The sequence below is a fragment of the Nymphaea colorata genome, chromosome 3, assembly GCF_008831285.2.
Source record: "Nymphaea colorata isolate Beijing-Zhang1983 chromosome 3, ASM883128v2, whole genome shotgun sequence".
In the NCBI taxonomy this organism is placed as follows: domain Eukaryota; kingdom Viridiplantae; phylum Streptophyta; class Magnoliopsida; order Nymphaeales; family Nymphaeaceae; genus Nymphaea; species Nymphaea colorata.
Genome location: NC_045140.1, coordinates 2,360,466 through 2,646,456, shown reverse-complemented (window position 1 = coordinate 2,646,456; position 285,991 = coordinate 2,360,466). Strand labels below are relative to the sequence as shown.

The window sequence follows — 285,991 nt, the reverse complement described above, 5'->3', positions numbered from 1 at the left end:
CAAATCACTACAAATTTGAGATCTGTAGTGAAACAAACACAAAAAAGTGATTTTTTTTTTTTTTTTGAATTAGAGTCAAAAGCAATTAGAAAATAGGATTTAAAATGAGCCCTGCTGACAACTCAGTCTTCATTTTGACCTTAAAGAAAAGAAGCACATTGTTAGTAATTTATGTAGATGATATTATCCTAACAAGGGATGACATAGAACAGATTGAGTGTTCTGAGGTCATTTGGATATCAAAAAGTGTCAAGATACTTTCTAGGCATTGAAGTAGCACATTCAAAGAATCGCATTTTCATTAGCCAACGAAAGTATATATTGGAGCTTCTTAAGGATACAGTGGGAGCAAAAAGGGTAAAAAATCCAGTAAAAATGAATTTAAAGTTGTTAAAAGAAAGTGGTAAAGATGTAGGCAGTTATCAAAGATTAATTGGCATCTGATATACTTGACTGCAACTAGACCAGAAGTCACTTATGTTGTTAACTTGCTGAGCCAATTCATGCATCAACCTAAGCAGCCTCACTTAGAAGCAACATACAGAATTCTGACATACTTAAAACCACAAGGATGCAAGGGACTACTAAGCGGAGACAGTGAGCTAAAAGTCATTGGATATGTTGATGCAGATTGGCCAGGGCACCCAACAATAGGAGGTCCATTTCAGGCTATTGTTGTTTCATTGAGAAAAAATATAGTGTCATGAAAAAGCACTAAACAGGGAGTAGTACAGAGCTTGAATACAGGGCTATGGCGCTAGTTGCATGTGAACTTATGTGGATCAAATATTTGTTAAGAGATATACGAGTTCAAATACATGTCAATATGGAACTCATACGTAAAAGTAAAGTTGCAATACACATAGAAAGTAATATTTTTCATGAAAGGACAAAGCATATCGAAGTTGAACAACATCATATCCAAGTCGGGTCTATATGATACAGGACAACCAACTTGAGGGGGAGATTTCTGCTCTGTGGCGTTCGATAGCTCGTATGGGCTGCTATTTATCTTATTTCTACGAGAATAATTCCAAGTTCACCTTTCATTTGTAACTTACATTCACTAAGGAGTTAGTTATTTCCGCATGGGCCCTGGCCCACCTCATTTTTTTTAAGTCACTTTGCAAGATGGGCTAAATTGAATTTTTTATAAAGCAGACTGTATCGGTAATATGAATTTTGCTTTATTCCTTTTATCTTGTTTTACTTTATTCGAAGTATCCTCTCGGATTGTCCCAGTAATCCAACTCATGGACAAGATTCCCTGAGGCTGATCAAGCCAGATCCCACTATATATAAATCGATCAAATCCAACAGGGTCTGCCTATTAGACCAAATTTACGGTGACATGTTACATTTGATTCCAAAGATTTAAAATCCACTCAAGAGTGCAACTTTTACGTGGTCTCCAAATATTTAAAGTTCAATATTGAAAATTATGATTTTTACTTGGTTTCCAAATATCTAACCCATATATAGGAACCATATATTTCTAAAGATATCCAAATTGCTATACATTGTCTACCTTTTAGTGTTAGGGCTGGTGAAACTGGCTATATATGCTATATTGGTGTACAAATTATTCATACGCCGGATATATATATAAAGTTAGGTACTCGGCTTGGTTCACAGGATCCGGACCAACTTAACTGGATTATTGTAATTCCCTAGATCTCTTTTTTTTAACGAGATCCAACTAAAGGGGTCTCATTTATTTGTGTTTCCTTTTGCGCGCATCTGAACGATTTTCCACAGCTTGCAAATATTTGTTTTTACTTGGTATATATAGAAGTTCATAAGAGACTTTATTGCATTCATGGATTAGATCTTTGAACGTAAGTAAACATTTATTTTCGATGGATCTTGAAATCTTTGGAAATTAACCATGTAGTATGTAACCTTATATGTGTATATATATATATATATGTGAATTAATTAACTTCTTAATGACGGTAAGTTATATATGAAAGGTGATCTTGGAAATATTCTCCTCGAAATCAGATAAATAGTAGCCTATGGAGCTATCGAAAGAGTAGTCGAAGAACCTTTTGTCATCCCTAGTCCTAGAAAGGAAGAACAAGAAAAAATGGCAAACAAGGTGTTGGTTGCCACCATTTTCGTCTGCTTCCTCCTCATTTCGTGTAAGTGTTTCTTTTAAATGTTCTCCCGCATACTAAACAACCAATTTTAATTCATTTAGCTAATCCAATATATATATATATATACATACATTGGATTAGGTAAATAGATTAAAATTGTGAGTGAGTGAATGATGACTTTACTCTACAAAGTCACCCAGCGTCACTCATCCATATTACAGGTAGATAGAAGAAAAAAAAATGTGAACTCATATTATATATATGATGACAAATATGTCATCACTTTTGTTTTTCTTCATTATAATAGATCTGACAACACTTAAATAGCTGAGTGAGTTTTAAACATTACACTGACCATATATATATATATATATATAACTTGTGATTGATGAGATTGAAATATCTTCAGGTTGCGAGGGAGAAGAAACTCCAGAGTCGGTGTGCTGCACCAATCCTTTCGTCGGATGCTTCAAAGGGAACGCAGAGGAAGAGAGCCACTGCTACACGTACTGTACGGACAACGGCTGCAAGGGCGGCGAGTGCAAGAACTGGGGCCACCCCGCCGGCGAATGCCATTGCTACTGCTGATCATCATAGCCGCTATCCGATCGCCGTCGGCGGAGCCTCACATTGATGATGCTCTCTTTCTTTGTTTGCTGCTCATTCGGAAGGGCACCAACACACGATGGTTTCTTTTCTTGATCGTTAGGTGTGGTTTTGGATACTTCTATTAGTAGTTGGAATGCAATAAGAGTGCCGCTATTTCATCAATTTACCTTGCTACAGTTCATGCCATGGATGCTGCCATCTTCTCCGTCTTCCACACTCTCTCTTTGATCAAAACAAATACCTGGAATATCTGATGACGCTCTGTGCTTCTATGCACTTCTTCCCGTCAAATGAACTCTTAAGAGTCCTGCCACAAATACCCAACAATTTTTAATGTAATGAGAACTTCCCTATTGAAACAGGAAATTAAAAACTATACTTACATGCAACTAAAAAGTTTTAACAGGTTATTTTACATGCATTATATGAACCCCAGCTTACTTTATAAATAAATAAATATATATATATATATATATATTATCAAAGGGCATAGCATTAGAAATTAATTTTGTACAAAAATTTTCAGCTAACTCTTTCAATTTATTAGCTTAACTAAAATTCATTACAGGCCTTTATTTAACATATTTCATAAAAAATACAAACTTCATTGATTAGGAAATAAAAAAAAATGATTCTTTTTTGGAAATTATAGACAAAATCTGGTAGGCCTCAATATGAAAATTTCTTCATCTAAAATAAGTTCTTTAACTGGTGGTTCTTGTAAGTATTAGTGCATGAACGTGACATTGGTGTGAAAAATTAAATTTGAAGAAAATACTCCTCAGAATTGAATTTATGAGATTTGACAACACCAACCTGAAATTGAAGATGCTAATACATAACTGTCATAGATAATTGTACATATACAAATTTATTTATTTACGATTGAACATACTGTATCGCATTTATAATATTGCATTTTTTGTTCTGGTTTTTGTGCACGCAACAAATTATATGCACCAAGGCACAAGTTAAGTATTAGATTATTAAAACAATATTACTCCATGACTCGATCGGTCGATTTAATGATGATAAGATCCGGGTTGATAAGCCGTAATGAAACAGGTCAATTACGTTTTTTACTTGTTTTCCAAATATCTAACAATACATATGAACCATAGTTTTCTAAAGATATCACAAATTGTTATACATTGGCTAACTTTTAGTGTTATACCGAGGCCGAGAAATACGGGGCTGGGCTGGTGAAGCTGGTTATGTATGTCATATTGGTGTACAAATTTTTCATGCATTAATATAGCTTACGACTAAAATGCATCCACTTAATAGAAATGTAAAAGTTTTTGTAAGGACAAAAAAACAAATCAAAAATTTGGAAAAGACTTAAAAAGACGTTTTCTGATAAATAATTATCAACATGGCCTCCTTTTCCTTTTGGCGTCTACAGGTTGTATGCAACGAACTGCGCACGCAGGTTACCCTCAGGGTCTGTAAGGGCGAACACAAGCTGAGTCGAGTCCGAGTTCAATCAGCTCAAGCTTGGCTCAACTAATGAAACATCGAGCTGGACTCCGCTCGAGCTCGTCCCGGCAATTACTTGTTGAGCTTGAGCTCAACTCGATTAAGACTCGACAAACTCAATTGAATAGAATTGATATTCATCGTTACATGTTGATCTCGAGCTCGACACAATTATGGTCCGACAAACTCGTTTGAATAGAATTCATATCTTCACCATCACATGTTGAGCTCGAGCTCGACTCAATTATGGCTTGAAAACTCGTTTGAATAGAATTGATATTCATTGTTACATGTTGAGCTCAAGCCCAACTCAATTATGGCTTGACAAACTTGTTTGAATAAAATTAATATTCATCGTTACGTATTGAGTTAGAGCTCGACTCAATTAAGGCACGACAAACTTGTAAACTCAATTGAATATATTGACTTGATGAAGGCTCGACAAACTCGATTAAGGCTCGAGCTCGACTCGGCAGTAACATGTTGAGCTCGAACTCAACTCGATTATTTGACTGAGCGACTCATGAACTCGGGCTCGACTCGTTAAGCAAATGACTCGGCTCGAACTCATTCACGAACCGAGCTTTAATGAGTCGAGCTCTCGACTCGTTGTTCTCCCCTGGTCTGTTTGGGAAACTGTCCACACGCTGCCCACACTGGCTCCACCCCTGATTGTAACACACAAAATATAGTGGTCAAATTGAATTCTTTTGAAACCTATGCTTCTTTCTTCTATTTTACTTAATGTTAGACGACCTTTTATAAACTGTTACTTAATTAATAGTTTTTTTTCCTCAATTTTCAACCAAGTCTGATAAAATTAAACCTTTATTTAAATCTGGCTCCGCCATTTGCTGGTAAATTTTGCGTCAATGAGATGCACCCTGGATAGTGCGCTCAAAATATATGTTGATCCTTCTAATTGGCATTTTGACCAATTGTAGACTCAAATAGTGAGATGCAAGCTGCTGGACTCGGTTAATTGGATCGATCTATTGTACAGCGGATCATACCAAAGTAGGATTCACTAATTAATTAATAATTTTTGAAATTGAATCTATATTAAACAGACAATTACGTACATATAATAGGACCGAACCTTCGTTAAGCTCTAGAATATATATATATATATATGTATATATATATATATATAAAGGGATCTCATTTATTTAGGTTTCCTTTTTCTCTCGCATCTAAATGCCTTTCCACAGCCTGGAAATCTTTGGAAATCATATCAAAACTGTTATTTTGGTAGATTACTTTAGCAAGCCAGTGGGATTCGATCTAGGATCGTTTCCAGATTAGGTTAGGCAACGCCCTCTTTGTTAGTGCCTAGAAATTAGCCTTTCCCGTTCCGACACCTAGTGGCAGCCAATATATAGAAGGTCATTAAAAACTTTATTGCATTCATGGATTAAATCTTTGAACTTACTTAAATATTTATTTTCAATGGATCTTGAAATCTTTGGAAATTAACCATGTAGTATGTCACCTGCTATATATATATATATATATATATATGAATTAGTTAACTCCTTAATGACCGTAAGTTATATATGGAAGGTGATCTTGGAAATATTCTCCCCGAAATAAGATAAATACTAGGCAATCGAGCTATCAAAGACTCATCTCATAACTCTCTTGTCATCCCTACTCCTAGAAAGGAAGAAGAGAAAAATGGCAAACAAGGTGTTGGTGGCTACCATTTTCGTCTGCTTCCTCCTCGTTTCGTGTAAGTGTTTTTTTTTAAATGTTCTCCGGCACTAAACAACCAATTTTAATTTATTCAGATAATCCTATATATATATATATATATATATATATATATATATATTGGATTAGCTAAATAAATTAAAATTGTGAGTGAGTGAATGATGACTTTACTATGCAAAGTCACCCAGCGTCACTCATCCAAGTAGATAGATGGTTGACAAAAACCAACAAAAAAAATGTGAACTGATATTAAATGAAAAATATGGCATCAATTTTTTTTGTTGTTTTTTTGGTTAACTGTTCACTATGATGGATCAAACAACCTTAGTTAAATTGGATGAATTTTAAAGATTAAGGTCACCATTCAATATATATATAAGACTTGTGATTGATGGTATTGAAATATCTTCAGGTTGCGAGGGAGCAGAAACTACGGAGTCGGTGTGCTGCACGAATCCTTACAATGGATGCCACAAGGGGGACGGAGCGGATGAGAGCCGGTGCAACTCCTTCTGTTCGGACAAGGGCTGCCGGGGCGGCGAGTGCAAGAGCTGGGGCAACCCCTCCGGCCAATGCCACTGCTACTGCTGATCGTCACATACTGCTATCCGATCGTCATTGACGTCGCCGGAACCTCACATTGATGATGTTTTTTCTTTATTTCTTTATTTGCTGCTTATTTGCAAGGGCACCAACACGTATCGGTCACGTCTTCTCTTGATCATTATGTGCATTTTTGGATGATTCAATTAGCAGTAGGAATGCAATAAGAGTGCCACTATTTCGTCATCAGTTGACGTCTGCCTTTCTTATGGATTCCATTATCTCTCTCTCTCTCTCTCTCTCTCATCAATTTACGTTATGAATCTACCATGCATGTTATGGATGATGGTACGAGTAAACCATTCATGCCGTCGAAGCAATGATCTCTTTCTGTACAGTGGCAGTGTGTATGTCAACGAACAAAATTGTGGGAGAAGCTGCCATGATTTTACAAAATTCAGCATCAAGCAGATGCAGCAAACATAGAGCGCGTCTTTCGTTCTCTTGATCACACCAGAAACAAAAAAACTTCGAATTGAATCGTATCTGCTATTTCACGAGCGGCTCAGCTGAATTGGAAATAAATTCAAATGCATATTTTGTGAAAAACAAGTTAAAATTGTGAAACATTTATATATATGAACTCTTAGAGCGCTGCCACAAATATCCAACACTTTTTAATGTGAAAAGAATTTCCGTATTGAAACAGGAAATTAAAAATTATACTTTCATGCATTATATGAACATATTAGGTAAAGTATATACCGGCATAGAGGTTATTTAACAGGTTATTTACATGCATTATATGAACATGCAAAGTATATACCGGATAGAGGCAAAGTTATATGTATGATTCACCGAGCTGAACACTTATTACGATTAATTTTGGCTTACTGAGGTCATGAGTAATTTTGAAGCACTTCTTCAGAATCTGAAACTAAGATGTATCATGGCCGCCGGTTAAGTTTCCTCGTCCTGGCGCTTGAGATTGCACTTGTTTACATGGTATATGCAAATGAACAACTGAAAGTGGGCAAAAAATGTAAGAAACTGTGACAATGATTGAGACTGTGCTATATATATGCCTGTGAGTTCAATTAGCAGTCTCATTTACCACTGGTTCCTTCATCTTCTCCTTTTTAGATTCTTCTTGGATGACTTTGCATGCCTTAATTTGGTTGGATAATGTTTTTTTTCTTTGTATTTCGTTTTGTTTGTATGATACTCTTCGATGTCCATGTATCCTCCTTGCTCCTTCTTGAATGCCATTCTCAAGAACTCTGTTGTTGATCTTGTGAAAGTAGAAACTGAGTTCTTATTTCCCATAAAACAATCTTCTCTCAAACAAAAATTGTAGTCCGTCTCTACGATAGCTTTCAGATGACAGTCCAAAACAACGGTTTTGGTTGACATCAAAAGATTCAAAACCAGGTTTTCTAAAAAATGAACTTTGTGAAAACGAGATTTTCAAAAACGAGTGAATAACCTGTTCTCTCCACGTTATCCACAAAAAAAAAAAAGGTGTGTGTGATCCGAAGACAAAAGCAATTATTTTAGGAAATTCTTTAAAAGCATTTCTGTTCTTCACAAAACAGATCCTATCTGCTTCGGAACACGAGTTCTGAAGAAAGATCTGCGGCTCCTCTTTTCTGACACCATAAACTGAATGGGATTTTCTCAAGTTCCTCTAACATTCTTCTGATTTAAGCTTTTAGCTATACAAGAACCTTATGCGGCCACTTGGACATTATATTGGTCAGTGTGTGTTTTTCTCTTTGGTAAGAGGGAGGATTCTTCTGAAAAAAGTGCTTATAGCGTTTAGTAAAATTTCCACTATATGGTCAGTCAATATATGAGAACAAGGAATAAGAGAGAACTGCACTTGACAAAAGTTTAATCAAAATTGAATTGTTACTTCTAGGTATCATATTATTCTTTTGACATGGTTTCAGTAGTCAATAGAAAGATCATGATAAATTAACATGCCATGCCTTTATTGCATACACCATATTGGGTTTCGTCATAGTTACGCATTGTAAGGATTATACTTCCGTAAAGAGTGGAAATTTTGAAATTTTTTCCATTATATTTGGCCAGTGCAACATTGCTGCTAAATGATCACACCAGCTCTGGAATCAATCCTGTTCGTTTTGGCAATGAATACAACTTTTGTGATATAAAACTTTCATTTTCTAAGTTCTTTATCTCATGTATTCAAGCACATAGGGGGATTTTGGCAATAGAAACACGATGGAGTGTTTCACGAATGGGAAAGATTCATGAAATATAGTGTTTTTGTTGCGTGCTAGGTGGTGGTGCACCTCATTGTACTCGATAATTGTCTAGGTGATGCAAAATTCATTCCATTGTAGTTTCATTCCAAAACATAAGCAATTTATGTAGTGTGGGCCATTAACGCAAGCTCTCTCTTACGAACAACTCTGTTAATTAAAGCATGTACGTAGTTCATCGTGTTGATACTTCCCTATTACATGACATTTTTTTCCTGAAAACATTAGTAGGGGCGTAGCTGAAAAATTTTCAAAACATTAACACGGGCCATTCAATTCTGAGTTTTTTTTTTCCTGGTGTGATCAAGAGAACGAAAGACACACACTCTCTCTGTTTGCTGTATCTGCTTTCGTTTTCTTGATGCTGAATTTTGTAGAATCATGGCAGCAAACATAGAGCTTTGTTCGTTGACATACACACTGCCACTGTACAGAAAGAGATCATTGCTTCGACGGCATGAATGGTTTACTCGTATCATCATCCATAACATGCATGGTAGATTCATAACGTAAATTGATGAGAGAGAGAGAGAGAGAGAGATAATGGAATCCATAAGAAAGGCAGACGTCAACTGATGACGAAATAGTGGCACTCTTATTGCATTCCTACTGCTAATTGAATCATCCAAAAATGCACATAATGATCAAGAGAAGACGTGACCGATACGTGTTGGTGCCCTTGCAAATAAGCAGCAAATAAAGAAATAAAGAAAAAACATCATCAATGTGAGGTTCCGGCGACGTCAATGACGATCGGATAGCAGTATGTGAGGATCAGCAGTAGCAGTGGCATTGGCCGGAGGGGTTGCCCCAGCTCTTGCACTCGCCGCCCCGGCAGCCCTTGTCCGAACAGAAGGAGTTGCACCGGCTCTCATCCGCTCCGTCCCCCTTGTGGCATCCATTGTAAGGATTCGTGCAGCACACCGACTCCGTAGTTTCTGCTCCCTCGCAACCTGAAGATATTTCAATACCATCAATCACAAGTCTTATATATATATTGAATGGTGACCTTAATCTTTAAAATTCATCCAATTTAACTAAGGTTGTTTGATCCATCATAGTGAACAGTTAACCAAAAAAACAACAAAAAAAATTGATGCCATATTTTTCATTTAATATCAGTTCACATTTTTTTTGTTGGTTTTTGTCAACCATCTATCTACTTGGATGAGTGACGCTGGGTGACTTTGCATAGTAAAGTCATCATTCACTCACTCACAATTTTAATTTATTTAGCTAATCCAATATATATATATATATATATATATATATATATATATATATATAGGATTATCTGAATAAATTAAAATTGGTTGTTTAGTGCCGGAGAACATTTAAAAAAAAACACTTACACGAAACGAGGAGGAAGCAGACGAAAATGGTAGCCACCAACACCTTGTTTGCCATTTTTCTCTTCTTCCTTTCTAGGAGTAGGGATGACAAGAGAGTTATGAGATGAGTCTTTGATAGCTCGATTGCCTAGTATTTATCTTATTTCGGGGAGAATATTTCCAAGATCACCTTCCATATATATAGCAGGTGACATACTACATGGTTAATTTCCAAAGATTTCAAGATCCATTGAAAGATTTAATCCATGAATGCAATAAAATTTTTAATGACCTTCTATATATTGGCTGCCATTTGGTGTCGGAACGGGAAAGGCTAATTTTTAGGCACTAACAAAGATGGCGTTGCAGAATCTGGAACCGCTCGTAGATCGAATCCCACTGGCTTGCTCAAGTAACCTACCAAAATAACTGTCTTGACATGATTTCCAAAGATTTCCAGGCTGTGGAAAAGCGTTTAGATGCGAGAGAAAAAGGAAACACAAATAAATGAGTTCCCTTTAGTTGGATCTCGTTAAAAAGAAGAGATCTGGGGAATGACAATAATCCAGTTAAGTTGGTCCGGATCCTGAACCAAGTCGGAATACCAGCCTTATATATATATATATATATATATATATATATATGTGTGTGTGTGTGTGTGTGTGTGTGTGTATTATAGGTACTTAATTGTCTGTTTAATACGTAATTGTCTGTTTAATTTAGATTCAATTTCAAAATTTATTAAATTAATTGGTTGTTGTTAGAAGAGATCCTACTTTTGGCATGATCCGTTGTATAATAGATCGATCCAATTAACCGCACAATTTACCAGCAAATGGTGGAGCCCGATTTAAATAAAGGTTTATCAAACTTCGAAGAAATTTGAGAAAAAAAATTATTAATTAATAACAGTTTAATAAAGGTTGTCCAACTTTCAATAAAATAATAGAAAGAAGCATAGGTTTCAAAAGAATTCAATTTGACCACTATATTTTTGTGCGTTATAACCAAGGTTGAAGCCAATGTGGGCGGCGTGTGGGCAGTTTGCCACACAGAACCCCTGAGGGTGAGCTGCATGCACCGTAGGTGCACGTAACCTGTGCGCCAAAACGAAAATAAGGGCAATTTGGTAATTATCTAAGCATGTCTTTTTTTTTTAAAATTTCTTTTTTTGTCCTTACAAAAACTCTACTTTTTCCATTAAGCGGACGTATTTTCGTTATTAGCCATACTGGCGCACGAAAAATTTGCACACCTTCACCAGTGCCATGTATCTCGGCCTCTGTATAACACTAAAAGGTAGCTAATGTATACCAATTTGTGATATTTTTAGAAATATATGGTTCATATGTATGGGTTAGATCTTTTGAAACCAACTAAAAATGGTAATCTTCAATATTAGACTTTAAATATCTGGAATATATATATATATATAATTGAAACCATTTTGTGGTTGAGTTTTTTTCTTTTTGTTCATTTTTTATAATGACCAGACCTACTCCTACATTGAGCTTAGGGCAATCTTCATTTAACAACCTCTTTTATAAATCTCCCAAAATTCCTCACAATCTTATATATGTACATCATTTGTCTGCCCATGTAGAACCTCAAATTTGATTGTCGAATATTATTGCAATGACCTAATATACTTTGAGGCTGATAGATCCCAATCCAACCCGTTGCTACTTGAATATTATTGCAATGACCTAATATACTTTCACACTGATAGATCCCAATCCAACCCCTAGCAGTTCTGGTTCCAACCAAACAAATGTTATAACAATAACAGCCAATCACTTAATAACCCAATTTATCAGTCCCCAAAGAATCCTTGCCGTTTTAAGTATAATACTAACTTTTTAAAATGCTATGTTTTGTGTTGCTAAAAACCGTTGTCAAATGTGAATTATATAGCTAAATACCATGCTCAAACTATTGGTCTTCATAAATGTATCCTTTATGATGGCTTAGTGACAAAAAAATAACTATTATATATATATATATATGTATATAAAGGGAGAAAGAGAGAGAGTCAAGCTTACACTAGGATCAAGCGATTAAAACTCGAGCTCAACTCAGTTAATTTGTTAGGTTTAACTCACTTCTCTAATAAACATGTCCAGCTCGAGCTGCTCGACCCATTGACTTATAGTAGGCGCTAACCCAAACTGACCATGTCAGACCACATATAGGCAGGTGTGGGCATTTGCCCGCACTAGCCCTACAAAAACTCTATTTCAACATTGATGAATTAAAAAATTTTCTCATTTATATATAGGGGTGCCCCTTAATTAATTGTCGGTTTCTGAGCCCAAAATTCTGCAAATGGAATTACTTAGCAAATAAGTAAATCTAAGTCACAAAAATTACATGTAAATAATAATGTTAAGATACTGTATTCAAGCATAGTGTTCTTCTTCAGAGTTGTGGATCTGTAACTGACTAATTGCGAATTTACGGGGAATTAATTTGGCTTTGTAGTTATAATTTTTACCGATTTCTTCTCTGATTAATGAAGATTTTTCAATGATCATCGGAACGTGGCTCCGGAGGAACTGCCGAAGACAAGGAAGGCCACTATATATGCAAGCTGGAAAAGAGTGGCCGAGTGAAGCCATTATTGGGATAAAACTTGTCTACCGGTGACCCGGCCAAGGGAATAAATAAGGAACCTCTCATGGCCCCAATTCCACGGTAAATTTATTTTCTGACATTTACGTTTCCGAACTGCAGCCAGTGCAGCACTCAAATGAGCAGGAAGCATCCAATGCTAGGCGGTGAAGACTGAAGACTGCAAATTATTATCCAAAATGAAGCTGCAAGTTGAATATGTACTGTCAAGTTATGGGCATTCAGCAGGGATGTTAATGGCTAAGATTCCAAACCGGGGTTTCGGCCCTCTTTTGACTGTGTAAAATCCGATTTCCATATATATATATATATATATATACACTCTCTCTCTCTCTCTCTCATAGAGCATATGCAAATAAAGCTTTGTTTGACTGGCAAATCAATCCCTGATTCTCGGACTTTCAGTATAATTAGTAGATCATTTTGTCAATTCAACCATGTGGGCAGCCTTCCACGCGGTCAGCAAATGGGTATTGGTGTCCAAAATTTTAAATTTCATACAGAAGGAACAGTCCGTAGTTTTTCCATAATCTTCTTCCATTCAGCTCGTCCAACTAAGTAATGCCTGGTTAACATCTCTATTGCCTGGTTAATCTCTATCATCAAGTTCAAGTCATTCATCTCTCTCCCCCTCTCTCTCTCTCTTCTCCCTCCCTCTCTCTCTCTCTCTCTCTCGTGCCATTTCATCAGAAATACTAGTTCTTATTCACAATTTTAACTTGAAGATCAATTTTGAATATTTGATTAAACAACAAATGAGTTTGTCAATAGCTATAAGGTGGAGATGAATGGGTACTCAATTGTTCAGAAAGCAAGGATGAACCTGGAACCCTTAATGCGATGCTGATACTATTATCTGCTCTGATTGGTATCCTGAAAATATCTGTCACCTTTGTTATTCACAAATCGTGATATTTTTGAGAAGTTCAGCATTGATGGGTATGATTAGGACCCATCGTTAGAAAAGCAAGGTCCAGACAAACTTTCAACGCCTGTGCTAGCAAAATTGAACGTTTTCATTTTGTTCATTAGTGAGACAAAGCTCTGCAGTGAGCAGAAAACAGGTCAGTGGTGATGTGTCAGTTGAAATTAAATGAACCACAGTGCAGGAAAAGAGGTAGAAGCCTGAGGATTACCACTTAAAAGAACTTGTGGCTACTGTAAAAGACTGGCGTCGATATTCTCCTGGTTAGAGATTCTTAACTGATGGTCAGTAATGGAGGTTTTTCAAGCCTCAGACTCAGTCTGGTCACCGACGTACATAAAGCTGAACTGAGTCGATCATGTGAAGAGGTCAATATTATCTGCCAAATCACATTCTTAAAATACTGTTACATCTTGTTCACTGTGAAGATCAATGGCCACAAATTGAGAATGTACTCACCACATTTATTGAGGCCCCTACCATTTCTTTTTGGGAATCGTGAGATTGGACCTGAAGCAAAAGAATTTTAAGAACTGCTCTGGAGGATCACCAGCTCTGCTCTCATCAGGCATATTTGTGTTTGGAGTCTGGACCATCATCGTGCATGATTTTGGCTCGACCAAGAAACATATTATATTGGCAAGTCTCAACGAGAGTCGAACAACACAACCAACTCAAAGATTCAATTAATTATTGGGCTATTCAGATCTAACTCAGAAAAAGCCAAGTTTCTCTAGCTGAACAATCTAGACCCCCAAGTTAGAGCCAGTTGTAAACTGAGGAACTTCCAGCCCAGCATTTTTGACACAAAAGTATTGGATATATTTCACAATAAAACCAATGTTCTGCACATGAGTGCATAAACATGTGCATTCACGTGTATGAAGATGTGTTAGATTCTCATATCATGATAGTCAAAATTTGCAGGACATGTGCTGGACGATGTTGGCAGCACAGGCATGTGCTGCTGTGCGATCTTGGCAGAAGAATGCCTAATAACATCTTGTTGAGTTGCCTGTTGCAACAGCATGCTATCAGTGTGGAGTAAACGCTTTGCTATGATGTGGCCTGCGGGATCAAGGTTGCGAAGATGGTGCACTTGGCACACCACTTCTTTTAAGAGAAAACAGGCCTCAGTTTACTTGCCTCAAACCAAGTGGCTGTTTGCTTCCTTTCGCTGCTAGGGTTGTAAAGGCTGAAGAAGCTCTCCTATGGGGGTAAAGAAGAGTGGGGTTGTTGCTTTTAACGTTTTTACCCCTACGTCCAACGCTTTCCTTGGGTTCATAGCCTAAAATCCTTAAACAACTTAATCCAATCAGTACAAATACAGAGAAATGTCCGCCTCCTTGAGGACAAGGAAAAATATTGTGGACATGAAAGTTCCGGAAGTGCATTCAAGCATATTGCATGAATAATGACAGGGATCTTGCACCTTAGGAGTACAGTTACATGGAGCGAAAAATGAAAAATTTATAGTGGGCTCAGAGAACTCAGAACCAGAATGTGGAAAATGGTAGTTTAAAACTTAAACAACCATGGTGCACCTAGGTAATTGCATAACATGTTATATACAGTTATAGTAACAGTAGGCCAGCTTACATTTTGCAGGATTGTCTGCTGTACATTAAAGGCCACAGCTAGTGTGGTCCCATGGCTTGGCGTAGATTGAATATAGAACTATAATTCAACCTTTTTCTAAAGAAATGGCTTCTTCAGAACTCAAACCCGTGATCTGTTATTTGGCATATGCAGCAAGAACGGGCCTCTTTTACACTGAAAAAGTTTTGGGGTTCAATTCTCATAGAGAATTGTACATCAGACATGGTTGTGGTGACAATGGTCACTGGATCATGGGCGTGTGTAACCAAGGATATGCTTAGGATTTGTTGTCTCACTACTTCGGCACATGCATGCCAGTTGCTTATTGCAAACTTCTCTATACCTGGGCACACTGAAAGTGCTCCAACATCATGGGGAACCATGTCCTTTTCAATTTATTACTCGTAGATGGTCTAATAAATTCTAGAAGTCAACTGTCCGTTTGAATCTAACCTGAAGATGCTTTTGTAAGTCTTTGATATTTTGTGAGAATATTGGTCCATTAAACAACCGATCAAGCCAGTTAAATAGTGATCTGTTAATAACACTCATGCTTGAGAGTGACCTGTTAATAATTCTCGTGATCTGTTAAAGAATCTCATAAAAAGGAAATCATGACAAAAGCACAGGTATGTCGGGAAAACAGTTGCAGTAATGTTCAAAACGTAAATTACAATGTAAACAATTAAAATGAAAGCATGACAGTGCAACAGCAGGAGTGGAGATTACACCCCATATAACTGTAAATACAGGAGCACTGCTTGCCAGATCCATTACATCAAATCGGAGTACAGGTTTTGCAGAAGAAGAATGATGGCAACTTGAAGGAAAAGAAGGAATTTGGAAGATGACCAGTTCTTCGAATGTAGTCAGCTTTCTCTGATGTTCTCACAGCACGCTCCTTCATTTTGGCCTCTGCATTTGCACGCTTTTCATCCGCCTTCCGGTGAGTTGTAGTTAACTTGTTGGCCAGTCTGTCCTGTGCACGGGATTTCAACCTCTCGGCCTTAACCTGCATTTTGCACGAATTAATAAATATCCAAAAACTTTAGGTGATGGCAAATGGTAACAATCAAATGACATACTGTTGTCTATATCCCAGATAGACTATATCTAGCATGCATAAAGTGGGAATATCCAAGATAGTGTTGGGAAAAAGTGAGGAAAATGATGTATTTTTATGTTAGAGAAAATGAAAACAGGAAATGATGGAAGCCTAAACAGTTCACATTACTAAAAAATGACAAAGAACAGCAGAGACTAGTCATGGACTTACAGGGTTATGAAAGGTTGTTCTACACAGTACCAGAGTTATCAATCATCTTCCTAAAATGACTGGATTGTCAAGATCAGTCAACACAAACACCTATCATGTATTATCAATTTTTCATCTTAAGATTGATACTTCACTAAAATTGTCTCGCCAGAAAAGTAACTGTTACTGATATAGAACAACTCAGAGTATGCTTGATGACCAGGGGAAGGAAGGATAACTTTCCTCTGCCCCCAACCCATAGAATCATCCATATAAGAAACATTTAAATAGGACATTGAAGTACCTCTACTCTCCTCATTTCTGCTTCCACCCTTCTCTTCTGACTGTTTTCCCAGGCTTGAATTTTCACCTCCTCACGTTTGTATCTGAAACCACACCATTCAGCAATAAGAAAGAAGCTAATGCTTGGAATCTAGTGGTGAGAATATTATGCATGGATCACCATATTCTCATCTGATATGCATGGATCACCATACTGTTCAATCTATTGAAGGCAAAAAAGAACATTATTCTGTCTATATGATATTGATCACCATATGAACATTATATGTCATCAACCATCATATTCATATGAACAATATGCCAGTCACAGCAAACAACTTCTTGACGATTATAAAAACAATCATGAATAACTAAAAAGGTAACTATCAAAAGTAAGCAGTTACATGCCAATGAGCTCAGTGTTAATTTTCTTGTTTCTTCATTGCAAACTGCATTTTTTGCTAGAAGGCCTTGAAGAATACACATCCACGTGTAAAAATTTGGTGCAAGAAATTAAGTCAGACGAAGATGATAAGAAACACAAGCAAGCCCTAGACTTGTAAACAAGCTACAAATCAGTTGGCAAAAGAACTGAGTAATGAAGTAACTGCTTTTACCTTGCCATGTACTTTGCTCTCTCTGCCTCATCCCAAGCCACAGCACGTGCTTCTAGCATACTCATTCTTCTGTCTCTCTCTGAACTGTTCTTTTGCAGTATTTTTGAGGCTTCTGATTCATCTTCATCTTTGTTTACCCACCCAGTCCCAGAAAAGCTAGATCTTCCCGGAATCATTGTTTCTAGTCTGTTTCCAGCAGACCCCTGATGAGCTTGGTTGGTTTCAATAGATTGCACTCCTTGATTGCGTCTCCCAGGAGATGAGGTCCTAGAGGAAATGGGGCTCCTGGCTGAGGGAGTTGTGGCTCTGATTGGAGTAGCTGTCCTTGATGGCTCTTGACTACCAATTGGAGTCATCTCAGTGCCCATGTCCCTCACACAGATTGACCGTATCATTGATGAATCCTCTGATGGCTTATTGATCCTCCAAAATGATTCACTGTAATCAATTTTCTTAGTTTCTCCTTCATCTGGGTTCAAAACCACATCCTGCTCACAATCAGTTCCCTCCCCAGGAACTCTTCCTTTCTGAGCTGTGGGAAATATATGCCTCTGCTCATCTGCATTTGAATTCCTAGGTTTGTTGATTTTGGAGTGCCCCTGATCAACCCCATTAGACATGCCAACAAGCCATTTTTGTGCATCATCCCACTTTGATGGGGCTGGTTTATTAAGTGAGTTCAAAACCACTCGAGAATTTGATCCCCTGTTTGTGCCAATTCCCTTGTGGAACTCAAAACTGCGGACATTAGAACTCAAACTGTCCGTTGCAGTCCCATACTCGCAACAATTCTTATCCTCTGCAGCCTTCATTTTCGTTTCCCGATGCAAATATCTTGCAACAAAATAGACAAACAGGGTCTAAGGAAAAACTCCGGTTAGCACTGATCTCGTAAACAACTGACCGACGTTCAGAGTACAACTTCAAATACATGAACCTTTTTCATTGTATAACTGTCTAAGATGGTTACCAGAAAGATCAACTTGGCGTTAATACTTCAACGACATTAATAAGAGGACCACAGCTTCCAAGTCTTTCACTCTTATTGTTCTTAATCTGATCTGCTGAAGATTACTCAGAGCTGAAAAAGATTGCGAAGTTATTGACTAAGGCCAACAAGACGGAGAAAACCCAAATTTGTAGGGAAGCTTCAAATCCTATGCTCTTTTCGCTGTTCGATCAAAGTCAGCGATTCTCAATCTGCCCGGAAAAGCTGAATATCCAGATTACAGAAACCTATCATTGAAATAAAAAACTTAATAATACAATACCAAATTAACAAAATAATAGAGATAATGAGAAGAGAAACAGAATTTCTCAAAGAGTAGCGAATCTCGCAAACCAAACAGCTACCCAGATCTGTGTCTTCAAAGGACCCAATATACACTAGCCAACCACACGGCACATATAAAAAAAGCCAGGCAAGATAACCCAGAAGAAAATCAAGAACAACCAAACTCACCTGTTCAGCAGAAATGAAGAGCCCAAGTAAGAAAAAGAGGAACAAAACCTCCCACCACTTCCCAGAACTCTAAAGATCAACACCAATCCTGCAGTTGGCAACATGGGCATCAGTGGACTGGTCAAAGTGCCTTCATTTTTGCATAGAGCAAGAGGGATGCAAAGAAATACCGAATTTTCAATTCAGGGGAAACAGGGAGAGATCATGAAGTGAAAGACCATAAATGATAGTGTCCATAGTTCTCCGCTTCTTTCTCCATCTCAACAGCCATAATGGACGGAATTCTGCAGTTATGCTAAACGATTATTTATTATTTCCAATAAATGGTGGTGGGGAGTGGCATCGGAAATGGTGGTGATTGCAGAGCGGAATCTTGCTCATGTGGCTGCTCAGAGGCTTGAGTCAGTGGGGCTGGAGTTTTAATACGAGCTACTGGCGCCAACCCCAAGAAGCATCAACTCTTTTTCAACACTGCCCTCTTGACTCTGCAGAAGCTCTCGTCCTGCCACTTAGCAATCTTTCTTTATCACATAGACACGAGAGGAGAAGTCTGCATTTACAGAATTCAACTAATCCGGTTTTGTTACTCTTGCATCAATTTATTTGGATTCAGGTAGCATAAAATTCAACATTGATATCTAATTGGACTCATTCAAATTTTCTTGGAAACCTGCATATCGAATTGAAATTTAATTACTAATCAGATTTAAGTTTTTTTTAACAATTCCGGCTAAACAAATTCAAGATCAGATAATATTAATCAAATTAAATAACACTTTTTTTATTAGAACTTTACTTTTCCATTACAGTCATCTGGTTATTCCTGTGTAGTTAAAATATTTATTGCCTTTAGCGTTTGGCGGATCTGTCAATTCCCTTTACCATGGTAAATAGGTTCTTCAGATCGGCAACAAGAGTTTTATGTACCAAACTAGAATTTGGAATTTACTTCCAGTTGAACCAGTTACGACCTCACATAAAAGGGTTTAAAACAGTGGAACAGCTTAAAGGCGTCCTTCTATATGTAGAATTAATTAGGTACAAATTTGGAAACGATAACAGCATGAAATGAAATATGTTCTCATGGGTTAACAAAGCTTTGGAAAACAAGAGATAATTAACCGGATTAAGTTTGTGTCAGTCACAAAAAACATGTTTTTTCATTAAAAAGGTAAAAAAAATGCAAAGTTTAAAATAAATTAAAAATGAGAGAAAGGAAAAAAATTGCTAAAAAACATGAAAAAATGTGCTTTTTCCTTTTTCATTTTAGCCGTCTTTTCCATTTTTTTTAGTGCCCGGTTCTTGCTTTCATTTCTAATTTTGATTTGTTACTTACCTACTTATCATTTGATATTGTCTTATAAGTTGTTCATTTATTTTATTTTTTCTCTAATTTTTAAGTTGTTTTTAATTTTTTTTTTTAAATTTAATGTACTTTTCCTATTTTTTCAATATTGTTGTATTATATGTAAGTTTGGGCATCAGGCTGGATCGGCTCAAAGCTCGACAAAGTTGGGCTCGGACCGACTCAAAGCTTTTGACAGTAGTCCAAACCCAGCCCGCTTAGTTATCGAGTTGGGCCTGACCATCAACTTGATACCCATTAGGTATCTAGTTCCATGTCTACCTGTATTTGAAACTCTTAACATTTCATTTTTTTAATATCTCAAAAGCATACATCGATATATTAAGTGTTTTTAAGAGAGCTATAAGTGGCACACGAAAAGTTTCTAATGGAGCCATCGGCGATGTACTAAAAGTTTGTATGTTTGCATCAAATCTTATATATATATATACTTAATGATACCCGAAAGAAGCCTCTCAGTTTAAAACCAAAAACCAAAAAGCTGGATATGTGACTACTTTTTACAACCTCAGAGCTATCCTATTAAGATGATAGAATATACCACCATAGTCAACTTTGAGGCAAACACTTCCCATGGCATTTCCAATATAAGATGTCTCAATTTTTGGACTTTCATGACAATATAATTCTCCATCTCACATATCATAATGACTTTCCAATGTCTGTATGTACTTCAACTAAATCATACCCCCAGACCCTACAACTATAAACTTCATAACACACATATGCATGTGCACGAGAAATGACTAAAACTAGCATCATTTTGAAATCAGCTTTCAAGTTTTGTTTTAAGACCTAACAAACTCTAATGTGGACGTTGAGTGGAAGAAACAAAAAAGATAATAAAATAGGTGGGGGAGAGAGAGAGGGGAGAGAGAAAAAAAAATGGAGTGAAATAACTATTTTCAAGTGAAACTGGTTAAGCTCATTTCATATACATTGTTCGCTTCTATGTGTTATTTTTCTGGGCTGAAAATGGTAGCAAGTGTACTACCAAAGTTGAAGAATGTATCATAGTCTATTCAAATCCTGAAGTAAGCCAAAATCTGTATAACCTTAAAGGTTCTATGCCAAATGTGGTTTTTCTTAAGTAAATATTAAAAAATACCCTTTATATATATAAAAAAAAAGTAATTCAGTAGTTTGTCATGCTTTTGGGGAAAAAAAATGCATTCAGTATTGAACTACCATAATGTAAAATGTGCTCCAATCGACTAAATCATAGACACCAACTTAATGAAAAGATTTGATCGACAAAATGGCAAATTACATTCCATGAAAAATCAAGAGCCAAAGTTGAATGGATAGTTGAACTAAGGGCAGGTTGGTTTTGGAATCAATGAATGTTGAAGTGGACAGTAACATGTTGAGACAGAGAGTGAGTTGCTTGCTCCTTTGAGTTTGGCCAATTTGGCAGCAAAGGGGAAGAGACAGGTTCCAACTTGATGAAGCGACAGCTACAGCAGAGCTGATGATCAGCACGAAACGCCATTCTTTTATGGCCTTTGTCTCCAATCTTCCCAACTTGCACACAAGGTCCGCATAAATGGTTCCGCGACAAATATAGGAGTCTTCTCTGTCCTCTTCTTTATTTTTTCTGTCTCCTCGTTACCTTTTTTTTCTTTTTCTGAGTGAGCAGAAGGAAACGCACTGTCTAGTGAGATGCCGAAGCCTTCTCAGAATTTGGGTAGTCTTATGGTATAGCTTTCAACTAGAATGTCGTGCTGCTACCATTTGTAGTCAAGAAAACTAGTACCCACAAGATTCAAACTGAAGTTAATCGAACAATGACTAACTATGTTATAGCGTTGGGGGCAATGCCGCTTTCATTTAAGATAATAGTTTCATAATGTTATATTGTTATATTCTACTATCGAATCTTAATCGCAAATGATCCTTGCCTTATAGACTATATAGAAGAGCAGACCCTGTGTTTTCACTTTTGCAAATCAGTGATCTCTTACTTTTGATACTAATAGTGCATATTAGTTCAAAAAGATGTTAAATTAACAATAATATATCCGGATTTAATTTCTTCGATACAGGTCAAGCCTGCCACATGAACACAAACTAAGCCAACTTCGAGTACACAAACTTGACTACTTGTTTGAGAATTGAGACATACAGTCATTAACTGTGTTTCCGGGAAAAAAAAATGTTGGTGAAAAGCATCCTACGATATATTTTAGCTTTTCATTTTTTATCATAAAATTGTGAGAAAATATACAGAAACTCGAAATACGAACAACATAATAAAATTCTTCCTTTTTTGTTTATGTCATATAGTCACTAAAAATTTGACAAAAGTTCGTTAACTTATCTCAACATTAACATTGGTAATCGAAAATATGGTATAAGATCTGCAGTATTTTGGAAAAAAATATCATTTGCTGTACATGATCAACATAGCCGTTGAAGTTACCAGAGGTGGAGCCACATGTGAGCATGTGCCGGCAATTGCCCACACAGCCCAATAAAACTCTCTTATTTACATGTTGGTTAATCCCAAAATTTTTGTATCTTTACATGTAAAATGCTCCTCAAGTATACGACGAGTGCCCTCAGTTAAATATATGTGGGTCCGTGCCCGTTAAACTCAATCAGTTAGAAGATTAATCTTAGCTAAGATGGTGCTTATATTGATGCAAAATATCTGTTTATTTTTTTACTATATATATATATATATATATATATATATATATATATATATATATATATATGTGTGTGTGTGTGTGTGAGAGAGAGAGAGAGAGAGAGATAATAACTTACGTACATATATATTTATTATCTAAGTATCCTTAAGGGATACACTAAAAGCCACTAGTATCATAGATTACTTATCCAGGACGTGTTTTGGAAGGCCGCATATGACACATATAATCCATGGTCGCGACATAAACATTGAGGCAAGTTGTCTCGATCGAAATGTCCAAAAAACTTGAAAAAGTTTCATGTGCAAATTTTTCCACTAGATGGTTGTTTGAGTACATGTAGTATTCAACTTGTTGTATGACCTTTCTGAATTGATTTTGAACTTCAACTCCACAATAGATTTAGGTAGAAGAAGACAAATTTTAATTATATCATAGATTTCTAAGAGATTTGAGACAAAGTAACGTTCACCTGCAAATAAGAAACTTTAATGAGAAAATTATGCTCAAGTTAATTTTTGTATGAGATCCGTTTGAAAATGATCCAGCACTTGGATCTGACCGTTCTGGATTCACATTGTGGAGAACTTAATTTCTAATTTGGACCCAGAAGCCCAAAGGATCATGAACCACAATATAAATCAACTTTTTTTCACTCTAAAAATTGTAAATACAAGACTAATTTCGAGTTGTTCCATAGGCTTGAAATGTTATTTTGATTAAGAGTTGTGTCGGCACCAGACAATGAGATATAACTTGCACGTAAGACCTACTCACTCCTTTTTTACACAACAAAAAAGATACTCAACTATCATAAGGAGGGGCCGAGCCAAGGTACGGCCCTGGCCCCACCTAAAAAATAAATAAATAAATTACATATAAATTTAAAAAAAAAGACTTGTTTTATATAAAAATTAAAAAAAAATGTTTCAGTTCTAGTCAAATTTTAGAAACTTTAATTTGATCCGCCTCATGAAAAATATCTGACTCCGCTCGTGGTCATAAGCTTGTAATAGGACTCTACCCACCAAATGCCAAATTCAAGAGTCCTACCATATATCATCTTCAAAAAAGTTTTAAAACATTTGAAGAATTTTTATTTTTTATTTAATTTTTAAATTATTTTCTAAACATTTTTTTCAGTGCAGCTGCGCCATCAAGTTTATGACGTGAAAGGAGACAATGGGGGCGTGAAGAGCCGCACAAAAAAATCCTTGCTCTCCTATAGATGGTGGGTAGTGGGTCTGGGCATTGGGCCACCTTATCCCAGCCCAACTTTAAGTTGGGCTTGGGTTGGCCTCGAGCTTGTGTCCGCAGCCTTGACCTAGGCTAAACCCAATTTCAATAAGAAATAAATATAAATATAATATTTAATTACAAAAAATACAAAAATTATAATAAATATACATTATATATTATAAAATAGGGCTGAATTGGGTCCTACCCTGGGTGGGTCCATGACTTTGATTGTTCCTAGCTTTTGTTTTTGCAATTTTTGTCTAAGCTAGGACGAACCCATCAATGACTTCCATTGGAAAATGGCAGAATCCATGTACTTTTTGGAACGCAATCCTTTCCTAAAACAAACACCTACTTTTGTCAATCTAACCCACTTTTCCATCTCGCCTCTCATCATCCTTTTATCAAAACTTTTCTCCTGTCTAAATGACATGACATTCTTCTACACCAGTTTGAGAAAATTCCTAAAAGGGGCCTACTTTTATGGGTTCGTTCGTCTAACCTTTTTTGGGTACCAATATTACTAACAGCTTTTTACTAGATCTTTTGTTCTTTTGCAAAAAAGTGCCTGCCTGCCTGCTAGTACGTTCATTACGGTGGTCATGGGATGGCTGTGGGTTGACAATGCACCCCAAATATAGTCAAACACTAACTCAGAATATCAGGAATTCAGTACATCCACAAATGCTGAAATCAGGAAAATATTATTGTTCTCATTCCCCCGCTATGGTCATGGTAAAATAGAAGTAGGATTTCTTACAAAAATCATGCCCCATAAAAACTATGATAATCACCGAGATTACATTCAGTGAAGGTAATAATGTAAAAATCAGATTATGTTAAAACTTGGTTCTTTCGTTTTTATATTAAGTTTGTTTAATATTTATTTTGTTATACATGCAAGCGCCCCTTCGAGTATAAAAACATGTGAATCAGTATCCTCACCAATTCTTGAAGAGAGAAAAATACGAAAATTAATTAAACAAAGAAATTTCTTGAAATGTTTTTTTTTTTAATTAAAAACTAGCACATGGCACTCTTGAATCAATGGACCGCCGAGTCGAAGCACGAAGCAATTCACCACCAATTCAACTCTAATCTCCGTTTCTCTTTTCACGAAATTTTCACTCTCTGAGATCAACACCAAGTACATTGTACGAGTTAGCGTAGCTTGTCGAGCTATGAACATGTATAAAAGCAGGTCTGTAATTTGATTTTCGTGGGTGTTATGTTTTTGTGTTTTAAGGTGGTATGATGTAATACCCAAGTTAAAGGGTGTACCGTTGCTATCACTACACCGACGTAGCCCAAAACTCCGAAGGCAAAGGAAATGAGGCGGCCTTCAAGAAAATTAAGATCCTGATAATTACTTGTGCATGATTTTAGATTAGAGCTTTAAATACTGATTCTCTCATAGGCTTCAATAAATATTAATGCTTAGGAAATCATTTTCTTTCTTCTCCACTATTTGCATACAATGACATGTGTCAAACACATCCAATATTGCATCAATTTCGAAGATAGATTTACCAAAAGCCGAGCTAAAAGTACACCCGTAGAAGAAGAAATTATTATCCACAGTTGACATGTTTGATAGATTTAGTCCCAGGGCTGCTGATCAAATAATTTCATCTAAATTATTCGACTTTTATCAATTTTGATTAGTTTTATGAAAAACAAAGGAGTTGATTAAGTAGCATTGACAAGTGACCGGTGCTCTATGAAAAAGTAAGCATTTGAGATAGATTAAGAAATTTTAAGATTTCAAAAAAAAATTACATTTTAAATGTTTATAAAGAATCTCATGCACTTTAAACCATAATAACAAAGGTGACGTTAGCAGAGTTGTTCAAGTTCACAAATGTAATATTTATTCACCGATGCTTTTGTGAAAATTTTATACATAAACCATTAAATGGCCTCAACTGAGGTTCACACTTCATATCTCCAACTTTTAAAATAGAAAATAATCATCAAAGTTAAACAATTGCATATCTTTTTTTCTTATTTTTTTTAAAAAAAAGTAGGAGGAGTATTTCATCTTATCACCCAACTGCGAGCCACTACTATGTCTCTCCTTCTCCTTAAGATAAAACCTTCGTTTTTGGTGTTTAGGGGTGATATCGTCGCTAAGTTTCAACTCACATATTGATAGGAGTGAACAATGAGTCGAGCTACTTGACTTCATGGGTCAACTCGTTTAAATAATCGAGTTGATTTCGAGCTCAACACGTAACTGTCAAGTCGAGCTCATGTTTTAATCGAGTTTGTTGAGTCTTAATTAAGTCGATATATTCAAACGAGTTTGTCGAGCATTAATCTAGTCGAGCTCAATCTCAGCACATATGATGAATGTTAATTCTATTCAAATGAGTTTGTGGAGTCATAATCAAGTCAAACTCGAGTTCAACATGTAACTGTCAAGTCGAGCTCGAGCTACTTGGAGGTTTCATTAGTCGAGTCGAGCTGACTGAACTTAAGCTTGACTCGACTCGTGTTCACCCCTACATATCAATGTCTCTTTCCTCATTGCCTCCCCTTCCCTTTGCCGCAGGGAAAATTAGCACCATAAGAGCTCAAAACATATATATTCTAAAAAATCTGCCAACACAACTGCTAAAATCCATTGCCAATTTATGATATTATTGTTAAAAAAGAAAGTGAATATATATTCTAAAAAAATGAAAGAAGAAGACGCGCAGATCACGATAAAATTATGTTGCTTAATGTCAAGGCAGAATAATTCGTTGTTGTCTTATTGAAACGCTCAAGTTTTCCTAAAAATGCGATTACATAACTCTTGGGGTTTGTATTGAATTAGAGAATCGCTACAAAAGGGGTTCAGCTTTGGATGAGAACAAAAGAAAGAGCCAAACCACGTGCGTTGGGCAGCTTTTGCCTCCGGGAGCCTCTGTTTCGTCCTTTTGTAAACATTGCACCGTTTCGTAATAATAGGAAGTTAGGAGGACGAGATTGTAACTTCCTGGGAGCCCGACTTTTAACGGTCTTTTCATTTGCGTTTCAACTAATCAGGTTGCGACGTGTGGCTGGAAGTAACGGTTCGGGCCTTGATTTTGTCGCTTTTGGATCCCCAGATGCTCCTCTTTTTCATCCAAACCACTTAAATTTGAGAGGTTATGAACTTATATTCTGTGGGGTCGAAGTCGAACCAACCCGATCGAAGTCGACTCTAACTTGTTCGGTTAAGTTTTAACTTGACTTTGATTTGTTTGAAAACTTGAGTTTATAAATGAGCGAACTCGATTTGAATAAACTTGAGTAAGCTTGTTTAGTTTTTTTTTTTGCTGTTTTCTTTTATAATTTTCAATGTTACTACCAAGAAAGAGATCAAGACAAACGAAGAGTTAGTAAACATGCTTAAAGAAGTTGAGTTTGAGGTAGGACTTGGTCTATTGAGTCCAACTTGAGCTGATTTGGTATGGTTTGACTCGAGCGTGAGCAAAGCAACATTCGAGTTGAGCTGAGTTGAGTCGCCCTGATAGAGCTCGACACTCGACTTGTGCGAGTTGAGCTGAGTTGAGTCGCCCTGCTAGACTAGCTCGACACTCGTCTTGTGCGTAGTCCTACTAGTTTGGATGACTATGTAAACTCATGTTATAGCGGCAAAAATGGTTCTGCCTCCAAAACATTGTTGCTAACTTTTGTTGTTAATGACAAAGGGAGTGCTTAGATGACACCCTCAAAAAGTTTGGATTTGAAAAAATAGAGTTTATGAAAACTTGGTTTTATATATATATATATATATATATATATATATATATATATATATATATATATATATATATATATATATATATATATATATATATAGAGAGAGAGAGAGAGAGAGGGAGGGAGGGAGCTTGGGTTGTAAATTCGATCCGGATTTTCCAATTACATCCCATTAAATAAACAAATTAATTTTTTTTAAAATAATGATCAACAAAAATAACAATTATCAATTAGGCTCGGTCGAGTCGGGTAGCTGACATACTTCAGAATGAGCTGGGTTCAGCTCCATTCTTTAGAACTGGCATGAGCCCAGGTCAAGCTTGGCGCAGCCTCGTAAAGGTTAATTGGGGTTCAGGCAGGTCAGGCCCATCGGGGCGGTGTTCTCAAATGCATCCATCTGATGTATTGCATTCGGTGGCCGTGATTGGATGGAACTCAAGATGGTTGGAGGATTTCAGCTTCTTTTCTTCTTTTTTTCTCACCTACTAACTAATAGACTTGTATGAGAATAAATTGAGAAGAAGGGTATTTTCAGCAACATCAAAATTAACCTGCCCTGGTTGTCTATTATTGACAAGTTAAACTTTAGCTGCGCTTGACTCGAGTCCGAGTCCGAACCAAGCTCGAGCTCAACTCGGCTTATGTGCAGCTCTAGTTGTCGCTACAACTTAAAGAGCTGAATCTATCTCCGTTTACTGTACTCTATCCAGATAGTTAGCAGACACAATCCAAATTTTAAGGCTGATGTTTCCATTTACCTTACAGTTACCGCAGTAATTAGCTGTGTCTATAACACGCTTATTACATAAAGTTACTTTTTCTGTTTCTTGGATGTGCCCAAAGAAGATATGAAAGCTGTGAAATGGGTTTTGGAGGATGAAATTTAAGCTGTAGCAAGTGACAATGAAGAGAATGCATCTTCTTGAATGAAATCTTATCTTTACTTTCAATATCTGCTGCTAGTTACATGTTTTATCTCCTCATATCTCAGAGTGTTTTTGAAGTTGCATCCATGAATGCAACCGATCTTCTTTTAGTAGAGTTGTTAACAAACTAAGTTTAAGTTGATTATATGTGTGGATGAACAGTGGAATTGTTTCTCACAGATCGCTGAAGTGGGTGCTTAAGGAATTCAATAAAAGGTCCGCATGGACTTTGTGTTTTGGGCATTTAAGAACTTCAACGAATTTATCTCACCAGTTCATGAATTGCACATTTCAGATAGCTTTTGTTAGATTGACAAGGTGAAAATTGTAGCCTTTGTATAGCCACAAACATCTGAGCCAAGAAAATCAAGAACCCAGAGAGTTTGGAAAATATACAAGTTCTTTGGTGTTACTGAATCTGGAGATGAGAATGGAAGCAAAATGTGAACTTTTCTGAATGAGCTTGGAGGAATATCTGAAATAAATAGTCATGTCCCTTAATATATGTTTTATGATTTTCAAGTGACCAATGTATGATGAACACTATTATTTTTTAATAAAATAAAGTTAAAATTTCTGCATTTTTATTAAGCTATTTTATTTTTTTGAAATTACAAACTAATTTCTAGTGTTAAACGAGTCTAATCAATTTCAGCGAGTCGAGTTCGTCGACCCATTTACAAACTCAAGTTATTAGTTAAGCTCAAATTCAACTCATTTAACTTGTGAGTCGATCTCAAATCGAGCTCAAGTCGGCTCGACTCGTTGAACATCCCTATCTCCAAGTGTTTCCTTTAGAAGGCACATGCCTCTTTTGGATCTAAAGACCTGCACAACCACATATCCGAATTCAAAAGAGAAAACAAAGGAAACCATTTTGTCTGGTGATTGAGCTCAAGGATTTGGGTAGGACATGAGTGTGGTAAGCTCTTTAGGGGCTGCTTAGGAATACTAACATCAAAGAACCTAATGCAAAAAATAGTTAGATTTATTGGACATTTTAAAAACTATTTTTATAAATCTACTTCATTGAGTAAATTCATGAGACAGTAGTAATGTAACAACCAAAAAACTTAGTCTTGTATTGAAGATTGTGAGGGATCTTCAAAGGCTTACTTATAAAAGGGGTTATTGAATAGATGGTTGTCCGAGTTCCTAGTGTTTTTGAGGTTGGTGCCGAAACTGCTGGGGGCAGGTTTAAATCGACCAAACCAAACCAGGGGCTTGAGCTTAGGAGTTGGTGGGGTTGCTACAAACAATGTATTACTCACACATTACTGATGCCAAATAGCCACTTTAAGGAGTCCATGCATGTCACAAATTAAGCAATGCCCTCAAATATGCTCGTAGAAGCATATACCAAGACCTCATGTTTTGTGGCCTTACTGTTCACATTAGAGATATATAAATTTGAACTTAAAACTCTTTAGCACCTACATACGCAAAGCGAGTAATTTATTTGGACACGAGAACGTTAGCTTCAAAAGGTTAGATTTATTTGTCTAAAATATAACATCGTGGTCGACCTACATAAAGTTGAAAAAGAAGCAGTAGAAAGTATTTGTAGTGAGAACGATTTTCTTTAAAATGTGAACTCATGGAATCATGGAACAACATTTATCTTATGTACGTCTAACTTGTATTATGATATGAGAATTTTGATTATTTGAAGTTAATAATAGTGTTATAAATGACATAAACTTTGTCTTCATGATCTTTAGTATGAAGCAGTTTTTTTTTTTAAAGATTCCCGACTTGATTTCTGCAAATAACATCCACTCTAAAACTATGGGTGTCGTGTGTGATAAACAATGGCATCAGTAGATATATTTTTTTCTATTCATGACGTTCATTATGGGTGAATGGGCGCGACCAACCGTCCCCTAGAGAACAGGAGCTCCCACCCAACTTCTTGTCTCTATAGAATATAAAGCATGTGTTCCGCACCTCAGAGTGCGCCCCCCCTACTGTGCTTCAACTGCCTCCCCTCCTTCTATTGAGATTCATCAAGGAATAAAAATGAAGCTCAACATGTGTACTCATCATCAACAACCTGTCTACTCTCTTCTTCTTCTTTATCTTCATCATTCATTATTTCCAGGATGTCTATTTTTCTTCTTTATCTTCATCATTGTTTATTTCCAGGATGTCTATTTTTCTTCTATGTATGTTAATTTATGTCCGGCTAAAATTTCCCATGCCAATCAAGAATCTTCTGGAAATTGCACAACGAATGTGCCATTACTTCCTTTGGGATGATCTTGTAGGGTTTGCATGAGTGATTATCAACCATCCCATTCAACGTGGAGGCCATGGAATCCATAACCCGCGGTCACTTAAGAGCACACATGCTTAACTACACATGTCAATATATCTAATTTGAATCAGATAGTCGGCCGAACTGTTCTGAAAAGATCATATATGAAGAAAAGAAATTAGCATATGATTACGAAATCAGACCAGTTTCGGACTTAAGAAATGACATTTAATCAGATTCTAAAATTTCGATATGTATAAATATCTGACCGGATTCGGATTTTGATTGGGATCAAATTTGGTTTTAAAAAACTATTCTACATCAAATGCTCTTACCTTGTGAAAATCGGATTCAGATTCAGATATGAATGTAAAAATCGGATTGCGAAATCAAATTTTGGATTCAGATATGACTTTTCTTTGTTCGCAAAAGATATGTGAATATCCAAAAAACAAATATGCTCAAGGGTATATCCAATTCAAATCCAATCTGTTAATGTCCCTATACTTAAATATTAATTGGCATAGAGTCCTTAAGAGTGGCAGAAGATTTTATTGGTTAACATTTTGAAAACTTTTAATTTGGTCCATTTTGGTTTTGTGTGTTGGGGTGGGGAGGGGAGGGGGATAGTATTTCCACAATTGCTACAAGAGGCGAAGGATATTTTTTAAATGTTGATGGGTGCCAGATAAAAATTTTCAAAATTATAAATGATAAATTTTATTATTTTTTAAAATATGAAGGGTGAACCCTTGCACCCTCTTATGAATGGGATTCAAGTCATTCCATCTAAATACAATACTTGGATTCTTGAAGAACAGCTGCCTGCATACTTCATTTCTTTCAATCGGGCAATAATCCACCAAGTGAGGTACACATGCAACTAAGGTTAGTTTCTTTCTAGCTGAACTCATATAATTCTTGACAAGCGACTGCCTCATAATTAAGCACACTCTAGGAAGGAAGGACATTTTGGTAATTTATTAAATATAAATATCTTCCGTGGTCTTTTAATTTTTTCCATTTTTAATTTTCTCTTTACAAAAAAAATTTCTATTTCAGTATGAACTAAAGGTATTTTAGTCATTAATCATACTGGCGCACGAAAAATTATGCACTTGTATGGTACATATAACCAAGTTCGAATAAAGAGAGGAGAGGACCCATCCAACTGTTGATAACTTACTAGACAATTTAGTCTTGTATAAAAAGACACCAACTTCAGTATTTGAGTTGCTAGGGTGAGATCGCTGGCTCGCACTGTGCTAAGGCTATTTACAACTGCTCTACACTCAATCCAATGTCATTGGATGCTTTCCTTTGTCAAGAATAAAATGTTTAAATATGTTTTGGAGTTTGGCCACTTCTAACCTACCCTTCTTCGCCTCTTTAAAGCTAAGTATTGCCCATCGCGCACGGCCTCATCTACCTCCTTCTTCTCTAAAAAGCCTTACCTCTTCCTCTCCTTTGTCGAGTTGCCCACCTGTGGACCTATCATATGGCCCTTTTCCTCAAATACCACTTTCACCTTCTTGTCATACCATCACACTATGTTTGGGTCTTTCACTTTGGTATTTAGGGTCTTTCGGTCTGCATGTTTTGGTTTTGTCTAGCTTTTACTTGCCGGTCATATTAATACCTTTGATAATCTCCAGTGTCTTCGCCTTTAACTTCCAACCATTGTGCCCTATTACTTATTAGTTGTCAGTTCTCTCTCTTTGTGACTGATTGCTGCTTGACTGGTAGACCCATCTTTGGCCAAATCAATTGTAAGACCATTGTTGCAAACATAAAATTAATTGAACTATTGAATTTTTTAATGAGAGGAAGTGAATGTTTGAATTTTCTTTAAGAGTTTCGAATACAACACTAAACTGGAAAAGGATATAAATTATAGAAACAAGGTTTACTAAGTCAAGATGGTGGCTGTCCAAATGACAATGCAAGATTAATTGTCAGTTTGATTCTTGTGGGCACTATTCACATGAACTACAAATAATGTATCTTTAAATACTCAACTGAACTTCTTACTGGGGAGAGAGGAGAGGGGCTCGGAACTCTTCTAGATATCTCTAGTTTTCTTACTCTAGGTCCAAGTTCTTAAAAGTACTGGCTATAACAACCTTACCCACTTTTAACTTTTAATCTGAGCCCTAATTCATAGCTTGATGGGTTACAACTTACCCATCAGCCCCCTTAGCTCAAAAATCAGTGAAAATCCAATGTGTTGGTAACAAAGGTTGAAAGATGATACTCCACAGTCCCCTTGTAAGGAAACAGTCACCAGGCCATGCGGCCGTAGCAAAGAGAAGAGAGAGAGGAGCATAGCAGGGTAAGATGGTCGTCCGTGCTTGCCGGCGATTGGGCATTTGTAGCCGCTGTGGTGTTACTACCAGCCATTGGTACCTGCTCACAGAGGTGAGAGCTCATGTGGGAGACGGCGTCAAGGAGGAAAGAGAGAGAGCCGGAGGGAGGAGAGAGGTGAAGCTGGTTATATGTTATGTGCACATTGATTTGCAGAAAAAATTATGCACAGGGATGTTGAATGACTAAAATACATTCATTAAAATTTAAAAAAAAAAAACTTTTTAAAAAGGGTAAAAAAAGACTATGAAAAAGTTTAAAATGTCTATTATTTTTTAAAAAAATTCCAAAAAATACCACCTCTAACCCAGGAGCGGAGGGAAGGGGGGCCCGCTTGGGCCATGGCCCGGGTGAGCGCAGGAATTTTTTTTATATTGAAAAATCAATTTTTTTTAGTGTGGCCCAGTCCGTCGCTCCTCTTGGCTAGACCCGCGAATCGTTTGGCCCGCTATTGAAAAAAATCTTGATTTAGCCCCTGCTCTCCCCCTCATTTCTATATACTTGTTGCATGCATAGAGTTGTGCGCACAACTCAATCTAAAGAATGGGGCAAGGGAGACAGAGGAAGAGAGGGAATGAAACCTGTCAGAAAAGTTGGGATCAATCACGTACATCTGATTCAATGGTTTCCATATATATTGGTAGAAGCCGAACCAATAGGTCAGAGACAAAAACCAAACTCATTAAATGTGATATTTAAAGTGTTTTTTAGGCTAACTTTACAGTATGATCTTAATGATAGATTGATAAAAAAATGTATATTAAGTTGATCATTTCCTTTGTTGTAATAATGTTTTTATAACAAGCAAAATTGAATGACTCTCATAGCACCAACATTTTGATAAAAGAAGATTCAACATTTTTCATTAAAATAATTTGATTCAAAGCATGCTTTATATCAAAATAGGTTTTGTAAACATATTAAGATGTTTATATGTTATTTGAAATTAATTTTTAGCAAAAAATTAAAGGGATTGGTTTTTATCTCTGACCTAAGTGTTTCAACCAATCTCTCTCTCTCTCTCTCTCTCTCTCTCTCTCTCTCTCTCTCTACATATATATATATATATATATATATATATATATATATATAAGAAGACTATGCCATGTGCCAAATGGGAATGACTAAAAAAATGTGTCACTAGAAATTAGCTGTCATATAAGCATTGTTTATACTAACATTGGGCCATAGAGTTCCTAGCAGTATATGAAACTTATAGTGCAAATTTTAAATTTTAGTTATTTGGTAACATCCCAAATATATATCATTTGTTCATCCTCACACCGCCATATGGATGGTCAACTATTCATGTAAAAAAAAAAAAAAAAAAAAAAAAAAAAAAAAAAAAAAAACTTAATAGGTTCAACAGCCCTCACGTTTCAGACTTGAAGGAATTGTCGAGACTGTTGAGATTAAGTTTAAAAAATGGTAATTCAATTGTGTTTTCAAGAGACTAAAAAACTCATCAAACAAAAAGAAACAAATAAGTTTCTTAATGAGTTCTTTATCTCCTTTTAATGGTATCTAAGTTTCTTGAAAATACAATTAGGTTTCTATTTTGATCAACTTAGAAATGTTAGGGAAGAATAAGAATAATAATATTCTCATACATTTGGAAAAAAATGGGTAAGCACACTATTTATTTATTTTTTGTTAGTTTAGTTTCGGATTCCTTCCACTCGTATTCTAATAACTTGGAATATTATATTAATATACTTATAATTCAAATATATAATTATAATAGATATCTTTATAACAAAAAAAGATTGTCTAGATATGATAGGACCTAATCTCATCAACTTATTTCAATTTTTTTACCATAATACAAACTTTCATTTCATTTAATGGGAATGGTACGACATGTGGCTTCGAACTTTGGACACAAACCACAAATGTAAATAGATGATCATATGGATAAATCCATGCTTATGCATCTAATCCCTCAACTTTTATTTCAATGGGTTGATTAGACATCTGAAATATATATGTTATTTAAGATAATGATATGTAAATAGATATATCTAAATCACTATGAATGAATGGGGGGAGATGTTAGTTCTATCTAACTGACTTAATGAATGAATCCTGTTTGATGGTTTGTTGGGAGCCAAACAAACTCATATAATGATTCTCTCAATTTCAATAGAATAAATCTCGATCCAATATAGTATGAATTGGCAATCTAAACATATATAGACAAAACTTAAAATAGGCTCTTAAAAAATAGTTAACTTTTGTTAGGCTTGTATCATTTTTTTTAGGTTCACTAGGATTTTTATTGGATGGAACTTCCAATTATTTTGGTAGGAATCTGACATCCTTGTTCTCAATCTCAACAAATCTTTTTTTTCTTTTTTTTTTTTTCAGGAAGGATTGTAATGTGTTTCTCCAGTATTGCGGGGTTCTTCATATGATTTTCTTAAAATTAATGGCTTAAACGATTCTCATCAAATCTGTATATATATATATATATATATATATATATAGAATGTGTGTGTTAAAGCAATTTTTTGCACAGTTCAACCATATAGATATGATATTGAGATTATTTTGGTAAAAACGTACGTTAAGTTAATCATTTTTTTAGTCGAATAATGTCTTGGAGTAATAGGAAAATGAATAATTGTTATAACATCAAAATTTACTAATAGAAAGACCAACATTTTTTAATAAAAGCAAGTCAAATTAAAACTTATTTTTATATTAAATTACTGCTTGTAAACATTGTAGAATGTTTATGTTTTATTTAAAATATATTTTATTAACAATTTAAGAGGTTTGGTTATTATATATTGCCATTTGGCTAAAAATTCAAAACCATTGTTAAAGACCAATATCACATGAACATTAGCTAAGGATTGTGATATAGCCACCGTTCATAGTATAGTTAATTATATATATATATATATTTTTTTTTTTGTCAATGGTTTTTGAATGGAGAAATATCACAAACTTTGCCAAGGGTACACAAATACTCATATTACATATTATTCCATTTTAATTGATCAAACAATCCTGACAGACTTACCTTATTTATCAATTTATAAATAAAAAAAACACTATGAGTCATGTTTTTTAAGAATGATTTATGATCATTTTAATATGATATCATACATACGGCAGTATAGGATTTCTTTTATGTGCATATGTGTGTGTGTGCGCGCGCGCGCGCATTTGTGTAACTAGAGCGAAATTGGTGGCACTTCTGTAAAAAGAACTGAGTGCAAAAGTTACCTTTTGTCCTATACCTTTAAACCTTTTAAATAAATTATTCAACAATAACCTTTTTGTTTGTTAAATATTTTATTTAATTCCGTCCCATCCACTGTCATCTTCTTTCTTCCCTAATTTATTAATACTTTATTGTTGATAATTGGTTTTTCTCTAATTCGTGGTTCCAGGTATTTATTTTTCTGGAGGAAAACTGTCTCGAGATTTCCCCCAAATTCTTCCCCCTTTTTTTGGTTGCTAGGGTTCCGGGACACGCCCATCAATCGATCATATGCGAGGGAGACCATTTTCTCCATCGATTCCTCCCGAAACCCTATCTTTTTCGTTCCTTCCTAGCTCTCTAATTTGGTTTTTAGCTTCTTCAATCGTTTTATTTCTTGTTTTCTGTTCTTGTGTTGGTCGCCATGAGGTTTTCTGACGAATCTCTCTTTTCGCGTCCTCCATTTTCCCTTTTTCTTTTTTTCGGCATCAATCGCTTGCTTGTTCTCTGATGCTGCGTTTTCATCTGAAAAACTTGCTTGCTTCCCGTGCGATTTGTGCTTAAAAGTTTCCCCGTCGTCAAATTAGCTCCTTCCCTCTTGGTTTGAGTCCGGTTGGGGTTTTCTCCTTTTTCGTGATTCCGGTTTGTGTAATTCCGATAACGTGCCATTTGGAAATCTTGCGATTTCGGGAGTTTTCTGGGTGGTTTCAACCCATTTGGAACTAGGGTTTTGACATACGGTCCCTGTGGAGGGAAGCGAGGAAACTTTTATGGCTCAGGAAAGCTGGAAAAGGGAGAAGGATGAGACCGACTGTAAGATCAAGGAGGGTCTCATCCTCTGCGTCAACAATTGTGGCCTTTTTGGTAGCCCTACCACCCTCAACATGTGCGTCAAATGCTATGGCGAATACCTCCTGAAAAAGCCCAATTCCTCACCATCACCAACGCCACCATCACCTCCATCAGCAGCAGCAGCGGCAGCAGCACCACCACCACCACCAACGTCGCTGCCACCGCCCAAAGATCCATCACTGTCATCATCAGCACCACCACCTCTTCCGACAGCAACACCACCACTACTGCCGTCTTCTTGTTCTTCTCCTTCACCCTCGCCACCGTGTACGCCATCAAAAGAGACGCCCGCGAAGCGTCCCCGGGACCTGGACTCGGCTATAGAGGACCGGCCTTCGAAAATGATCACAACCGTGTTTCGGTGCTCAAGCTGCCACAAGAAGGTGGGCTTGACGGGATTCCGGTGCCGCTGCGGGGACCTTTTCTGTGCCCGGCACCGCTACTCGGACGCCCACGGTTGTTCGTATGACTACAAAGCTGCGGGAAGAGAGGCAATTGCGAGAGAAAATCCTGTGGTTAAAGCCGCTAAGATCATCAAGATCTGAAGTCTCTTCCCTCTTCTTTGCTTTCTATGGTATTACTTGTACTGGTTTGGGTTGAGAAAATTAGTGAATGTGGGTATTGGTGTAACTGCCAATTTGGTGTAATATGATATTACTTTTGCGTCCCATATTTGTTGCATTTGATTCACTGTTTATAGCAACCGCAGGCGTATTTGTGTTGGATTTTCTGTTCCATGTTAAACTGATCTAACCTTTCTTCCAGCTAGTTTTTTTGTTTATGTTTGGGGATTGTCTGTAAACTTTGATAATTTGTTTGGCATGGTTAGATGCCTCTGAAGAGCGTAAGTATTCTCGGTTGTTGTTTTAGTCATTGCAAGTTGCAATGGTTCTTGCCAGAAAAATCATATTTACATGTTCTATGACCTATGTCACTTCTAAGTGTAGATTTACAGATTCGTTTGTATAGTAATAGCGTCGGATCCTAGAAAGGATTTTTGCTTCTTTTGCCATTGACGGTCTTTAACAAATAATTTTACGGTGTTGTGGTCAAGAATCTGTTTGTCTTACCGTAGGAATCTCTTCTTTTTTTTCTTCCCCCAGTCTTCCGATAGCGTTCGAGCAACAGAAAAGCAGCAGAAACAGCAAGGAAATGTAATTTAGTTCTTGTTTCGTTGGCATGATTTTACAGCAAAAAATTCATATAATGGGTTTTGTCGAACCGGTAAGAAAAAAAATATTGTCAATCACTTTGATGTGCCGGCTGCCTATTCCTGATTCTTGATTAAGATTGGATGAGAGGAAAGGAGAGATTTGCAGGGATGCAGGCAAATATTGCTTTTCTCATGTTTAAAGCAAAGTTGAGCAGTAGTTTTTCTTTACTGAAAGAAGTGGATGTAACAATCGCGATGCCATAATAACTCTTCAAGTCTGACCTCTTTACAGCTCGTCAAGACCTATGCTATCAAAAATTGCTTCTGTTATTGTTTCGCTCTTTCAATCCTTCTGATGGGTGGTCGTGACTCGGGTGCCCTTTTTCCAAAAAGTAGACTGGCCAACAGCTATCTTACATTACTTTCATTCAGAAGTAAAGGTAGAGAATTTTAATTGTTAAGTGGTTGCCGAGAAGATATGCACTGTCCAAAAGACGCCTTTTCTCTTTTCTCAATCAATTTCCTTTCTGCAAACAGTGGTGGCGATGCAGATGCGTGATCAGTAATGTCAAATTACAGCCTCCTTCCTATGTTCTTGCTGTTGCGAACCGGTGGGTGTCTATTTTTGCATTTTTGGAAGAGAAAAGCCAGTCGTGAAGCTCTCTTGAGCACTCTGGTATCGCCCTTCAAGTTTCTTTCTCAATTCTGACAGACAAGGTTAAGCGGAATCGGACCATGGCTATCACAGTGGCAACCGCCATCTGCGGTACCAGGACGATTCCTCGAGAATCTAAACAAAACAGTACCTTTTTTCTCTTAAAAACACTTTCCGACTCGACTGCATATGGTTCACGGGGCGTTGCTTTTACATATACTGTACAAGAGACAAGCTTGCTCACTTACCATTTAGGTTGGTGGTGTTGCTTTTAGCTTATTGCCATGGCCACCTTGCAGCGTCAGCTTTCCTTGGGTTTTCTCTTTCCCGAAGTTCATTTCTTGTGATCCTCCTGAGCCATAGAGAATTTTGTAGCCCAAACGCTATTTTAACAAAGCGCATATGGTCGACGGTTCATCTTGTTTTTTTTTGCACAAGAATTTAGTTCGAGAAAATTATTTTCAAATCTAGCTTCTGGTGCAGTATAGGAACTCCAAAACACCAGAAACTTTTTCCGGCCAAACATGCTCGCTCTTTGCTACGCATGGACACACATACATACACAAGTGAAGATTCCTGGTTGCCAAACTCCGGGACATTTGAAATCCTTAAGAAAGATCAGGTTCTTCAGGTCTGTGGTCAGAGACAGAGCCACATATGGGCTGGAGTGGACAGTTGTCTATACCAGCCCTTCAATATTTTTTTATTTTTATATTAATAAATTCAAATATTTGTTTTGTTATATACGTATTTATCTTTCGGATATAAAAATCTGTGAATGAATGCCCCTCTACAAATTTTTCTGGCTCCAAAACTGTATAAATTTTGTTTCCGCAACAATGAAAGCCTACCTGATTACTTGCCGGAAGTCTCGGTGCACCAAAAAATCGAAAAAAAAAGAAATAGCACTAAACTTTTAACCTCGATTTTCTAGTCAAAGAATAACTAGAATCTGATGTTGAATGTCCTCTATTTCCAATTATTTGAACGGAGGCGAGTTTGCCATATGCATAAACATGTTTAGATAGCTAATCTGATACATTTTTACGGCCGATGTTCCAGTACGAGAGCTCCAACTTAGCTTTTCTTTAATTGTCATTTGATCATAAGCTGCGTTTGAACAAAATAAACTGGTCTGATGTAAAGTCGCCCACAGACATTTCCGACCACCTTACATTATGTTTCTGACTACCACTGACATCCTTATCCGGCTAACATCTTTCATTTGTTTGTATCAGGTAATTCGAATAGGATGTAAGTGGAAGAGGACAGCTTGATGGTTAGCTTCCAACTATCGCAATTATTGCATTTGCGAAGAAACCTTAGTTCGGGCAAATCTAGGGAAATCTAAAGAATCATTCACCGGATCTGGAGTTTCAAATAATGCTCAAAGGTAGAAAGCGTGTAACTTAATGGTTCATATGAATGGGAAAGTCAGAGATGGGCAATCTGGGAGAGAGATTCGATATTTAAGTGTCGATATTATCACAACTATTTTATATCCCCATTGTCACAAATATCAAGGACAATTGTTTCACATATGCCAACTGATATATGGCTGATGATAGAGTATGAAGATGATCCGCATGCAGGTCAGATTTTGCCCAAAATGAAGGGAATAAACAAACGTGGGCCTTTTTAGAGTAGCGACTAAAACTATAACATCTCCTATATTTAAAGATTGTGAAGAATTTTTGTGAAGAATCTTTAAAGATTTATATTATAAAATAGATGGTTGTCCTGGTTTTTAGTTTTTTTAAGGTTGAAGTAGAAACTGCTAGGGAATAGGTTGAGACCTACCGAACCATCGGCTCGGGCCTAGGAATGGGTTTAATTAAGGGGGTTGAATTATAATATCTCATAAATTTAATATAGTATTGAACATTGTGAGGCATCTTCAAAAACTTATAAAATGGAGTTATTAAATAAATAGTTGTCCTCATTTCTAGCCTTTTTGGAGTTGGCTCTGAATTTGAGCCAAAACTGTTACAAAGTAGATTGAGATCCACCGAACCAAGGGCTCTGAATAGTGTGGATAAGTATACTTTGGGTGTGCCTGAGCAGGATCCTCCTTCCCCACTGCACATATGCTGCCATTTGTAGCATCGCGACTTAGCGCTCATGGGAATTAAAATGTGCTGACAGCTACCCAACAGTCCGACCAACTAGACTAAAGCCCTTAACCCCTTGACTCTAACGTGCTTATTTAGAATGAGTAAAATGAGACTTAAGGAGATTTTTTCTTCTTCTTCTTTGGGAGGAAGTTGCCGTGGGCCTTCATTTTGAAGACTCGCCTCCAGTCCATGACCAAAGTTCACGCGAGAGCCTTCGGTTACTTTCTGCATACGGTGGCACATGAAAGACAGGTAGCGTTGATGTAGATGGCCCATCTCCGCACTAAAGTCCAATAATGCTTGCCAGAATTAGGAGTAGGTTCAGGCAGCAGTGCACGACGGATGAAGGAGAAGTTAATGCTCTGAAAGGCCTTAATACGTATGAACAGAATATGACATCGATTTTGGAGTTTCCATCACCCCCATTAGGCCATTATCATGTCAAGATCGATTCTTTTTAGCCACCTTCTTGGACAAATTTTGGGACAGACGGAATCCGTACTGCAAAATTTGTAAGGAGTAAAGATATTGACATCGCTGGCAGGGCCAAATCCGGTCGGAACTTTTGACCGGCGATTTCGCGGCCTGCTCCCTCTCTCTCTGATTTAAAAGCATAAAGGGAAACTATATGGGTTCGCATTCTCACCGTGGAGTTTAAATACTGTTTTCAGAGAACATTTTCATTTTTGGGCCCATGTTTTCTATAACTTTGAAAAAATCGACTACTTTTTGTGACCCTTTTATAAGAGCTACACATTTCATGAAAGTTATCAAATAAGGGTTTACAATGGACCTGTTAACTTGACAAAGACCGACAGCCAGAAAATATTTTTTTCATTATCACCATGTATCACCTAACAGGTTTAATTTCTCAAGCCAAGGAAAGTTGATGCCAGCCCCTTCTGCAAAAAAATTATGGAGTATAACTCATATTAAAAAACTGCAAAAAATTGAAATTATAGGAAAGAAAGAATGGAAAAAGAAATTTCCCTGCTCTTTGTAATATAAGTAGTCGTAGGAGCACGTATTTTCTATAATTTCAACGAATCGAGACCAATGAAATTAAAAGAACTACCAGGTGAATTCTACTTTACAAGTTATTGTTGTCAAAATTTTATTGCGTAGATACAAATCTACAACCTTGATTCCGCTTAATTAATACTCTTGCAAAATCACCAAATTTTGACATTTTGTGATTGAATGACTTTGGAAATTTACAATCGCGTCAGATTCCGAGGGCTCAAAGACGGCCCAGCCCGAGAAATTGTCAGCCTGAGACCCTTTTTTTTACCGCGGGAGGTCCAACCTGGTCTGAGCTAAAGCCATTAGGTACCCAACCTGATGCCCACTTTATCCGGGACCATTTTCTCTCAAATTGTCACAAGAATGAGGTTTAATTTGTTGAAACAGGCGTGTTCGTGAGATCAAAATATTGTCAAATAGTAATAAACAAAGATGATTCAACAGATCGGTCCTGCCCAAATTCCTTCACATGGGCTTCCATATTAAACTATGAAAAGTTCTACCAATACGCTTGTATGAAATTTAGGAAATGAAATTACTCCTCAATTATGTTTACTTCCTTTGATGCAAAGCAGGTTTTTGAGATTAAAATAATATTGACGGGCAGGTTTGAGAGATGAAAATAATAGAAACGAAGATGATTCAGCAGATCGATCCCGCCCAATTTCCTTTAAATGGGCTCCTTAAACCATATAAAATTTTACTGAGACACATTCTAGTCGTGTCGATGTAATTTAGGAAAATAAAATTACTCTATGAATTCATGCTATGTTGTTCACTGCTCTCGGGTATTGAAACTTGTCCTCGACGTTAGATATTGCGTTCTTAATTCTTACTCCAATAATGTTTGTCTTCGTGGCATCTTCGCGAATATTTTATTAATGAAGAAAAAGAATTCAGAGTGCTGAATTTGAATGATAAAAAAACAGTCCATTAAGCATATGCACGACTGTTCGTCACTATTTTACTGCCCTCGACTAAAAATCTCGTCACAAAACAACAACGGTTATCAGGCTTTGGCAGAAGCATTGAATTAAAAACTAACTACTACGAACGTCCATTGACAGGGCATCGAGAAGTGCATTTATTTGTTTTGGATCAATAATGTTTGACTAATGAAAGGCTTTTAATGGGAAAGGTTCTGGCTAGACTCAAATCCACTACTGCTTACCTGCATTGTTCACCTTTCTAATCTGAAAATGACACGAGCAACCCAAGTAACAACACCCAGTAACACACAGGTTGGGTTTCGCCATCTGGATACAACCCTGAATAGATACCGAACATCATCTTGTTAATATGTACTATTTGTATCTGTCAACACAAACATGTGTTCCAGCTTTCCGGACATCAATCAATAGTCGTCGTTTGGCAGTTGGAACACTCTAAGTGTTTTATAAATCTATCTCAAAAATTAAAACACATTCATGAAACATTACAACTAAATGCCCATAAATCCACTCCAATCTTTAAGGCAGATTTATGAAATACTTACCGAGTGTTTCATTTGTCAAAGCTAATACAATAACCTGCCCCAATTTTTGAAGGAGTCTCATAAAATAGTATGTTACCATTTCATTAGCCAAACGACCCCTCAGCCATACAAACTAGGTTTAAAATTTCCTTTCTGAACTGACATAGTTGAGGAGAAATGAGTGAACACGGCCATCATGCAGCAACAATGCATATGCTCCTCCGCTGACCATCAGGCGTGGAAGAACTAGTGCTCAGATGGACCACCGCCACAATGCATATGCTTGTTGTCATTAGAGTGGATGAGAGAAATTCTTGACATCCGTTTGAGCAAGACTCTACACGCTGTACTTGAGGGCACCCCTCACCACTGATAATGACTAAACTGGAAACTAGTTCAGGATACTACACAAATTGTAGACTGATGGTTTCCTTATGTATTTTTCTCAAATATGGTGGCAACCCATTTCAATGTACTTGGTTATTGCATAGAACAAGTTCTTACACACACACACACACACATATATATATATACACACACACACAAAGCTTTGAAGTATCTTCAGTATTCGGATCCATGTCCTTGAGACTTCTTAGAACGTAATATTGTGCTTCAACAGAGAACGCAAAGATCTTTCATTGGTTCTTACTTGGTCGATAAAAGAGGGACCATCATAAAAATATCAAAACTCACAGGAAAGTGATGAATATTTAGGTCCACCCCAATCTGCATTAATGTAAGCAAATTACATCTAATGATGAAGATGAAGATGAAAAATAGACCCCCCGAAAGTTGTATTTTTGATGCACTGAATAATACACATCATTGCTGCACCCATGTGAACCGCAGTAGGAGCATGATAATATTAGCTTGCAACATAAACATGTGTACTATATAGCTGCATAGTTATGAAATAAGATAATTCTCCAATTATCTGTCCATATGACTTAGGATCTCGCAATGGCCTCATTATTGATCTTTATCCTTCAATAACACCACAGACAAATTTAAATTGCGATAGAAAAACATCCAAAATGAGAACTACAATTCCAATGAAATAGGCTAAAAAGCTTAAAACTGAGATTCAAAACTCTTTTTTGAGAAAATCTTTACTTTGAGGAGATCTAGACGTCCTTGTAGATGTTCGAACATTAGGATTTGCAGCTTCTAAATTTAAATCAAATTTTGTAACGAATATGAACTTTTCACCCTTATTATAATTTTGAAGATCCCTAGACAGTTCCACATCATTATGAAAAGCATTAACATCAGAGTTGTTTTCCAATCTAGTTGAATCATCACCTTCATAAGCAACATTATCACTAAAACTAGGTCACAAGTCAGATGAAAAAGCATAATGTTTATCATTAATCTGGTGTCAACCCATAATCTTGTATTTCCTTTCTTGCGCTCACTAAGACAAACTTATTCTCAACAAAAATTACATTACTTAAAGCTATGTTTTGTTACTTTTTAGATCATAAAATTGATGTACCTTTTGAGTCTCTGAGTAGCCACAACAACCCATGGAATGGGTTCTGATTAAAGTTTATCATTCTCATCTGATAGATAAAAAATTGTATCAAAGATTCTCCCAAAATCTAGGTCAACATCAAATACATTTTCAGAAGGGTGAGGAACCATTCAAGGTTTCTGAGGCCATTCTGTTAAATAAAATACCGAAGCGCAGCCTCCATCCAAAAGTTCTCTGAATATGTTTCCTTCCTAGGAGTCCACTTTATTAGGAGGTTTCTTAACCAGAAGGTTGATGTAAAATTCCATTTTCTTCCAAACATTTTTTAAACTCATTAAAAAATACCCCACCAGTCGGTTCTTAGAATCCCAATGTTGGATCTAACTTCATTTTATTCATAGTGTCAACTGTCAAGTAGTTTAAAGTTACGAAATACTTCGCATATGAATTTGAAAACACAAATAAAATAATGCCTAGTAAAGTCACCAACAAATATCACATATTAAGGTAATCACCCTTTTAGACACAATGGGTACAGGACCCGAAATAGCTGAGTGCAACATGTCTCGAAGGTGTTCTAGACAAAAGTTTATCAGAGAAAAGGTAAAATCTCTGTTTTTCCTATAATGCAACTACTACACATAAAGCTGTCTTTATGACTTTCGTAAGCAGTCCAAAAAAATCAGTTTGAATCAGTTGACTGAATTTGAATCAGTCCCTTCTTTATCGTAAGCAGTCCAAAAAAATCAGTTTGAATCAGTCCCTTCTTTATTCAATGCATGGGCCAATCCAAAGGTCCTAAAACATTGGTCGATTTTTTGCCAAGTTGCTCAAATGATTTAGATTTTTTTTACAAAGAAGAAGCTCATTCCAAAGTTGAGTAAGAGTTCCCAAATGTTCTCATTAATCTACCTCCTTGTTGCATAATGCACATTTAATTACAATTATTGAAGAATAAACTTGTTAAACAAAACCCGTAATATGAATATCTTTTGGGTAACGACAACCTTAGGCTAATTATTGGAACCACCTAGAAACTCCAAAGACCATTGCCAACAACTCAATGTTCTAAGGTAGAAGCCCATGTAACATAATTGGCTGTAGTTTGAGAAAGGAGATGGAGCTAAACTCCTCATCCTCCATAACAAATCAATTAACGAAAAACAGACACCAAGTCACCAACCTTTCGATGAAGCTTTGGAGACCCAGAAAGTACTTCTTCAAGTGAACAAAGCTCACAATGGTGGCATGAACAAGATCTTCCTTTAAACAACGACCTTTCACTATGAGCATACTTCACGAGGCAGCCAGTAATCTGTAATAGGAAACACAACATCAGCTTGGGCATCATGTAATAAGATAATGTGGACAGGGATACAAAAAGATTTGAAATGAATCTATAGCATAGTCAGTCTTTTTTGAAAAAAAAAAGGTATTAAAAATGTTAAAAACAAGACATCCAAAAAAATGGCAAAAAGATGTGTCCTTTCCATTTTTTATTACCTAGTTTTTACATTCGCATTTTTTGCATTTTAATTTTCGGATTTCTTTTAATTGTTTTAACATTTGCCCAGATTTTCCCAAGAAAAAGCAACTCCATTGTATTATACCTAAAAAAACCTCACTGTTTAAAACCCAAAAACGGTATTTGTGACTACGATCTATAGGCAACAAAGTGTTCACCTGAACCTAGGATAAAGGCTTCAACACTCTCAAAGAACAACCACTTCAGAAAATGCTCAAAACTGATCCCAACTAGTCCATTAGATCACAGGAGAAAGCCAACCATCCTTTGATTTTTTCGGCATGCTCCTCAGATTGACGGATTCGCAGGGGGTTTCCTGCAAGTGATGCACTTGAGGAAGGATCAACCTCTACATACACCATGAGGAAGAGGAGCCAGCTCCAATGGCTAGAATGTCAGAGCGGGACAACTGCTACCGCAGTTCAGCCAATAACTAGCTGACAAAAGATAAAACAAAAAATTACAAAAAGAAAGTAAAAACTAAAAAATGCAAAGCAGAAAATCAGAATGTACAAGAGAAGAAAGAAAAAAAATATTCATATACATACATATCAAACATGTAGACCGTTAGATGTACACACACACACACACACATATGTATAGGGAACATGTTCAACCAATTTCATTGTGGGCCTGGTTTTTCTTTTTTTCCTCTTTCACTATCACTTTTTCTCTCCCATTCTTCTTTTCCTATTTTTCCTTCTCACGATCATCCTCTTCACCCCACGATTGGTGAATTCTAGAGATGGAAAGAAACTTGAAAGTCCAGCCCTATTTTGGGACTGGTTTATACTTATCCACACGTACATATACATATGTTAACATGCAGAACAAAATACATTCGACAGGCATTAAACAGGGATCTTAGCAGGTTGGAATGAGAAATTTATATGAAAACCCACACTGTTTCCTGTCCCTATGTGTGCACGCATGTGTAGTTGTGTACCCGGTGCCAATGTTCTCATTGCCATCCTTCAAAGGAAAGACCTAGACCAACCTCAAAATGTCACTCTACCTATAGCAGGTCAGCAGAGATGGATGGGAGTATGGTGCACTATGAGAATTTGAGCTACCAGCAAACAGATATCTGGAACAATCTGATTTGATGTAGTCTACATTTAAATATAGCAGCAAAAAGTACCTGCCGATTACTCCTGATGGCTATACCACCAGTCACGATAATCTCGAATTTTACAAACTCAAGGACAAAGGAGGGATTGACGAATATTAGGACCCAGACTTCAGTGATTTCCACAAAAGTCAAGGTTATCTGCGGATTGAAATCGATTGCTGCTTAATATAATAACCCTTCGATTTAGTCTCATTTCTCTACTACCTCAAGTGGTATCTTCCCATGTCCAAGCCAAGTTAACTATTACAGGCTTCTGTGAGGAAAAAGCAGCGTTTGAAGACAGACATTTCCCCCTTGGAAGACATCAAGTAGTTCAACCAGCACCAATGCCTAGCTCAATCTACCATTTCAGCATTAAGTTCCCACAATGAAGCACTTGCATTTCAAACCACAAACAAAATAAAATGTAACAAGAAGGTTTCTAGTACAAACCAGGAAAGTGCCTTCTGATTAAATGCCAAGCTACTTTTTCAATCTTCTTGCAAGAAAACGCTCTCTTGCAGCTTGTATTTTTTTCTCGTGCTCATCTGAAGTCTTTGTCACATCATGTTGTGCACTCTCCAGATTACAAGAGGGTGATGTGGCCCTTAGAGACCCAAAATTTTTGGCAGATTGACCACCACTGGGTAGAGACAAAGATAACAAAATTATAATTCAAATAATGGTCAATCAAACAATAGAAGTTTGCTGAATGATGTTTGAAATTACCTTAACAAGTTGATATCCATCTTCTCCAGTTTCTCTGAGATGGGCATAATCCATGGCAATTTAACAGCACACACGTAACGCATGAATGGCCTAGATGTAGTGATCAGTTCGTTGTATACCACATAATCTGGTAAATTACCATATTCATCTGGCTGAAGTACAGAAGATGGATGCACCTATACAAACAAAAGAATATGCATGCAAAGTTATTAGATTCTCAAGGCCAAACTGATTCTCCAACAAGGCTATCTTAAAGTAATTGGTTCTGCAACCCCTTTGACATTGCTAAAGCAGATGTATTCTTTACAATAAATTCAAAAGAGGTGCATTGCTGGCCTGTAAAAGTTTCACGAGCGCAATTTTGCAGCTAATATGCCGAGCACGGGTTTTACTTTGGGACAGTATCTAATATAAATCCACACCAGTCATTGAAGTTTAGGTGCCTATTAAGTCCAATAGATACCTACAATTGGTTTAAGTTCAGAATGGATGAAAGCTGGATTAGATATTAACCTTTTGAGTCAAATATATCCTAGGCAAATCAATTTGGTCTACAAGCAATTCACATATTTCCGAATCGAAGCAGTTGAAATGATTAGAAGGATATAAATGTATTGGTCAAAAATGGACTTAGCTCGGGCAGGTAAAAGATTGAGATGGCCAGGAAAATTATAGATTTAAGGCCCTGGGATCGACATAAGCAAAGACCAGTAGCTTATAATATTAAAAATGTCAATGGATTATCCAGCCACAAGTTTATTTGGTTTCACTAGTTTTATCCATGTATGAATTGGTTCAAGCCTTCAAGTTATTCTTGTACAGGTATAAACTGTCCCACCAGTGTTATCCGTATCGTACATACAGATCTGTATCGTCCGATACAACTCATCTGGGTGAAGAAATTCAGAAAACCCAGACGACACGGACTGGATACACAATATGCCTGCGTATCATACGATACACAAGATATACCCCGTATCTTATGATACAAGGTTAAAATTTAAAAAAGGGGCCTTCCCTTTTTGCTTCATTCTTTTAAACCGAGACCCTCTCTTCCTCTCTCTAAACTTCTCTAAAGCTGCGAAGGGAAGAGATTTTGCAGGTTTCTCCAAAAAATCGCTGATTTGAGGAAGAAACCATCAATTTGATGAATGCGTGTTGTAGCTTACCGAAGTCTACAACACCCTAAAGTCCAAACTCATATGTGATACATGCGCTTTAAACTTGTGATGGATCATGAATGTTTTAATGTTATTTTGAATCTCTTAGTCATAATTTTCATTTTTTGAATTTTTTTGCTGATACATATGCCTATGGTTTATGAAGGCTGAATGATGAATCATTAATGTTCTTTATGTGTGATGAGTTTTTTTTATATGAAATACATTGTTTTTAATTTTTTCTCATTTTTTTCTATTTTTCTTGATTTTTCCTGATGTTTCATAATTTTTTACTAATTTTTAGTGTTTTTTTAATTAAAAAACAATTTTATACATTACGGTACATTTACGATATGTTACGATACAGCATATAGGTCATACATGATACGATACGCCAGTGACAACATTGGGTCCAACTATGCAAGTGCAAGGAGGTAGTGCTTGAGGCTTGAGTTTCATTTGAACGATGGATCTCAGATTTACATCCTATACCTCCTAGAACTTTGCCTGGTTTTGAGGTAAAGATCTTCCATATGTGTGAACACAAGTGTTTGCATGTCTATAAACATTCGTTCTTTTTTCTTTTTTCTTTTTTTTCTTTTTTTTTTACTTCACTCTTAAACGTGTGAGCATGTGCACCGAAGATTCAGGCCCATTTTCATGAGTTGTTCATATTTCAACATATCCATCTTTTTCATGACTTGTTCATTCTCAAACGAATGTTCATTGTTCTAGTAAGATGACTATAGCTATATCTGAGCCATCTTAATCCCAGCTTGCAAAAATTGGAGTTTGATTAACTGATACAATCACGCCTAGTAAGCACTCAGCCAGAGAGTAGGCACATATTCAGCTGCTAATTCAAACATGGACACCAAAAGATCCAATTAAGATCAAAACCACAGCATATACAATATAGTTACTTTAATTAACTCTGCGAATTTGCTGCTCTTATACGTAGAAATAAGCTTATTCAATCCTGGTCTATACAGCCTATTAAAGCACATCATGTGAAACAATAGCTGACTTGATTAGGTGAAGACATGCCAAGAACTGGGCTAATCGAAACCACACCAACCTGTTAGGCCATCCTAAAGTCCAACAACACCCAGACATACTGTGTTTTGAGATAGTCCAGTGCATTGTTGGACCCCTTCTGGTGATGACCAGTCCCTCCTTCCTAATAAAACCAGAATTGATGACCCTATATTTTAATTTTTGTTTTAGTACCTGCACAAGTTGTGACCGGTGACTTAATGTCCGATAGCCATTATGGTGAATCATGCGCTGGGCAAGTTGGTTTGCAAAGCCCTTGCACAATGCCCATCTCAATTTGGCATAGTCCTCGGAGCTATTTTGTCGCCTGTATTTTGATTGCACATCCGTAGGCCCTGATAATGGAAAACATACATTAGAACCTTTTCAACCATGATAATCTGATGTCAAAAGTTCTGAACTAAAGTATTTGCCAAAGATACCCACAGCGACAAGGTCTTTGTAAGTTAAAAAGATTAAGCTCTTCAGAGCAAGAAATCACTTAGCTACTAGTTATTATTGTGGCACTTCTTTTACGTTTTCATTAGAGAGGTTTTCCAAGTATTTGGCAACTGCAGCTCTTCGAAAGTATTCAAAACTGACAAGGAAAAGAGTGAGCATCTTGCATGACTCGTATCTTAGAGAACCAAACATAAGTCTACATGAACATGCTTACAAACGCATAAACCATTACACCCAAATCTGTTCAAGGGTATAGTAAACATGCTGAAATCAATCAATTAATCAATCGAATTCATTGAACAAATAAAAATAGTCAGAACCTTTACTCAAATATATAAAGACATGTATGTTATGTCACTCTGTAGAAGTAAATAGGCAACCGGCTCAAGCTATGGATCAATGGATCATAAGAATGGACTAGGAATAAGAACATAAAAAAAATTTATACGTCTTATTTCTTTATTATGTATAATTATAATTCATTTATAGATAAGTAAGACATGTATTGACTGAAATGACCATGTTTCAGAGCAATGAGCCAAATGAACTCATGTTTGGTTTAGCTCTTTAACTCAAAATAAAAATCTAGCTCAACTCATAGTTTGCCTTTGGGGCAAGCAAAGCATAAGCCAGTTAAATGTACAATAAAAATACTTTAGTTTTGAATGTACTTTTTATGTATAAATTATATGTGTGTGTGTGTGTGTGTGTGTGTGTGTGTGTGTGTGTGTGTGCGTGTATGTGTGTGTGCACATATATATATGAAAAATATGTTAAGCCAATTCTATTTTGGGACTGGTCTTACCACACCCTTCATTTTAAGGGTCTCCTTGGAGAAATAATTATGAAGACGTAATCTGCATTTTGAAATATATAAATCAACATAGAATTTCTGTCCTTTTGAAAATGTAAAATGAGTTTTAGATTGGAATTCCTGTTTTGTTGTGTGTGTCTCTGGTATAGACTGTGCTGTGTCAATACTCAGCCACTTTCAGCTTGTAATTTGTGTGAGTTCGGCAGTGGAATTGGTTCCTTTCAAGTACATCTTTTCATCCTGACTTTACTAAAATAATCTGCATGAGCAGAGGCACTGACAGGCATGAACTTATTCAAAGATGGAGATGTATTCCTATAATATGGCCCCATATAGTTAAACATTGTACTCGGTGTTCTATTTCACACACCATAGCATGTGATACATTACGTTACATAATGTAACTACGAAAGAAAACAATATGATACATCCCTGAGACCAGCTTCAAGAGTGTGACTACAGCACGTTGGTTGTAACGATACATTCCCATATTGTACGTAACAGTACAGTACCAAGTGTAGCATAAAAATATAAAAGAAGTATCAAAAGATTTCATTTTGGATTTAAAGTTACATAAATAACTAAAGATTGAATATTAGTTCATTTTCACACACTTAAAGTAAAAAAATAAAATCTAAGGCTGATTTTAAGCAATAAAAATAGAGATTTCACGATTCAAAGGAGCATAAAATTGTTCTCATTTTTTTTTAAGATAACTTTGTGATAATTAAGTTACTTAAATACTACCAAGTACCAACTACCAAGGAGTAATTCTTAAGGGGTCAACTTTGTGTGTTTATAATGAAATTGTGCATGTTAGTATATTATGTTATGCATCTAACTTTGGATCAGACTGATGTGGGTTATGTTATACATTGTACAACTTTGTTTGCAATCCTATTTATAGTGATACTCCATCTTGACTCCCATTCTGCACCAAATTACATCAAGAACCAAGTAAAAGGCCCTTTCCCCATATTATTAGTAGCGTTCCTGTGACATAATTTTATAATTTGTTTGAACAATAAAAAAATTGGAATTAAGTGGTAAATTTAGAAACGATTTTCCAGCATGAACCAAAACACTGACATGAAGATGCATGGAGCTTTTACTACTTACCCCTAGCAATCTTCTGCATTATCTGAGATAACTGTTTTCTGACTTCCTTAGCGAACATCATCCCACGGACCTAGAATGAGAAGAAAAAATCCTAGTATTATGATATAACAATTTTTTTGTGCTTCATGACATGTCCATTCTTTGCCCTCTTATAATATATATAAAGAAGTAACACCATAAAAGAACATCAGGTACACCTTCCAATTCAGTAAACCAGAAATCTTTTTTCTCATTACATAAATCATAAACTTCATATTTCTCTTAAGAAAAATATGTAGCCAAGAACTGAACCGAATGATGAAATGAATTGGTTCACATAGTTCCACCTTTGAATGTTTAATATGATGAAATATGTTAACAGAGCTGGATTACATGTCTTTTCAAAAGATAAGCTAGTTTTGCCCCAGGAAGGAAAGCTAATAATGGTGTTTCAACCAGAAAAAATAAAGACTGAAATTGACATGTGCATATATATGGCTTTTAATAGACAAGCTAGGGTTGCCCTAAACACTATCCAAACCCAATTACTCAAGCCAAGGTGGTCACGTGTCTTTTTAAAAGACAAGAAAGTAACTGCTCCAGGACAGAAAGCTCATAATAACGTTTCAACCCAAAAACTTGAAATTTAAATGTGCATATACATTATTTTTTTAATAAACAAGCTAGGGTTGCCCCAATTACTGCCCAAACCAATCATTTAAGCCAAGATGGTCACAGTTCTCCAGTAGAAAAATTGGTGGTTCAACTTGTGAACAAGGGAGATCTTAACAAAAGCAAAGGACTCGTTCTTTATTCCTCAACTCAAGTGCTACCTGAGCTAGGTTTAGAATGTTCTGAGACCCTGGTCTAAGCATCCTATTGAACTCCCGTTTGCAAGTAGGGCTCCAATAGAAGAGATCTAGTAAAGCGTGTTGCCATCATCTGCTGTACCGAATTTGTATCATGCCCCAACAGGAAAAGTAGCAATCCTCGCTAAACCTATTTGCATCTGTACCTGTAAGAGACTTAATATTATGTTGCACGAAGTCCAGCGCTAAACCTCCAAATTTGCATAAATATTGGTTATTGCACAGACAACAACTTTAACACAGAATTTTCCATTGAGACTGGTATGTTGCTGATATAGAATTGAGAATTTTTAAATGTGATCAACCCCTGACCACACACTTTTCTATCAGCTGACAACACCAGCATGTTTGTAATCAATTAATACTTATTAAAAGTAGGAAAAAGGAGATCTTCCAATTCACGATTGTACTAGAATCCAGTGAGAAGAATGAATCTACGGAAAGTTGTAAATATAGAACTTCAGTTCTACATGTAGAATGGATTAAAAGCACAAAATAAACATCTCAAATTTAGAAAAAGGATTTCCCTTGAAGACAACTTTTAGAATAAAGGCATATATTTAAGAATAGCAAGTAGTGAAATGTTCAACCAGCAGAACACTCACCAAAAATATCAAGGACTATAAAAATACGGTAGGCAAGGTACAAAACAATGGAAAACAAGAACTACAAACTCCCTGTTTCCAACCATGGCTTCTGGAGGCAACATAGGATTCTTGAGCCATAACCAAATGTTTCCCCATAAGCACACACATATAATCATTGCTATTTTACTCGAAGACGAGGCCCTCCAGCACTGCCGTTTCATATTACTCCCATTAAAGCAGATGCAGCATCATGAGATACTTTTTTTAGAGAACAAAAAAAGGATCACTTAGAGCCAGTTTGGTTATAAGTTGTACTTTCTCAAGACACACTATGTTTGTATTATTTTTGAAAATACCAGTAAATAAGTACCTGGAGGTTATGGTCAATGCACCATTTTGGATCATAATCAGCCTGCGACCAAGTCTCATATATTTGCAGCAATTGTATGTGATCACCCCAGCCAGAACCATCAGGCAGATTCTGAATAGGCTTCCTTTTCTTATCATTGTTTTTTCTAGACAAAAATACAAAACCATTTCACACACAAGAATATAGAGAATCAAATAAATAAATTTTAATAAATCAACTTAATTATACCAAAAAGGAAACACTTGCACTTTGGTCAGCAATCTCACTTCCAACACGCTAAAATAACAATACATTTAAATTTCATGGTAGAAAATGTTATTGTCCACATCCCAGAATGCTAATAAAACACATAAATTTAGGGAACCATGTGTCCTTTCCCAGAAAAATATATATTTTTTTTTTTTTGGAAAACAAAAACCAAGTTTGAGATTCAGTTAGCAAGGACAAGGAACTTTCCATTTGACCTGGCATCTCATGTACATCATTTTTTCCAAAAAAGGATGCCAAATAAGTTCACTTTTTGTGATTTATCTTTCAAGAATTTATAATTATGCTCTCCATGCATATTAGGCAATTGATGGCCTGCCAAGAAGCATGCTTGCATTAATGATACATGCATTTTTAACAGTCAAATAAAAACAAAAGTTGATTAGATAAACCTATGGAGAATATAAATTTACAGCATTAGAATTGGCTTGTTATGTGAGCTCATGCCATTTAGCTAAGTTCTGAAAGAAGGTTGAAGTAAGAACCTCGTAGAAATATATATATATATATATATATGTGTGTGTGTGTGTGTGTGTGTGTGTGTGTGTGTGTGTGTCATTGAATGATAGAGAGGAATGTGATTTTATACAGACTTCAGGACCACTATCCATGAACTCAAAGCATATAAAAGCATATAAATGAATAGTCATTAGGACACCTTGTCACCACTTATCCGTGTGAAAATGAAAAACACGTTTAATTGTTTGGACTTTCAATTTAGCACAAGTATTCTGTGTCAAAACCATGGTACCAGGAAAAATATTACACAGCGAAATTTCATAATATGATGTGTCTCTAACGTGACCATAGTTGGAAAACCTAGTGAGCTGACTCAGGAATCAACAAAGTGAGCCCAGATGAGCTATCTTATGGGCCACAATGCAGCATTTGACCCATATGAATCCAAGCTTTGAAGAAATCAGATTTCAATCATTCGGAAAATGGGATCCCTGAGTCGGACTGGGACAGCGTGAGTCTAGTTAACCTGATATGCAACATTATGCATATTGCTTAGGAGACTCGGAATTATGTCAATACTATTTTAAGTCCTCCACTCTAAAACCAAAACTAAGAACTGAAAAGGTAGATTGTACCTTTTTCCAGTGTTGACCCCTACACAAAGGTCACCAGTCCGTCCAGGAATATTGCCACAGATGACTCTTTCACTTTTTGATTCCTAAGTCTCTGATGACTATTTTTTTAGTTTGTCCTACATGTTACTTGCTCCAAATATTAAAAAAACAGTCTGTGTCTCTAATCTTATCAATGATATGAATTCTTCCATCAAATTTATTCCCACTTTTGTGTATGTCAAGGATCTTTAAACAAAAAAGACTTTCACTAAGAGAAAGCGAAAAAGGAAATATGTGTGTCTTCAAAGAAAATCCGGCTACTTTTTCAGTTTCTTATTTAAAGTCTTCCTCTTCAGAGTCTCTAATCTTCAGAGCTTCCTTCCTCAAAGCCATTGATTTGAAGTCTTATCCCTTGTTAGTTTGATGTCCACGTTATCTCTCACTGCATTATGGAAGGGGTGTCTAGGTCACTGTAGTCATGGTTTTATTGAAAGGCTTCTCTTAAAATTTCATTCTAAAATCAAGTTTATGTTCTGCTTCATATGTCCAGAAGTGTTCTAGTTGCGATTTATGCAAAAGTCATGTACTTCTCTTTCATGTTCCATAAATAAAAGAGCCTGCAAACCTTTTGAAATTTATTTCGATGTATGGGGATCTGCTCCCTTTTGTTCTTTATCTGGTAGTTGATATTATGTCGTCCACTGATTCGTATTCTCATTATACATGGATACACTTCATGAAACATAAAATATGAGGTTTTCTAAGGATTGCCAACTATTCCGACAATTTCATGGTCTAGTTGACTCTTCTAATATTGTGTATGTTCAATGTGATGGAAGGTAGAATACTCCTTGAATGACTTTATTGATTTCCTTTGAAATAATAGGATAAGCCATCATAGCATAAACACAGCAAAATTGTTGAAAGTGCCATGAGTATGCTACATATGATAGTAATGCAGCCATTAATCTTTAGTCAGAGGCTTTACATACTGTCGTTCATATTGGTTCAGGTTTGACAAATTGTCAATATAAAGAGAACAGGGATTTGGAGTGTTAAGGCTTCAAATTTTGAATAAAATACAATGTATTACCACTTCACTTTTACAGCAGTATTGATCTGATTCTAGTCAGCTACAGTCTGAATCTAAGTTTACTACTGCATCTTTGCAGCAGTAGTAGACTGATCATACTAAACTAATTCTAGACCGCCAAAAAAAAAACACAACAAAAAGGCAAAAACAAAGTCTGGCACTAGACTCTGAAATATTAGAGACCTAACTCACAGAGTCTGGCAGCTTAACGTCATGCATTTGCACGGTATAAGTGCGAGTGGGGGCACAGTAACTTTCAAAAACTTTTGTCGCAAGAGCACATAATATACATATACATATACAAATATATCATTTGTTATAGTTATTTAATAGCCTTATTCGCCCATTTTTTTTCCTTGACTTCCAATGTTGTAAATAAAGTTTTATGTGGAGGTATTAGCTCTCCCACAGAGCCAAGTCATGCACACCAGACAGAAGCCAGCCTCAGTCGAGTAATCAGAATTTCATGAGGGCTGGGGTAATCCCTCACGATGAGGCAGTATGAGTATGCATATGCCATGGGTGGGTTATTACAAGGGTCCATCTATCGACCCGCTAATCCACCTGACTTACCTGTATAACAGAAATACAGCTACAGGAAGCAAAATAAAACTCAGAAAGTACGCTGTAAAATAAATTGTCGGCCTGAAACCGAGTCCAGACTCCAGACCCTAACAGGAGGCTATTTTAGTCTAGGATTTTTAGAGGGTGTCTGAACTTTTTAAAAAAGTTGAAATGATGATCTCATCCTTTTAAAAGGACAGCATGGCCATCTCTTTTCATAAAAATGACATGGTGAAATGAGGGTGTAGTTCTTCTAAAAGGACCACACGATCATTTTTTCATAACAGACGAGACATCATTCTTATGGGGGGAAGAGAGAGAGAGAGTTTGTTTTTCTTTACAAAGAGAGTGAGGGAAAGTATTTTCCAAAATGAGGGAGAGGGAAAGCATTAGAGAGTTGGAAGGGTACACTCGCACATGCACCCGCACCCACATCGCAACATGGGAGTGGCGATTTGACATGTCCGTGTGGCATTGATTAACAATTTTTTAAGGTGACCCAACAACCTAGCACCGTGATAACCAGATTCTCCAAAAAAGAAAAATCAGACACCCAAGTGTAGTCCAGACTCTAATACCATGTTAAGATCAGCCAAAGAGGATCTAGACAGCAATAAACACAGCAATGATAAAATAAAAGACAAAGTGAAGAAAAGAGAGAATGTCATGAGTCACATTAGGGCTAATCCCTTCCTTTAAGTCAGCATTAGTAAAAGGTTATACTCAGGTCCGCAACGTTCTGAAAATTGCAAGGCAGGGTTAAACACTCAATCGTAGATTCTAGTTGATCCTAAGTAATATATTTTCTTTCAACAGACATGATCATTGTAGGAAACTCAAGTCAGCACATTAAGGTTGCTAAAGATCTCTTGAATCAAAAGTTCAAGATGAAAGATCTTCGAGATCTCAGGTACTTTCTTGGAAATAAAATTGACCTGAAAGATGACTTCCTTATGTCAACTCAGTACAAGTATCCTCTAGATCTACTGAGCAACGCAGGAATGAATGATTGCAAGCCTTTGGGCCTTTGGCCACTCTAAGTATATTGAATTATAAACTCAACAAGATGGAGAGTAGTATGGTGATCCTAGTAGTTAACACACAGTATATGAAGAATGGGCAGGTCATCCTAATGAAAGAAAATCATATTCTGGTTATTGCATATTTCATGAAAGAAATTTGATGTGACTGGAATAATAGAAACAAAGGGCTATTGCTAGGTCAAGCATTGAGCTTAAATGTTGCCCAATGGTTGCAGCCAAAGCCGAGAAAACATGGGCAAGGCATTTGCTGACAGAACTAAGAGAAGAGATCTCAAGAACACTTCTCTTGTGTGATAATAAGAGTGGCATTAAAATAACCTTCAACCTCATAAATCATAATCGAAAAAAGCATTTGAAATAGATCACCACTTCGTAAGGCAAACAGTCGAAACAAAGACTTTGAACCTCATTTGTTTGAATAAAGCATCAAGTGCCTGATTTATTCACGAGAACATCGACAAGCAAAGATTCTAGCATTCTGAACAGCAAGTAGACTACAGCCCAAGGCCATATATAATTTGAGGGAGAGTTTCAAGCAGAGTCATCATGGATCAGATCTGGATCCGGTCCACATACACACTTTGTTTTGTAATGAGCATATTATTTTATGGAATCTTGTACTATGATGCGCTTTTTTTCGGAAAAAAAATGTGTTTTTGTTAATATGAATTAGAATCATAGCCACAAAAAACGCACTCATCTTGGGAAAAAAATGCGTAAAAAACGCGATAAATAAATTTGGCGTTTAACCTTAAAAGAACACCATTTGTTTGAAAAAAACATTAAAATTAAAAAAAAGCAAAAAAAAAAAAAACAGTTTTTCGGATTTTGGTGTGCAACTGTTTTGGGCACCTCTTTCTCTTCCCCTCTATTCTTCTTCTTGCAAATCTCCATGGTGCCTATCAAATCTAACAATGACAACTTGTTTTCAACAAAGATTTCTGATGCTAAACTCAACCAATATGAGATACCAATACCACATTATCAAAGATCACGTCATCCACCAGTAGCTTTGTTCAAGTGTAATAAATTGTTTATCAAGCCCTAATCTGATCGTCAGCTGCTCCATGGAACAATTTCTTGAGTCAGATTTCAACACCTTATTAGTCCTGGTGTCCTATAATCAGCTTGGAATTGTCACTTTATTTACAAAGCAGTCACAAAGAATGTGCTGAAATACATGTTTTGTAAAAAAAATAATTTTTATCTTATTCCCCATAAAAGTAAAACTCTTTATGATAAGAAACTATAGATCAAACATAATTATATTTAAACAGAAACAGCTCAGTAAACTAACCTAGAGGTTTGAGCCCAAATGTTCTCAGCAGATAGCATAGCAGCAACTGTTAATGCTTGGGGCAAACAACCTAACTCATTGGCAGCAATCAAAGTCCTTGAAAGTGATGGTTCCAACGGCAGTTCTGTATAAGCACATCATGAGAATGGAATCATTCCAACAATGAAACTGATAACAGAGTAAGAGCGATTTAACGATGACACCAATGATATGATAACAATGATTATATAAATATTTACATCATCATTAACAGAATATAATGTGCAGATCCAACTGATGATCTTAACAAATCCAAATAACATTTAGTGAATCACAGAAAGCTTACTTTTCAAAGTCACAACTAGGACTAATTTGGGAATAGATCATCGATGAAGCGAACTAAAAAATTTTAAGGATGTAATGGCTTCATAATCATGAAATTGGTTACTATGTAAAGGGATTGTAAAGGGATCCCTGATAGCATATATAGTACCACATAGTAATGTTATTTGTATTCTTCACTGTTTTCTTTAGTTCACTCTTAAAACTCAAGGTGCACACCCAGATCAAGCTTCAATTCATTATCTAAGGAAACATTAAATTTTCAACAAATTCAATTTCTTAGTCCTTTTCTTTCTTCAAGTATGTGTTCCTTCTTTCTGTTCTAATCAATCGACTTCCTCATTTTTTCCTGTTCGTCATATTTGATTAGACATCCTATGTAAGTCATTCACCACCAAAATTTTATTAAAAAAATATAAAAATTAAAAATTAAGATAAAGACCTTGAAGATTGCATTGGAAGACAATTCATTTATGGCTGAATTTTTCATTTAAAAGAAGAAGAAAACAGCTGCCATCTAAGGCACATAGGTGTGGGACCTGTGGGTACAGATGTCGGTGAAGGTAGAGAGGCAAGTATACATTATACTACGTGGCAATTTCAGAATCTGTTGCTACGTGGGTATGGCTAGATATAAACAAAGCAGACAATGCACAAACATGGCCAAATGGATGGTATAGAGCATTTGGGGCAAAACTTGTGAGTTGTGTGAAATGTGAGCAGAATCAGTGAGAGACAAGGTTGGATGAAAGATTTTCCAACATCAGACAAGGGAATGATTAGCTAAGAATTTAGTTACAAATTTAGTTTCCTGGAGAATTCTTCAACTTTTACGATGTGATTTAGATGGGACAGGGAAAACTCCGGAATGGCACATTATAGCGATGTTCCACAATGATTGCTCATTCGACAGCTGCTGCTAAAATAGTTTTCTAATCCTTGACCACATGAAGCTTTTGCTACTACCTGATTTATTTTTAACTTTTTAGGATGGTTAAGGAACAAGTAGCCATTGATTATATATAGCATGGATCTAAGCATGAAAATTCAAAAATTTTCTCCTAGAAGGTCTTCAAATGCAGTATTAGACATGAAGCAACAAATGAATGTTATATATCTTATGCTGCATTTCAGACATTCACCATGCACATGGTCATGGATTTAGATACATGAAAATGCTAAAGTACATACCTAGTGATGTGTGCTCTTTTTTTCTGGTAGCATAGGTTGTGATCTCATGTATTTTATTTCTTTATTATATCAATTTATGCATTTTTTTCCTTTTGTTCAGCTAGAATAATCCTGTTGTACTAGCCAAGCCGGTGGATAGTCCCAACAGATAGAAACGGCTAGCCAACAGCTAGATTACTAACCGTTGGGACTGGTCTAAGTGTCTAACAGCTATTCCCTTTGTGTGTATACATAGGGTTGAGTCTCCTTGTATTTCAGGGCCTCAGAGTTTACTTTTCTTTAATGGTACTAGTGAGCCTCCTTGTATTTCAGGGCCTCAGAGTTTACTTTTCTTTAATAGTACCTTGATTCATTACCTACTAAGATTTTCTCCTTGTATGTTGAATACTTTGCCTTGTTTTTGGGGCCTTAAGTACCATCTATTTTCCTAGATCCCTAAGGGACCTAGCTGATACTACTACGGATATTTCCTCATAGAAACAAGCATGCATAAAGGCCCCCATGTACCCAATTATGAATCTAAAGATACAAACACAAACGCAAACATACAATCTTTTAAGATCATAATAAGGCACTAAACTCCAATTTTTAGTCATCCTCATGCCTGGCCTATAACATTAAAAGCATTCAGCAAAGCCTAAGTATTGAGTAGAGGTTAGATCCTAGGTACGCCTAGGCTGGACTAAGTGCTTTAAGTGGTAACAAAAAAAAAAAGATTACATAAACGAATAAAATACAAAAGTGAATGTCACTATATATAGTCAGATATATAAAGTTATAAACACACATGCTTATATCATATATATAAAGACATAAAAAATTACATACAATCACATAGAGACTATTAAAATAATATACAATAATTTTTAAATATATATTGACGTATATAAAGTTATAAACACATTACCAGTCACATATAATCACATAAGCACTGTTAAAATAATACAGAAATATATATATATATATATATATATATATATATATATATATATATATATATCATAGCCGTAGATATACCATTTTCGGGTTTTAAACGGCAAGCTTTTTCTCAGGTATAATGTGACAGAGCTGTTTTTCTCAGGAAAATTTCAGCAATTTCTAAAACATCCAAAAATAAAATGCAAAGATAAAAATGTGGCAATAAAAAGGTAAAAAAACGTGAAACAACAAAAAACATGTTTTTTCATGTTTGTTTTTTCATTTTAGCATATTTTAAAACAATGTGCTTTTTCTAATTTTCTCCTATTTTTATGGCTGACTTGATTTTAACATTTTCAATGTGTTTTTTAATATGCATTTTCTGTGACTATGATATGTGTGTGTGTGTGTGAGAGAGAGAGAGAGAGAGTTAAACCAGCGCCAAAATGAGGCTGGATTTTCAAGTCTCCTTTCCTCCTTAAGCTTCACCAACCCTAGGGTGGAGAGGGTGACTGTGTAAAAGAAAAATAAAAAAGAAGGGAGAGACAAATTAAATGGGTGACATCAGATAAGAGGGAAAAAAGGTTAGAAAACCAATCTGAAAATGAGGCTGGTTGAAACCCATATACATGTGTGTGTGTGTGTGTGTGTGTGTGTATTAAATGCAGCCTAGGCAGGTAGGTAGATGAGTCCAGAGCCTAGGCATGACTAGGTGCATTATGCAGGCATGGACAAAAAGGGTAAACCAATAAAATGCAATGATAATTGTAAATATTGACAACAAAACTGAAGCATTTCTTAATAACTGTAAAACAATTAAAATGCACGATGACACAAGTACATTAAACATTTCCATAGCATTATAGTAAGCATAACTAAAAGTTTGAAAGATCAAAATTAATGAAGTTGAACCATTAACATTTACAAGTTATATAGCACAAAGAAAAGGCTTACAGTAAACGTCAATTATTTTCAATGTCATAGAGCATGCAAAATCTTACCATTTCCTAAATGCCAACTGATAAATCTCTAATTCTAATTTCTAAAACTAAAATTCTAAAACAAAGCTTAAAATCACTGATCTAATTTAGAAAAAGAGGGGGAACCATGTATTCTACTATCATCATAGATCATGTTAACATTGTTTTGTTATAAAATTACTTGCTATTGTAAATCCAATAAGCAACAAAAAAATATAACGAGATTATATATATATATGCAAGCTAAAAATTTAGAATAACATATAATGTTGAAAATATATCAGTACATGAATTGTAACTGTAGCTATAATATGCAGGCACATATACCTGCACATTCTTTTAATGCAAAATCACATGAAACAAAAAAAAAAGTTAAAGAAAGGGAAAAAAAACAGAAGAAGAAAACAAATTATATCTCAAGAGAAGAAAAAAATATGATCAAAAAGAAAAAAAAGTGAACAAAAGAAGAAAAAAAATAATAAAATAACAAAATTTAAATTGTCAATGAGAAAAAACCAAAGCTATCAAGTGCCCAGGCAAACCTAGGCATCCTAAGTGATGTTTTAGGTGTTTCTAAATGGTAGACCAGCAAAGAACAACTAGCCGAGGCAATCAGCCAAGCTAGGGAGACCCTGGGCAAGCCTAGGCAGCCTTTGATAACACAGAGCTGCCTCAACAGCATTAAGACAACCTCTTGATTTGGTGCCCAAGCATAGATGAAAGAAGTGGGTCGTCAAATTCCAAAGTGGTAATTCTCACATTTATCCTCCAGTCAAAGTCAATCCAAACGTCTAGTAGCCATGTTCCTAGTTAGCTTAAAATTTACTTTCAACTTTTTCATCAGTTAGCCTCACCATTACTTGTGCAGACTCCCCTTAAAACATCCATAACCAGTATTTATTATCATTTGAACAAGCAAGTACCATATGTTTTGTCGATTCAGTTCCTGGTTGGATGACACTACATATTAGGAAAACTTACAACAATTAGAATTTGAAAGTTTTGATGTTAAATCTTAGGCAAAGAAAATGACCTATATACCCAGCCTGTTCCACCATGTGGAGATGCAATAGACAACCAATTTGGCAGTTAGCATGTCTAAGTACCAACTTTAATTGTACATAAAAAAAATACTCTCGGCCAAATGAACAAGAAAAGGAGAACCTTCCTATGGAAATGTTATACCTGCCATCATTCTTCCAATGTCTGTAACAGAACCTTTCCCATCAATTGCATCGATGAGGTATAACTGCTTCAAAGCATCTTCTAATGACTCATCTGCATTAAGAGTATCAAGCTCACAACACAGTTTATGCAGACAACAAAGAACTCCGAGACAGCAAACAACAAGTTACGAAGTGTGAAACCTATCAAATTGCAGAACATTAATATCAGCAAAAACCGGAAATTACAAGAAACAAATCCTACGTCACAAAATGCATGCTACAAACAAAGGGGAGTAGTAAAATACACCAGTAAACCAATACACATACACCAATCACAGAACATCATATGACTTGATTTCTTACACGATGGCTGATCTAGAAAATCAAATCGAAGAACATCGATATCAGCAAGGCCCAGTGATTTCAAGTAAAGGACAGTTCCAGCAAGAGATGAACGTTGTATTTCTGGAATAGTTGCTTCTAGAAGTTCCTCATGGTACACAGAGGATGGATAAAGGCGGAAACATTTTCCTGGACGAGTTCTCCCAGCTCTGCCAGAACGTTGATCCGCTTGCACTCTACAAAGATGCCCAAAAAAATAATAAATAAGAAATAGGCATTGAAATCTGGCTGAATCAGCCACAGAGTTATAGCAAATAAAATATCAATCCTAGGTTCAACACCCATGAATAAGATTTTGTAACTTATAGTAGCATTTGTTATTTTTCAGGCCATTTCAAGCTTCTGTACCTAAAAAAAAAATTTCATGTCATGAAGACAGGAACTGATTGAAATATAAAGAAAATGACCTGCAAGTAGCGTGTTTACATAGGACAATGCAATGTGTACTCATTGTCTTCTTTTGTTACTATTATATATGATTATACACAGGTTCTTTTTGGAAATCGAAGCAATAGCTTAAATACCGAGATGTTTCATGGGCCTATAGACGAAACTATGAGCGGGCATCATATTACAGATCCAAAGTCTGATCTGTTGTATGCAGACCTTAAATCCATGGTCTTTTACAAACTTCAGATTTCCAAACCATGGATTTAAATCCCCCCTATTATCTCCCAGATCCATGGTGGGGTGAAGGTCTGACTTCAGACACAAGGGTTAAAGATGCATGGATACAAACTTCTTTCTCTTTGTAGTTCACTTATCTTTCAAACGAAGGATTTATGGTCCGGGTTGAAAACCATGGGTTTAAGATCCTATGATCTAGATTCCAAGATCTTGTAACCCAGAGCACAAGACCACTTTCCAGCCAGGACTACAGCCTTAGGGAAACAAAATAGAATTCTCAGGCATATAACTTCTAAGGAAACCCACAGCTCTTGGGAAAACAGAAACGTATCTATGAATAAAAACAGGTTCAAAAACTGGCATTCGGGCCATAGCAGCAGAGTCCCTTATAGAAAAGAAATAAGAAAGGGAGCAGCTACCTGATGGGCTGGTCCCAATGGCTAGTTTGGAGTGACCAACAGCTAGTTTAGCTAAAAAAAGAAAAATACAGAAAAGAAAAAAAACAAAAGTACATATAAAACCTATGTACAGGACATACATATAGACTGGATCATATTTAGGACCTTAGGTAGAAATACGAGTATGAAAATTCAAAAATTTGTATCAGAAAAAGGAGCTGAACACCAAAACCCTGTTCATATATGACATGTTTATTATTGTGGAGCAAGTCCATGCCAAGAACTAACATTGATTCCATCAAAGTCGGACATAATTCCACTACACTAACGTAATTCAACCTCAGCTATGTCGTCAAGAGCCTAAGCTAGTTATCTAAACAAGTAACCATACCAAGTTTTCACTCTCAAATTTGATTCCACACCTAAAACTAGGTTTGAGTAACCTGGTTTTCAGGATCACATAAGCAGACCTTGAAGCGAATGAGACTCAGTTTATATAAACATTAAAGAATTGTGAATGATGAACTAAGATGTACAAAAACAAAAAGTTCAGCTTGTAGATAAAGGTGGCAGTTAGAAAGTTTGAACAGATATAAATAGAAATTGTAGGATAAAGCAAACATGCATGTTTTCAATATATCTATACAGCATGTGTAGAAAGTAATGAAGTACCTGCTAATTTTCACAACATCAAGTGAATACATTCCAGTTGAAGGATTGTACTGTCGCTGCTTCACATAACCGGCATCAATGACATACCTGCAGAATATAAAGATTCATAGACATGCAAAATTAAAGGTATAGCATAGTCAAGAATCAAACTAAATGGACAAAATATGTCAAAAACATCAAGCAACAAAACTAGAAGCGTATAACCTGCTGGGATTCTCCATATTTATTGGGAATTTACAAATGATGTTCGAAACTTGGAGGTAATGAAAAATATTAAATTAATAAGGTTTGAGGAAAAGTTTATTTAATCAAGGAATGTTTCAGTAAATTGTTTTTCTTAAAGGGGCTTATTGAAAAAAAAAAAGTGAGGAAATGCCACAATAGAACAAGGGCTGGGTATCCTCCCCACACCTCAAAGGAGTCAAACAGAGAGCAAGAGGTCCAGCCCTTCTACGTGTGCCCTTGTGTGTGTGTGTGTGTGTGCGTGTGTGTGTCAGAGAGAGAGAGAGAGAGAGAGAGAGAGAGACCTACATCTCGTCTCCCTTTTCTTTTTCATCTCTTCATTTTCTTAGAAACAAAGAAGGATTAGTTTAATCTCAACACAATTATATGTTGAACAAGTGAAGGAGGCTGGAATGTTGGGGCCAAGCTTGCAGACATGCCTATGGATCCAAAACTTCACTTATATGATGGACAAATTGAATGTGTGGATGGTAAAAGTTTTAGGTTTTTTGTTGGAAAGTTATCATATGTGACTGTAACAAGATCTGGCATTGATTTGGTTGTGAACAAGGTGAGCCAATTCACGGATAGGCCTACTAAGGTGCACACTGAGGCAGAAATGATGATTCTTAGATACTTAAAATGTTCACCTGGAAAACGGTTGTCATTCAAACAAAACCTTTTGCCCAATTTTGTTACATATTTGGATGTTGATTATGCAGGATTTATTAATGATAGAAAGTCTACTACTAGGTTTTGCGTGTTTGTGGGAGGAAATTTGTGGTATGGAGAAACACGAAACAATATGTGGTGACAAGTCAAATGTTGGATCCAAGTATAGAGCTATGGCCCAAACTGCAGTTGAAACTATATGGATTTAGGTCTGTCTTAAGAGATTAACAAACAAAGTTGTCATCCCTGATGTTAATGATGTGTGATAATGAAGCAGACGCATATATAAGCAATTACCCAGTTTTCCATAGAGGACCCAGTACATTAAAGTTGATTGTCATTATATATGTGATTTAGTGCAAGTTGGACCTGTATCACAACTCGTGTGTCTTCCAAAGAACAAGTTGCAAACATTTTCACCAAAACTTTTGGCAGTATCAGGTTTTGCTAAGTGCTACACCAAGTTGAGCATGATTGATATCTATGCTCCAGCTTGAGGGGGAATGTTAAAAATTAATATATTTATTATGGAATAGTTAGAATTTACTTTTTAGATATTGTTGAATTAGAAAAGTTTTATGTTTTAGGAGGCTCTTCGTAATATTAAAGAGTTATAAGATCTCTTTAATATTTTCGTTGTTTCTCATTGATTTATTTTGTGAATCTCTTTTCTACCCTAATCTCTTTTATAAGGGAGATTAGGGTTGTTGAAGTATGTTAGATGGGTCTTGGGACCGGGTCCGGATCCGTATCCGATCCAACTTGTAGCCCTTGTTGGGCATTATTTAAGTTGTGTAACCCTAATCCTTATTGTGTGAATGAAAGACAAAGGAGAGAGAGAGTCTGGCGGCTAGTGGGCACCGGCTCCTCCTCATTCGTGGTTTTTTTCCTCTTGTTGAGGGTTTTTCCACGTTACATCGTGATCGTTGTTTCTCTTCCTCTTCTTGTTCGTGTTTCTACATGGTATCAGAGCCGACGAGTTTGGGAAATTTTTAGGGTTTGTGAAGTTCCAACCCTAATATCTCTCACCGCTACCATCGCCACCACTGCAGTCACCGTCGCCGCTGCCGCTGCCACTACAGCCGCCGCCGCCGCCGCCGCCGCCGCCGCCACTGCCGCTGCCGCCGTTGCTGCAGCAGCCACCGCCGCTGCCGCCACCGTTGCTGCAGCAGCCACCGCCGCCGGTGTACCCAATACCACTGTCGCTGTTTCCGCCGCCGCCGGTGTCACTCTTTGCGCCATCGCCATCGCAGCCACTCTTGCGGCGTCGCTCTTGCGCCGTCGCCCTTGTGTTGTTGACCGTCGCCGTCACCGTTGTCCCTTGCGCCACTGCCTTTTGCGCCGTAGTCTTGCTTCCCGAAGAAGAAAGAAGATATGCGTGCTTAGGCGCTTCCTAAGCTTGCCTCCCCCTATTCATGTCACTTCCTAGGGGTCTTTTGCAAATCCGGTGAAGTGCATCCGCCTCTTACCTGCAATATATTGCTTGGTTGATCTTTGATTCCATCTTCTTGTTTTTGTTTGGCGCCCACCGTGCAAGAAGAGGTGGCTGGTCCGTGACTTGGTAGAGGACGTAAAGGAGGAGAGGAGTGTAACTTGAGGATTGCCTCAACGTCTGCCGGCGCTCCGACGATCGTTTCCCCCAATCGACATTCTGTTCACTCTTGGGGCTGATTGGGAATCCGGATATTACTGCCCGTTGGTGCTCTCTGTTGTCATCGGTGCCTCTCTTGTTGCCTCCTGTTGGACTATCTGTGATTATGGCAGCTTCTTCATCTATAGACGTTATGGCGGATTGCCGTATGGGAGAGTGGATCATTGATAGTGGCGCTACTCACCACATGACCGGCGATCCTAAGGTCTTTCATGGGTATAAGCTTTCATCAGGAAAGGATCGTGTTTCCCTTGCCGATGGTTCATCTATCTCTGTGGCTGGAAAAGGGAGTCTCCCACTTTTGAACAAGTTCTTAGTCCACAATGCTCTACATGTTCCTCATATTCCCTTGAATCTCTTGTCGGTTAGCAAGATCACGAAGGAGTTAAATTGCGAACTTATATTTTCCGCTGATCGCTGTGTTATGCAGGACTTGGTGACAGGGAAGAGGATTGGGATTGGCCTAGCTTCTGACGGGCTCTATCGTTTACCTATGCGTGCTGCTCAGGCTCTCATGACGGCAGTCAGCCAAGCCACGAAGAATAGAGAGGACTCCCTTCAGTTGCTTCTACGATGGCATGAGCGCCTTGGACACTTGCCTTTTGGCCTTCTTAGACAGTTGTTTCCTGATATATGTTCCAGGTTAGATATGACTATGGTGTCTTGTGATGTCTGTCACCTGGCCAAACATGTTAGGGCTTCGTACCCATTGTCTAGCCATCGGTCTAATGCGGTATTTGCCATGATTCATTCTGATGTGTGGGGGCCTGCAGGGATTCCTTCTTGTCATGGTTTTCAATATTTTATCACCTTTATAGATGATTATTCTCGTAACACTATTGTCTACTTGCTAAAAGACCGTAGTGAAGTTCCTACTGTCATAGAGACTTTCATTGCCTATGTGGAAACTCAATATGGAGCATCTGTTAAGACATTTCGATCTGACAATGCTCGAGAGTATATGTGCCAGTCTGTTGATAGCTTCTTTCGAAAAAAGGGAATTGTTCATGAGACTTCCTGTAGTTATACCCCTCCTCAAAATGGACTTGCTGAACGAAAAAATCGTCAGTTATTGAATATGACTCGGGCTCTTCTTTTCAACGTCATGTTCCAAAAAAGTATTGGGGGGATGCTGTGTTGACCAGTGCGTATCTTATAAACCGGTTGCCTAGTCGCGTGTTGAATGGGAAGACGCCTCACTCTCTGTTACCGGGGACTCGTGAACCTTTCTCTCTTCCACTCAGAGTTTTTGGTTGTGTTTGCTTTATTCACAACCATAGTCCTCACATTAAAAAGCTTGATCCAAGATCTATTAAGGGCATTTTTTTAGGGTATTCTCCCACTCAAAAAGGGTACAAGTGTCGAGACCCTTCCACTGGTCGGGCCTATGTTACCAAAGATGTGACTTTCCTTGAACATGTTTCCTATTTTGGTGAGAATCCTCTTCAGGGGGAGTACTCTATGTCACGGGAAGAGTATTCTCCGAGTCAGGAAATTCAGTTTACAGATTTTTTGGACTACAGGCGTGACTCCGTTGGTCCATCTAGTGAGGTGCATGAACAAGAGAAAAATGGTCCATCTAGTGAGGTGCATGAACAGGAGAAAAATGGAGAGTGTTCCACTGAGGCAGAAGAGAAGTGCAATCGTTTATTTGGGCAAGTTTACTCTAGGCGAAGAGTTTGTACAGATGAGATGACAGGTGGTGAGAATTCTACTCCCAATCCAATTAGTCCTTCCCTGGATGACCCAAGTCGTGCGCAGAAGCAACCTGTTGAAGAAGAGATTCAGACTGTTGCTGCTAGTGAAGAGCTTCCCATCGCCCTGCGAAAGGGTGTCAGGTCATGTACTCAACATCCTATTGGTAACTTTGTTTCATATTCTAGACTGAGCAAGGACTACAAATGCTTTGTATCTTCTCTTTCTTTGACTATGATTCCCAGGAATGTTGCTGAGGCTCAGAGTGATCCTAAGTGGACCTATGCTATGCAAGAAGAGATGGAAGCCTTGCGAAGAAACATGACATGGGAAGTTGTAAAGATTCCTGAGGCGGCTCACTTGGTTGGATCTAAGTGGGTCTACACCATCAAGTACAAACCAGATGGGAGTGTTGAAAGATACAAAGCTCGTCTTGTGGCCAAGGGGTTTAGTCAGAAATATGGGATTGATTATTTGGAGACCTTTGCTCCTGTTGCGAAGATGAAGACGGTCAGAGTCATTATCTCTTTAGCTGTGATGAAGGAGTGGAAGATGTACCAACTTGATGTCAAGAACGCATTTCTCAATGGAGACCTTGAAGAGGAAGTATATATGTGTATGCCTCCAGGATATGAGGAACCTGGAAAATGTTGCAAGCTAAGGAAGGCTTTATATGGGCTCAAGCAATCTCCTCGAGCATGGTTTGAACGACTCAGACTTGTCATGAGACAATGTGGATACCATCAAGGGAATGGAGATCATACACTTTTTGTGAAGAGAAATAAGCAAAAGGTTACTATTCTGTTGGTATATGTTGATGATATGATTGTCACAGGTGATGATGAAGATGAAATAATGAAGTTAAAGAAACTGTTGGCGATCGAGTTTGATCTTAAGGACCTTGGTAAGTTGAAATACTTCCTTGGCATAGAAATTGCTAGGTCTGGGACTAGCCTTGTGCTAAATCAACGGAAGTACACTCTAGATTTGTTAAAGGAGACTGGGAAACTAGGGTGTAGACCAGCTTCTACTCCTCTAGATGCTGGCCATAAGCTAAGTCTGAGAGACGGGGAGCCACTCTGTGAAGAGGCAAAAAGAAGATATCAATGTCTTGTAGGGAAGTTAATTTACCTTACTCTCACTAGACCTGATATTACCTTTGCTGTGAATGTGATGAGCCAGTTCATGCATGCTCCCACGGATGCCCACTTGAAGGCTGTTGACAGGATCTTGTGCTACTTGAAGAGGAATCCTGGCAAAGGTCTCTTATATGTCAAGCAAGACACTCTTGGGATTGAAGGTTATTCAGATGCAGACTGGGCAGGCTGTATTGACACTAGGAGGTCCACCTCTGGCTATTGTATTTATTTGGGAGGGAATCTCATAGTGTGGAGAAGTAAAAGGCAAGATGTTTGTTCGCGTTCCAGTGCTGAAGCAGAATATAGAGCTGTTGCTATGGGAGTTTCTGAGCTTTTGTGGCTGAAAGTATTGTTGACTGATATTGGTATAAAAGTTGAAGAACCAATGAAGATGTATTGCGATAACAAGTCTGCAATTAACTTGGCCAACAACCCTGTGCTTCATGACAGAACAAAGCATGTTGAGATTGACCGACATTTCATTCGAGAGAGAATTGATGCTAAAGAACTTATACTTCCTTACATGAGATCTGAAGACCAAACGGCTGATGTTCTGACGAAGGCTTTATCTTCGACCTCATTTGAGAGAAATGTATCCAAGTTGGGCATGTTTGATATGTATGCCCAACTTGAGGGGGAGTGTTGAAGTATGTTAGATGGGTCTTGGGACCGGGTCCGGATCCGTATCCGATCCAACTTGTAGCCCTTGTTGGGCATTATTTAAGTTGTGTAACCCTAATCCTTATTGTGTGAATGAAAGACAAAGGAGAGAGAGAGTCTGGCGGCTAGTGGGCACCGGCTCCTCCTCATTCGTGGTTTTTTTCCTCTTGTTGAGGGTTTTTCCACGTTACATCGTGATCGTTGTTTCTCTTCCTCTTCTTGTTCGTGTTTCTACAAGGGTTAACGTAATAATAACTTTTTTGGTTTAGCCATACGGCTGCCTCTCTCTCTATCTCCCTCTCTCTCGCTCTCTCCACATCTCACGACAGACCTTCTTATTTCACCGCTGCAACATGGTATCAGAGCAGGCGTGAATCAGGCTGGCGACGTGAGAAACAAAAAAAAAAAATCTGTTGTCGACGTTTCTGAGGCGTGAATCAGGCTGGCGACGTGAGAAACAAAAAAAAAAAATCTGTTGTCGACGTTTCTGAGGCGTAAATCAGGCTGGCGACGTGAATCAGGCTGTCGACTTCTCCTCTTCAGGCTGTCGACTTCTCCTCTTCAGGCTATCTCTTCCACCGTCTCCTTCCCTTCTCCCTCTTCCGTCTCCTTCTCCTACTACACACGACACGACTGGGTTGAGCTGACTGTTTTCCAGCAGCTGACCCGTGTGGAGGAGTCTATTCACGCTATGAAATCTGCGTGAATAGACTCCAGCTATGGGTATCTACATATATTTTTTTTTTCGCAGCTGGGTGGGAGTCTGCGATAGTTTATGTTGAATGCTTTCGTTGCTATTCATGATTCGTAGAAAATAAAACTGTGGTACAGCAGCGTTAGATGCAAGTAGATACGTTGTTGGTTGCTAAAGCCATTGCAAGCAGTGTGGTTTTTTTTTGGCGTCGGATTTCTGGATTTTCTCCATCGTGGGGTTCTTGGACAGCAGTCTTCTACTTGTATTGCTGGTGCTTTTGGTCTTCTATTTGTATTGCTGAAACGTATTTATTGTGGGACTGTTGGACAGCAGTCTATCGTGTGGAATAGTGGTTTGCATCTAACGTTGCCGTGTGGTGATTGGACTTATGCTATTGTTGATCAGTTGCAGTCGCTATTGATTTATATATACATTTTTTCCGCTTGCTTGGTGGGTGATCATTTGTGGGCAGACTTGCAATGGCTGAAATTAATAAATCTGATTTTTCTAAAAGTGGAGGAAATCCATTTTCTTATGGTTCTACTGTAAAGTTAGATGGATCTAACTATGAGATTTGGTCTCGTGTGTTTATGATGTCTGTGATTGGACATCAGAAGGAGCATGTTATAGAAGAAAACGAACCTGTTGAAAATAGTGGAAAATATGGTTCATGGAAGGGAGATAATAATATTGTCATGTCATGGATAATAGTGTGCAACCTCAAATTGCATCAACTATTGCATACTACACCTCGGCCAAGCAAATGTGGGATTTCTTGAAACAAACTTACTCAAATGACAAGAATGTTAGCAAGATATTGCAGGTAGAGGAGGAACTACTTAATCTGCAACAGGGTAACCAAAGTCTTGCTCAGTACTTCGCTTCCCTTAAGTCCATCTCTGAACGACTTAAAGCATTACATCCTCCATGTCCAACATGCTATAAGACCCATGGTGAACAGTCTATGGTTGCGAAGTTCCTACAGGGTCTCTCCTCTGAATATGCAGTAGCAAAGGCTCAGATGTTGACTGGAGCAGAAATCCCTGACCTAGCTGAAGCCTACAATAGACTCAGTCGTCTTGTTGTGACCCTCTCTTCACCCTCTAGTGATATTCATGCCTCTGCCCTGGCAGCCTCAGGAGGTCGTGGACGTGGTTTATTTAGGGGAAGAGGCATGGGCCGTGGGTCAGGAGGAGGTCGGGGGAGATTTCAGTGCACCTATTGTGGGAAAATAGGTCATTTGGAAGACAGATGTTGGGATAAACATGGTCGTCCTACCGCAGCGCCACCCTTAGGAAGAAATGTTACATCGAAGCTGGGGACTAACTCTTTACAGTCTTCTATTGGATCGGCCCAAGCAGCGTCATCAGTGGTAGATGGGTCTTTATCTTCTTCTCAGCCTGAGACAGTGACTGTGAGTATCAATAAGTCAGAGTATGAGGACTTTCTAGCACACAGATCTACTCAGTCGTCGGCCTCCACAGTTATGAGTGACAGCGCTATGTCTGTTGACACTATCTCATATGATACAGGTACTACTTGGATTATTGATTCAGGGGCATCGAGGCACTTTTGTAGTAAACCTTCTATGTTTACTGTGCTACACTCATTACCTCAGATACGTCATGTGAGACTTGCAGATGGTAGATGGTCACCTATTATGGGTTATGGAGATATCAAGATTTCTCAGTCTATGACTATTCCAAATGTGTTATATGCTCCTAAGTTTCCCACAAATTTGTTATCTGTTGGACAATTGATTAATGATTTACATTGTCGTGTTACGTTTGACTCTGGTTTATGTTCATTTCAGGACTTGCAAACTGGGAAGACGATTGGTGGAGGCTATGAGAAAGGGGGCATCTACTTCCTGTCGGATCGCGTGGGTATTGCAGCATCATCGATCACATCGTTGTCCTCCTCTTTCCAGTGGCATCTCAGACTTGGTCATCCATCTGTCTCCAAGCTCCGTCATCTTCTTCCACATCTTTCATTACCAGAGTCGTTCCAGTGTGAAGCCTGTCAACTTGGCAAACACACTCGTAGTAGTTATTCATCGAGTCTTAGTCCGTCTAGTTGTGGACTATTTGATCTTCTTCATGTTGATGTGTGGGGTCCTAGCAGAGTTGCTAGTAGGTCAAGATTTTGTTATTTCCTTGTTATTGTAGATGATTATTCTCGAGTCACTTGGGTATTCCTTTTGAAGGAAAGGTCTGAAGTCGTATGTACTCTCAAAAACCTTATTATTGAAATAAAGACCCAGTTTGGTATTCTTGTTAAAAACATTCGCACTGATAATGCTCTTGAGTTCAAGGCATCTACCTTAATGAAGTTTTACTCAGATAATGGCATTTCTCCTCAGTTTACATGTCCCCATACCTCCCAACAAAATGGAATAGTTGAGCGAAAACATCGCCAAATTTTAAATGTGGCTCGTTCCCTTATGCTTCATACTAATCTACCTGCATATTTTTGGGGAGATGCTATTCTTACTGCTTGCTACTTGACCAATCGTTTACCCTCATCCTCCATTGATAACCAAGTCCCCATTAAACTTGTGCACCCACAAAGACCCTTGTTTCCAGTAGCTCCCAAAGTATTTGGTTGCACATGCTTTGTTCACATTCTTGGACCCACACGTGACAAATTGGGGGCCCAAGCCATTAAATGTATTTTCATTGGCTACTCCAGAAACCATAAAGGCTACAAATGCTTTGATCCCTTGACTCAAAAAGAGTATATCAGTGCGGATGTCACATTCTTTGAATCTCAACCTTATTATAGCCTCACTCTTATATCTACTGAGATGCCACGGTCACCAGACCCACTGCCTATTCCTCCTATTCCTTTGGAGTCGTTCCCTTTTGAATCTCCCTCTTCTGTTGTGTCCAAGTTTCGTGATCCTCCGCTGGTCTACACACGTCGACAAGACCCTTCTCATAATCCTTTGCCAACCGTTTCTCAGGAGGTAAGTACATCTGAAGTGCATAGCCCTACTCATTCTGATCCCTGTGAAGACTTACCTATTGCTCTTCGCAAAGGCAAGCGACAATGTACTTTACATCCTATATCTCATTTTGTGTCTACTGATGGTGTTGGTAAAAATATGCAACAGTTCATTCAAGCTCTAGCTGCTCATACAGTTCCTACGTGTCACCAACAGGCTTTATTAGACACCCAATGGAGACGGGCTATGCAAGATGAGATGGATGCCTTAGTGCAGAGAGGCACTTGGGAACTTGTTGATCCTCCTCCTCGTTGTGATATTGTTGGCTCAAAGTGGGTATTCACAGTGAAATATAATTCTGATGGTTCTATGGAACGATACAAAGCTCGGTTGGTTGCTAAGGGCTACACGCAGACCTACGGTGTGGATTTCTTTGAGACCTTCTCTCCAGTTGCTCGGTTGGGAACCATTCATCTTATCATTTTTGTGGCTGTCCACCATGACTGGCACATGTATCAACTGGATGTCAAAAACGCCTTTTTGTATGGTGATCTCGATGAGACTGTCTATATGCAACAACCACCAGGATTTGAACGACAGGGGGAGTGTGGCAAAGTGTGCAAGCTGAGGAAAGCTATTTATGGACTCAAACAGAGTCCTCGTGCGTGGTTTCACAAGTTTTCTGAGGTAGTCTCAAAGTGTGGCTTTGTGAGATCTCCTCTTGATCATTCTTTGTTTATCAAGAAGGCTTCCAGAGGTATAACCGTTCTCGTGGTTTATGTTGATGATATTATCCTGACAGGTGACTCTGATCAAGAAATTTCTGATGCAAAGTTGTTTCTTCAAAAACACTTTGTGACGAAAGATCTTGGTCCTCTACGATACTTCTTGGGAATAGAAGTTGCTCGCAATAGGGAGGGTGTTGTTCTCTCTCAACAGAAGCATGTTCTTGATTTATTGCAGGACACAGGGATGCTAGGAGCTAAACCGGCTAATTTACCTATGAATCCACGTATACATCTTCATGATGACCAAACAGAATTAGTGGATTCTCGATCTTACAGATCCCTTATTGGAAAACTACTCTATGTTACTGTGACAAGACCAGACATTAGTTTTGCAGTGGGAAAACTAAGTCAATTTATGGAAAAACCAAAGAAAGTTCATTGGGATGCTGCCTTGATGGTGGTTAAATATCTGAAATCGTCTCTTGGCAAAGGCCTTTTGTTCACGAAAGGCAAGACTCTGGAAGTGGAAGCCTATAGTGATGCTGACTATGCTGGCTCAGTAGAGGACAGAAAATCTACCACAGGATTTTGTGTATTTGTGGGAGGCAATCTTATATCGTGGAGAAGCAAAAAACAAGGTGTGGTGTCAAGATCTAGTGCAGAATCTGAATACAGAGCTATGGCTCAAACAGCAGCAGAAATGACTTGGGCTAGATCTATGCTATCCAGCCTAAGTGTGTCGATTCCACTTCCCATGAAGATGTATTGTGACAATCAAGCAGCCACACACATTGCAAACAATCCAGTTTTCCATGAAAGAACTAAACATATTGAAGTGGATTGCCATTACATTCGGGATCTCGTTCAAGCAGGAACCATTGCCACTATTCATGTTCCTTCAGAAGATCAAGCTGCAGATATCTTCACCAAAGCTCTTCCTATTGGTGATTTCTCTAGATGTTGTGACAAGCTGAGCATGTTTAATATGTATGCTCCAGCTTGAGGGGGAGTGTTGAATTAGAAAAGTTTTATGTTTTAGGAGGCTCTTCGTAATATTAAAGAGTTATAAGATCTCTTTAATATTTTCGTTGTTTCTCATTGATTTATTTTGTAAATCTCTTTTCTACCCTAATCTCTTTTATAAGGGAGATTAGGGTTAACGTAATAATAACTTTTTTGGTTTAGCCATACGGCTGCCTCTCTCTCTATCTCCCTCTCTCTCGCTCTCTCCACATCTCACGACAGACCTTCTTATTTCACCGCTGCAACAGATATTTAAGTCCCTTTTGTAATTTTTTTAAGTTTAGTGGGTTTTGGTTTTTAACCTTTTACTAATTCTTAGTTCCTTAACATAAGGATCAGTCCTAACAAAGTAGGCTGGTAGATTATTCTCTCTCTCTCTCGTTCCCTTCTCTCACCTTTTCTCTTCTTCTCCTCTATTCTTTACTTCTTTGGTTACAGTTAATCTTCACAAAGTCTAATCTTTACATGGAGCAAACAACCAGACCTAATACAAACAATCAACAATAAACGCCCTCCAGTATTCCGAGTGAGGGAGCATTCACATTCCTAATCTCATTCATGAGAATTAATGCCAAAATGTGATAAGACATGTGACCATTTTAACAACTGGGAAACCATCATCCTCTAATAAACTGCAGACATTAAATATGAAAGAAGAAGAATCAGTGGTTCTTACACTACACCATCAACAGTCAATGACGTCTCAGCAATATTTGTAGCCACAATAATCCGTCTACAATTTGGGGGTGCTGGGAGGAAAACTCTTACCTGTAAACTCCAAACAAACAATACTTGAAGAAATAAAAAATAAAATTAACTAAAGAATAAGAGCATTGCATTTTTACAAACAAAGAAACGAGCATAACCACAACAGTACTGTCAATCTAAAGCATCTTTTCCTGAGAGAGAAAGAGAGAGGGCGAGATCCCCAGGAACCATCTTTCAGGCCTCATTTAAAGCCCCTATGAAAAACATATAGTTTTGTATTGTTCTTGATTGTACTAAAATTGAACAATGAAATGTTTGATTTTAGCTTTTACAGAACCAGTCAAAACCCATGCTTGGGGTTGAGCAAATATGCAATAAAGACATATCTGATGGTTTAAAAATTAGATCAATCAAACAACCATATTTGTTCAAGAACCTAATATCGGGCAAGAAATGACCTAAGGAACACATTCCCACATGCATGCAATCACATGTGCACACACAAAAAAATCATCCATCCTAATGGGCAGGCCAAAATCAAACACTTCCACTATCTTCCGTGTTTTTTCCTTTTCCACATGGAAGCTATATATATTTGTTACATCGTGATTGTTATTTTGCACTTGTTAGTTGAGAACTAAATCTTCATTACCATGTCATTATCTTGCCTTAATTTCAGTTTTAAATCAATAGGTTCATCAGGCCAAAATGGGTATAAGGGAACTTGAAGTTTCAACATATGGAGTCAAGTACATTATTAGTGAATATGTCTGTGAGTCTAGCACAGGCTACTACTTATTATAATGACCTAGATAACTGCTAACTATTTAGTAAAAGAACATACAAATAACTTGAAATAGAACTATGCATATGTTCGAACAGTAAAGAGGTAGCACTAAAGGATCGACAACCTACCCCTGAACTAAGAAAAAACTACTTTCGAGGACCTAACATTAAGGCCTGCCTCTTCTGCCACACTTTTGAAATATAGCTATATGATACTTAAACAAGCACAATGGATCAGATCATTCAGGAACCAATCATAGGACCTGGCTCAAGCTTAACTTGTTCATATGAAGCAAGCAAACTAAAGCTTTTACCAATGTGCACATAAATTATAGTAAGTTAATAACTATGTTAAAATCAAAGTAGTTTTAAGCCAAATAAAGCACTGGCGCAAAATATTTGCCTCCTAAACCTCAAAGTGTGCCAGTCACATTCTTTCTTGATTGGAACCCTGCCAAGAAGATGTTCTGGTATTCCACTTAAGTTTGAAGATTGTACACGTAAACAGATATGCTCGCTTTGGTGTAAGTTGAATTTACATGTTCAAAATTTCAAACAATTGTGATAGCAATTACATGCTGCATTTTCTACACAAATGTGGAGATGAGGGAACGGCTAAGTGATTGAAATCCAAGTCAAACATCAGCCAGTCAAGACTCAAGGCCCTAAGAAGCCCAGTCAAGACCAGCCGGTCCAAGTCAGTTGACTAAAATGACATGAATGAGGAAGTATAAGGACATATTTAAAGCGCCAAAAGTAATAAGATGCATATAATATATACATAATACATGTATAGTTGAATATACGTACAGAAAGTTACAAAACAGTAATATCAACAACAACTAGTCATCCACGGGCCCTGGCGATTTGGAGGCTGGAAGCTAGTGGATTGCTAGCAACTAGTCAGACCAAAATAGGATAACAGAAGGAACACAGAAAATGTTCCGGACTTGCCTGCATTTCTGGAGGCAAAGAACCATGAAGCGGAAGAATAATGGCATCCATACATGAACCCTCCTCCATAGTTGTAACTCTTTCCTCCAGTTTCTTAACAGCTTTGTCTATATCATCCTTGGAATTGGACAAAATATTAGCATAAAATAGTGAAAGTGTGAAAACAAGAACTGAGATATTAATCAACTTTGAAACCATAACCTCACTTTCTACAACAAATGTCTCACCTGGCCTGTCATAAATAATAGAACGTCTCCTGGTGGCTCCCGAATATGTATATCTGTGAAAGACAGAAAACTAAGATGAAAGCCAGACATGCTTAAAATTCTAATAGCACATTAAAAGACAGGCATCCCAAAGGAAGAGGATACAATAACCAATCGTTCAGAGTAAATTCTGAGACTTTTAATGAGCCAGAACACTAAAACGAAAAGCATAAACATATACACAAACAAAAATGTTCGTTTGGAAATGCCAGATATGCCTCCTCCAGATATTTTGTCAAGAAAAAGTTACTTTCTGGCTTCTTGATAAATTTTATGAGTTTGAACACCCAAAGGGGTTGCTTAGCTGCTACCTTAGCAGTCAAGATTGATTCCCATGGACATTTCTCCCCGTGCAAACCAAAGTTATAGGTGCACAATCTACAACCATTAGAAGGATGACTAGCAGGTTTTATCACTGCTCTCAAGAGGGTTCAGGTCCAAGTATGATAGAGAAGAGAACATTATCACAAGAAACGTGTATGGGTATTATACGGCGAGGAATTTCTCGAGTATAGTACAGCAAAGTTGTATATCTCGGAAAAATTTCGACAAATTTTTAAAAAATTTAAAACATTTAATAAATCCTGAAAATTATAAAAAAATAAAAATTAATAAAAATATGAAAAATACGGGGAAACGCGTATTATACACATATTATATGCATTTTTTTTGCGTTTTTTATTTTTTGGCATTTTTTCTAAAAACGCATTTTTGTCACGTTTTATACGGCTGACTTGTTTTCTACGTTTTATACGCACTTTTTCGAATAGAACGAGTTTTCTGTGTCAATGGAAGAGAAGACCATCTTAGCCTTTTGGACCTCCTAACAGTTGGAAGGGTGGTAATTGCAATATTGCATAATAATAAACTACCTGCCTCTAAGCAAAACGCTATTTACAATTTACAAATCCAAGAAAAAAGAATAAAATATAATACAGATAATAGAAATAATACATACATAATGTATGTACAGATGTTATGCATAATGCATATACATACATGAAAATAATGTTCCCTTTCTTTTTCTTTTCTTCCCTTGACTCTTTCTTCCTTGTTCCCTTTCCTCCTTTCATCCTTTTGTTTCCCCTTTCTTCCTTTCATTGTCCATCCATTCTTCCTTCCTTCCTTCCTTCCTTTCTTTCTTCCTTTCATCGTCCTTTCCTTTTTCATTATATTGTTTCTTTCTCTATTTTCTTTCTTCGTTTCTACCACTTTTTCCTTGTTTTTTCTTCGTTTCTTCTTCTACTGTAAAGAAATTAATTTTTAGAAATAACATAATGCAAGGTTTACCTTGTTGGCAATATTATAAAAATACAACGATAACTTTCCGCTAATACTCTCCTTATTGCCGAAAGAATCAAGACATTTTTAAATTATCCCAGATATTTTTTACTGAAATGGGTCTCTATACAACACTTTTGAATTCAAACGCCCAGAAATATGAAGGAGTCGTATAGCCCAAATTACTATTTGATCAGGTTTAAACAGACAGTTACAAAAGCAAAACTGGCAGCTCAAGAACCTAACTGCCACTTACTTTTCTACAACCTACTTTATAGGTGTTTATTTGCTATTTTAGTTGGTCTTCTGTTCCATATGCTATGAATGCTACGTATCAAACAAAATAAGTTTCCTAAGAAGTATGAACACACACTTCTGAGATTCTCATTTCCTATGTAGTACCCAACCAGCCTTCTAAGGGAAACTCCTTGGGGTCATGGCTGAGATTCTCTTGACATTCTTCCTTTTTCTGACTGCCTTAACCTATCCTCCCCTAGTTCCTCTTTCTTTTCCTTTTTCTGTTCCACAGTTACCCTGTTTTCTACCTTTCATTTTTACTTTCTTGGCCAGCCTTATCACCACGCTTTTCCTGCCAACCCTTTTCCTCATGACATGTTGGAAGCACTACTGTTGTTCGTCTAGCCTCTACCATACCTTCTGAGCTTGCTGCCAACATGGTTATTGTTCCCTGCCTTGACTTGTAGAACTGTCTCTGCCATAGATGACTTAACCCCTACTGGTTTTCCATAGGGAGTCTAATGCATCTCTTCATCCTTTAAGCTTGTGTTTTTGTGAAGGCCGGAGTAGAGATTCTCAGTTATCCTGAATGGATGAGGCTGCTTAGCTTGCATTGTGTACAGCCAATGTTGTAGAATGCAAACCACAGTTAGATATGTAATGTACCATATCACAAATTAATTTTTTAAATAAGAAAAGATCATAAAAAATAAAAAAACATCAAACACACAAACAGTAATAATTAATATATATATATATATATAAATATATATTCTCTTCGTGATATATATTCTCTTCGTGAAAAGCATGAATTGATATAAAAATAACAAAAATTAATGAGCATATGCTACCTAGAACTTGCACATTGTCATTAGAAATCACTAAACCTTAAATTTGACCATTATTCCTCCAAACTAAATGGGCATCAAATAAAGTGTTATTAGGTGTGGCTTATTATTTGGAGAATCTTGAAAGTTGAAATAACTTAATAGTCACGAAACTTGAAATTTTAAATTTTTGGAGAATAAAGATGGGCTGTTATACAAAAAACCAGAAAGCTCTAATTTTGCTGCATGAAATCAGTCCTTTTTTTGTTAAATGCATAAGAATATTCTTCATGACAAACTTAATATGTATTCTTGATGAAATTATGCAATTTTAAGTTCCAAAAAGGAAAACTTCGCGCTTTTGTAATTCAAAGGTGTAATGTAAACACACCCCATATTATATTAATATAAGAAACAGGTGTGTATTAATAAGTTACACTTGATAGTTGATACAGTTTCAGAGGTATAAGTATTGGTTTCCATAGTTATGATACATAAGATGATGCATCTTATGATACCCTACATCACATATATATCACTGCTTCCAGCAACACCATTAAGAAAATAATAACTATGCACAAAACATTTTGTGTGCTCTCATATAAATAATACAAGTGGAGAAGCTGTGTCATAAAGGGCAAACTCTTGATGACTCTCAAAGGGAAGCCACCAAGAGAAATGAATGTCATAAAGAAGCAAATCGTTGTTAGCAAATGACACCAGTATGCTGCAGCAGAAAGTTGAAATGCAACGCTCGCTAGAGGAAAAACAAAAGACATTCCTTTCCACTCACTAGATGAATAACAGAAGATATCTTCCTTACCAAGTGCTGTGTGTATAGAAGCTTCAAGATAGCTGGCAGGGGTCCCTTTGCTGTAAAGTATTTCCACGGGAAACAGCTTTCCAGGAATAGTCAACACAGGACAACCTGAGAAAAACTTTGATACCTTGGCACCATCCAGAGTTGCAGAGGTTATAAGAACTTTCAAATTTGAGGGACGAACCTTAATCAAGCGCTTCATCAGGCCCAATAATATGTCACTACAAATAAAAGTACAATGGACCACTTTAGTGTTAGAGAAAAGCAAGCATGAAGGAAGCCACAACAACACACACAGCTCATACACACATATACAAGATAGCAATATAGATATATGTTGACAGGTTTGGTTGTTTCGGGTCTGGGTTTGGACCCGATCCGCTTTGTTATGTAGATGGGTTCTATTTATACCCTTTGTAATCCCTCTTTCATTGACGAATGAAATTCTAAGAGAGAGAATGTCTGGCTGCTAGTGGGCACCAAGCCTCCTCACCCGTGGTTTTTACCCTCTAGTTGAGGGGATTTCCACGTTATGTCCATTGTTCTTCTCGGTTTTACTATTCCTACATGGTATCAGAGCCGACTGGTTCTGAATTTACTGTTCAGTTTGGACCGAAAATCCTTGGACCGTGTTTGGGTGAAGGATCCCTTGTTGTCTGCTTTCTGCTGCCGCCGTGAAGTTCCGGCGGCCACCCACTGCCTGCATCGGCCGACGTCACCCTCGCCTGACGCTCCTTCTGTCGTTGTTGTGATCTTCTCTCGAGCGAGCATCGCCCACTGTCACCCGACGCTCTCCCAGACGAAGCCATCCATCTGCCGACGGAGTCCACTATTGTCTTCCCTCGAGCGAGCATCACCCAGAGTCGCCCTGCTTCAGACCACCGCCTACCAGTGTCAGCTGGTCGCCTCCCTCTTCTGCCATCGCCTGAGCTCCATTCCTTCATTCGAACAAGTGTCCCATTACTCTGTCGCTTCCCTCTGCTCCGCTGTACTCCCTGCTCTGTAGTGCTTCCTCCTGCTGCTCGGCTTCCAATCACCGTCCACCACTTGTATTGCCAACGCCTGAGAACACTGTCCAGTCTTCAGCGGTGCTTGCTCTGCTATGTCTCTCTACTTCTCTCTGTTGTCTCACGGTTCAACTGTGGTGTCGCCTCCCTATCCTTGTTTCAGTGAAATCCCCTGTCGCTTGAGGGTCGTCCGACTCCGCTGCATCTTCTACTGTTGTTCCTTCGTCTCTGCCAGACCCCAGGCTTGTTGTCGTCGCTGCTCACTGTTGTTGCTGCTCTCTACTGTGGAGCAAGGTCTTCTGCGTCGCCTGGTCCAGTGGTGTCGCCTGAGTCTGCTGCAGTGTGATAGGCCTCTCTGCCTGGCCTGTGCTGCTGCAGTTTGGAAGGCGTTTGCTCCATTGCGCAGTATTGTCGCTACCTCTTTTCAGCTACTGTTGCGCCTGTTTTGCTGCCTCCTTTTTTGCTACGTTGGTGAACCTTCTGTGATGGCGGATTCTAATGTGCGAGAGTGGATTGTTGACAGTGGTGCTACCCACCACATGACTGGCGATCCTAAGGTCTTTCATGGGTATAAGCTTTCGTCAGGAAAGGAACGTGTGTCTCTTGCCGATGGTTCCTCTATTTCTGTGGCTGGAAAAGGGAGTTTCTCACTTTTGAACAAGTTATTAGTTCACAATGCTCTACATGTTCCTCATCTTCCCTTGAACCTCTTGTTAGTCAGCAAGATTACGAAAGAGTTGAATTGCGAACTTATTTTTTTTGCTGATCATTGTGTTCTGCAGGACTTGGTGACAGGGAAGCGGATTGAGATTGGTTTGGTTTTTGAGGGGCTATATCAGTTACCTATGCATGCCGCTACAGCTCTCATGATGGCCGCCAGCAAAACAAAGAAAAATAGAGAGGACTCCCTTCAATTGATTATGCGTTGGCATGAGTGCCTTGGACACCTTCCTTTTGGAATTCTTAGACAGTTGTTTCCTGATTTATGTTCCAGGTTAGATATGACTATGGTGTCTTGTGATGTCTGTCACCTAGCTAAACATGTTAGAGCTTCGTACCCTATTTCTATCCATCATTCTAATGAGGTGTTTGCCTTGATTCATTCTGATGTGTGCGGGCCTTCGGGAATTCCTTCTTGTCATGGCTTTCAGTATTTTATCACCTTTATAGATTATTGTTCTCTTAACACTTTTGTTTACTTGCTGAAAGACCGTAATGAAGTACCTAATGTCATAGAGACTTTCATTGCTTATGTGGAAACTCAATATGGAGAATCTGTTAAGACCTTTCGGTCTGACAATGCTCGTGAATATACGTGTCAGTCTGTTGATAGCCTCTTTCGAAAAAAAGGAATTGTTCATGAGACTTCATGTAGTTATACTCCTCAAAATAGAGTTGAGGAACGAAAGAATCGCCAGTTACTGAATGTGACTCGGGCTCTTCTCTTTCAACGTCATGTTCCAAAAAAGTATTGGGGGGATGTTGTATTGACCAGTGCGTATCTAATCAACCGTATGCCTAGTCGTGTGTTGAATGGGCAGATGCCTCATTCTATGTTACCGAGGAGTCGTGAACCTTTCTCTCTTCCACCTAGAGTTTTTGGTTGCGTCTGTTTTATTCACAATCACAGTCCTAATATTAAAAAGCTTGATCCAAGGTCGATTAAGGGCATATTTCTAGGTTATTCTCCCACTCAAAAAGGATACAAGTGTCGAGACCCTACTACTGGTCGTGCCTATCTTACTAAAGATGTCACCTTCCTGGAACATGCTTCCTATTTTGGTGAGAATTCTCTTCAGGGGGAGAGGTCTACAATGAGAAAAGAGTATTCTCCCAATCAAGAAATTCAGTTTACAGATTTTTTTGATTACAAGAAGGAAGAGACTCAGGTTACAAACCCTCTAGAGCACAATAAAGTTGATGACTGTTCGACTGTGAATGAGGAGGAACAAGACCGTTTGTTTGGGCAGGTTTACTCTAGGCGAAGGTTGCCTGCCGCAGGACCCACTAGTGGAGTTGACGAAGTGATGCCCTCTAGTGACAAAGATCTTATTCCCAATCCTAATCCCACTCCTTCCCTGGATGACCCAAGTCGCGCTCAAAAGATGTCAGTTGAAGGTACTCAGGCAGAGGCTGAAAGTGAAGAATTATCCATTGCTCTCAGAAAGGTGTCAGGTCATGTACTCAACACCCTATTGGTAACTTCATGTCATATTCTAGACCGAGCAAGGAATATAATTGTTTTGTTTCATCTCTTTCTTTGGTTGTGATTCCCAAGACTGTTGCTGAGGCTCGGAGTGATCCCAAGTGAACTTTTGCTATGCAAGAAGAAATGGAAGCCTTGAACAAAAACATGACATAGGAGGTGGTAAAGATTCCTGAAGCGGCTCATCTGGTGAGATCAAAGTGGGTTTACACCATTAAATATAAGCCAGATGGGAGTGTAGACAGATATAAAACTCGTCTTGTTGCCAAGGGGTTCAGTCAGAAATATGGAATTGACTACTTGAAGACCTTTGCTCCAGTTACGAAAATAAAGACAGTCAGAATCATTATCTCCTTAGCAAGTGATAAAAGAGTGGAAAATGTACCAACTTGATGTCAATAATGTTTTTCTCAATAGAGACCTTGAAGAGGAGGTGTATATGTGTATGCCTCCAAGATATGAGGAACCTGGAAAATGTTGCAAGCTAAGGAAAGCTTTGTATGGGCTTAAGCAATCCCCTCGAGCTTGGTTTGAACGACTTAGACTTGTAATGAGACAATATGAATATTGTCAAGGAAATGGAGATCATACACTCTTTGTGAAGAGGAATGAGCAAAAAGTTACTCTTTTGTTGGTATATGTAGATGATATGATTGTCACAGGTGATGATGAAAATGAAATCACTAAGTTAAAAAAACTATTGGCGATCGAGTTCGATGTCAAGGACCTTGGTAAGCTAAAATACTTCCTTGGCATAGAAATTTCTAGGTCTGGTACTAGTCTTGTGCTAAATCAATGAAAATACATTCTAGATTTGTTAAAGGAAACCGGAAAACTGGGGTGTAGACCTGCTTCTACTCCTCTTGATGTTGGGCACAAGCTGAGTCTTAGAGATGGGGAGTCTCTCTGTGAAGAGGCCAAGGGAAGATATCAACGTCTAGTTGAGAAGTTGATTTATCTTACTCTCACTAGACCCGATATTACCTTCGTTGTGAATGTGATGAGTCAATTCATGCATGCTCCTACAGACGCACACTGGAAGGTTGTCGACAGGATCTTGTGCTATTTGAAGAGGAATCCTGGCAAGGGTCTCCTATATGTTAAGCAAGACTGAGCAGGTTGTATTGACACTAGGAGGTCCACTTCGAGCTACTGTATCTATTTAGGAGAGAATCTCGTAGCATGGAAGAGTAAGAGACAAGACGTCTGCTCTCGTTCCAGTGCTGAAGCAGAATACAGAGCAATTTCTATGGGTGTTTCTGAGCTACTGTGGTTGAAAATATTGTTGACCGATATTGGTGTAAAGATTGAAGGACCAATGAAGATGTATTGCGATAACAAGTCAGCAATCAATTTGGCCAATAACCTTGTGTTACATGACAGAACAAAGCATGTTGAGATTGACCGTCATTTCATTCGAGAGAGAATTGATGCTAAAGAACTTGTTCTTCCTTACATGAAATCTGAAGATCAAACAGCTGATGTTCTAACCAAAGCCTTGTCTTCGACTTCATTTGAGAGAAATGTATCCAAGTTGGGCATGTTTGATCTATATGCCCAACTTGAGGGGGAATGTTGACGGGTTTGGTTGTTTAGGGTCTGGGTTTGGACCCGATCCGCTTTGTTATGTTGTTGGGTTCTATTTATACCCTTTGTAATCCCTCTTTTCATTGATGAATGAAATTTTAAGAGAGAGAGTATTTGGTTGCTAGTGGGCACCAGTCCTCCTCACCCATGGTTTTCACCCTCTAGTTGAGGGGTTTTCCACGTTACGTTTGTTGTTCTTCTCGGTTTTACTGTTCCTACAATATACAACACTTACATACAGTCAAGAACAATGATCGTACAGAAACATGCACACACACTCTCAGACATGTAAGCATGAAATGTATGAATGCATGTGTCATCAGATCTGTAGAAACACGAACAAGAAGAGGAAGAGAAACAACGATCACGATGTAACGTGGAAAAACCCTCAACAAGAGGAAAAAAACCACGAATGAGGAGGAGCCGGTGCCCACTAGCCGCCAGACTCTCTCTCTCCTTTGTCTTTCATTCACACAATAAGGATTAGGGTTACACAACTTAAATAATGCCCAACAAGGGCTACAAGTTGGATCGGATACGGATCCGGACCCGGTCCCAAGACCCATCTAACATACTTCAACACTCCCCCTCAAGTTGGGCATACATATCAAACATGCCCAACTTGGATACATTTCTCTCAAATGAGGTCGAAGATAAAGCCTTCGTCAGAACATCAGCCGTTTGGTCTTCAGATCTCATGTAAGGAAGTATAAGTTCTTTAGCATCAATTCTCTCTCGAATGAAATGTCGGTCAATCTCAACATGCTTTGTTCTGTCATGAAGCACAGGGTTGTTGGCCAAGTTAATTGCAGACTTGTTATCGCAATACATCTTCATTGGTTCTTCAACTTTTATACCAATATCAGTCAACAATACTTTCAGCCACAAAAGCTCAGAAACTCCCATAGCAACAGCTCTATATTCTGCTTCAGCACTGGAACGCGAACAAACATCTTGCCTTTTACTTCTCCACACTATGAGATTCCCTCCCAAATAAATACAATAGCCAGAGGTGGACCTCCTAGTGTCAATACAGCCTGCCCGGTCTGCATCTGAATAACCTTCAATCCCAAGAGTGTCTTGCTTGACATATAAGAGACCTTTGCCAGGATTCCTCTTCAAGTAGCACAAGATCCTGTCAACAGCCTTCAAGTGGGCATCCGTGGGAGCATGCATGAACTGGCTCATCACATTCACAGCAAAGGTAATATCAGGTCTAGTGAGAGTAAGGTAAATTAACTTCCCTACAAGACATTGATATCTTCTTTTTGCCTCTTCACAGAGTGGCTCCCCGTCTCTCAGACTTAGCTTATGGCCAGCATCTAGAGGAGTAGAAGCTGGTCTACACCCTAGTTTCCCAGTCTCCTTTAACAAATCTAGAGTGTACTTCCGTTGATTTAGCACAAGGCTAGTCCCAGACCTAGCAATTTCTATGCCAAGGAAGTATTTCAACTTACCAAGGTCCTTAAGATCAAACTCGATCGCCAACAGTTTCTTTAACTTCATTATTTCATCTTCATCATCACCTGTGACAATCATATCATCAACATATACCAACAGAATAGTAACCTTTTGCTTATTTCTCTTCACAAAAAGTGTATGATCTCCATTCCCTTGATGGTATCCACATTGTCTCATGACAAGTCTGAGTCGTTCAAACCATGCTCGAGGAGATTGCTTGAGCCCATATAAAGCCTTCCTTAGCTTGCAACATTTTCCAGGTTCCTCATATCCTGGAGGCATACACATATATACTTCCTCTTCAAGGTCTCCATTGAGAAATGCGTTCTTGACATCAAGTTGGTACATCTTCCACTCCTTCATCACAGCTAAAGAGATAATGACTCTGACCGTCTTCATCTTCGCAACAGGAGCAAAGGTCTCCAAATAATCAATCCCATATTTCTGACTAAACCCCTTGGCCACAAGACGAGCTTTGTATCTTTCAACACTCCCATCTGGTTTGTACTTGATGGTGTAGACCCACTTAGATCCAACCAAGTGAGCCGCCTCAGGAATCTTTACAACTTCCCATGTCATGTTTCTTCGCAAGGCTTCCATCTCTTCTTGCATAGCATAGGTCCACTTAGGATCACTCTGAGCCTCAGCAACATTCCTGGGAATCATAGTCAAAGAAAGAGAAGATACAAAGCATTTGTAGTCCTTGCTCAGTCTAGAATATGAAACAAAGTTACCAATAGGATGTTGAGTACATGACCTGACACCCTTTCGCAGGGCGATGGGAAGCTCTTCACTAGCAGCAACAGTCTGAATCTCTTCTTCAACAGGTTGCTTCTGCGCACGACTTGGGTCATCCAGGGAAGGACTAATTGGATTGGGAGTAGAATTCTCACCACCTGTCATCTCATCTGTACAAACTCTTCGCCTAGAGTAAACTTGCCCAAATAAACGATTGCACTTCTCTTCTGCCTCAGTGGAACACTCTCCATTTTTCTCCTGTTCATGCACCTCACTAGATGGACCATTTTTCTCTTGTTCATGCACCTCACTAGATGGACCAACGGAGTCACGCCTGTAGTCCAAAAAATCTGTAAACTGAATTTCCTGACTCGGAGAATACTCTTCCCGTGACATAGAGTACTCCCCCTGAAGAGGATTCTCACCAAAATAGGAAACATGTTCAAGGAAAGTCACATCTTTGGTAACATAGGCCCGACCAGTGGAAGGGTCTCGACACTTGTACCCTTTTTGAGTGGGAGAATACCCTAAAAAAATGCCCTTAATAGATCTTGGATCAAGCTTTTTAATGTGAGGACTATGGTTGTGAATAAAGCAAACACAACCAAAAACTCTGAGTGGAAGAGAGAAAGGTTCACGAGTCCCCGGTAACAGAGAGTGAGGCGTCTTCCCATTCAACACGCGACTAGGCAACCGGTTTATAAGATACGCACTGGTCAACACAGCATCCCCCCAATACTTTTTTGGAACATGACGTTGAAAAAGAAGAGCCCGAGTCATATTCAATAACTGACGATTTTTTCGTTCAGCAAGTCCATTTTGAGGAGGGGTATAACTACAGGAAGTCTCATGAACAATTCCCTTTTTTCGAAAGAAGCTATCAACAGACTGGCACATATACTCTCGAGCATTGTCAGATCGAAATGTCTTAACAGATGCTCCATATTGAGTTTCCACATAGGCAATGAAAGTCTCTATGACAGTAGGAACTTCACTACGGTCTTTTAGCAAGTAGACAATAGTGTTACGAGAATAATCATCTATAAAGGTGATAAAATATTGAAAACCATGACAAGAAGGAATCCCTGCAGGCCCCCACACATCAGAATGAATCATGGCAAATACCGCATTAGACCGATGGCTAGACAATGGGTACGAAGCCCTAACATGTTTGGCCAGGTGACAGACATCACAAGACACCATAGTCATATCTAACCTGGAACATATATCAGGAAACAACTGTCTAAGAAGGCCAAAAGGCAAGTGTCCAAGGCGCTCATGCCATCGTAGAAGCAACTGAAGGGAGTCCTCTCTATTCTTCGTGGCTTGGCTGACTGCCGTCATGAGAGCCTGAGCAGCACGCATAGGTAAACGATAGAGCCCGTCAGAAGCTAGGCCAATCCCAATCCTCTTCCCTGTCACCAAGTCCTGCATAACACAGCGATCAGCGGAAAATATAAGTTCGCAATTTAACTCCTTCGTGATCTTGCTAACCGACAAGAGATTCAAGGGAATATGAGGAACATGTAGAGCATTGTGGACTAAGAACTTGTTCAAAAGTGGGAGACTCCCTTTTCCAGCCACAGAGATAGATGAACCATCGGCAAGGGAAACACGATCCTTTCCTGATGAAAGCTTATACCCATGAAAGACCTTAGGATCGCCGGTCATGTGGTGAGTAGCGCCACTATCAATGATCCACTCTCCCATACGGCAATCCGCCATAACGTCTATAGATGAAGAAGCTGCCATAATCACAGATAGTCCAACAGGAGGCAACAAGAGAGGCACCGATGACAACAGAGAGCACCAACGGGCAGTAATATCCGGATTCCCAATCAGCCCCAAGAGTGAACAGAATGTCGATTGGGGGAAACGATCGTCGGAGCGCCGGCAGACGTTGAGGCAATCCTCAAGTTACACTCCTCTCCTCCTTTACGTCCTCTACCAAGTCACGGACCAGCCACCTCTTCTTGCACGGTGGGCGCCAAACAAAAACAAGAAGATGGAATCAAAGATCAACCAAGCAATATATTGCAGGTAAGAGGCGGATGCACTTCACCGGATTTGCAAAAGACCCCTAGGAAGTGACATGAATAGGGGGAGGCAAGCTTAGGAAGCGCCTAAGCACGCATATCTTCTTTCTTCTTCGGGAAGCAAGACTACGGCGCAAAAGGCAGTGGCGCAAGGGACAACGGTGACGGCGACGGTCAACAACACAAGGGCGACGGCGCAAGAGCGACGCCGCAAGAGTGGCTGCGATGGCGATGGCGCAAAGAGTGACACCGGCGGCGGCGGAAACAGCGACAGTGGTATTGGGTACACCGGCGGCGGTGGCTGCTGCAGCAACGGTGGCGGCAGCGGCGGTGGCTGCTGCAGCAACGGTGGCGGCAGCGGCGGTGGCTGCTGCAGCAACGGCGGCAGCGGCAGTGGCGGCGGCGGCGGCTGTAGTGGCAGCGGCAGCGGCGGCGGTGACTGCAGTGGTGGCGATGGTAGCGGTGAGAGATATTAGGGTTGGAACTTCACAAACCCTAAAAATTTCCCAAACTCGTCGGCTCTGATACCATGTAGAAACACGAACAAGAAGAGGAAGAGAAACAACGATCACGATGTAACGTGGAAAAACCCTCAACAAGAGGAAAAAAACCACGAATGAGGAGGAGCCGGTGCCCACTAGCCGCCAGACTCTCTCTCTCCTTTGTCTTTCATTCACACAATAAGGATTAGGGTTACACAACTTAAATAATGCCCAACAAGGGCTACAAGTTGGATCGGATACGGATCCGGACCCGGTCCCAAGACCCATCTAACATACTTCAACAAGATCAAACAATTTAAATGTAAGAGCATCCCGGAAATATAAAAGGATTAGTTGTTTGTGCATTTTGTTTCACCGAAAATTGTAAATGGGATTTCTGTTGCTTACTTAGCAGATAAGATACATTTGAATGTGCATTTAATGTTAAGTGCTCAAGTCATGATTCTATAGAGATCAAAAAAGCAAAAGTTCAAGTTGCACTGCAATGAGGTGCCCTTTTCAGTCTCATTTGTTCCAAAGAATTACTTAATAGACTTCTAGTTCTAGTTGTTAAAACAATGAAAAGTGCACCCATGTGTTTGGATATGTAAAAAGGCATGCAGGTGTATCTCTTAAAGGCAGATATCAGCAACTGTATGAGACATTAGTTGTCCAGAAACTACCAATCAACATTCTTCATTTATATTTATAAGGAGCAAGAGAAGAATTCCCCTTTGGCAGGGAAAGACTGTGAGATGCATGCACCACCAAAATTTAAACGTCAACATGTTGTCAGACCTAAGAGGGATGTGCAAATAAGGAGGAAGGTGACCCACCTATAGGAGCCTAGATGAGCTGAACAGAGGCAACGGAGCCTAGATGAGCTGAACTTATTGTCAACTGACTGATGCTACAGGATACTTGAACCTCGTGAACGCTTACTGAATAAGCCCAAACTTCAAATGAGAGGATCTAAAAAAGTGGTATTTCAGTTTGCCTGCCAGCTTGATTTTTCTCAAATGGCAAACAAACTTCTCACAAGATCAACAAGAGGCCAATCTAATCCATGAATCCAACCACTAAGTTAGTTACCGTTATCAACTTGTTAAGAAAAATATAGATTAAGAAAGTGCAGACTTCAGCCAAAAGCTGCTCATAATACCAACTATCGCTGAAAATGACGCAGGAAACCAGTTTGTATCCAGTATCAATCACTTAACTTAAAGTCACCAAGAACCAAAAGCCAGATCTCTGGATGATGGATCATATTTACAGTTGCTATGTTTCACCTACTTCCACAGGTGGTTATTTAATATTTAAAATTTTAAATGACATTGGAGAAATAAAAAAAATTATGGTCCCAAAGATGGAGGAAACGAGAGCTAAGTAGGCATGTCAAAAAAGTAAGTAACTACATGAGGAACATCACAGTATTATGTCGTAAAGGTCTAGACTCTAGGCAACTAATGGGAAGACTATTTACTAAGAAGCATATCTTTTTATTATCAATGTCCATGCCATAGTCACATATATTGTGTCTTTTTTGAAAACACGTGTTAAAAACTTGAAAAATAATTCAGCTGAAAAAAGGGGGAAAAATATCACATATTTCTAAAAAACAGCAAGATGAAAAAGACGGGAAAAAAATGTGTTTTCGCATTTTTTCTCATCTCGTTTTCTGCATGTGAATTTTGACATGTAATTTGGAAAAAAATTAATGCCAAACAGGAACAGCTCTTAAGAGAAGACCTCTACTTCTTTGGAGACAACTTCTTTAGAGTTTAGAACCTTAGAGGAAAGAAGGCAACGTTTCTTTAGTTTGGGAAGGGGAAGAGAGCTTACTTTAGGGTTTTGATTTGGGGAAAAATCATCAACATATGGGGAGATTTTCTGCCTTCAGCCTGCAATAGATGAGCATTTGGGGAAGACTATTGCTGCGTGGCCAAGGATGAGATGCTGATTCCTGCTGCATTCAGTGAGGTAGGTTTTTCATTTCTGTGTTTTTCTTAATCGATTTTCTGTGTGTTTTTATCAATTGATTTTCTGTACTTAAAATTTTCTGCTTTTTCTCGTTTTTTCCAAGAAGATCAAGCTCACATTATACCAGAGAAAAACCCCACCCGTTTAAAATCCGAAAATGATATATGTGATTATGGTCCATACAAAGGAAAAACTTTTAACAACATACTAAGAAGCAATTTAAATTCAAAAACAGGATATCAGATTTAAGCATCAGAGTCAACTTGTTATCTATCTCAGATTTGGGGACAGAACCTCTTTTGTGCGGCCTTGCATGAACTGAACCTAACCTACAAGGGGATAGGGGATAGGGGATAGTGCCAAAAAAGAGTATCCAATATGCTGCACTAATACCAACCTTAAACAGCATACAATGTTATATAATGCTCCAAAAAAAGATAAAATATGGCGTAAAGATAGCCTAGGTTTGATGCAACATTACCAAGCCACTGCCACAATTATAAAGCAATCCAATCAGAAATATTTTCTCTTCATAGCTCTTAACATCAAGTTATATGTTGACTCTTCAATATCAGTAAGTGAAAAGGAAAGATGAACGACAATGGGAAAAAAACCAAAACAGAAAATACATGAAAAACAACAAAGCAAAAGAATAAAAGATAGTAGGAATACGGCAACAAACAGAACATCAACTTACATTATCTTAGGACAAAAGATTAAAGTGCTTCGTGAATTTTTTACAATAAAAAAAGGAGACTCTAGTCAGATACTGAAATCCAAAATCAAATATTGCATATGACTAAAGTTAAGCTACTACAACATACGTTGGGCACCTGGCAGACGAGAAAAATAATAAGATCGATATATCTGCACAGAAAGTGTTTTCTCAAAGAAGGAATAGAGAAAATCTGAAAAGCTTACGTATTTAAACTTCTTTCATGAGCCTCGTCCAATATAATAACCGAGTAATGATTCAGCTCAGGGTCAGAAAGGCTTTCACGGAGGAGAACACCATCTGTAAGATACCTGAAAGTCTCCAGGTTCAGAATTAGAGCACTTTTCTATTATATAAAAGACAAAACTAGAATGCCCATTTGAGCAAAACAAACACAAACTCTCATAACTAGCGTGACGTTGGTACCTACAGATATGGAAAGAGACCTTACTTAATACATGTCTTCTGTGATGTCCGATCTTCAAATCGAATGGCATATCCCACTTCCTCACCAAGAGTAACACCAAGTTCAGATGCAACTCGCCTGAGTGTCATACAAAAAATCGGTGAGAACCTGGAAAACCATTATATTGCATACTATATTCACGCAGATAAGCCAAACATATATATACACATATTTGCAGTACAGAGTCAAACATTTGGCAGCACTGATGAGTGATGACACTGTAATCCTGTCCACCGGAAAGTCGTAATTTCAAGTATGAACAATTTAGGTTGGACATAATCAATGGGATTACAGTAATCTTTCTCTCTGCTTCTTCAGCTGGAACAAGTTTCAGTCTAAATTGTTTCAACAGAAATCCTGATTCTTTGTATGATAAGTTTCGGTGCATAGTGGATGTTTTTTTTTTTAACGATTAATGTAAGACGCAAGACGTAGCAGTATTTCTGTCTTAAACCACCTTTTCATTTTTATTTTCGTTAAAAACTTCACTGAAGTTGCGATTTCAATGGTATCGGATCCAGAAATAACACAGAAATGACCCTGGCTTGAAGCATTTCGAATAAACTATGCAGATTGCCGAGGAAAAGGGAAAAAGAAAAAGAATATGGAATTTGAGTTTTTCTTCTTCTTGATTTGGCGGAAAAGCAAATTTTAGATAGTGTCCCTGTGAACCAAATGATCTGACACAAAAAACCATGATCCTCGTTCTTTCCTCAGTACGATTTCAAGAACCAAAATTCGACGTGTTAATCCACTGTCTCAAAAAATAGATAACCATGGAACCGAGCTTTTCTCGCTTTAGGTTAAATGGAAAGAAATCTTTAGATATTGAATTTAAGCAATTACTAGATGTTTAATCTGTTCACATCCCAACCTACCAAAACTCAAGGTAGAGTACAAGGGTTCAATGTGTAGCTAATCCAAGTTGACAACCAAGGTCCTTTTCCCTTTTCTCGATATTACCCCAAAATATCATGATTGAAAACTGAAAAACAGTGGACAGCACGTTGCAAAGCCTAGGCTGCCTGAATCTCTTCAAAACTAACGTCCGAAAAACCTGAACAAGAATGGAAAACATTCAACGCGTCAAATTTTCTGGAGAAGTCAGGCTTCCAAATTGCTTCATGAACTGTGAATGTGAAGCACGCTGCAATACCGCGACTGACTATTTTCTCCTATGCCTACGCTCACTCAAAGAAACAAATCACGAACACGAACGTCATACGCACCACGGAATCCCCAAAGCGAGGGAAAATAATCACTCAAGATGAAAAGTACCTCGAGACGGAGACGGCGGCAACGCGGCGGGGTTGGGTGATGCCGATGGCGCGGGACTTCGTGTAGCCGTGGCGGTGAAGGATCTGGGAAAGTTGTGTGCTCTTGCCGGAGCCCGTCTCCCCAATCAACACGACGACGGAGTTCTTCCTCACTGTCTCGACAATCTCCTCCTCGAATTTCAGGATCGGCAGCTCCATCGCAGGCACACACACACACACACGCACGCAGTGGGAGGGAGCAAGTCGGTTGAAAGGAAAAAGAGCGAGGGAAGCAAATCAGGTAAACTGACACAGTGGGAGGGAGCCAGGGAGGGGAAAACTTACGCGGGGTGAGTTCAAAACTTCAAATATTCCAGAAAGCCACTTCTCCTTTTACCGTTTCAAAAAGCGGCTGAACCTTTCAGATGTAACAAACCACTGCGTAGGTTAACAAAATAATTCTCTAACAACGGCCCTCCATTAACCAAGTGCTCTTACCATGGTCCCTTGTTCAACTTCCACGGATGTTAATTCTTCCTTGTGGCATTGCTATAGATGTTCACGTAACAAAGCTGATTGCTTGCACAGTTTAGTGCATGCACATCGGTGTGCAACAACTAAAGTGCTCTTACTAAAATTAAAAAAATATAAGATTTTTTAAATGAAAAAAAATATTAAAAATTTGAAATGTACATACTTGTATAAAAAATTTTAAATGCACTTGTATCCTTTTGTTTTTTTTAGTATACATTTGTTGTGTGCACCCAACTCAATCTCACCATACCATGTGTAGTGTGATGAACAAGATGTCCAAGACCTAGCTCTAGTTCCTGACCCATTTTTGCAGCCTTCACGATCCCATCAACTGGACTAGCCAAATCCCTACTTATTATTGTCCTTCACCTCTTTCCACCCAGCAAGCTCTTTAACTACTGTGTGACCTTTTCTATCTTCTGGGTCGAAAGTAGAATTTTTTTTAGGGGGAAGTCAAACAGTCCAACCTGTTCAAGTAGGACCAAACTTAATTCAAATCCAAACAATACACGAAGGAAGACATGGTTGAAAACGAAGACTCGAAGCAAACTTTCAAAAATCAAAAGTTGAAAACTCTAACTTAGAAAGTGGACTTTAAAATACTTTTAAAATTTTAAGAATAAAGAAATTGCTGGGCTTGCCGGGCCCTCAATGGGCCGCATGGAATGCTCGATACCCGGCCCGAGAAGTTACCGTGCTGGGCTGGGTCTTATGGCACTGGCCCGGATCCACTTCTATAGTACCCAGGCCCGAGCCTGGTTCGGGCCGGGTATCAGGTACATGGTGGTGACCAAACCTAGTACCCAAGCCTACTCGACAAATAGAAAGAGTCTTCTTCGCCATACAAATGGTTTTTTCTTTTACATTCCTTTTCCATTATCCTAACCTTTTCCCCTCAACAATGTAGTCTGTTGAACCCCTACATTCAAAGGCTGATATTGACTTATGGGGGTGTCTGACTTTGAGGTGCTGTACATGATAGAAAAAAGAACAAAATGGACGCACACCCACTGTTTTTTCATACTTCATCACCTTAAATCCATGGGAGCCCCCATTCTAGCTTAGAGTTTTGTTTCTTAGTCTTGTGGATGGAGACCCTCTTGGGCCACTATTACTAGTTGAAGATCTGTTATTCTAGTCAATGCCTATAGCTTTTTCCTCCATCACTGTTGCATATGTCTATACTTGAAATCATTGTAAAAAAAAAACATGTATGAGTATTATACGATAATAAATTTATCATGTATAATACGACAAAGTTGTATATATCAGGAATAAAAAGAGAAAATATGGGCAAAGTTTTTAAAAATATAAAACATTTAATAAATCATGAAAATCATAAAAAAAATGCGTATAATATATGTTTTTTCATGTTTTTTATTTTATAGTTTTTTTTTTTTAAATGAGTTTTGTATAGATATTATATGACTGAAAAAATGCGTTTTGTATAGATATTATATGATGACTATATTTTGGCACATTATACGCATTTTTTGTGTCAGTGTAAATTGGAATCATATCCACCATTAAACTACGCTCTCATTGGGTGCTGATCTGCATCTTTCAGCTCACTTTCCTGTGGTGCTGCCTTTGGGCTCTTGCATTGTTCACTACCCGTCTATTAAAAGCGGATGGAGACACCGTCCGTAGTTAACTCGATTTGGACTCAAAAATTGTCAAACTCGACTCGACTAGACTCAACCCCATAATTATGTATACTTTATTACAATTAATTACATTTATATATTAATTAGGGCTTGAGATTCAAAGCTGAACCAGGGCCACCGTCCAAGTTCGATTCCTGATGCCGACACTTAGACTGCGACAGCGAAGACTAGGACCACTGCTTGTCTTTTCCTTTGAAGATCAATTTAATTGGAAAGGATAATTTTCTAAAATGGTTTCTTTGCTTAGAACGGCTTCCATGGCAGAGCCGCTGTTTGACGAACTGATTGTTGACTTGCAAAAGTTAGGCGTTGATTTGTTGGTAGGCTGCAAGTTTGTAATTCTTTCACAAAGAAAAGTCAAAAGCTTGCAAACATGAAAAACTTTGGACTCTCGCTTGGAAAAGGAACGGCCAAATGTCTTCTTTGCCGTTCAGAAATCAGAACGCGATTTATCTATGCACACATGCATCAAAAGGGATTTGAGTTATTTTTGATTTTTTTTTCATGAAATAATAATTTTAAACTTCTTAATTTTTTTTTACAATTTTTTTTATTATTTTGAACATTTTTTTTCTTTTATTTTAACAAAAATGTTTCGATCGTTTTATTTACCTTGTGCACAATTTTCAGTGCACAGTAGTGTGCACACAACGAGCATCGCCAAACAGGACCACGGTCCAAATATCCAAAAGGAAGTGCTTGACTTTGAAAGTCAAAATAAAGAGACCAGCTTGGAAACTAGCTCACAAGAATGGAAGCGTTACGGAAGGGAACTCTTTCCGTTCATGCTTTGCATTCTGCTATAAAAGACGTTTTCAGAATCAAATGCATTTGGACGTATTAAACTTCTCCTAAAATCAGAAAATCCTCTCTCTCTCTCTCTCTCTATCTCTCTACCTACCTGGTGGAGTGGGGGTCTGCGGAGGAATGGAATTCGTTTCTCTTCTCCGATCCTGCTGAGTCTCCTGCTTCAAGCTTGCGGGTCAATGGTGAGGGACTTTCTTCTCTACCCATTTGCTATTTCTCATGGTAGATCACCCTTGTTGTTCTTCTTCCTTGATTTTCCAGAAATATCAGGATATCCCTGCTAGAATAGCGTGTCCCTTTTGAATGGTTTTGTAATAATCTCTCTTTCTGCCACCATTCAGAACTTCCCAGGAAGTTTCCTGTAGGTATATGTTTTTATCTTCAACTTTGATTTTTGTTTTTCCGGGAAATAATGTGACTTTCAGTCCTTCTGGGTTGACCCCCTCTGCTTAATTTATACATCTCTCTCTAAAGATTCTCGTTGGTAAATGTTGCTTTCTTATTACACTTTCGTTTTTCCGGCCGTTCTTTCCTCTCTCGATAAAATAGAAGTTAGTTATTTCCTCATCATCAATTTCATTCGGTTTTCCAAGTTTATTGGCGCAAGCAATCTTCTTTTTAAGCTCTTCATCCATCTCAAGACTTCATTGCTTACCATGCAGAGAGATTGAATTCACAGTACCACCAGAGGAAAGCTCCCCAACCAACGAGAGGGAAGGAAAGGCTCCCCTGGTTCTCCAGATTCAGGAACAACTTGGAAGCCGTGAGAGAGAGATGGCGGAGGAGAAGGGGGGAACCTGGGGATTCTTTCCCGAGGAGTCCTTCAGCAGCTGGGGCAGCTACGTCAAGGCCCTCGGCCAGACGAGGACACGGCTCGCCGACCGGCTCATGGCCAGGTCGGTGGACGACGCGGAGCTCAACGAGGTGCGGGCGAGGAGCCAGCACGAGATGAAGAAGACGCTCACATGGTGGGACCTGATATGGTTCGGGATGGGGGCCGTCATCGGAGCCGGCATATTCGTTCTTACCGGGCTGGAGGCAAAGCAGGACGCCGGCCCCGCCGTCATACTCTCCTACGTCGTTTCCGGCGTGTCCGCCATGCTCTCCGTCTTCTGCTACACCGAGTTCGCCGTGGAGATCCCGGTGGCTGGTGAGATCCTTTCGTCCGCAATCTTTGCGTGACTGATTCTTCCGTTCACATTCAACTCCCCCTGCAATCTCAGTTTCCTTAAATATCTTTTACGAAAATTTCTAATATATTTATGAAGTGGAAAATATTCCTATTTGAAGTAAAAAAAAAACATTTTTAAAGGACAAAAATGTTTTATAAAAAAAGTTAATAATATAAAGGAGACATTTTTTTAATAAAAAAATTAAAAAATACCGCAACTCTCCTTCTTTTTTCCTCTTTTGATGTATATTATGCGTGTGCACCAACTCGATCTCATATTTCCACAGTGGTAATTTTCATGCATGGTAGTAGTAAATAGCTGAAAACGGATCCAAGTCTTCCTAGATCCAAAATACAAGATCCGATGTCTATATATGATAGTCCTAACTCTGTTAATTTGTGTGAATCAGGTGGTTCCTTTGCCTATCTTCGTGTTGAACTCGGCGATTTCGTAGCATTCATCGCAGCCGGAAACATTATACTGGAGTACGTGATCGGCGGCGCAGCCGTGGCCAGGGCCTGGACCTCTTACTTTGCGACCCTCCTAGGCCATCACCCCGATCAGTTCCGAGTCATCGTTCACTCCCTCGCCCCCGACTACAACCATCTCGATCCTATCGCCGTCGCCGTGACCGCCATCATCGGCATCATTGCTTCGCTCAGCACCAAAGCCTCATCCCGTCTCAACTACGTCGCGTCCATCGTCCATCTCGCCGTCATCGTCTTCGTCATCGCCGCCGGCCTGAGCAAAGCGGATACCCAGAACTACGCGGACTTCGCGCCGTATGGGCCGCGCGGCATCTTCAAGGCCTCTGCGGTCCTCTTCTTCGCGTATGTGGGGTTCGATGCCGTGTCCACCATGGCCGAGGAGACCAAGAACCCGGCGAGGGACGTGCCCATCGGCCTGGTGGGCTCGATGTCCGTGACGACGCTGCTGTACTGCCTGATGGCCCTGACCCTCTGCTTGATGCAGAACTACAAGACCATCGACTCTGACGCGCCCTTCTCGATCGCCTTCGGCAGCGTGGGCATGAGCTGGGCCAAGTATATTGTCGCCTTCGGGGCGTTGAAGGGCATGACCACGGTGCTGCTGGTGAGCGCGGTGGGTCAGGCTCGGTACCTGACCCACATCTCCCGCACCCACATGATCCCTCCTTGGTTTGCGCTGGTAAACAAGCGCACCGGCACTCCGGTTAATGCTACCATTGCCATGCTAGCAGCGACCGCTGTCATCGCCTTCTTCACCAGCCTCAGCATCTTGTCCAACCTCCTCTCCATCTCTACCCTGTTCATCTTCATGTTGGTAGCCGTTGCTCTGCTGGTACGCCGGTACTATGCCGCCGGTCAGACGAATCGGACGGACCAGACGAAGTTCATCGCCTTCATGGTGCTGATACTTGGATCCTCTGTTGCGACTGCGGTGTATTGGGCTACCAGCACCGGCTGGGTGGCCTTCTGTGTCACCGTTCCTATCTGGTTCTTGGGTACGCTGGGCCTCGCCGTGTTTGTGCCTCAAGCGAGGGCTCCGAAGCTGTGGGGCGTTCCGCTGGTGCCATGGCTTCCGTCCGCTTCCATTGCTGTCAACATCTTTCTGCTTGGTTCGATCGATAAGAAGTCGTTCATGAGGTTTGGGGTGTGGACTGCGTTCCTGCTGGTGTACTATTTCTTTGTGGGGCTTCATGCATCTTACGACACTGCAAAGGCTTCCGAGCAGGGCAAATTGAACTCACGGGTGGAGGAGGGCCAGTCCAGCAAGCCGGCCCTTGTAGATAGTTCAAACTAGGTTCATCGTGGGTGGAAATGTTTTGCTTGGTGTAGCAGGCTTAGTAGCTTGATTGCTTTGTCTACTCTGTTCATATCTTAGACTGTTCAAACTTTTTCCTGATACGATTTGGTTTTTGTATCCGATTGATGTTCATATGATCCTCTTTTTCATCACTAGGAAATCAGTTGGTTATGGATTGCAGTAATAGCTATTATGATCGGCTTGAAGACTAATTGAGCTCATGGATGTGTTTGGTGCCACATGTGGAAGGCCTTACGTTTTGAGAGGAATACGCAAATACAAAGTTTGCCTCAGATATTTCTCAGGATTTTCAGAGAAAACTTGATTTTACTGTTAACAGTTTTTGAGAATTGGCTTACGGTTCCCTTTGATGTCTGCCCTTCCTGCATTACTTTTCTGCTTCTCCTTGTGTATATCCTCCATGCCAATGTAGGTTTGTTCTGGATGTATGATATTTTTATGTTTTCAAGACCGTATTTGTAGAACATTTTGAGATGGTAGCTGATAGGATGATACTCTGTCATTCTTTACAAAAAACCGTGATTGTAATTACCTTTTGCTGCTTTTTTTCCCCCCCACTCTTGTGGCATGCTGTTACTATCCAAATGAGAAAATTGATTACGTTCCTGTAGCCTGAAATTGTGGTCGCGAAGACGGAGAATTTCTTTCCAAAATCATCAGGGAAAGACTTTTGGCGCTCAGAGTGGCTCCTAAAAATTGATTAAAAATTTGATGTTAGTGTTCAATTGCATGGGATATGTGTGTACAAAATAGAGGTGACGATTAAAGATGATAGCGTTGACGTTGAAAGTTCTGGTTCCATCAATCACACACGAATGTAACTTTTAGAAGAAGGTTTGTGATACTGTATGTTTTCTTCTTGCATTTTGCATATCTCTGTAATTTTTATGACAGTGAAAGTAGGAGGGAGAATCTAGTGACGTTGGAAATTTTTAATGTGAAAATAATCTTTACCAATAGGTAAGGTGGACTGAGATGGTTGGGTAGTTAGTCCACGGCATTATAATAAAAGGGGGGAAGTGAGAGAGAGATTCAAATTCCAGAATGATTTCCAAACAGATGAAAAAGAAAACCTGGAATTTCGTTTTCTCAGTTTTGTGGATTTTTCCAAATTCTACCATTTAGAGGAACTCAGAAAAAGGAACCTAAATTTTGCAATTTTGAAAAGAGAAAAGACAGAAACAAGTATCTGAATTTGACAAGCCCTACATGGCCTTTCACTTAAAATCGTAGGGCTCGTGCCCACCACCAGAGTCTCCAAAAGAAAATTTTACAAAAACGGTGTCCATCTTTCTGGGGTATAACAGAAACATGGTTAAAGATCTTTAAGCACGCATTATATATGTCACTCAATTCATGCAATGAAACCGAAAAAGTCTCGAGTACTTAAATTAAATGAACGAATTTTGAACTAACTTAAGTGTGTTTCTGCTGCTCCTTCAAAAGCTGGGCATGTTTTGTAAAATTTAGTTTCCTTTCAAGAAATGGCAGTGCAGAGTGACACAACAGCAGTTCTCCAACAGATACCAAATTTAGACTATCAAACCAATTCCAAATTGTCATCTTCATTCAAAAGAGAAATCAGTTAGAGTCTTAGACTATATTGTTTCAAGCACTAAAGACGTTCCTACCAGAGACAGCTACCAGCCATTAATGGCGCTAGAAAAGATACTCAAAACACAATAATAAAAACGGAAAACTTAAATAACTATGGTCATCAAATTTATAGAGAAGTCCAGCAGCGTCCTCTTCTCGATCACTAATGAACAGTTCTTAATTTGATCTGAGACGGATCTCGTCCCGTCTCCTCCAGTAAGATCAAGGTGTTAATCCCTTCATTGAGCCATGATCTTGGTACATGATATCTGCCAAAGAGCAACAGCACGATTAGTAACAAAGCTGAGGATCCATGAGATCTTCTCTACGAGCAAAAAGGAAAAGGAGGTGGGGGAAGTAGGTACACTCGGTACCAGATCTAAGTTCCTTTGCCGCACTGTGTGATGCATTTAGGGCCCTCTGTAGTCACAGGTGTAGAGAGGCCAGTGTCGACGTCGACCCAAGCCTGCCCCTTTCCCGTGCTTCCAAGGGTTCGCAATCACCGATTCGCTAATATTTGGTGCCCTGAACTCAGGCTGCTCAGCCAGCAATCCAAAATCACGTTTCAGTTGAAGTTTAATAGCAAATTAAATTTTTATAGCAACTTCTAGTTTTAAATTAATGGAAAGCATACCTTATACCAAACGAATGGAGTTTGACTGGGAGGTCACTTGTTGACATCCATCGGAAACCCTTTGGATTATAAAGAGGTCTGCTTCACCTCTCAAACCAATCTGCATTTGATGCAGACACTGAAAAATATGAGCGCACAAGAGACTATTCTGAATTAGGACTTTCTTAAAGTTAATATCTGACAAATATATATTACAGCCAAACTTTTCTTGACATATTTTGGTAGCATTGTGGCTGCCAACAATTTCAACTGGACCAGTGTTGTGTTGATCCCTGCTGCTGCTGGAACCATTTCAAACAGAGGGCCACAGTTCTGTTTCAACTTTCAAGACGCATAAGATCAAACCGATGACAGTTTATATATATTATTAGTAACAGCAAGAGCAAATATGGAGGTTGACAAAACCTGAAGACCAACGGTTGCACTGACAAGAGTGATATAGTTTTCCCTGGTTTCAGAATGATTGGTTGCTCAAAGTTGAATGCTCCATGCCCATATCCTCTACAACCAAATCCTGATTGCTAATCACATTTCAAAAATTAGAGGTAGTTGTAAGTATGAAGTTATGTGGGAAAAAGAAAACAAGCTGGGTAGACAGAACAGGAAGGGGGAGGGGGGGTGTGGAGGGCGGGAAGAAGGAAGGAGGACCTGCACGTTTTCCCCGTTGACAAACAAATGATGGCCTAAGGTATTCACTCTCAGTATGACTTGTTATTGGTTCCAGAAAGAGTCATCATCTGTGTCATGAACACTAAACGCAAAACAGAGAAATCAGACAAATGGAGCAGTACATCAATTTCAGCTTCAAAAGTAGCTCCCTTTTTCTGGTTTTCTTTTTACTTTTATTAATGCAACATCTGATAATATTCTACTAGAAGTTAAAAAAGGAAGATCACATGAGAAACCGTTGCTTTTTCTTAGCCAATAAAATCCGAAGAATCAATTAGCACTGCCTTGGGGACAGCTTTTTGAGTACTCAGTACTCACCCAGTTGTGTACCACAGGTCCACATGTAATCAGTCCTATCTGCTGCTCTGGTAATTTGCTCAAGCAATTTTTGTTCACGGAAAAGATCCTGACCGTATATTGTCAATATGCCATACCACATTCTCAACTCCAGTTTCATCATCATAAGCATTCTTTGAAGTCACAGTTTGTGGAACAAGAGTGACCTACAATAAAAAAAAAAATGCAGTACCACGATCAATTTCTGCTACAGAGACGAAATAAAAAGCTAGTGCTCCAATATTATCATATAGTATTGGTAAGAAGTTTAAAACTGAGATTCTATAGTTAATTCACAGAACAAAAAGCAGAAGGAGAAATCAATACTGAAATTGGAACTGAGGGCACTGGTTGATTCTTGTTTTAGATAATTAGATAGGGAAACATATGCAAAAGTGGCATTAAGAACATAATGTGGAACAGCGGATAAATTTGATTTATGAACAGTGTCAGGGAAAGAAAAAAGAGAATTTCTAAGACATGAATAGCACAAAGCATCAACCAAAGTAAGTAACTAAGATGGTCAGAGAACTGATGATCTTTTTTAAGAATCAGGATTCATGAAAGTTCTCCTTCACTTATTGAAGTTTAGATTTTTCTCATCCAAAGTGCTCCACATAATTAGTTTATATTGTATCTATTTCACAATGTGGCAAAGAGAGAAATGTCAAACCTGTGCTGTGTTGTAGATGGATCGCGATTAAAAGAAGTTTACTTATGATTGATCGCTTTAATTTGCACAACGAATATTTACCTTTTCTTTTCCTAGTCTTTTAAAACAAGAATCAAGCTCGCAAAGTAAATGGAAAAACATGATACAAACCTGAAGTAGGATGACTGGTTCCCTTTAATATGCTAGCAGCCTAGCAGACCTTCATCCTTCATCATGGACAACATTTTTCTTGTGAAAGTCGCCATTTGATACTGCCAAGCATGTTTAAGAAAACACTTAGTGTATATCTCAATTCCAAAAGAATATATCAATAAATAGAAACATTACATAAATTTAACAATGTTTTCACATTGAAACGCAAAGACCTGACTGCAGCCTTGTCGGACCCTCTATGGTTGCTTAACTCAGTACCCACTCCAGCTTGCTTTGTGGTGACCGCCAGGGTACCAGCTTCCCCGCCTCGATGCTTTGTTCGGTCCATATGGTCTTCACAAATAGCTGAAGAAAGCAGCCATCATGACCTTTAGGCAAGCTGCTTTGATTATCTCTCACATCCATCAGTTTCCGCGTTCTGCGCCGGGCTGCAGCTCTCCGGTGACGGCCAGTCGGCCACTCGGACTGGGAGAACCTGCATGTGCTGGCGGAGGGGTCTGCGGATCCATAATTCCAGTTAGGGAGAGTTCTGCTGCTCCAAAGTCCAACCCAAGGTGGCTACCGGAGAATGAACGGTGGTGGGTCTTGATCAGCGTTGAGAAGTCGTGTAACGGAAAAAACCGAGCCGCCCCTAGCTCCTTGCATGCCCCAAGAAGGGAAGCTGTTGTAGTTCATCAATGGTGGGATCAAGCAGCTGATCGCCGGAATCAGTCCCGCCACCGGAGAATACGAAGTGCTGGCACCGTCTCTCTGAGTATCTCTGCTTCTGCTAGGTCGGGGCTGCCCAGAAACCTCGCTTTCTTCTTATGGAAGGACAGAGAGGAAAGCTGATCCGTGGCTTGGTGGACTCCATCCCAACCTCCCATGGGCTGACTCTTGACGTTTGGCAGGCCAAGTCACCTCACCCGCAGGAAAACATGAACAGTAGCCAGTAGGAAGGTGAGTGCATCGCTTATACTACGCAGAAATAATGTGGCCTTCAGGTTTGGTTAAAACCTGTTAAACATTGTTTTTTTGCAATACAGGTTTGTTTTCGGGTATTAATCTTGCCACATTTTTATTTATGCGTCCTCCACCCCATGTTATTTTCAATTGTATCAAAGGTAATTTTTAAAGACTTCATTTTTTCCATTATAAAGAGATGGGTCTTCCATTTATGTATTGGGAGCATTTCAATCAGTTTAACCAAGAACACATGGGTCTCTCGTCAGTTTAGAGGCGTTTCGTTTATGTTTCTCGAGAAATAAAATGTCGTTTTCAAACATGGTGAAACGAAAGGCCGGAATTGTAATCCGGCCCCGAGGAATTGGATTTCCAGTCCAGTGTTTTATTCGGCCCGCTAGGGCACCGCCAAAAAAATTTCGCGCGTTTCTTCTCCTCTCCCTCTTTCTTTTCTCTCTGCTCGCAGCATCACTGCTCACTCGCGATTGTTGCCACCACTCTTAGCCTGCTCGCTCGCCATCATCAACTTCTCGCCGTGACTGGCGGCAACAGGTATGCCTCCCCTCTCTGCTTCCACCCGCAGCAGGAACAGGAAAATTGGGAAGGTCTGCCTCTCTTCCGATCATGGCCGGCGCGGCCGACCTCCTTCTTTTCCTCATTCATAGCGTATAAGAACCTTTCTTCCTCTTCCGGTGATTTTGTTGGTTTCTGCTTTGTCGTGTTTACTGACTCCAAATTTTGCTATTAACGAATACAACAGCCTACATTTTCTTCCAAGAATGAATGCTTGTTTCCATGTGCACACTAGGTTTGAGAGTCTGAGACTGAAAAAATGTTAATGGCTGGCTGTAGCAATTGCTTCTCATGTATCCGTTTTGAAGGTTTTGTTTGTTTGGTGAACCTTCCTGTTAAGATCCAATCGTTTGGCATGGAAAATGATTTTTTCTTAGTCGAGTGCTTTGTGGAGGAACACTTTGAACGCCAAAGTTCATGTGCCAATCTGTCATACGGCTTCTGTTCCCTGTTCCGAATCTCTTTTTCTTTCCCTCTACGAAGAAGAAGCTCGTTGTGATCTCTCTCTTTCTCTCTCTCTCTCTCTCTAGCCTGGTGAGCATGTGGGCACCATGGGTTTGTCCTAAATAATCTATTGTTTCGTAAGTTACTACCTTTGAAGAGCGTAACTCGATATTCCGATGATGGTAATCAATGGTTGATGATTGCAATCAATGAACTTCAGTACCAATGTTGACAATTGCTTTGCACTAACCCTGTATGTAGGGGATTAGAACTACGTGCTTTTCCTTTGGGGGTGGGGGTGGGGGTAGGGGGACAAAAAGTCGTCATTGCGGGTTGACTTGGTTCTGCGAAGTTCTTTTTTGGGTCAGGAGACGGGTCATTCTCACAGTTGATTTAGTTTTGGTACTGAAACTGCCCATTTATTTGTTGATCCTGCTACTGTTTGTTGCATCCCTTGCCTTTGAAGTCCGTCATGGACTTCGATTAGGACAAGAAAATGAGCCTTTCTCTATCTCATGTGCGCGTATTTGTCTGAATCTTTTGCCTTTCAAGTCCGTTTTACATTTTAATTGAGATATCAAGAATGAAATTCCTTTTTCATATGTGCATGTCTGTGAAGGAAATTGGCAGAAATTTTAATTATTTGGTGACACGGATGTTAGGATGGAGCTGTCTAGAGCAGATGGCCGTTCTCAAAACCAATTAAGGCCACTTGCATGTTCATATAGTGTACTTCATCGTGCTCATGGCTCTGCACGCTGGTCGCAAGGTCAGAGGTTTATCTGCGCAGTCTTTTTTTGCTTAGGTACGAGCTAAGTTATGTATAGATCATTCCCTATTTACAACTAATTTAAAACTACTTTTGTTTTTTTAGGGGATACAATCGTTTTGGCTGCAGTTTACGGGCCAAAAGCTGGGACAAAGAAGAATGAGAACCCTGAGAGAGCATCCATTGAGGTTATATGGAAACCAATGTTTGGACCAATTGGTAATGTAGTCTTTCTTGTTGTTTAACAAATGGGCTTTCATTCTGCAACATTTCTTTTTCTTCTTTAAATTGTTGAGTATTTGGTTTCTCTCCAGGAAAAGCAGAGAAGGAGTGTGAGATGATACTCATGCGAACTTTGCGAAGCATTTGTCTTCTAAATGTTCATCCAAATACAACAACATCAGTAATTATTCAGGTATTTGATAAACTTCTCTTTCATGTAATTAATAATTATTTTTTGATTATTTAATTTCGCATTTGCCTCTCAAGGCTTTGTCTTCATAATTGAAAATGTTGATTGTTCTATTTTATCCTAAGACATATGGGAAGGTTGCTTGTTCACTTCACCCATTCACTTCTTCTTGGGATAGAATGGATCAGCCACTTGTATCTCCGCACGTCAGCCAAACGACCTGCTAGATGGCGGGGTTTGCAGCTTCTGGTCACCTGAACCAGCAAACTAAAATGAAGGTTTGGGGGATCAAAGAAGTAAAGATGTTCATCTTGGTCTGATTTGCATGAAAAATGATTATCCCTTGTTTAGGATACAAAGGCTGGTTGACCGAGAACACGTTACACTTGATAACTCATCAAAAGAAGTTCATTCTAATCTCTATTAGGTCGTCATAATTGTGAATGTCTCTCCCTTTTGGACTAGCAATTAGCAAAGAAAAACCACCCTCTTCCTCCTTCACTGGTTTTCAATCCTAAGCTTGCGTGACTGCAAAAAACTGGTCAAACAAATGAAAGTCAATCTAAAAATCATGTGGTTTTGAACAAACTAAAGATGTGAGAAATCCTCTTTTCTTCTACCGAACCCTTGGAGTATCTTTAAAGTTTGAAGTCGCCACCATTTATGTGTATCAATTCCTTTCTAGACAAAAAATTAAATGTGCGAGTAAAACTATTATGATTTCTGCACATGTGCATGTGTCTTCCAAGGTTGGCAATAAACCGAGCTTCTCCATGAGAAGCTCAATCTTGGTAGATGTAAGCTCTAACCTTAAATGAAGTCCTTACTGATTTAGTTAGCTGAGCGTTTACCCATGCTTAAACTCCTCCCTTATATGTATATGGTACAGTGGCTATCGCTCTTCTTTTCCATTCAAGTGGTAGTAGGCCTTGGTTCCTTTATCATATATTCTTTTCATCGTTTAGAGTTTGGTGCTGCATAGCCAAGCGGAGCTCAAGTCTGGCCATACGTGTGTGGAGTAAGCTTAAACAACCTGCGCTTGCACTCATATTCATCGTATCTGTAGTTTGTCTTTGGATGCACGTTCAGTTTTATTTACCGAGAACTTTTTTGAAAGCTGTGGTCTTGACAAGATACTGGTTCCCTTGAGAATATGGATAAATAGGTGGTGAGGTTTGGTTCCACCTTGATGCTAAAATTTTGTAGGGGGTTCATGAGCCAGAATGGTTAAACGATATGGGTTAGCTTTGTTTATATGCACAATTCGGTTATAGTAGCTAGTCACAATTCACTACATTTGAAACCTGCTATTCTAGCTTCTTACATTTGAATGGTTCTTTCATATTTCTATTTGTAAATTAGTTGACAGAGACATTATGATCATACTTCTTTCAAAATGCTAATGTGCTAAGTAATTTTATGATTTCATGTTTCCTGCAGGTTGTCAATGATGATGGAGCTGTATCTTTCACAAAAGTAATTCATGCTATATATGTAATTTTCTATTATACGTATATCACACGCCCATCTATTTCTTTGCTGCCATATTTTTGGTCATTTAAGTTTTAAATGTATTGTTCATCCATTTCATTTAAATATCTAATCTCCTTGAAGAAATCTATGCTGGATACACCTATCCTCCATGCAGTTTACTCACAAAAAATGCATGGGGCAAGTAGTTGTAAAAATCCTACTATGACTGTTGTATAAATTACCTGCTGTATGTCCATTCTTTAAGATAATTAGAAGAAACAACAAACTATTTCAAATGATAGAACACTAGGGGCAGTTCAACTTTTCTTTTAGCACATTTCTTTTTGGTTTATCTGCCTAGGTTTGGCATTTTGTGTTCTATAAATTTTTTAGATATGTTATTTTGGATTAGTTGTCTACCCTTTCATTTTCTGCAACCAATGAGTAACCATTGTGTATGTGTTTGCTTACAAAAATTCTTTTTTGTCCATCATCAAAATTCGTTTGCCTTTTTTTTTTTGATAAATTTGGTTAGGCTTGAAAGAGCATAAATCTTCTCAATGGGATCGTGGTTTGAACATTGGATTGGTGTAGGGGTGTCCATCTCTTTATTAAGCTGAACAAAGTTACCATGGATGTATTTTTCAATCCTTTAATTGTTTTTACTTTTTTGGGGTCATTCAAGTCCATCGTAGTTTATGTAGTTCTCTTTTAAATATTACAAACTTTAACTTTTAGCCAACTGAGGTGGTCACTACTTGTCATAACTTTTGAGTACTAGCTGCTTCAATTCCTAAAGGAAAATTTCTTGACCAAAAGCTTGTTTAGCTGCTCACATGTGCCATAAATGCAGCATGTGCTGCTCTTGTTGATGCCAGTATACCTTTAAAATATCTTTCTGGTAAGCTCATAACTAGGATCTTGCAGTTTATATTTGTGGATTATCTTCATATGCAGGTTTTACTGATTTATGTTGCTACATATGCAGTTGCAGTTTGTTGTGGTGTAACAGACAAAGGACTTGTGATGTTTGATCCTACCAAGATTGAAGAAGAGGTGCCCAATCTACTAGTTCAACCCCAGCATGTTTTCCCCTTATAGATAAGTCTGTTTCATAATGGCTATAGTCTTTATGCTGGAAAATCGGAAAATATGTTCATCATCTATATTTTCTTTGATTTGATCTATCTCGCTCATTTGGATTCTTCTAGGCTCACTATTCTCATTGGTTTAGTGCATCAAATAGATTAAATGCTGATGCCACCTATATGTTTTGGTTTCCTTTCTTGCTTTGTGGCTTGTTCTTTTACAGAGACAGGGTATGGGGCGAAGCGTGGACATACTTGTCAACAAATGATTCTTGAATAACTAGGGCAAAGGACTAAAACTACATAGTCAAAAGCACCAGGCAGAGCCTAGGCTGTGTGTACTGCCTGGAGCCTAGACAGGACTAGGCAGCACTAGGAGGTCTCTGTCATACAAACAGGGTATGGGATGAAAATGTGGATATGCTTGTCAACAAATGGGCATTGTATGATTGGTGCTGGGGACAAAATCTACATGGTAAAAAACACCAGGTAGCGTCTAAATGCTGAGTTTTGCGAGGATCCTGGAGTCTAGGCAACATTGGGAGGTCTTTGGAAAAAGTTAAAACAGTAAATGTAACAAAAAAAGTCATAGTTAAAATGTCAAAATTATTAAATATTGACAAGCATGTATTTAATAACACATATAACTTCAAGTAATATACTGTTCCCACCTGAGAGAGAGAGAGAGAAATTTTGATGGTATGTATGTGTGGTATTTCTTTTCTCCATAAACGATCATGGTCACAGCCATGTTGCTAATGTTTGATTATTCTTGAGATGATCTCTGGAAATATTAATAAATAGCTTTCTGACACTTCTAATATTTTTGCTCAAATGTTCAATGTTCTTGCTATATTCTTGTCGTTGGGTTTTGTTATTGTTATTGTAATGATCATCCCGTTAGCCAGGTAAAGTTATATATTTTGCCATCTAACGATTTCAATAGGAAACTTGCAAGTTAGAGGCTGTTAAGTTATATCTTTATGTTGTATGGCAGGAATTGCAAGCAACAGTTTGTTTAGTTTTCCCCAGCTCATCTAAGTTGGTCTCGCCTAGTGGTCATTTAGTTGAAAATGAACTTAAGGACAATGGAATAATTACTTCTGTTACACATGGCCAAGTGTCAGGTATTGCTTTTCTTTTTCAGGTTCATTTTTTAAAAGCTACTTCTGCATGTATGCATGTTTGGGCCTTTGGGATTGTTTCTTTAGTTTTTTTGTATTTCACTCAATTTACTAGTTCAGATTCCTATTGCTCATTTTCTAATCTGGCTTTACTTTGATGCTATAGTGGATAATTATTTCAATTGCCTACAAAAAGGCCAAGCTGCAAGCTCCAAAATTTCAGAATTCTTGAGGAAATCTCTGGATCAGTTGCAGATTCCATCTAATCTTCCGAAAGAATCTTAGTGCTCTGGTATGTTTCATTGATGATTATTTTATGTACATGCATCATGTTTCATTGCTAAAATCATATTGAGTTCCTTCATGTCTCAGGCCCAGAAGGGCTTAAGAGGGAGGCTAGTGGGTCATAGAACTAAAGATGTTTATGGTTTATCAAATTTGTTTCTCCTTTCTATTTTGTGTTTTGCATCGTAGTTTTGTGCTGAGGTTGGTCCTTTAAGGCAAAAAGATGGATTGTGATTTGATACAACTAGGCCAAGTATGAGTTAGGTTGCCGAGTTCTTGCATCTTGATCTTGTTTGTGTATATATATGCTGTTACCTAATTCTTGAGGTACGGAAAAAATGGTCTTGCTTTAGAATTGAATTTTGTTCCCTTGCTGTGTTTACTTGGGTGGTTGTAACATGTGAAGATATCTATGCACCAATATGCTTCATTACCCTTGTTCTTATAAATTAGTTATCATAGCCTTGGAGGAAATCCTTATCAAGACATGCTTCTGCTTTCTGTTGACAATCGCCTCTTAGTATTTCTCCTAGCATATAGAAGCTGTTAGACAAGATATTATTTGATTTAAATGCAGCGGTCAAATTTATTCTCTTAGCAGGTTGTAGATCTCATTATCTTGCTAGCATTCATCTTTACTTCAATAGATTCCATTCCATCCTGAGTTTCAGCATTATCATTGACAATAGTTTCTGCAATATCTTGTTATCATGAAGATTTTCTTGATAACATGGAGTCCCTTTGCCTAACGCCCATCCCTAATGGTAACACTTTGGTTGATGATAACACCATTATTGTTATTTCTGTTTTTCTGATCTCAAAGCACCTTCTTGTCTGTTTTCGTTCCTCTGCCTTTGATGTTTATCTATTTTGAGATGGTTCATAATCAACTCTCTTTCATGCTTTGCAGGCCACTTTTGGTTTGTGTATAATATGCCGCTTCCTTGCTCCTTGGCAAGGCTCAGCTTGGCAAAATATCTATACAGCAGGAGAATAGACTTGTCGGCGAGGCCAATTGAATGGGCATGTGCTTGAAGACATTGAGAAGATGCTATTGTTTGGTAAAGCTTTTGTAGGTTAAGGATCATAAATTTGGTTGAATGACTCATAAGAATTACTGACTATCTTCGCGAGGAAGCGGATGGAGAGTCGGAGACTCTTGAAATTTTTTCCCTTCCCTTCATCTTGAAGGATTTTGTGTATTCTAATCTTTAAATATTATTGACCGACTTCATAGTACTCGTGCTTCGATATGTAACAAACGATGAAGCTAGGTCCTCCCTGACTTGGCCTAAGAAAGCTGGGCTGGGTTAAGAACGTCCCAGGTTAACATCTCCCTTTCGAACATGGGAGAAATCTAACTTTTCTATAGGCGGTTTTTTTCTTTTGAAAATCTTCTGTGTGGAAAAGGTGGTGAAACAGATGGGATTCGTAAGAGTGACTTTTTTCTTTTTTCTTAGACAAAGTATTCGTTCGTGGCCGAGTACTTATTTCCTTGGAAAAGTAATCTATCTGGATGGGAGTCGGGACGTTTTTTCCAAGGATGGACACCTTTTACACAATTTGTACATGCAAAACGGGCTCGAGATGTCAATTGATCGAAATTGGCTCGGCTAAGCTATCGCCCCACTGTTCATGTTACTTGATTTGATTCAGAACTGGATTTGGGTTGGTACATAAAATAGGACATCAAGATTTGTACATGTAAATTGGATTCTAATGTTTGTGAAATTCCGACTCTCTCTCTCTCTCTCGGCTAGATCTAATCTTCTCATTACATGTAAAAAACACTTGTACGCCGTTATTCGGGTGCGTAGAGACCAGGTTCAAACGTAACCTTCCCTGGCTGAGCGCGCTTGAACCCAGTATCTTGTGCCTTGGGCGGTGTTTTGCATTTTAAAATTGACTTGGTTTTGGAGTGTTTTATTTTGAAATAAGAAAGAAAGTAACTCATTCGTTGGTACAAGGTTCGGTCTTTCCTAAAATTTTTATTTGGGGTAACACGGTCAATAACTAGCTTTTGTTTTGTACATTTCAATATTTTAAAGTATTATCTCAAAATCTTATATGCATGTCTCTTCGAATTAAGAGAAATTTTTAATGTATTAAAGCAAAACTTGGCGAGGTTAAACGAGATTTGGTTTTAAATATTGTGCCTTCACGTTTTAAACTATGATTTTAAGGATGTTCAATAAACCTCAAATGATAGAAAGTTGAGATTGAAATGTAGGAATAGTTTAGAAAATAAATTGTTCAAAGAGATATGTTCTTAAAATTATTTGAGTTCTTCAAATATGTCACTATAATTCAAATAAAATATAAGTTATGTTCAAAGATTTTCTTGAAAATTAAAGTTTTCCATTTATTTAAAGAAATATGATTAGAAACATATTTTTAAATTACTTGTTTTGCAAAACATGGCTTCAACTTGTTTTTTTGTATAAAAACAAGTTAACTAAACTTTGTTTTGAAAATTAAAATCTTGATTTAGAGGGATGATGACCATTCATCATAGGTTCAAAGAGAGAAATTTTGTAATATTGCAAATATTTGAAAATCAAGGTAATATGTTGGAAAAAAACAGAAGAGGAGAGACATGAAAGATAATGGATTGATGTTAAATGAGAGAAATGATGAGGTATTTATAAAGGAGGGAGGCTCAAGGGCATTTTGGTCTTTTTTTAAAAGTGAAGTTAGTCATTAATTAATCTTTATTGACTTAAAATAACTTATGAACACTAAAATGGTCAAATCTGTCTAAAAATAGGTTGACTAAATCCGGCTGGCACCTCCCCAAGGGCCCCGCGGCCTAAGCCTAGCTCACTGGCAGACCTAAAAAGGCCATGTTGAACCGTCACAGGCATATTCTAGCAAGCCACCGGCTGGGCTTGGCTAGTTGTTAGCCTAGCCTGGCCAGGCCAGGCGCACCCAGGCCGGGAGAGGCGCACCCAGGCTGATCGAGCCTATGATTGGCCAGGCCAGGGTCGTGTCTGGTCAGCCTGCTAACCCGACCGGGGGCCCCACAAGGGTATTTTGATAAAAAAAGAAGGGCGTATTGGAAAATTTAATAATTCAAAAAACTAAGGGCAGTTTTGAAAAATCAAAGGGTATTTTGAATAAAAAATTATTGGTATTTGAAAAAAGATGGTAATGTCTCCATACTTGAATGATGACTTGGATTTAGATACACAAATGGGTCTATGTCTCATATTTGAAGCTAGATCTGGATCAAAAGCTTAGAATTATAAACAATAATATATTTAGATTTGGATCTTTAATTTGGATCTAAAATTCATATTTAGATCAAAATATCATATTTAGATCTGGATTGAGGTAAAAACATAGAATTAGATCTAAATTTGGATCTAGATTAAGAATTTGGAACCAAACAAGGATATGGATCTATATTTTGGATCTTGAGTCTGGATCGGATCTAAAATGGATTGAAGGGACAAATAGGGATTAAATGAGTCTAGAATTGAATTTGGATCTAGGTACAGATGTAAATTCTGTTTTGAATATGGCTTTAGAATTTGGATTTGGATATGGATTCATTTTGGAATTAGAGCTATAACTTGGAGATGGATCTAGAACTTGAGATTTTTTTTTTGGATCTAGAGCTGTAGTTTGGATTTGAATATGGATTTAGGGATTTGTTTAGGTTTCTATATGAGTTTTTGGACTGAATCCCTAGTAATTATAAAATAAGTCTGAATTGAGATTGGACTTTGTGTCCAATGTTTGAATTAGACCCAAATAAGTCTCAAATATAGTTGATAGTCAAATAAAAGAAGAAATTGACTAGAATTAAGAAAAATTGAAGTGTTTGAAGTCGAAAATCCTTGAAGCTGACACAAAATTATCATTTAATGTTCGAAAAATGCTAAATATAGACTTTTGAAAACTTCTTGGTGATTACAGGTGGTCAGGCTCAGGCTTCAATTTGGTTAATGCATTGTTAGATAGTTCCATTTTTATGGTAAACCTTTTATTTCAGTAGTTTATAAAAAGTCAAAGAAATACTTAATAAGCATAAACACTTCAAATAGTAGTAATAGGAGATTAAGATATTTAAAATGATAACTTAATAATATTAATAGTATCTTAATAATAATATCTTAACGCAAAAAACAGGAAAAAGTATTTTGAAATCTTGCATGCTGGGCTTCCGTCAGATAAAAAAAAGGTTTCTGGAGAAGAAGGGAATGTTGAAAAGAATCTATCGCTCTCTCTATTGAAAAATACTGCAACTTTTAAAGGGTGAGTCTTTAGCCAAGGAACCATGTACCCTGTTCATCCTCTTTTACCTCCATTGAACATACTGCAACTTTTTTTTTTCTCTTTTGTCCTTCCCCCCACTTGTCTGCTTCCTGGGGTCGTGTTTGGAGGTCGTGATTCATTTCAGCTTGGTGGCGCATTTGGGAGGAGCGCAACAACAAAGTCTTCAAGGGCGCCTTCTCTTCGTCAGATTCTGTGGCTCGTCTTGTGCAGGGGGATGTCCAGTTTGCCATTAGATTGAGGTACCGCTGTACGTCTGTGGATACGTGACTGTGTCGCCTCGTATTTTTTCTCTCTTCTTGCCTCTCTTCTTCTTTTGTGCATTGTATTGTATATTTCATCTTTTGCTCTTGTTTTTGCGGTTTGTTTTTGTATCTAGGGGACCTCTTGTCCCCAAATTTTGTTATATATTCTCATTTTATCGGCTCTTTACCTGCATTGAAGAGAGAAAGAAAATAGTTCACTTCCCATAATTAAGCTCAACATTTTTTAATACCATCAATATAGCACTCTTCAAGATTTGAACTAAAGATGTGACTATAACATGCCATCCAACTCAACTCAACTTCTTGGTTTAAAGGAAAATGGACTTGGACTTGATTTTTTTTTTTCCCTGAAGGCCAGAAAGATCCAAGAGACTTAATTAAAAAGTCGGCTCATTGTTTAAGGCCTTCGAATCAGCTACTGCATCACATCACATGAAAGGGGTCAATTTGATCCGAAAAGACTTTTTTTGTTATATTTTGGCAACATTCAAGGGCATTTAAAATGAGAGGGAAAGAAAGGAGAATGTAAAATGGTGTTTGGATGGATGCAAAGGAAATGGTGTTTGCCAGCTTCCCCACTGCTGTCACGCATGATATTTCTCTTGCAGGGATCTGTTTCTGTGTGTGTGTACCTGGAACGACGGAAACTCAAGGGAGGCCAAGCCTCTCTGTTGCCATCGATAGGGGAAAGGTCCGCTTAGAGATGGTAGCCTCTCTTGTAGCATTTTGTTACCAACCCAGGAAGATTGATTACGTTTCTCTTCCTAAATTGTGATGGTGAAAGTTACCCCGTAAGATGGAGAATTCCTTTTCAAAAAATTGAAAGAACTGAATTTGATGGTAGTGTTCAGTTGTGTTTGAGATGTCGATACGAAGATAGCGGTGACAATCAAAGACGATGGAATTGAATTCGAAAGTTCTGGTTGAATCGATGACATTCGGAAGTGACGTTTTAGAGAACTTTTGCCATACTATATGTTCTTCTGCTTGCATATTTCATATTTCAGATTTAAGTTTGGTATGACACAAGCTTAAGATTCTTAAGCACCCATTACTTATGCCGCTCAGTTCAAGCCATTAAACTGAAAAAATTCAAGTAGTTAAATAAAAGAAATTAAAACTCAAGTGTGTCTCCGCTGCACCTTCAAAAGTTGGGCGTGCTTCTGTAAAATTTAGTTTCCTTTCAAGAAATGGCAGTGCAGAGTGACAAAACGGCAGTTCTCGAAGATGTACCAAATTTAAACCATCAAACAATTCCAAGTTGTCATCTTCGTTCAAAAAGAAAAATCAATTGGACTATAATGTTTCAAGCAAAGACTTTTCTACTGGAGACAGCTACCAGCCATTCAAGGAGCTAGAAAAGAAATCCTAAAACTCAAAACGATGAATAATAAAAACAGAAAAATTAAACCATTGTCATCAAATTTGTAGAGAAGTCCAGCAGCGTCCTCTCCTCGATCACTAGTGAACAGTTCTGAATTTGATCTGAGACGGATTTCCTCCCAGCTCCTCGAATAAGACCAAGGTGTTCAACCCTTCATTGAGCCATGATCTTGGCACATGATACCTGCCAAAAAACAAAAAACGATCCGATTAGTAAAAAACTGAGGATTCATCAGATCTTCTCTGCTGCAAGAGCAAAAGGAAAAGGAGGTATGGGAAGTGAATACCAGATCTGAGTTCCTTCACCGCACTGTGTGGTGCATTTGGATGGATTATAGGGCCCTCTGTAATCACAGGGCTCCGAGCACTCATCCTCTGGGGAAGTGTAAAGAGGCCAGTATCGTCCAATGCTCTCGCCATTGATCCAAGCCTGCCCTTTCCCCATGCTCCCAAGGTTCACAATCACCGATTCACTACCATTTGGTGCCCTGAACTCAGCCTGCGCAGCCATGAATCGAAAATATCAGAAAATTCACAATTCTGTGCAACTTTTTAAACTTAAAGTGAACAGAAAGTGTACCTTGTACCAAATGAATAGAGTATTGACTGGCAGGTCACTTGCTGACGTCCATGTGAAATCCTTTGGATTAGTAAAGAGGTCATCTTCACCTCTCAAACCAATCTGCATTTGATGCATACATTGGAAAAATATAAGCGCATAATAGACTATTTGAATCACTTGCCTCCTAAAGTCAGTATCTGATACATTGTGTAGACGATTCATTACCTTGTATAGCCAAACTTTTCTTGACAGATCTTTGGTAGCATTGTTGCTGCCGACAATTTCAACCGGACCAGTGTTGATCCCTGCTGGAACAAGCTCAAACAGAGGCCCGTAGTTCTAATTCAAGATGCAAAAGACCGAACCATGTTAGATATATGACATTTTATATATATTATATATCTTGATAGTAAAGCCGCAAGAGCAAATATGGAGATTGAACAATACCTGAAGACCAACGGTTGCACTGAGAAGAGTGATATAATTTTTCCCTGGCTTAAGATTGATTGGTTGCTCAAAGTTGAATGCTCCATGCCCATATCCTCCATAAGCAAATCCTGATTGACAATCACATCTCGAGAATTAGAGTAGTTGTAAGTATCATGTTATCTAGGAAACAGACATACAAGCTGAGTGTGTGTGTATATATATATATATATATATATATAGAGAGAGAGAGAGAGAGAGAGAGACAGGGGTACCCGCATGTTCACTGTTGACAAACACATGAAGTGAATGGCCTGAAGTATTCACTCTCAATATAACTCGACCTTGGTTCCAGAAAGAGTCATCCTCAGTGACATGAACACTGTATGCAGAGGAGAGGAATCAGCCAATGGAGCAGTACAACAATTAAAAAAATTTTGGCTTCAGAATAACTCCCTTCTTCTGTTTTTCTTTTACTTGGATTAAAGCAATATTCGATAATATTCTAATAAGGTTTTAAAAAAAATTACATGAGAAGACACGTTTTTTTTTGCCAATAAAATCCTAAGAATTAATTAGCATTGCCTTGGGAAAATCTTTCTGAATACTCACCCAGTTGTATACCACATGTAATCACTCCTATCTGCTGCGGTGGTAATTTGCTCAAGCAATTTCTTTGCAGGGAAAAGATCCTTCGACCTTATATTATAAAAAATGCTCTCTTTATGCCATACCACATTCTCAACTCCAGTTTCATCGTCCTTTGTCTGCTTTGAAGTCACAGTTTGTGGAGCGACAGGGACCTACAAAGCCACATGCAATACCACATCAAATTCATGCTGCAGAAGCTAAATAAAAAGCTAGTGTTGCAATATAATCATAAACTATTGGTAGACGTTTAAAACTGAGATTTTATAGTTAATTTTCAGAATAAAAATTGAATAAACTAATACTTGAATTGGAAATGAGGGCACTGGTCAATTCATGTTTTATAAAATTCGATGGAAAAACAGACGTAGAAACGGCAGTAAGACATGGTATGGAACAATTGGTAAATTTGATTTATGCAAAATATTTGAGAAAGAAAAAGCGAATTTTCAACAGAGGAAAAGCACAAAGCATCAACCAAAGTAACTAAGATCGTCGGAGACTGAGGATCTTCTTTAAAAGCAAGAAAAGTGACAGTTCTCGTTCACTTCTTGAGAGTTCAGATTCTTCTCATCCAGACCGCTTCATGTAATTAGCTTATTATATATTTAATAATGTGGCAAAGAGAGAAATGTCAAACCTGTGCTGTGTTGTAGATGGAGTTCACACAATCAGGCAAGATGGTGACAGACCAAGCTGGCAGAGAGTAACTGTTCCCATTGAATGTAACTGTGGCATCCAATGCAGTATTTGTATTGCTTAAAAAGCAGCCAGTTGTACCATCCTCTGTCTTGTATATTGAAGCCTAAGCATCCCATCAAATATATGGCTCAGCTCATCTTTCTAGTATTCTATTACGTTGAAGAAAAAATAAAAGGACAGAGAAAAGTTTGTAGAAGATACCTCCAAGTCATTACCAAGGCTGACGTTCTGTCGAGTACCATAGATCAAAGCCTTCTCCATCTGCTTAAGCGCAGAATGAAGATTCCTCAAGTGACCCCACTTTGGCTGTCTTGGTTGCCCTGTGAAATTAGAATAAAAACTGTTAAATCACATAAGAAGTAACATTTAGAGATTACTATTAGGATACAAGCTTAATACGCCGGAAAAAATTAATTCAACTTCTATTTGTTCACGTTGTGTGATTTATTTGCAGTACCATACTCATCCAGAGGTGCATCATAATCGTAAGATGTAGTGATGAACGGGCCACCTGCTGTTCTGCCAAAATTGGTTCCTCCATGATACTGTAAGATCAAACAATGATAAATTAACATTGGCACAGAAATTTTGTCCTCAGACTTCAATGCTGCAGGAACCCAAAGACTTAGTCAATCTTGATGGACTCACCATATAGTAGTTCTGGAAAGTTCCTCCTGTCTGGAAGAATCTAGCCACTGAGTAAGCAAGGTCTTCTGCTGGTCTATGTGGATTAGTACTTCCAAAGGCCTTGAACCTAAAAATTCCACCATTATGTTAACTTTAGTTTAAGTTCAGATTCATAGGGTCTTAGAAGATTGGTTCTGTAGCAGAAAGAAAGGGAAACAGACCATCCAGTCCAGTTTTCAGTCCACATCTTCGGGCTAGTCGGAGAATTCGGTTCGAAATCATGGCAGTAGAAGCCGTTGCATGTGTTTATCTGTTTCAAAATCACATTCAGTTAAGCACTTGAGAAACCAGGAGCTGTTAACCAGAAACAAGTGTGAAAGGAAAAGGAATTCGAAGCCACCATTGGAGCAGGAGCATCTGATTGTTGACACATGATCCACGGCACGGACGCGTTCAAGGACACAGCCATGCCTGCAGCCCATTTTAGGTACTCTTTCCCCGCATTGCCATATTGTTGCATCACATTTCCATATTCATTCTCAATCTGCATTGCCGATTAACAGAAATCTAATTGACAATTGGTCGCTTTAATTTGTGTAACGTATCTTTACCCTTACTTCTTCTTTTTTCCCATAATCTTTTACAACAAGAACCAAGCTCGCAAAGTAATGGAGTATGATACAAAGTACCAACCTGAAGCAGGATGACTGGTCCCCCTTGCCATGCAAGCAGACCTTCATCCTCCATCATGGAAAATATTTTTCTTGTGAAAGTCGCCATTTCATACTGCCAAACATATTTAAAGATGTATTTATTGTACATTTCAATATCAAAAGAGTGTAGCAATAAATAAAAATATCTCAAGGCTATAAAAAAAAATCTTACATTTCATATAAATCTGACAATTTTTTTCACATTAAAAAGAAAAGATCTGACTGCAGCCTTACCTTAAACGCGTCGTTGTTTGTTCGAATCTCCATCCCAGGAATATTGTGCAGCCAAACGGGCAGTCCTCTAAGAAGAAAGAAAAGAAAATAAACAATCAAGAAGAGAAAAATCAGAGACACCTTGCTTTCTGTACTGGTTCAAGAACTTGAAGTTTGGAATAATGTGAAAGAAGCCAAAATCAGGAACTTGAACGGTCAGTTACAGTCTCTGTTTGCGACCATATTTATACAACAAGAAGTAGAAATCTCACCCATAGTTCCACTCTGCACAGACATATGGGCCAATACGGACCACAGCATACAATCCTCCTTCCTGTACTGTCTTCAAAAACTTAACGAAATCCAGCCGACCCTCGAAATTATACTGCAGTTTAAGAAATATACTTTTAGTGCTTTGTCATCATATGTGTGTGTGTGTGTGTGTGTGTATCGACATGGTTGATGAGCTGAAAGCATTACCTGACGACGTTGGGGTTCATGAGCGTTCCAGAAGATGTATGTCTCAATGGCATCCAAGCCTCCATCCTTTGCATATTCAATCAACTTGGGCCACATCTAAATCATGTCCCAAAATAATATAAGATCATTAAATACACCGTCAATCGGATGGATTGCTTGGTACATATGGACTCATTGGAAAGGCAAAGTATGAAACTTTTTTTTTCATTAAGAGACAAAATATAAGATCACAGAAAGGTCATCGGAAGTTTTTTAAGAGAAAAATACGTGCAAAAGGAATCTTCTAAAAGTAGAAAATTTGTTGAACCTGAGACAGTCACAATTTAGATTGGCACCAATGAGAAGTTCGATGATATTCGTTGGTTCTTTATCTTTCCTTCTTGACTGTTTTGACAGTGAGGTTCTTCTTTGAAAGCTAAGACCCAAAGAATGTAGCTTTCTTTGTGATTGTTCAATTAGTTAGTTCTTTTGCAGTTCATACATATGATATCCACTTCTCAAAAAGGAAAAATAACATTAAGAGAATATCATTGAAGAAGCTTACGATAAATGCGCGATACAATGTGATACCTCTGGAGTACTTCTTGGGTAATGTATAGAGCCAGAGATGACGAGACGACGTTGGTCGTTGATTTTCAAACTCCTTCCATCGTGGCTTACCGAAACAGGGTTTCTAGCTGACCTTCCTCCATTGAAGAACAGCAGCAGAGAGAGAACAAGGAACAAAACACTTCTTACTTTGGAAGCCATGATCTTGACACGATCAATGGATCATGAGAAAGAAAGAAGAAGAAAAGGTGATGCATGCGACTAAGCTGTTGCCTATTTATAGGGAAATAAAGATCAAGTACTCGAAACATTTGTTTCCCATGTTTATCTTAATCTTTGGTTACTAAAAAACATATAAAGAACAACTATTAATTCTTTATTATCCTTTATTTTTAAGATAGAAACACGTTTGGTTCTTCAACTCCTTAGCCATTATCACCTAGGAAATTAAATTGCAAAAATCTTGCTATAACCAACTAATAGAATTTTCACCTATAAGACTTAGATCCAAATCCAGACTTAAATTACTTTTAGAAAATCCAAATTTTGAACACTCATTTTAAAGTTCAGATATCCTTGTCGAATATCCAGTAGGATCTTCTTATCCAATCCGATGGCTTTTGACGTGAAAGGTTACCATTTACCTTTGCAGGTAAAGATTTTAGGTGTAAACCTTCTTAATGTCCTGTATTGTAGAGAACTTTTTGATCGATAATGCAAATAACTAAAGCCCAAACTTTATCGGCACTTACGATACGCTGATTTGAGATTTACAATAACCTCTGAGCTCATAGGTCTTACAAAATACTTTTAATTTTACCAACCCTACAAAATACTTTAATTTTTTACATTTTTACCTTCAAATATTTGATTATTTATATATATTTGATTATTTATATATATATTGGTGTCCCACCAAACATGAAAACTTTGGATTAATGCCCCTCTGGCTAAAATTTAGGGCTGAGCCCGGCCCATGCACAAATTTCCAAGCATCTTTGGCTACAATGTACAAAATCATGTGATTGATGGATTAGATTTGTGTCAATAGGTAAGCTTGGGTACACCCGGCACTCGGCCCTACTTAGGCTTGTGAAAAAGGGCACTGGGCCTAGAAAAAAAAAGCATTGGGCTGACTAGGGGGTGGGAGGCGATTATATTTTTAATATATATTTTTGTTAATTTTTATATATAGTTATAATATTTTATTACAATTAGTTATATTTATATATTATTTTATGTTTAACTATATAATTTTTAAATTTAATCGATTCGGGCCAGAGTTTCAAGTGTTGGGCCGGCTCGAGTCTGACTCCTTATCGGGCCAGGCCTGGTCGGCCGGATCCCAGGCTTTCGAAGAGGTATCAAGACCTTGCAATCTATTGTTGCAATCTATCAGTAGTAAAAAAACATCCCTTCATATGCTAAAAATAGAGTTCATAACTCTATGAATAGCCTTATTGTTCCAGATATTCCTCCTTAATGGGTCAACTGGCTTGCAGTGTCTGATTTTATTGAGTCTAGGGTCTACCATATGACAACTAGACTATAAGTGACTTTGTTTGGAAGAGAGAAGTAAGAGACAATAGGAATACAAAAAAAAAAAAAAGAACTAGTGTCAATCATACAACTAGTACCTACTTTTTTGCCCTAATGGGAAATTTTTTAAGCTTATATTTTGCTTGAAATTATACTTTAATACATGCTCTACTGTGAATTACAAGCTAGTTCTCAATGTCGGTGGCTTTGGCTTATGTTGGTCCTAGTAAATTCCTTAAGCTTGTGCCTCTATTAAACTACTTGCCTTGAGAATTGGATGGTATTTGCCAGTAGTCTCAATATATGTTAAACCGTGTAAAGTTTTATGTTAACTAGCTGAAATGTTTTGTATATTGTCCCATCTTTTGGTTAGATTTTTCAATCTATATTTGTAAGAAATTCAACGATTTTTTTCTCTATAAATTGTAGTACAGTGGCTAACTCGAGTTGATCCCTAACTAAAACTCCAACATTAAACGTTAATATGACATGTCTTCAAGAGGGTTGGTTCAACAACTTGGCAGACTTCTATTTAGAATGTCAGGACATCAAGCTTTCGTGTTGCAAAAAGAGTCAACAATGCACAAGTTGAAAGCACAGGGTATCTCAAGACACAAAAGTAGATCTTGTACTTTAACGAGAACAAATGGTTCAGTGAAACCTTCAGTTCTTTGCTGGCCAGTGGGTCTCCTCCACTCACTCCAAAACTTTAACATGTCATGGCAGAGGTCAACATAGTTTCCATATTTATGAATTTGATAATGGCAGGCAATCAAATTAATATAAAATAATTAATAAAATTAACGGTGCCTGACCTTCTATGTAAATAATTTGTTAAATGTTAACATGCAGAATGCTATGCATACACTTTCATAGCACTAAAAATCATCAAATCTTACGGTTTATTTTCAAATCTCCCTTTTTGAGCATTAAGAAATGGATGATATGATCCATGTGGGAATTTCGTATCCAAACTTGTGTAAGGGATAAAATACTTCAGAGATTTTTTTTTCAGTAACCTAGGATTTTACATGAGAGCTTAAAAATGATTTTAAGTTAGTCCTTATTTGAGGTTTAGTGAGCCTTTTTACTATAAAAAAACCAGCATCTTTTATAACATTGAACGTTTGATGGTGAAGAATTCAGAATTTTAGGCAAAAAAATTTGCTTTCAATAAATAAGAAGTTTACATACGCATCATCATAATATACATTTAAATTAAGTTAAACACGCTGCTTTTGATCGCTCAAATATTTTCCAGTCCAAGATAACTAAACATTCAATTTGAGAGTGCAGCTAGATCGGTCCCTGACATCTCTCACTCTCGGATTGGCCTCTAAATCTACTGACCTGATTTGAATTAGACCACGGAGTTATACTTTAAAAATAGACAAAGTGTCTCAATCCCATTAATACAAAACAAAATGTTGCTGTTCTATTGTCAAAAGATCACATTTATACATATGCCTCAATACTTGGGGTAGATAAACAAAATAATATCTTACTATTTCTATTACCAAAGGACCATATGTAAACATACAACTAACAGGACAAGGAGTCTTGGCTTTCTCTCATATTTATAATATTTTCATTGCTTCGAGGAGTGTGTAGCATGGCTAAGCGATCCGGTTGGGATGTAAGCATCACGTCATTGGTTCCATTTTAATAGGTGCTACTCTATAAAAATTTTGGCCGAAGGGACATTAATCTAAAATTTCTGTACTTGGAGGAAAACCAATGTATATAGATAGTCAATCATTTGAAGGTAGAAATATAAAAATAAAGGTTTTTTTGCACACTACTCCTTCAGACCATAAACAATAATGTCACAAACATCTAGGCCTTGAAGTAGGCTTTGAACCGCAGGGCAAGGGGTAGTCGAATCCAAATAAATTGGACAGCGACTCAAAGTTGTAAAGATTGGAACCCACGGTTCATATCAGCTCCTACAGCTTGTTGTCTTTGGTTGTTTGGCAGTACATATACTATGTGAGTGTCTCGTGAATTGTTGTCTTAAACATGTTAATGGCTGTTTGGCAGTAAAGACCCTATGTGAGTGTCTAGTGAATATGTATAAATATTGGATATATTCATGGAATACTAGAACTAATATTCTATGAATCTAACTCAATCTTTGAGGCATATTCATGAGCCAATTACATAATATTATTCCTTCCAAATAACTTCTAACTGTAGGGCTGTTCTTAAGCAAATTTGAGCCGAGTTGAGCCGGCTCGACCTCTCCATGAGTGTCTTAAAAGAAACTAGAACTTGGCTCAAGCTTGAGTCGAGTTTGATTTCAACAGCTCAAGCTCGACTCGGCTCGAGTTCTTAAAACTCAAGCTTGGATCAATTGGCTTGATTAAGCTCAAGTCGAAGTTTGGCTTGAGGCGAGCCAAACATTTCATTAAAAAAAAAATTCAAAGAAAGAGGTGACCTATAGATTTTAACATGGAACCTCCCACATACTAGGTGCATACCCATTTGAGCAATTTTTTTTATTATTATTTTATGAGACATATTATATATATTTTCTTTGTGGAGCTTAAACGAGTCAAACCCACTTAACTCGAGTTGGACTCATTTAGGTTAACTCGAACTCGACTCGTTTATTAAATGAATCGAGCCCGCTTAAATGAGTTTGAGTCAAGCTCGATTCAATTGAACAGTTCTTCTACCTATAAACGAGTCGAATTCGAGGGAAGTTTATCTGAGTTGAGGTTAGCTCGATTCATCAAACACTCCTACATTACATAAGAAAAATAGGCCGATGCGAGACCAAATATTCAGAAATCGATCCACATCCGTCGGTACACCTTCTATCTGTCGACATGCTAACAAAAAAGGAACAGTAAATTGGTTCAACAATTTTTACTTTGATTTTTGTGAAGAGTTCAAACCGATACGCATCGCATTCTCTGGTACGAGTCGCACGACACCCTTGTTTGGGGCTCCTCCGCATCGCGTGTCTTACGCAGCCGAGTGGGGTCCACCGTAAGGAGGACCGTCGACTTTCGCAAAAACCCTACCGCGAGCCGCCAGAACACTCCTTGTAGCAGCAGCTCCATCCAGCGCTTCTTCCTCTGTGTTCTATGAGACTGAAGTGAAGAATAGGGAGAGGATCCATGGCTACTGCAACTGTTCTCAGGCGCACATTGACTTCTAGAGCTCATATTCTTCGTTGCTCTCGTTTTTTGGGTGGTGTCCGCTCTTCCTCGTTCATTTCTTACCATTCCATCACCATTCATCATTCCGTTCAGAAACACGAAATCTCCCAATCGAGTGCTTTCCTTCATAGGGATTTCCAGAGGGGCTTCGCCAAAGGGAGGAAGTCAAGTAAGCACTAGCGAGGTTTAAATCCTTATGTCACGATTCCTTGTGGTGATTCTTCCATAGATTGACGATATATGGACTTTTGTTCCGTTACTTTTTGCCGGAAAACCTGTGGCAGATTGAGGATATGAATGAACGTGGGGATAGCTTTCTCTTCGCTGGTTTTATCGAAACGATCGGAATCGTTCGTAACATATTTTCTTTCTTTTTTTTTTTGGTGATTTAATCTTGTCGCTATTGCAAGTACAAGAGGTTTGTTGTTTTTGCTAAGAAACATGGAGAGATAGGAGCCATGAGGCCTAAGCTATGTAGTGGAGCAAGATTTAATGAATCACGATGTTGCTGATGCCGTGGTCCTTGTATTTTAGATTTTTATTGTTTCTTTATGGCGGCACCAAGAAATTCATAGTCTGCTCTTGGATATTGGTTTGCAGGCTATACGAGCATGGTGCAAAATGAATAAATTTTCTCTTGTTTCTGCTGAATGCGTCTCGTTATGCATGTCAGTTGGCAAGGCCTAACGAAAAATGACATTTGATAGTCATAATGGCTGTTTATCATGTTCTTACTTCTCTATGAAACAGACATCATCTAAGTGTGTGTACCAGGTCTGTTCGATTCACTCTTTGCCTACTGTCATGATGCAAGAGTTCGTTGCCTGATGTGGCCTTCAAATTGGGCCGTGCATAAGATTTTATTCCAACCAAAAGGCTTGACCTTTTATGAATTTCGAGGAAGTACTGGAATTTTCTTGAAGATTACTACCCTTGTAAATGTCATGTGCAATGCACATGACATGGAGGACATTTTATCTTCTTCTTAAAATGCTTGTTTAGTAGCTCCCACGAATTGATTGTTTTATGTTGGCTCTAAGTTGTCAATTTCAGACGTTGGGGAGCAGCTCAGAAAAAACCCTGAAAAAAAACTAGTGAGAATTAGTCGGGCCGAGTTGGTCGATTAAAATAAAATCGATAAAAAATGTAGAAACACGGTGCTTGATATGTAAAAGTAAAAGGAGACCTAAATCATCATTGTGAATCAAGTAAACCGGATCGTTTACTCATTGTACATGACATTGCATAATCATAAAATGAAATTTAAGTACCTAATACTAGCTTTATATACACTCATATAAAAGCTATAAGATCATGTTCTATAGTATAGTCCAAAATCATCTAATTAATGCCAAATTTGATGTTTTGGATTAGTTGGCCTGGACTCTGGAGACATTTGATCACATTTTTATGCCATTCAGCACTTATAAGACCTGAAATTAACTTTGGTTTCACGAAGGCATGATGTTTTCTGAGTTTACTAAATTTTTCTATAGATTGTGGTTTCCAGCACTGCCTTATAGATTTGGTTCTATGTTTAGATTCTAGAACCTGTTGGAGAATTCAGTTCCACTTTCTTGCAAGTACAGCTTTCATCTTGTAACAGTGATATTTTCCATTATAAAAGTCATATGTTTGTCACTCTCTGAACTTATGATGCTTCAGTTGCAATTTTGTAGAAGATGATAATGACACAGTTGAAGTAATACCGGACATTGGACCAAGTGTCAGACCTGCTGCTTCTTTACAGATGGAAGCTGCAATAGATGCACTGTCACGAGAATTAAGTAAACTGAGAACTGGAAGGGCTTCAGCGGGTAGGATGGTGCCTTATATTGTTATACATCCACTGCATGTTTAAATATGTTAGACTAGTAGACTAGTAGTCATGTGGCATATGTTCTTGCAGGAATGCTGGATCACATCATCATAGAAGCACATGGGATCAAGAGTCCTCTAAGTCATCTTGCTGTTGTTTCTGTTATAGATGCACATACTCTTTCTGTGACCCCATATGATCCTGATGTAAGTTTTGATAATTGCTTATATTTCAGAATATGCTACTAAGATCAATTGCATACATCACATAAATGTAATGTCGTTTACACCCTCGGGGATCTGCCTGACATGAATCAATAGCTTAATTTTAGTTAGGTAGCTGCACAATGCATGATCAAAGTGTAGGTAAAAATTATGAAAGTTATGGGATGCGTGAGTTATGTTTTGATGCACTGGATAGTTTTCTGTGTCTTAGTTGTCCAACTGGAATGGTTGTCCTTTTCTCCTAATTGGCTAACATTATGGTGCTGTAAAAGTTTCTAAAGTGTGTTTTGTACCCTCATCTTCTATTAGGCATGCCGAACTGACAGGAATGTGTCATGCGAGGAACTGCCTTTGTTCATACCAATTATTAGATTGCTCATGTAAATTTTATGGTTAACAATTTGTTATTGCCTGTGTAATTGTGTCTAGATCATGTTGGCACTAGCAAAAAGACACATTGTATAATGTGTAAACTTTTTATACATCTAAGAAGACCAGTGTCCTCTTTATGTCTGAGTAGAAAACCTCTTCTATTGGGTAATTGGTGGTCTGTCCATAGCTCAATTAACATTCAGATTGTTAAGGAAAAGCACCTGTCTGCATTACAATATAGATGTCTGGTGTTATTTTGACATTATCTTTTGAACCATCATTAAAAAATTTTTTTAAAGCTTTAGTGAAATTGGTATCCTATGAGTTGAACCACATAACCTCACTGATAAACTGACTGAAAGGGTTTCACTGGATGTTTCAGTCACTAAAAGAGTTAGAGCGTGGCATTGCCTCCTCTCCACTGGGTCTAAACCCATCAATTGAAGGTCAAAGGCTCATTGCAGCTGTTCCACCGTAAGTATGACATCCACCTTCTCTCTTTCTCTCTCTCTCTTTTCCCTAGTGCTAACATGCAAGTTTTTTTTTTTGGTGCTTCTCGAAAGTCTCACAAAGGAGCATGTACAGGTGAGTGAAACTCTGTGCGCACGTCTTAAAAAATATTCCTTTACCAGCAGAGAGCTTTATCCATGTTAATGGTTTTCTTTTAGGCCATGTGTAAGATTGTAGTGAAAGCTTCTGAAGATGTCAAACAGAGCATTAGAAGGGCAAGGCAAAAGGTAAGCAAATATATTATGATGTTTGAATATGAATTTCTCTGATGTTGCTTTGTGAAATGTAATACTTTTGTTTCCTGGGGCTGTGCAGGCATTTGACACTATAAAAAAAGCATCATCAAGTATGCCTAAAGATGATGTGAAAAGGCTGGAAAAAGAGGTAAATAGTTTAAAATGGTTGTCAGTTTGACGAGCATGTAGTTGTACTGCTTTAACATATCGATGTTGCCTGATAAAATTGGGCAATAGCTTGGTTAATTTGGTCGCTTGTGTGCGTTTCTTCACTAGCTTCAACCCACAAAAACTGACGGCGTAGTGTTGTGCTTTGTTCATTAAAACAATACTCAAAAATGATTTCATCGTTGGAGTCTATATCTACAAGAAATAATGTTTTGTCTAGCGTTTTTCTTGATTCCCATGTGTTTTTCCTGGTCTAGCTTTTGTTGCTTGTCTCGTTTTGCTCTTAAAATGCCCTTTTTTTTAACTAAGCACCTAGATCATGAGAATTACTACCGTTGATTTGAGAATATGGTATTCAGAATGTTTGCTCCTTTTTCAGCATATGCAAAAATTAATTACCAAGATCATTAGGTCTAGCAGCTACTCGTTTGTCTCTCTATATGTGTGTGTGTGTGTCTTCTATATGTACGTTTATGTTCTCTATCAAAACAAACATCTGGTGAATTGGCCAGGTTGATGAGATGACGAAAAAATTTGTCAAATCCGCGGAGGATATGTGCAAGGCAAAGGAGAAGGAGATTAAGGGGAGTTAGCCGCATGATCACTTTTCTAGCAGGCAAAATTAATCTGTTGGAGAGGACATTCTTAGGATGCTCAAAGCCTATGTCTTTCCAAGCCGGCAGAAACTTTGAGAAGCTGGAACTCGAGGATACTGAAAACTTGGAAAGTTGGGGTGCGGAGAGGTTACGTTGACAAAAGAAAGATTCTGTAACGTTTCCAGTTTTGCTCATAGGTTCGAGCTTATTTTTTGACAGGAGAGAGGGAGAGAGACTCCAGAATTCATATTTTGCGTTAAGGACATCAATTGGGTCTCACCTACCTTATACAAAGTCAGATGGTGCTTGATGAGCCTTGAAGAGCAAAGTTCATGTGTTTCTTCTGCACCGATCTTTTAAACACTATGTTGCAAGACCCGTCCTTTTTTCTTTGTTCTATGCGCGTGGGTGTCGTTGGTCTGGTGAAGTCGTATGGCCTGAAATTGGTGAAATGTGGTTGTGCTATTTAAAAGATCCGACAGGAAGCTGTTCTGAAGCATCTTGTGCATTTCGAAACCTCAAAGATTGTTTTGGGTGAGGGGGAGGAAATCCCTCTTCTCAAATGAGAGTTGGAGCTCCCCATGTACCTTAGGGTGCAGGGCTGCATTGGCCTGAGTTGGAGACTGCACTGCACATCAATTAGCGCATTGCTTTCCTTCCCATTTGCATAAGGGATGTGGTGCCCATGTCATTCAAGGTTTTGCTTCAATATCCCCTGAAGCAAAACCTTGAGATTGTTACTTGCAACGAACAATGAGGGAGAGTCGCATATTGCTCAACTCGAGCTTTATGAGGCAAGCTCAAGCTCGAGTCAGCTGGACTCTTTTTTAGCTTATGTCACTTGATTTATATATGAATATATATTTTAAACAAAAATTAAAGGAAAGATGTTAAAATTTGAGACAAGCTTACATGAGTGGGTTGCCTGAGTTTGCTTGACTAGTTTTTCATCCTTAATTGTTAATCCAAGGTCTTTAAAATATAAACTGGCGCAGCTATTGATGTGCAGATGCCATTTTGGTTCATTTTCCACAGAGTTCTGCTGATTGGCTCTTCTAAAGCACCCAAATAGCAGTTTTTATAAATAAATTTATAGTCTTCATCCTAGCTATTAAGCTAATTGAGGTACTTTATATATCACATTTGTTTTCTAGAGTGAAAAAAGAAATGTATATTGTATCTTATGATAATGTTCATGAGACAGCGGAAGTGGCATATCGGTACTTTTGTAATTATGTCTTCGAAACAAGGTTCAATGGAAAACATGGATACTCTTGGCAATAGTGGTAAAACTCTTTTGGCTCTACTTCCTCAACACCAGGTTATACACCTATAGCTTTGGTTTTTGCAAAGTATGGCGCACATCTCAATGAAATCATGGCTCCTGCATGTGCCGTCTATGTCATTATGAAAGCCAATTATGGTGAGGCGTAAATGTCTTGGCCAGAAGGGAGGGTCACTTCTATATATTGCTTTGTGTCCGATTCTGTTTTTTCACTTATGATCGACACTTGTTATTTTGGTTTGGCCATCCCTGAATGTAATCTGGTATATGGATTTTGTATTGCTGTGAATAGCAGCATTTTCTTCTTGTTTAAACATAACTGAGACCGGAGGTGGGAAGGATTGGGATCTGGAACCAGCCTTAGCTATCGAACAATGCACAAGTACCTCAAATATCTCAGTAGCTGTTGGTCAAATTTGGCTGTGTATGTACCATCTATGTGATTTTGATATGCCTATTAACTCTACATGTGACTTAGCAGCTATGGGCGTTGATTATTATGAAAAGAACACGATTAGTAGGTTGCGTTTTTTGTGAAACCAACCATGTGATCTTTCCAAAGAAGTCTAGATATTGAAACTCAAAAAATATAGTCATACAACCTTGTACTCAAGTTTTCGTTTGAACCCAACAGCATAAGTATTTTTCAGCTTTTTATAAGGTTTCTGCTCCTTGATGTAAGCAGTTGGTATTTATCTAATGTCCAATTCATACATGAATTCAAGTGGTTGGATTTGATAAGAAAGTTTACATCCGATTAATGATAAGGTGCAGACAGGGCACAGAGTTTTCCTTATTAAATACGATGGATATCCAATTTTCGGTGACCAAATTCTGATTCAGAATCAAACTAAGCAGAGTGTCCATTATGAAATATTTTGAAGTATAATAAAAAATATGGAAAATAATTTGATACGGGTCGTTGCGGCGTCCTCTGTCATCCTACTTGCCTGCAAACTGATGCAATGTGGAAACTGATAATGGCTTCTTCCTAATATGAATAGGGTCTTTTGCTGGTGCAATCCAATTCTCTCGGGCCATGGTTACAAAAAGGCTTGTTTCTTTTGAATAAAAAAATGCTTCAATCTTGTGCCTGCTACACATTACTTTTCGAGTCTCATCGCCTATGCTAAGGTATCGCATTTGGAAGCTGTTCACTTCCCAGCCCTCCCGTTTAAGTAATCAAATTCCTACTTTGGTTTCGTTTACTGTGGTCGACATGATTCTAGTACGCGGGAATTGAGTTGAAACTTAGACGAGCGGAAGGTATGAAACCCTATCCGGATGTAATTAGCGCCTAATGTACCCAATCAGGTGGGGAACAGTAAACTAAAGTAGAAAATAAGTGGCGTTAGGATTCTTGTTTGCAGATGCATATAAAAGCACACCATTTGCTGGAACGGACGGTGGAAAACAAATTCTAAGCTAAGTACACCTGGTACATTACCTCCTCCCTCTTTCAAAATTTTTACAACGGAAGAAGACAGGACGGACCCAAAAAACCCATACTTCGAGAAGAAGTATCACTCTTTCCCCAAGACACGACCTAAAAACTGTACAAAGAGAGATGGCGTCCTCTTCTTTCACAATTTTACATGGAAAGACGAAACGGAAGCACAAGATACATACTCGGAGACGAAGCACGACGTTTCCCACAAGCATCATGTACAAGAGAGAGAGAGAGAGAGAGAAAAAGATTCAGTCGCAGCATCTGGACCCCCTCACATGAGTTCCGATTGGCTTTTGCTACCGCAGGCAGATGCTTCCTCTGTGATGAGCTTGATCCCCCGGACCCATAGCTTTGCATTTTCAAGATCTGCACAAACAAAATGCACCTCCCTGTTCTTGGTCACAATTCGGAATATTCCTGGGTCGTCCGCGTCGCCTTTCTGCCGGCGGTTTTTTCTGAAGGCATTGCTCGGACCTGCCACGGCCTCCCTGCAAACTACGTTCCTTCTTTGCGACTTGCCCCAGCTCAACACCCCTCCGCCCGCTACCATCAGCAGCTCCTTGGGATGCGGCTCTCCCCTGCCTTCCTTTGTATGCTTCTGCACTCTCTCACCCCTGAGAACGAGAACGCGGGCAAGCTTGTCCAGTATCACGCTCTCTATGTCCTTCCCACGACCACCATTTTTCCTGGCGAGGATCAACGCAGTTTCGCCCCTTTGGTTCACAACTTCGCAGTCTGCACCATGAGAGATGAGCAGTTTACAGAGTTCCAATTGTTGCTCGCGAGCTGCGAGCATGAGAGGCGTGTAGCCTTCCGAATCAAGCATGTTCACGTCATCTCTATCGCGGCTGGTTAGAAGCTGCAATGCAGCGTCATAATCCCCACGCCTAGCAGCACAATGCAGTGCGTGGAACCCTCCTGTCCGGCTGCCTCTCTCTAGTGCATACTCCAGCATCACCTTCTCAAACATGTCCCTGTTCTTATGCAACTCGGCCAAAGACATTGCAGAATCACCGGCACTGTTGAGGAGCTTCACATCAGCACCAGCAAATATAAGCACGCGGAATGCAGCAACATGACCTTCAGCAGCTGCAAGCATGACAGCAGAGAAGCCGTCTCCGTCCTGTTCATTCAGGTTGGTCTCAGGCTGCTTGATCAGCACTTTCAGTGCATCAACATCCCCGCAGCAAGCTGCTAGAAGGAGCGGCGAAAACACTTTATGCCTGCTTGATGTGATCCTCTTTCCGGACCGGACTGTATCAAGCACCAATCTATTGAAACAGGACGTCCAACTGTTCAACTCTGCAATGGCAGCAGCAGATTGCCCCACCTTATTCACGACTCCTAAGTCAGCGCCAGATGAAAGGAGAACCCGCAGACACTCCTCCTGCCTGGCTCTGGCACAAACCATAAGCGCCGTTTCGCCAGAGTCTGTGCAGGAATTTACGTCGCATTTTGAAGACGCGAGGCGCTTGAGGATGGCGGCGTGCCCCAGCCTAGCTGCTAAATGGATAGGCCTGAATTCGTGTCCTGATTTTGACCTTGCTACGAACTCAAGGTCTGCTCCCAATGCCAGAAGCATGTCGACTGCACGCAGGTTGGAGCACAGGATGGCATAGAAAAGCAAGGTCCTCCCTTGGTACAAGCTGCTGATGGTCGGTGGATGGTGTTGCATAAGCAGTTGTAGGATGGTTCCGGAGGACTCGAAGTACTCGACGGCGCACCAGGCTGGGCCATATGCCTCTGCCATGCCTGCACCAACCCGGAGCTCTTCCCCTGTAACAGAGTCCCATGACCATGCTCCAAGTCTGACCTTGCAATCGGTCCTAACGCCGGTCTGAGAAGCGAAGTAAATGAAAAGAAGATCACTGACTGTGAAGATTAAAAATGCAACGACGACCATTCACCGAAAACATCACGCTCCTTTAATGCAGATGGCAGTCTACTTTTCCAATAAAAAGAGATATAACAGGGACATCATGCTACTTGGATGTTAGACAGAATGGAAAATAACTTCAGGCAAAGACGAGCGATGTGCCAAGGAGGTCGGCTCAGATGGTGGGGTCTGAGATAGATGGGCTCCTCCCCACCAAAAGAAACATGGTTGATTTTTCCGGGGAATCGAAGGATGAGGATTTCAGCAATAATACAAAGCAAGCACCGACTTTGTTGAAACTGCATATATACAGGTTTTCGTGAGGACTCGATCCACCATCCCAAGTCTTCTGGTTAGGCATACAGCTAAAATCCTGGTGTTAATTCTAGAGGTAAGACCAACCTATAGTCAAAGTATGCAAGTAGTTAAACCATGCGTGGACCACCCAAGTAGTTTCCTTTCTGGTCCTACCCAGCTTTGCTCCATCATCTTCCTGATTAGACCCAACAACCTACATAGATCAGATCAGGTTTCCATGGACCACGTGTGGGCCAACCCAGTTTTCTTCCTGGGTCTGCCCGGCATGGCTACATTGTTCGCCTGAACGTTGCGCCTGCCGCCTTGTGACGTCATTTACAGCAATCCAATCCCGTTGAAGCTTTGATAAAGAGAATTGAGAAACTGGGTCATGAAAAAACGAGGAAGTGAATTGTGGTTCTTAATTACCTGCAGCAACTGCCTCACTACAGCAACCTGCTTACTCACGATGGCTGCAACAAGGGCTGTACAATCAACATTAGTATGCAAAGCGGGCTTGGATGAACGAAGAAGCACTCTGTCCACCGCGTTTGCGTCCACCCCACACTGCAATATAGGAATTAAGTTACGAAAAATAACACCTCCCGGATACTATTACCGGAGCTATGATGGTCCTGCCGATCCACGAATCATGAAAACCACTATTTCAAAAGATATTTCAAGGCTTTTTTGTTGTTTTTAATTAATTTCTCATATAATCTGTATTTGGTTTGTTTTAAAAACAACTCTTATGTTTTTCCACTTTTGCCAGTTCACAGATAAATCCCCTCAGCCTGCCAGTTCACGGTCAAATTCAGTTGAATTCGCCGAAGGAGCGGCCTCTTACAACACCGAAATTGTGGCACGGTGAAAGAGAACTTTACAGGTCTTCCATTTGCAAGTTTAGATGTTGGTGTACCAGAGAAATATTCCAAATGACTAAAGGAGTAGTGTTACATTTTGATATTTAATTGTAAACATTAAATGACCCGCCTCGGCCATTGCGAATAACGCATGACGGTGATCTCATGGCTAATAAAATCATAGGCAACTGTGACCTGGCGGACAGGCCTCGTCGGTGGCCTAACCTATGGCAGGGATGATGTAACAGAGGAATGCTGTGGAACTATTCACTTCGTACGCAAAATAAATACTCCACCACAAAACAAAAGGAGATTGTTGAAGAGTATTGGCTCTTGTGGGTGTGAAGGAAAGGAAAAGAAACGCAAGTACGTTTATGAAAAGAAGAGCTTGAAAAGAAACCCTCGCCTATTTATTCTCTTTCCCTACGCTGGCAACAAACTGGACATAAGATACCAAACAAGACGTCCCCTACCAAGCGGGAATCAAGTCCCGATAATAGCCATGGGAATCCAGAAATACCATGAAGAACTTTAAAAGGGACATCACACATGAGAAGCATTTCCTAAGCTACGTATGAGGTTTTACTACAAAACATTATTAGGTGGGATTGGAAGGGTACGAGGACAGTACAAAAAGAACTACTTGGAAGGAAGCATAAGAGGCACCCTTATTCACAGAGCCAGGAAAAGTGCAAAAACAAGTCCGGAACAGAACGACTTACAATCCGGTTACGAGTGTCAGTTTAGTTCAGAGTAAACTGAATCAACTTGAAAGTTGCAGCCTATCAGGGAACATGCATGCACTTGATTAAAGCCTGAAACAACTCCAGGAACCGCATCAAGTTAAACTATCACAGAGACCTTTGGTCTCTCTTACAGGCATGAAGTGAAAAAATAAAGAACCCCAAAAACTGGAATAAGGTCATTGGTTAGAACCACAGAACAGCATCTAATAGAAGTTTGGACTTAAATAACAGCCTTTGATGTGAAGGGTCCTTTCTAAAGATTTCTCAATGAAATGATGGTTACTTAGACCAAGCCTAAATCTCGTCGGCCAAACGGCAGTATGGCCTAACTCTATACTCGACCACGCTAGCCTTGATGCAGCCTATTGCATTGATGGCCCCACATACTTTACCAACAACAGCAAAATGAATTCTTGATAGAAATTTTACCTTTACGAGGGTAGAAAGTTTACCTTAATGAGGGTCGCAACAACATCGGTGAACCCCCTGCAGCTGGCGGTAACTAGTGAATGGACTGCAACGTTGGGCCTGATCATATCAGATGCCATCAACAGCTCAGCAAGCTTCGCACGGCCATGGCTGCAGGCCTCCAGCAGGGCCTCTTCACATGCTGGCTGGGAAGCCCCTGTCTTCAACAATATCTCCAGTATCTCAGTGTGGCCCTCTCTGGCAGCAGCTGTCGACGCGAACCCCCTGAACACCTTCTGATTCACATCAGCACCGACGATCTGTCGTATATGCCAAAATTGCAAAAGAAAAAATGAGCAAGCCACACGTGGATAGAATCATAAAGTTCTCTCTCACAACCGTCTACTCCCTTCATATCTAGTCGAAATTAGAATTAATATAGTGTAGTATTATTATGTTATTTAAGAATAGAAAGAGAGAGAGAGAGAGAGTGTGTGGGTGCGTCTGGCTTTGATTTCCCCTATTTGCTACCCGGATTCTTATAGTCACTGTCCATATTAAGATTGCCGGGGAAATAACAGGGTGAAGGCCCAAATACTTCCACGATTCTCCAGAATTTTCAAATGATTCGGAGGACCCAATCATGCATTCCCAAGATCAAGTTGTCTGAAAAAAAACAAAACTACATAATTGGATGTAGTAGCTATGGAGGATAAAAGGTATCCCATGTGCATTATTGAAAAAAAAATATCTGTATGGAGGAGGATGATCGCCAGAAATTTCAGATAGACAAACAAAAAATGACCCCACTAGCACCATCGCATCATAAATGAAAGAACTCATGCAAAGCCAGCAGACATTCTTGTGCTTTACCCTAGAGGCTCTTAACCATGGAATAAAGGAAATGTAGAGCCAAAGAGACGCTTCTATCCAGACCATCTACTGTCCATAGCAACCGACACTCTTCCGTAGGTCCCTATGCATGGATTTGTGTCCCCACCTTCAACCCACAGCTGCCTTTATGATAGATAATTGACAATGCACCAGAACAGCAGCAAATAAATTCAAAGCGTTAAATGGATAAACAGACAAAATAGCATATTTTGAAATCCGCAAAAATGCACGTTCAGAAACACAGTCCTCCATCCCTCTTCACAGGCAGCTTTTTTACGCCTCATGAATTTACATTTGTCATTCTCATCTAGGCAGTCAGAAGTCTTATTGGCGAGATAAAAAAAATAGTAACAATATTGATATCTAGCCCCAGAGCTTTGATTGCTGACGACAAGCTTCTTCTCAGATTAAACAGGCTTTTGCATTTCTACTGCCCCAATCCTATGGCTGGCTAAATCGAAGTATCCTTGGCTTATATGTTAACTAGTTCGAGCAAACATTCATTTAAACGGGGAATTGTGTAACTATACAAATGGACATTGATTGACATGACTGGCAACCACTACGTGCATGATAGAATTCGTCCACCACGGTTAAGACAATCCAACCGCCTCCTCCCAAGAACATTCTCTAGGCAGATATTTATTTGCTTACCAGTGAAGATGATTTCCTGCAGACCCCTATGTAACAATGCATTGCCTTAATGTTCACATTACAGCTAGCGTTCCTCAGAGAATAAGAAAGGGGGAGGAGACGTGCATACTGAAAACGAGAATCTTCAAGTGCATTCAGAAGAAGACTTTGGGATTAAAAGATTTCCTTGAGAAATGAATAAGATTCTTTATCCACGGACCTCTCTCAAACTGCCGCGAATAACAGCCAGTTCACCAAACGCCAGAAAAGAAAACCATACAAAGTAATCAATATGGTAAACGCGAGATAGACATGCTTTTGATCTATGATATACGGATGAATATTTTTCCTCAAACGTCATCGCCATCGTCACCAGTGATTAAAAACAACAAATCAGTGTAGACGGGTCATCCTGGCTCACGTACATGTACACAGGAACCACATGATAATCCACACAGCAGAAATAAACAGTAACATAGTTACAGTTTCAAAAAATAACAATAGTGCTGTAACCTAGGATACCTATCCACCTCCCAGGCTCCCACTGGAAGAGACTGGGCAGACAAAACGAGGCGCACTGCCAATGCTACAAAATAATGGCTTATGCGATAATGTACATTCAGAGTAAGCAGTAGCCAAACTACCACAATTTTCCACGTGTTTGCAGATTAATTAGCCAAGCTGTACGACCGCGAGAGGCATTTGTGTGATCAAAGGTTGAAAATATCAGAAGAGAATCACGGGTGTCGCGAGTGGAGTAACATGGCCACCAAATGACATAGGACCTAACAAAGAAGTTGGACAGTGAAAATGAATAAATTTTGAAGGGACAGGCATTAATATTTGAGGGGAGAAAAGCACCTCCAGCAAGCAGTGGCAGGGTCTTAATTACTTTTCATCGAGGGGTCACAGTGCCAATCAATGAATTGAAACAGTTGACAGGGACACATTAATGTTTGCGCGAAGAAACAGCAAAGGAAGATAGCTCTAGGGCAAAAAATGAGACATGGAGACTTTAGGTTTTATTGGGAAGAATATCATTCAAAACCAAACAACCCAATGCGGTTCAGTGCATTGGTTGGAAAAAGCCCACTTCCAGACGAACGCTCCATTGGAGACTTGGAGTCGATTGGGAGCTCTTACCTTATCTTGGCGATAGCAACAAGCCAACAACCAAGTGGGAAGGACCATGCCGACACCTCAAAGCCGCATGAGCACACCCAACACCCAAGAAACTGGGATCATGTCATTTTCCTAAAATACCTAATTGTTGGAAATCCCAGGCAATATCCTTGAAGACCATCCCCCTACTGCGACTAAACAACCGCATCCCAATCGTGCCGATGAATGGCTGCAAATATCGACAAAAAGATAGGCATGCAGGCAACCATCGCCATATTTACCCTCGCCGGACAGTGGATTCACCCACTTCCCACAACCGCGTGCTACTGTTTCGGAGGTTTACTTCTCTCTTTTACACGTCTAGATAGGAAAAGAAAGGCAGGCACCATAACCAAGCCTAGAACCCCGTGCAAAATGGGCAGATCGCCTACTTTTTTATATCATGCTTAACGAAAACAGTTCAGTATGAGAAATGGAATTTCACTTCACGTGCCATGTCAGCCGCTGTAGAGAATCGCGAGGCACGATGAGCGAAATGGCAGCAGAACCGGCAAGTTGCCGGGGTAGAGCAGGAGGGAGGAAAGTCGCCATTTCTCCAAGGCGACCATAACTTTTGATGACCATACTACCCTTTAGCCCCTGCTATAGGGGCAAGCTAAAGTTTCATGTGCCACAGCCCACCCCACATGCGACGGAAAGCCAAATTCGGCGACCGTCCTCCCCAGTTGTTGACCAGGACGAGACACCTAGTCAGTCTCAGAACCCCAAATTAGATAATGACATAATGGGTTTCTCAGCGCACCCTCAGGTATTTCCGTCGCTTTCTCTTGTAAAGAAGCAGTTGTAGGCGCATTGCTCGCACGAGACCCGTGATCAAATTATTGCATTCAAGCGCTTCTAGTAGTTCAGGGCAAGTGCATGAAGAGCGCCACCTTAACATGGCGCTCATGGAGTTTCCTGTCCGAGGCTAGGACTGCAGGCAGAAAATTAAACCCAGAAGGGAGAAAACTGAAAGCGAGTTACGCGACCCTATTTGTTTCCTATACGGTGTGCACGTCCCACCTCACGCCGACAGTAACGAATCAAATATTACAAGAACGTTTCGCCGGAACCCCTTTGAAAGAATAAAAAAACTCACAAACACAGCATGAAATGGAAGTACGTTATTACGTTTCACACAAAATAGAATAATAAATGGAAGAATTTTGAAACTTAAAGCTTCTCGGGTCATTTCATTAAAGGTCAAGCGGCCTTTTGCAATGTATTCAATAACAACAATAACTGCAAATGTGTTGTCACCCAGGGGGTATGCTGGTCATCTTCAATAGCATAAGGAGAATAAAGTACTCAGGCAACGAGATCAAACACATTTGACGTTATAGCTTGTTATTACTTTACCCACATAGTGGAAGGGAACTTGTCATTCTTAAATGACGATTTTACCCTTAAAAAAGCGACATTTCCAATTACCATATTTTCTCGCGATTCACGAAAAAAAAATCGTGGAAAATAGGACGCTTATGGAGAAGGACGCTGGTCTTGCCGGTTCGGACAGACCACGGGTGAACAAAAAAACGAGAAAACAATGAAAAGCAGAAAATTTTGTCTTCTTAGGGAAGCACAGCTGCAAGTTCAAGTTCATCAACGACTTTCATGAAATCAGATCCATTTTGCAAGTTCCCCCGGAAGGCTGAGGCATGACGCAAAAGGAAAAGGAAGGAAAATCTCATTTGCCGATAAAAGGACGGAGAATTGAAAACTTTTTTCCGAGAAAGGACCCCATTTAAACATTTTCCATAAGTTGATAGGGACACAACAGACGTTTCAAATTTCAACAGAACATAATCGTAACAGCCCTAATCAATGAAAATTTGCATGTTTCGAGAAAATTAATTTCAGAAACCGGGACTATAAAAAAAATACCGTAGATGTTATTGAGAGCCACATTAAAGTGCTTCCTTTCCGCTATTTCCTTGTTTTGCTACTTCCACATTTTCATGTCCTTTCAAAAATAAAGCACTATAGATTCATAAATCTTTGACTCGAACGGACTCCTTTCATCATCTTTTCTTGCTATAATCTCAATAGCAAGGTCTACTCTTACCCGAAAGAGGAAAAACGAAAAACCACTGACGGTTAGGACTAAGTCTCGAAAGACCAGAAAACGCAAGCAACAAGAAGTATTGCGAGAAAAGAGACCAGGAGACCACAAGCGCCGTAACGGTGCATCTCCTTCAAAGCCAGAAAAGGAAATTAGAAAGGTCATGGCTACACAAGTTAGGAGCAGCCATGTGAGTCTATTCCAGCTGGAAATGAAAAGAAAAAAGCCACAACAAAAATTTAGGGAAAAATAACCATTGCAAGTCAGAGTATCGAGCAAGCAAATGCCGGGAAGGAGGAGATCACGCTGACAATCGAGAATGATGATGCATCAACAGCAAAGCAAGAAGAAGAACGCAAAATCAACAGAGCAACTAATGACGAGAAGCAGAGGATGAATGAAAGCATCGTCAGATAATCAGAGAGAGAGAGAGAGAGAGCTCACCAGGAGCTTCCGCACGAGCGTGACGTTCCCCGTGTGGGCGGCGAGGAAGAGCGGCGTGGCATCCGTCCTCAACTCCTCGCTCTCCGCGACGACCTCGTCGGGCGCTTCCTCCCGCAGCACGACCTCCGCCCGGCGCGCCCGCAGGCAGACCGCGCCGACGAAGTTGACATCGACGAAGGGATCGGCGACGCACTCGAGAGCCCCCTTGACGTCGCCGGAGACGCAAGCATCCACCAACCTCTGCGACACCTCTGCCTCGTAATCTACCGGAAACACCTGCTTCCCGGCGAGAAACCCGCCGGAAGAGTGCGCGAACACCGTCATTGCCGATCTTCTATACCGTAAACTCTCAGGCCTTCATAGCCTCAGCCAAACACCCTTCCAAGTCCCGAGAGAGAGAGAGAGAGAGAGACTTTGAAATAAGAGAGCGCCAGGGTGGGGGTGTGAGAGTCAAAAAGGGCAGGCACTTATAAGCGGGAACTAACTGCGGTTAAAAATTTAACTCTAGGTTTACTCCTTTTCCTATTTTAATTTTTAACGGTGGGTCCCACATCGGTACGGCTCGCCTCCTTTTCCTTTTATTTTTTGCCCTTTTTCATTTTTCACTTAGTTTGTATTCCTTTCCGCGCCACTCCGGCGACCTCCGCCGCCGGGGCCTCCGGTCTCCTCCAACCACCGCCGGAGCCTCCGCTCTCGGCCGACCACCGCCGGAGCTGACCTCTCCGGCTCCGTGCGTCTTCATTAGGGCCGGCCACTTTCGCCGTCGCGTAACGAGCGGCGGTGACCTCGCTTTCCACGGTGAGCCTCTTCTGCCTCCGGTGGCCTCTCTGCTTCCCGGGAAAGCACCAAGTAGTGCGCCGTGAACTGGACAGCTTTGGCGTTTGACTCCAGCGGTCTGGCTGCGGAAGCAGCGACTCGCGCGGAGCATGACGCCATTTCGGGGAGAATGAAAACCGGGTCCGCTCAGCATGGCGGGTTGGGTCCTAGTCCAACTGTCTTTCTTCTGCTTCGGATCCTTAGGTGACCAACCCGACCCGATCAATTATTCCAACGACAAGAAAAGCATGTTTTACGTTCTCATCTGACATTTAAAGGCCGTTCGGAAACCTAAACAGTTTATTACCGCTTTATAAATCTATTTTGAAAGCTGGGATAGATCAACAGAACAATGAAATTGTCCTAATTTTTGAAACAATAACAAATTGTTTTTGTTGCCAATACCAAGCATTTATTTAATGTACTTCAATAAATGTGTTGGGTAGACAATTGGATCTCAAATCTTCAATTGTTACACAATAGTGAAATCTACTGTTGGTTTACGTTGTAGGTCTCACATGAAAGGGATTGTGAATGAATCTTCTATACGAAATACGAAACACTCTTAAAAGGGTGTTTCATTACCTTGAATTTTTAGATCCATAAATGCGATGTGACATAGTTTCCTAATGTACTATAAAATGTACACAAGAATCTATGATTCATTAACCTAAAGATATTGTTAGGCGAGACCTAAGGTCCTCATGTCACTTCTTCTTCTTGTATCGTTAAAAACGTCTCCTTCAAAATGAGCGGGAGAAAGGTTTGATCTTGACTTCATTGATCTCAAATGCTCTCGATTCGATTAATAATAATCAAGTTTCATTAAGTGGTTTAACTAAGGCCGTCTATCTAAAGCAGATGGATGGTTGAGAGAAAAACAAAGAAAAAACAGTGCGAACTGATATTAGATGATGAAAATGTTCATCACCTTTTTCTCGAACTCGAATTGGATCAAGCGTGTACCAAATTCAAGTTAAGCGATCCAGAGTTCGAGTTGGATCGGATCTTGGATGAAACTTTTGTCACCTTGTTTGTGGCCGACATGATATGGGCCTGAACTCCAGTCCAGAGTATAGTATGTGCCAACGGTCCTACATTTGCACGGCCCGTCGGTGTGCTCGAGCTATGAACAATTATCATTACAGTAGTTTTCGCCATTAAAATCACAGTGCATGTGCAGTCTGTTGATGTTAACAAGGTGATGATTGATGAAAGGAAGGAGGAGAATAGTGAAGGTGTAGAAAAGAGGGCCATGGCCCATGCATGATCCGCCTACCAAGTAGGGTAGCTCTCCGCTTGAGGTGACCAACTTGAGAGGTGCCTTGTTGCAGAACAGCATCAAGTTAGACCATCTGATCCAACCGCTCAATTACATCACCTGATTTGGACTGATCTGGATTCGTGTTCTGTGGTCCAAACTCACTAATTTAGAGCAAATGTCTTGTCAAGATGTATAGATCCAGATCTTTACTTTGTGAGTAGGAAGTCGATATCGGTACCGACGCCGAATGTCAAATTCAAATCCAACAACTTGATTGGTGATTATGTTCAATCCAAGGCAGATAGATACAATATTATATATATATATATATATATATATATATATATATATATTCTACAGAGATTATTTCGACAAAGATTTGGACTTGGGTGTTAGAAATCTTGATCTTCATCAAGGTGATGAGGCCATGTTTGGTATGGGATTTGTGGGTGAATTTAAGTTTATATTAAGTTAAATCCACAGCTTAAACAAACAGTGGATTTCTTAAAGATCTCAAATCTGTTTTACGTTGTGAAAACCACGGAGTCAGAGGAGGAGGGTATGACCACAGATCTAAGATTTTAAAATCTGTGGTGGGTTTGGATCAAAGATCCAAGACTATCAAACATAACCCCAAGTTCTTAATTGAGCCAATTGTGACCAAATGAATCAGGCTAAATTGTTGCCTATTTATATCCCATAGATGGACTATGATATTTTTCTCTAATCTCTTCATTTTTTAAAGTTTTTTTTTTCTATAATTAATTAGGCATGATCTAATAAGCAGGGATGTCAAGATATTGGATTGAAATTGGATATGTAATCTTTTTATGATATTTTAGTTATCGGATATTCATATATTACGGGTTCAAATTTATATTTTAATACGAAGAAGGAAAAATTTATACCATTTTGAATCTGATTTTTAAATTAACAACCGATTTTACTTTCACTTCCTACTCCGAATTTTAAAGAAGCAAACAAAATCAAAATGCATTTTGATATATTACGAACAAACTTTCAAAACGAATAAATATTGAACGTATGATATTTATTTGAAATTAAATCCGGCAAATATGAATCCAAATCCGATTTTGTATTTGCTTAAAATTGAAATATGAATCCGATCGCCTGCAATTTTTTTCATTTCTGAATCAGATCTGATTTCTTAATCAAACATTATTTTTTTCCACATCTGCCTTTTTTTAATCATCCTTCCATGATAAGCACATTTCATTTATAAATGTTTCTCAACTACATATGCTACTTTAGCTGAACAACAGATTCTCCCCTACCAACTTTTTGTTCCCATTATCCAATACTCACTTGTCCTCAGTGTATTTTATGTTTCTTGAGGGTAATTAATTTTTACATAACCTCGAATTGTTACTAAGCTCATTTCACTTGTCACTGATTTCTTGTTTCTTACTTATATGAACTTTTTTACCTTGCCATTTTCACTTGTGCTCCTTTTTTCTCGAGTAGTTGTTTTATATGAAGATGCAGCTTCCCGCTTCATGAAATTTTGATTAAGGCGCCATTCGGTGCCCTAGTACAGAGTTCTTGTTGGCAAAATGAAACAATGTTGCAGATCCAATTTCAAATCCAAAAAGTTCCAAAGACATAAAGTCCAAAATCCAAACCCTAGTCGTACCGCCCATGTCCTAAAAACAAGGTATCAAATTCAAATTGGTTCGAATAAATTGGACTCACTTGCACCACCTAGGACCGTCGGCGCATATTGCTTTCTACATGTCAGTAGTTCAAGTCCGTTAAAGAAACTTGAGTGTTTCTGCCCTTCTAGTTTGTTTGGCAAATAGAACAGTTTGTAATGGTTTTATGAATCCATCTCAAGAGTTGTATATTCATAAAATACTTTGTAAAGTATTTCATAAATATATCAAAATCTTTATGTTATATTTATGAAACGATTACATACTACAATGAATCCTTCTAAAACAGGATTGTGCAGGATTGTGCTATCGCAATCTATTTTCTCTAACTGCTTACAACTTTATAGTAAACGCCTTTTTATCGTGAAATTAGACCATATACTGTTTTAGTCACATTTAATTTTTTTGAGTACTTATCGCATTCTTGTAAATACGATTTTACTTGAGTGCGTCACAAAATGAATCTTTCAGTTTTATTATCATGCATTTTTTTTTTTATGCATAAGGCATCTTTTTTAAAGATGAGGTTGGGTGGAGAAAAGATTTTCCAAGCATCCGTTTGATTCTGATGTGAAAGGCAACAACTTGGGATTTCCCTTTCCCATTTTCACAACATAGAAAGTGGATCATGTCGCCTTGTGGGCGACCATTGTAAGGTGAACTCAGTGGGCAATGCCAGGATCTTCTTTTTTGAATTTCGAGAAGTGGAAAAAGAAAACTTCTTACAATGCTGGAAAAGGTAATTCCAATAAAGCTTTCTGCACTCTTGGCTCACTGTCATGGTTCATTCATCCGTCTGTCTGCTCCCTCGAGATCATAGTCGTCTCCATTAATTTCTCATCCGTGCGATATTTCATCCCATCTTTGAAGTTTGGGAGAAAGAGTCCAACAACCATTTACAATGTTTTCTTGACTTCTTTCTCCCACTTCCGTGCAGACACTGTTTACGCGTTGATCAGATGGCTAAGCCATTAAATAGGCAGCGAAAGGAGCTAGCAATCTCATGTGCGTGCTACTGATGTGGGTCTTGGACCATAGAAAGCGAACCATGGTAGCTAATATGAGTCTGGATCTGGATTTAGATCTCAATCTATATTGATCCAAACCCTACAAAGTTAAAATTGGTTGGTTTGGTACCAGCGGAACTTATCTTACTCATTTCGTAGCCGTAATATTTTGTGTTTGTTTCATTAATCCGCCTTACGTATTAAAGCAGATTAGTGAAATACGAAAACAAGTGTCTCATAAATCTACCTAAAATATAGGGTGGATATACAAGAACAAGTGTCTCGTGAATCTATCCAAAAGATACGATAGGCGATAGATTTATGAGACACTCACATAGAGTATTCTTGCTGTTTAGCAAACTCATCATCCATTTTTTTTCTAAATACTTATCGTCTCACAAAGCTGCGTCTATATCAACTCTCGGGAGTGTTACTACTTTATAGGGAAGATAGAACACGACATCAAAATGAAATTGCATTGACTCTATCATTTTTTTTAGGGGTGAATTATACTTCTCTCTCTCTCTCTCCTCTTTGTCTCTTTCTCTCTCACACACACATAGCAGCCATTAATTCACGACAAGAAGCCTCCTGGAAGGCACTCATGCTTGTCTTCTCTCTTTCTCCCCCCATATTTAAGTATCTTTTTTTTTGTTTTACCCTGCACATTAAAGAAAATTTATTTAAGGCAAGTGGGGTGTTGCCACGTGTAAAATTTCCTGTGCTCGTGCAGTGTAGGGGATGGAGGCCTATGGGGAGCAGCGAATTCGTGCCAGTGCGACCACACTGTCTAAATATTTAATTAATTATAAATAGAAACATTGACCGAATTATAATATTTTTGTTAGTTAGTTGATCCTCTCACCGATACACCACGAATCTTCGTGCATACGGATTCACTTCCCCCTTTACAACAACAATAATCGGAGCCTATTAAGGCTTGACTTTTTTTTTGTTTATTTCAAGGGGGGAGATTTTTTTTTTTTCAAATATTTTTCAATGGCTATCGAATTAGGTTGCATTTGATTTGATTACTACGGATATGAGGTCCTTAGTTTTGAGGTCTAACCACCCTCCATTTAGTCGGACTTCAAATCCACATTTTTTATAATGTAACATGGATTTGAGATCCATTTCAGATCCTCATGAATCTCAAACTTTAAGCTATGTTTGATAATTAATAGCAATCTCTCATCTAAGATGCTGGCTAACATAGATACAGAGATCTTAAAACCATTGTCACAAAAAATGTGTAAGAGTAATTTTTTTGGTATAATACAACAAACTTGTACATCTCAGGAATATCTTGAGAAAATCTTGTTGAATTTTTAAAAAATTTTAAACATTTAATAAATCCTAAAATTTATAAAAAATAAAAACTAATAAATATATGGAAAAAGAGTGAAAAAACACATATTATATATGCATTTTTTCACGTTTTTTATTTTTTAGCATTAAAAAAAACATGTTTTTTCACGTTTTATAAGACTGACTTGTTTTTCAAGTTTTATGTGATTGACTTGTTTTTTCACGTTTTTTTCCGAATAAAACGCATTTTCTGTGACAATGCTTTTGAAACCATACATTTGTACTTAGTTTTTTCTCTCCCACCACATGTACATGGTTTTTGTAATTTAATGCACATACCAAAACATATCAAATCAAATCATCGTATATGACATCCACTGTTTGCTTCTACGGTGGATTTTGTCTAATGCGGATTTGAGATCAGCAGGGATCTACAAGTCAGACCCCAAGCCTTGGGGACCTCTTAGGTTAGATGTTTGTCGTACCAATGGTGCTAAAGGTTAGATTGTAGGATTTATTTGACTCTAATATGATTGAGAGAGGGGGGAAGAGAGAGAACCAACTATTTTTAGGTCCAAAAAATAGTCGCTCATATGACGTGATACGACGAAAACTAGACATGTTATTCAGTCTTTAGCAATTTAAGGGGAAGTCAGAACCAACCTTTCGTTTTCGAGGATTTGCGTGGAAATTAGGACACTCGTCAACTAGAGTGTAACACATGCAACTAGATTGTCGAAATTAAGCTATCAATAATGCTATTAGTCTAAGTACAAAACAATCCAATTTAAAGCCGAATGGCCCAAATCTTGTCCATAATTTAATCTAAACTGGTCATTCGAAGTGCAATAAAAAGTGCCAAGCGTCAAACAGATGCTTCACACAAGTTCAATATCACTTAACTTCAATGAAACTAGACATGTTATTCAATATTTGGCAATTCAAGGAGCAATTAAAAGCATCCCCTTTCATCATTTCCAGAATCCTTGGGGTTTGAGTGGGAAGCAGGATACCTGTCAACTACAGTGCAAAACATCCAACTAGATTGTCGAAATTAAGCTATGCTATTAGTCCAACTATAATACAATCAAATTTAAAGCCAAATGACCCAAAACTCTCTGAGAATCTAATCTAATTGGTCATTTGAAGTGCAATAAAAAGTGTCAAACATCAAAGGGATTCTTCACAAAAGTTTAATCCCACCTAACTTGAATGAAACTAGACATGTTATGCAATATTGACAATTCGACAAGAGGTCGAAACCACGACTTTCTTCGTTTCCAAAATCTTTGGGATTTGCGTGGAAAGCGGGACACTCGTCAACTAAAGTCTGACACATCCAACTACACTGTCGAAAATAAGCTATCAGTGATGCTATTAGTCCAAGTACAATAAATCCAATTTAAATCCAAATGGCTCAAATCTTGCTCGGAAATTAATCTAAATTGGTCGTTCAAAGTACAATAAAAAGTGCCAAGCGTCAAACAGATGCTTCACACAAATTCAATCCCACCTAATTTGAGTGAAACTGGACATGTTATTCATTGTTTGGGTGGTCAAAAGCATCCCTTTCATCGTTTCCGTAATCCTTGGGATCTGGGTAAAGAGCAAGACTCCCGTCAATTAGAGTGTAATGCATCCAACTGGACTATTGAAATTAAGGTATCAGTGATGCTATTAGTCCAAGTACAATACAATATTTCAACTTAAAGCCAAGTGGCCCAACTCTTGCTCGGAATGTAATCTAAATTGGTCATTCCAAGTGCAATAAAAAGTGCTAAGCGCGTCAAACGTATGCTTCACACAAGTTTAATCTCACCTAACTTGAATGAAACTAGACATGTTATTCAATATTTAGCAATTCGACGAGAAGTCGAAACCACCCTCTTTCTCGTTTCCAGAATCTTTGAAATGTGGGTGAGAAGAGGGACATCCGTCAACTAAGAGTATGACAAATCCATCGTTTGCAATCCAAAAAAGTAACGCCCATGAAAATTGAACTGACAACCAGATTCTATCCATCGTTTGCAATCCAAAAAACTAACGCCCATTGAAAATTGAACTGACAACCAGACTCTCACCAGCCGACCAGGCCAACCAGTACTAATTTTAATATATTGATAGGATACATTTTTTGATGCATGTCTATCTTCAAACTCACTAAACATATACAAAAATTCGGCCTGTGTGTTGATTGAGTCGCTTAACTACTAGAGTTGTCATTATACTCATCATGATAGCGTAAATGAATCGCTCTTGTATGGCTCAACAACTTTGTGACTTTTGCGACTCTTGTATATATCCAAGCCTTACCTTCTAGTCGCTTAATGTTTAAGTCAAATATCTTGACCCGGGTCACTGCTAGGGCTTGTCCCCTACTTTCTTACACTCAAGTTAAATATTATACTTTTGTTAACCATATTCAAAGATTTTGACACTTTTTTGAAGGCTGGATCAACAGACATGATGTGCTTACCTACACCAATTGACCACAGTTGAAAAGTGCAACTAAAAGTTTGAATTTCTCCCATGTTATTATTAAATATAAAAGTATTAATTAACAACTTTTTATTTTTATTTTTCTTAACTGTCCATCTTGAAAAGATGGATGACTAATATGATTCCAGACAAGTCTATCACCTTACAGGAATGTGGTACCTCTCAATTTCTTATATTGAGGGGTATATGACCCTAAGGCATAAAACTCACAAGGAATCATCTTGATAATTAATCTTTCCAAGGTGGAAGACTAGAAGAAATGAATGATAAGAGGAAACAAATTATTTTTAGTCAGCTAGAATTATTAACAAATTTTTCTCTTTGATTTTTTCACAGCCTTCCACCTTAGAAAAATAAAGGACCAAAATAATTTCTCACAGGTCTTGCATCTAAGGGTAAATGTTCCATATATATATATATATATATATATATATATATATATATATATAGGGAAAGAGAGAGAGAGAGAGAGAGTAATTTAGTGTAACATGTTTCTATAACTGTCAAAATGAAGAGCTTTTAATGGTATAAAAATCAATGTCTTCCTTAAAAGCAATTTACATTAAGCATAATTTATGCTGAACTCATATTTATAAACACACTAGATTATTATATATTGTCTATATATATCTATAAGTGAACTGCTAATAGATTGGGATATATATATATATATATATATATATATATATATATATAAGTGAACTGCTAATAGATTGGGACAAAGGCAAGTTATGAGACAAAATCACGACAGTATTTCACTTTTACACTTTTTTGAGGTAGAACTTTTTTTTTTTTTTTTTTTGGTGTCACCTATTTAGATTCTTTACAAAAAGAGAGAGTGAATTTTCACTTATTATATTCTGTTTTTTCCACAAAGACTGTTTGCTCAACCTTGAGCATACGAACACGGGCTAGTATCAGACTAGGCTGGTGACCTCAATAGTCTTGGCCGAACCTACCCTACTTATGATGATGAGCTAGGTTTAAGCTGGCCACGTGTGCCCATCCACGTTGAGAAGTAAAATATGGTTGGGGCCACACAAAGACTAAATTTGAGATGTAGATTTTACTGACGCAGATGATTCCAACCGGCTCATCTGTCATTGAGTGGAAATGTGAAATTTTAAATTCGCAGCAACAAAAAAAAACTTGAAAAATCGTGCCTTTTGCCGTTCAAACCTGGATTCATATCACGGTTTTGGGTAAATTAACTCGGTGTTTTTGAAAACTCAAGTCGCGTATGAAATGATAACATGCAACAATGTCGTTTTGTAAAAACCAGGTTTCATAAAAACTTTTTTTTTTAAAAAAAATCAGGGGACTGTGTGTTTAGGTGACAAGTCATGAAAAATTTAAGGGAGCATTTTGGATGACACCCTCAATTAATTCAGTTTTGTAAATACTAAGTTTTATGAAAACCAACAACTTTTTAATGAATTTTAGAAACTTCGTTTTGTTGTTTGAGTGAGCGAGATGTCCAAAGCGAGGCCCAAAGCGCCCCCCATTCCTCCTGTCTTCAGGGTCTTAAATTGCATAAGTGTCAGCAATAGCAACAGTGCACTGTTTAACTTGGATGTCGTGCCCTACCACCTTAGACTAGAATCGAATTATAGAACTGCCTCCCCTAATCCAACCAGCTAAGCTACGCCAAAACCTAACCGCTAAATAACTTAAAAGGGGTTTACCCTTCTTTTTACAAAACCAGGTTTTTTCAAAACTGAGTTTTCTTCAAATCCAATTCTTTAAACCTGATTTGGAGTGTCACCCAAACAACCCCTAAGAATCGTGTCGTCTTTCAAAAGATGGCTTTGTCAAAATTGGGTTGGTAGGAGCGTCACCTAAACAAACCCTTGATTTTGGACATAACTTGCATTTGTTTTTGTTTTTTGTTTTTTTTTTGCTGATAAGCAAAACAAACCCGGTTTTCTTAAAGCCGAGTTTTTGTTCTTTGTAATCTAAGAGCATAAACAATACTTACACGGTGTTTAATAAATGTGTAATTTTATAGAACACGGTGTTCTAGTATTTCATGATTTTTTTCTAATATTTTTAAATAGTTTCATTGAGCACTATGCTAGTGTTCTTGCTTGCCAAACACACCCAAATAAGCTGTTTGACAATAGCAATAGAATGTTATTGTTTTACATACCTGCTTCAAAAATTGAAGAAAACTTTTTGTACAATTTTTAAAGTTCCATGAAAATGCCTTAACTTTTTGGTACAATTTTTGCTTGACCTATGACCTAAGACATGCAAAGAGCTGTTCTAGATCACCTAATGTTGCTAACACCAAGTCCATCCAAAACAAAGGCATATTGCTGGTAGTTGCTAACAACAAGTCTTTTCTCTTCTTCTTGCCCCTCATTTCTACTAATCTTTGTAGTTGCAAATAAGATGAATCTAATAAGTATTAGATCCGTAAAGAGTCGTTTGAATCTTGATAACATTAATAGTTTGTTATTGTTACATGAATCTGCCCTAAAAATTTAAGTAAATTTATGGGGTGTTTGATGATTTGAAATTTTGATTCAAAATTTTAAAATCATAATTCTTCCTCATACCGAATGAAATCAAAATTCCAAGTTTCAGTTTCCTAATTCTGAACACCAAAATGCTTCATTTGTTTAATAATTATAATTTCTTAAAAATTAATCATTTTGATTATAAAAACTCCATGATTCTGAGTATATCAAATGCCCATTTAGAACAATATAACATTTATGAATCTACTTAAAATAGTTAGTCCAAAGACCCCTTACATAAACCCAATTGGATATAAGGATTTTGACCAATTTTATTCTATTGAAATTAGTTGAATCTGGTAAGAATTATTTCGCCATTTATGCTTGTACTTGGTTTGTTCTTATCCCAATCGCAAATATATATGAAGGCGTTTGATTACTCTTATATCTTAATTTCAACCATTTAATCTTATGAACAAAGTGCTAAATCTAGATAGAGCAGCAACTTTATGGGAAAGTGCAGACCTTAGAACTAATTGTAGATTTCAAGATAATAAACTTTATATCTTCCATATACTTTTGAATCCCTGTGTTTTTTTATTGCGAAAAGAAAAAGAAGATCTAACTTGAGAACCATCTATACAGAAATTCTAAAAAAAAAAAAAAAAAAAGATCTTAAAATTTAAGGTCGTGAAATCTTGAGTTAAGTCCTCAGACTTCTTTTAATGTTCTGAAATAAGTTTTTTTGGAAAATTATTTTCAAGAAAAAATTTGAGTACAGAGCAAAATAAGAAAAATTTGGAAGGAAAGTCGATCCCCTTTCACAGCAGGCACCATGATTAAGAAAAAGAAGATGGACTGGCTTTCGGAATTTAAAACATAATGCCGATTTTACCCCTACGGACTATTTTTGGGGTTCCCCAGGCGTAGGGTACCCCTAAGTAAGGGGCAATGCCCCTTTCTCCTTTGGGTCCTTTTATTTTATTACGGAGTACGAAGCGAGCGTGGCCCCCACCGCCCTGCCACCAATTTCTGATCCTCCCACACCGACGTGGGACCCATCTCTTGAAGGACACAGCCCATCTAATCGGGTCGGGTCGGGTCGGGTCGAGTTGTAAGTGGGCTGAACATGATATTTAGATCAGGGTTTCTTTATCCAATTGTGTCGTATTTAAGTAAATCTATTTAGAAAACCAACATATAGTAATTCGATCACAAATGCATTTTGGCGAATTATATGTGGTCGACATTCACATGTTGACCGAGGGTTTATAGGAAAATACTCTCTCTCTCTCTCTCTCTCTCTCTCTCTCTATATATATATATATATATATATATATTCATTCTTTTTTCTTTGTTTCTTAAAATCTAATAATACACAAGAGAGTTACTCTGCACTATTCGTTATTAAGGTTTTAAAAGATATCCAGCTTGGCGAAATTAAGCAAGGTTGAGATACAAATGATTAAAGCATATATATAAAATATTAAACTTAAACACATATATATATATATATATATATATATATATATATATATATATATATATATAAAAGAGATACCATTCAATGTTGTCGAAAGCGGAAAGAACGTCCTTGAGGCAAGGCATAGGCTTCAAAGCAAAACACGCACACCTTTTCACTCAAATTATTTTTTAAAAAAAGTTAATAAACATTTAATCTGTCTATGACTAAATAAATAATATCTGCAAACACAAAAAAGAAAAACTTGAGCTGTGAAATGCACCATCCAAGTCAAAAACATTACAAACTTCATAATTGAAGATACTTCAGTAAAAAAAAGAAAAAAGAAAAGGAGAACCCTATGGATGCTATCAACGGAAAAAATTAATGACAATATTCATGTTCCATTTTAAATACCATTTTTTTAATATCAATCTTGTGTCTCATCAGTGTCTATGTCCAATGATCAAGGCCATCAACACCTCCACTTTCTTCTCCAACATCAATTAATGGTTTCCCGTTTTCTTTCTCTTTCCCTTTAATCCAAGAAAAAAAAAAAAAACTTAGTTAACTTTGCATACATATATGAAATCACTTCTATGAGACATCTTGAATTGCATTTTTTATATAAAACTTTAAATCCAACCATGGATCCTCTCTCTGTATATGATTGCTCCGCAACACTGGCTTTTCTTTCCCTGTAATCTATTGATCATCAAAATAAATGTTGTCTAAATTTATTGGATGCGCTCTCTCTTAGTTAGGACTCGCTTCCTTGTATGGCTGGATGAGATAAAGAGACAAGGATACTCACCAATGGAAGTTTATTTGCACGAACTTATAGCGCCACAATATGTTTGATAGCCATGAATCTCGTATCCAAGCAGGAGGGAACGGGTGGCGCGATGCCAAATGCCCGCTGATGCCTCGAACATGAATCCAATCGGGTGGCGCGATGCGTATCGATTCGTTCTCCGTCGACCGATACGTCTCTCTTATGCGCTCCTGTCTCGACACCCGGGACGTGAAGTCTGGGAAATCCGTCCATTCTCTGCTGGTGAAACTGAATCTTCGCGTTGGCATCTTCCTCTGCAATAATCTGATCAACTTTTACGGCAAAAATGGTCTTGTTGAAGATGCACGCAGATTGTTCGACGAAATGCCTGAGCGGAATATCTCTTCGTGGAATACCGTCATCTCCATGCACGCCAAATGCGGGCAGCTTGGAGTTGCACGAAAATTGTTCGACGGGATGCCCGAACGAGACTCGATCTCATGGACAGCCATGATTGTAGGCATGAATCTTTCCGGCCTACATGAACATGCCATCGGGCTTTTGCTAGAGATGATACGGGAGGGTGTGGTCCCTACCCAGTTCACGTTCACCAACATCCTTGCTTCTTGTGCTGCGCTTGGTGATTTAGATACTGGCAGGAAGGTGCACTCCTGTGTGGCCAAGTTTGGACTGAGTGCATATGTCTCTGTTGCTAATTCGCTTCTCAACATGTATGCCAAGTGCGGTGACCAGGAAGTTGCGCAAGCTGTGTTCAACAGTATGCGGGTGAGGAGCATCTCGTCATGGAATTCTTTGATTTCTTTGTATGCGCAGTCTGGTCAGATTGAACAAGCTAGAGAGCTGTTTGAAACAATGTCTGATCGAGACTGTGTCTCATGGAACTCAGTAATTGCTGGGTACAATCAACAAGGATTTGACTTGCAGGCACTGGAATTATTTGTTCAGATGCAAAACCATCATGTTAGAGCTGATAGTTTTACATTAACCATTACTATTACCGCTTGTGCCAATCTTGAATTCTTGAAGACAGGCACGCAGCTGCATGCCTATATCATAAAATTCTGTTCGATTCTTATGGTCCCCTTAGAAATGCCTTAATTGCAATGTACTCAAAGTCAGGTAGGCTAGAAATTGCTCGTAAAATTGCTGATGGGACACATGATCTTAATGTAATTCCATTGACTGCACTTATGCACGGCTACATCAAATTTGGTGAATTGCAGCTTGCTCGAGATGTGTTTGATTCGGTTAGTGATAAGGATGTGGTATTGTGGACGGCAATGATTGTCGGATATGCTCAACATGGACTAGATCATGATGCACTGACACTCTTCTGCATTATGTTTCTTGAGGGGATTGAACCGAATGACTACACTATTGCTTGTTTGCTTAGTGTATGTGCAAGCTCTGGAGTTTTGGATTATGGCAAACAGTTGCATGCTCATGTGCTTAGAAATGATATTAGGCTAACAATTTCTGTCTCAAATGCACTTGTAACAATGTATGCACGATGTGGAAGCTTGATTGCTGCTGAATATGTTTTCAAGCATGCAGGTGTGCATGATGCAGTGTCTTACACAAGCATGATCATGGCCAAAGCACAACATGGTCTAGGAAATGAGGCTATAGAGCTGTTTGATGAGATGATGGAGCAAAGGAAAAAGCCTGATCATATTACTTATATAGGTGTTCTGGCTGCCTGCAGTCATGCAGGGTTGGTTGATCTAGGTTGGCACCATTTCCAGATGATGCATAAAAAGCATGCAATAGAGCCACAGATGAGTCACTATGCATGCATGATTGATCCTTTTGGGCGTGCTGGCTTGCTAAAAGAGGCTGATGAATTTATTAGAAGTATGCCTGTCGAACCAGATGTGGTGGTACGGGGTGCCCTCCTCTCGGCATGTAGAATTCATAACAATGTGGATTTGGCTAGAAGGGCAGCAGAGAAACTACTAGCAATTGAGCCAGAGAATAGTGGAGCATATGCAGTAATTGCCAATGTATATGCTTCGTATGGTGAATGGCAGGAGGCAGCTGAAATTAGGAAGATAATGAAGGACAGAGGGGTAAAGAAAGAACCAGGATGTTGCTGGATTCAAATCAAGAAGAAAGTGCATGTTTTTGGTGTACAAGATTCGTTTCATCCACTGAGAGAGCAGATCTATGCAATGGTCAGCAAGCTTTGCTGTCAAGTTAGGGAGTTAGGTTATCAACCGGATACTAGCTCAGTCTTGCATGATCTTGAGGAGGAGTTGAAAGAACAACTGTTGAGTCACCACAGCGAGAAGCTTGCTGTTGCTTTTGAGTTGATCAGTACTGCTGATGGAAGCACATTAAGGATCATGAAAAATCTTAGAGTTTGCAATGATTGTCATGCTTGGTTCAAGTTTGTCTCAAGACTTGTTCAAAGGGAAATTGTACTAAGGGATGCTAATAGGTTTCATCATTTCAAGAATGGTTTGTGCTCCTGCAAAGACTATTGGTAGGGTTTATCTAAGGGCGTAACAGCCAAAGTGGAAACATCAATGGAAAGAGAAATTGATTTCAAGATCATTCTGAAATTTTGCCTTGAGTTGCACTGAAACTATAAACTCAAGGATTCACATTTTATAAATTGGTTGTTGGCGATGCATCCTACAACTGCAATTTCTGCATCTTGTGAAACCAGATTACATATAATACGGTGGACAGAGTGGCAGACTCCATGTTACTTGTTCAGGTTAGATGATTGTTGCATCTTCTTTCTTCTTATGGTTGAGAAGAGAGGAGACTGGAGTGAAACCATGCAGACTAAGAGTGCTGAATCTGGTGTAAGGATTTGATTGGAAGGGTTCAAGATTGTCCAGCTCCACGTTTTGCATCTCTGAAAAGAATCCAGCTCCATATGATCTTTGCATGCTTACTTTGAGGGTAAAAACTGCTATTTTGACGCACACATGTTCTTTGAAATTCCTTTCTTCTGCTTGTGCTTCCACCTGCTACTTTGCAAGTTTTCTTTTGTTTTCGATATTCCTCTAGTTACTCCTTTTTTAAGTGCTGCTCAAAGTAAATAAGCTTGTTTAAAATTTGTAATCATCTTAAATGTGCCGAGAACAATTGTAATGGTCTTAAATGTGCCAATAAAATGGTAGGTTTAGCCACTGATCCATCAAGTCAATCAAGTTCTTGATACTGCTTGTTAAACCTAGTCTATTGATCCAATATGATCATTGAATAGCTTCATATTTTTGGGTTTTATAGCTTTTGGTTATGCACCATTAGCATCATAGATATTATTTCAGATAATGGAAGCAAAATTCTGTTGAGGGAAACTTCCGAAGTTGCTCATTAGATTTTGCCCATAACTAAGAACCGGCCCAAGTTTTTAATAGTGCTATAAGTAGCTTAACTTTTTTGCATAATTCATCGGACACATTCTTCAATAAATTTAATTTGTATGCCAGTGACATTATGTAAGTTAATGAGTTAAAAATAACCAAAACATTTTCAAATAATCTTTTCTTGTGTTTATTATTTTCCACCGGCTTCCTTAAATCTATGCAAAACTATTGGTATATGAAAAAATAGTTGAGTAATTCTTATTAATATGACTAAATTTGTTTGGTGTGTTCACTTTGACAATGTCAAAAAATTGCATGTGGGTCTTGGTGATGACAAAGCCTTGCTACGAATTTCTAGAGGCTCTTCCGAAACAAGGTGTTTCAGAGAACAATGGCCGAACATCAGGTGCATTCCTTAGTTCCCCTTTAAAGGGAAAAACAATAAATTGCTAGTCATTGAGTAGCTGGTATAATAAAAAAATTCGTTGACCTTTCTAATTAACAATGAAAAGAGTTGTATGACATATCAATACTGAAAGTTTGAGTTTAGAGGTATTTTAAAATGTTCCTTTTTATCTTTTCTTGATGCTCAAATGTTGATTTTCATTATATACAATGTTGTAATATTCTGTCTGGCTGTGGTGTCAGATTCTACTTCTTCCTGTTTTCTTTGCAGGATTTTTTTTAAAACTGAACTTTTTCATCCTTTTCCACTATTTTTCACTCAGATTTATCTGTTCTTAACAGTGTAATTTTAGTTATATTAATTGTTGTATCATGCAGAGGGATGATATATATAGGACTGAAGCGCTTTCATAAAGCACTGGAGTTTTTGCGTCACGTATGCTGCTAAGGCAGTTGGTTGATATGTTTGGTTTTCCTTTTCTTTAGTTTACACCATTATACATGGACTTACCACAGTATATATCCAGGCCACTACGTCTCTGATGCCTGCTATACATGCTGTTGCTGTTGAAGCTTACAAGAAGTACATTTTGGTCTCTGATACAAAATGGGCAGGTACAATATTTATTCTTGCACTTTCATGGGTTGATCTTCATCGAATATTCATGTTTCTTGAACAACATATGTTGCTACGGGAAATCTCTAAACTGTTGTAATATTCTGTCTGGCTGTATGATGTCACTATCTTGTAATGTTCCTCTTATTTTCACTAATTAAGAAACAATAAGCTGCCCTACTTTCTTCAGATGCAGAGAATGACTGTCAAATATTTATTGTTTCTGTGCAAAGTCAAGTTCTTTTTCAAGTTATTTTATTCATAAAAGGGTGGAATGTGAAGTAGCAATATTAAAATGGTTTCCGTTGTGCTGAAGCCTAAAGGCCTTAAATTTTCCATGTAAATATTTCAAGTTTTTCTAGTACTACTGTGATGGATCATGGATATCAAGCAGTTTCTTATATGTTATGGTCTTTGTAACAGCTACCAAGTTTCCCCAAATACACTTCTAGTGCAGCACAGAATTATCTTAAATTATATTCTCAGGTATGGAAGTGTGTTTCTCTTTTTTGATATTTTAAGTGGTTCACAACTAGTTTGCGTTGATGCTTATTTTCTTTCCTTTAAAAAAAAAAATTCTCAGCTTTGCTAGTTTGTAGTGTTTGAAACTTGTTGCTACTGTCAGAGAAAATAATTGTAGTTGGGGGGGAAAATAATGCCAATTTTTCTAGTCATATATTAGTAGGAGAGAAGGAAAACAAAAATTCTATGGTCACAATGTCAACCTGGATAACAGGGAAAAGTTCTTGAATAAAGATCACAGTGTTCCATGATCTATCCTGGAATGTCACATTAAAAATTGAGCAACCTTCTGTGCACTTTGCTTTTAGGTTTCCTTTTGGAGCATTATTTTGTTTCTTATTTTCTTGACCTGCGTTAATTAATTAATATTAGTTCTGTGGATCTGTATGCTCTTAAACTTCAAGATTGGTGGTGAAATAAAAACTTCTTAATTCAATAACCACTGCTGGCTGAGTAGTTATTCTGACACCATTAACAACAATAACAGCAATGATTACTGTTGTTATTATTACTATCACTATATCACTGTTATTGTAACACAGGTTTTTCGTTGGTCAAAAGTATCCATAGTTCTGTTAAGAGAAGAATTGCACTTATTGAACAAGCTGGGTCAATGTGACTTGGATAACTTTCGAGTAAAAAAAGGTGATAGGCACAGTGAGAAGCAACTTGACCATTTTTTGTGATATTCGGATAAGTCAGCCTATTCATCTGACTTGACAGAGTGACCTATGATTCAGTTAGATTACATATAAGCAAAAGCACACAAAGATGGGTTTGCTTGAACCCCAAACCCTTTTTCTTCTTCTTCTCTCTCTCTCTATGTTAGTTTGGATGAAGACAATAACCATGTGATGATCAGACTTCTGGTGGGCACACTTGCCTTCTCTGCTCTAGTGTTGCCTCTGTTGTTGTCTTTCAGGAGTCTCTCTCTCTCTCTCTCTCTCTCTCTCTCTCTCTCTCTCTCTCTCTCTCTACCTCTGTTCCTCCTCTTTGCAAACAACCTTTCAATGTTAGGGATGTGTTGGTTTCGAGGCATTTTGCTTTCTACTGTTTTTCTCCCCTCCTTTGTGGTTGTATTAATTTCCAAGGAGTTGCAACATGACCGAATAAGTTAAGAGATTGTTTTACACTTCTTTGGCACTTTTGCTTGTCAGCATTTATAAACTGTAATTCTTATAGCACATTTTCTCAGTGAATCCAAGTGGGTAAACAAGATGTGAACAGAAACAAGAACAAAAGCAACAAAAGGCCCAAATTGTCAACAAAATTTTTTGGCAAAAAGAGATGTGAACAGAAACAAAAATGCAAGCGGGAAATATTTGATGCAGGAAGGGAACGCAAGAGTGAAAAAATCCGGGCGAGGGTTTCTCCATTGGGTTAGGGTTTCACCAATAAAAAGAATTGGGGTGAAGGCGAATTAGGGTTTTCCTGTCAGATAAGAGTCAATAATGATGAATATTGAAGTAAAACAGATTGGAAAAAAAAAGATAAGTAAAACAGATTGGAAAAACAAACAACATTCTTTGGGAATCGGGCTTGGCAAGAACAGGAAAAGGTATTGGGGTGAAGGATAACATCTTGACTTCAAGAAGAAATGGATATCTGGTGGGACATAGCAGGATAAAATCATGACTTCAAGAAAAAGATAGACATCTCTTGGATATAGGCATTCACATACATAGGATCTAACACTGCTTTGATACCATGTTAGATCTTTGAGAAATATCATTTGATTCAATCAACAGCAAGAAATAAGAGACGATAAGAGGTGCAGGACGATCACAAACCCAATCTGGGTTGTGACCTAGTTTCTTCTATTATATACTATGGGTTTAGTACATCAAAGCATGAAAATACTCCAAGCCACATGGACACTGTATGGGTACAGGTACAGGATACTGGTATGGGCATGACAATTTAAAAAATTGTGGGCATGGGGATACGACAAGGTATATATACCTATATGTATTTGTGTATGCAAAATTTCTTTAAAAATTTGCAAATTTCCACAAGAAATATGGAAAACATCACAAAAAAATGTAAAATTCCAAAATTCCACAAAGAAATACAAAATTTCATTAAAAGAACTGCAAAATTTCACAAAAAACCTGCAAAAATCAAGATTGCCATGTCCAGCTATGTTGCCATAACCATGTCAGCTTGTTGAAACAGGTACTGTAGCCTTTCAGCCGTGTCTGTGTTAGTTAGACAATACCGTACTACATAAAAGAGAATTGCCACAGTACAGAGGAGACAACAGTGAATGCACCATATACCAAAGAATACCTTTTGTCCAGACCCACACCCAGTGGCCTAATGCATGATTGCATCATATTCATGTAGATACAGCATGAGTCCCTCTTTTTTATCTTCCTTCCATTTTATGCATTATTACGTTTGAGCAGCAATTTAGCTCCTGTGTTTTCGATCACTCTCATGTGTCACTCCAAAATTTTCATGTCATATTAGAACGTTGTTCTTACTGTATCAGGTACAAGGGTCACATTGCAGAACTTTTATTTAAAATTCCTGGTACATTGGTGTATTATCGTTTGTACTAAATCAGGATCCAACACAATTTTGCTTATCAAGTGCCATAGTTAGATTATTTTTGTTGAACCTGTTCTCTAGATAGACTGCTGTTTTCGTGAATACAGATTTCTTAGACACACTTTTAAATTTTTAATACATTTTAGAAGGATAACCTGTCATTTGTGCTTTGTGAAGTGTGTAATTGTTGCATCAGTTTCTAATATTCCAAACAGCTAAACATCTCTATTAGATGTCTAATCTGGTTTTGTGGAAAAGGACATTTTTGCACATCCTAACATGAAAGTGGTTATTGCAGCCTTATGTTGATTTAGCCAGTAGCTATGGCACAGGAAAGATATCAGGGTTGCAGAGCTGTTTCAACTCAAATGTAGAGAAGTTTAAGAATGTATGTATTTCATTCTTGGTAGTTTACAAGTCTCATACTTTATGATTCTGCACTTCCACAATTATTTTCTTTTGTTCTCCTAGATCTTTAAAAGGTATATGTTATGCTTTAGATATTTTGGATGAATATGTCTGTCTATAAAGAATCAGGACCATCATTTTTTATTTGCTTGTCCCTCCATGTGTAATAGCTAAAGTTTGAATTGGCCTCTTATTCTTCTTATATTATGCTACTTGGACTGTGTTGGATTTGCCAGTAGTTGAATGCACATTCAGCAACTAACCTTGATCTTTTCTTCTATGTTACCGTCTTTTTGATTTGCTTGACTAACCATATGATCATGTCTGCATATTTGGATAACTTTATACAGGACAACAATGTAGGACTTGTGAAACAAGTTTTATCGTCTCTTTACAAACGCAATATCCAGAGATTGACTCAAACCTACTTGACTTTATCTCTACAAGATATAGCAAACACAGTAGAAGTTGAGGATGCCAAGCAAGCCGAGATGCATGTGCTTCAAATGGTACTTTAGTTGAATTATAGTTGCCCATGAATTTATAGATTCATATACCTTTTCTTGATTTAGTAGGTTCAATCCTTGCTATGGTTTGACATCCTTTTAGATACAAGATGGTGAAATATTTGCTACAATCAATCAAAAGGATGGGATGGTGAGCTTTCATGAGGACCCTGAGCAGTATAAGACTTGTGAGATGATCCAGCATCTTGATTCATCTATTGCATGGTTTGTATTTTATACCTTTCCTTTCTGTCCTATTTTGATGAAGTTCCAATGCAGTACATGGGCATTCTCTAGCTGTCTTAATGTGCCTAGTTTGCATTGTCACTGACTGAGACAACCATTCGTGGACAAGAGTAGGGATGTTCACGAGCCGAGGTGATCTGGCTCGAGCTTGGCTTGGCTCGGCTAAGCTAGAGCTGAGATTTGGCTGGAGCTTAGTCGAAAAAGTTTCTTTTTTTTTTTTTGGTCAGTCCTTTCTTTGAATTGATGAAGTGTTTCTCTTCAGTTATTTACGTGTTTTTCTTTCTGCAGTAGTCTCCTGTTCTAGGTTATCTAATAAAGAGCATTCTCCATGAAGAAGAGCACTCTGTTTTTCCTTTTTTCCTTTCCCGCACATGCTACCCAGCATGCACAGTGGAACCATGGGGGCAGATTACTGGAGGTGCAAGCTATGAAAGAGAACTGCAATTAAGGCACTCTTTAGATTTTAGAAGTTATAAAATAGTCACAACTGTTAATATTCGTAAGGAGAGAAACAAAAAGAAAAATTACAAAAATAAAACCAGAGATATATCTGCAACAACCAAATGCTGCTGAGATGTCAAATTTGGGTAGGTTTTGTTTAGCATAATTATAAATATGAGTGCAGATCATAATATGGTTTTGGTAGCAAATATTCCCTTTTCTCATGAAACATACTTTTGTTCCTCATGGAGGTATTTGAACAGTTGAACTGTTACTGTAATTCCATTGTTGGCTAACTCAGCGTGTTGACTTGGGATTCACATGAGTCAGCTTCAGATTGTCGTTTCACTGGGCTAGGTAGCACCAAAACTTGGGCGACTCGGGCAAGAATTGGCTGACTCGATCGGTGACTTGGATCATAATTGTCCGGGTTTGGTTTTAACTGTTTTAAAATGTAAAATTCATTTTCCTTATTATGTTTTTAACTATTTTTTGATTTTTTTTTTTCCTTATGAAAGCTTTTATTAGGGACATGGAAGGAATACTATCCCCACAATTTGCAAATATATTATCTATCAACATCAATTTCTAAACATCCAGAGGCTCATGGAGAGTCAGGTGGTTGAGAGAGAGAGAGAGAGAGATAAATAATAGCTAAGCAAGTGTTCTCAAATTAATGGCTTGCTTCATGGTTAGAGTTGTTGACAAATCATAACCATGATCATGTTGCTCTATTCTGGATAGTGAGACAGTAGATTACACTATAAGATTACAGTAAAAATACACTATAAAAATTTATGACCTGACCAGACTGAGTTGTCGCATCAACTCGTTGACCCACTAACTCGGTCTTGGAGTTTGATTCCTGTGTTTGCCAACCATGTGTAATTCTATCATAGTCTTCAAAAACATGTTTTTTTAGAAAAAAAAAAGTAAAAACGTGAAAATTAAGTCAGCTGAAGAAAATGGCAATTTTGAAAATAAAACACCAAAGTGAAAATATCATGAAAAGCCTTTTTTTTTTTTCATCGTAGGCATTTTTTCATGTTTTTTAATGCTAGGCTACTTGTTTCCATTTTCTAATTTTTTGTTTGTTGCTTATCTACTTATTTTTTTTATGTTGTCTTATTGGTTTCTCATTTGTTTTATTTTTTCTTATTTTTTACTATTTAAAAAATAAATAAAAATTTACCATATTTTTTCATTTTTCTAAAGCTCGTCGTATTATACCCAAGAAAAACATCGCTCTTTAAAACATGAAAATGATATTTGTGACTATTTCTGTTGAGACTCTCTCTTCAAGGTACATGGTTGTCCATCACAAGCTGCATTGACAGTTCCAAGTCCATTTCTCTGTCATCAATATAAGTCATATGATTATACACCTTATTTGTACCACTTGTTGATTTATTTGGTTGAACAAGACTAGAGAAAGTATTGTGATACTTTGAATTGAATTACTTGAATGGGTACACAGAGGCACTTTAAGAAATAATGAATCTTATTAACCAAAAAAGTATGCAGGAACCGTATCTGAAGTCATGGAATAAAGCCCACTAGTCTATGGCTAGATATACGTTTTACAAAGTCAAACAGAAAAAAGAAGTAATGTAGAAGAGAGGAGCACTGGAGCAGACATAACACTTTTAACAGAAAAGCAGTTTGAAGTTGCTGAGTTATGACTAAAAATGAGGTGGTTAATAAATCAATATTGGTTTCTCATGAATTCAGTTGGTTTTTTTGTGCAGCTTCAGAACCATTAAGATTGACAATGTTGTTATTCTTGTAGTATGAAGTGTGTGTGTGTGTGTGTGTATGTGAGCAAATAAGTCTACATGTATGATATTGGATAGATGATGTATGTACTATTAATATATGTACGTGTACACAGAAAAGTTATCTATTTTAGCAAAATATGCTCATGTATATGGAAGAAAGACTAATTAATTTGCGAGTATGACTAAGAAATCAGGTGAATAGTCGATAAATGTTAGTTTCTCATGAATTAAGTTTGTTTCTCAAAAAACTATGAATTGTTATTATTCTTACAGTGCGATAGATGTCTTCGCTCTTTCCAATTACCAGGGAGTTCCATATTCTCCTATTTTAGTTCCTCGTACATTCATGATATCCTATAAATATGATTGCTTCTGTCTTTTGTTGCAGGATAATGGGCATCTCCAAGAAGCTGAAAACTGTAGAGGAGAGCATTGCATGTGACCCTTCATATGTTACAGAGGTAGTTTTAATGCTTATGTTAATAGTTTGTAGATTATAACCCTCAGCTTAAATTCGCTTTCTTCAGGCTGGAAGAGAGAGGACAAGATTGGATTTTGATGATTTTGATAGTGTTCCCCAAAAGTTTCTGGTCTGAAGGTATCGACAGGATTAACTTTTTAAAGGCTACAAAATTTTTTATAAAAGAATGTGCCGTAGTATGCCCAAACGTAACAAATGTTTGATAACAGTGCGCAGGTGGGATTATTACTGCTGGAGTTTTGATATCCAGGTCTGTCCTGCAATGGGTGCATACTAGCCAGAGCTTCCAACCATGGGTTGTCAACAGAAACGACGACATTTAAAGAGTCATCATTCCCTGTATATCCCTTCTTCAGAAAGAAGAAATCTGAACCTTAGGCGATGAATTTCTGTAAGCTTCATGATATGCCTAAAATCCAACGTATTGCTCCTTCAAGCGGGTATATGAGGGAGCAAAATGTATTCTTGTTTTCTTCCTCTTCGCGGAAGTTCACTGCTAGCTGCAGATAATTGAGTTTCCATCGGCATAGGTCCACCACGACTGTGCAGGACATGCTTATCCCGACTGTTGATGACTGCCTAATGAAAATTGTCTTCATGTAGCCAATGTTGATTGGTTGTTGGGAAGCAGCTCTATCCTTGAATTCTTGAATTATTAGTTGGATTCTCTAATTCATCAATGCCTTTTGAACTTCACTGATTTACAAGGTCTCTTGATGACTGGGTTATATATACGATATAGTATAAACATTATTGAAACAGCGAGAATCCCAACTTATCGATGCATGTGCATTGCATACATGTACACACGCACACATTTAGTAATTGCACAAACGTGGTGTAGATTTCGTATGGTACATAATTCTGAAAATGTACTTCGGGAATCATCCACCAACTACTCTTTCAGGTGAGCGGGAGAGCCTGAAGGCGAATCCGGATCCGAATTTTCACAATCTGAATCCTTTCCGAATTGGATTTTCAAAAACAGATCCAGACCCATTAACATATGTTGAGGATATCAGATGTATGATGTTTATTTAAGGCTAACTTCGATCTGAATTCAAATCTGAATCTGAGTTGATATTTTAAATCCAAATTCGAGTCTGCATAAAGTGCCCGAAGCTCGCCCGGATTCCTTCTCCACTCACCCGAAGGGTTAGACCGACTCACATAACGCAAAGCTTTTCAAAAGAAGTGGGGATTACAAAGAACCCGTTTCTTGGTAGCAAACTTGATTTTTCCTAGTTATGAACTTAGTTTCTTCGAAACCGTTAAAGAGTCTATTTTCATAAAGAAAGTAGTTTTTGCATCCCATCAATCTTCTCCTTGATCAAAATCTTTTCTGGACTTCACGGACAAGAAACCTTTGACAGAGTTTTGAGCTTGTTTACTCTTCTTCTCCCAATCCAATGCAAGCTTTCAAGTTTAATCCTGGTTGAATTTATAATTTTTGAGTTGTGGTCAGAATACCATCATTCTCACTGAGATTATAGAACCCTATATTTACAAAAAATCAAGTCCCTTCAAATTTAGTAATTGATTTATTTTCATGTCTTACACCATACAACAATAAAGTTCGTATGTTTAATGATTTTCCTTTTAGGAAGTATTATTTGTTCGTCATTCCCGTTTGATTGCCGGGTGAAAAAGTCGTGGAGCGGGTGAAAAACGTACGGCCGCGTTAAATTTCACCCCATCCGCAAAACTCGTACGATCGTGGAAAGGTCCGTGGTGAGAGCTCGGACTTTTTACCACGGATATTTCTCCTCTTTCCCGTCCCTTGCCGCTTCCCCTCTCCTCTCATTCCTCTGCTCTCGCAGCTCTGTCGCTCTCTCCATCCTACCCCGTTTTCTCTTGTCTTACCCCTGCGTCGCCTCTTCCCCTCTCCTCTCTCGGTCTCTCGTTCCTCTCCTCTCTTGCTCTCTCTCGGTCTCTCGTTCCTCTCCTCTCTTGCTCTCTTGTTCTGTCGTTCCTCTCCTGTCTCGCTCTCTCTTTCTTCACACGGAGGACTTCAGGCACCATCTTCAACTGGAAATTTCTGTTCTTCCCTCTTGGCTGCTCCTTTACTAAGGTATGTGTCAATTTCTCATTCACTGGTAACAGTTATCTGGTTTACTTCAGCTACCTGTGTTTCCGTTGAATTTAACAATGATATTAGGGCTACAACATCAAACGGACAAATGGGTGGTTTTTCTGTTTGTCTATCTAGGAATAGCATTGAATTTCCACATCTTTGATGACTTTGATGATTGTCATGAATGGCTGTGACTGCACCAAGGGTAACCAAGAATAGGAGCACAAGAAATAAATATGTTCTAGCAACCAAGAACAATTCAGTATCAGGTCTACAGGTGTACGGATCATAGTCTTGTTGCAAGTAACAGAAGTTAAAAAAAAAATCTAATAGCAGATCTTTCACAGATAATTCTGATTTATATACGATGAGTTTAGAGAAGAGGAAAACAATTGACACTCAAAATAGCATATCTCGACAGAGAATTCTGATTTATGCAAGACGAGTTAAAGAAGAGGAAAAAAAATTGGACACCCAGAGCTCTTGCTGGGTTTCAGTGCTTGGACTGTCAGCTACGAGGTCAAGGGATCACATCTTTGTATCATCCACTGAAAAGCCAGAAGCTTAAAAATCATTTCCTGTACAATCTTCCAAACACACTATGGGAGCACTTGACTCAGTCCTTCATGTATGCAGTATAAGATATTGACATGTGAACGGCTACAGCTTCTGCGTTTTGCACTTCTGAATTTAGAGAGGAAAATTATGATAAACTGATAGAAGTAGAGAATACAACTTACTAAGGAACTGAGTGGGAGGACTGTGGCGCATGCTGTTTTAACAGTTCTTTCAGTGTTGATGTTTCATTTCCTAATAACTGGTGTAGTTTTGGCTACAGTTTGTTGGTATGTGTTTAACAAGCACATAAACAGCTAGGGAAAGGAAATATTAGTTGGTCACAGTCAAAGGGATGAACATATTTATAACTTCGTATGTTATGATTTCTTATGTTAAAGCATCATAACATGGGAGGGCTAGTGTCCACAGTTTTATATTTCTTGAACCAATCTGAACTTATGTGCTTGTACAAGAAATTTCTTGAACCAATCTGAACTTATGTGCTTGTACAAGAAATTTCTTGAACCAATCAAACTATGTGCTTGTACAAGAAATTTCTTGAACCAATCAAACTATGTGCTTGCCCTGTTTGTTGTTTTTGAAGATCATCTAACAGTCCTGAAAAAAGTCTCTTATATATTTTACCTTGTGCATCAAACATGGTTAAATTTTACCATGTTGAATTCTTCCCTGTCATCAACCATGGCCTGACAGATTGGAAGAAGGAGAAATTTCATTTTTTCAGAAAAATTTACCATGGTAAATTTACCACGTTAAATTATTCCCTGCCGTCAAACGGGGCCAAATTTTTAGGAAGGCACCGTTCTATTTTTAGTCATTCATGCTTTTTGGTGTTGGAGGTTGCTGTAGTTCTTGATTAGGTTAACATACATTGCCTATTTCTCTGTGTTGAGAGGGTCATGGCTGCTGGTCGAGTTGAAGAGGGGCGTATGTTTAGGAGTGTAAGTCACGAAGAGCCCTGCACCAACACTTCCCAATGTGAGAGGAAGTCCTTCCAGTAAGCCGACCAGTAACCGTAAAAATGTCGGGGGAGACGCTGTGCTGGTTCCAACAAAGATTGCCCAATGGAGATGAGGGGACAGAGAACAATAGACGGTGAGAGAGAGGAGGGGACAGAGAAAAAGAGATGGTGAGAGAGAGGAGGGTACAGAGAAAAAGAGACGGTGAGAGAGAGGAGGGGACAGAGAAAAAGAGACGGTGAGAGAGAGGAGAAGCGCCTTGATGGCGTCCTTCAGGTCCCTAAAAGGCTAAAACCCATTATTTTTGAAGAGAGAAGCGGAAACATTGAGTTCCTCTCTCTCAGACTGTTTGGTTGAAAGAATGTTGTTGTTCGACCACAGTTTTCCTTCTAAAAATATTCAAGAATTTCGTGGAATGTGAGACCTGTTTTTATCGATTGCAGTCAGTGCCCGAACGACATCCACTGATTGAATGTCTATAACAGCCGCAAGAAATTCATGTACGACTGTGGTGTGTTCAGACAGTCTCCGTTCGAATAAACTCAGGTTTCCTGCTTTCTGACCTGAACTTGCTTTATTTGCTTGCAGAGTCTTAGCATTTAACGGTTTGCGTTTGATAAAAGAAGTTCCTTGTAAACTTATGGAGTCTGTGGTGTTCTTCTGATGAAGACTGCGTAAGTTCGTTAGTTTTTGTAGAAATGTATTCCGTGGTTGAAGTGGCTCCTTGTGAAATTAAAAGGGAAATCAATCCATTTTTTGGATTGTTCGATCACATCCACTAGAAGATACCCTTTAGTGATTTTGGGTATTAAAGATCAAGCGCCATGAAACTATTGTTTCACACGTTTTCCCTGTATCTTTGGGATATTTTAGCTGATAACCTTTTCTGATTCTCAATAATTGGGAGTTTTTTTATTAGCTAGAATGGGAACTACAGTGTTTTGGACAGAACTGGGATCAAAATGAGCATCCTGTAGTACGAGCAGGAACGATGAAATGTCAGTGCTTAGACAGCCGCAGACAGGCAGTGGTTATGATAAGAGGGAATAGCATTCGATAGCATCAACAGATGGATAATGATAGAGTTAATATGTCTCTACATTTTTCGACAGTCTAGTCCTACTGACATAGATTGCTGGTTTTCCTTTAACAGAATGGCACTATAAGAAAGCATCTTTGCCAGTACACTTATGCATCAAAACATTTCAAGAAACATTATCTCGAGAGTGTATTCATGCATCCACGCTAAAAAAAAAATCTTGAAATAATTGTCTTCTTTCTCATTAGTTTTTTAATGGTTTTTGCAGCTTTTCTGTCCCCAATAAGACATTGAATTCTTTCTATAGAAAGATTTCAAGTTTCAACCACCACATACATTATTTTATTTTTCTTTTCTTTTCGTCCTATCAAATGCCCCTTAAGGTTCATTAGTGTGGTATAGATTACTTGGTAATGTAGGACATAGCAGCTTGGCCATTTGAACTCTCTATGGAGTTGGATCTTAGTTGAATTTCTGTTGAAAGTGCTTTGAAAGTTTTTTGTTGGATGCATCATCTTTATGTATGCATAACATAATCAGACAAGTAGTGTTTGGGTTAAATGTTCGTATTTTCTTTCTAATAAACATAATGAAAGAATCGCTTAAGAAGATGGTGATTGGTTCTCCAACCCTTGTGATTGTGTTTATGCACTTTTGTTCAAGTGTTTCTGCCTTAATCAAACTAGCCTTGTTTAGGGGTGTAAGAATGGAAATTGGAAATTAATATTATGTTCAAATTAAGCCACTCGACAATCTGTTGAAACAGGTTTCAGCAATCGCTTAATGTGAATAATTAGGATCTAGATATACCTACCTTTGATCTAAATTTAATACACCATTCAGACCATGCTACAGTTGTGGATAGGTTGCTGCTTGGCACATTCTTGGCTAAATAGAACTAAAAAGAAAAAAAGAAAGAAAGAAAAAAACTATGAAGCAGATATACCGCAGTTTTATCTACAAAAGATAAAAGTGAATTGTCACACAATTGATTAAAATGAAAACACGGTTTGGCTTTGATTTATGCTTTAGTTTTAATGGACACCAAAGGAGAAGGCATGTAAAAGAGTTTACATGCTAGAGAGAGGTGTCCAAGATAGAACGGGATGTGGAACACTCCTCTTTTGCAGAGAATGAAAAGGGGGCTACAAATATCCCTAAATTTGTCTAGATTACTTAAGCTCCCGGTCACTGATTGTGAACCATTCTCTTTGGCGTTGTTTAATAGTGTACGCTCCTTTTATGTTTATGATAATGTGCGCATGAGTAATTCAAGTCCTAAGGTGAAAGCATCCCTTAGCATGCCTAGATTTATCAATGAATATTAATGACTTAATTAAATGGTATTTACTTCCATCCACTTGTCAAAGCACATTTTTCTGCTTCAGTTTTTATAAAGACGACAAACTAAAACATTTGTAACTGGTCTTTTTTCCCCTTCTGTCTGTCCATTTAACATGTTCGACATCCAAATGTGGTATTGGTCTTTGAGTTTTGCCAATTCCTTGTTTATTTTGGCTTCTTAAAGAGAGGTTCCTTAAGCTCATGTCGGATCCTTCCTTCTTTCTAGTGACACACTATTCTGTCACCTCAAATATTGTGTCAAAGCTGGGCAACCTTGTACTATTAATGGCATATTGATACTCAGTAGAAGCATGTACTAGTATATTCATGCACTCCTTTTTCTTCTTTATGTGTTGTTGAGTGTTCACAGCTTTGTTTTTTCTTTGTTTGAGATTTTGGTTCAAGTGGAACATATGCTTTCACAGAACTTGGATTCTGGAAGTCGAAACTCAAAGTCAAGGATACTGATTTGATTACTGTGATTCAGCTCTAGTGCTGATTCTTTGTTTGTAACGTATTTGATAACTTTCCTCAAAATAAAGTCCTTTCTTCTTCTCGTTATCCTTTTTTGTTGTTCCTTGCACACACTTGAGAATTGGCTTTTCATATCTTTCAAGACATTTCAGATACCTTCACATTGCCTCCAAAACCAAGAAAGTGTTGCTTCAGTGTACATATTCCACTAGAATAATTGTTTCCACAAGAATGATATGTCTCTGTATTCAAATCAAACGGAGACTTGCAATGCACCAATTCTTATGCTAGGCGCCCCAAACTCCCATTTGGATGCCACCTTTACTTTGTTTTTTGCAGTATCACTAGATGTGATAGATTCAATAACCTTGCTGATATTACATTGATGCATAATATAATCAGACAAGTAGTGTTTGGGTCATTAAAATAAATGCGTTACAATTGGGTCTTCCATATTTGGTTTGGTGAAAGTCACGTTTTAGCCTCTGAGCTTTACATGTTATTCATATTTGCTTTCCAATATGAATCCAACACGTTGCAAAGAAATAATATGCAAAGAAGTTAGAATTGGATTTAGATTTTAAACCGGGTTATCCTTGAGAATCAAATCTAATTTTCATTCATCTTAGCCCACGTATAATTCAGTCTTGCTTTAGAATATTTATTTTTTTCATTTTTATACCGGTAAAGTGAAATTTTACGTTGACATTAATCACATACCCTTGTTGCTTGCTCCTGGATCAACCTGCGTAGGGTTTTGACCTCCACACCTCCACATCAGCCAGGCAAAAACTGGAACTTGCTTTTAAGTTTCAACTGACAATATTTTCATTTTTAAAACATGTTCCAAACCTGGGTTAACTGCTCTTATATAGTTGTACCTGAACTTAGTCGAATCATCCTAGCTAATCAGTCACACTTTTTCTATCAATCCAATGTTTCGTATTTTCTATGCCTATGGTGTCCCTATGACATAGATTACTTTTATCAGGTAGTCATGAGGTTTTAAGTATTTATGTTTGTTTTTTTATTAATAATCCATGAGTTACTGCTTTCAGTTATTCCTGTATCTACTATTATTAAATATGCATGAGTTGACTTAATTCAAAGCAAGTTAAGATTATATCATCATATTGTATTTTGATTATTATTTATTGTGTTTAAAATTATTTTAAAATGATATGTGTGCGCTAAATGTTGCTATGTAGTGACAATCTTGATATTATGGACTGTAATCTTTTCAAACTGAACGCACTAATTTTGTCATTGCTTTAAGCTCAAGTTACTCAACAACAAAAAAGTTCTGAAAAGTCCTGCTTAAAGTCACTCCCTGCGACCTAGTTGTCACTTGTAAGAAATGAATCTGTCTTAGTATGTGGTTGCACATGCGAGAGAGAAATATGTACTTGTTACTTGTTAGTGTTTGGTAGGAGATACATATCAATGCTTTTTGTAAAAAGAAAACATCTATTGATAACAAATACTAATTCCCTTGTAGCATACATAAGCCGGCCTGCTAGCTTCTATATTGAAACGTTTAGATTTTGGAGTTATGTTTAATATCCTGTGGTTTTTTGAATGTTTCTACTTTTCTGTTTTATAGAAACCTGAGATCCTTTGGGTCAAGAGTTTAGTTTATTTTTCTGGCTTTCTTATGGCGTAGGAATCTAATTCTGCATTCATTTTTTTTGTAGTTTCTCGAGAGAATGTAGATTAATGTAGTGATTTTTGTTAGAATTTCTGAGAAATATACTGCCTTTCAAGATGTTAATTATCGGTTCTGTTCAAAACTTTGTTTTCATTTGTTTTTGTTTTTCAAAGATATGTATTTGCTTTCAAATGTTTGTTTTAACTTCAAGTTCCTTTTTCTTGTTTACAGCAATATTTAGACTAGATTTTTCGTACTTATATAAAGTTTTATGTTCCGGAGTCCAACTATAGAACCAGGGCTCTTTTTTAATCTATTTCTCTTGCTCTTGTTTTTTGTTAGCGTTTTGCAGGGCATATGACAGTGGGCCAGAATGGTAAAAATGAGGGATAGGGTCTCCATGTTGGTGGCTAGAGCATCAGTTAAGATTTTTCATGTGTTTCAGTGCAGGCTCGCAGGGCGTTAGGTCTTATTTTTTTGTTCAGATTGTGTGAAAAGTTAATTAGTTCGAATTTTGTAATAGCCCATTGAATGTTGTATTTTTACTATTAATATTTGACAATAAAGTTGTGAGTTTATATTTGGAGAGAGAGAGAGAGGCTTGTAGGGTTTCTCTGGTGTCGCACAGAGAGAGAGAGAGAGAGAGAGAGAGAGAGAGGTGCTTGGAGAAGATGGCAGCAATGAGGGAGTCGGATCCATCTCTGGGGTACTTGACGAAGAAGGAGACTGAGGTGAAGCTGCCCAGGCCAACAAGGGTCAAGAACAAGACGCCGGCGCCCATTCAGATCACAGCTGAGCAGCTCCTTCGGGAAGCACGGGAGCGGCAGGAGGCAGAGATCCGCCCTCCCAAGCAGAAAATTACAGATGCCTCCGAGCTTGCCGACTACCGCCTCCGAAAGCGCAAGGAGTTCGAGGACCTCATCCGCCGCGTTCGGTGGAACACCAGTGTCTGGGTCAAGTATGCCCAATGGGAAGAGAGCCAGAAGGACTTCGCCCGCGCCCGCTCTGTTTGGGAGCGAGCCCTCGAGGTGGATTATCGGAATCCGACGCTATGGCTCAAGTACGCAGAGGTTGAGATGAAGAACCGCTTCATCAACCATGCTCGGAACGTTTGGGATCGTGCGGTACAGTTGCTTCCCCGCATCGATCAGCTGTGGTACAAGTACATCCACATGGAAGAGATGCTCGGCAATGTCGCGGGAGCGAGACAGATTTTTGAGCGGTGGATGGCTTGGGAACCAGACCATCATGGTTGGGCAGCGTACATCAAGTTTGAATTGCGGTACAATGAGGTTGGGCGGGCTAGAGAGATATATGAGAGGTATGTTCGGTGTCATCCAACGGTGAAATCCTGGATTAGATTCGCAAAGTTCGAGATGAAGAATGGGGAGGTTGCTAGGGCACGGAACTGCTATGAACGCGCGATTGAACGGCTGGGGGAGGATGGGCAGACGGAGGAGTTGTTCGTCGCATTTGCTGAGTTTGAGGAGCGGTGCAAGGAGATTGAGAGGGCAAGGGTAATCTACAAATATGCGCTTGATCACATCCCTAAGGGTCAAGCTGAAGAATTGTACAGGAAGTTTGTCACCTTTGAGAAGCAGTATGGTGATCGAGAGGGGATAGAGGATGTCATAGTGGGGAAGCGGAGATTCCAGTATGAGGAAGAGATTGCAAAGAATCCACTCAACTATGATACTTGGTTTGATTATGTCCGCTTGGAAGAGAACGCTGGCAACAAAGAAAGGATAAGGGAAGTGTATGAACGAGCAATTGCCAATCTGCCCCCAGCCGAAGAGAAGAGATATTGGCAAAGATACATTTACCTGTGGTAAGTTCTTTGGGAGCTCGTCTATTTCAGTAATAACTGTAATGGCTCTGTACGCTTTGTCGCTCACCTATCTTTTGTCTTTGTTACTTTATGGGATCAATGCAGGATTTACTATGCTGTTTTTGAGGAACTTGAGGCTCAAGACATGGACCGGACACAAGAAGTTTACAGGTATACAGTTTCCCTTGAATTTGTAGATATCCTATTGCTATGTGAAGTTGCTACTATTGAAATTTTAAGTAAATCTTCTTCAATAAATCAATCTCAATTGAATGCCTTACAAAGATTGTGATGCAGACTTAAAAATTGAGCTTTTCCTTAAGCACAAAGATTAAGAGAAATGTTTATGGTTTATATTGAACATAAGCTTTGTGTACATAGTATTTGAAAGATAAGGAGCTACTACAGCGGGTTACTGGTCACAATGTCCTTTATATTACTTTTCTTAAGACAATGTTTGTACAATAGGATTTTCGAAAATGAGGTCCACCAGCAAGAAACACCTACCAGCAGTGTTACTCGTACCGCACAATACAAGCCCCATATCGTGTGATATGTATCGTATAGGTTTGGAAGGAAAACTTATAGGATACCCCTACGATACACGATCCACTTATATATCATAGGTGTATTACCTGTATCATGGCTTTTCATTTTTTTTTTAAAGCCCCTTCCTCCCTTTTTCTGAACATGTCTAACAGCTGTGGGAGTAGGAAGTTTTGCTAGTTTTCTAGAAAAATCGCTCATTTAAGTGATAAATCATCGATTTAGGGGAGAACTCGCCAGTGGAGGAGAAGGGTCACTCATGACCCCATGGGGATGATGAGACCTTGATTGATGATAATCATTTATATGTATGCTTGTCACTTTCAGTGTTTCAGTGAATGTGGGAGATCTGCATGTGAAGTTTGAGGGCAATTAAGGAATTGGGATTACAACATGCTTGTGCAACCTCTTGTATAATAGCTCATTGATGGTGTCAAGCCTTAGTAGCCCAAGCCAAGACTTCACTATGGCAGTGCCGCAGTAGGCATAGTGTCAAGTTAGAGGTATTTAGTTTTCAGTGTTATTGCTTCATACAAATATCAAATCATATGGCTGACCATGTGGATCCATGTATTAAGGCCCTTAGTAGTCTCAACTCTCATGTATATGTTGAATAGTGTATGTTTTGAACTGTTGGTCAGTAGTTCAAGCATTACAAGTTAGATTGAGTAAAGATTAGGCCAATTTTGTTCTGTTTGGGAAGTAATGAGTTGGACCTGAATATATGAGTTCCACCTAGTCAATCACACCCATTGGAAAGCTTTGGTGTGTGCGATGCATTGTATGTTTTTGTTGGGCATGGGATCCAGATTAGGTGGATTTGGAATTTTTTTAATAAGGTAATGTCAGTGGAGTCCTGTTGTTTTGTGTTTTCTTGCTGTGTTGGGTCCTTAGTGACCTCTGTTAGAGTCCTGTTCAGAGTCATATCAGTAAAGTGGGTCGATTGTTCAGTCTAACCATGTAATAAACCCAACCCAACTGCATGCTGTATATAGTGCAAGAGACATTAAACCCTAATCATGAAGGAAACTTACTGGTTAACACTTGGAAGCTGGGCTTTTGATTGCGTTAGAGAGAGAAGGGACTACCATTGTTAGATCTGGCCTGACAGTTGTTTAAGGAAAGCTTAGGCATCTCCTTGGTCCTCCAACTTGGTTTGTAGTGAGGCAAGTCACTCACACCAGCTGATTCTGATGGTTGTGCCCTGCTGCTGCAATAAGTTCTGAGCTTAGTTATATAGAATTATCCCCTAGTCTATGAGTCTATATGCTTCATGGTGGCAAATTTATGGTTTGCATTTTGTGTTGAAAAATGATGAAAAAAGTGGATGTAGGACCTGTTATGACTCAACTTGTGCAGTTGTAGCATAATGTTCTATTGACCTACATTTATGTCATATTGATGTTTGGCCCATTTGCCAGCAGGTGTCAACCTATGTATATTGTACCACTAAAGGGTAGACATTTGGTATTTTGGTTACAACATTCTAAGTACCCTTCATATATGTAATGTTTCTTGTCCTTGTAGGATATGTGATGACCATGTAAGATCATGATGTTTATAGGGTGTTATATTTTGGGCTATTAGCTGGTGTGCCTTTGCCGTGAAATTATTTTTCAGACTTCTTGTGATGTTCACTTGAAACTAACCTTACAGTCGCTTATCCTTTTTAGGTCGTAGATGAGATAGATTGAGCTTGGCATCTGTGTTGGATATTTTTTGCTACCCTAGGAGGTGTTTTGGTATGATGGACTTCATTTTGTAAAGCCTGTTATAGAAAGCCTTGTATTGGGAAAACTGACTTAATGGATATCATGGCCAGTGAGCCACTTACACGAACTCCTTATCTTGTAAGTACAATATATGGAGTATATACTCATGTTTTGTTTGTACTGTGTCTTGGTAATAATTGTATATTTTTGCGTTCCCACCAGACTAAAGAATTAGGTGTTAGCTGATCCTTGTTTGAAACGGAATGCCTTTTAGCATTAACCAACTTACTTGCCATGGTTACACCTTTTCTGTGAATCCTATGGGCAAGTCATGTATTTTATTTATGCTGACTTCTCCTAATCAAAGTACACTAAATCACAGACAGGAAACACCCCTTGGCTATGGAAGATGCAAAACTTTGTGCCATAAATTTGTTTGGTTCACTGGTTTGCCTCTTGAAAGTTATTCATTTTTAGAGTTTTATGTCTGATTTTTCTGTCCCTGATAATGTCGTGTTGTACTTTCCATTTTATGCAGAGAATGTCTAAAATTGATTCCCCACAAGAAATTTACATTTGCGAAGATGTGGATGATGGCTGCGCAGTTTGAAATCCGACAAAAAAATCTCAAGGCTGCACGCCAGGTGTTAGGAAATGCAATTGGGATGGCACCAAAAGATAAAGTATGCTAGTTTTCTTGCTGACCGTTGTTAAGTGTTGATGTGGCATGTAATTACCTTCCTACAATCTCCAACCTTTATGTTTGACATGTTCACATATTTATGCCACAGATATTCAAGATACTTTTGTAGCTCACATAAACTTTTTTTGTAGGTCAGGTTCATTGTAATATATGTTTATGATTTGTTATGTCACTTACCGTTTTCATGTACTGTAGATATTTAAGAAGTACATAGAAATTGAATTGCAACTTGGAAACTTCAACCGCTGCCGGACTCTGTATGAAAAATATCTTGAATGGGCTCCTGCAAATTGCTATGCTTGGAGTAAGTTTGCTGAACTGGAAAGGTCCCTAGGTGAGACAGAACGGGCCAGAGCAATTTTTGAACTGGCAATAGCTCAACCTGCATTGGATATGCCTGAACTGCTATGGAAGGTTTGTTTCTTGCTTCTTTCCATTTATCCCATCTGCTTGCTGGTAGTTTTTCACTTTGTATCTTGTACCAACTTGCGGGACGGTAATTTCTAAACTCAATTTTATTCTACTTGACTAATATCCAAGTTCCAGTTCTTAGAATCTGGGAACCTCAGATAGATGCTGAAGTCTTTCAAAGTACGATGCTGAAGCCCTTTCTAGCTTAAGCAGTGAGGTATATAGATTAATGAGGCATAAAAGGTATAAGCTCTTAAGACATAAGTCTCAATTATGTCCTCGTGGGAGCATGACTGAAACATGAGAAATTGGATGACAACTGATTGAGGCATCTGTATGGCTTGTTCTCTGTAGTCTGTACCAATAGTTGGGCCTTGATCACAATCTTCCAGATGAAACCTGATCTCATGAATATATATATAAGAGTAATTGGTAAATACCAGACCACTTGAGTAAGGCATAAAAACCAGACCTCTTAAATTTGTGCTAAGAAGTGTTTTAAACAAAATGTGAACATTCTAATGTGTTTATAAACACTACTTTAATATGAATCATGTTTTAGTTCATGTTGTTTTTTATAAAAATTAATCTTTTCTACTACCAAAATTTTGATGTTATAAGAGCGGTTCATTTTCCGATTACTAAAAAACTGATCAACTTAATAAATGTTTCTCGCCAGATCACTCTTAAGATCATATCTCTAAGGTTAGATTGCCCAAAAAAAAACCCTTAATAATTAATTTTAATGGGTCCTCTTTTTGTCCCGTATCCAAGTGGGATATATATATATATGTGTGTGTGTGTGTGTGTGTGTTTGTGTTCCTTGTGAATATTTCGTTTAATGGTTGATAATGTGTGGACCCATTGGTGCAGGCATACATAGACTTTGAGATAGCTGAGGGTGAGCCTGATAGAACGAGGCAGCTATATGACAGGTTGCTTGATCGCACAAAGCATTTGAAGGTGTGGATTAGTTATGCCATGTTTGAGGCTACTTCTGGTATAGAAGAAGAAACCAATGAAATTGAGATGCAAGATGAAGCACTTATTGAGCAGCGACTTTTGCGCTCTCGTGGTGAGTTACCAACTTGGAATTCTATTTGATTTTCTTTCTTGTCTTGTATCAGAGTATTAACATAAGATTCTATTGTTTCTCCCTTGAATATCATATGAAACAGGTGTATTTGAAAGGGCTTTTGACTACTTCAGAACATCTGCCCCTGAACAAAAGGAAGAGAGAGCTATGCTTCTAGAAGAGTGGCTGAATATGGAAAGTAAGTTTGGCAGTATTGGTGATGTTAGTCTGGTCCAGAAGAAGTTACCGAGAAAGGTCAAAAGGAAGAGAGCTATTGTTACTGAAGATAGTACCCCTGCTGGGTATGACCTAGTTCATTATAGTTTTGTTTTGACTGTTCTTTTTTCCTTCCGCCTCTTTGTTCGTGGTTTTGCATCTTTATTAGGATTGCTGTGCTGAACCCGAGTAATCTCCTAAATTATGCAGGTACGAAGAGTATTATGACTATATATTTCCCGATGAAGTGGCAATGGCACCGAACCTTAAAATTTTGGAAGCTGCTTATAAATGGAAAAAACAGAAGGTTGATGACGAAGATTGACATTCGTACCTGTCTTTGGTGGCTTCTGTCTTTGGTGGCTTCTCCCCAACTTATGGTGCAACTAGGGGTTTGATGCCCTTTTTGGTCAGCTGAAAGGTTCTTGGCTGCTTCTCGGTGGAAAGTGCGTATCCTCTCGTGACTTGCCCAAGTCTGAGCTGGCACAGATGTCATGTGGAACGAACTCCTGCACACTGGCATGAAGTGAAGTTCCAAGTATTGCGACGTATCATATGCAATTCAGGCAAGTCTTGAAGAGAGAACATCGAACATGGTTAAGATTTGTTTAATTAGTAGAATTACTTGGAGAATGAACCATTAGATGGCTATGATCAGGAAAGAATGGCCTAGAGTTGCTTACTGTATATCTTGATTTACGGATGCAGTTAACTTACCATATTTTTCGTAATCAAAGAGCAACATCTGATTACTTTACCTCTCTCTCTCTCTGTGTGTGTCTCCTCCATACTAGCTGCTGGTTTTTTCTTGGGGGAACCTTTGTTATGTGAAATGGGAAATCCCATCATGGAATTGGAAAGAAAAAGTGTGTTGTTAATTTCACAGAACTATTGGAAGCGGTGCCTATTTTTGCAAGAAGCGTCCTTGTGTCTCACCTTTTCACCATACTTTTTTCATACCAAAAACCGTCCATCTGTTTCGACCCTTGAAATCCGTCACAATTTGCATACATAAACCATCAGGTGGGCAAGAAGGCCAGTGTCCATAGAAACAATCTGTGTGTAACCAGCATCTAATTCTGTCCCTTTCGATCTTCGATGTTCTGGCCAAGGCCAGAAAGCTCTCTTTGCACCGACGCCAGATTTTCTTTGCTTCCATTTCAACGCTCCCCTTCCCTCCATCTGCCATGAATTTGCTCCTACCGGTACATTACATATGCCCATATGACTAGCAAAACAGATTGCCACCAGTTCGACACTCAGCCCCTTTGAAATTATCAGAAAACCACACTCTGATTACACTTTGTTGTGGTGGCCTGTTGTGATTGAAATTTGAAAGGATCATGGTCCCACAATCGGGTTGGAGCCAGAAATTTTTAACTGAAGACCAATTTTTGTCGCGGTCAATATTTTTCAAAATCTACTAGGCCCAAATTGAAATTATTCAAAATTATAAGCAGTAAATTATTATTTTTTAAATATGAAGTGGGCCCCTGGCCCCACTTCGCTCTGCCCCTGCACAATGAGATGCAAGTTGGCACCGAAAGAACAGATTATCTGCATTTTCCTCCGCTTCGCAAGCAGCAGTTTGCTAGCGTGATCCCCTTCCAAGAAGCAGAAGAGTGGATAGAACTACGGCAAGTTGATTGCAAGTGCAGATTCTTCTTCATGGTCTACGTATTCTAGACAAAACAAGTGGTTGATTCTACAAGGTGGGTATTTGCATCAGACAGGCAGTGGACCCAATGGAAAATGTGATGGCTGCAGTGTCTATCTTGAGAATCAACTCGCAAATGGCGGTTGTCTGATAATATAGGTTGTACTTGTATATTTCATGCTTGTTTGGTTGTGCAAGTGGTTAACTTGTTTAACACATTCCTTGATCAGGCTGTCCTCATCCTTCTTGCAAAAAAGAGTTAAGTTCGAACACGTCAAGCTCATTTTTCTCCGATTAGGGTAAAACCCTCTCCAGAGATCAACACACTTCACTAACATTCGGTAATCCGCCAAATCGTCCCCCTGACCTTATGCAAAAAAATTTACAGTATTTATATATTGGTACCTCACTAAATTTTTACCTTTATATATTGGTAGTTCATTAAATTTTCACTTATTTACGTATATGTGCCCCTTAAAGTCTAAACTTTTATGCTCACACAAATTTTCTAGCTCCACATCTGGCAATGCTGAGGAGGTACATAGGCGAGCATCTCCATAATCTTTACCCGCTCAGAGGTGATGAAAGCGAAGCCACCCAATTCTCCCAATCATAGTAACATGCTGCAGGTTTGTCGGAAGGTGATCATCTAGTAGTTCTTTAATTAGAAACCATTAAACAAACAGGTCTGGACGCTGGAGAACATAATTTTGGTGTGCTTGATTAGCCTGAACTCAATGAACAGAAGCAAGTGATTCAGAATTACGCACACATTTGTATCAGAATTACCAACACATATATCGTGTCACCATCAAACCAACTCTTGGGAAGAATACCGACCACGTTTTGTTTGGATCTCGATTGGATAGCGATTTTTGACGTGGATTTAAAAGTTTTAGACAGCTAAGGCATCAGACTTGTCAAGTGGAACCGCTGATTCACTTCTACAATTGGTAAGCAACCTCTAGGGCTAGCAATGCACGCTTTGCCCACTACCTTATGGGCCCAATTACAGAGTTCACCAAATTCATGCAGTCATTCTTCAAGGATGCATTTCATGGTTAACATGAAAACGAAAAAAACAAACTTCCGGCATCAAAGGGTATAAGAGAATGAACGGATAGATTTTATGACAAAGCTTGAAAAAAGATGGAAGTTTCTAGTGAATGAACGTTGGTTGGACAAAACGACATGAAAGTCATCGCCTGTACCATCATCTGCGAGAGACAGAATTGCAACATAAAAAACCAAGACTTACTCATAAGAAGCATTTGAATATCTTATGAGCATCAAAACAAATAAAAATAAAGCAACTACCAAGATGAGCAAAACAATTGATAGTGAAAAAGAAAAAAAACAAAAAGGAAATGGAATAAGATGAAATCAATTAAGAAGGTTAGGACAAATGCTTTAAATGCATTCCATGATGCAACTCAAATATTTACAAATTACTAATATTGACAATTACTGATTCTAGCTGGTTTAAACCACAGCAATAGCTTACAAGCTTTAAATTTCACAAAGTTTGGATATCCAATGCTAGCAACATTTTCTCTGACTGCCATAGAACAAAGAGAGGTAAGAAAAATAAGGGACATGCATATTAGAAAGTTTGTGTTGCCTGAATTTCCACTGTTAAAGGGAGATAATCATTACAGCTTTTGGATTATGGATATCAGAGTATTGTAGGAACCATTTGCCAATCAAATGATTGACCAGAGAACATAATTCATGTATAATATCATACAACTCCCACACATAAATACTTCCCTGCAGGTGCTGTTTGATGACTCGTTTTCATTTGACATATTGCAGTTCACAAACTTGTTCCTGGAAAATATATGCACCTGTTAGTAACTTACTAAATGTTTCTTCATTTGGTCTATATAAAAGTTTGCAACCAAAGGTCGCCTTACAATTGTGAATGGCTTTAAACTCTCTTTCATTCCCTTGGTTGTACGAATTCTAAGAACTGCCACCATTTTGTGACCCTGTCTCAGATCCACTGTTCACTGCTGAAACTAATAAGCACACATGTTCACGCCATTCTTAAAATGCACTGACAAGGAACTTCAGCTCTTTCAAGTTATATCTCTAGTTATCATTCTATCTTCTTAAAGTCATCCTTTCACTTTAATACTCATTATTCAGGAAGTAGCCAATTTCCCAACCCACAGATGTCACCTCCATAATTACCAAGGTTCACTATGTAATTGGTGATAGCATCTCTACAGCCTCATTTACGCAACTGTCATACACAATCTTCCAACAAATGCTTGTTGTTCTTCAAAAGCGCTAACAAGTATCCCCATACTTCTTCTGATAAGGAGAAAGGAGAAACAAAAAGAAAAAGCAAATGCGGCAGCTTAAAAGTTTCTCCCTACTTTATTTTTACAGGAGATATAAATAGGAACCATACTGACCAAAACAATCGAGTTCAAAGTACTTATTAGACAAATAAACTACACTACCCTCACCAAAGATGGAGATGGCACTTACAACTGCTATCACGAGACGTGTGATAAGAATGACAAGGTTATAGTTCTTTTTAGCAACAACTTTCTTGAGAAAACAGACACCATGAAGCAAGTACAATGAAGAAGATCAGATCTTGCTCTTCAATTTACCAAACAACGAGTGCCGGCCTTCTGCAACAAGCTCACCAGTAGCCCTGTTTCTGAGCTCGACCCGAGTTCCTGAATAGCCCCCTTTATGTCCTAGCACAGTTGAGGAGATCTCTAACTCATCCTGCAATAATCATCACGAATTCATCACCAAAGGCATTCATCCATCTGATCTGACAGCAACCAGGTAACGTATTCACTCAACACATGGAGGCATGGGTTCTTGGTACTACATACATGGGCCTTGGCCTGTGAGAGGTATGTGATAGACATGTCAACCGAGACTTTCATGGGATGGCCATGGGTATAGATAACGGCACCTCCCACCTCATCAACAAGATCAGCGATGGCTCCTGCCGATAGATTTCCCGAAGCATCCTGGAAATAGAATTATGTCGCAAACACACGCAGCAGAACAATTCATCTCCCAAGATAAAAGGAAAAAGAAATAAAGGAAGATAAGCTCGCTCAAGCAACAATTTTTACCATGAAAATAGGAGGAAGAAAAGAAAAAGTTCAAATGCTAAAGTTTCAACCTCGAAAAGGCATAAGGGCTAATTACCAAAACTTCATCTGCTAAAACACCAATAGCTTGTCAACCATGAAAAGAAAGGGAAAGATAAGAAACATGTTTGCCCACTAAACCATATCCAATTCCGATGATGAAAAGAAGAAAATATCATCCGCGGCCCGTAATGCCCCATCAGATAGAGAGAGAGAGAGAGAGAGAGAGAGAGAGGGCGAACCGTAAGACGTGAAGGAACACGGAAGGAGCAGGAGAAGAACCCGGGTCGGATCTCCTCCACTCTGATGCCCTTCAAGATGAAGGCCTCGAAGAAACTCGGTTCTTCTCCGGCTCGGTGTTCAAAAACCGGAGTTTCCAATTCATGGCTGCTCGACCCTAGATACTCTCGCACTCTGTCCATGTTCTCCAGAAAGAGCGAGGGAGGGAGAGAGAGAGCGAGGGAACTCAGGCACCAGGTAACTCACGCGGACTGAGCATGTTCTACCGGAGGGAACCGATGCGACGGCGGACGGGCCACCGTGAGCGCGAGCGGTGACCAACGTGCTGGGAAGCTTTGGCTTGGTTTTGCCCACGGTTTAAACCTCAATCCGGCTCTATCCACACACCCATGGGACTGATGTATTTGCTACACGCATGACCTAACAGGGGTTTAATTACAATATATATACTTACTCTTGACCCACACAGCCTAGAATGTCAAGCATTATATAAGTTTTGGCCGTAACCTCTAGTTAATATGCAGTGACGGTACTCATGCAGGCAATCTTTATTAACAAAAGAAAACCTTTGATAAAAATAGATTTCAACTTTTTGAATATGAAAGAAAATTTTCATGGACTACAAAAATGTTAAGCAAATCATGGCCATAAATGTGCCTTGAACTTGTGGGTGCAAATGAATATTAGGGCGTGTTTGAAAGGTTGGGATCTCAAAGTACTTTTGAGACGCTATATCAGAAGGACCAACGTTCTTTCAGACCATGTTATAAATTTGGAGATATCAGTACAAACCATACGTCCCGAGGTTAGGCCGATTGATATAAACTGAGCTCAGGTCACCACTCGGGCGAGCCGTCAAACAAAGTTGGTTAGATTGTGTAAATGTGATCTGCCGGAAATGACATTGTGCCCGTTCTTATTGATCCACGGCACAGGGTACCTCGACCTGGTCTCCATTTCTTGCGTCAATGTTTCTCTTTTTCCCTTCTAAGGCAATGATCGAGTGAATGGCGGGCGGGCCGCGAGGGACGCTTCGGCGATGGCTTCGCTTCCGAAGACCCTCTCCCCGAAGGAGCTGGTCAGGCTCCTCGAGGCGGAGCGCAGCCCCTCGGCAGTCCTCGCTCTCTTCGACGCGGCCACCGGCCTCCCGGGATTCCGCCACACTCCCAACGTCTTCCGCCTTGTCCTCGAGAGGCTTGGCGCCGGTCGGATGTTCGCCGACCTTCCTCGCGTCCTCACCGTCATCCGCTCCCAGCGGTGCCGCTGCCACGAATCCCTCGCCTGCATCGTCATTCGAATCTACGGACGCAACTGCATGCCCGATGACGCGCTTGACGTTTTCCGTCGCTGCCGCGACCTCTTCGGCTGCCGCCCGGGCGTGCTTTGCTACAATGCTCTTCTCAATGCCTTCGTCCAGGCGAACCGGTGGGGTGATGCAGAGTCGTTCTTCGAGTACTTCAGAACCCAAGAGATTAAGCCCAATTTGCAGACGTTTAATGTCTTGATCAAGGGTCTCTGCACGAGGAAGCGGTTTGATAAGGCTAGGGCTTTGCTAGGGTTTTTGGCTGACCAGGGTCTTCAACCCGATAAGTTCACCTACTGCACGATAATTAGCGCTCTCTGCAAGAACGGCAAGACCGCTGCTGGGGCCGAATTGTTCGCGGAGATGACGGATATGGGATGCGACCCCGACGTTGTTTGCTACAATGTGTTGATCGATGGGTTCTTCAAGGAGGGGGATGCAGAGAGGGCTCTGGAGGTTTGGGAAAAGCTGGTGGAGGAGGGCTCGAACTGTAGTCCTAGTGTCGTCAGCTACAATTCCATGCTTAACGGATTGTGCAAGCTCGGAAGGTTTCGTGAGGCTGTTGGGATTTGGCAGAAGATGGTTCAAAATGGTTGCCAGCCGGACAAGTTTAGCTATGCCACTCTTATTCATGGGCTCTGTGAGCAGGGGAGCATAGAAGGCGCTTATCGTATTTATGTAGCCATGGTTGAAAGCGGCGTTGAAGCTGACTTGGTTACCCATAACTCTTTGCTAGATGGATTCTGCAAATTGGGAAGGCTCGATGATGCTCGAAAAATCTGGAATTTGATGGAGGATGGCAAGCATGGGCGCAACGTTGTTAGCTACAATACATGGATTGGAGGTCTGTGCAGAGCGAAGCTCGCGGAGGAAGCCATATCCGTGTGGACAGGGATGAAGGTGAATGCCTTCTGCGATCCGGATTCTACTACTTGTGGTACTCTGATTCATGGGTTATGTGAAATTGGGTGTGTAAACAGAGCGTTGGTGGTTTTGGAAGAGATGGAGGAGGGTGGAGGCGCGTTGGACGTGGTTGCTTATTCTTCCATCATTAGTGGTTTGTGTGCAGAAGGACGAGAAAAACTGGAGGAAGCAGTCTGTGTTTTCGACCGGATGCTAAAACGTGGTTGTAAGCCAAGCACTCACACGTATAATTCGCTTATCAATGGCTTCTGTCGAGCATTTAGATTCGAAGATGCAATGCGGATATTTGCTGAAATGGTTGTTCATGGTTGTATCCCCTCTGTTATGACGTATAATACATTGATAAGTGGTTTCTGTAAGGCTCAAATGTTCAAAGAGTCTTATAAGCTACTTGATGAAATGCTTTCTAAAGGCTTGAAGCCTGATGTGGTCACATATAGCGCGCTAATGGATGGCCTTTTTCGTGATCAGAAGGTCGATGATGCTTTGAGAATGTGGGAACGGGTTCGTAGCAAGATTCGGCCTGATGTCGTCATGTACAATGTTGTGATTCGTGGTTTGTGCTCAGCTGGTGAAGCCGAACCAGCATTCATGCTTTACTCAGAGATGAAGAGTAAGAATTGCAAGCCCAAACTTGCAACTTTGAACGTACTTCTTGATGGATTTTGTCAACTAGGTGCATTTGAAAGGGCCTCGGATATGTGGAAGGAGATATCTAGAGAGGGTTTCGAGCCAGATATCGTTTCATACAACACGGTTATCTATGGACTTTGCAACTGGGGAAGAATACCTGAAGCGGTGCTTATGCTAGAAGATGCTTTACAAAAGGGCATATCTCCAACTGCTATCACGTGGCACATATTAACTAGAGCAGTATTTAACGATGAGCAGAGAGTGAGCATGGTGCATGACGATGACTCTTATTAGATGCCTTGGTTGTCGATCATGCGTCTTTGAATTTATCAGTAAAACGTTTCCTGGAAGGTGAGGAAGTTATGATGCTGAAGCTGCTTCTCCTTGGTAGTGTGGATTTGTGCACCTCTTTGCGAGCAATCTTGAAGTACATAAACTTTTGCCCTCACAATGCTCACATTTAAGAATGTATTTGCAATTGCGGTAGAGCAGCCCAGGGAACTAAACAGTGTTTGTTTTCCTCTCGTTAGATAGTTAATTTGGAGCTGAGAACGACACGGGTCAGCCTGAGTATGAGCCTGATGCTGCACTCCAAACTGAGCGTCGTTGAACGATTACTTCACGTCAATATGAGGACTAGCCTGATGTTGCTGCAGTTCACAATAACCTTCCCGCTTGAAGAAGCAACTTTACTAGAAGATTACTTCAGAAAGCACTAAAGCAAAGGCTGCTTTTGAGATTACGTTCTTAGTTCAGAATATTCCCAGCTTGTAGTTCATGACATACAATGACATAATAGGTACGTAGAATTGTTTTTCAATTGTTCATGGATGCCATTCATTTTATGATTTGATAATGACAGTAGGCCATTTTCCTGCACAGGTTCTTATCTTCAAACCTTTTTCGTTCGGACATTGGGTTGATTTTGATCCCAAGGAAGATAGTGTGTAGCTAAGTGGTGCGAGCATTTGTTTGGACTCGGCATCGTCTTGGCTTATGCTCTGTTGTATATTAAGGGTTTAATAGTCTCAGATATTAGCTGAAGTGAGTTTCACCAGCCCTGAAATCCTCAGATTTAATGTCAGAGCTTTATAGGGTCTTAATTGAGATCTTGTCATTTAAAACTGAAAGTTGTGGATTTTAAATTCGATCACCATCAGATTTGAGACCCTCGTTTGATAAAGCTTGGAATTTGATTTGCTGCTAATGCCATATAATAATAAACAAAGATTAAAACACCCTGATCACTTGGGATTGGTTCTTACGTATTAAATGTACTTCCAAATTGATATGTATTATATATACTTCGATATTGGTCTTCTCTAAGTCATATATCATGTTAATTTTGATTAACAGGTATTGTCTTTGAATGTTTTATTCAGTTTTTGCCTTTAACAGATGCTTATGCCGAATTCTGATCAAAGGTCTTTATTATTCCAGGATGGATAAATGAGACTTCTGTATTTCATGTCTGAGCAAAGGAACAAATATACAGAATCAGTTTATCTCATCCATCTTGATAGTCCGTATATGTGCACATCTACTCACACAGTTGTTTTAGATCATTCATTTTGATATTCCACATTTGAATGCTAGTGCCATTTCAATAGGCTGTCATGACACTTTATCAGCACGACAACGCTTTTGCGAACCACTATGCATCGGACATTGATCAATTTGAGTTACATTTCTTGGCAATGGCAGAAATATTGTCAAGATGAAGTCAGATGCAAAAGCAAACTATGCTTGTCGTATCAAACCTCAGGTGCAAGAACTCTCTGGGGTGTATTATGTCATGCTACATTATTGTCAATCTGATCGTTTCACAGTAATGTTGATACATCTCTGCTCTCTGCTTTCTGCTCTCTCTCTCTCTCTTTCTTGTTTGCAGTTATTTTACTCATATTTTGGTTCTTCTGCCCTTGCATTATACAGCTGTACAGGCTACAGTATCAATGAAGGCGATCAGCAGGAAGCAAAAGATGCCTTCTTATCCTTCTCATCGCTCCCCCAGCTTTCCACCAGTAAAAACGGAAAAGATATTATGTTAACCCAATTTTTTAAGCGTAAGAAACTAATGTCCGTAATAGCTTTTAAGATCCACTCTATTAACAGCTGTATCTTTTCTGCTGTCCTTTTCTGACCATGTTAGAGAATGCTATGCCGGAAGTATGCATTCTTTACCATCAACATGCTTAAACAGTTGAACTTTGGACTTGCTCACAGATGCAAGAGGCAACCTAACTTTCGACGGCCCATCTGTGTCATGGGCATCTTTTTCGACCAACTGCTGTCCAAGTTCATATCCTCTTGCACCAGTATTCATTGGGTTGCAGCAAACCAGAACTTTCTGTTGGAGTATGGATCGAGGTGATTTTTTACAGCGTCTGTGACGCGTACGCATATTCACTAGCTGTCGCAACACCAATTTGAGCCAGTTGCAAGGGCCGTAGTCTGTGCAGACCTGCTTCACTATTGCACCAAAGGCCCTCCTGAGCTGTTGGTCATGTACATTTTATGCTTGTTCATGCAAAAAGTTGGTTTCCTGCGCATCTTCGCAATTTAAAAGTCAGTATCATTAAGGTTCATCATGTCCCCCATCATTCCGTCTATGAAGTTATTTGTTTGCCCGGATTTATGAATTCATGAGAGTTCCTTACTTCATCTATATACCAAACTAGACAAGCAGCATCTCTGCAGATGAAGCTAGTCGTGAGCAAGACGACAGACAGCGGGTCTTTGAATTCGTATTTTCTTTCCATCCAACTGAAGGAGCAAGAGTTCAAATTAAGAATATGAAGTCAATTACATTCATATACATAGGTTGCATGCAAGGACATCGACGTAATTGAAGTTTCAATGGCATAATTGAGGTGCAACAGGCCACTGAGCCACATACATTGTCCATTCGGTAATCTGATATGTGCTTAAAGGTGTCTTGTCGTTTTGAAATTGCTGGAAATGCTCAGTTAAAGCTTCCTATCGGTCTCTTGTACTTGTACCAGCTTGAAATGCACAAGTACACCAAGAAATTCAGAACACTCAAGACCACAAGTAACAAAAAGAAGTAATCAAGATGGCCATGGTTGAGATTATTAGGTATCCAACCCAATTTCCCGTGGCGCGTGGTCACCTTAGTCACTATGGTTACCAGGAGTGTGCTCAAGTAGTTTCCCAATGCAATTGTAGTGAGTGACAATGCGGTGCACATGCTTCTCATGGCATCTGGTGCCTGATCATAGAAAAACTCCAACTGCCCAATGAATGTGAAGACCTCTGCAGCACCGATAAGAAAGTATTGAGGAACTTGCCAGAAAATTGACATCGGCATTTGCTTCAGATCGTAGTAGTTATGCTTCTTTACTAAATCAAGTCTGACAATCTCAACAATGGCTGCCACGACCATGGAGAAGATAGAGATCACGAGTCCAATTCCCATGCGCTGAAGCTGTGTGAATCCTCTCTCATGGCCAGTGTACTTTCTAGCGAATGGTACGATTAGACGATCATAGATTGGAACCCAGGTGATCACACTGATTGTATCGAATACTGAAAGAGATGCGGCTGGGATGTAGAAGTTTGGTCCCATGCGGGGATCCATCTTGTCACCTTGTTCTACAAAGAGTGTGGACATCTGACTGTATACCGTGGCAAAGACGATCCCGCTCGCCCAGATACGAAGAATCCTGATGATAGACTTCAGCTCCTCTACCTGTGTCACCGTGCAAAGTTTCCATGGGTTATGGATGCCTTTCACCTGATCATGTTCTGTCTGAACAGCTGCCTTGTCAAAAAACCTGCATAGATTTTTGTAATTTTGTAAACTTTGAATAACAACAAATCCATGCTCAGCACGTTTCGGCTATGATTGGCGATAATGAATCAAGCCAGCAGTACACATCATGCTAACAACTATCTATAAGTGAACATGCAGTATCCTCGTGAAAATTTGCCTTCTGATATTTAGCCTCTTCTGTGTTCATCTTCCCTGTCCCTTTTTCCTACCTTCGTCCAATACTCAAGGGGGAAAAAAGAAAAAATTAACGGACGATCGACACTTTAGTAATCAAGCATAACATAGTTTGAACCAATGTTATCCGTGTCGTACGATACGTATCGTCTGTATCAAGATAAACGATACGGTACGCCATAAATTTACGATACGCGTGCGTATCGCCCGTATCGTACGATACGGGCGATACACCCTCGTATCGTACGATACGAGAGAAAACATAAAATTCCTTATTTTTTAAAAGTTTAAACACTTTTCTCTCTCTCTCTCTCTTATTCTATTTAAAGACTCCAATAGACATAAGAGAGAGAGATTTTGCCTATTTTCATAAAAATTAACCGAGGATTCATCAATTTGAGAGATATCATCATTGAATCATGAAAGATGATGATTGTATGTTTGAACTTATAAAATTATGATGTAATCTAAGTCCTAAAACTCCAAGTCTTAAGACTCTAAGTCCTAAAATTTTATAAAATTTTCAAGTTTAAAATTGTGATGGATGCTTATTATGTTAATTTGAATATTTGATTTCTTATTTTTGAATGTGTTGTTGATACTTGATAGTATACACATGAATGTTCCTTATGTATGATGATCTTTTTTATATTTGAATACATTTTTTTTCTTGATTTTTGATTTTTTGTTCATTTTTTCAGATTTTTTTTCAGATTTTTGTCTATTTTTTCTGATTTTTAAATATTTTTTAAAATTAAAAAAATTAATTTTACGATACGTTACGCTACGTTTACGATACATTACGATACAGCGTATAGGTCGGCCTGACTGATACGCGATACGCTACGCCTTTTATAACATTGGTTTGAACACGAAGAACTCCCTAGTATATAAAATAAACAAATATGCAAACTGAATGAGTACCTTTTTGCCAATGTAGACAACTACCAAGGGCATATGCTCACGAAGAGGATTTTAAATTCTAAAAGTTGCAGACAGGGAGGACTAAAGCAAATAGTAAAGCAAGAAGTATAAATAAGCTATACAGATTTGGCGATTTAAGCTGCAAAATCTGATCTAAACCCCATTGGACATGAAATTTAGTGGACGTACCCAAATTGTTTTGTATGATCAAGCTTTCTGCTCCCTTGAATTCCAGATTCGGCATCTTCAGTGTCATATAACAGAGACTTATCAGAAGGTACCATCAAATTGTACTTCCTCAATGACGCGACCAGGACCTGAGCAATACGTGTCAAGGGGCTACCTCCGGGTTTTTGATTCCGATACAATCTTAAGCCAGAAAAGAAGGAAACAATAGCAACTGCCATTAAAACTGCCGGAGTTCCAAAACCCCAGCCCCATCCCACATGCTCCTGGATGTAAACCAACACAGATGAGGCGATGAGAGCGCCAATATTGATTGAAAAGTAGAACCAATTGAAGAAGGAGCTTTTCCATTTCTTTTTTTTTCATCAGTTTCATCAAACTGGTCTGACGAGACGCAGGGCTTGATTCCGCCAGTCCCTAGAGCAATTAGATAAAGAGCCACAAAGAACACTGCCACGTTTTCTTCTTTTGCATGGCATGTGCCTCTGTGACATTCAGGTTTTAAACCATTTACTGATGCAGATAAAGTCAACAATGTCATTCCCTGCAACCAAACTAGTTTTTCAACAATGTCGTTCCCTGCAACCAAACTAGTTTTTCTTTCAGTTTCTTCAAACAAGTGCATATGAATGTAATGCATTGGTTCATGTCTTCAATAAAACACAGTAACGCCATAGCTTGTAAATGAACCTTACCGAAACATAGATGGAAGAGAAAATAGCAATAACCCAAAATCGCCCCAAATATGCATCAGCTAAAAAGGCTCCAATCAGTGTAGTTATGTAGCATGTTCCCGACCAGTTCGTGATATTATTGGCTGCCTGAGCACTTCCCTGGTTAAGACGATTGATCAAATAGTTCACCAGATTGGTGCTCATCCCATAGTATGCCAATCTTCCACAGCACTCATTTCCTGTAAAATGGCCACACAAATCACAATACTATACAAGAAACCGCAACACTTTTTTGCACAAAATAAGCTTTCAAAAGTTGTACCTAATATGAAGGGGCAAGTTTTCCAAGTTCCTGTTTTGCTTTTCACGGCACGGTTGCCTTTCATATCAACAGTTCCATCTCCTGTGTATATATCGTTTCCTGCCATATGCGCTTAACCGGATAGTCCGGCAGTTCCGTACAGTTCCTTCCTTCTGCGATTGATCTAAAAATCGGTGGTATTAGAGTCGGCGATGAGAAACATTAGAGCATATGACTAGGGAGACAATTTCTGGGCTGTGCAGTTCAGAATTGTCATGTAACAAGAGCAGGATTTACATATGATGGAACCAGAACCCTGAGCAATGGAATTGTGTCCTATGGTACGGGGAATCGTGATTCCCATATATATGCAAGGGATAGTGATTTTCAATATCTTGTTTGTGCTTGCTAGGAAGCGCGATTTTTACCAGTTCTAATCATTTTGACTGACTGTTTCAGAGCTATAAAAGCCGTTCTGCTACAAAACAACCTGATCACCCAACGTGTACCAGCAAAAACTTAAACTCAGATGGGAAAAAAAAAAGAAAAGAAAACTCCCGGGCGGACAGGACCGTGGGCTTTTGCCTTGAAGACAAGCCAGCTCTTGTATTCCTCTACAATCCAGGCATCATTTCCATGCCATCGTGAACGGCGTGCTGACTGAATCCTGAATGGATCCTATTCAACGTGAAATACGATATATGTATGTACTATCCGGTACGGAAGTTGATTTAAGACAGGATTGACAATAAGATGATGCAAAAGTATCTGAAGGAATAGCAGCAAAAATTCCCTTTCAGTTACCTGAAGATTGTAATCAACCTCCTTCTGTAAATGCCGGAGCCAGGTGAAGTAGAGCGACCACCAACTTCTACTCAGAGAGCCACTGCAAACCCAAACCGAACTATAAATTCTTCAAGAACCATATAATAAGCAGGCAAACGAAGTTATAACAGAGATGGATCCCAAACCTCGACGGCAAAGCAATGAAAACAGAGGTTGGTAACATTTATAGGCATGAAACCGATCCCTAATTTCTGTCCGCCTAAATGTGAGTCATAATAAACTTCCGTCAAGCAATTGGCTACACTGATTGAAAAAAAATGACTGAATCTAAGGAAAAGAAAATGCACATACTGCATATTCTGCCGACATCGTTAGGCGCTCGGTCAAATTCAAGATGAAAACGATGCAAAGCAAGACGACCATTTAAGCTAGACAATGGAAATAGAAGAGTTTTGCTTCTATAGATTGGCCAGAGACTTGGAGTCTTCACAGAAAGACAAACACGGTGACAGAACTACGTCAATTGTTGATGAGACAAAAAAATGATGTGGACACGATTGAAGCAGATACTTGTTACACATGCCCACGGTTTAAGTTGTTTATCATTTTTCACCCAACCCCACTACGAAAACAATGAATAACTTTCATGCTTATGGGAAACGGAAAGCGCGACACCAATGACCAACCTCTTGTTGAGATTCCTGGAACGATGCGTGAAACTTTGACAGATCTGTACACCAAAAACTGAAACGATTGGGTCCCTAGCTTCAGTGTTCCACCAGATGAAGAGAGGTTGCAGTCTGAACGGTGGACTTCTACCACTCTTTAGCTTAGATGTGATTCATGGACCAGCAAAGAGTAAGGGTTCCTATGCGCCCGAATGTAGATTATATGAGGAAGGAAAAAGGAGAAAAGGCTCCCAAACCGAACCTGTTGCTGTCAATAAAACAATCGCTTTTATTAAAGCCTCTTCATCTAGTTTGTCTCAAAAGGAGAAAAGTTTGGAACACAAACATGTTCACAAAGACAGAGCTTCAGTGGTACAGACATTTCCGGCAGCTAAAACTTTTGGAGCACTGTTGCCATGCACATCTCCGTCAGTCGAGACTTGTGATTTCAAACTCAAGGTAAGCTGAACATTTTCCCCTTTTTAATTGTGGTCAGGAGTCGACCACTAAACTTCAGGATGTGCAGTGATGCCTTGAGGGCCAAATTTCTACCTTTTTTTGTTTGTTTATATGGTTCAGGATTGCTTTGAAACCTATACAGAAGCGGCATACTGATCACACCCCCCATAGTTTGCTGTTTAGGAGCAACTCTCACCAAGTGTCCTTCTCTTTGTTCGGACATGATAACATTTTAAATTCCTCATAATGCCCGTTCCAATAAAAGCACGCCAAGGAATTAAGCTTCTCTTGTTTGCCCCTGTGTAGTCTTTCCGATCCTCGATCATGTATACCAACAATGAAAATCATAGGTAATGGCAATCTTGTTCGTGAGAGAGAGGGATCTAATTTGTGGACAAAAGAAAAGAGTAGCAGAAAGAAAAAAAGGAGGATCAGTTGGTTACCCCTTGAGTTTCCACTCTCTCCCCATATTCACATTGAGGTCTCTTCTTCAAGGCCGGCATTTTTTTTGTGAGGAATATTAAAGCAAATCTTTAGGCTTTAGGTCTCCTTCAAGGTCTCTTCTTCAATCAACTCATATGCACCAACTTATAGCGCCACAAAATGTTTGTTAGCAATGAATCTCGTATCCAAGCACGAGGAGGGAACGGGGGCCGGCAGGAGCCATCCCAGCTCTTTAAGTTTTGAAAATTTTAAATTACTATTAAAGTTTTCGAAAAAATTAGTTCGGTTCCTGTAAAACTTTTGAAAAGAGAAGTTGTTTTTTATTAAAAAATTTCAATCCTTTTTTTTTTTTTTTTCAGAACCATTCGGGCCCCTAAACATCAAATCCTGGCTCTGCCCTGTATCGATACAAGGTTGCTCTTTAAATCCATACTTCCCGAGAACTATTATTTGAAGAAATTGTAGATTTCAGCAATGTATGTTTCAAATCCACATTAAGTCGTAACACCTGATGTATGAGATGTGAGCAGAGCATTGAAACTCAGATCGGAGATAAACAATCACAGCCATAGTTTGAGAGCAAGTAAGAAGATAAATTGGTTTCGTCCTCTAATACGTTTTTGGTCGGAATCCGTCCTCTGAAGTCTGAAACAACCAGAGATTGTGACGCTTCATTTGCGACTTTAGACGGTCCACAAAACTCTCATGCAAACCATTTTTCTTTCGTGTTCAGGTTAGGAGCCAAATGCCAGCTGATGCCTCGAACATGAATCCAATCGGGTGGCGCGATGCGTATCGATTCGTGCTCCGTCGACCGATACGTCTCTCTTCTGCGATCCTGTCTCTACACCCGGGACGTGAAGTCTGGGAAATCCGTCCATTCTCTGCTGGTGAAACTGAATTTTCGCGTTGGCATCTTCCTCTGCAATAATCTCATCAATTTTTACGGCAAAAATGGTCTTGTTGAAGATGCACGCAGATTGTTCGACGAAATGCCTGAACGGAATATCTCTTCGTGGAACACCGTCATCTCCATGCACGCCAAATGCGGGCAGCTTGGAGTTGCACGAAAATTGTTCGACGGGATGCCCGAACGAGACTCGATCTCATGGACTGCCATGATTGTCGGCTTGAATCTTTCCGGCCTACATGAACATGCCATCGGGCTTTTGCTAGAGATGATACGGGAGGGTGTGGTCCCTACCCAGTTCACGTTCACCAACATCCTTGCTTCTTGTGCTGCGCTTGGTGATTTAGATACTGGCAGGAAGGTGCACTCCTGTGTGGCCAAGTTTGGACTGAGTGCATATGTCTCTGTTGCTAATTCGCTTCTCAACATGTATGCCAAGTGCGGTGACCAGGAAGTTGCGCAAGCTGTGTTCAACAGTATGCGGGTGAGGAGCATCTCGTCATGGAATTCTTTGATTTCTTTGTATGCGCAGTCTGGTCAGATTGAACAAGCTAGAGAGCTGTTTGAAACAATGTCTGATCGAGACTGTGTCTCATGGAACTCAGTAATTGCGGGGTACAATCAACAAGGATTTGACTTGCAGGCACTGGAATTATTTGTTCAGATGCAAAACCATCATGTTAGAGCTGATAGTTTTACATTAACCAGTACTATTACCGCTTGTGCCAATCTTGAATTCTTGAAGACAGGCATGCAGCTGCATGCCTATATCATAAAATTTCTGTTCGATTCTTATGGTCCCCTTAGAAATGCCTTAATTGCAATGTACTCAAAGTCAGGAAGGCTAGAAATTGCTCGTAAAATTGCTGATCGGACACATGATCTTAATGTAATTGCATTGACTGCACTTATGCACGGCTACATCAAATTTGGTGAATTGCAGCTTGCTCGAGATGTGTTTGATTCGGTTTGTGATAAGGATGTGGTATTATGGACAGCAATGATTGTCGGATATGCTCAACATGGACTAGATCATGATGCACTGACACTCTTCCGCATTATGTTTCTTGAGGGGATTGAACCGAATGACTACACTATTGCTTGTTTGCTTAGTGTATGTGCAAGCTCTGGAGTTTTGGATTATGGCAAACAGTTGCATGCTCATGTGCTTAGAAATGATATTAGGCTAACAAATTCTGTCTCAAATGCACTTGTAACAATGTATGCACGATGTGGAAGCTTGATTGCTGCTGAATATGTTTTCAAGCATGCAGGTGTGCATGATGCAGTGTCTTACACAAGCATGATCATGGCCAAAGCACAACATGGTCTAGGAAATGAGGCTATAGAGCTGTTTGATGAGATGATGGAGCAAAGGATAAAGCCTGATCATATTACTTATATAGGTGTTCTGGCTGCCTGCAGTCATGCAGGGTTGGTTGATCTAGGTCGGCACCATTTCCAGATGATGCATAAAAAGCATGCAATAGAGCCACAGATGAGTCACTATGCATGCATGATTGATCTTTTTGGGCGTGCTGGCTTGCTAAAAGAGGCTGATGAATTTATTAGAAGTATGCCTGTCGAACCAGATGTCGTGGTATGGGGTGCCCTCCTCTCAGCATGTAGAATTCATAACAATGTGGTTTTGGCCAGAAGGGCAGCAGAGAAACTACTAGCGATTGAGCCAGAGAATAGTGGAGCATATGCAGTAATCGCCAATGTATATGCTTCATATGGTGAATGGCAGGAGGCAGCTGAAATTAGGAAGATAATGAAGGACAGAAAGGTAAAGAAAGAACCAGGATGTAGCTGGATTCAAATCAAGAAGAAAGTGCATGTTTTTGGTGTACAAGATTCGTTTCATCCACTGAGAGAGCAGATCTATGCAATGGTCAGCAAGCTTTGCTGTCAAGTTAGGGAGTTAGGTTATCAACCGGATACTAGCTCAGTCTTGCATGATCTTGAGGAGGAGTTGAAAGAACAACTGTTGAGTCACCACAGCGAGAAGCTTGCTGTTGCTTTTGGGTTGATCAGTACTGCTGATGGAAGCACATTAAGGATCATGAAAAATCTTAGAGTTTGCAATGATTGTCATGCTTGGTTCAAGTTTGTCTCAAGACTTGTTCAAAGGGAAATTGTACTAAGGGATGCTAATAGGTTTCATCATTTCAAGAATGGTTTGTGCTCCTGCAAAGACTATTGGTAGGGTTTATCTAAGGGCGTAACAGCCAAAGTGGAAACATCAATGGAAAGAGAAATTGATTTCAAGATCATTCTGAAATTTTGCCTTGAGTTGCGCTGAAACTATAAACTCAAGGATTCACATGTTATAAATTGGTTGTTGGCGATGCATCCTACAACTGCAATTTCTGCATCTTGTGAAACCAGATTACATATAATACGGTGGACAGAGTGGCAGACTCCATGTTACTTGTTCAGGTTAGATGATTGTTGCATCTTCTTTCTTCTTATGGTTGAGAAGAGAGAGGAGACTGGAGTGAAACCATGCAGACTAAGTGTGCTGAATCTGGTGTAAGGATTTGACTGGAAGGGTTCAAGATTGTCCAGCTCCACGTTTTGCATCTCTGAAAAAAGTCCAGCTCCATATGATCTTTGCATGCTTACTTTGAGGGTAAAAACTGCTATTTTGACACACATTTTCTTTGAAATTCCCTTCTTCTGCTTGTGCTTCCACCTGCTACTTTGCAAGTTTTCTTTTGTTTTCGATATTCCTCTAGTTACTCCTTTTTTAAGTGCTGCTCAAAGTAAATAAGCTTGTTTAAAATTTGTAATCATCTTAAATGTGCCGAGAACAATTGTAATGGTCTTAAATGTGCCAATAAAATGGTAGGTTCAGCCACTGATCCATCAAGTCAATCAAGTTCTTGATACTGCTTGTTAAACCTAGTCTATTGATCCAATATGATCATTGAATAGCTTCATATTTTTGGGTTTTATAGCTTTTGGTTATGCACCATTAGCATCATAGATATTATTTCAGATAATGGAAGCGAAATTCTGTTGACGGAAACTTTGGAAGTTGCTCCTAAGATTTTGCCCATAACTAAGAACCGGCCCAAGTTTTTAATAATGCTATAAGTAGCTTAATTTTTTTGCATAATTCATCAGACACATTCTTCAATAAATTTAATTTGTATGCCAGTGACATTATGTAAGTTAATGAGTTAAAAATAACCAAAACATTTTCAAATAATCTTTTCTCGTGTTTATTATTTTCCACCGGTTTCCTTAACTCTATGCAAAACTATTGGTATATGAAAAAATAGTTGAGTAATTCTTATTAAAATGACTAAATTTGTTTGGTGTGTTCACTTTGACAATGTCAAAAAATTGCATGTGGGTCTTGGTGATGACAAAGCCTTGCTACGAATTTCTAGAGGCTCTTCCGAAACTAGGTGTTTCAGAGAAGAATGGCCGAACATCAGGTGCATTCCTTAGTTCCCCTTTAAAGGGAAAAACAATATTGCTAGTCATTGAGTAGCTGATATAATAAAAAAATTCGTTGACCTTTCTAATTAACAATGAAAAGAGTTGTATGACTTATATCAATGCTGAAAATTTGAGGTTTGCATTAGAGGTATTTTAAAATGTTCCTTTTTATCTTTTCTTGATGCTCAAATGTTGATTTTCATTATATACAATGTTATAACTATTTTAATAACTGGTAATTGTTAATTTGTTTCTGGTACCTTTCTATGTTGTAGGTGTTGACTCCTTTTGTCAATTTCACAAGGTTTGTATTTTACGCCTCTTGATTGTCGTGGGTGCATAGATTATATAGCCTGACATTTTATCATGTTTTTTCTTCATGATTTTACATTGTACATCTTGGCTAATTTATCAATTTTCATGAGTACAATTAATTTGTTAAGTCGAGAGCTTATTGTTTGATCCAGTAGTTTATACTTTACATATCATGGTAATCGGCTGTTCATGATGTTTGATAACTAGTTTGATGGCCAAAGTGCACTCTTGAAAAGCTTTCCATGGATTCTGTATGTCATTACTGCGTACTGTGTAAACATGGGACAAAGAGGGTGATGACCTATTGCTTTTTCCCTTTTTCTTCTTTTTTATGGGAAGATCAGGTCAGTTAGATCGCTATAAGTATATGCCATGGGCGACACCTTGTCATATTCACTCTCGACTTTTTTCAACTTGAAGATTTTCAGCGAGTTCCTTGTCATGGTCAAGGAGTTGACTGTAAGTGAAAATATTTATAATTTGTATTTTCTGTTGACTTTTTTCTTTTTTCCAATTTTTTATTATGCCTACATGAATTGCTCTATTGTCGATTGAGTTGCCTATTTCTCAATAACTAGATTCTCTTTGACTTTCTTTTCCAGATCCTCTGTGACATCTTGTGTAAATTTTAATAAAAAATGCTCATGTTCAGACATTTGATTAAACTTATCCTTTCCATTTTTTTGACAGGAAGTGGAGTTGCTTGTTATTTTAACTGAGTGGTTTGGAAATAAAAAATTAGACTTGCATTGAATTGAATTGCAGCTGCTGGTACAAAAGGGTAGCATTGGATTGACTTGCAGCATATGCTAACTAGCAGTTAGCATAAAAGGGTACTGCTTCATATGTAGGTCTACTGTCATTTATTTCTAGGAAACAGCTGCGGTGGAAGTAGTCCCCCAACCTTTATTGCCAAAAAATATTTATACAAGAACAAAATGGAGGCTAGAAAACCTTGATACAGTAACAACTATACAAAAATTGAGGGCCGGCCCTCAAGACACTACCACTCCTTAAACAGCTCGGTACAAGGCGTGCTCAGCAGCAGAAGAAAAACATCAGTGGCAGGTAGCTTGTTACTGAAAATGAAATGAAACCCTGAATATGAACTTAGCCAGGAGGAGGACTGAGGAGAGTCAGATCGAGCCATGCTCATGAGTTCCTCATGCAACTGTTGGTTGCTACACTGAATTTTGCAGCTTACTGTTGGAAGACAAGAGGCTCTGTTCATCAAGGCAGCGGTGCATCATCCATCTAGTACGTCTGCTGGAGTTGGACAAATAGGACACAGAAGCATGACACCACATTGACAGCCCATACCAGTGCGAGCCATAAGCTTCCGTGACAAGGGCACCAAGCCCATAAAAGCCCTTCTTATACGAGGCCGCAAACTGGATGTTGGCCTGTACCGCTCCATCCCAGTCAAGCTAGCCCACGGAACCCCTGTTTCTAGCCGAACTCTGATCTCCTTCTGCTCACACTTCGTCTAGTTCTGGTGCAGCATGTGTTCCTTACAGAGTACTGTCATTTATTTCACTTTTACTTTTCAGATAAGGTTTGTATTATACTTTCTGACTTTCAAGTTTAAAATCCTAAAGGCGAACAATGCTGCTATACATACTTGAATGCACGTCTTGTGTGAAGATTTTCAACAGCCGTCCCAGTGTATTCATATATGCTTGTGCATCCTTCATAATTGAAATTGCACATATTGCACTTGTTTGTTCGAGAATCAGATCAGTTCATGCAGCACTCGGATGATCAACTTTGTGCTTAAGAAAGAAAAAGAATTGGGTGGAGGAATCGCGCAAAACAACTCTAATAATATACAGAGCTACATCCTTGGTCACCTGATCCTGCTCTCTTTTTCGTGAATAGTGGAAAAATGTGGCAAAACATATTTACGCACATGCACTCAATTGTACAAGCTATGTCACATGGGTGCAGTTATAGGTGTGGGTGTAGGTACTGGTGCGAAAAATTTGGTGGAGGATACATCCATCAAATATTCAAAGAAATACAAAATATAAGTTTTCAGTGTCCAAGCCGTGTCTTGTACCTGCACCTGTGTCCAGATGCGTCAACATTGGGCAGTGGGCACGGTGCTCTTCTATGAGAATCTGTGATGTAGGATGGCAAGTGATGAACCTAGCTTACAGCCTTACAGGGCAGTGAAATAGATGAAACCAGCTTTCTGAACCATGGGAGATGGACAACGGATGGCTTGAGAAGATGTTCTTGTTAGAATCATAAGCCTTTCCTTTTCTCTTCAAGGGTCATCACTTTTTCCGAAGAGCACCCGTTTGTGGAAAAAGCCTGCGGGAATTACCCAGATGATATTCACAATCGGATACAAAAGAACAAAAACTGAGGCTAATCACAGAGGGCTGTCAAACCAACTGGATTGAGTACTCGTTTGGTCTTCTTGGACTCAACAGCTGATCGTGGGTTTGACCGTCTGTGCAGAGGAGCCTCTTAAAGAATGACTAATGAAATACTTGAAAAGTAAGTTTTGTTTGCATATCCAATTGGGATCGTCTGGAAATGTGAATGCATTGCGTCAGCATCCCACAAAAGGCGCAACCAAAAGATCGGCTACTAGAACCAGGCAGCCCGGAAATCATATGACGGGAAGGTCCAGAGACGGTACCTGCTAAAAGACGGACAGCAAAAAGAAACCACAAAACCGAGCGATAACAAACAGAAAACAAGCTCCACCGGTGTCGACTTTACCGTCCATCACCAGACAAATTAGAAGACCTGCGTCAGTTGTATGAATCACCTCTAGCAGGCTACCATCAGAATATTTGGAGAGAGCTTCCCTGGCAGTTTCACAGCAGCAGAAAAAGTCGCTAATGAGTTCATTAATATGTATCCTCCGATGCCATTTATCAATCCAGAACCTTGCTCTGGTCCCATCACCAAAAACCCATTGAACATAGTCTTCAATCCGACTCGAACCCCACCCTATACTTTTCCTTCTGTTTTCTGATATTTTTCTTTTGATTGCCCTTACGTATACAGATTTATGAGTATTAATGCCCATATCGCTACTAAGAAGGGATGACTACTATCGCTCTGTCAGGAAGACGAAGAATCTCTCAAAGCATCAACAGATATGTTTCAAACACTCGACACTTCAGCACAACCATCCTGCCATGTTGCACAGAAGTTGGGACTTCTTTCTTACAAAATTGCAGTCCTAGGGCTGCAACTCCGCGGAAGTGCTAGCAATAGATTTAAGCTGAGGCAGATACTATCTAAAGAACGGCAAATTGTGGACATGATATTGGTCTTGGCTATATCCCGTGACACCAACCTGTTGATATTAACAGTTTGCAGATCATTCCTGGTGGATAAATTTTCATGAATTACAAAAACTGGAACATTGTAAAGTATTTAAATTTACTATCTTTTCAGTATCATTCTTTATATTATATCTGTAGTATCCCGTGATAAAATTACTATATTTCAAGATATCAATAACATTTGTGACTGCAATAGAAAGGAAACTTATATTTGCTTAGTTAAGACGTTCAGTATCAGTTTGGGTGTGAATTTATTTCTGATGTAAACAAGCTTGTTTGAGAATCAAATCTAGTTTAAGCAGGGGAGTGAAAAGATGGGATCTGATTTTGAGGTTTATTTATTTATTTACTGTGCCAAAACTGATTCTGATCCAATTTATAGTGTATTTAGTGGATCAAATTTCATGCCATTTACGTCTCAAAGTATAAACCTGACTAGATATAGACCACGATTGAGAACGTACCCAAATTTGGATCATATCGTTTTAGTTTGAAAAGATAGAAAAGGCTAGGTTTGATTGTCCCTTTTTCATTTTTTTTCCTTAATACGGAAAAATGGACCTCCATAACGCTATCATTCGGGTAAGGAGGAGGTTAACAATCTGTTGTTCAAAAAAAACTCAAAGACACTTTCGTTGGTGTTTTTGGTTGGCATTGATACCTCAGTAAGATACGATACACCTGCCAATTAAAGTATTGCGATATGACCATTTATGATTAACGAAAATAATAATACCTATATGACACCCTTATTGATTTTATTTCGAGGGTTTTAGGTTGCGTTGAGACCTGAGTAGGGTACGATATACATGTTAATTAAAGTGTTGTGATTTTACTATTTATTATTAACGAAAATAATACTCGTAAAAATCGAATGGACGACATGCCTTTTATGTGCGGTGCTTATCCAACTACATTATGGCCCTTGATGCTCGATAAGGCTATCATCAACACCTGTTATCACAGCAATAAATTTCTATTTCAAAACAAGATAATTTGACAATCAAAACCGGGTCGGATATCAACCCATTTTGGTTCAGGTAACACTAACCCCCAGTTAGAGCCTTGGGCTCGCTGTCCAAGTTTCTCGTTTGCGAAATTAATTGAAAAGCAAGAACTTTGTTGCGTTTCCCACGTTTTCTGTTCCAGGAACGGCAAACACCGCCTGCCTATAAAAGCACGGAGATCCGCCTTGGTCTCTCTTTGGGACTCATTCTCTCTCTCTCTCTCTCAGGTTGCTTCCTGACGATAATGGATTCCGTGGAGTCACTGATCACGCACATTCAGGGGCTATCTGGTTGTCCCGAAGATGTTAGCCATCTCCACTCGCTTCTGAAACAGGAGGAGGACTCTCTTCAGTCCCAGGGTTCTCGATTGGGCTCCTTCTTGCACCTTCTGGATCCTTCCAAACACTCTCTTGGTTACCTCTACTTTCTGTAAGCCCTTTATTCAGTTGCCCATTTGTTTCCATCAATATCCAGTTGCAGTTCCTTTCTTGTTTCTGTTATTTCCTCCTGAAAAGGGTGTTGTGGTGTAATTTGGAGTTCTTACATGTTGGAGCGTTTTGTTACTTTTCGTAGTTACATGCTTTTTCGTCCATATAGCATGATTCTTAGATGTTGGTTGCGACCATACGGGTCTACATAAATCTTGCTCTAATAGATTATGTACGATGAGTACATCTCAGTTTGTGGAACTGTTGATTCTCGCTATTCATCTTGAAGATACCATATTCTGTGGTGTGGCAGAAGCCGCAGAACAGGGAGGTCCTAATTCATTGGCAAGTGAGTTACCAGATGGAAGACATACTTGATCAGTCATATTGTCATTTCTTTCCTTGCTCAGGGTGTTGTTTTGAGATTGTGTTTTATCTATACCATTCAAATGAGGTTACTTCGACGCCTTGAGAATTTTGTCTTGCGAGAAACTTTTTAATGGCCACACAGGGTTAGTCATATGTACTGAGTTATATTTTTCTACATATATACATCGGTGCACTTTTTGGAATCAGAGCTTGTTGCGTTATTTGTAATTTTTAATTTTTCATATGAAAACATGTTGTATTTCTATGGTTCGATGTCATTTAAGCGATCCAACCCTGTAGAACCTAGTATTGATGGTCGTATTCATCACACCTTCTGGATGCTGCTGCTTCTCCAGACCTGGAAATTGTCAACGATTCCTTTTTTTTTGCTCCTTGCAAGTGGTACATCCATTTTATGTAAAAGAATTAAAATTGTAGGTTTATTTTCTGTTCATTTGATCCTGTGCTAGTGTTTAAATAATTTCTGGTTCTATATCACACATATTCTTCCTTTCAGAACATGAAATTGGAGACTATGCATATAAGAAATAGTCAAGATGAAATGTGGGACCATAAGAAGCTCAATATTAACATGTCAAGGGTAGAATCAATGTTCATAAGGCATAAAGTTTTCAGTCTTCATTTTGACATAAATGGTGGTAGTGGTACTATGCCAGGATAGCTACGACTACGAGTTCACACTACGAAAAACTTGACCAACTTTTCGTTGTTCAGTGGCATCCTTGGCATAGATGAGATGTATGACATCTCTATCGATGTTGAAATTGCTACACAAATGAGACCCAGCTTGTATAAAGTAACCATTGTGGCCAAACTTATACTAAGTACAGATGCAAAATCAGGTTTGAGTTTCTCTTATGTGCAGAATATTGATCATTAGTTTCTTCTACAATCCCCTAATCGTTTTACGATGGACATCTATATTTGCAAGTCTGTGAATTTGGATCCACTTTCATTTAATTGCTTCTAAATTATGAATCTCAGATACAAATGGATGTGGTTAAGAGTAAATAACTCCAGTGTTCATTGATAGAGACAGTAGAAAGAAAAAAGAAAAAGAGATGCCTTGTCGTTACATTGTTGTTGTTGTCGTGTTTCTGATTACTGATGAAACTAGTCAACCTTCTTAGTTGTTCAATGTAAATCATGCACTGTTTTGTGTTTATGCAGGGAAGCTCATACATCTGGTTCTGTCGTGAAAGAGGAAGCTAGTGGCTTCTTGAACATTGTTGCCAACTTTATCAATGCTTGTTCTGCAGAACAGATACAAGTGGCACCTGATAAATGTAATTTGGTTGTTATGACTTGAGTTCTAAATCTTTTAGGTTATAGGAGTTGGTTAGAATCTTCCATTTCCTTGTTTATGTCGTGATTCCTCGATTTCATATTATTTCATTCTTGTTGTAGCTTCATCTTTTGTGGTTTTTTAATTTGTATCAGCTTCAACATTGTTGTTTTTTTCTTCAGTTGTATCTATCTGCAAAAGGTTCAAAGAACAGGTTATGCAGCTCCAAGTGCCAATACAAGGAATAGCTCCATTGCTTGTGGCCATTCGTAAACTTCAGCCATCACCTGAGCACCTGACTGCTCTGCATCCAGACTTTCTGCTCTTATGCTTATTGGCAAAGTGCTACAAAGCTGGTTTAAGCATCTTGAATGATGACATCTCCGAAATTGATCAGCCTAAGGACTTTTTTCTTTACTGCTATTATGGGTTGGTTTCTTTCTTATATTGGCCGTATAGAGCTTGTATATCCTTCAAGTTCTGTTCTTCTAGCTTCTGTTTCCTCTTGAGAGTTTGATACTGATTTCCTTATTTGCTTATCTATGTGGTGTCAGATTCTACTTCTTCCTGTTTTGTTTGGAGGATTTTTTTTTTTAAAACTGAACTTTTTCATCCTTTTGCACTATTTTTTCACTCAGATTTATCTGTTCTTAATGTAGTGTAATTTTAGTTATATTAATTGTTGTATCATGCAGAGGGATGATATATATAGGCCTGAAGCGCTTTCATAAAGCACTGGAGTTTTTGCGTCACGTATGTTGCTAAGGCAGTTGATTGATATGTTTGGCTTTCGTTTTCTTTAATTTAGACCATTATACATGGACTTACCACAGTATATATCCAGGCGACTACGTCTCCGATGCCTGCTATACATGCTGTCGCTGTTGAAGCTTACAAGAAGTACATTTTGGTTTCTCTTATACAAAATGGGCAGGTACAATATTTATTCTTGCACTTTCATGGGTTGATCTTCATCGAATATTCATGTTTGTTGAACAACATATGTTGCTATGGGAAATCTCTAAACTGTTGTAATATTCTGTCTGGCTGTATGATGTCACTATCTGTGTAATGTTCTTCTTCTTTTCACTAATTAAGAAACAATAAGCTACCCTACTTTCTTTAGATACAGAGAATGACTGTCAAATATTTATAGTTTCTGTGCAAAGTCAAGGTTCTTTTTCAAGTTATTTTATTCATAAAAGGGTGGAATGTGAAGTAGCAATGTTAAAATGGTTTCCGTTGTGCTAAAGCCTAAAGGCCTTAAATGTTCCATGCAAATATTTCAAGTTTTTCTAGTGCTACTGTGATGGATCATGGATATCAAGCAGTTTCTTATATGTTATGGTCTTTGTAACAGTTACCGAATTTCCCCAAATACACTTCTAGTGCAGCACAGAGGTATCTTAAATTATATTCTCAGGTATGGGAGTGTGTTCTCTTTTTGATATTTTAAGTGGTTTACAACTAGTTTGCGTTGATGCTTTTTTTTTTTTTTTTTTTAAAATTCTCAGCCTTGCTAGTTTGTAGTGTTTGAAACTTGTTGCTACTGTCAGAGAAAATAATTGTAGTTGGGGAGGAAAATAAGGACAAATTTTCTAGTCATATATTAGTAGGAGAGAAGGAAAACAAAAATTTTATGGTCACAATGTCAACCTGTGATAACAGGGAAAAGTTCTTGAATAAAGATCACAGTGTTCCATGATCTATCCTGGAATGTCACATTAAAAATTGAGCAACCTTCTGTGCACTTTGCTTTTAGGTTTCCTTTTGGAGCATTATTTTGTTTCTATTTTCTTGACCTGCTTTAATTAATTAATATTAGTTGTGTGGATCTGTATGCTCTTAAACTTCAAGATTGGTGGTGAAATAAAAACTTCTTACTTCAATAACCACTGCTGGCTGAGTAGTTATTCTGACACCATTAACAACAATAACAGCAATGATTACTGTTGTTATTATTACTATCACTATATCACTGTTATTGCAACACAGGTATTTGTTGGTCAAAAGTATCCATAGTTCTGTTAAGAGAAGAATTGCAGTTATTGAACAAGCTGGGTCAATGTGACTTGGATAACTTTCGAGTAAAAAAAGGTGACAGGCACAGTGAGAGGCAACTTGAACTTGACCATTTTTTATGATATTCAGATAAGTCAGCCTATTCATCTGACTTGACAGAGTGACCTATGATTCAATCAGATTAGATATAAGAAAAGGACACAAAGATGGGTTTGCTTGAACCCCAAACCCTTTTTCTTCTTCTTCTCTCTCTCTATGTTATTTTGGATGAAGTGAATAACCATGTGATGATCAGACTTCTGGTGGACACACTAAAACAACATTTTGCCTGCTCTCCTCTAGTGTTGCCTTTGTTATTGTCTTTCAGGAGTCTCTCTCTCTCTCTCTCTCTCTCTCTCTACCTCTGTTCCTCCTCTTTGCAAACAACCTTTCAATGTTAGGGATGTATTGGTTTCGGGGCATTTTGCTTTCTACTGTTTTTCTCCTCCTCCTTTGTGGTTGTATTAATTTCCAAGGAGATGCAACGTAACAGAATAAGTTAAGAGATTGTTTTATACTTCTTTGGCAGTTTTGCTTGTTAGCATTTATAAACTGTGTAATTCTCACAGCACATTTTCTCAGTGAATCCAAGTGGGTAAACAAGATGTGAACAGAAACAAAAAGAAAAGCAACAAAAGGCCCAAATTGTCAACAGAATTTTTTGGCAAAAAGAGATGTGAACAGAAAGAAAAAAGCAAGCGAGAAATATTTGATGCAGGAAGGGAACACAAGAGTGAAAGAAATAGGCAGGGTTTCTCCATTGGAAGGAAGGTTAGGTTTTCACCAATAAAAAGAATTGGGGTGAAGGTGAATTAGGGTTTTCCTGTCAGATAGAGTCAATAATGATGAATGATTGAAGTAAAACAAATTGGAAAAAACAAAAGATAAGTAAAACAGATTGGAAAAGCCAACAACATTATTTGGGAATCGGGCTTGGCAAGAACAGAAGAAGGTATTGGGGTGAAGGATAACATCTTGATCTCAAGAAGAAATGGATATCTGGTAGGACATACCAGAGGATAAAATCATGACTTCAAGAAAAAGATAGACATATCTTAGATATAGGCATTCACATACATAGGATCTAACATTGCTTTGATACCATGTTAGATCTTTGAGAAATATCATTTGATTCAATCAACAGCAATAAATAAGAGACGATAAGAGGTGCAAGACAATCACAAATCCAATCTAGGTTGTGACCTAGTTTCTTCCATTTTATACTATGGCTTTAGTACATCAAAGGATGACAATACTCCAGGCCACATGGATACTGTATGGGTACAGGTACGGGATACTGGTATGCGCATGACAATTTAAAAATTGTGGGCATGGGGATACGACAAGGTATATATGCATATATGTATTTATGTGTGCAAAATTTCTTTAAAAATATGCAAATTTCCACAAGAAATATGGAAAACATCACAAAAAAATGTAAAATTCCAAAATTCCAAAAAGAAATACAAAATTTCATAAAAAAAACTGCAAAATTTCACAAAAAACCTATAAAAATCAATATTACCATGTCCAGCTATGTTGCCATTGCCATGTCAGCTTGTCTAAACAGGTACTGCAGCCTTTCAGCCGTGTCTGTGTTAGTTAGACAATACCATACTACATAAAAGAGAATTGCCACAGTACAGAGGAGACAACAGTGAATGCAGCATATACCAAAGAATACCTTTTGTCCAGACCCACACCCAGTGTCCTAATGCATGATTGCATCATATTCATGTAGATACAGCATGAGTCCCTCCTTTTTTTCTTCCTTCCATTTTATGCATTATTACGTTTGAGCAGCAATTTAGCTCCTGTGTTTTCCTATAACTCTCATGTGTCACTCTAAAATTTTCATGTCATATTAGAACGTTGTTCTTACTGTATCAGTTACAAGGGTCACATTGCAGAACTTTTATTTAAAACTCCTGGTACATTGGTGTATTATCATTTGTACTAAATCAGGATCCAACACAATTTTGCTTATGAAGTACCATGGTTAGATTATTTTTGTTGAACCTGTTCTCTAGATAGACTGCTGTTTTCATGAATACAGATTTCTTAGACACACTTTTAATACATTTTAGAAGGATAACCTGTCACTTGTGCTTTGTGAAGTCTGTGATTGTTGCATCAGTTTCTAATATTCCAAACAGCTAAACATCTCTATTAGATGTCTAATCTGGTTTTGTGGAAAAGGACATTTTTTCACATCCTAACGTGAAAGTGGTTCTTGCAGCCTTATGTTGATTTAGCCAGTAGCTATGGCACAGGAAAGATATCAGAGTTGCAGAGCTGTTTCAACTCAAATGTAGAGAAGTTTAAGAATGTACGTATTTCATTCTTGGTAGTTTACAAGTCTCATACTTTATGATTCTGCACTTCCACAACTATTTTCTTTTGTTCTCCTAGATCTTTAAAAGGTATATGTTATGTTTTAGATATTTTGGATGAATATGTCTGTCTATCAATAATCAGGACATCATTTTTTATTTGCTTGTGCCTCCATGTGTAATAGCTAAAGTTTGAAACGGTTGACCTCTTATTCTTCTTATACTATGCTACTTGGACTGTGTTGGATTTGCCAGGAGTTGAATGCACATTCAGCAACTAACCTTGATATTTTCTTCTGTGTTACCATCTTTTTGATTTGCTTGACTGACCATATGATCGCCTCTGCGTATTTGGATAATTTTATACAGGACAACAATGTAGGACTGGTGAAACAAGTCTTATCGTCTCTTTACAAACGCAATATCCAGAGATTGACTCAAACCTACTTGACTTTATCTCTACAAGATATAGCAAACACAGTGGAACTTGAGGATGCCAAGCAAGCCGAGATGCATGTGCTTCAAATGGTACTTTGGTTGAATTATAGTTGCCTATGAATTGTTAGATTCATATAGCTTTTCTTGATTTAGTAGGTTCAATCCTTGCTATGGTTTGGCATCCTTTTAGATCCAAGATGGTGAAATATTTGCTACAATCAATCAAAAGGATGGGATGGTGAGCTTTCATGAGGACCCTGAGCAGTATAAGACTTGTGAGATGATCCAGCATCTTGATTCATCTATTGCACGGTTTGTATTTTTTACGTTTCCTTTGTCCTATTTTGATGAAGTTCCAATGCAGTACATGGGCTTTCTCAAGCTGTCTTAATGTGCCTAGTTTGCATTGTCACCGACTGAGACAACCATTCGTGGACAAGAGTGATAGAAATCTAGCACCAATATCTGAAACCAGAAAAGAGCACTCACGCAGGAAGATAGAGAGAGAGAATGAAAACAAGAAGAAGATGAGGAGAAGAAGTCGTGACCAGGATGGTCTGCACGGCCCTATTTATAATTTCAATTCCAGAATTCTAAGAGTCTTCAATCTTAGAATCCTATGAGACTCTTCACATATTACAATGACATTAAATACCTCAACACATTCTACAAGAACGTAGAATCCTAAGAGACTCTTCACATATTACAAGGACATTAAATACCTCAACACATTCTACAAGAATGTAGAATCCTAGGAGACTTTACATATTACAAGGACTTTGAAAATCGTGAGAACGTGCTGGATTTTAACAAAGAGTAGGGATGTTCACGAGCCGAGGTGTGCTGGCTCGAGCTCGGCTTGGCTCGGCTAAGCTAGAGCTGAGATTTGGCTGGAGCTTAGTCGAGCCATTTATTAAAAAGTTTCTTTTTGTTTTTTTGGTCGGTCGGCAACAAAGGGACGTGAGTACTGAACTCCCCTTTTGCTAGCCACATGGAAGACCACGAGAACAACTTTTTGTTGACAATAAAGTGAACCATCTTATATATATAATATTGCCATGGGCCCATGAGATTAAACAAGTTCAACTGAGTTGAGCCTACGTAGCTAGAGCTTGACTCACTTGTTTCATTGAGTTCATTTCTGAACTTGAACTCGAATTGTTTGCTAAATGGAGTCAGGCTCAAGTTGAGCTTAGCCAAGCGAGTTCGAGGCAAGCCCGAGTTAGTTCAACTCATTGAACATGACTAGACAAAAATCACAAAATGAATGCCTTTCTTTGAATTGATGAAGTGTTTCTCTTCAGTTATTTACGTGTTTTTCTTTCTGCAGTAGTCTCCTGTTCTAAGTTATCTAATAAAGAGCATTCTCCATGAAGAAGAGCACTCTGTTTTTCTCTTTTTTTTTCCCTTTCCCACACATGCTACCCAGCATGCATGCATGCATGCACTGTGGAACCATGGGGGCAAATTACCGGAGGTGCAAGCTATGAAAGAGAACTGCAATTAAGGCACTCTTTAGACTTCAGACGTTATAAAATAGTCAGAACTGTTAATATTCATAGGAAGAGAAACAAAAAGAAAAATTACAAAAATAAAACCAGAGGTATATCTGCAACAACCACATGCTGCTGATATGTCAAATTTGGCTTGGTTTTCTTTAGCATAATTATAAATATGAGTGCAGATCTTAATATGGTTTTGGTAGCAAATATTCCCTTGTCTCATGAAATATACTTTTGTTCCTTATGAAGGTATTTGAACAGTTGAACTGTAACTGTTACTGTAATTCCATTGTTGGCTAACTCAGCGAGTTGACTTGGGACTTGCATGAGTCGCCTTGGGATTGTCGTTTCACTGGGCTAGAGTCAAGACCCAAGCGAGTTAGCATCAAAACTTGGGCGACTCGGGCAAGAATTGGCTGACTCGATCGGTGACTTGGATCATAATTGTCTGGGTTTGGTTCTGACTGTTTTAGAGTGTAAAATTCATTTTCCTTATGTTTTTAACTATTTTTTGCTTTTTTTCCCCCTTATGAAAGCTTTTATTAGGGAAATGGAAGGAATACTATCCCCACAATTTGCAAATATATTATCTATCACCATCAATTTCTAAACATCCAAGGCCCATGGAGAGTCTGGTGGTTGATAGAGAGAGGGAGAGAGAGAGAGAGAGATAAATAAAAGCTAAGGAAGTATTCTTAGATTCATGGCTTGCTTCATGGTTAGAGTTGTTGACAAATCATAACCAAGATCATGTTGCTCTATTCTGGGTAGTGAGACAGTAGATTACACTATAAGATTACAATAAAAATACACTATAAAAATTTACAACCTGACCTGACTGAGTTGTCGAGTCAACTCGTTGACCCACTGACTCGGTCATGGAGTTTGATTCCTGGGTTTGCCAACCATGTGTAATTCTATCAGTCTTCATAAACATATCTTTTTAGGAAAAAAACATTAAAAACGTGAAAAATAAGTCAGCTCAAGAAAATGGGAATTTTGTAAAAAAAAACAAAGTAAAAAGATCACAAAAAACTTTTTTTTTTCATTTTAGGCATTTTTTCATGATTTTTAATGCTAGGCTACTTGTTTGCATTTTCTAATTTTTGTTTGTTGCTTATCTACTTATTTTTTTTATCAGTTTCTCATTTGTTTTAATTTTTTCTTATTTTTTACTATTTTAAAAATTTCTAAAAATTTACTGTATTTTTCTAAAGCTCGCCGTATTATTATACCCAAGAAAAACATCGCTGTTTAAAACATGAAAACGATATTTGTGGCTATGATTATTCACCTTATTTGTACCACTTGTTGATTTATTTGATTGAACAAGACTAGAGAAAGTATTGTGATACTTTGAATTGAATTACTTGAATGGGTAGACAGGGCACTTTAAGAAATAATGAATCTTATTAACCAAACAAGTATGCAAGAACCATATCTGAAGTCATGGAATAAAGCCCACTAGCCTCTGCCTAATTGGCAATGACTAGATATACGTTTTAAAAAGTCAAACAGAAAAAAGAAGTAATGTAGCACAGAGGAGCACTGGAGCAGACATAACACTGAACAGAAAAGCAGTTTGAAGTTGCTGAGTTATGACTAAAATGAGGTGGTTAATAAATCAATACTGGTTTCTCATGAATTCAGTTGTTTTTTTGAGCAGGTTCAGAACCGTTAAGATTGACAATGTTGTTATTCTTGTAGTATGAAGTGTGTGTGTGTGTGTGTATGTGAGCAAATAAGTATACATGTATGATATTGGATAGATGATGTATGTACTATTAATATATGTACGTGTATATCTATTTTAGCAAAATATGCTCATGTATATGGAAGAAAGACTAATTAATTTGAGAGGTTGCTGAAGTATGACTAAGAAATGAGGTGAATAATCGATAAATGTTAGTTTCTCATGAATTAATTTTGTTTCTGGAAAAACTATGAATTGTTATTATTCTTACAGTGCGAGAGATGTCTTTGCTCTTTCCAGTTACCAGGGAGTTCCATATTCTCCTATTTTAGTTCCTCGTACGTTCTTGACATCTTATAAATTTGATTGCTTGTGTCTTTTGTTGCAGGATAATGGGTATCTCCAAGAAGCTGAAAGCTGTAGAGGAGAGCATTGCATGTGACCCTTCATATGTTACAAAGGTAGTTGTAGTGCTTATGTTATAGTTTGTAGATCATAAGCCTCTGAGCTTAAATTGCTTTCTTCAGGCTGGAAGAGAGAGGACAAGATTGGATTTTGATGATTTTGATAGTGTTCCCCAAAAGTTTCTGGTCTGAAGGTATTGACACGATTGACTTTTTAAGGCTACAAATTTTTTTATAAAAGAATGTGCCGTAATATGTCCAAACGTAACAAATGTTTGATGACAGTGCGCAGGTGGGATTATTACTGCTGGAGTTTTGATATCCCGGTCTGTCCTGCAATGGGTGCATACAAGCCAGAGCTTCCAACCATGGGTTGTCAACAGAAACGACAACATTTAAAGAGTCATCGTTACCTGTATATCCCTTCTGCAGAAAGAAGAAATCTGAACCTTAGGCGATGAATTTTTGTAAGCTTCATGATATGCCTAAAATTCAACGTATTGCTCCTTCAAGCGGGTATATGAGGGAGCAAAATGTATTTTTGTTTTCTTCCTCTTCGCGGAAGTTAACTGCTAGCTGCAGATAATTGAGTTTCCATCGGCATAGGTCCACCACGACTGTGCAGAACATGCTTATCCCGACTGTTGATGACTGCCTAATGAAAATTGTCTTCATGTAGCCAATGTTGATCGGTTGTTGGGAAGCAGCTCTATCCTTGAATTCTTGAATTATTAGTTGGATTCTCTAATTCATCAATGCCTTTTGAACTTCACTGATTTACAAGGTATCTTGATGACTGGGTTATATGTACGATATAGTATAAACATTATTGAAACAGTGAGAATCCCAACTTATCGATGCATGTGCATTGCATACATGTACACACGCACACATTTATTAATTGCACAAACGTGGTGTAGATTTCGTATGGTACATAATTCTGAAAATGTACTTCGGGAAGCGTCCACCAAGGTGAGCGGGAGAGCCTGAAGGCGAATCCAGATCCGATTTTTCACAATCTGAATCCTTTCCGAATTGGATTTTCAAAAACAGATCCAGACCCATTAACATATGATGAGGATATCAGATGTATGATGTTTATTTAAGGCTAACTTCGATCTGAATTCAAATCTGAATCTGAGTTGATATTTTAAATCCAAATTCGAGTCTGCATAAAGTGCCCGAAGCTCGCTCGGATTCCTTCTCCACTCACCCGAAGGGTTAGACCGACTCACATAATGCAAAGCTTTTCAAAAGAAGTGGGGATTACAAAGAACCCGTTCCTTGGTAGCAAACCTGAGTTTTCCTAGTTATGAACTTAGTTTCTTCGAAACCGTTAAAGAGTCTATTTTCATAAAGAAAGTAGTTTTTGCATCCCATCAATCTCATATTTCTTCTCCTTGATCAAAATCTTTTCTGGACCTCACCGACAAGAAACCTTTGACAGAGTTTTGAGCTTGTTTACTCTTCTTCTCCCAACCCAATGCAAGCATTCAAGTTTAATCCTGGTTGAATTTATAATTGTTGAGTTGTGGTCAGAATACCATCATTCTCACCTGAGATTATAGAACCCTATATTTACAAAAATCAAGTCCCTTCAAATTTAGTAATTGATTTATTTTCATGTCTTACACTATACAACAATAAAGTTCATATGTTTAATGATTTTCTTTTTAGGAAGTATTATTTGTTCGTCATTAAATTTTTAGGAAGGCACCGTTCTATTTTTAGTCATTCATGCTTTTTGGTGTTGGAGGTTGCTGTAGTTCTCGATTAGGTTAACATACATTGCGCAATTCTCTGTGTTGAGAGGGCCATGGCCGCTGGTCGAGTTGAAGAGGGGCGTATGTCTAGGAGTGTAAGTCACGAAGAGCCCTGCACCAGCGCTTCCCAATGTGAGAGGAAGTCCTTCCAGCAAGCCGACCAGGAACCGTAAAAATGTCGGGGGAGACGCTGTGCTGGCTCCAAGAAAGATTGCCCAATGGAGATGAGGGGACAGAGAACAAATGGAGATGAGGGGACGGAGAACAATAGACAGTGAGAGAGAGAGGAGGGGACAGAGAAAAAGAGACGGTGAGAGAGAGGAGAAGCGCCTCGATGGCGTCCTTCAGGTCCCTAAAACCCATTATTTTTGAAGAGAGGAGCGGAAACGTTGAGTTCCTATCTCTCAGACTGCTTGTATGGTTGAAAGAATGTTGTTGTTCGACCACAATTTTCCTTCTAAAAATATTCAAGAATTTCGTGGAATGTGAGACCTCCTGTTTTTATCGATTGCAGTCAGTGCCGGAACCACATCCACGGATTGAATGCCTATGACAGCCGCAAGAAATTCATGGGCGACTGTGGTGTGTTCAGACAGTCTCCGTTCGAATAAACTCAGGTTTCCTGCTTTCTGACCTGAACTTGCTTTATTTGCTTGCAGAGTCTTAGCATTTAACGGTTTGCGTTTGATAAAAGAAGTTTCTTGTAGACTTATGGAGTCTGTGGTGTTCTTCTGATGAAGACTGCGTAAGTTCGTTAGTTTTTGTAGAAATGTATTCCGTGGTTGAAGTGGCTCCTTGTGAAATTAAAAGGGAAATCAATCCACTTTTTGGTTTGTTCGATCACATCCACTAGAAGATAACCTTTAGTGATTTTGGGTATTAAAAATCAAGCGCCATGAAACTATTGTTTTCGCACGTTTTCCCGGTATCTTTGGAATATTTTACCTAATAACCTTTTCTGATTCTCAATAATTGGGAGTTTTTTGTTTAGCTAGAATGGGAACTACAGTGTTTTGGACAGAACTGGGATCAAAATGAGCATCCTGTAGTACGAGCAGGAATTATGAAATGTCGGTGCAGACAACCGCAGACAGGCAGTGGTTATGATAAGAGGGAATAGCATTCGATAGCATCAACAGATGGATAATGACAGAGTTAATATGTCTCTACATTTTTCGACAGTCTAGTCCTAGTGACATAGATTACTGGTTTTCCTTCAACAGAATGGCACTATAAGAAAGCATCTTTGCCAGTACACTTATGCATCAAAACATTTCAAGAAACATTATCTCGAGAGTGCATTCATGCATCCACGCTAAAAAAAAATCTTGAAATAATTGTCTTCTTTCTCATTAGTTTTTTTATGGTTTTTGCAGCTTTTCTGTCCCCAATAAGACATTGAATTCTTTCTATAGAAAGATTTCAAGTTTCAACCACCACATACATTATTTTATTTTTCTTTTCTTTTTGCCCTATCAAATGCCCCTTAAGGTTCATTAGTGTGGTATAGATTACTTGGTAATGTAGGGCATAGCAGCTTGGCCATTTGAACTCTCTATGGAGTTGGATCTTAGTTGAATTTCTGTTGAAAGTGCTTTGAAAGTTTTTTGTTGGATGCATCATCTTTATGTATGCATAACATAAATCAGACAAGTAGTGTTTGGGTTAAATGTTCGTATTTTCTTTCTAATAAACATAAAGAAAGAATCGCTTAAGAAGATGGTGATTGGTTCTCCAACCCTTGTGATTGTGTTTATGCATTTTTGTTCAAGTGTTTCTGCCTTAATCAAACTAGCCTTGTTTAGGGGTGTAAGAATGGAAATTGGAAATTAATATTATGTTCCAATTAAGCCACTCGACAATCTGTTGAAACAGGTTTCAGCAATCGCTTAATGTGAATAATTAGGATCTAGATCTACCTACCTTTGATCTAAATTTAATACACCATTCAGACCATGCTACAGTTGTGAATAGGTTGCTGCTTGGCACATTCTTGGCTAAATAGAACTAAAAAGAAAAAAAAGAAAGAAAGAAAAAAACTATGAAGCAGATATACCGCAGTTTTATCTACAAAAGATAAAAGCGAATTGTCACACAATTGATTAAAATGAAAACTCTGTTTGGCTTTGATTTATGCTTTAGTTTTAATGGACACCAAAGGAGAAGGCATGTAAAAGAGTTTACATGCTAGAGAGAGGTGTCCAAGATAGAACGGGATGTGGAACAATCCTCTTTTGCAGAGAATGAAAAGGGGGCTACAAATATCCCTAAATTTGTCTAGATTACTTAAGTTCCCGGTCACTGATTGTGAACCATTCTCTTTGGCGTTGTTTAATAGCGTACGCTTCTTTTATGTTTATGATAATGTGCACTTGAGTAATTCAAGTCCTAAGGTGAAAGCGTCCCTTAGCATGCCTAGATTTATCAATGAATATTAATGACTTAATTAAATGGTATTTCTAGATGATGGTATTTACTTCCATCCACTTGTCAAAGCAAATTTTTCTGCTTCAGTATTTATAAAGACGACAAACTAAAACCTTTGTAACTGGTCTTTTTTCCCCTTCTGTCTGTCCATTTAACATGTTCGACATCCAAATGTAGTATTGGTCTTTGAGTTTTGCCAATTCCTTGTTTATTTTGGCTTCTTAAAGAGAGGTTCTTTAACCTCATGTAGGATCCTTCCTTCATTCTAGTTCCTCACTATTCTGTCACCTCAATATTGTGTCAAGGCTGGGCAACGTTGTACTATTAATGGCAAATTGATACTCAGTAGAAGCATGTACTAGTATATTAATGCGCTCCTTTTTCTTCTTTATATGTTGTTGAGTGTTCACAACTTTGTTTTTTCTTTGTTTGAGATTTTGGTTCAAGTGGAACATAGGCTTTCACAGAACTTGGATTCTGGAAGTTGAAACTCAAAGTCTAGGATACTGATTTGATTACTGTGATTCAGCTCTAGTGCTGATTCTTTGTTTGTAACGTATTTGATAACTTTCCTCAAAATAAAGTCCTTTCTTCTTCTCATTATCCTTTTTTGTTGTTCCTTGCACACACTTGAGAATTGGTTTTTCATATCTTTCAAGACATTACAGATACCTTCACATTGCCTCCAAAACCAAGCAAGTGTTGCTTCAGTGTACATGTTCCACTAGAATAATTGTTTCCACAAGAATGATATATCTCTGTATTCAAATTAAACGGAGACTTGCAATGCACCAATTCTTATGCTAGGCCCCCCAAACTCCCATTTGGATGCCACCTTTACTTTGTTTTTTGCAGTATCACTGGATGTGATAGATTCAATAGCCTTGCTGATATTACATTCATGCATAATATAATCAGACAAGTAGTGTTTGGGTCATTAAAATAAATGCGTTCCAATTGAGCCGTCCATATTTGGTTTGGTGAAAGTCACGTTTTAGCCTCTGAGCTTTACATGTTATTTATATTTGCTTTCCAATATGAATCCAACACGTTGCAAAGAAATAATATGCAAAGAAGTTAGAATTGGATTTAGATTTTTAAACCGGATTATCCTTGAGAATCAAATCTAATTTTCATTCATCTTAGCCCGCGTATAATTCAGTCTTGCTTTAGAATATTTATTTTTTTCATTTTTATACCGGTAAAGTGAAATTTTACGTTGACATTAATCCCATACCCTTGTTGCTTGCTCCTGGATCAACCTGCGTAGGGTTTTCACCTCCACACCTCCACATCAGCCAGGCAAAAACTGGAACTTGCTTTTGAGTTTCAACTGACAATATTTTCATTTTTAAAACATGTTCCAAACCTGGGTCAAGTGCTCTTATATAGTTGTACCTGAACTTAGTCGAATCATCCTAGCTAATCAGTCACACTTTTTCTATCAATCCAATGTTTGGTATTTTCTATGCCTATGGTGTCCCTATGACATAGATTACTTTTATCAGGTAGTCATGAGGTTTTAAGTATTTATGTTTGTTTTTTTATTAATAATCCATGAGTTACTGCTTTCAGTTATTCCTGTATCTACTATTATTAAATATGCATGAGTTGACTTAATTCAAAGCAAGTTAAGATTAAAGATACCATCATATTGTATTTTGATTATTATTTATTGTGTTTAAAATTATTTTAAAATGATATGTGTGCGCTAAATGTTGCTATGTAGTGACAATCTTGATATTATGGACTGTAATCTTTTCAAACTGAACGCACTAATTTTGTCATTGCTTTAAGCTCAAGTTACCCAACAACAAAAAAGGTCTGAAAAATCCTGCTTAAAGTCGCTCCCTTTGACCTAGTTGTCACTTGTAAGAAATGAATCTGTCTAAGTATGTGGTAGCACATGCGAGAGAGAAATATGTACTTGTTACTTGTTAGCGTTTGGTAGGAGATACATATCAATGCTTTTTGTAAAAAGAAAACATCTATTGATAATAAATACTAATTCCCTTTTGGCATACACAAGCCAGCCTGCTAGCTTCTATATTGAAACGTTTAGATTTTGGAGTTATATTTAATATCCTGTGGTTTTTTGACTGTTTCTACTTTTCTGTTTTATAGAAACCTGAGATCCTTTGGGTCAAGAATTTAGTCTATTTTTCTGGCCTTTTTATGGCGTAGAAATCTAATTTTTTCTGCATTCAAATTTTTTTGTAGTTTCTCGAGAGAATGTAGATTAATGTAGTGATTTTTGTTAGAATTTCTGAGAAATATACTGCCTTTCAAGATATTGATTTTCGGTTCTGTTCAAAACTTTGTTTTCATTTGTTTTTGTTTTTCAAAGATATGTATTTGCTTTCAAATGTTTGTTTTAACTTCAAGTTCCTTTTTCTTGTGTACAGCAATATTTAGACTAGATTTTTCTTACTTATATAAAGTTTTATGTTCCGGAGTCCAACTATAGAACTAGGGCTCTTTTCTAATCTATTTCTCTTGCTCTTGTTTTCTGTTATCGTTTTGCAGGGCATATGACAGCGGGCCAGAACGGTAAAAATGAGGGATAGGGTCTCCATGTTGGTGGCTAGAGCATCGGTTAGTGCAGGCTCGCAGGGCGTTAGGTCTTATATTTTTGTTCAGATTGTGCGAAAAGTTAAATTAGTTCGAATTTTGTAATAGTCCATTGAATGTTGTATTTTTACTATTAATATTTGACAATAAAGTTGTGAGTTTATATTTGGAGATTTTGGATCTACGTATGTTTCCTAAGAATTGACTCGGACAGTTATGTTATGTGAACCGATTTTTATTAATTTGCTGTACGGTTTTCACTATATTTTTATTGAAATATTTATTTTTAAAATCCATTTTTTGAAAACGATCCATTAGCTTAAGTTACATGGGTACTGGTATGATTCGGACATAAGTATAGGTATGTTAATTTTACAAAATGTGGGTGTGGGTATATATATTATATATGTGTGTGTGTGTGTGTAAATCTTAAAAAAATAAAAATAAAAGCAAGATCCAAATAAACAAGTGATATAAATGAAAACATTATATTGTTAGGGAACAATAAATCTAAAAAATAGAATGAAAATTGAGTTAGAAAAATTAAATAAAGTAAAAGTAAGGAGTTTGATCATGACTTAGCTTGTAGCTATAATCTTATTCAATTATTTATGCCGTTCTTTTCTATGGATGACATCTTACGTTTCCCCGGTATTACTCCGTCTAAATGCACGTGGCTCTTTTATCCGTGGTTTCTTTCCATTTAATTATGACCTTGGCGTCAGTGTAATTTGCGAGTTGAGATTATAAATGCGTGGCCATCGAGTAATTTTTATATCTAGCTGGAAAATCGTATAAAGAATGAATCACTTGGTACTTCAGGAACTCTTTCATACATATTAATTGATCGTAGTAACTTCTTTTTGTACATCTTTAGAATCATTTAAACAGTTCATGCACTTGAAGTTTCATTATTGGTAATACGTTCCAAGACTTGAAATTTTTTCCAACTACAGTTTCATGTGGATGATCATCTTTATCACAACAAATATCATTAATTAATTCAAACAAGGATCATGAGGTTTGCATCTTTCCAATTCACTTTCATTTTCGACAAAGGTAAATCTAGAGCCATAACTTGTTAACATCATAATATCTATAAGCTTATGGGTTCCTAAACAGTCAAGAAAAACACATTGAGGAACATCAGGCTGATATAAGCATGGCAGGAGGAGGAAGAGGAATTACCAAAATGCGGAAGAACTTTTTCTCGGTGTAAGGCAATGCCTGTGACCTACGTGGATAATGTGGAAACAATTCCTGCTTGTTTCTTCTCCCCACAATCAAATGAGACTTTAAGGAGGGCACCTGGTTAAAGTCCATATTAGATGTTTGTGGCAAAAAAAACCATGTTAAAATTCATCGTTCAACCTAAGATTCACACTTGAAATTCTTATTTTTCTTTTCCGCATGATCAAATTTAAGATCGAAGGGGAGAAGGTATCATCTTATGTCAAGCCCGATGATTTTAGGTCTGAGACAATCAAACACTTCCTAGAAGAACAAAGTTTCCGTGCTCTGGCACAAATAGTTATTCACAGAAATTGATTATTGTCTAGCTAAAAGGGATGTCTCCCCTAGACGCATGCTAATATTTGTCCGGCAACCGCCACCTAATAGGTGTACAACGTCATGGAGTTCTTCTACCCAAGGAGGATTAGGTTCGAACCCACGAAATTCTGAACTTGTAATCAAAATCACATAAATCATATGACCGAACTTCAGGAAAGAAGCCCTCTGAAACTGTTAGGATTTGATTGGTTAAGGTGATAATTAATCAACCAATTATTCCACAAGCACGCTTCTTTTGCAGTCTAGGAACAGATGCATCAGCATCAAATACTTGGAAATGCAAAATGAAAGCAAAATATGACGTGAAAATCTTTCAACCTTCCAACACGGGTGCTTGTCATTCCAACTATCAACAACTTCGGACTCAGCGTTCACAACTAAAAGCTGATCAGTCTATTTACATGACTCAAACCAAAATGAAAGATGAGGACAGAAATTACACTTGTTTTGCAAATATCAATTCACTAAAGTCCAGCACCTTTTTCGGCAGAGTACAGGTTAAGGTGATAATTAATCAACCAATTATTCCACAAGCACGCTTCTTTTGCAGTCTAGGAACAGATGCATCAGCATCAAATACTTGGAAATGCAAAATGAAAGCAAAATATGACGTGAAAATCTTTCAACCTTCCAACACGGGTGCTTGTCATTCCAACTATCAACAACTTCGGACTCAGCGTTCACAACTAAAAGCTGATCAGTCTATTTACATGACTCAAACCAAAATGAAAGATGAGGACAGAAATTACACTTGTTTTGCAAATATCAATTCACTAAAGTCCAGCACCTTTTTCGGCAGAGTACAGGTTAGATCTGCATTCAGGTCAGCCAAGTATTGCTATACACCATCTGTACACGACCTTCTTTCTTTCAGTCTACATGGTAATCAGTGGGAGAAAGCAGTAAGTACAGCTTTTCGAACCTACAAACCTTTCTTTCTGAAAAGCCTACACAGTAATCAGTACGGGAAAGTATTACTAACTATACAACTCAGAATCATCGATGGATTCCCATCTCAGATGCATAATGGGGAATGACAAACAAAGAGGGCCTAAATATTTGAAACTATGGGCGTCTTGTCTGCATTGTGGTCAAAAAATCATTTTCATTCATATGAGTTACAGATGGGAGGAGAGCACCCTTACCATCCTATGGCCAACACTTAACTCCCATTTAAGATACGTAGCTTGCTCAATTTTGGCAACGGTGTTAGATGGATATCAGCATAAGGTGAATCTTGCTTGACATCTACAAAATCTTGTGACTTCAAAACCTGCATGACCGTAAATGATCAGAAATCCTGATGAAACTTGCAAATCGAATGTTATGGTCCATCAATATCTACAAATTCAGTAGCAGATAGATTAATCAGAAGTTCAGAACTCTAACATAATAAATGACGAGAAACTCTAACAAGATTCTACAGTACTAAAATAAAGAATTCTAATGAATCCTCCAAAACAAGAACCTAGGATACAAAAGTATTTATGGGTATAAAAGGTATGACAAGATAACTCCAAAAAATTAATTAGTAACATGCTTGGCCATAAAGAGAAGTTACGAGCTTCAAAATAGATGTCTAAGACTCTAAACAACAAATATAGTTTAAGCATGGAAAGTATGTCCAGCCCCACTGCTTATATGACCCATACAACTGCCAATTTGATTGGGTTACTCAAAGCACATTGCAAGAAGATCCTTCCTCTTCTAATGGACAATTATATAATTGAAAATAGAGGGGAAGATACCAATATCTCCATGAAAAATCGAGCACATTCCTTTCTTGTTTTCCCTTTGAGAATGTCAGCCATGTTGAGAACTTTATCTTGGTTTTGCAATTTCCCACCCTCCCATACATTCCTAAGAAATTGTGTCACTACCCTGAAGCATCAAAGTTCCATGAAGATCAGTATTCATAAAAATAAGCTATCAAAGTTGACAGCAAAAATATGAAAACTGTTAAAAGGTCTATGATATACTTGGTCCTTATGGGCCAGTGATTAAAGCCAACAAAAGCACCTGCATCAATAAAATTCATTCAGTCAGTATCATGCACCTCCTGCCGTTTCCATCAATCTAAAAGCTAAAAAGAACTACCACAGCAAGACGACCATCATTGCAACCTATGTCAAATATGAGTGCATATTTATTGGAAACAATAAAACTCAGTCAGTCAGTATCTGCAACTACTAGCTTATTGGAAAACTTTGCCAGGGACCATAAAAAATGAACAAACAATGGGCAAGAGACACAGTAAGCTAGTGCATGTTACAAACTACAGCTCCGACGCATTTGATAAGGCAGAAAAAAAATGTGCAGCCCAAATTTTTTTCGAAGCGTACAGCTACATCGAATCCAGAATAGCTTTTCATGAAAAATAAGCCGACATACAGGTTCCAAATACTTTTTTCTAAAAAATACTTTTTCCAGTTAGGGCTTCCTCCATATCATGTTCTTCTCAATACAAAATGTTGCCATATATTGAAAGGTGGTATTCTTTATTAACAAAATAGCTATTACTAAATAAAAATATTGCAATATATAATTTTTATTCCCTTTCTTGAAGGGATATACTTTGTTTACAGGAATTTGAAGATAGATTTATCAAGTTTGGTTTCTTTCATAATTTAAATGCTTCTCATTTCTAAGAAATGCTTGTAAATACACTGTGTAAGAAATTAGTGCAAAAATCACAATTTCATAATCTTTTCTACAGTTCCTTGTATTCTTTTGTTTTAATTCCCAAAAATGTGTCCAAGAAAATAAAATCTTGAAAAACTTCTGAAAATATCCTGACTGACAAATTATATTAAGAATGATGTCTCCAACTAAAAGATGTCTTGCTAGTAGATTGCCCCCAAGAAAAGAAAAAAATGTCCAAATCATAAAAAAGAACCATCATTTTCACCTTACTTGAAGAACCTAAAGAGCTAGTCACGAAGAATGCTAAAACTGGCAACTAATAGATACCTTCCTAGTAGATTAACCATAGAAAAAACATGACAAGAAAATCCACCAAATTTTCATCCTATTTGAAAAAGCACAAAAAGCTAAACGTCTTACTTCCAGATCCAGCATCTGCAGTAACAAGGTCCGAATCCTGCAATAACAACAGTGGTAAGAGAAGAAAAAACTTTAAGATGCTCATGCACTCCAATGTGAAGCAGATTTTCAGATATTAATGTACAGCAGCACTTACGTCACCCAACAGGTTAAAATCAAGCGTTGGCTCAGATAATGTTCCCTGTTCATTTTCCATATTTTGCACATCAGCTTGCACAGTATCTGGTTTATCATCTGGCAGTATCAGTTGCCTTGGTCTAAGACGCTTCTTTGCTGGCATATCTGGCTGATTTTGCTCAGCAACTGAGGCAAAATACTCCTCTGCTATGGGGGTTCCATTAAACCTTGATGCAGCACCATTAGCTGATTAACATGTCCATTTATTAGTTGGATTCCAGAAATAATGGCCATGTTATATGTTCTATAATTTACCTTCATCCATTTCCAAGGGCTCTAAGAGTTGAGCCATTGTCTTGGGCTTCACAAGGTTTTTCATCAGAAGTTCTCTAAGCTCCGGTGACACACCTGCAAAAGAAGAAGTTTATTTTCTGCCAAGGAATTGAAAATGCTCAGGAAATCCAAAACATGGCATTTGAATAACATAGAGAGAGCATGGAGATGACCAGACTCACAAGAAGTAAAGGGTTTTAGAAACATCTCTTGTATTGATGAAATTCTGGAGGCCCCCCAAACATCCAAACCTGCAAATGGAACTGTCCTTCGGCAACGTAAAATGCTGCTAGTATCATGCAATCTGTGCCTCATTACCCTGCATCACTTGTTATTTTCAATAACCCTGGAAATAGAAACTTTATGAACAAGCACAAGGCAACTTAAACAACCATGCTTGAAGTAAAATTACAATCTGGAGCCATATTCAAATTTGAGATAAAATGTTGCATAGCAGACATGTGCAAGATTAAGATCAATATGCTATTTGTCCTGTTGAAAGTTGTAATTTTAGAAATTACAACCAAGAGGACATTATCAGTTGTTTGTGCACGGAACACTTGAACAAGACCTAATGGCAATGGTGCAAGCTGATACGGGGCGATACACCCCATATTGTACGATACGGGCTGATTTCGCAGAAACCTACCCGAGACCTATTTATTCGACTTATTTTTGAAAAATACCCTATGTTCTTCATTTCTCACGCTCGAATACTGCCATCAAGGAAGGCGATCGTCAATTTTCACCATCAAAAAGTTGATTTTCACCGTGAAATCAAAGATTAAGGGGTCAATTTGTGCGTGGGTGGTTGATTTTCGTTGGGAGGAAATAGGTTTTCTTCATTTCTTCTTCGTAAGGTATGAAATCTCATGTTTTTACCACATATTCATAATTTTTTACCGTACAATCGTAGATTGAAAGATTTTGAATGTTTTTCATTAAGTTTACCATAGAATTTCGTTTTTTTTTTTTTGAAGATATGGATCCTAATGGCAATGGTGCGAAAGGGTGAAGGAAAATAACCACTTGAAACTCAAATGTAGCTTTTGTGGGAAATTGAATACATTTTCAGGAGAGATTAGTAGAATGAAATACCATTTGGCAGGGACCTCCAAAGATGCGTCTCCTTGTGTTGGAGGACCAAAGAAACCTTTGCCTCCATTTGTGCGTCAGCAATGTTTAGATATGTTTCATGCTTTACGTCAAAAGAGGATACAAAAATAAATTGAAGAGGCAGATGTAGGCTATAACGAGCCTTTGGAAGATGAAGAAGAAGAGGAAGAAGCTTATGAATGTGATGATGAAGATGATAACAGTCTAAGAACAGATTTGGAGACCTCAAGAGGTAGAGATCGTAGAAGAAAAGGGATCATGTATGAAAGAGGTCGATCTGGCATAACGGGAAAGAAGAAAAGAGGCACAACAGATATTAGGGCCAGACGTGGTATGCGACCACCTAGTGGTAGAGTTCCTACTGGTAGGTCTAGTATTGGTTCTATTAAGAGCTTTTTCCCTTCATATACTAGGCCAGGTGGTCAGCCGCAGATTCGTGCTATGACATCTAAAGATATGTTATATCAAGCACAAAAGATAGTAGGGAAATGGTTTTATGATACATGTATTTCATTTAATGCAGCTAATTCTTTTCAATTCCAAGTCATGGCAGATGCAATTGCTTCTATAGGCCCCGGATTCAAAATGCCATCATATCATCAGTTGAGGGGTGAAATTCTTCAAGATACGGTGAAAGAAGTGTTTGAACATTGCGATCAATTGAAATTATCTTGGAAAGAAACAAGTTGCTCCATTATGTCAGATGGAGGTCAAGAACACTTGTAAATTTTCTTGTTTATTGCCCTAAAGGTACAATGTTCTTGAAATTTCTTGACTTGTCTGATGTTCCTAAGACTGCTGAGATTTCGTTCAATGTTTTTGATAATGCCGTACAAGAAGTTGGACCTGCAAACATTGTACAGTTTATTACAGATAATGCTGCAAATTGTAGAGCTGCAGGAGATTTGTTATTTCAAAAGTATGAAACATTTTTTTGGAGTCCATGTACCACTCATTGTGTTAATCTTATGCTTCAAGATCTTAATGAGATGCATGATATGAAATCAGCCATTGACCAATGTCAAGAGGTAACAAAATTTAACTATAATCATGCATATGTATTGAGTTTGATGAGAAAGTTTACAAAAGGAGTTGAATTGATACGACCTGCACAAACTAGATTTTTCACAAATGTATCGACTGTGCAGAGTGTGGCGAAACAAAGAACTCCTTTGAGGCAGATGTTCGCTAGTGAAGAATGAGTTGCATAACCACATGCTCATAAAAGAAATGTTTCTTTAGTTGTGGATATCATATTTAATAACGAATTTTGGGAATCATGTGTGAAACTATTGAAGGTTTGTGTTCCATTAGTGAAAGTCCTCAGGTTAGCTGACAACAAGAATAAGCCTTCCATAGGGTACTTATATGAGGCCATGGATAAAGCAAAAGAGGCAATTCGAGACAACTTAAAAGGAAAGAAAAAGTTATATATGCCCATATGGAAGATGCTAGAGAAAAGGTGGACTGGACAGCTTCATCAACCTCTTCATGCAGCAGCTTACTATCTAAATCCTATTCTAGAGAACAAGATGTCGTCAGCAATGAGTTGGATCTATATGATACTTGTTATCGGGGCATGGGACAACCTGTCGTCGTTCGAGCTAGGACAACCATGCGTCGAGGTAAATACATAGAAATGTTTAATTTACTTTGCATTTGTTACATTTGATTCTTTTAGAACTTTCACATTGATTTGTTATAATGTTAATGTTATATTTTTGTTTAGATTTGTGGTGGAGTAGGTATGAGTTTGATTGTCCAAACCTAGCACGTTTTGCAATCAAAGTCCTCAGTCTGTCCAATGCTAGTGGATGCAAAAGGAACTGGAGTGTGTTCTCAACATATCCATAGCAAAAAAAGGAATAAGCTCGAACATAAAAGGTTGAATGACCTTGTCTTTGTTCGATATAATATGAGGTTGAAACAAAGGTAATATAGCTTAGTGTTTACATTTTTTGTACAATATATTTATATGAAATTATATATTAACAAGTTTTCTCTTATGTAACGTAGAGAATTACAAAAAACAGCAGCAAGGAAGCACACATCTCAGTTCGATCCTATCAGCTTGGAAAACTTTGACGATCTGGAGCCATGCATTGAGGAAGAACCAACTACAATATTTGATGATGAAGATCTTGAATGCTTCAACCTTGAAGCTGAAGCAACAGAAGTCTTTGTTGATTAAGGAGAGTCTGCTAGTGCTACTGCTGGTGCTGAATATGTTGGTGAGGATCTTCCAATTCTTGACGATGAAGATGAAGATGATGAAGATTATGAATGATGAATCATTATATGTATCGAACTACTTAAGAGTTATGAATCTATGGTTGTTGAACACTTGAATGTTTTATCACTTTATGGCTTATGCTTTGTTGATTGAAATTGAATGATATTGTTATGAATTTTGATGTCTATGAAGTATGATGATGAACCGTGAACACGTAAGTTTATATCATCTAAAATAATAAGTCTATCATTATCTAAAACATGTTTTCTATGAAGAATTTATTATTTTTAATTTTTTTCTGATTTTTTTAATGAATTTTCCGATTTTTTTTAAATTTTTCTGATTTATTATTATTTTAAAAAAATTTATGATACGTTATGATATGGCGTATCTTAAAGCCCGACCGATACGGCTTACGATACGCGTTTTACAACATTGGTTACATGATTTACACCTAAAAGACTTGACTAGGGAATAAGTCACTTATAATTGCTAGTGGCTAATGGTCTTCATGTATCAATATTAAATTTATTTTGAAGACAATCATAGCTTACGTCACACAATAAAAGACAATCATTACACCAAACCTTGATTAACAAGAGGATGAGTTCGTCCATGTATATCTGCTCACGCTTAAACCAAAACATTGGCACGACGAAGGAGTATGGCATGGACATATGTAGATAAACAAAAACAAAGCTAAGATAGCTTCTTTTGCTCAGCAGTTGAGGCAGAGCTCACCATTTCCTTGCATAGTGACCAGGAGGAAAAAATAAAGGAACAAAAAAGGGAACTGTCAAGCTTCAATAAACACAAACAGGGTTAAGATGGACAATTGGCTCATGATCCAGAAGTCCAACTTGTTCGAACATACATAGGTGCACTGGGGTCTGTATGGTAGGGCGAGGAATGGCTGCTATGCTGGCAATCAGTTGTAAGTAACACTTGTTTCAGCTCCTTGAATATGGAAAAGCATGGTGTACCTCTTCGGGTCAAGGAGATACCCATTTTACGGGTCCTGCCGCTGCGACCTAGAGGGTTCAAGACTGGGTTTCCATTTGATAGTGTTAGAATATATTGTAATGGGGAACCGGGTCCATATCTGGACCCGGTCCTATGGGGCACGGATACCGAGGCGGGCTCGGTATCCTAGGCGGCACTCTTTCTCTCCCTCCTATATATTCTTCACTCACATGTAATTGTTGAGTTAAGTGAATGTGATTTTCTCTCTCCTAGGGTTGCGGTTTGCCCCTAGGTCAGAGCTTCCCCGTGGTTTTTCACCTCTTTCTGAGGTTTTCCACGTATACTGTGTGTGTTTTCTCTACTCTCTCCTTGTGGTTCGTGTTTCTACAGATAGCATGAGCCACCGCGTGTGAGATCGTTGGTGTGCAAGTAGTGCTTTTCCGCCGTTCACGTGCTGCCCCCGTTGTCGTTTCCAGCACCGCCACCGACACTGTTCCCAGCGCCGCTGCCGTCGTTGTTTCTACTGCTGTCGCCGACCAGGAACGCCGTCCAGGAACGCTGCCGCCGTCCAGGAACGTTGCCGCCGTCCGGCACCGCCGTCGTCATCGTTCCCAGCGCCGTTCTGCCCTGCCCTGCTGTCGTCGCCGGTGTGGATCTCTTCTTTGTTGCCGCCGTTCCCAACGTCGTCCTGCCCTGCCCTGCTGCCGTCGCCGCTCCCAGCGTCGCCGTCGTTATCAGCGCCGCCCTACCCTGCTGCCGTCACAGGTCCCAGCGCCGCCGTCGACTGGTTTTTTCTCCGCTGCCCTCTTCTTCCGCGTCGCCGCCGGCTGTCTTGTTTTCGCCGCCGGCCAGTTGTGACCTTATTTGGGGATTGCCATGGCTGACGCAGTGATTTCCAAGCTTGATGATGTCCTGGACACGGGCAGCAATACCAAGGGTGAGAGCTTGCCTGTTCATGTCACCTCCATTCGGCTGAACAAGGATAACTATCTCTCGTGGTCTGCTGCCCTAGAAATCGGCATTACTAGTCGTGGTCGCCTGCACTATATCACTGGGAGAAGCCTCCACCTTCTAAAACTGATTCGCAATGGCCGACCTGGGCTTTGGAAGATAGTCAGGTTAAAGTATGGATTATTAGTTCGGTTTCCGCAGATATTCAGCCTTTGATCTTGCGTAAATCGACTGCATATGATATGTGGACTGTTCTTGCACGTATGTATGGTCGTAAAAAACGTGTTTTACGTGCATATCAAATCAAACGTAGCATATATGCTCTTAAACAGGGTGATTTATCTGTTGCCTCCTTCTATGCCGCCCTGAAGACCAAATGGGAGGAACTTGACTATCATGTGAATGATGACTGGAAATGTGGTGTAGATCATGCCCTGTATTGGGAAAAGGAATGGATGGACCGCACCTTTATCTTCCTTGGAGGCCTGCGTGATGAGTTTGAAACCATTCGGAGCCAGATTCTTAACTGTGATGAGATTCCTGGAATCGAAGAGGTATATGCTCGTATTGAGTCTGAGGAGCAACGGCGCCAGATTATGCATATTGACTCCCATCAGGGGAGCTCTCCAGCAGCCTTTGTGAGCCATACTTCAGGGACAGGGCAGCGTCCTACTCGCCGATGCAGCCATTGCAACAAAGTGGGTCATTCTGTTGATTTTTGTTGGGACCTTCATCCTGAGAAGCGTCTCGTCCGAGGTCGTCCTCCTCCTCATCGCCGTGCTCCTTCTGTGCCCGAGCCTAGTCCAGGGTCGACCAATGTTGCAAAATCCAAGCTCTCCTCAGATCAACTTAGAGAGTTGCAAGCATACATTAGTCGTTTGTCTACCCAGGATGATGCTTCTACTTCTGAGGGGGCTAAGTTAGCCCAGGCCCTAGTTGCCACTAGTGATCAAGGTAATTCCTCCCTCGGTGATTGGATTGTTGACAGTGGGGCCACTCATCATATGACAAGGGACCCTACGATGTTTCAAGAGTACAAGTTGACCTCTGGGCAGCAGCGTGTGGCTATGGCTGATGGTTCCTCTATCTCTGTGGCTGGAAAAGGGAGTTTATCATTACTGAACAAATATTGTCTTCATAATGCCCTACATGTTCCCAACATTCCTGTCAATTTGTTATCTGTCAGCAGTATTACCAAAGAGTTAAACTGTAATCTAATTTTCTCTGCTGATCGTTGTTTACTGCAGGACTTGGGGACGGGGCAGAAGATTGGGATTGGTTCGGTTATTGATGGTCTCTACAGACTGCCCGTACAAGTTGCTTCTGCTTTGATTTCAGCCACCAGTGGACAGTTGCCTGGCATGGAGGACAGATCCATCATTATGCGTTGGCACGAGAAACTTGGTCATCTTCCATTCCCGTTGCTTAAAAAGTTGTTTCCTAGGATGTTTCATTTTGTTTCTTTGGACACCTTCGCCTGTGAAGTGTGTCAGTTGTCTAAACATGTTAGGGCCTCGTACCCTATTTCATTCAATAAAGCCGACCGTCCTTTTGCTTTGGTTCATTCTGATGTTTGGGGTCCTTCGGGAGTACCCACTTGTCGTGGCTTTCACTATTTCATGACTCTTATTGATGACTACTCCCGGTGTACGTTCGTGTATCTGTTGAAAGAACGTAGTGAAGTTCCCGACATTGTCAAAAACTTTGTGGCATTTGTTGAAACTCAATTCCAGACCCCTGTTCAGACCCTTCGTACTGACAATGCTCGAGAGTATGTCTCCCAATCCCTTGATGACTTCCTGCGAAGCAAGGGTATTATACATGAAACATCCTGTAGCTACACACCTCCTCAAAATGGTGTGGCTGAAAGGAAGAACCGTCATTTGTTAAATGTCACCCGGGCCATTATGTTTCAACGTCATGTCCCTAAGCGGTACTGGGGTGATGCACTTCTCACTAGTGCTCATCTCATTAACCGTATGCCTACTCGTGTGTTGAATGGTCATTCCCCTTATTCTGTTTTGTGGCCTACTCAGAATCCCTGGCCTTTGACCCCTCGAGTGTTTGGGTGTGTTTGCTTTGTCCATGATCATAGTCCCACTCTCAAGAAACTTGATCCTCGGTCCATCAAAGCGGTCTTTTTGGGGTATTCCTCCACTCAGAAGGGATACAAGTGTGTTGACCCTAGCACTTCTAGAGTATATGTCTCCAGGGATGTTACCTTTCATAAACATGTGGCATACTTCCCTGCGACTCCTCTTCAGGGGGAGTGTCTAGGTGACAGAAGGGAAGAGTATTCTTCGCATCAGTTGATTCAGTTCATGGATTTCTTGGATTATACAGTTAGTTCTCCAAGTGTGGAAGACGTTGTCAGGAAGGACAGAGACAGTCAGATGGAGGGGGGCCCTGTGGAAGAACAGTCTCGAGGTCACTTATTTGGTCAGGTTTACAGCAGGAAGAAGAAGGATGTGATGGAAGATGTCGATGTTGCCAATCCCAATCTTCCCAATCTTGTGACCTCCCCGGATGATCCAAGTCCAATGAATGAAGAACTTCCCATAGCCCTGCGCAAGGGCACCAGGTCATGTACTTCTCATCCTATTCAGAGATTTGTTTCATATGCTAAAGTCAGCAAAGACTACAAGTGCTTTGTTACCTCTTTATCTATAGCTGTTATTCCCAGGTCAGTGGAAGATGCCAGGAAGGATCCTAAATGGCTACAGGCCATGACAGAGGAGATGGACGCCCTGGAAAAGAACAGTACGTGGGAGGTTGTTGACATCCCCAAGGAAACTCACTTAGTTGGTTCCAAGTGGGTGTTTAATGTGAAGTACAAACCTGATGGCACAGTAGAACGCTATAAAGCCCGCCTTGTTGCTAAAGGGTTTAGCCAGAAATATGGGATTGACTATCTTGAGACGTTTGCTCCCGTGGCGAAACTGAAGACCGTAAGGGTCATCCTAGCTCTTGCAGTGCAGAAGAAGTGGAGCATGGACCAACTTGATGTCAAGAACGCCTTCTTGAATGGTCACCTTGAGGAAGAAGTCTATATGAGCATGTCGCCTGGATATGCTCGGAACGGGAAGTGTTGCTATCTCAAGAAAGATTTGTATGGTCTCAAGCAGTCCCCTAGAGCGTGGTTTGAAAGACTAAGGGTTGTAATGAAGACTAATGGGTATAAACAGGGAAATGGTGATCACACCCTCTTCATCAAGCAGAGAAATGGTCTGGTGAGCCTTCTACTTGTATATGTTGATGATATGATTGTCACAGGTGACGACGAGGGGGAAAAAAGGAAGATGAAAGAAACGTTAGCTGCAGAATTCGATCTCAAAGATCTGGGCAAACTAAGGTATTTCTTGGGAATTGAGATCGCGCGATCTGAGACTGGGCTTGTTATGAGCCAAAGAAAATACACTTTGGATCTTCTAAAAGAGACAGGTAAACTGGGATGCAGGCCCCTTCTTACCCCAATGGAGTCTGGCACAAGGATAAGTATCAAATCTGGGACTATCTTGGATGAGGAAGGAAAAGGGAGGTATCAGCGGCTGGTTGGTAAACTTATTTATCTCACTCTTACTCGCCCAAATATTACGTATGCTGTGGGTGTGTTAAGTCAGTTTATGCATGCCCCTACTGATTGTCATTGGAAAAGTGCTGAAAGAGTATTGGGATACTTAAAGAATGACCCAGGGAAAGGATTGCTCTACACTCGGCAAGATCGACTAAGTATTGAAGGATACTCTGATGCCGACTGGGCAGGATGTACAGATACTAGGAGGTCTACCACAGGATACTGCATCTTTCTTGGAGGTAACCTTATGGTCTGGAGAAGTAAGCGACAAGAAGTTTGTTCCAGGTCCAGTACTGAGGCTGAATACAGGGCGGTTGCTATGGGGGTTACAGAGATGCTATGGCTCAAAATTCTTTTAGCAGATATTGGGGTTAAAATGGAAGAGAAGATGAGGATGTATTGTGACAACAAGTCTGCTATTAACCTGGCAAATAATCCGGTCATGCACGACAGGACTAAACATGTGGAGATCGATCGCCACTTCATACGGGAACGCATAGATTCAAAGGAGTTGATTCTGCCCTATATGAAGTCTGAAGATCAAGTTGCAGATGTCTTAACTAAGTCTTTATGTACATCTCAGTTTGAGAAAAATGTTAGCAAGCTTGGCATGTTTGACATGTATGCCAAGCTTGAGGGGGAGTGTTAGAATATATTGTAATGGGGAACCGGGTCCATATCTGGACCCGGTCCTATGGGGCACGGATACCGAGGCGGGCTCGGTATCCTAGGCGGCACTCTTTCTCTCCCTCCTATATATTCTTCACTCACATGTAATTGTTGAGTTAAGTGAATGTGATTTTCTCTCTCCTAGGGTTGCGGTTTGCCCCTAGGTCAGAGCTTCCCCGTGGTTTTTCACCTCTTTCTGAGGTTTTCCACGTATACTGTGTGTGTTTTCTCTACTCTCTCCTTGTGGTTCGTGTTTCTACAGATAGCATGAGGCAAAACCGGTTACCTGCACTTATAAATTAAAATAGTTCTTGGGCTACAATAATATAAATGGGGTTAAAATGGACAACCGGCACATGATCCAGAACTAAAACTTATCCCAATATATGCATGTCAAGAACATTGCTTAAAAAAGAGAGAAGCATAAGAGAAGTGGAATACTTGAAAGTTATAAATACACATGTGAAACAGAATGGCTCCAAATGAAAGACACAAAAGATATCAAAATTGTCAGGTCAAACAGTCTAGCCCCCAGCTTGCCCACCGAAATAAATGGCATGTTATAAATAACAGTTAGACAACAACATTCTAGCAAATGACTAACATTTGGATATGGAAGGAAATTCAACATTTTTCTAGGTGATAAATAACTGATTGTCATTATCTAAAGGGAATACGGATGCAAAATGATGACTCTGGCAAATTCAAAAACAAAGATATCACTGATCTGAGAAAGAAAGGAAACAGTAGTCAGACTAGACGTTCGGTAAATTTAACAAATTTAAGCACAAACAAAGCTGATAGAAATCTATTTTTATCATCGTTCTTCCTATATACTTTTCTAATCATGTACAAATAGAACCTAGCTTGCTAGTTAGTTTGGACATACACATAAATACAAATTGTTTTTATGCTATACACTTCAGTCAACTGGCCAATCTCATAAACTGTGCCTCATCAGTCAAGACACGTTTGAAGAAGCAACTAGGTTCCTTCCCAGAAAAAAACCAGCAAGAGCAGTCTTTGACAAAACTCATCCATTACATGACAGATCCATTTAAAACATTTCTAGACACTTCCATCTTTTAGTTGAGTCACTTAATGAATGCTGGGCTACCTAGTTCAAAATGCAAAACATAGATCCACCAGCCAATAAAGTAACACCATTCAACTTTATAAGACAAATATTTTAGTCATAGGACTTTTATAAACTCAAAACAATAGGTGACAGCTACACTTTTAACAAACTCTGTAACCATATCCATTAAAATAAGAAGGTTAAAAAAACAGTTGCTTCAAATCAGATTCATGTCATGAAAAGATGTGCTAAACATAAAAAAAGGATGCAGATTTTAGAAAAAGAAAACACAAAAGAAGGTTGATGCATGTCAACAGTCACCGCTTACTCATTTGGCAAGATGATATTTTCATCAAACAGTGGTACTGTTCCCTTCGGTTTCCTAAGTGGAACTTTTCTTTTTCTTGATTTCCAATTTTGCTCTTCCTTCTTAGGAGTAGGAACAGGCATAAACTCTGGAAAATCACCATCTGAATAAACAAAGGAGTACAGGTCAGATAAAGAATCTAATATGGCTACTCAGTCAGTTATTGGCAAAAGTTTTTTTTTTTTTTTCTTTTAAATGAGGCCATCAAATATGTGTAAAATAATATTGAATGTCTAAAAGACTAGTCCCTTGTTGATCATGGAGAAAACCAATTTTTTTACATGGAAGATGGTCAAGCCTACTCACCATTTGAGGGCAGCAACACTGAGGAATCAGGAACCTTGTGGGGACTTTCAGATACAGTGCTTGGAAGCAAGGTGTAGTCCTTGGCAGGAACCAGAACTTCTTCTGTGTCAAAGCTTGTCAGCTTACTCAGCTTCTTATGTTCCTCATGACTACATTTAACAACAGATGCAGACTGATCTTCAAATCTCACGGAGCGACAATGAGAATCTGAAGGTTCATGAATTTCCAGTATTGCAGGTTCATTTTCTTCATACATGTGATTTTCTCGAAATTTTCCTCTCACTGTTTCATAGTCATATGCATCAAATCCATCCATATCAAAGTCCGTATCAATTGGATGGGGAGGAAGGACCCTGAAATAAAAGACACCAGCTTTCATTGACTAGGAGGCTAGCAACCCTGAAATAATGCATCCAAGCAGTAATCTCCATCTAACAAGAGAATAGCTACATGGAACTTCTTGTTTATTCAAGAGAAAAAAAAAAATCAGCATGCAGCAGGTCTTCATGAAAAAAAAATTGTGTTCCAAAAGTAGAAAAAACATACTCATCTTCTGGAGGCAATTTATCTGCAGGAACAGAATGTGCAGCTGCACCCATTTGATAATCCTATGTAGAATTGGAAAAGAGACAGAAAATCAGATTCAATAATTTCAAAATAACACATATAATAATCACATTAGCTGTCCTGCCAGTCTGGCACCATATACCATGTCCACTTCAAGGTTTTCTTGCCGCTCCTGTTCATCTGTATTGCATCATAACCAAAGGGAGATTGCTTTAGGGCATAACCAAAGCAAAATACAAGATATAAAAGACATTTTTTGTGCCAAAATGTATACCTTCAAAAGTAATACGTTCATAAGCTTTGACATGTTGATTAGTTGGCCTACACAAATATCACACTTTTTCATGAGCATGTTAATAATATGAAAAATAGGCCTCAAAGGATTATATAACTTTCAATCTCTCACAAAAGATAGGGAGAAATGCTCCTTACTCTTCCGTTCTATACCCTAGCTCCTCGAGATCTAAAGCATCCAACTCAAATTTATCAGGTAAGGTTATACAATGAAAGGGTGCAACACTAGTCTGTTCAGGCAAGCTGACCCTGATAGAAGCCCAAGAATTCCTCAATTTGGCCAGTATCTCATTACAATCATCATATAGGTAGTCAACCTTCTTTGAGTATATTCTAGCAACTCCCACCAGAAGGTAACCAGATATTCTCAATGCAATAGGAACCTCAATCGGATCCTTAATGATGTAATCTGCATGACATAAGGGAAAAAAAAGAAAAAAAGAAAATAAGCCTATGCATTTTTTCAGACAGGTCATCAAATAAGAATTTAACACTCATAAAAGAAACTTTCAATTGATAATTTTATTCACCAATCATTCTTCACCAAGCAAACTGCCAAGACTGTATGCAAGATAATCAAGATCTAACAGGTGCATAGGCTATGAAAATATGAGGAAAAAAAAAAGATCGGAATATCAAAATCAACTGGCCTCAAAACCGTTTACCTATTTATGTAGGTTGAAAGTGATGCCAGCATGTATATGGAAAAATACTTTACCTGAATTTAATTGGATAACGTGAGAAGAATCAAATTCCAAATGGATAAAGCCCTTGGAATGGAGATCATTAACCATTAAAATGACTTTGAGAATAAGTATCCTAATGAATGGAGCACATTAAAATGACCTATATATATATATATATATAGAGAGAGAGAGAGAGAGAGAGAGAGAGAGAATTTAACGAACTTGGTTCTTTTAAGTAGCAGACAAAACTTTAGGATGAGTAACAAATCCCATGTTTCCCAAGGATTCTTTTTAGAAAATAAAACAAAATAAGGAGGCCCAAGGGAGACCAAACTCTCTGCCCACTTTGGCAATAAGCGCTAACGCAGTGAAGGCGCAGGAGAGGAACCCAATTGAAACGCAACGTCGACCAATGATAAAACACCAATGAGCAACCTCTTGTCCCCCATGGAGAGAACCAGCTTCAGATATTTGCAGCGTCCGCATGACGCCCCAAAAGGTTAATCAAATTTGCTCCTGAATAAACCTGATTAACGTCAATTAGCTGAATCTCGTACTGTAATACATAAAAACGGCGTCTGAGAATCTTGATTTCAGAGGGATCTATTTTGCTTTGTTTTCCCCCTAGGCCTCAACTATATTCAAATCTTTCAGTACTTAAACTTCCAGATATGACACAAAATTACTCTCGACCAACGACGTCAAACGATAGAAAAGGTCCAGCATCTATGTATTAAAGAACCAAAACCTCTAGGGCGAACATCCTGCAAGCCAATTTCCTCGCATCCACAACCATTTAAAAAAAAAAAAATCCCATCAGCATCAACCTCAGTAAACTAAACCCAAAAAACGTTTAAAGCTTGTATAATTTATTTGCACTCAAACCGTAAAGTGTCCCTCAAAATCTCTTGAAGCTTATCGATTACTACCCTGCTCGGCCTACACCCTGTCCCCCACACCCATGTGGCTCATTTCTAAATTCTCCAGAAAACCAATTAGTTAACTTCATAAATTTTGGTATTTATCTTTGAAAAATGTCACCAAAGAAGTCATTTCATCTAAGACCTGTGCAAAAACAAGAATGAGGAGCTTACAGTTGCTACCTTCACACGGCCACCAACAAATGAAACCAAACAAATAGCCATTTCTTCAAAAACCATTCTCGAAGAAGAAGAAGAGACCACAAGATTGAAATACCACAATGAAATTACATCAACGAAATACTTTTGTGCATTTAAAACCATCCTTCTAGAAGCAGAAGAAGAAGAAGAATGAGCAGGAAGACAGTGACTCACCTACGGAAGAAGGTATGTCAGTATGCAAGACCTGGGCCTTCTTCAGCTTCCTCTGAAGGTGGGCAGCTACCCACAGGGTGTTCAACGGCCCATTGCTGGAGAGCATACACTGTGAGTAAAACATCTTCGTCACTTCAGATGGCAACAACCATCGCCGACTTTACGTTTTTCCCCCTTCTCTCTTCACCTCCTCAACGGTCAAAATGTATCGACGGGGTAAATTGGTCTCCTCAATTACCACCGAGACCGCCTAAGCACAAAGTAAAAAATTGAGAAAAAGACTGCAGCGCCCATGATTTCATTTATAAGGCAGACACAACCTTGTATCTTCAGTGTTTTTTCCATTAAAGCATTATTATAAAGATATTATTAGTAGCTTATTATTTTGATTATTATATTCTCATGATTTTAAAATTTAAATAAAAAATATACCTTCATCCCAATCGTATTTGATTCAGTCGTTTCTTTGAATCATAAGCTTTTTTTTCCATTCGATTCAGAAACTGATTTTTATAACAGAGAAAGAAAATTCTTGACTAAAAAGAGAAAACTCTGCCACAAAAAGGCGTTGACTAACCTTGCGAGACAAGAAAACCAAACCAGCTTGACGCTAAACCAAGAGTGTTATTAAGAATTTTAAGTTTTAAAACAGAAAAAGGAACAAAATTGCATATTTTGTCAAATTTTCTTTAAAAATATGGTGAAAATGGGAGCTTAATTTCAGTCTGCAGATAATCAAGATGGGTTTAGTTTAGTGTAAATAATCGGTATTAAAAGTTCCCATTTTGTTAAGTCTTTGTAAATGGGCAGTATCTTGTTGTGGTGTAATCTAAAAATCTAATAAATGTTTGGATCGAAAAAATATGTTGTAAAACGTGCCGCGCTGGGAAGGCGATTGTTGCCTTCAAAAGAAACCGCAAGAAAGATCCGAGAAATTGTCTTGCAATTACAAACTCAGTGTTCGTCATTTTTAAATTGTAATGCCATTTCTTAATTCACTTTCTTGATATTTTCTCAAGACGAGGCAACTAAATTAACATTAATGTTTTGCAACTCCAGACGAGATTACGGCTGTCAGTTCATTGCTTTAAAAACGTCTTGTGGGAGGAGGCTTATTTGTTTATGATTAAAGCCGACATAAAATTACAAATATTTTTTTATTTTTAAAGTCAATTTCAAATGTTTTAATTTAATTAAAAAACTGAGAAGTATAATGATACAGGTCAACAAGTGAGGAGTTTGTGGATGGTGACACTTAAAAAGGTTGGACATAGGAAACTGCCCATTAAGTGATTAGGGCTGTTTGATCTTTTAGATCGAGCCGTCCAATACCATATGGTTTTTTCTTCTTTTTCTAATAATTGTGAACTATTGCATAGTGACGTACAACAAAACTCTAGTTTTATGATGTGAGCTCAAATTTGATCCTGCTTAACTAAGTTCAAGTTCGAGCGTGACTCGTTTAAACTCGTTTATATATATATATATATATATATATATATATATATATATAACGTTTTTGAAATTGCGAAATAAAATATTAATGATAAACAAGTCTAACCGAGTCGAGCTCATGTTGTTTACAAACTTGAGTTATAAGTGAAGCTCGAACTAGACTCATTTAACTTACCAGTCGAGCTCCAATTGAATTTAACCGAGCGAGTTCGAGTCTGGTCGAGTGGTTGAGCATCCCAACTATTGCATGATGAAGTAAAGGGGATTCCATCCCCCCTCCAAAAAAAAAAAAAAAAAAAAAAAAAACAAGACAAAAATGATAAAAGAGAATGGCCCATGAGAACCATCCCATCGTTTGTTATCATTCAATTTCCAATATGCAAGTAACCAGTATTTGCAACTTCGATCCTCTTTATATGAGATGAGATGAATGAGGCTCATTGTTTCAAGTTCAAGCGTTCTTGTAATTAAAGTAATGTTCTATGAATCTCTCCATTTTTTGAGACACATTTATGAAACACTATATTAAAGAATCCAGTATTCCTATTGTCAAATGATCTCTAAGATATAAATGAGATTTTGAAAAGCATGCATGGAACATAATGTTAAAAACACAATGTTCGACTTACCAAGCTTCAACTTTCAAAGCTTGAGCTTGCACTTGAGTCCAGTTTGAGGGTCTCTCGCTGTAGTGCGATTCACGAACGTAGGCCGAAGAAGATTTGACTGTTGAATAAATACGCTGAGTTGTAGCCATCCCACTGAATTGATGAACTAGAAAGATGATGACCTTGTAGCTTTTGGTTTGGACGCCTGAGTCTCCTTTGCCTCTAATGGAAACTGAACCTATTTTTAATCAACCTATATCCACTGATCTTTTTATTTTATTTAAAATTTAATGAATAAAAGAAATAAGCCGCTTCTGTTTTCGGACTTTCAATATCAATGTTGTTCCTCCTTTGCTTGGGCGTTACGTTTATAATTTTTTAGTCCTGTTTTTTTGGAAGCACGCACAAACATGGCAGTAAAGAGAAGGCCGGGCTGTCAGAAGATTTTGTTTTTCCCTGGTGTAACGGGTAGTTGTCATTAATTAAATGATGAATTCCTTTTGCTTTCTTTTTTTTTTCTCTGTACTTATAAATTAGCAACAACAGTGTAGCAGGCTTTAATGGTACTTGAGATGACACCTTTAGGTTAAAAACTAGGTTTTATAAAATTAAGTTTTTAATGAGTTTTAAATTTTTTTTTTTTTGTCCGGTGATAGTGATACATTCAAAATTTAGTTTTTTTATTAACCTAAAGAGGACGAGGTTTTTCATTTCTTTTCACAAAACCTGGTTCCATCAAATCTGAGTTTTCTTCAAACTCAATTTTGTTGGAGCTCCATCATTCCAAAAACTGGTTTTGAAGGTAAAACCAGATTTAGCATCCAAAACCTAGTTTTGAAGTATCATCCAAACAGAAAGATCTGGATAACACTTGGATCGGGAACCAATAATCGTAAGAATACATTCCAGGTCATGAGTCGGTTCTGACATGACAACAGGATCCTCTTTTTTGGCAGCCCAGATGAAGGAAGGATCTGGATCCATACATGGGTCCAACACTCACTCTTAACATAACTCTATAACACCTTAGGTAGCCAGACGACGAAAGCAGCAGCAAACGATCATTGGGGTTTACTTTTCAGGCTAGCAATCTTTTATGGTGGTTCTGTTCTAATATATGAAGGTTCAAGAAGAATAACAGAACTCGAAACAAGTTTTGAAGCAGGCCACTGCCCCATCTGCAACAGAACATGCACAGATTGTACGATACATAACTTGTTCAAAGAGAAAGGCCTGTAATACAAAACAATGGATTAAAGGATGTGCATCTAACACGACAAATATGGCAGAAATGGGAAGTGAGACATCATCGACATAATTCCAAGACTTTGCTGAGCTTCAAATATTTTCATCCAAAGGCAACAGACAACTTCAGAAAATGAAAAAGTCATGCACTTCCAAAAGAAAACTAGCCTTCTCCAATTTAAAGAACTAGTCAAATTATAAAGTGCTCAACCAATATTATCAAACGCCTCACGTAAGATGCACTGCTCAGCTCCTGGTGCGACCAGATATAGCAGTGGGTCTGACACCATAGTAGCTTGATTTTCTTTTCTGCATGTTTTCCATATCTATGCACTGCACCTGCAGCGATGTTCCGTGCACGCACGCAGGAGCATGTTTGTGTTTGAAATGAATAGATTACCAGTACCCCTCACAGTAGATGTAACATTAAGAATTTATTGTGGCATCAGCACTTAAATTAAACTGTTACATGGTAGCAAATGCACAGGAACAAAAAAACGTTTGTAGAACAATTCTCGAAATTGTTGAAGAAGAATAGCCGATCCGAATGTATCGGATTCCAGTATAAAACCAGATAACCTGGTTGAAAGTTCAAAGTCAAAAAAGATACAGTCAAGACAATTATTATGATGATAGCACTTTCTGAACCTCAGCCGTGACTTCCTTCGCTGGCTTTTCAGCGTGAAGTTCAGCAACGACCCCCTTCTTTGAATAATAATCAATAACCTGCAGGCCAAAGCACAAACTTGGGTTCAGCATTTTTTAAGGAACTTCAGACAGGGGACCCTGTCAAAGTGAAATTTACCAACGGTCCTGCACATTTATGCTCTCATAGGGAAGCAAGTGTAGCAAGAAGGTAGGAAGGTCACAGGCAATGTTACAACTACAACGACTAAAAGGTTGACAGTGGAGGCAGAACATTTTGATAGGTAACCATCAGCACCTTCTCTTTTCTGCAGCAGGTTCCTCAAAGAGAGAACTTACAAGCCAACGAATTGAGTTTGAAAATAAAGTCACAATAGGAGGAAGCAAAGTCAGCATGGCATTAGCATCAAGGTAGATGGGTAATGGAAGATGAGGGAAGAAGAGCGAAGAGGGAGAGATGGCAAAGACTGAATTGGTGAGTCATGACAAGAAGGAAACAGGATACCCAGAAAAGAGGCAGTGGAGGGGAACTATTAGGTCATACAAGAAATATTCCATCGAAATGAGAACTTAGAGCACCTTTTGCCTATTTATGAAGGTTGACGTTTTAGTTTATTTATTTAAAAATTTACTAAAAAAGAAAGCAAAATAGGATAGCCACTAGCCACACAAGGATAAAATACATGAAAACACAAATGTTTCTGGGGGAAAAAACCATCATACACAGGTTACCCCTGAGTCCGTTTTGCATCGTATGCCTGCCCTACACCAGCCTACATAAATCTGAGTAGTGGAATGGCCTAAGAAAATGGACTTAAAAGCCTTAGTACCATTCTAATTTCTAACATAAGTACATATCTGCATCAATAACGCCCAGTTTACCACATTTTATCAAATGCCAATTGCTTTTCAATAAACATCAGTATTATGATTGCCTCAATCAGCAAAATCTTGTCATAGTCATTTTTTTGGGCGAAAACCAGATTTCAAATTATAATGTATATATAAAAGTATAAAAGAATATATAAAGAACATAAAGAAAGGAGATCATACATGACAAAATTGCCATTATCCAAAACACTGGCTAAATGTTGGTGACTCTGATGTCAATAACATGCAACAAACATCACCATTTTTTCTCATGAGTAACTACAAACGAATTTGTAATTTTTTATACCATAGGATTAACTAACCAGATGATAATAATACTGAGGTAACATTTGAAAAATATTTATGTTAAGATCAGAATCAAAATCCAATAAAATACTGAAAAATTAACTATAAAATGAACACAGACATTTTTTTAAAGTATACAGTTAAATAATGGTTTATCCAGGAAATATTTTGTTAAATTATTTCTTAAAGTGAAATTTTTGTCCAAACTTTTGGTATATGTACACCATGTTGCGTTACAAAATAAGCACTTGGTATTTGGTAATCACCGTGCTGCTCATTATACAATTACTTGCATGCAGAGATGGATCAGACAACTGAAACATCCTACGAGAAACTCTTCCAAAATGACATGGACAATGATGACAACAACCAAAAAGTAAAGAATCGTACAGGTTCAGTTTGCCTGTGGAAAGCTTCCAGCCTCGACTTCAGAACTGCTGCTGTATCATCCTTTCGCTGGATCAATGGCTCACCAGTAACCTTCAAATGTATATGACAGGAAAAGAAACAAATCAGAATGTTCCCTAGAAGCTACAAAAGAAATGATTACATTAAATATCCACCTATAATTTATAGAACCCAACTACCAACCGGGTGGGATGATAAAAAACTCGTAAATTATCTAGCTGCCTTGGAGCTTTACTTTTCTCCTGGCAAGCTAGTGATAACCCTAGGCCATAATATTATAACCAAGAGTGGGTAGGCTTAGCTTGCAAGTTTAAAGATCAGCCAAATAAAACTGGCTCAGACCTGGGCACGATCACAGACCTGTGATAGAGCCTTATGAGTAGTCGTCTAAATGAAAATCGAGATTGAAAGTAGAGCCCCAACCCTATTTCCTGCATGCCAACATTTTTCTAGGAAAGATAGAATGCATGCTATGAACTAGCTGCCTAATATTCATGATATCTATGCTGACAGTTGCCATGGACAGGGAATGGGACAAGCCCTCTTTCTTGAAGTTTGACCCAGCCTTGGCAGACTTTACAGGCTGACGTCCACCCCTAAGTCAACATGACAAAGACGGGTTTTAATGAAGACAAAATTCAAAGTTCAAATTTTAACCTTTAACAAAGAGTTCCCAAAACACAAGCCCGTGTTTACAAAAATAAATGGAGTTCCATAATGAAAAAGCAAGAAATGGGAATAACACTTACATCATCAACTCCTGATACTTTCGGAGGAGCAAACTTTGTATGGTAGGTACGACCACTAGAAGGATGGACCCAACGGCCGGTAATTCTTTCTTCTAAAATTGAATCATCAACAGCAAAATTGAGAACCTTATCAATTTTTGTCCCTTGCTTTCCAAGCATTTCATCAAGCTGTCTCAGCAAAAAGTAGAAAAAAAGAATTAATGGGATGCCAATAAGGAATGTTATAAAAGCAAAAAAAAATTACAAACTGAAGAATTATGACAGATAAAAAGTTTGTTTTAAGCAGCATATATATAAATTTAACCTTCTCTGCTTGAACCACTGTCCTAGGGAATCCGTCAAGTATGAAGCCTTTCTGACAGGAAGGTTTCTTTATTGCTTCATCAATTATTCCAACCACCAAATCATCTGAGACTAATTCTCCCTGCAAAAGCAGTCAAATCAAAAGGGAAAGGAACATAAATAATAGCACAGCAACTGTTACAAACAAGTAAAAACATAAAACTAAAATATAGACATTACCTTGTCCATGGCCTCTTTAGCTTTGATACCAAGAGGAGTTTTAGCAGCAACAGCAGCTCTCAGCATATCACCAGTCGCCAAGTGGCACAAACAGTAATCATCCTTAATAATGGGTGACTGTGTACCCTTTCCAGATCCTGGTGGGCCTGTCATTCATCAGAAAAGGAAGAAATTATGAACACAAGCATTATGTAGGTCTTTTACGGATTCCAGAATCTTCCCATCTATAGCAAGTATAGGTCATCAAGCTTTTCACATCAAGTATGGCTAATGTACAATATACTGAAGCATCATAATTCATAATCCTAACTACCACCTGCTACTACATACTTACATGTCTCTCTTTGCTGCACAACTCTTTCTCTCTCTTCCCCACCACCCACCCCCCTCCCCCCACCCCCGCCTCTGCATACAAAGTTAACCAGTCTCAAGTGTCACAAACAATATTTGTCCTTAATAATGGGCGCCTTGTACCCTATCAGATCCTGGCGGGTCATTCCTCCAAACCGGAAGAAATTATAAACACAAGCACTGAAAATCCCCACCTCTACCAATTCGAAGGTCATCAAGTTTGTCACATCAGGTACAGATGTCTAATGTACAAGAAACTATAAGCACTATAATCCTCCTTATTGGTCTCCACTTACATCATTGCAAACACAAAGTTAACCAACACGTCTTGTTGCAAATTTCTGTAATATCTTAATGAAGTCAAATAAGACTACATTTACTCATCAAAAGGCAACATACGAGATAATTTTGCTCCAGTTTTAGTCAAATAGTGAAGGAGATGAGCATACACCAAAACTCTCCTTGCCTATTTGTCCAAGGGCTTTTCCAACTACTCAACATGACATGCAAAACATGTAAGATAATTTTTCAACACCTTTAGCCAAAGCCCCAATAGTTCAAGAACATGAAGAGGTGGATGGTTGAAAAACCAAAAATTTCTCTATATACAGCCAGCTTCTTATATTCCAGTAGTGAATCCAATGTGAGATACCAGAATTAAGAAATTAAATAGCCCAAGCTTAGGCACCTAAGTTACATTGGTACGGCGATTTTGCCAAGTATCAATACCAGTATGGCAGTACAGTGATACTGGTACATGGGTACGACAGTGGTACGATTGGATTGGCTTTGGATTGCAATCAATCCAAACCATAATTTTTCTTTTGTTTTAAGTTTTAACCATTGTCTCTGTGATGTATTGAGTATGAATTCTGTTTGCATTTTTGAGGAATTTTGCATTATATATATATACATATACACACACACACACACACACACACAGTCTCTCTCTCTCTCTCTCTCTTGAGTAATATATCTCATGCATACATTCTTTTTTTGCCATACCCATGCCCCCAGATTTTCTAAAATCGCCGTACTAGAACCCGCTTCCCCGTACCCATACCTATGTAACTTAGTTAGGGACAAGCAAGCACATTATCTCAAAATGAACAAATAATCATCAGTGATGAGCTTGATAAGTTTCGTACAGCCAGATTGTTCAGAAACTTCACACAAACGACAACTAAAATGTGTAAACAATAGCACAGAGTCTAGCTAATTAATGCATCCTATTCAACCAGATATCAGAATGCGCCGTATCAGTCACGAATTGAAGTTGTTGATCATCATCCAGAATAGAAAATTTGCTCCCTTTTGCTCCCAATACTACAGCTATAAATTCTTATTATCCAAGAGTAACATAAAACTGGTACATAAAAAGTGATTTGACAATATAATTTCATAATTGTTACACATTAGGCTTACATGCTAAGTTTATTAAAAAACCTTAATAGAAAAAAAAACATGCTTAAGCATTTATAAAAAGGGGAAAATGTTTTAAGTATAAGACCAGTCACCTGAAGCAAACAAATCTTATAAATAAGCACAAAGTTCAGTCAGGGTTCACAACCAGCCTTATTGAAAAACCCACCACTTTTTTCCCTCTTTTCTTCCGTTTTTCTCTAAGGGCCCGTTTGATGCACAGGAAAAATCCTGTGCATCCGTTGAAAAACGTACGGGAGGGTGAAATTTCACCCGTTCACCGTTCTTCGCAACAAACACACATAAATTTCACCCGAAATTTATGTTGCCATCGGGTGAAATTTCACCCGTGAAAAAGTCGGTCCTGTGAGGACCGACTTTTTGGCGGAGACAAAATTGAGAGCCGTTAGGGCTCTCGATTTTTCCCTCTCACGCCCATTTTCCCCTCTCGCGTCTCCTCCTCCCTCGCGGTCGAGAACATCTCCAGCAGCATTGTGTTCATCGGCGGCATCCCTTCTCACCGGCAGGAAAGAAGGACGCAAAGACAGGGAGAGTCGTGCGGGCCAGAGCTGCCACCGGCAGCATCTCTTCTCACCAGCAGGGAAGAGGCGAACAATCAAAGCGCCAATACTATCCTTTTGGTAGCCATGGCAGCCTCTGCCCTGTTCTCCCCTCCCTCCCTCTTCGTCACTGCCACCTCCACCAGCTCCAGGCCTTCTTCCTGTTAGTTGGGTTCTCTGTGCTCACAATTCAGAGGCATCAAGATTTCTTCGGCGCCCTCTCGTGGTCTCCCCATTTCTTCTCTATCCTTTGCTGCAACTTGCCTGCCCATCGTTGCCCGTATGCCCCCTCTTTCTGTTTCTTGGTGTTGCCATTTATTGTGTATATGATGTCATTTCTGTTTTTGTTTCTTCTCCTCCTTCAATGGAATTACAGGCTGTCTGATTGAACGATTAAAGTCCTGAAAACTGAATAAATTTTGTAAATTACTTAATTTCCTGGGTTAGTGACAATGCACTGGACGAAAAGCTTGTTGGTTTGTTGGGACCAGAGAGACATCAGTTCTTTCCTCTTCTGCATTTTTTCCTTCTTTCCTCTTCTGCATTTTGATGGCACGGTGGTGCTTTATGAGAAGAATTACAGAGAGGGTGTACATCGATGTACATGTTTTGCTCAATAAGGCCTTTTGCTTCTAGAGAGTGGACATTATGTTTGGTTTGGCTAATGTGCAGAACTCTTCTGCTTGGAGGTCCTTTCCATGTTATGTTTCACCTCCTTCCCTCCATGCTGCACCTCCACCTCCACTTGTTATAGTATTCATGAACTCTATAATGAAGAAAAAAAAAAAACAACTACTACTAACAATCATGGAAAAAGTCTCTCAAATTTTCTACCATGTGCATCAAACAAAGTTAATTTCACCCTGGAAAAAACTACCATGTGCATCAAACAGGGTTAATTTTACTACGTTAAATTCTACCCTATCATCAAACAGGGTCTCAAATTGGAAGAGGAAAAAATTTCATCTTGTAAATTTTTCTAGAAAAATTTACCATGGTAAATTTACCACGTTAAATTCTTCCATGTCATCAAACGGGCCCTAAATGACATCAGTATCACTTTTTCATATGGTAAAAAACAATCTTAAAATTCAACTAGAACCAACTTTGACAGCTGCATATCCGTAATATACATCCATGATAAAACAAATACCCAATTCTGACAAGCCCAATAAAAACATACTTCAAGAAATGAGAGTGTCCATCTTAGCAAACATCACAACATACCATCAAGGTTCTTAGGCCTTTGAACACATTCTACCATTAGACACCAACCGATAATGGTTAATTTTTGCATGTTAAGTTAAACTTTTTAAATTTTAACCACCAGAATCGCTTGACTCTCTCTCTGGCCCTAATTCCTAGTAGCCTTTTCCATCCTTCACAACTCTCACTCTTGTACAGCTTGCCCTTTTCCTGAGGTCCCCCTCTGAAACTCAAACTCAAAAAACGGGGAGGTTGCTCAAACACCATATGAACAACCTCACACAATAAAGGCACAAGCAAAGCAAACCCACACAATAAAGGAGCAAGAAAAGCATTAATTAAAGCAAATCAAACCATTACTTCAATAGTTCAATGTGAGAGGACCCCCAAAATGTATATAACTGAGGTCAATTTTGATCGCCCAACTCACTTATCCATGGCATGAAATCCTGGAGAACTGGTTCAGGATGCTGACCATCTAAAAGCAATTTATCTTGGATGGACCATCCTTACTAACCATTTTTTTGTTACCAACCTTCATTATAAACGCACAAAACCCACTTCATTTTCATTTCTTTCTCTTCAACTGCTTATCTCTTTTGATGATTGTTCATGTGGCGCTGCATCCACCTCCTTCCTTGAGGGCAGCACAGCTACAAAACAAAGTCAATATTATCGCACCAGATTGTGAAGTGAAGTGAATCCTTTTAGTATGGATTCAACTTTGATAAGTTATCCTCTCATGGCCTTGGCAGGACAAACATCTGAGTGAATGCGCCCCGTGTGACAAACGTGCCTGTCCCCTCCTTGCTCAGCTGATCGATGGGCCCAATGGTGATGAGTGGAGGCAGCACAGGGAGAAGAGGTCGAAGTGGGGAGAGAGAGAGAGAGGGCAAGTCATCCCCAATGGTGATGAGTGTCGCCCATCCTGAAGTGTACTCCACTGAGAGCCTTCATTTTCAAGGCCGGGATCTCTGTCGTATTTGGGGGAAAAGGACAAAGAAGGGGCAACAGGCACCACTGGAATTCTGCAAACTGCTCCTTGCCCACAGAAAGCATGCCCTGACTGTTGACGTTCTCTTTTTCTGATTTTAATCGAAGTCGAGGAAAGTTGAACCCTGTCAGGACCGACCTTCTTCACTCGATTTCTTGGATATATAAAGAGAAGAAAATCCAGAAAACCGTATCCAGGCAATCAACTTGCCCTAACAGATAATTCGAGAAGCTCTGGTTGATTTGGTAAGCAAACTGCATAAAGTTAACCTTAAACCACTAGGATCCAAATATCTAGGATTCTAGATGTATATTACATTGACTAGGACAAAAGTTGCAGAAAAACCATTCCATGCCACAGAGCACCAAGCACAATGCAAATCCACAATAACCAAATCTCAGTAACAAAGGAAAAAGAATAAAAAGAGAAGGTGGGTATCAGTTGTGTCATACACAACCACAAAAAAAGGGGGGAAACAGCTCCAAATACAAACTAAACTAGCAAAGCAGCAGACGCAGACCACAAATTTATATCACGCAACGAAACCCACAACCCATCAATTCATATCTCAAACTTCAGCTTTCTCCGTTCACAAAATTCCAAACCATCCAACGGCCTCTTAGACACCAAATTCACAGTCCTCACAAATCAAAAACCACCCAACAGGTATTAACCAAGCATTCCAGAACAAGGTAAATGGACATCCGCTTACGCCTCCAAATGGAAGTCAGAGAGACAGCACCCAAATAAATCTCAACGGAACTCCAAAGAAAGGCACAAAAACAGATATAAGGACCGAAAAGTCACCTATCAAAATGAGTCTTTTATCGGGTTTATTGGCGCATTTCATCCGACGGAGGAGCTCCGTCATCAGATCGACGGATGGAACGTCTGCCAGATCCATTGAGCTCGCCATTATCTCTCTTTCCTCTCTCTCGACAAGCACCAGAAAGAAAAGGAGCAAAGAAGAGAGGTGCGGATTTGCTGAGTTGAGATGTAAGGAGAAGAGATCTCGCAGATGGCTAACCACAGCACTTGCGAAGAAGCCCCCACGGGTTTATAGGGATCTCTCGGTCGGTTCTCCCCACTTAGAAGGCAGACGGGAAGAACAAGAAGACAGGTGGTGGGTGTGCCCGCTCCCCTCTAAGCAGTGTCCATATTACACGATGCATTACCTGCCCCTCGGTCCCGTGCTTCCTTTCTCCACCTAACTTTTTCCTTTTCCTTTTACTTCTAATAAAAAAGTTAAAAGATTAAAAGTAACCCACTGATTTTAAGTACTTAGCTTCGGTGAAAAGGACTCTCTCTCTCTAAAAGAGGAATAATTCTGAAATTATTTGTACTTACAAAGCATATGTAACGGTTAATTTCATTGATTGAATGGTAACTGAAATATTTATTTATGTTATCTTCTATCTTATTCAATGGACCTTTCCCCTCCAATTGTTTGAAAATGCCCATATGAGTTTATTGAAATTTAAAGAGAAAACATGTTATAAATAATAAAAAAGCTACCATGTATTCGTGAAATATTGCTCATGGATTCGTATCTAGTTATCTATCCCAAGTTTGCCGGCTGCCCCCAGTTGTGCACCTCACCTGCTATTCTTTCCGTGGAAGATGAACACAAGAAAGCCAAAACTGAAAAAAGCTAAGTAAAATAGATTTTACTGCTCTATCTGTTTAATTGGTAGCATAGAAACGCGTAGGGAAGTTTAAGTTTCAACCAATTGCTAATATAAGAAATAGATTGAGAAGCATGCACTAATATATGATGAATAAATTATGCAGAGAAAAATGCAAGTAAAAACAACTTATGTGGGTCCGTGTGGGCAACTGCCCACTCCCCAACTCCACCACTGGTCTCAAACTTCATTACAGCCTCTCGGTCTCGGGTTCGAGTTTTAGCAGCAACAATTACATCTCTTTTGTTTCAAAAGAACCTCCAATTCAAAGTTTTATATAACTGAGGAGGCAACAAGTATGGCAAGTTAAAAAAATGCAGTTACCTAGGTCTAGCCATCCCAAAGAGTTGTTTCTCTTAAAACTTTATGAAATATTATTATGGATGTCCATTTAGCATTAAAAGCCTTAAAATTGAGGTTAGCTTCGTTCGAAGGGAATTGAGTGCCACTTTCTGAGCAATGGATTGTTAACCACCTACTACTCATTGGAACGTGGAAGATGAACAGATTCTCATGTATGTTACTTTATGGCGTCTCTGCAGTGAAGACAAATATGAAAATGTGAGGAAAAGGGGGGAAAAAGTAGAGCCTAAGTTTCACTGGTAGTTGGTTAAATTGATGGATCACGTATTTCTCCCCTTCAAACTTTTATTTCTCATCTTCTTCTTGTCTTCTCTCGTGGTTGTTGAGCATTTAAATAAAGGTTTGCACTATTTGAACCTCTGCACGGTCTCACACTATTCCATGCAACTACATTTTATAACCAATTTTGGAGGCTGGACCACATAAAGACAAATATCCTGCGTTTCTGAAAATATCGAAAAGTAGAAGTGATACTTCTGACATATTCGTGGAAAGCCAATTTTCTTGTCTCTTTTCTTAATAAATCGTGTTTAATGAGAAAAAAGAGAGATTAAAAAAAAACATTTAGGAACACTCAGTGCATATGTGTGTCCGTGTATAAATTAAAAATCAACCGACCAACATCCATGTTTTTTTTTTTTTGACGTTTTGTGACATTAAAAATCGTTGTAAAGAATGCATTTCGTGTTTAAATATCATAGTCAGTCAACTGCCGTCACAAATTATACCATTTACGATAGTTTTTTCTGTTGTAAAATGTGAAAAAAACTCGTTCAATAGTGGACACTGGCCCGCTGAAACTTTTCCCAGAGCTGTACTATTTTATCCTTCAATGTAATGATCCATTTGGGCTTTTTTTATTATAATTCTTATGATAATTATTACAAGGATTCCGCATTACACTCATATGATGTGATGGGTCGGGCCGGTAGGCATATAGGAATTTTTCATAATGGCGGTGCATATGTAAAAGTTGATTTGTCTCATATCTAATGAAATACTGATTAGACCGTATACATTGCATATTTCGAGACTTATCGTTATCCAGAGATAGTGAACTTTTACTATAATATTTTTAGTTGATATGGGATTCCGAACTTGTTTGCACCATTATCTCATCAAACCAAACATATAAAATGACAAAATTAGTTTATGCAACCGTGAAATTGAGATTAAGGCTGAGCGTCGTGAAATTGTGCCTGCAGCTTGGGCCGAGGCACTATCATGGGCTAAATCCTGATTTAACAAAAAAATCAAATATTTAGATTTAATATACAAATATCTTATTTATTATAATAAGTATATAAATATATATTAAATATAGCTTTACAATATACATTGAGTCAGGCCGACCCAAACCTGACTTTGTCAAAAGTATACGAATATATATATTAAATATAGTTTTATAATACATATTGAGTCGAGCTTGAACCAACCAAAGTCGGGCTCAGACCGGCCCAAGCCTTTATATGGTAGCCGAAGGCTAGACTGATGCCCACCTTTAATTGAGATATGTTCGGAAAGAAAAAGATTATGCCGAAGGCCCAAAGGATTTTTAAAAATATACCACTGCAACAACATGCAACATCAAAATGCTAAGTTGTGTGTAAATTTGAAAAAGACGGAAAGCTCTATCCTCGTGACTACTAATAATAACTAAAAATTTCTGACGGATTAATTCCTATCAGAGAACACGAACTCCCAAGTTTTCTGTTTCAGTGATTAATTGCAGACCTGATGCCTTACCAAGTTTGGAGTATTCTCCTCATACGGCTGACCATGATGACAGTGATAATCGTGCATATGAACCCGGATAGAAGAAACCTTGCCTCATTTCAAACATCTTTATTTTTTTCAGAATTTGATGAATTCTAGTTTATGACTGTCTACATACAAGGAATGTGATTATATCCTAAATACGATATGCTTCCACTAACATAGAGTACATGAAGATACTACTCTGAAACATGCTAGGGATCGAACATATATGCATCTTCTATAGTTCTTTCCGAGTGCTTTTTTGCATGACGAATCTCCTGGATTGTATTGTCGCAGTTAGGGCATATGGTGATTGGTGAGAACTGAATATAAGCCTTCCTGAGACATTCCTCACCCCACAACATTCCCAAGAAAAATGAATTGTGAATTAAACAGAATATAAATAGGGAAAAAAAATTGCATGATTAACAGCAAGTACGAGGATTGCACACACACAAGCTGATGCTACAGGAAGTTAAATTACCAGATACACCTGCTATAAAACTCACCCAGGTCCCTACTTGATGTCCAAAATAAGAGCCTGATGAGTATCAATCACTAGATTCATCACTATCATCATCTTCATGCTGTGAAACAACCCGCTGTATGAACTGTTTGCGCACTCCTTCCATAACTGCTTGCCTTGATGAATCACTTTCATTTTCACTATTGCGAAGGACTGGATCTGACTGGCAAAGTTTCAAAGCAACACCTGAAGAAAAAAATTCAAAGAAGAAAAGGTTATACTTCATACAAGGAGGCTACTAATTTCCAATTGTAGTAATAGAAGCATAATTAACTTGTTTCCAGTAGGCTTCCTTTCCTAGTCCATTTGAATGGATGGGGTAATACTGGTTTTGCTTGCTGGTTGATAGTAATTATTTAAACAAGCAAATTTTCCTTTTCCCTTTACAAATCAAGCACCACTAGTAAGTTCTGAATATGGATAATCAGTTTTCTCAAGCATTAATGCATGGTAGCTACATCAAGACAATGAAGCCTCCAAACAACTTGCAATGAGCACATGTGCTCTGGGAGAAGCCCCTCAATCTCATCATGTGTTGGACCTTATTTTATTGGATCTGAACAAGTAGAAGTTTCCTGAATTTTTTCTTCATCGCAGAGAAATATACAAGTCAAAAACGTATTCACAGATGTCCTGTTATTGTTTACATGGCTTTAACACGCTCAGCTTTTCACACATTGTGCATTTAACTAACTGTAGGACTTATTGGCCACAGTTGCGACTTGCATGCATCTTCAAGGAAGTTGTGTAATTTCCTTTTGCAGAAAAAAGCCTTTTAAGACTCCTAAAAAGGAAAGGAAACTCTATTTTCTTAACCAAGAAAATGTCCTCAGAATGAGGTCAATCACTAGAGATTAAAGCAACTGTTCAAAATGAAGCATAGCATAGATGGTTGGCTGGACGCTTTCAAGTCTCACAACAAAATTACATTCCAATAATAATTTAAGGACCTCATATCCTTTGTACAAAGCATCAAACGAAAAGCATGTGAAGAAAAAACATGTGATGGTCCTTGTTCTCAACAATCAACATAACACTTAACCACATAGTAACAGGTTCACCTGCATTCTACAAATTGTGTGTGATAATTAGTTCATGTGCTCAGAAGTAAAACCAACATGAAAGAGTATTAAATAGTCCAAACGATATATGAACATGACATGCTCTGTACAACAGAGTGGGAACTGGGAACTAATAGCCTAACCCCGTATGAAAGATCAAATCAAACCAACAAGTGATTCAGCTAACTATTATAGGCAAATCTAGAAATTCACCTTCAGCTGTACATCTTTGGGAACCAAAATGATGCAAACCCACATAAGTAGCCTTAACAGCACCGTTGTTATACACCAAAACTGTTGGAAGATTGCGATCAGGATAGTTGGGAATACAATCAGTTGATATAATTTTCACAAATTTGGTGAAAGGATATCTTTCAGCAAGTTCTTCCAAGCAACGCAAAAGTAACCCACACTCTGTTATCCTGCAAACACATGAACAGATCAATCAAATACTTTTCTTCTTCTGCTGATGTTGAACTATTGTTACTTAAAAACGAACCAGGTAAAAGAACATTGAGATGCATATTGTAGCATCATATTACAAACTTAAACAAAAACAATGACAAGCTGAAGCAGGTATATCAAGACCCCATATCTAAAGACATTTAAGTGTCAGAACTGAAAAGTTTGGAACTGATTCACGTAAGGAGGATAGCACTGGAAGGGGCTTTCTTCAGCAGTCCAAAGGCAGCCTCAACCACATTAGGCGTGCTCTAATCTTTATTAAGTTTAGAAAACTTTTTTCATGGCAGAAAGATACATGATTTTTGTGTAAATAACAACCCTGCCATTTCATAAATTGAGAGAGCATAAACACAAGAAAAAATGTGTTGGATTGGACTCTGATAGAAACCAGATTAGACCTGAATAATTATACTATAATGTCTTTTCAACACCCCCCTCCAAAAAAAAAAAAAACAAAAAAAAACAAAAAACAAAAAACAAAAAACAAAAAACAAAAGACAAAAAACAAAAACAAAACAATAGCCAGAATGTGAAAAAGGAAAAGTCCATGGTTAAACACATATATCTCTTCAGTTTTTCTTCTTCCCATCCTTGCCGATCCCCTATTCCATTTCTGAGACAATGTCCTGCTCATCTATTGACACCAATATGTGATTTCCAATTTAAGTTGTGCCTTTTCTCTAATTTGCCCTTCAACCCAGCTCTCTCTCCCTCCCTTTTTTTCTTCCCCCACCTTTTTTTCCCCTTAATAACATTTTCTTCTAACTTCTAAGTTCTTCCCCTAGTTTCGACTTTCATTTGGAAAAGATCAATATAACATGCAATTCCCCTTATTGGTTGTCTTCTTCCTCTTTCTTTTTTGCTGGAATATTATCATCATAATTCTATCTTAGTTACGCATGACCGTGACAGATGGCAATTTATGAAGAGAAATTTATCAATGTTTTGATTGTTTGGGTTCTCTCATCTCTCATGTACCACCTAGCACTTTTACTTATCTTTTACTTTATCTTGGGTTCTCTTTATTCCATTGATTCATTTGTTCTGCATTATGCAATACCTCCAGTCACAGGGACCACCCTCTAAGTAATGAAGTAGTATTTTGCAGCCATTTCTGGTTCCTGCATTTCATAGTCCCTAACAAAGGTATGCAGTTATTCTTTTTATTTTATTTTTAGATCTTTTAATACCATGTTGTATAAGTTTCTACTGTAATAATACTAGAATTATATGATGTTATAGAATGCTAGAAATTGAATTTATGACATGTAGAAACACGAACCACAAAGAGAGAGAGAGTGGAGAACGAACACACAATCTACGTGGAAAACCTCAGAAAGAGGTGAAAAACCACGGGGAGGCTCTGACCTAGGTGCTCACCGCAACCCTAGGAGAGAGAAAATTATATTTCACTTAATTCAACACTAAACACAAGTGACAATATAAAGAGGGAGAGAGGAGAAGCCGCCTAGGGTACCGAGCCCGCCTCGGTACCCGCGCCCCATAGAACCGGGTCCAGGAATGGACCCGGTTCCCACAGCAACATATTCTAACACTCCCCCTCAAGCTTGGCATACATGTCAAACATGCCAAGCTTGCTAACATTCTTTTCGAATGAAGAAGTACAAAGTCCTTTAGTTAGGACGTCTGCAACTTGATCTTCAGACTTCATATATGGCAGAATCAGCTCCTTTGAGTCAATGCGTTCCCGGATAAAATGGCGGTCAATCTCCATATGTTTGGTCCTGTCATGTAGAACTGGATTATTGGCAAGATTAATCGCAGACTTGTTGTCACAGTACATCTTCATTTTATCTCCCAGTTCCACACCAATATCAGTCAAAAGAATCTTCAGCCACAGCATCTCTGTAACCCCCATTGCAACAGCCCTGTACTCAGCCTCAGCACTAGACCTCGAACATACTTCTTGCCTCTTACTTCTCCAAACAACTAGGTTACCTCCAAGAAAGATACAATACCCTGTAGTAGACCTCCTTGTGTCAGTGCAACCTGCCCAATCTGCATCTGAGTAGCCCTCAATAGTAAGTTTGTCTTGTCGAGTATACAGCAGTCCTTTTCCTGGGTCATTCTTTAGATATCCCAACACTCTTTCTGCACTCTTCCAGTGACAATCCGTGGGAGCATGCATAAATTGACTTAGCACATTTACCGCATACGTGATATCAGGGCGAGTTAGAGTAAGATAGATAAGCTTACCTACTAGCCTCTGATATCGCCCTTTTCCTTCCTCATCCAGAATAGTGCCCGTCTTGATACTTATCTTAGTTCCCGACTCTATAGGAGTAAGATAGGGCCTACAACCAAGTTTACCTGTCTCCTTTAGTAAGTCAAGAGTGTACTTCCTTTGATTCATAACCAGCCCTGTCTCTGATCGAGCAATCTCTATCCCCAGAAAGTATCTCAGCTTACCCAGATCCTTGAGGTCGAATTCTTTAGCTAATCTCTCCTTCATCTTTCTGTTTTCTTCTTCATCACTGCCAGTGACAATCATATCATCAACGTAGACAAGGAGAAGACTCACCAGACCATCTCTCTGCTTTATGAATAGGGTATGATCTCCATTTCCTTGCTTGTACCCAGTAGACTTCATAACGATCCTTAGTCTCTCAAACCAAGCTCTAGGCGACTGCTTCAAGCCATACAAAGCTTTCTTGAGGTGACAACATTTTCCCTCTTGAACATACCCGGGAGGCATGCTCATATAGACTTCTTCCTCCAGATGGCCGTTCAAGAACGCATTTTTAACATCAAGCTGGTCCATGCGCCACTTCCTGTGCACAGCAAGAGCAAGAATAACCCTCACGGTCTTCAACTTTGCAACAGGGGCAAAGGTCTCAAGATAGTCGATCCCATACTTCTGGCTGAACCCCTTTGCAACCAAACGAGCTTTATATCGATCTACAGTGCCATCAGGTTTGTACTTCACGTTGTAAACCCACTTAGAGCCAACTAAGTGTGTCCCTTTAGGGATATCAACAACTTCCCATGTTTTGTTCTTAGCTAACGCACCCATCTCCTCTGTCATAGCCTGTAACCACTTGGGATCATCCTTAGCATCATCCACCGACCTGGGAATAACAACTTTGGATAAGGTTGTGATAAAACATTTGTAATTTGTACTGAGCTTAGCATAAGAAACAAATCTCTGAATAGGGTGAGAAGTACATGACCTGGTGCCTTTGCGCAAAGCAATGGGGAGCTCTTCATTCGATGGACTTGGGTCATCCGGGGAGATCACAGGATTGGGATTGGTTCTATCCTCATCACCAACATCTTCCACTGTAGCTTTCTCCTTTCTGACATAAACCTGGCCAAACAAGTGATCCCGGGCAAGAGTGGGCTGAGCATCCACCGTGACCCCTTCCATATGGCTGCCCTTCTCATTACTGACCGTGACCGTGTCAATCACACTGGGACTAACCTTGTAATCCAAAAACTCCATAAACTGAATCAGCTGGTTAGAGGAATACTCTTCCCCTTTGTTCCCAAGACACTCCCCCTGAAGAGGATTCGCCGAAAAATACGACTCATGTTCATGAAATGTGACATCCCTCGAAACATACACTTTGGAAGTAGTGGGATCCACACATTTATACCCCTTCTGAGTGGAAGAGTACCCCAAGAAAACTCCTTTAATAGACCGGGGATCAAGTTTTTTGAGAGTAGGGCTATGATTATGCACAAAACAACTGCACCCAAAGACACGAGGAGTAAGAGGCCACGGATTCTGAGTGGGCCACAGGGTAGAATAAGGAGACTGACCATCCAACACCCTAGTAGGCATACGGTTAATGAGATGTGCACTAGTGAGAAGTGCATCACCCCAATACCGCTTCGGGACATGACGTTGGAACATAATGGCCCGGGTAACATTCAATAGATGACGATTTTTACGTTCAGCTATACCATTTTGAGGAGGTGTATAACTACAAGAGGTTTCATGAACAATACCCTTGCCTTTCAAGAATTCATCAAGGGATTGGGAGACATATTCCCTTGCATTATCCGTACGGAAAGCTTGAACAGTAGTATGGAATTGAGTCTCAACAAAGGCAACAAAGTTTTTCACAACTGCTGGAACCTCACTACGTTCTCGCAACAAGTACACGAACGTACATCTAGAGTAATCATCAATAAGCGTCAAAAAATAGTGACAACCACCACACGTGGGTACTCCAGAAGGACCCCAAACATCGGAATGAACTAAGGCAAACGGATGAGTGGTTTTATTCAAAGAAATAGGGTACGAAGCCCTGACATGTTTAGCCAATTGACACACTTCACAAGCGAAGGAGTCAATGGAGACAGAAGCAAACAAATGAGGAAACAACTTCTTTATTAACTGGAAGGGGAGATGTCCAAGTCGCTCGTGCCATCGCAGAACAGTAGATCTATCGTTCACACCAGACAAGTGACCACTCGTGGCAGAAATCAATGCTGAAGCAACTTGTACCGGCAGCCTGTAGAGCCCATCAGTAACCGAACCAATCCCAATCTTCTTCCCCGTCACCAAGTCCTGCAGGGAACAATGATCAGCAGAGAAAATCAGATTACAGTTTAATTCTTTAGTAATACTGCTGACAGAGAGTAAGTTCACAGGAATATTTGGAACATGCAGGGCATTGTGGAGACGGTATTTGTTCAACAGGGACAAGCTCCCTTTCCCAGCCACAGAGATAGAAGACCCATCTGCCATAGACACGCGTTGCTTGCCAGAGGAAAGTTGATATTCTTGAAAGAGTTTAGAGTCCCCTGTCATGTGGTGAGTGGCTCCACTATCAACAATCCAATCACCAAGAGAAGGGTTACCTTGATCAGTCGAGGCAACGAGGGCTTGGGCTAGCTGAGCCCCTTCAGACGTGGAGGACTCCTCAGGGGTAGTAGATAGACGGCTGATGTACGCCTGTAGCTCCTTGAGTTGAGCAGGGGACAACTTGGACTTCAACGGCGTCGGGCGACGAAAAAACTTGACGATTCTCGGAAAAAACGCTTCTCCAACTCCGCTGGCTCTGATACCATGTAGAAACACGAACCACAAAAAGAGAGAGAGTGGAGAACGAATACACAATCTACGTGGAAAACCTCAGAAAGAGGTGAAAAACCACGGGGAGGCTCTGACCTAGGTGCTCACCGCAACCCTAGGAGAGAGAAAATTATATTTCACTTAATTCAACACTAAACACAAGTGACAATATAAAGAGGGAGAGAGGAGAAGCCGCCTAGGGTACCGAGCCCGCCTCGGTACCCGCGCCCCATAGAACCGGGTCCAGGAATGGACCCGGTTCCCACAGCAACATATTCTAACATGACATAATTCAAAACTTGGCATGGTACTTTGACATTTTGTTCGTAGTTAGTAATAGACAATGATTTAAGTTATGTTATAATTCTGGAACATCTATATTTATAACTTATTTTTACTCAAATACAAAGGAAACCTTAGGTCACTCAACGAGTCCCCAAGCCCATGTGATTGATCCAAGACCAAGCCCTAAACATTCCAACCACAGCTTCACATAAAAGATATGTGATAATGATGCTCAAGCATTGGTTTTAACTTTTAAGATTACTTAACGCTGATGATTTCGCCCTTGCATTAAGTATTCACCAATTTGTTAGTCAAACCATGGCTGCAAGCTAGTAGAAAAAAAAAACATCTTTGAGCAGAGCATCTTGAACAATGAAAGGAAACTGGGGTTATGCAGACTCTCACCAACATACTCCAAAAATGTGCACAGCTATTGAACTCTCAACCTTTTCCCACTTGAACTTCTCAAGTTTATCCCCCTAGCCAGGTTGTTGGTGCATATTGAACAGTGATATTAAATCATCAAAGCTCATAGTTGAAAAGCACAACCACCGACTAAGTCACATGGATAGTCGAGTACGGGTATGCCAATTTTGGAACATGTGGATAGGGTATTTATATATATATATATATATATATATATATATATATAGAGAGAGAGAGAGAGAGAGAGAGAGAGAGAAAGAGAAATTGAAATCAGCCTGGCTAATGTCCATTCCGGATGAGTATTTCTTTTTAAATTTTCTAATGCCAAAAACTGTTGCAAATGGTACATTTTATGGCTATAAACCATGGTAATGATTTGCCGTTGCGAAATGCACCATTTACGACATTGTTTAGCGTCACGCACGCACACACACAAACACACAAAAAATCCCACAAAGAAAAATTGCACATGTTGTTAAGAAGAAAAAGGGTATAATGCATTTTGAATAAGGTCTAATATATATATATATATATGCACACATACACAAATATCACAAAAAAAAATCATGCATTTTTTTAAAAGTAAAAAAGATTTAAGGCATTTAGGATTGGGTCATACCCAAACACTACCCAAAATGTGTCCTAACTCCTAACATGTCAACTTGCCGTGTCCATGTAACTTAGGCCACCTATTTCTCCAATATCTCCATTTTCGAGCTAGCTCATAACCAAAAGCATCACAATGCATACCACATGCTGAATTTCGAAAAAAAAAAGAAAGAAAAAAGAGAGCTACTTTTTAGTGTTCTAAGCATATACTTCTCTGTTTCTTTTAAATTTCATGTCCAGGAAGCAGATTTACTTATTTTATGGTCATTGTTTTACACATTATTTTGTCCAGGTACTTATAATACTAGAACCGGTTTCAAGTTTTCCACATCAAAACTTGTAGTCTCTAGTGTCATATACAGGAAGGGAGGTTTTCATCCCATTTCAGAAAAGGAATCCCTCGAAATTCTAGAAGCTGATTGAGTCCAATTACAGTTATTATCCCTTAAATGATGGTTAATGAAGCTGAATTGTTGAATCTATAATAGAAAAAGCTTCTTTGTTGCTTATTTGCGTTGCCAAGATATAATCTATTATTTCACAAACATTTTTATTATTTGTCATAATTTTTTTAGTTTACAAAACATATAATATTTTTCTTGAGAAAAAGCATATTTTGAAGAAGCTCCTGACAGAAAGTTCCTCAGATGGGTCGCCATGCCAAAAGGTCACTTTATTATTTTCTCTGTTACGTAAAATAACCTAAAAGTTTGTTATGTTCACAATGTAAGTTCCTGATTATCAAAAGTGCTACAACACAGCAACTCATAAACATATAATGTAAAAGCCAAAGAGAAAATGCATGTCTTTTAAATTAAACTTACACCATAAAAAGTAATGGAAGATCATCCAGAGACCATAGAAAGAGCAACCGCAGACTAAACCCAAAAGCACAAAAAAATATGTTAATCGGTCGGATGACAAGTGAAACTCACACTTACCCTTCCTTGTAAAGAAAAACCACCACCCAAACATCTGGAGGTGCCTGAGAAACTTCCCGGACGAAATCTGCACCAACGATTGGAATGACAGACCCAAAACGTGGAATTCTAGCACCCATTTTCAGCTCCTCCAATCGTTTCTTCCTACACCATAAAGTAACACAACGCAGAGTTTTCTATTTAGGACCGGTTTTTGAGAACCGCTCAGAATCTCAGTGCATTTAAAAATACAATGTCAGGACAATTTTACACAACTCCAACCACACAATGGACACAAAATTCTTGTACCAAAGAATCTGAAAATGGATTCAGGAGAAAAGAGACTATTAGATGTTTTCACTTTTTTCTTTGTCTAGATCACAGTCCCTTACCGATATTCTTCAAGAAAACGATCATCATCAAGATCATCTTCCAGATCTTCTAATTCCTCCTCATTTTTCCTGTCGATCCAATCCTTGTCCTTTTGTTTGGAGTCCTCATCATCAGGAGCCCATGCCGGAGGCTTGAAAGGAGCAGGTTTAGGGGGCAAATTTCCAAACTTCCTCTGAAGATCATCCCACTCTGTGCTGGTGCCCTCAACATCTTTGTATACAAAGTGGTAGTCCCCCATGCCTAGATCACCAAAAACCTAGACCATACGAAAAGAAAAAAGGAGGATGAAAAAAATTCTCCACCCTCACTTCCTTTGGCATCCATTGAAGGAAAAAATGAATAGATTTGGAATTAACAGAAAACAAAAGACTTAATAAAATGATACTGAAAAAAATGTATATCTGTTGTAGATCAAAACATCATGGAGATGGTTAAAATAAACCTAACTCTTCCGTTCATGATAATCATCATAGAAAACAACTTGAAGCAGGGAGAAAATCCTAAACTTCTAATGAACTAGACCCGCATATATTATAAACAAACCATTATAATAAAACGCCAAGCCACTGCAAATATGTGCAACCAAGCTCGCTATTTAGACGAGCATGTCTAAAAGCGTTTGTTGATGGCCCCTTTGGGGCTGCAAAGAGAGAGACAGTGAGTACTTAAACTGGTGCTCTATTGAACATACATGGAGGAGGACAATGCCGTAGAACTTGTCGCCAGTCAGGGATAGCTGAGAAAGAGAAGGGCAGAAATTTGGCGTTAGATGTGGCGAAAACGGGACTGGCCATTAAAAGAGAGAAATTTCTTTTCCCAAGCCTATGCCTCCCTTCAAATGTAATTTACAAAGAATTACAAACAACCAACTAACTTTTCAAGGAACAACAAGTTATCTCAAGTTTTAATTTTTTCAGGGAATTTTTCAAAATGGGGCAAATAACAAAGTATTGCAGACCCACGATTTTTGTTAAGATTTCCTTAAACATTTGGAATGTGAATTAGGGAAGAATCAAATGAAAGATATACTTAAAACTATCAAGAAGGAGACATTTGAGGAAAAGATAGAGATAAGGGCATATCTAACCACATTTTACAACAATTAACCTTGCCTTGCTACTTTCTTAGAGGACCACGTCTAGAGAGAGAGAACGAGAGAGAAACGTCCTCCTTCTTGCTCCCTTGTTGGGATTGAGGCTCGTGGCTGCTGGAAAGGAACCAGAAGCAGAGGTTGCTGCTGGAAGTTAGTCTCAGATTTTAAGAGGTATGGGGAGATTCAGCTATGAACGTATCATGTAGCCTTGTATTTTCTGTTTGATTTATGATGGATAAAGATACTCATATACATGCTGTAATAGAATCCATGTGAGGTGTTGCATGTTATATGTTATACAATGTTCTTTATTAGAGTTATCTCTGAATCTTTAGAACGAAGCATGCTAAAGTTAGGTTTTGAGATCCTCTGTATTCTCCGGTGTATTCCATATGTGAGAAACAGAGATTCCAGCCGACCCTAAAACTGAGCATGCACGTTATGTTAAGGGCTGTGTTAGAGGGTTCGAACAAAACGCTGGAAGTAATCATCCAGAACCCTTGCAAAGGGTGGCCACAGAAATTGTGATACAAATCTGAAAGAGGAAAGACTCTGTTGTCATCCCCAAATTAAGATTATACCAAGTCAAAGAGAAGAGCAGTTCATAAACGTCGTCTACAGAAGGCAAAACCTCCTCTGTTCGACTTAGGGTAAATCTAAAATCAGCAACAAATAAGAGAAAGGGAAAGAGCGATCGCTTTGACGAGCTGACGCTGTTGCCCAATTGACTGGAAAACCAGCCTTCTTTCTCGCACGGGTGGCAGATGGAACGCAGCTTCGGCCGTTCCTCCCTGCTTGTGAGAAAGAGAGCAAGGGAAGAGGCGGCGGCAACTACCGTTGCAACCGGGCAGTGGAGGGCCCGACAGCCCTTCTGTCTCTCTGTCGCTTGAAACTTGAGGGCTCTGTTGGGGTCTCTTCCGCTCGCCTTGCTGCACACGGAGGAAGGCCAGAAAGGAAGACGGATCCCTCTCTGGTTTCAATTGAGGAAGAACGGTGGAGGCTCCACCGTCGGTCGCACGAGAAGAAGACGAGAAAGAGGAGCAGCCGTGAGGAGAGATGGAAGCGATGGCGGCTGAGGGCGTTAGTCGGACGATGGACGGCAACTGCGAGCGTTGGTCAGATGGTTAGTGGGCGTGACAGTGGGAGGAGGACGATCTCTCCCTCTGGTCTCGTTTTCTATGGTGATGGGTTATTGAAGATCGATGGAAGCCACCATTGGACGAAACAGGAAGACAAGGAAGGAGGTCATGGGAGGAGAACCTCTCTGGTTTTGGTTGAGAGAAGAGAGCAGAGGAGACGGCGGCGGCGGAAGGCGACGGGCGGCTGGTGGCGCAGCGGCGTGTAACCGAGCGACGGCCCTCACGGGAGAACAAGAGATCGCTAGTGCTGGTGATGGGTCGCAGAAGAACCGGTGGAACCACCGTCGAACGAAGCAAGGACGCGAGGAAGAAGCTCTCGCGCGAGGAGAGAGAAAACGACGCGTAAAATGCAAGAGAAACGAGCGTCGACCGATTTTATATCAAAGATGAAAAATTTCAGAACGGGTCCACCTAATTAGCATAATTTACGGATAAGCTGTTACAATTTTCAGTAATCCATGACGCAACGTTTTTTGCTGAAAACCTCTTCAAAAAGAGGCTTGCGAAAGTGATTTTCAGCAAAAACCGGGTATTTAATATGAAATTGCGTTTCGGTACCCTCTAAGTTCTTAAAAATTCCCAAAAGGGGGTTTTATAAATTAAGAACGAAAAGTTATGTGTTATTGCTCTTTGATGCTCCTAATTGTGTTTAAAATTTCAGAAAGATGGTTCTGAAATCAATTTCCAAAAGTTGAAGAGGAAAGTCACATTTTAAGAATTTAAAGTATAAATTCTCGTGCTTTTGAATGATTATTTTATTTAAGAATTCTTGGCGTGATGATCCGTATGTTGTTTTCTCCATTCGACTGTGTTTTGTAGCCATTATCAGAAAATGGTTTATTGATTATGTCCGAGAAACCAAGCCTGAGGGCGGTTTCTATGAGAGGTATTAGACGAGGTTTAGTGATGAGAAACCCTCATTTTTGAAATTCGAAGGCAAAACTTAGACTTTGTGCGATGGTTTATGTGAGTGCGAGCTTTTGTTTTTGCCCAGTGTTTGGTTTGTCCCAGGAGGGGTGATGCGCGAGAGTTCTCTTTTGTCGCTCACTCCTCTGTCTGTACTGGAGGGCCCACAGGGTATTGGGCGGCACAAGGGCCCGGGGTACTGCTGCTGTGTTGGGAGAGAGACATCTCCTGGTCCCTCAAACCGGGTTCCTAGGGGGGCCATGCTGCTGCAGCGGCGATCTGGGATATCTCAGGAGGCTTCACTTCAGGTACCCTCGATCCGTTGGATCGCCTGGTGAAGATATGTTCTGTTCTGCCCGTGAGTGCCCACGGGGATGTCTGTTGTTCGACACGATGATCATGACATTGTCAGAGAACCACGGTTGGAAGCCTACGAAATTTTAGAGGTTGTGCACACCTCGTTTTGTTTCTGTTAATGAGTCGTAACGGTAATATGTGTTAAGATTTGAAGACATGTGTTTTATAAAAATCAAATATTATTTTGTTGGGCCATGTTCCATTCATGGCTGGATTTTTCCATACTGAGAGGAATTCTGACCCTTCCTTCTACTATACAGGTAGTACATGATAGATTCTGGCTCATGGAGTGACGACCTCAGGCTTTGTGATGGACGGGCATTGGCATTCTGAACACGGCGTCGGTTTTGAGCTTAGTGGTCATTCTAGTTGTTTGGGTTCAAGTGTTTTATTTTAATACAGTGCATTTATTTAAGTTTTGGTCATGACTCAATGTTGCTTTCGCTATGATTTATATTAAAGAAAGAAAAAAAAATTTGGTGTCAAAAATTGGGTCGTGACAATTGCTCAACTTTGTTGTTGGAAAATTCTGAAAAAGGCACCTAAAGTCACAACCTGCCTATCACCCACATTAATTTAGACACAAATAAGTCAGAGATAAAGTTACAAAAATTTGATGAATTTACCCAGCCACGTTCGATGGCCTGGATTTTTTTGAGGGGGAATTTTTTCAAGGAATGTTCTCCATGGTAAACTGAGAAGAGGGTAAATTTTATTTTTTCTTGTTTCAGGCCATGTTTGATGGCCTATAATTTTATTGAAGGGTAAAAAATGCATAGTTTAATACATTAAAAAAAAAAAATTGACCGTTAAGATTTTTTGACCGATTCATATCTTCCTGCTAGAAGGTGCCGAATCATGCTGTTCCTTGCAATTTGTTCTCAATTTCTGATTTCTAATGAGATGAAGCCTGACGCATGCATCATTTTGTTGAGATACAGAGTATTAGTGGTGGGGGGCAAGATTTCTTAACTGTCAGCCTAAATCTGTTTCACATAATTTGAACTGTGTCAACTGTTATTTCTCAACACCAGGAAGATCTATGCAGATACAATCTATACGTGCTGGTTTCTATTTAAAAAGCATGAAGCATCCGTGACAAGCAGAAACATCAAGAACGTGGGGAAGAAAAACTCAGTGCTTGAATTTTATCCTTGAATCAAGGTCTAATGTTGAGATAAATGACTAATTTCCGAAAACAAAAAGTTTGCATGTGTGCATATGAATTTCCAGTCAACAAGAAATGTATAGACCAATAGGATGTTGAAGTATGGTAAAACATGGAGAGATACAAAGTGCTCAAACATAGATCCATTTTAAGAAACTGGAGTCCTTTAATGCATACATGAATTGGTATTAGATCTACACAGCTTATTGGTGAACTTGATATAACATTGGAAACTGCATTGCCAGTTATTGTCTATCTAGAAGCAATTATCATATACGGATCTATTTAATCAGACAAATCAACTTAGAGGTGCTTCTTTTTATGCAAGAAATTATGTTATATTTATTTGCAACTTCATGCTGAACAATAAAGACTAAAGGAGCACTTTCTAACTCCCATCATCAGTCACCACAACTTTTTTCTTCCTGACCCATATACTCGAGCTCTGTTAATGTCTTATGAGCATCTTAATATTCCACAATACTGCTCCATTTTCATGGTACTTCTTGGAAAGGATATTAAAAGCAATACATACTTTCAGCAATGGCACATCTCCGACACTAATTAGGCTTCGAAGGGAACTTAAGATAGAATAGTAAACAAACTGAAGAAAATCCCAATTTAGTCACAATGTCTCAAAGAGCTCGTAGGAAATCTCTAGCCTGGTAATACAGATGATCGGAAAGGTGAGGACAACAGGACTAATTTCCCAAGCTTACGCAGCAAAGAAAAGGATAACTAATTAAGTAGAAACACGACTAAACCTTATGAAACTGAATAATCCCATAAATACTATCAAAATCTGGACAAGCACTCACAGTAAAATCTGGACCAAACATGTCCACTGCAAAGATCAACAGTGTCATAGATGAAGCATGTACTCATAACAGAACGTTTCAAGAGATCCTTCACCAATGAAGAACAGGAAAAAATGGTTTCTAAGAAAAAGAGAAATTTGTAAGAGATGGCAGTGTATTCTCTTTACTGAATCATGCAAAAACATCCATCAAATGCTGATACGGTCCCCACCCTCGTGAAATTCTAGCTTTTTTACTGCAGACTTCAACTGTCCTTTGATGCAGTCAGACGAAGACATACTACCCTTACTCCCCTTCTTTTTCCTGAAATTCTACTTTGATGCAGCGAACAGTTAATAGCCATCTATGGCAAACAAATGCATGTGTGAATTTCCATGGCTCTGCCTAAAGCCAAATCTCGGTAATAAACGAAAAGGATTGAAAATCCATAGCAGTCCTTATATCCTTCGTCTTTTCCAGGATTCCAAGCGAAGACTGGATCCAATACTGATATCATTGGCAAACATTATTCCCGATGCCAATGTTGAAGTTTTGTTCTTTCTTTTCTTAATGGCGAAGAACTCTTTAGGAGCGAGACCTCTTAAATGAGCCTGCCTGTAAAAAGCATTGCTTTGCCCCCTTAATCTGTTCTACGTCTTATGGCGAAGCTCATCGGCAAAGCTCATCAGGAGATGAACCAAGTTGCGGTGAGCAGACATGAATACCTTGAAACTTAAGCAGAGAAATTTGAAGATCGGCGGACAGAAGTAGAGATGGGGCGAGAGGGGGGAAGTGGCGGACACACATAAGAAAAAAATGGCTTTCTTAACAGTTCTCCTTCCAGGCGTTTCCTTCTGTTATGTTCCTTTGGACACAATGCGTGCGGTGGACACACAGAAGGAAAGGCAGAGGGAGAGAAACAAAGTAGAGATGGGGCGAGAGAGGGGAAGTGGAACAATCTTACCTGTGAAGAAATACGATCGCCCCACCAGATCTGTGATGAGAAGAGAATCGAAGGAGGTCGGTCGATCGGAGGAAGAAGAGGCGGTGGCGAGGGAGAAGGAGCTCGGCCGATCGGAGGATGAAGAGGCGGTAGCGAGGGAGGGGAGCGCGATGGAAGATGCCATAACGGGCAGAAAAATTATCGACAAAAAAAGACGGACCCGTGAGGGTCCGACTTTTTCCCAGGGTAAATTTATCCTGAAAATAGGTTTTGAGCGAGAGAAAGTTTCCCACGTTTGATACGTCTGGTTGAAACCGTACAAAAAAGGTAAAAACAGGTTTTTCCCGGCCATCAAACGTGACCTTGGGCCGCGTTTGATTAGCGCGAATCTCTGTGACCTGATATCACTTTGGATCTCTACGACCTGAGATCATCTTAGATCTCATGTCCATAATTTTGAAGTTCGATGCTTCCCTATCAGATCTCAAATCCATGATTTTTACACTACATCATCGGTTTGAGATCCACTTAGCGGTTGATGCTCAAATTTGATATCGTGGATTTCAGGTATTATGGATTTCTAATTCCCTCAAATCTGAGATTCATGGAGAATCAAACACGCCTTTAGGGAGCCTTGACAAGTCCACCTTCCAACACAGTAAAAACCCACCACCAGTTTTTATCTCCTTATGTCCAGAAAAGAGGGTGAGGAAAGTTGGTCTACAACTAAGACTGTACGCGAGCTGAGTTGAGCTCGAGCACGAGCCCAGCTGACAATGTCAGCTCAAGCTTGACTCAAATAGACCAAGTTTCGACGCAAACTCACCTGTTTAAGCTCGTTTACATCTATTTTCTTGGTTTTAAGTTTGGAAATTACCAAAAAAAAAAAACACATAGTTTAAACGAGCTTACTCGAGTTTAATCGAGTTGAGTTAACGTAACTCAAACTCAACTCATTTATAAATTTTCACTTTATTGAGCGAGTTTGTGTCATGCTCGAGTTAGCCTCACTCATTATACAGTCCATTCTACAAAGGGTTTGCCTGTTGATGAATGTTTTTCTCAGTGTTAAACAACTAAATAAATGTTTCATCTCACCCTCTGTGTGAATATAGAGTCAACATTAATTATCCAATAAATATTCACATTCTTTGATTGTCTTTGCAAAGACCCTAGAACCACGGACAAATGCACCACCAAGGTAGTGTTTGCATGAATTAGAGTCTTGTATTGGATGTGACTGTGAGGTCTCCCCTTTCAAAGCAAGCTCAGTACGAAGATTAACCAATACTTGTTTCTCCTGCATACCCAAAAATATTTACAGGTGAATTTGTCTCGAAAAAGCTATCCACGGATAACATGCAAACACAGCCTTGACTGTGAGATTCTCATCTTGATGCTTATTAAATTGTTCATACATTAACATTTTTACACAAAATTAAAGGATAAAAGTTATTATTTCTTTCAGGATAACTATTATTTTGACTAGAATTAGATACTAGAATATTCTTAATCGATTGCTGTCAGTGACAACATTGATTCATAAGTAAACATATACTTGAAGGGTCATTTGGCAATGAGCACAGTAACAAACTGTTCATGAATATATTCCAAAGATTGAGATAGATTCATATAACACTATAATATAGTGTTCCATCAACTTTCTTTAATCTTTGAAGCTGATTCATAAAAACAATTTGTTACTATTTGCTATTGCCAAGTATCCCTTAAAGGATACATGCTTGCACAAATAAAATAACGGAATACGCAAATAACAAAACCTATTCAAAGTGCACCTCAATTAGGACAGAGTTCTCCATCCAAGCCACTAATAATTTGCAATTAATACAACTAACCCATAATCACTTGAATCAAAGTTAGTTATTGGTCGATTAAGCATTGTTTTAAACTGAACACTTTTCATGTTTAAAGCACATGAAAGAACCAAGCCACACGTATTATGCTTGGAAATTTATGCAAGAAGTGGACTCCTGACCTTTCGGAGATGTTGATTAATAAGAACACCATGTTATTGTTCCATGAAACTGTTATATTTAAGGTAGATTCATGTGACACTAACACGGAAATGTCTCGAAGAGAATATCGTGTATGAGCATAGTAAACAAGCATAAACTGCAGCACACTAAACTGTAGGAGTACATTTATTTCAAACGTTGCAAGATGCTCATCCTGTTCCAACAGCTCGGATTCGGACCGGACCGGACCGGGGTTCGCTGGCTAAGCGTCGTAGCATTCATACAGATTTATGTCGGTCCGCAAGCGAAAGTACACATCCCCTTCAAGTGCATCTGTCTCCAATGTGGCCACACCCCTTGTCATGAAGAAATCCCCAGTACCTCCTATGACTGAGATCTGCCTGGTCTTGTTCATTAGTGGGTCAGCACCAGCAAAGCTTATGGTCCCCTTGTGCTGAGTTGAGTTGAATTGAAATGTGAAACCTAGCCATGCACTGAAGGTCTGCTTCTGGTCATACAAGTAGAGCCCCTGGGCTCGGCCTACCGGAGGAGAATGTAGGTTGCTGTCGGTTGTTATGGGGTCGTCGAACACGACGACGTCGCCGAAGTGAGACTGTCCGGCCAAGATGGTGAGGTTGCCCCATGCCGGGGCACCGACGATGGCCGACGTCGCGTTGTCGGCATTCTTGCCATTGTAGAGGATGTCATGGAAGTAGAGGACTAGGTTCTTGCAGGGCTTGGGACTTGGCCTTGCAGCTGGAACTGAAGGGAGTCCACAAAGGAAGACAAAGAAAATGAGGATCAGAAAGAAGGGGAAGGTCTGCATAGGATTTCCATTGGACCTCGCCATTGCTCTCCACAATGGTTAAGGGAGGAAACGACTTATAGCATTACATTTGGATATGAACACACACATATATATATGTGCATTTTCTTTCTTTTGCGTGCAGTAATTCTGATAAGTTATTGAAGAAAAATAAACATAAAAGCACCTAATGTATGACTGCTTACAGATTGAACAGAACTATTTCTTTGTGATATAAAATGACAAAAATACCCTCACAGAGCCTTTACCAGGGAAAGAAGAGACCGACCATATTTTTGTCATTTTATATCAAAAATTAATATTTTCTATTAGTAAACAGCTCTTTAAAGAAATAAGCAGTAATTTGTTATTTATAAAGGCTTGTTTCTTTTTTTTTTTCTAAAACTGTTATTACTTAGTGGTCCTTGAAATCTAACTTTGAGCGCCAAAATGGCACAGTGGGGTAGGTTCTGCCAAGCAAAGTAGATTTGAAGCAATGCTTTTATCATCACTTCGCCCTAAAAAATAGACAAAAGAAAGAAAGAAAGAAATAGAGAAAAGAACAGAGAAGCCTCGTCTTGGCACCGTTGGATCTGGTTGTGCCTAAACCAGATTCTATGGCACACTCAATCTGCTCCTCACCAAACAATGAACACTTGAAAATTTTGAACAATTACTGTGGAAGCAACACTTGATAGGAAATGAATAGCAGATTTGACACGAATGTGGATCTTGACTACGAAGACACCCAATTCAAACCTGATCTGTCTATCACCTAATAATTTGAATCATGAAAGTGACAAGAGAAGGGCACTAGGTCCCAGATCATTGATTTGATAAATTTACTGATCCTATTCTGATCCTTGTTTTATGTTGGATCTGGACTCAGGTTTGGAATCAGCCGATCGGAAAAGCAAATCCGGGTCTGATTTTAAGTTACAATTATCATATCCGGCACGAAATCGAGCAAGAAAATGGACTTGAACTACATTAATTACTGTCAAAAGAAGAATAAAATTGGGTTGCTAGTGCATGTTGGTCCTTGTTAAACATGGTCTCAAGTTCTGGATCCTCTTTTACCTGAACTGAAATCTTACCCAATTACTAATTCTTCTGATATTAATCAGACATGCAAAAATTGGACTGAGATCTCTAAACCAAACAGGGACCATTAGTAAGCTGGAGTAGGGATGACCCGTCAACAGGAGGAAATTGCAATGAAGACCAACTTTGCCGATTAGATTTGGCTTTCAATCTGGAGCTCTTTCCTTTGAACATCAGATATCTGCAGTATTATGGAACAGGGGAATGGCTGCTTTAGATTTGGTGCAAACAGTGTTCTGTAAGAAACTCGTCAATGGCAGGTACTATCTTGTCTAGATGTTAATTCATATATAGAACCAGTAGTCTACATCATGAAGATGATCATTGGCTCCATTTTCCATGAGAACAAATGCAGCCTCCCCCTTCTCCTCGAATATGATACAGATGATCTCTGCTGTACCAAAAGAAGGGACCAATAGTATTTATATCATATCAATGGTCAATTACCATACTAGCAATTTCATTTATGATTCAAAGAACGAGAATTAATTGCTAGTTGTTTACTGTTGATTCACAGAACGAGAATTAATTGTCTTCATCAGTTGCTTATCGTTGCCTTGACTACAATTTCTGTTAAATGCTCATAAGGTACAGTAGAGACATTGCTATTTGATAGATATACATTCAACTTCTTCATCTATTTATAATAAAAATATATTATAAAAATTTATGACCTCACCTGCCTAAGTTGATTTGCAGCCCAAAGAAGTAATATAGTAGAGTGTGATAGCAACAACAAGATTCAAACCTTAGACCTCATGAATGTAAGCTACCTTACTACCAAGTCACATTATACCCTTAGAGGCAATGAATTGAGGAGGTTGAAGATAAAATCATGAGATGAGGAAGCAAAAGCTAGCAGGGTATCAACATCACAAGGCAGGTAGGTGAAGGAAGAGGACGGGCGAAGAGGATGAGGGCAGAGCCAGTGAGAAGTTAAGCGATGACAAAGGGGAAACAGAAGATCTAGGAATAGGCAGACGAAGTGAAGTATTAATCTAGAAAACAGATATTACCTTGAAACGAAAACTTAGAACACCTTTTGCTTATTTGCGAAGGTTGGCATTTCTGGTATATTTACTAAATAATCTATCAAATAAAATTGAAGTTGGGACAGCAAGACAAGAGCAAGATATATTTAAAACAAATGTGGATATTGTTTTTATCCTCGAGAGGAGTAGTAGCACAATGGTTGGTGAGGGGGCTGGTAAGCTCTTGTGCCTCTAAAAGAGGGCCACTGACGTTGAAAAGCAGACCATGTATCATCAAAGAGTGGCAAGTAAAGTGTGGCAAGTGTGGTATCCGGCGTTGAAAAGCAAACCATGTATCTTAAGAAGACAAAAGGTTCAGTGGGAGTGGGAGTTGCAGCTATTTTCTATTTTCTGAGTGGTAAAATGAATAAAAGAGGGCCACTGACATCAAAGTGTGGCAGGTGTGGTATCGAAAGTAGACCATGTATCTTAAGAAGACACAGTTATTTTTTGGGTGGTAAAATGAAATACTCCTCTTGTTCACCTAAAAATTATAATGTAGTTGTTGTGCTCATGAAAAAAAAAAAAAAAGATATGTATAAACTGGTTGCACCCAAGTCCATTTTGGTAGAATGCCCAACACCAGCCTAAACTGAACAATGATATGGCCTAACTTTAAAAACATCAATATAGATTTGTTATAAAAGCGTATATGAATCAGCAGCTCCAGTTTACCACAATTTTTTTCATGAACATACGTAGATCTGATCCAATCCAGTTATATGGTGGTAGTTGGAAGTGCTCACCGGATTCTAGTTATTTTACACAAATCCTTCCGTTCATATACAGTTGAAATTTCGAAACCTATGCCACTAAAATAAAGACTTTAAGATGCACCGTGGAAATCATATTTTGCAAGATTTCAAAAAGCAAAGTTCTTTAAAATTTTCCGGTCATAAAATTTTTTATTTAAAGATTCAAGAATTACAAATTTTTTCTGTCTGAACCTTTTATTTCCAGACATCTAAACCAACGTCAAAATTTTTGACCAACTGTATGTTTCTCATAATCTCTCTCTCTCTCTCTCTCTCTCTATATATATATATATATATATATATATATATATAGAGAGAGAGAGAGAGAGAGAGAGAGAGAGAGAGAGAGAGTATATGAGAAACATACACCAAATAAATATGAAAATTATATGCACTATATTATTGTAAACCATCTAATCAACTTGACTAATAATTTACCAAATGACACGTGCTAATTATCATTCATTTTCCTGAATGCAACGATGTGTAAGTCATTAACATAGTCCTTACATGGGAGAGAGAGTAGAGGTATCAATATATCCGATTTAGATTGCATATTCGACCAAATTCGACCAAACAGTTTCGAAAAGTCGGATATGAAAACAAATTTTAATAGTTGATTAAAAAATCAGAATCATATTTAGATTTTAAGAAATGACACATAATCGGATTTAGATTTGGATACACATAACTATCTGATTGGATTCAAATTCTGATATGGATAGGAATTAGATGCAAATCGGTTGGATTTTGTCAAAAATTCAGATTCGAATTTGGATGTGAATTTGAAAATAGATTTAGATTGTGAAATCAGATTTCACATTCCAACACAACTTTTCTTTATTTGCATTGGGATTTGAAAATTTGAATATCATTAAAAATGAATATAGTTAAAAGTATATCCAATTTAAATCGAATCAGTCAACATCCCTATGAAAGAGATGGTGGTGCATCCAAATTACGGTTTGTGTTTGTGTCTCATACCAAAATATCTAAGA

At 38.6% G+C, this 285,991-nt stretch overlaps 18 protein-coding genes, 2 long non-coding RNA genes and 2 pseudogenes across 51 annotated transcripts; 11 read left to right on the top strand and 11 right to left on the bottom strand.

The window, feature by feature from the left end:
- Positions 1 to 15,855: 15,855 nt before the first annotated feature.
- Positions 15,856 to 19,250, bottom strand: LOC116249774 (uncharacterized protein At3g61260-like). Of its 2 annotated transcripts, XM_031623035.2 has the most exons (6): positions 19,010 to 19,250; positions 18,840 to 18,927; positions 18,348 to 18,613; positions 17,378 to 18,211; positions 16,783 to 16,864; positions 15,856 to 16,235 (listed from the first exon to the last, which is right to left on the bottom strand). In XM_031623035.2, the coding sequence occupies exons 4-6, from the start codon at positions 18,187 to 18,189 to the stop codon at positions 16,002 to 16,004; spliced, it is 1,128 nt and encodes a 375-aa protein (XP_031478895.1). In that variant the 5' UTR covers positions 18,190 to 18,211; positions 18,348 to 18,613; positions 18,840 to 18,927; positions 19,010 to 19,250; the 3' UTR covers positions 15,856 to 16,001. The 2 variants fall into 2 exon arrangements, with proteins under 2 accessions (XP_031478895.1, XP_031478894.1); XM_031623034.2 differs by having other exon boundaries at positions 17,378 to 18,613; positions 19,010 to 19,249.
- Positions 19,251 to 36,759: 17,509 nt separating this feature from the next.
- Positions 36,760 to 38,127, top strand: LOC116249561 (zinc finger A20 and AN1 domain-containing stress-associated protein 5-like). Its single transcript, XM_031622687.2, has one exon. The coding sequence runs from the start codon at positions 37,356 to 37,358 to the stop codon at positions 37,980 to 37,982; it is 627 nt and encodes a 208-aa protein (XP_031478547.1). The 5' UTR covers positions 36,760 to 37,355; the 3' UTR covers positions 37,983 to 38,127.
- A 6,252-nt stretch (positions 38,128 to 44,379) lies between these two features.
- Positions 44,380 to 98,643, bottom strand: LOC116251057 (probable pre-mRNA-splicing factor ATP-dependent RNA helicase DEAH4). 7 transcript variants are annotated; one of them, XR_004171571.2, is made up of 19 exons: positions 98,369 to 98,643; positions 97,076 to 97,168; positions 96,831 to 96,935; positions 84,416 to 84,633; positions 81,209 to 81,261; positions 80,982 to 81,098; positions 79,210 to 79,301; positions 67,103 to 67,189; positions 65,367 to 65,581; positions 65,023 to 65,115; positions 60,428 to 60,551; positions 55,091 to 55,235; positions 53,286 to 53,355; positions 51,086 to 51,246; positions 48,696 to 48,871; positions 48,420 to 48,609; positions 47,014 to 47,292; positions 46,514 to 46,645; positions 44,380 to 44,840 (listed from the first exon to the last, which is right to left on the bottom strand). XR_004171571.2 is itself a non-coding variant. In XM_031625119.2 (17 exons), the coding sequence occupies exons 1-16, from the start codon at positions 98,563 to 98,565 to the stop codon at positions 48,450 to 48,452; spliced, it is 2,106 nt and encodes a 701-aa protein (XP_031480979.1). In that variant the 5' UTR covers positions 98,566 to 98,643; the 3' UTR covers positions 46,207 to 46,645; positions 48,420 to 48,449. The 7 variants fall into 7 exon arrangements, 1 of the variants encoding a protein (XP_031480979.1); XR_004171570.2 differs by lacking the exon at positions 44,380 to 44,840 and having other exon boundaries at positions 46,207 to 46,645; XR_004171573.2 differs by lacking the exon at positions 44,380 to 44,840 and having other exon boundaries at positions 46,207 to 46,645; positions 47,117 to 47,292.
- A 2,752-nt stretch (positions 98,644 to 101,395) lies between these two features.
- On the top strand, positions 101,396 to 104,445 carry LOC116249653 (cationic amino acid transporter 1). Of its 2 annotated transcripts, none has more exons than XM_031622837.2 (3): positions 101,396 to 101,536; positions 102,017 to 102,504; positions 102,936 to 104,445. In XM_031622837.2, the coding sequence occupies exons 2-3, from the start codon at positions 102,129 to 102,131 to the stop codon at positions 104,306 to 104,308; spliced, it is 1,749 nt and encodes a 582-aa protein (XP_031478697.1). In that variant the 5' UTR covers positions 101,396 to 101,536; positions 102,017 to 102,128; the 3' UTR covers positions 104,309 to 104,445. The 2 variants fall into 2 exon arrangements, with proteins under 2 accessions (XP_031478697.1, XP_049932508.1); XM_050076551.1 differs by lacking the exon at positions 101,396 to 101,536 and adding an exon at positions 101,701 to 101,719.
- Positions 104,446 to 105,901: 1,456 nt separating this feature from the next.
- Positions 105,902 to 108,525, bottom strand: LOC116250463 (uncharacterized). Of its 5 annotated transcripts, XR_007572833.1 has the most exons (8): positions 108,391 to 108,525; positions 107,550 to 107,734; positions 107,211 to 107,313; positions 106,968 to 107,083; positions 106,758 to 106,874; positions 106,563 to 106,662; positions 106,303 to 106,464; positions 105,902 to 106,197 (listed from the first exon to the last, which is right to left on the bottom strand). It is a non-coding gene; the product is annotated as an uncharacterized LOC116250463 (long non-coding RNA). The 5 variants fall into 5 exon arrangements; XR_007572832.1 differs by having other exon boundaries at positions 106,563 to 106,883; XR_004171422.2 differs by having other exon boundaries at positions 106,563 to 106,874.
- Positions 108,526 to 108,794: 269 nt separating this feature from the next.
- LOC116250462 (exosome complex exonuclease RRP46 homolog) lies at positions 108,795 to 116,742 on the top strand. Of its 7 annotated transcripts, none has more exons than XM_050076844.1 (11): positions 108,796 to 109,332; positions 109,419 to 109,887; positions 110,972 to 111,157; positions 111,227 to 111,340; positions 111,436 to 111,536; positions 112,974 to 112,994; positions 113,835 to 113,907; positions 113,995 to 114,062; positions 115,092 to 115,221; positions 115,385 to 115,510; positions 116,414 to 116,742. In XM_050076844.1, the coding sequence occupies exons 3-10, from the start codon at positions 111,016 to 111,018 to the stop codon at positions 115,501 to 115,503; spliced, it is 768 nt and encodes a 255-aa protein (XP_049932801.1). In that variant the 5' UTR covers positions 108,796 to 109,332; positions 109,419 to 109,887; positions 110,972 to 111,015; the 3' UTR covers positions 115,504 to 115,510; positions 116,414 to 116,742. The 7 variants fall into 7 exon arrangements, with proteins under 7 accessions (XP_049932803.1, XP_049932801.1, XP_049932802.1 ...); XM_050076843.1 differs by having other exon boundaries at positions 108,802 to 109,332; positions 111,015 to 111,157; XM_031624086.2 differs by having other exon boundaries at positions 108,809 to 109,332; positions 111,015 to 111,121.
- Positions 116,743 to 121,208: 4,466 nt separating this feature from the next.
- Positions 121,209 to 126,475, bottom strand: LOC116250710 (beta-galactosidase 7-like). The gene is made up of 18 exons (XM_031624554.2): positions 126,372 to 126,475; positions 125,802 to 125,897; positions 125,594 to 125,706; positions 125,343 to 125,409; positions 125,089 to 125,181; positions 124,796 to 124,939; positions 124,617 to 124,705; positions 124,417 to 124,522; positions 124,226 to 124,313; positions 123,970 to 124,088; positions 123,707 to 123,871; positions 123,031 to 123,221; positions 122,694 to 122,800; positions 122,440 to 122,549; positions 122,218 to 122,331; positions 122,011 to 122,112; positions 121,718 to 121,929; positions 121,209 to 121,614 (listed from the first exon to the last, which is right to left on the bottom strand). The coding sequence occupies exons 2-18, from the start codon at positions 125,895 to 125,897 to the stop codon at positions 121,509 to 121,511; spliced, it is 2,022 nt and encodes a 673-aa protein (XP_031480414.1). The 5' UTR covers positions 126,372 to 126,475; the 3' UTR covers positions 121,209 to 121,508.
- A 4,459-nt stretch (positions 126,476 to 130,934) lies between these two features.
- On the top strand, positions 130,935 to 135,480 carry LOC116250711 (uncharacterized). Of its 3 annotated transcripts, none has more exons than XM_031624555.2 (8): positions 130,935 to 131,225; positions 132,736 to 132,873; positions 132,966 to 133,081; positions 133,854 to 133,945; positions 134,035 to 134,056; positions 134,140 to 134,208; positions 134,297 to 134,365; positions 134,898 to 135,480. In XM_031624555.2, the coding sequence occupies exons 1-8, from the start codon at positions 131,015 to 131,017 to the stop codon at positions 134,976 to 134,978; spliced, it is 798 nt and encodes a 265-aa protein (XP_031480415.1). In that variant the 5' UTR covers positions 130,935 to 131,014; the 3' UTR covers positions 134,979 to 135,480. The 3 variants fall into 3 exon arrangements, with proteins under 3 accessions (XP_031480415.1, XP_031480416.1, XP_031480418.1); XM_031624556.2 differs by having other exon boundaries at positions 131,086 to 131,225; positions 132,722 to 132,873; XM_031624558.2 differs by having other exon boundaries at positions 131,127 to 131,240.
- Positions 135,481 to 137,675: 2,195 nt separating this feature from the next.
- Positions 137,676 to 147,532, bottom strand: LOC116251337 (uncharacterized). Its single transcript, XM_031625539.1, has 4 exons — positions 147,101 to 147,532; positions 141,951 to 142,226; positions 140,319 to 140,456; positions 137,676 to 139,553 (listed from the first exon to the last, which is right to left on the bottom strand). Exons 1-4 carry the CDS (start codon positions 147,422 to 147,424, stop codon positions 137,988 to 137,990), a joined length of 2,304 nt encoding a protein of 767 aa, XP_031481399.1. The 5' UTR covers positions 147,425 to 147,532; the 3' UTR covers positions 137,676 to 137,987.
- A 12,692-nt stretch (positions 147,533 to 160,224) lies between these two features.
- LOC116250721 (pentatricopeptide repeat-containing protein At2g22070-like) lies at positions 160,225 to 161,615 on the top strand. The gene has a single exon (XM_031624571.2). It carries the CDS (start codon positions 160,547 to 160,549, stop codon positions 161,483 to 161,485), a length of 939 nt encoding a protein of 312 aa, XP_031480431.2. The 5' UTR covers positions 160,225 to 160,546; the 3' UTR covers positions 161,486 to 161,615.
- LOC126409876 (pentatricopeptide repeat-containing protein At2g22070) lies at positions 161,491 to 162,876 on the top strand. The gene has a single exon (XM_050076582.1). The coding sequence runs from the start codon at positions 161,491 to 161,493 to the stop codon at positions 162,874 to 162,876; it is 1,386 nt and encodes a 461-aa protein (XP_049932539.1).
- A 436-nt stretch (positions 162,877 to 163,312) lies between these two features.
- On the top strand, positions 163,313 to 172,433 carry LOC116250718 (COP9 signalosome complex subunit 3-like; annotated as a pseudogene).
- A 983-nt stretch (positions 172,434 to 173,416) lies between these two features.
- On the top strand, positions 173,417 to 187,031 carry LOC116250716 (uncharacterized). 4 transcript variants are annotated; one of them, XM_031624569.2, is made up of 9 exons: positions 173,417 to 173,737; positions 175,722 to 175,824; positions 180,136 to 181,611; positions 181,717 to 181,782; positions 184,408 to 184,552; positions 184,768 to 184,986; positions 185,857 to 186,058; positions 186,162 to 186,360; positions 186,485 to 187,031. In XM_031624569.2, exons 3-9 carry the CDS (start codon positions 180,455 to 180,457, stop codon positions 186,597 to 186,599), a joined length of 2,103 nt encoding a protein of 700 aa, XP_031480429.1. In that variant the 5' UTR covers positions 173,417 to 173,737; positions 175,722 to 175,824; positions 180,136 to 180,454; the 3' UTR covers positions 186,600 to 187,031. The 4 variants fall into 4 exon arrangements, with proteins under 4 accessions (XP_031480429.1, XP_049932972.1, XP_031480428.1 ...); XM_050077015.1 differs by having other exon boundaries at positions 180,126 to 181,611; XM_031624568.2 differs by lacking the exon at positions 175,722 to 175,824.
- A 3,257-nt stretch (positions 187,032 to 190,288) lies between these two features.
- Positions 190,289 to 191,720, bottom strand: LOC116250719 (uncharacterized). Its single transcript, XM_031624570.2, has 3 exons — positions 191,302 to 191,720; positions 190,793 to 190,933; positions 190,289 to 190,679 (listed from the first exon to the last, which is right to left on the bottom strand). Exons 1-3 carry the CDS (start codon positions 191,479 to 191,481, stop codon positions 190,536 to 190,538), a joined length of 465 nt encoding a protein of 154 aa, XP_031480430.1. The 5' UTR covers positions 191,482 to 191,720; the 3' UTR covers positions 190,289 to 190,535.
- A 365-nt stretch (positions 191,721 to 192,085) lies between these two features.
- Positions 192,086 to 208,867, top strand: LOC116249884 (pentatricopeptide repeat-containing protein At4g30700-like). Its single transcript, XM_050076581.1, has 6 exons — positions 192,086 to 194,450; positions 195,558 to 195,583; positions 195,864 to 195,924; positions 203,348 to 206,116; positions 207,594 to 207,708; positions 207,940 to 208,867. The coding sequence occupies exons 1-4, from the start codon at positions 192,339 to 192,341 to the stop codon at positions 205,688 to 205,690; spliced, it is 4,542 nt and encodes a 1,513-aa protein (XP_049932538.1). The 5' UTR covers positions 192,086 to 192,338; the 3' UTR covers positions 205,691 to 206,116; positions 207,594 to 207,708; positions 207,940 to 208,867.
- Positions 195,602 to 202,529, bottom strand: LOC116250717 (protein NRT1/ PTR FAMILY 8.1-like; annotated as a pseudogene).
- A 2,833-nt stretch (positions 208,868 to 211,700) lies between the features above and the next one.
- Positions 211,701 to 222,850, top strand: LOC116251441 (COP9 signalosome complex subunit 3). The gene is made up of 12 exons (XM_031625722.2): positions 211,701 to 211,993; positions 213,553 to 213,668; positions 213,850 to 214,096; positions 214,363 to 214,420; positions 214,512 to 214,601; positions 215,028 to 215,090; positions 217,968 to 218,057; positions 218,431 to 218,589; positions 218,690 to 218,811; positions 222,083 to 222,155; positions 222,222 to 222,292; positions 222,384 to 222,850. The coding sequence occupies exons 1-11, from the start codon at positions 211,809 to 211,811 to the stop codon at positions 222,288 to 222,290; spliced, it is 1,272 nt and encodes a 423-aa protein (XP_031481582.1). The 5' UTR covers positions 211,701 to 211,808; the 3' UTR covers positions 222,291 to 222,292; positions 222,384 to 222,850.
- A 484-nt stretch (positions 222,851 to 223,334) lies between these two features.
- Positions 223,335 to 229,030, top strand: LOC116249580 (uncharacterized). The gene is made up of 2 exons (XR_004171226.2): positions 223,335 to 224,478; positions 228,815 to 229,030. It is a non-coding gene; the product is annotated as an uncharacterized LOC116249580 (long non-coding RNA).
- Positions 229,031 to 230,716: 1,686 nt separating this feature from the next.
- LOC116251161 (sister chromatid cohesion 1 protein 2-like) lies at positions 230,717 to 248,267 on the bottom strand. 2 transcript variants are annotated; one of them, XM_031625265.2, is made up of 15 exons: positions 248,044 to 248,267; positions 246,201 to 246,471; positions 246,043 to 246,089; positions 245,911 to 245,948; positions 245,748 to 245,809; positions 245,202 to 245,554; positions 244,857 to 244,998; positions 234,127 to 234,263; positions 233,927 to 234,019; positions 233,631 to 233,857; positions 233,495 to 233,531; positions 232,411 to 232,450; positions 232,180 to 232,312; positions 231,577 to 231,704; positions 230,717 to 231,378 (listed from the first exon to the last, which is right to left on the bottom strand). In XM_031625265.2, exons 1-14 carry the CDS (start codon positions 248,165 to 248,167, stop codon positions 231,594 to 231,596), a joined length of 1,815 nt encoding a protein of 604 aa, XP_031481125.1. In that variant the 5' UTR covers positions 248,168 to 248,267; the 3' UTR covers positions 230,717 to 231,378; positions 231,577 to 231,593. The 2 variants fall into 2 exon arrangements, with proteins under 2 accessions (XP_031481125.1, XP_031481126.1); XM_031625266.2 differs by having other exon boundaries at positions 230,717 to 231,306; positions 248,044 to 248,266.
- Positions 248,268 to 251,766: 3,499 nt separating this feature from the next.
- LOC116250832 (adenylate kinase 4) lies at positions 251,767 to 260,545 on the bottom strand. The gene is made up of 6 exons (XM_031624780.2): positions 260,192 to 260,545; positions 254,852 to 254,997; positions 254,634 to 254,753; positions 254,330 to 254,497; positions 253,563 to 253,652; positions 251,767 to 252,077 (listed from the first exon to the last, which is right to left on the bottom strand). Exons 1-6 carry the CDS (start codon positions 260,298 to 260,300, stop codon positions 251,976 to 251,978), a joined length of 735 nt encoding a protein of 244 aa, XP_031480640.1. The 5' UTR covers positions 260,301 to 260,545; the 3' UTR covers positions 251,767 to 251,975.
- Positions 260,546 to 263,246: 2,701 nt separating this feature from the next.
- Positions 263,247 to 279,519, bottom strand: LOC116250539 (uncharacterized). 8 transcript variants are annotated; one of them, XR_007572794.1, is made up of 6 exons: positions 279,344 to 279,519; positions 272,919 to 273,175; positions 272,548 to 272,691; positions 264,991 to 265,199; positions 263,675 to 263,902; positions 263,247 to 263,529 (listed from the first exon to the last, which is right to left on the bottom strand). XR_007572794.1 is itself a non-coding variant. In XM_050076687.1 (6 exons), the coding sequence occupies exons 2-5, from the start codon at positions 273,155 to 273,157 to the stop codon at positions 263,742 to 263,744; spliced, it is 753 nt and encodes a 250-aa protein (XP_049932644.1). In that variant the 5' UTR covers positions 273,158 to 273,175; positions 279,344 to 279,519; the 3' UTR covers positions 263,247 to 263,529; positions 263,700 to 263,741. The 8 variants fall into 8 exon arrangements, 7 of the variants coding, with proteins under 7 accessions (XP_049932644.1, XP_031480096.1, XP_031480092.1 ...); XM_050076687.1 differs by having other exon boundaries at positions 263,700 to 263,902; XM_031624236.2 differs by lacking the exon at positions 263,247 to 263,529 and adding an exon at positions 273,611 to 273,655 and having other exon boundaries at positions 263,591 to 263,902.
- Positions 279,520 to 281,334: 1,815 nt separating this feature from the next.
- Positions 281,335 to 282,193, bottom strand: LOC116251136 (disease resistance response protein 206-like). The gene has a single exon (XM_031625222.2). It carries the CDS (start codon positions 282,146 to 282,148, stop codon positions 281,561 to 281,563), a length of 588 nt encoding a protein of 195 aa, XP_031481082.1. The 5' UTR covers positions 282,149 to 282,193; the 3' UTR covers positions 281,335 to 281,560.
- Between the last annotated feature and the right edge of the window lie 3,798 nt (positions 282,194 to 285,991).

Bases quoted from the DNA above. Each gene is read 5' to 3' on its own strand.
- LOC116249774 (XM_031623035.2), bottom strand. From the start codon at position 18,189: ATGAAGGCTGCAGAGGATAAGAATTGTTGCGAGTATGGGACTGCAACG. The intron at 16,865-17,377 runs GTAAAAGCAGTT...GTGTGGTTTCAG, and splicing joins AGAGCAAAGTACATGGCAAG to ATACAAACGTGAGGAGGTGA. The intron at 16,236-16,782 runs GTACTTCAATGT...TGCAAAATGCAG, and splicing joins CAGAAATGAGGAGAGTAGAG to GTTAAGGCCGAGAGGTTGAA.
- LOC116249561 (XM_031622687.2), top strand. From the start codon at position 37,356: ATGGCTCAGGAAAGCTGGAAAAGGGAGAAGGATGAGACCGACTGTAAG.
- LOC116251057 (XM_031625119.2), bottom strand. From the start codon at position 98,565: ATGGAGCTGCCGATCCTGAAATTCGAGGAGGAGATTGTCGAGACAGTG. The intron at 96,936-97,075 runs GTAAGGTCTCTT...GGAGACTTTCAG, and splicing joins TCACAGAAGACATGTATTAA to GTATCTTACAGATGGTGTTC. The intron at 79,302-80,981 runs GCAAGTCCGGAA...TGGAGTTTACAG, and splicing joins CTTTGCCTCCAGAAATGCAG to GTAAGAGTTTTCCTCCCAGC.
- LOC116249653 (XM_031622837.2), top strand. From the start codon at position 102,129: ATGGCGGAGGAGAAGGGGGGAACCTGGGGATTCTTTCCCGAGGAGTCC. The intron at 102,505-102,935 runs GTGAGATCCTTT...TGTGTGAATCAG, and splicing joins CGTGGAGATCCCGGTGGCTG to GTGGTTCCTTTGCCTATCTT.
- LOC116250462 (XM_050076846.1), top strand. From the start codon at position 111,016: ATGGAGCTGTCTAGAGCAGATGGCCGTTCTCAAAACCAATTAAGGCCA. The intron at 111,158-111,226 runs GTACGAGCTAAG...TTGTTTTTTTAG, and splicing joins CGCAGTCTTTTTTTGCTTAG to GGGATACAATCGTTTTGGCT. The intron at 112,995-113,834 runs GTATCTTTCACA...AAGCTTGTTTAG, and splicing joins TTGTCAATGATGATGGAGCT to CTGCTCACATGTGCCATAAA.
- LOC116250710 (XM_031624554.2), bottom strand. From the start codon at position 125,897: ATGTGGCCCAAGTTGATTGAATATGCAAAGGATGGAGGCTTGGATGCC. The intron at 123,872-123,969 runs GTATCTTCTACA...TGGGATGCTTAG, and splicing joins GCCTTGGTAATGACTTGGAG to GCTTCAATATACAAGACAGA. The intron at 122,332-122,439 runs GTATTGTTCAAT...ATCTTGAATTAG, and splicing joins GTGCAACCGTTGGTCTTCAG to AACTACGGGCCTCTGTTTGA.
- LOC116250711 (XM_031624555.2), top strand. From the start codon at position 131,015: ATGGCTACTGCAACTGTTCTCAGGCGCACATTGACTTCTAGAGCTCAT. The intron at 133,946-134,034 runs GTAAGTATGACA...GCTTCTCGAAAG, and splicing joins CTCATTGCAGCTGTTCCACC to TCTCACAAAGGAGCATGTAC. The intron at 134,209-134,296 runs GTAAGCAAATAT...GGGGCTGTGCAG, and splicing joins TTAGAAGGGCAAGGCAAAAG to GCATTTGACACTATAAAAAA.
- LOC116251337 (XM_031625539.1), bottom strand. From the start codon at position 147,424: ATGACGGTGTTCGCGCACTCTTCCGGCGGGTTTCTCGCCGGGAAGCAG. The intron at 142,227-147,100 runs GTGAGCTCTCTC...CATATACGACAG, and splicing joins CGCTCGTGCGGAAGCTCCTG to ATCGTCGGTGCTGATGTGAA. The intron at 139,554-140,318 runs GTAATTAAGAAC...TTCGCTTCTCAG, and splicing joins TAGTGAGGCAGTTGCTGCAG to ACCGGCGTTAGGACCGATTG.
- LOC116250721 (XM_031624571.2), top strand. From the start codon at position 160,547: ATGCGTATCGATTCGTTCTCCGTCGACCGATACGTCTCTCTTATGCGC.
- LOC126409876 (XM_050076582.1), top strand. From the start codon at position 161,491: ATGTACTCAAAGTCAGGTAGGCTAGAAATTGCTCGTAAAATTGCTGAT.
- LOC116250716 (XM_031624568.2), top strand. From the start codon at position 180,455: ATGGCAGCAATGAGGGAGTCGGATCCATCTCTGGGGTACTTGACGAAG. The intron at 181,612-181,716 runs GTAAGTTCTTTG...GGATCAATGCAG, and splicing joins CAAAGATACATTTACCTGTG to GATTTACTATGCTGTTTTTG. The intron at 181,783-184,407 runs GTATACAGTTTC...CATTTTATGCAG, and splicing joins CGGACACAAGAAGTTTACAG to AGAATGTCTAAAATTGATTC.
- LOC116250719 (XM_031624570.2), bottom strand. From the start codon at position 191,481: ATGGACAGAGTGCGAGAGTATCTAGGGTCGAGCAGCCATGAATTGGAA. The intron at 190,934-191,301 runs GTTCGCCCTCTC...TTCTATTTCCAG, and splicing joins GTGTTCCTTCACGTCTTACG to GATGCTTCGGGAAATCTATC. The intron at 190,680-190,792 runs GTATGTAGTACC...TGATTATTGCAG, and splicing joins TCTCACAGGCCAAGGCCCAT to GATGAGTTAGAGATCTCCTC.
- LOC116249884 (XM_050076581.1), top strand. From the start codon at position 192,339: ATGGCTTCGCTTCCGAAGACCCTCTCCCCGAAGGAGCTGGTCAGGCTC. The intron at 195,584-195,863 runs GTCTTTATTATT...TGGCAATGGCAG, and splicing joins ATGCCGAATTCTGATCAAAG to AAATATTGTCAAGATGAAGT. The intron at 195,925-203,347 runs GTGCAAGAACTC...ACATGAATCCAA, and splicing joins CTTGTCGTATCAAACCTCAG to TCGGGTGGCGCGATGCGTAT.
- LOC116251441 (XM_031625722.2), top strand. From the start codon at position 211,809: ATGGATTCCGTGGAGTCACTGATCACGCACATTCAGGGGCTATCTGGT. The intron at 214,421-214,511 runs GTATGTTGCTAA...GTATATATCCAG, and splicing joins CACTGGAGTTTTTGCGTCAC to GCGACTACGTCTCCGATGCC. The intron at 215,091-217,967 runs GTATGGGAGTGT...TGGTTCTTGCAG, and splicing joins ATCTTAAATTATATTCTCAG to CCTTATGTTGATTTAGCCAG.
- LOC116251161 (XM_031625265.2), bottom strand. From the start codon at position 248,167: ATGTTTTACTCACAGTGTATGCTCTCCAGCAATGGGCCGTTGAACACC. The intron at 246,090-246,200 runs GTAAGGAGCATT...ATATTTGTGTAG, and splicing joins CTAGGGTATAGAACGGAAGA to GCCAACTAATCAACATGTCA. The intron at 231,705-232,179 runs GTATCTTCCCCT...ACGGTCATGCAG, and splicing joins GATTTTTCATGGAGATATTG to GTTTTGAAGTCACAAGATTT.
- LOC116250832 (XM_031624780.2), bottom strand. From the start codon at position 260,300: ATGGCGAGCTCAATGGATCTGGCAGACGTTCCATCCGTCGATCTGATG. The intron at 254,498-254,633 runs GTTAAATTTATA...TTGCTGAGACAG, and splicing joins CAGTGGTTCAAGCAGAGAAG to CTTGATGAAATGCTTGGAAA. The intron at 252,078-253,562 runs GTACGATTCTTT...TTTGGCCTGCAG, and splicing joins TCCACAGGCAAACTGAACCT to GTTATTGATTATTATTCAAA.
- LOC116250539 (XM_050076687.1), bottom strand. From the start codon at position 273,157: ATGGGGGACTACCACTTTGTATACAAAGATGTTGAGGGCACCAGCACA. The intron at 272,692-272,918 runs GTAAGGGACTGT...TTTATGGTGTAG, and splicing joins CGTTTTCTTGAAGAATATCG to GAAGAAACGATTGGAGGAGC. The intron at 263,903-264,990 runs GTGAATTTCTAG...TTTTTTCTTCAG, and splicing joins CCAAAGATGTACAGCTGAAG to GTGTTGCTTTGAAACTTTGC.
- LOC116251136 (XM_031625222.2), bottom strand. From the start codon at position 282,148: ATGGCGAGGTCCAATGGAAATCCTATGCAGACCTTCCCCTTCTTTCTG.